Consider the following 203,589-nt stretch of genomic DNA (forward strand, 5'->3'; position numbering starts at 1 on the left):
TGCCTTCTCCCCCGAGGTTACAGTAACACCAACGCATCACAACGGAAATCCCATTTTCATCAAGTGCGCTGACTGTCTACACTTGACTGGGAAGTATCCTCTCCACTCATCAAAATGCCCCTCTTTGATCTGCCTTGCCAGCTGCCCTTCTCCTCCCTGAACTGCTCCTCAGGCAGGGATAGCCCCTCCCCGGGTGCCAGCAAGACCTACTCCATGGTTGCAGTGTCTGTATTCCCGTGAGCGCCCAGGACAGTCCCCAGCACAGGACAGAGCTTGGCCTTCTGTCCCCAGGACTTAGTGGGGACACAGTAGTTCCTCAGTGGGCTCCAGCACTCAGAGTCAGCCTCCCAGCCTGGGCCAGAGCGAACATAGAAGCAGCAGGGTTATTCTTGATGCTTCAGTGAGAGGAAATGTGTCAGAACTGTGTGTGGCACTTTAGAATGACAATGGGACAAAGAGGCAGGTTTTCAAAGATTTTATTAAAAAACAAAATAGGCCCATAATCCTAAAAACAACACAGGTGGACTTCTCCCCTCCTCCCAGTCTGCTACCCAGAACCCCTCCCCCAAGGCTGTCCCTGGATAGGAGTGAGGCCCAAACCCTGCCTCTTAGCTGCCCCCTGCCCCACAAACTGGTGACCAGAGCTCCGCGCTTTCCTCCAGTTTCTGATCTGCCTCCTCTAAGAAAGTAAAAATCCCCCCTCCCCAACTCACTTAAAAATAATTTTCAAAGATTAAAAATGGCATTTGTGTGTTTTTTAAAAATAAACACTTTAAATGTTGGAAATCTCCCTCTTCCCCTAGGCCTAGTTGAGGCCTCTGGGGTGCCTGCCTGCCTCACCCCAGGAGGCCAGCTGCCACTTGGTGCCCCTTGGAAATTTTCAGGAAGTAATTTCTTCCAAATTTCCCCTGCAGTCACAAATTCCACACACTGCTCGCATAAACACGCTGTCTTCATTACAGGCACTGCTCCTCGGCTCTGGAAACCTGATCTCTTTTTGTCAACTAGACCACATGCTTCAGATTCCCTGCAAACAGGAGAGAAAACAAAATTCAAATTCAGGTAACATATGTGACTTATTCTTCAAGAAAGCTGTTTAAAAAAAAAGCACTTGCATTTTGGGGCTTGTTCTCTTGCTGCTATTGGGAATCCTGAGACCCCAAATATGAACAGGCCCAGCCCAGCCTGCTGGATGCTGAGAGACCCAGCCACCCCAGCATCCGCCAGCCACCCACCCACCAGAAATGTGAGTGGGGCCGTTGACAGGCAGATGACCGCCGTGCTTGGTGAACCGAGCCGAGCCGAAACCAGCAGAAGAACTGCCCAGCTGAGCCCAGCCCAACTGCCGATCCACAGAGTCATGAGCTAAACAAACGGTTAAGTCACACACACACACACACACACTCAGCTGACACTTTTCAGAGTTCACACTTCACCAACAGCATCAGATCTTCCCCCACCCTCAACCTTTCCCCCCTCATTAGCAGGGTACAACCCTCCTAGCCATTTTCTCTTGTGAGTACCTGTGAAATATGAGTTGGGGGCTTTCTCCTGCCCTCAGGCCTAAGAGTCTTTAAAGGGAAAGCGATCACTTGAACTCCTACAGGACTGGGCTCTAGGAATGAAAGTTTGCTCACTTGGTCCCCCCGCAGTCTTCGCCTTGCCCCATTTCCCCAAGCTGGAACACTGGGCTCCAAACCCTACTGACCATTTCCCCCTTGAAACAGGAAGAATGCTCCATGAGGGTAGGGGCCTGAGCTGTCTTACTTTTGGTTGATCTCCAAAGTCTAGCACAGCGCCTCACGCACAGTAGATGCTCAATAAATGGCTGAATGAATGGATGGAGAAAGGAAGGAAGGAAATAAAAAACAAAGCAGCACCCACTTGGTTATCTAGTTTTATTTTTAATTTTTAAATTAACATACAGTAAGCTTGACTTTTCTTTGTATGTGCAGTTCTATGATTTTGAACAGTCCCATTACCCTCTCAAATTCCCCGTCCTATCCTTTTGCAGTCACATCCTCCCCTCCCCCTCTTACCACCTGGCAATCACTGACCTATTCTCCATCACTGTAAGTGTTGTCTTTTCGAGAATGTCATATAAATGGAATCAAACAGTATGTAACCTTTTAAGACTGGCTTCTTTCACACAGCATAATGCCTTTGAGTTTCATGCAAATTTTTAGGTGTATCAGTAGTTCAATCCTTTTTGTTTTGGGGGTACTTAGCTTTTTAATTTTAAAATTATTATACATTTACAGGAAGTTGCAAAAAAATAAAAACAAAAACAAGAAGTACTGAGAGGTACCCTTAAGCAAGTTTCTCCAAGTGACACTATCTTACAAAATCATTATTTAATATCAATATCATGGGGCCGGCCCCCTGGCCGAGTGGTTAAGTTCACGTGCTCTGCTTCAGTGGCCCAGGATTTCACTGGTTTGGATCCTGGGCGTGGACATGGCACCGCTCATCAGTCCACACTGAGGCGGCGACCTACACAGCACAACCACAGGCACTCACAACTAGAATATACAACTATGTACTGGGGGGCTTTGGGGAGAAGAAGAAAAAGAAAATGAAGAAGATTGGCAACAGTTGTTAGCTCAGGTGCCAATCTTAAAAAAAAAAAATCAGGGGCTGGCCCCGTGGCTGAGTGGTTAAGTTTGTGCGCTCCACTGCAGGCGGCCCAGTGTTTCATTGGTTCGAATCCTGGGCGCAGACATGGCACTGCTCATCAAGCCACGCTGAGGCAGTGTCCCACATGCCACAACTAGAAGGACCTACGACGAAGAATATACAACTATGCCCCAGGGGGCTTTGGGGAGAAAAAGGAAAAAAATTAAAAAAAAAAATCTTAAAAAATCAAAACTAGAAAATTGACATTGGTACAATTCACAGACCATCTTCAGATTTTACGTTTTACATGCATTTATTTGTGTGTGTGTTTAAGTGTATTGTTCTATGTAATTTTATCAGGTGTAGATTCGTGTAACCCCCACCACAAGAAGATACAGAACCATTCCATCACCACAAAGATCTCCCTCACATTACCTTGTTACAGTAACTCCCCTCCCCATCCCTAAGCCCTGACAACTGTTAATCTGGTCTCTGGCTCTATAATTTTGTCATTTTGAGAATGTGATATAAATGGAATCATACAGTATATAACCTTTTGAGACCGGCTTTTTTCACTCAGCGTACTGCCCTGAGATCCATCCAAGTTGTTGTGTGCGTTGTTTGTTCCTTTTTATCGCAGAGTAGTGTTCCATGGTGTGGACACAGCACAGTTTGTTTAACCATGCACCCATCAAAGGACAGCTGGGTTGTTTCCAGGTTTTGACTGTTACACACAAAGCTGCTATGAACATTCATGTACAAGTTTTTGTGTGAACGTAGTTTTCATTTCTCTGGGAAAAATGCCAGAGAGTACAACTGCCGGGTCATATGGTAGTTGCATGTTTAGTTTTTGGAAGAAACTGCCAAACTGTTTTCCAGAGTGGCCATACCATTTTGCATTCCCACCAGCAATGTATGGGGGATCTAGTTTCTTAGCCTTCTTATCAGCATTCGGTAGTGTCACTAATTTTTATTTTGGCCATTCTGATGCGTGTAGGGATCCCTCATTGTGGTTTCAATTTGCATCTTCCTGATGGCTAATGATGTTGACCATCTTTTCATGTGCTTATTTGCTGTCTGCATATCCTCTTCATGTCTTTTGCTAATTGGATTTTTTTTTACTGTTGAGTTTGGAGAGTCCTTTATACATTCTAGATACAAATCTGTTGTTGGATATATGATTTGCAAATATTTTATCTCAGTTGTGTAACTTGTCTTTTCATTCTCTTAAATCTTGCAAAGCAAAAGTTAATTTTTTGGATCATGCTTTTGGTGTTTTAAACCCCTAAGCTCACAATCTCTGGATAATCTTTGATTCTTCATCTTTTAGTTCAAGCCCCTTCCACATCTTATGAATTGCCAAGCCTGATCTTAAGAGTTTCTCAAATCCACCCTCTCCTTTCTATTTCACTGTCTCTACCTTAGTCGCATCTCTCATCCCACAGGTCACTGCAACAGCCTCTAACTGGTGCTTCGGCTTCTGGAGCTTTCCTCCATACAATTGCTAGCTGTGAGCACATGCCTCCCCCTGCTCCAGAAACACTTTAGCAGCTCCTGACTACCTATGAATGTAGTCCCACACCTTAGCTTAAACGCACTCATGCATACTTTCCTATCTCCATGTGGGCCTTTGCTTGTGTTGTTGCCTTTGCTGAGGAAAACCAGCAGGGGATCCTGGTGCAGAGCTAGGGTCTTTCCATCTGCAAGTACAGCCTGAGCTTGATGAATGAGTCAATGGATGGATGAACAAAATTCCATGTCCAAGTGTTCCCACAACATATGTTCACAGAAAGGAAAGGTGGGTGCTGTATTCTCTGCTGCTCTGTCTCACTCTCCAGTTACATTTGGAGCCAATTAAGAAAAACAACAGAAATTATTTCTACCAAAAGTTGATGATGAGCAATATTGAGTTTGGGTAACAATAAAAATGTAACCTTAAATAATGCCCATTGTTTTTCCCTCACATCTAGCTTCTCCAGCAGTGGGCGGCAGCCTGAGAAAATTCTAAAGTCCAGCATGGTCTGGGGCCTGGGGAGACACAGAGTACAGACAAGAGAGGGCAAAGTCAAACGCCTATAGAGGCCAAGAATGTACTGTATGTGAGTCAAGCAGACGGGGCTGGGGGGGTGTTGGCAAGACACATGGAGCCCTCTTGATTCTTTTTTCTTTTCCTACTTTGAATCATGACATGAGTATAAGAAATAGTTTCCTTTTTCCTTAACTCTATTACAAAAGAAAACAAAACCAAAACAGTGTGAGATGATAAATGGAAAGTCACACTTCGCCTAGAGCAGGAGGTACAACAAAGAATGGCGAAATCTACGGCAAACAGGAAGGTACATGCTCACAAAGGGGGCAGCTGCTACTCAGCTCCAGCCATTCACTACTGTGCAGGAATGTGGACCTGGTATGACTAGATCTCTCCATTTTTCAAGAGAAGTCAGAAATTCACATTTTTATGCAAAGTTTCCAGTGTTAAACATGGACAAGTGATTTAAATTTTTAAAGAATATTGTGTGGACATTGAAGCCAAATGAAACAATTTTGGAGGCACGACATGGCTCACGGGCCCCCAGTTTGTGACCTCTGGGTTATCTCTGAGACGGTTCTAACTTACACCTAAGGGCACCCCATTTCACTCTCAAATATCCTGGTTTGGACAATAAATTATATCGTCGCCTTACCTCTAATGTACAAGGAGTGCTGAATTAGGACTCTGGAGGCCTGGCTTCTATTGATTCACTGACTGACTCATTTGTTCATCCACTTATTCAATAAACATTTATGGAGCGTCTGGTCTTTGCCAGGTACTAGGTGCTAGTGAGCACTCTCTTTAGTCTTTCTTTTTTGAATCAACAGACTCTATTTTTAGAGTAGTTTTAGGTTTACGGAAAAACTGAGCAGAAAGTCTAGAGAGCTCGCGTATCCCCCCGACCCCACTTCCACTCTGGCAGGCAGTTGCCCCTATGATTAATATCTTGCATTGGTATGGTACATCTGTTACAGTTGATGCATGAATACTGATACATTATTGTTAAGTCAAGTCTGTAGTTTACACTAGGGTTCACTCGTTTTTTTTTTTTGGAAGATTAGCCTGAGCTGACATCTGCTGCCAATCCTCCTCTTTTTGCTGAGGAAGGCTGGCTCTGAGCTAACATCTGTGCCCATCTTCCTCTACTTTATATGTGGGACGCCTACCACAGCATGGCTTGACAAGCGGTGCCATGTCCGCACCCGGGATCCAAACTGCGAAGCCCAGGCCGCTGAAGTGGAATGTGCGAACTTAACCGCTGCGCCACCGGGCCGGCCCCTAGGGTTCGCTCTTGGTGTTGTACAATTCTATGAGTTTTGACGAGTGTATACTGTTATGTATCCACTGTTACAGTATCACATGGGATAGTTTTACTGCCCTAAAAATCCTTTGCTCCACCTATTCCTCCCTCCCTTCCTTCCCCAAAAGCCCTGGCAACTTTTATCTTTTTATCGTTTCAATAGTTTTGCCTTTTCCAGAATGTCATATGGTTGGAACCGTACAGTATGGAGCCTTCTCAGACTGGCTTCCTTACTTAGCAATACCAAGTTAAGGTTCCTCCATGTCTTTTTGGAGCTTGTTAGCTCATTTCTTTTTAGCACTGAAAAATATTCCATTGTCTGGATGTACCGTAGTTTGTTTCTCCATTCACCTACTGAAGGACATCTTGGTTGCTTCCAAGTTTTGGCACTTATGAACACAGCTGCTATAAACATTCACGTGCAGGTTTTTCTGTGGACACGAGTTTTCAACTTATTCGAGTAAATAGCAAGGAGCACAATTGCTGGATCGTATGTTAAAACTATGTTTAACTTTGGAAGAAACAGCCAAACTGTCTTCCAAAGTGGCTGTACCGTTTTGCATGCCCACCAGAATGAATGAGAGTCCCTGTTGCGTTACATTCTCACCAGCGTTTGGGGTTGTCAGTGTTTTGGTTTTAGCTATTTTAATAGATATGTAGTGGTATCTCATTGTTTTACTTCGCAATTCCTTAGTGACATGATAGTGAGTATATTTTCATACACTTACTTGCTGTCTGTAAATCTTCCTTAGTGAGGTGGATGTTAAGGTCTTTGGCCCATTTTTTAATTGGCTTCCTTGTTTTCCTAGTGTTGAATTTTAAGCGTTTTTTCTCTATTTTGGATATCAGTCCTTTACCGGATGTGTTTTGCTAATATTTCTCTCAATCCGTGGCCTGTCTTTTTATTCTTGTAATCTTTATTAATTTTTATAAAGATTTTATTTTTTCTTTTTCTCCCCAAAGCCCCCGGGTACACAGTTGTGTATTTTTAGTCATGGGTCCTTCTAGCTGTGGCATGTGGGACGCCGCCTCAGCATGGCTTGATGAGCGATGCTGTGTCTGTGCCCAGGATTTGAACTGGCGAAACCCTGGGCCGCCGAAGTGGAGAGTGAACTTAACCACTCGGCCATGGGTGGCCCCTCTTATAATCTTTAGTCTGTTGTCCAATAGAATTTTCTGGGATGAGGGAGATGTTCTATATCTATGCTACCCAATATGGTAGGCACTAGCTACATGTGGCTACTGAGTACTTGAAATGTGGCTAGTGCAAGGAAGGAACTGAATTTTAAATTTTATTTAATTTTAATTAACTTAAATTTAAATGGCCACATGTGGCTAGTGGTGACTGTACTGGACAGTGCAGATATAGAACACTTGCCTTGTGCTTTTTTTTCTTTCATGACATTGACTAGGGGTCATCTGTATTTTCTCCTTCATTTATAACCTCCCTTTCAATCCATTAGCAAGTCTCGTCAATTCCACTTCCACAATATATTCCAAATCCACTCACTGCCCTCCATCCATCATTGCTATAACTTTACCCCAAACCACCATCACCCTTTGCATGGATGATGCTAATAGCCTCAAAATTGCTCTCCTTGCTTCCATCCTTGTCCCCTACAACCTACTCTCTACATAAGAGCCACAGTATTCTGTTAAAACTTAGGTCAGAGCACATCACTCCTACGCTCAAAACCCTCTATGGCTTCCAATCACACCTAGAATAAAATGCAAACTACTGAGCTACCAAGCCCTGCAGGGTCTGGCCCTTGTCTCCTGTGTGCTGCCACCACCCTCCTTGCTCACTCTGTTTTAGCCACTTGGGGCTTCTTTGTTTTGCTGGAACACATGCCATTTTTCCCTCTTCAGGATCCCCCCTTCTTTGTACTCGCTATTACTTCCGCCCTGAATGCTCTGTCCCTGGATATTCCCATTTCAGACTCTGCTCATCATTCAGGTCTCAATTCAAAAGTCACCTCTGAGAGGCCTTATGACCACCCAATCTAAGTGGCCACCCCCCAGTCACTCATTTTCCATCACATCCTCCTGTTTTCTTTTCTTCTATGCACTGAGCACACTAAGAACATTGTGTGTGTTTATTGGCTTGTTGTCTGTCTCCCCTCACAAGCTCTGTGTGGTGGGGACCTGGTCATCACTCTGTTGTTAGTGCCCTCCACTAGGCCTGGCACACAATAGGTCCTCTATAAATATTCAGTGGAAGCATGAACATCTGTGGAGCTACAGGGCAGCTGATAAAGCATTTTTCCACTCAGTCCACAGAAGCTTAGAGTGCGGTCATTGCTCTCAAGACCCTTATAGATGTGTGAGCTGCCAACATACACTTACAAAAGGCACATGCCTGCCACCAGGCTAAGTGGCAAATGAGTTCTGAAGACAGTCAGCATCATAGCAATTTGGAGGAATGCTAGGGGTGATCCCAGAACACTTGGAGGCTAAGTGGCACCACAGAAGAAGAGAGAAGTAAACTTAGGACTGTCAAAAAGGGTTTCCGAAACTTCCATCACATGAGTACCCCTTTAAAGAATACTGTCATATCTATTTAACATCTGTATTAATAGTAACAATATTCTTCTTTATATCAACTCACTTTAAAAATTTTAATACCTATTTTGGCCTCATCTATCCTAAGCAATAATAATAATAGCAATAATAATAATAACAAAGAACAGACCTGATGCGCTTAGTACATTTTAAAATACACATTAAAATCTGACTGTTAAAATGAAAAATGTCTTTGTGTCACCTCCAATTGTCTCTCATAGAGAGGTACACGAGGCACATTTTGGGAAAGTCATTGTAGGGATTGCTCTTGGACAGCTGGTGCCCAGGCTGCTCTGCTGCCATCAGCCTCCAGCATCTGCGGATCTTGGATGGTGCACCCCCTCCCCTGCCCTATCCAGCTCCCTCAGCCCAGTCCGGTCCCCGTCTCTGTCCTCTTCACAAGCCTTTATTGCAGTTGACAATGGGCTAGGCTCTGTGCTAGGTGCTGGGACCACAGAGGAGAACAAGACCCATTTCTTGCCCTCAAGGAGCTCTCAGTCTGACGAGGAAGGCATGTATGGAGACAAACACCTCCCAGTCCATAGCAACAAGGCCAGTCTGTACAGAGTGCCGAGGGCATACAGAGAGGGCATGGAAGACCTCACAGAGGAGGTGGCATCTTGAAGGGCAAAGGGGGAGAGAATGTTCCAGGCAGCAGGAACAGAGCAGGAGGTATAATGGCAACTGCAAAGTTTTTGTGGCCAGAGCACAGGATGAGCATCGGGGAGGTGGGGCAGAGGCTGGAGAGATGGCCAGAGGCCAGATCGCCAAGTGTCTAAGAAGACCATGGTTTTATCCCAGAGGCCACAGGGAGCTCTGATTTTAAGATGGGGAGGAGGCCCATCTAGTGTGATCTAAGGCTAGAGAAAGTTTCCCGGGGGCTGCCCCATCACGACCAGGCTTGAGGGTCTCACTTTCTACCTGGGAACAAAGGCAGAACAAAGAATTTCTATGAAGCCTTGGGCATGTGCTGATATGGACGGCTGATTTAATTTTTAGCTCTTAATTGTCAACCGTATTGCTTGCCTTGGAATGTAGATCCCTCCTGTCATCAGAAAGCCTTTCAATGACAATTAAGTATAACCACCAATTACCACTTATCTGCCTCTGACCTGAATTAGAACTGAGGCTGCGGTTTAATCCCACCAGGCTTCTGCATTTACAGGATATCAGCACTTAAAGGATATTACCCTGATGGTTAGGGTGCTCTGGTCTTAGCTTGCAAGAGACTATTGCAGTCACAAACAGAATTGAAGCAATTTCTAAAATAGCCTATGATTCATTTTTTCTCCCCTCCTGTGCCTAAATCTGCTGGCTCCATGTGGAGGGATAGGCACAAGTAACTGTAGAGGTGACATCACAGGAGTGGGCTGCTTGCCTGCCAGCCAGCCAGCCTGCCTGTGGAGCTTGGCCTGGAGTGGTCTATCTGCTGGGCTCGGCCACGCCTCCCAGCCGTTTTGGAGTCACAGCTCCAGATTCTTTGGTCGATATGATTTCTCCACATTTCTTCTTCAGACAAAAATTCTGGGCCGGGAAATCCAGGATAATGGGAATAGCAGTGGTAGGAAGAATAATACAGCCTTACATCTGTATAATGCTTTAGAGTTGTGAAAGCTATTCGCTCCATTTTGCTCCACCCAAACACTGGTAGGAAATGGAAGCTGGGATTTTAGGCCTGAACTGAAGACAAACTCTTGCTCTCTTGCACAAAGGAGCTAAATGCTAATATTCTCTATTCACCTTAAGGTACATCATGATTAGGCCTTGGACGCCACCAGAAGGTCAGAGAGACTCCTTTCAGTTTCTAGGTGCCTCCTGGAAGATAAATTTTCTGGGACAAATTGCCTGGCAGGCACAATTTATTAACCATGCCATCCTGATTGAGCCAGCAAGTAGTGCCAGTCTCAGCACTGCCAAATCCTTCTGCACATCCTGGTTTACAGTCCCAGTGGTCCCAAAGACCTTTACTGGAGCCAAAGGCATGGCTGCTAACTGTGGAGCCCTGAAGGTAGGGTGTGTCATGAACATCTGGAAGCGCCAACAGCTGTCAGAGTAGCTCAAGGGCCTGTGAAAGGAAAAACGGCAATTGGAGTCCCATCAGCCATCACTGGGGCTGCTGAAGGGAAGGGCCACTGAGCCCAGCTGTGGACAGCTGAGGAGCGGGGTGGAGGGACTCTTTCCTTGGAGGAGCCATAAAAATAGTTTGCTCTGTGATCTTCTAGCACCTGGCCCCGGCATAGCTTGGTGTCCGCAGTGCACTATTACTACAGTCAGCAAGTGAAGCCTCGCAGCCTAGCACCCCTCCCATGATTCGCCTGAGCATCATGACCGCCAGGCTGGAAGCCAAAAGAGTGGCACACTCTTGCTTGGCCCTTTGGTTTTAGATTAGATTTCAATGTCACTTATATGTGTGTGTGTGTCTGTGGCGGGGGTGGGGGACAATGACGGAAGCAGTGAGCCACAGATGCTCGGCAGTATTGCGAGAGGCGCAGGTGCTCCTGCTGTTGCTGCTGCCATAGCTGCTGTGGCCACCACCACATGAATTCAGAATGACCCAGTGTAAGACCATAGGTGCTGGTCAGTGCCACAAAAACGTCATCTCTGTAAACCAAGATGCTGTACTCAGGCAATTCTGTCTGTGGGAAATCTTGGCGGGGTATAAAAGCGGCCCTTTTGAAAGTTGGACCTGTAAACCTATATGTGGAAAGTGACTGGCAGAAGAGAATATCATCACCTCCAAAGCAGAGAGGCCTCCCAGCACTTGTTTTCCAGCTCACGGGGGATATGTGTGCCTATGAAAATAGATTAAGGATCACCGCCTCAGCCTGTTTTAGAGATGTGAATAAAAATCTTGGCTTGGGACTGCCTCCTCTCTGGTTGAGTGATTTTTCAATTGATTTGTATTTATTAGCTAATGAAATTAAAGTTGTAAAAATGATAACAGAAACACAATAAATCTCTCCCACAACTGGCTGTTTCTATGTCACTATGGTGCATTCCTCACTTTGATTACTTCAAAGTCTATTATTTTGTTCTCAATTATTCTGTTTTTCTGGCACTGGAGAAAATCAATTTGTTTTATTTTCTCTTATTCATGCACTCAATTATGCTCTTCGGGCACATTTAATCACTTTGATGTTTTCATTTTATGGCCCGTCTCTAGGCACTTCAGCTGCATTGCTGCCAACGGGCAAGCAGGACTAATTTGCATGTCACAATAGACTTGAAATTCTAACTCAATTTAGAAATCTTTATGAAATCTCCCTCCAAAATATGCTTGGAGCTGCAAAGAGGCAGAAGGATGTAGGTAAACCAGGAGGCTATAAAGATGCTTTCCTTTCTCAAAACATTGAATGCCTTTTGGTGGCCTGACTATGGCTTAGGGATGTCCCTGTGCAGGTACAGCAGCGGAGTCCATGGGGCGGGATGTCTGCAAAGCTTCCTCTGGAATTTTGTGGTGAGAACCCTGCAAAGGCTGCCCCTCGGCGGCAAGGCCAGGGAGGCTGGGCCTGCTTACTCTGGCATAAAACGCCCCTCAGCACTGCTGGATTTGGCGGCTGTGCTAAAGACAGCACCTGAATCTCAGTTGGTTAAAGGGCCTCTGGGTAGACTGAGAGAATTGTCAACAGTTAGGCATTCCAGAACCCTGAGTGGTTTACCTTATTTTCTCTAATGAGTTCCAACCTCCCTTTTGCCCCTTGATTATTTTAGAGCTAAAGGCTGGAGGGGAATAAGCGATATAATTGCTTTAGGCATGTAGTACTTTGGGCAAACAGAAAAAAAATGCTTAATTAAACACATTAGAGGTCTCCAACTGTTCTTCAAAAGTTCTTGGTTTGTTGTATGCAACAACAAGCAGCTCCACCAAGCAGAAGGAAAATTCCGTACTTCCTCGTCTATACTTTGGGTATGATCTTTAGCGTCTTGTGTGGAATCCCAGCTCCCTCACTTACTTGCTGTGTGATCTTATACAAGCTAATCAACCTCCCTAAACCTCAGTTCTCTCATCTGTTAAATGGAACTGATAACATTATCTACCTCAGAGACAGATTTGCTCACCAAACTTCAATACTGTCAAGATTTTCGCCATATTCACATACCACTTGTGTGGAAACCTCTCTTATACAGACCTTTTTTTTTTTTTTTTAACTTAACCTCATCCTAAGCAATGATATCTATGAAATCAGAGTTTATGGGATAGTTATATTTTTTCTAATACACATTAGAACATATACATTAAACACCCCAAATCCATTCTTGTCTCAGGGTCTTTGATTCTGCTCTTCATCTAGAATGTTCTTCACCCCAAGTTTTGCAAAGCTCCTTCCCTTACTTCATTAAGCTCTATTTCCAAATGTTACCTCCTCAGGGAGGCCTTTACTGATGATCCTATCTAAAATAGCACCCCCACCGAATTTATCAGCAACTAACATTAAATATTTATTTGCTTATTGTCTATCTCCCCCATTAGAATCTAAGCTCCATGATGGGCGAGGCCTTTACCTGTCCTATTTACATCTCTATCCCCAGTGCCTAGAATAGTGCTGGCACATATAAACACTAAATACATATTTGTTGAATGAATGAAACATTAAAATAAAAAGTTAGCCTAGTGGTAACCAGGCTCCCCTTCCACTGCACTAGGGTAGTGTCAGAGAAGACAGATTGGAAAGCTAGGACTTTCATCCCTGCTCACTGGTAAGGAGGCCCACCCACCACCGTGTTGGTAGAGGCCACATGGGGAGCAGTAACAAGGTGCCACTCCCATTCCTGGCCAGGGTGATATCAGTGGAGGTCTAGTGGGGAGCCTGAATTTCCACTCCTCCCTAGCAGTTATGAGGTTCCCCTCTTCCCCCCAGGGCTGTCAATGGCAGCTGAGTTAGGAACCTAGACTTCTACCCTCACCTGGAGGTAATGGGGTGGTGCCCCCCTCCCCTGCCAGCATAGTGTCAGAGGAAGCCTGCTAAAGCAGAAGACTTAAATAAGATGCCAGGTTTCATAAAAATATCTAAAGTGTTCAGGATATAACAGAAAATCACTCATACCAAGCACAGGAAACTCTCAACTTGAATAAGAAAAAGACAATCAACAGATGCCAACTAGAGATGACACAGATGTTGGAAATATCTGGCAAGGAGTTTAAAGCAGTCATCATAAAAATACTTTAATGAGCAATTATGAACATGCTTGAAACAAATGAAGAAATAAAGTCTCAGTAAAGAAATAGAAGAGATCAGGGAGGAAAAAAAAGAGGAAGATTGGCAATAGATGTTAGGGTGAATCTTTATTTGCAAAAAAACCCCAAACAAACCCAAAATAAATAGAAGAAATAAATAAAAACTAAATGGAAATTTTAGAACTGAAAAATACAATAAGTGAAATAAAAAAACTCAACACATGGGCTCAACAGCGGAATGGAGGGGGCAGAGGAAGAATCCGTAAACTGGAATACAGAGCAATAGAAATTACCCAATTTGAACAAAAGACAAAAATTAGTCTGAAAACATGAGCAGAACCTCAGGGACCATATCATACTATGACAAAAGATCTAACATTCATATCACCAAAGTCCCAGAGGGAGAGGAGAAAGAGGGTGGGACTGAAAAAGTATTTAAAGAAATAATGGCTAAAGATTTCCCAAATTTGGCAAAAGACATAAACCTACAGATTCAAGAAAGTGACTGAACTCCAAACTGGATAAACCCAAAGAAATCCACGCCAAGCCCCATCATAATCAAATTTCTGAAAACTAAAGAAAAAGAGAAAATCTGAAAGGCAGCAAAACAGAAACATAGCCTTCCCCATAAGGGAAAGATGATTCAAATGACAGTGGTTTTCTCATCAAAAACCATGGAGGCCAGAAGGAGGTGGCATAACATTTTTCAGGTGCTGAAAGAAAATAACTGCTAACTCAGAATTCTATATCCATTGAAAATATCCTTCAGGAATGAAGGGGAAATAATAAGGATATTCTCAGAGGAAGGAAAATAGAGAATTTGTTGCCACCAGACCCACCCTAAAAGAATAGCTAAAGCAAGGTTTTGAAATGGAAAGGAAATGATAGAAGAAGGAATCATGGAACATCAGGAGGGAAGAAAGAACAATGAAAAGAGTAAAAATATGGGTAAATATAATAGATTTTTTCTTCTCCTCTTGAGTTTTCTAAATTATGTTTGATTATTGAAGCAAAAATTATAACACTGTCTGATGTAGTTCTAAATATAAGTAGAGGAAATATTTAAGACAATTATAAATGGTGGAGGGGAAAGGGACTTAAAAGTAGGTAAAATTTCTACACTATACTCAAACTGATAAAATGTTGACACCAGTAGACTGTGATAAGTTACATCTGTACAATATAATATATACCCAGAGCAACCACTAAAAAGTCTATACAAAGAGATACAATCAAAACCACTGCAGATGAATCAAAATGGAATTTGAACAAAGGTGTAAGTCACCAACAGTAAAGGAAGAAGAAGAAAACAGAGAAACAAAGAGAAAACAAAAAATGAAATGACTGGGGCCTGCCCAGTGGTACAGCGGTTAAGTTCGCATGTTCCGCTTTGGCGGCCCAGGGTTCACCAGTTTGGATCCCGGCTGTGGACGTGGCACCACTTGGCAAGCCATGCTGCAGCAAGCGTCCCACATATAAAGTGGAGGAAGATGAGCATGGATGTTAGCTCAGGGCCAGTCTTCCTCAGCAAAAAAGGGGAGGATTGGCAGCAGATGTTAGCTCAGGGCTAATTTTCCTCAAAATAAAATAAAATAAAATGGCTGATTTAACCCCTAACATATCAAAATTACATTGAATGCAATGATATAAATACACCAATTAAAAGACAAAGATTGGCAGAGTGGCTAAAAAAATGACCCAACTATATGCTGTCCATAAGAAACTCACTTCAAATATGATATAAGTAGGTTAAAAGTAAAGGGATAGAATAATATACGCCATGCAAATATTAATCAAAAGAAAGTACGAATGGCTATATTGATATCAGATAAAGTAGATTTCAGAGCAAAGAAAATTACCATGGACAGAGAGAGACATTACGTAACTGTAAAAGGGACAATCTACCAAGAAGACATAGCAATCCTAAATGTGTATGCACCAAAAACCAAAGTTTTAGAATACATGAAGCAAAAATTGATAGAGCTACAAGGAGAAATAGATAGATCCTAGAGCTGGAGACTTGAATATCCCTCTCTCAGCAATTGATAACAGAACAACCAGACAGAAAATGAGCAAGGATATAGAACTGAACAGTGCTATCAACCAACAGGATCTAATTGACATCAATAGAACAATTCCACCAAACAACAGCAGAATATACATTCTTTGCAAGTACTCACAGAACATACACCAAGATCGACCATATACTGGGCCATAAAACAAACCTCAACAAATTGAAAATAACTGAAATTATACAGAGCATGTTTTCTGACTACAATGGTATCAAAGTAGAAATGAAAAAACCTCCTGAAAAAGAAATCTCCGGGCCCAGATGGTCTCACTGGAAAGTTCTACTAAAAAGGAGAATTAATACCAATTCTACACTATCTCTTGCAGAAAACAGAAGAGGAGGGAACACTTCTGAACTCATTTTATAAGGCCAGTCTTGCCCTGATACTGAAAGCAGATGATGACAGTATAAAAAAGGAAACTAAAGACTAACATCCCTCATGAATATAGATGTAAAATCCTTAACAAAATATTAGCAAATAGAATTCAGCAATATATATAAAAATTATACACCACGACCAAGTAGAGTTTATTCCAGGTATACAAAGCTGGTTCAATATTTGAAAATCCATGTAACCTAGCACATTCAAATCCTAAAGAAAAACTACATATATATCAGTATTAGTATCAACTGATACAGAGACAGCATTTAACAGCATTTAACAAAATTCAACACCCATTTATGAAAAAACTCTCAGAAAAGTAGGAATATAGAGGGGTACTCTCCCAACTTGATAAGAAAATCTACAGAAACTTATAGCTAATACCATACTTAATAGTGAAAGACTGGATGTTTTCCTTCTAAGTTTTAGAACAAGGCAAGGATGTCTGCTCTCACCACTCTTATTCAATATAATACTGGAAATCTAAGCCAGTGCAATGAGGTAAGAAAAGGAAACAAAAAAAATACAGATTGGACAGGAAGAAATAAAACCGTCTCTCTTTGCAGATGATGGTGATCTATGTAGAAAATCCTAAGGAATCTACAAGAAAACACCTAGAACTAATAAACAAGTTCAGCAAGGTCACAGGATATAAGCACAATATATAAAAATTGTATTTCTATATACTAGCAATGAACACATGGAAACTAAAATGAAAAATACAGTACCTCAAACAAAGAAAAGCTTAGGTGTAAAACCTGTTCAGGATCTGTATGCTGAAAATTTTAAAATGTTGATGAAGGAAATAAAAAAAGGTCTAAATAAATGGAAAGACATACCATATTCATGGATCAGAAGACTCAGCATAGTAAAGATGTCAATTCTCCTCAAATTGATATACAGGTTTAACACAATTCCTAACAAAATCACATCAAGATTCTTTGTAGATACAGACAAGATTAGGCTAAAGCTTATATGGAAAGGTAAAGGAACTAGCATAGCAAATCAATTTTGAAAAAGAAGAAAGTAAGAGGAATCACTCTGACTTTAAGATTTATTATATAGCTACAATAATTAAGACTGTGGGGAGGAACAGACACATAGATCAACAGAGCAGAAGAGAAAACCTAGAAAGACTAAGACTGAGACAGTTGCTTTGGTGGAGTGAATGAGAATTTCGGAAAGGGAGGTGGTCCTAGGGAGCTATCTGGATTTTCTGCCCTTCCGCTAGACAGAAGAGGCTCTATATGATTAGTCAAGGGAGGATCTGCTTTTCAAGACAAATGGAAGCACCCTAGAGTTACCTAAGAAAGGAAACAGTACCTGAGACATTTAAAATACTCACTCTTCAGTCTCTTATTTTTCCAGCTGTGTGCAGGTGCAGTGACCAGATTTTGTAAACCAAAAATTGGGACATAAGGTCCAATATAAGATTATCGTCTTTTTCTTAAAAAAAAAAAAACAACCAAACGTGTTACTGTTTCATGACTAAAAGCAATACACGTCCATGGTAGAAATTTTGAAAAATATAGAAAAAGAATAAAGAACAAATGAAAAATTACCGATAACTCCAATCCTACCACCAAAGGTAACTACTGTTAGCATTTTTGATATATTTCCTTCTAGAGTTTTTCTGTGCATATCCACATACACACATTATGTATATTTATAAAATTGAGACTATATGGTATTAAATAATTTTGTATCCTGTTTTTTTCACTTAACATTGTTATCATGAGCTCATTCTCATGTCATCAAATTATCTTTAAAAATTTCTTTTTACAGCCAGCCCTGGTGGCCTAGCGGTTGAGTTTGGTGCACTCCACTTCGGTGGTCTGGTTCAGTTCCCGGGCATGGACCTACACCACTCATCTGTTAGTCTGTTAGTGGCCATGCTGTGGTGGCAGCTCACATAAAAGGAAAAAAAAAAAAGGAAAATTGGCAATGGATGTTAGCTCAGGGCAAATCTTCCTCATTAAAAAAAAAAAAAAATCCCTTTAATTGGCTGCAACAAATTCTTCCATGTAGATGTACTGAGACATTGTATCATACCTCAAATTCAACATATCAAAACAGAACACATCAAGTATATGTCTCTGTAAAACTGTTCTCCCTCCCCCAATGGCTCCCCATCCCAGTTGGTATCCAGGTTGGAAACCTCAGAGTCATCTTACTTCTTCCTTTCTTCTTGATCCCCTATAAGTGACCTACCTCCGAGTGCTGTTGATACTCTCTTCCTAAGAGCTCTCAGTAATACAGGAGGAATAGGAAAGGGAGTATCCTACCACCACTGCTCTAGTCTAGGCCCTTGCAGGCTCACTCTTGGAATACCACCATAATCCCTCCAAATATCACTGCATCCTATCATGTCCCAATTCCAGAACCTAGAATGACTCCTGCTACATTGTATCCGATATGAACTACTCCGCCTGAAACTCAAGGGAACCTGCAATCTGTCCCTGGCCCCTCTCCCATCTGAGTTGTCCTTGCTTATGAATACTTCCCCATTCCTGTCTATTTAAATCCTCTCAGCCTTCTGAAAGCAGTCACCCTAAAGTCTTACTCCCCTGCTTCTTCTACATAGCATCAGCCCTTATTACATCCTGATGTGTCTAAGGGGATTAGTTTTGTCTCCTCATCTAGACTTCTCAGTTGTTTAGGGACCACATCTTAAACTTCTCTTCTATCTCCCACGGCACCAAACACATGGGAGGTTCCAAAAAATTGATTGACTTAGCTGGGCTTTCAAGTGGAGACATAATAACACTTCTTAAACTTAACCTGGTTCAGAACCTCATTTTGGGAGATATTGCAGGATGGGAAGGGTTTACTAGGGGCAAGTGGAAAAAGCAGACAGGGGTGATGAGTAGACTTGACTGAGCAATACTACCAAGGAGAGGAGGGGCACCAGGCCTGGATTCAAATCCTGAGGGCACCACTTACTTGTTACACGACTATGGGTTGTTACACTAACTCTTCGGGCACAGTTTCCTACCCCATATGGCAATTGTGAAGATTAAATGAGACCACGTATGTAAAGAATCCAGCACATGCTGTTGCATAAGTACATTTTCAATAATGGTAGTTCCCACCTCTTGCATTTAGGTAGATAATTCAAGTCTTTATAAGTAATCTGCCTAGGGTTTTCATGGTTTGTTAAAACCACTGTCGAAGTTAGTATAACTTTGCAGAGCAGCCTCCATTTTTATTCTAGAATTTATAAAATTTTTAGCATGATATTTTTATAACTTATCTTTCTGTTTACGACAACAGCAACAACAGCAAACCTTCCCAATTCTTACACTCTTTAATGAAGCGAGAAAGAGAGGCTCCAAAATCCTCCCAAGAAGCCCTAAAACAAATGGGCAATCTGTCTTGGGACCAACCCTGCCTTTCAACTTATCCCTATGGCTTCTCAGGAAGCAAGAGAGGGTGTGGAAGGAAGCCGAGTTTCCACGGTGTAGAGTCCCACCAGGCGGGAGCACCGCTTCAAGCTTGGGGTTCCAGCAGGCCTTGGACATGCCCAGACCTGACATCCCAATTGCTAGTCCCTAGAAGAATGTCAATCCCAGACTTCAGGCTGCCAGAGGAGGTGATGCTTACACCCAGTACAAGGGTTCTCCTGAGGATATTACTGGTAGATGTGCAAAGGGTCTCAGCTTGGGGCTGTGGAGCTGTTAATAGCAGACGGGCTGGCGACCACAGCAACTTCAGGCAGCAGGAGCTGAGTGAGTTGGCTTCTTCCTCCTTCTGTCCTTTCTTACCTCTCTACCCAGCTCAAATGGAGCTAGAAGCTTCAATCACAGTATGGTGGGGTGCTGGGGGCATGGCAGGGGTGGGGAGTTAGGGAGAACTAAAAGGCCTAGATAGGGGCCAGAATTTCAAGTACTGCCCGTGGCTATCTTCCTCCCATTTCCAGGGAGATGGCGGATTTCAGGTGCTTCGGATCAGCCGTACAGAAGAGCCAGGTGTGCAGTGCAGGGGGAGAAGGGTTTACTAGGGGCAACTGGAAAAAGCAGATGGAGGATGATGAGTAGACTTGACAGGGCAATAGCGCAAAGAGAGGGAGGGCACCGGAAAGGCCAAACAGCCTGAATCCAAAGACCCAGTTCAGGCAGACCTGGGTTTAAATGTCTACTCCACCACCTATTAGCACCACGTGTGGCACACAGTAGGTGCTTAGTAATTACTTGCTGAATGAATGAATAAAGGCGACTTTGGCCAAGTCACTTATCTTCTCTGAGCCTTATCTGTAAGATAAATAGTAGCTATTATTCTTATTATTTCACCTGTGTGGTCTCTCCCCACATCCACATCAGTCTGCTCGTCTATCTCCCCAACTCCGCACTGCAGAGGCTGCCGTACTAAGCCCCCTGCCTTAAGGGTCAGAAAGGGCAGATGTACACAAGGCCTCCTCTTGCCTCTTGTGTCCTCCCCCTCCTCCTCCTCTTCCTCCTTACCTCCTGGCCCCATTTGTTTTCTTTTCTATCCCAGGCAAATTGGGTTATAGTCTGGGAACTCAGACCAGGTATAGAAACCTCCAGTTACAACTCCAACACATACTCACATATGCACAACTCACCCCACCCACAGGAGGTTGGGCCTGGGCTGCAGGTCCCCTAGGGACCTTTACTTGATCCAAATGTCATCAGTACCAGGGACTAGGAAACCTACCCCTGTTTCCCCATGCAGAGCTAGCCAGTCTTGGGGATCCACTCTGGGGATTGATCGCATTAGAACTGTTCCAGCTCTGGAAGGTTCACTGTGAGCCAGCTTCCCCGGAGTACGTCAACCAGAGGAAAGGGAAACAAATTGAGCACGTGAAGATGGTGAGAGGATGATTTTACAGTAGTGGTCATGAACTAGGCCAAGCGATCCACTCTCATACCCATACTTCCTTGTGAGCAATGACACATATCTTCAGGATTCATTGGCTCGAGAAGAGCAACTTGTGGGAGCAAAACATAGCTTTTCTCTGTATAAAGCTAATAGCTTGAATTGACTCTCCATGGTTTTATTGTTGTCTTTTTTTCTTCTTGGAAAGACTAATGGGCAGTAAAGATGGGATAAGGTGAGGTCTAAATTTGCCTGTCCCTCCAGTCATCCTGCGGCATGTGGAATGCATCTCTATAAGGTGAACCTCCTCAGGTTGGATCTCCGATAGGTTAAAAATCCCATCTTTCATGCTTCTAAGGGATGTGGTAGGAAAGAGAAAAGACCCCAAGCTCAAAGGCTGAACAAGTTCAACTAGACATGCTGCCTAAACTCCCTCCCATAGAGTGGATCTTAATCCATGTACTGTCTCAAGGCCACCCACCTCCCCAAATCAATCTGTGCCCCCTTCTCTGTTTTGAATAGGAGTGGGGTGGGGGGAGGGAGCCATGGTGAGAATTGGCCAGGCTCGCTGAGGTTTTATATGCAAGAACAAATGACAGTCTTGTAGGCAGGTTCAGGGAAATCTTTCAGAATGCAGAAAATTCAGCAGCCTTTCCACACTGACCATTGTCATGGCAACGCACTATCTGATGGCAGCATGCGTCACTAGGCTGGAGGGGCACGGTCTCAGTATAGAAGGTTAGCCTGGCCATTTTTAGCAACATTTGGACTTCTTTCTAGCCTCATTTCTTCTAGGTTTGGCTGAATTTCTTTTTGGTTCTGGACTTGTGTGCTTTACTCATTTGCATGGCTAGAACACAAGACTTTGTCAATGTGAAAGGAATGGAAAATCTGAACATTCCTAGTATTCTATAGCCACTCTGCTTGCTGTCGGCCCTCCCTGGCTCCTCCCCACTCACTCTTAGCCACTTAGTTTCTTTTCTTTTCCTCATCAATTCCTTCCTCTACACAGCATTACCCGCCCCCCCATCTGACAACTGTGACTCATCTACCAACCCCTGCACTGTCATCATATTCTTTTTATTGTTTTTCTATTTTCTCATTTTAATGTACAGCATCCTAGAATCTTAGAGTTGGAAGGAACCTTAACAGTAATCTAGTACAATCACCCTCTTCCAACGCAGGAGCCCTTCTACGGTATGACAGCCAAGTGACTGCCTAGCCTCTACTTGTATGTCTCCAGTGACAGAGACCTCATTCCTTCCTGGGCAGCCTATTCCACTTTGGACAGCCCGAATTGTTAGAAAATTCTTGCTTCTATTGAATGAAAATTTGCCTTTTTATAATATCTCCCCATGGGTCCTAGCTCTGTGCCCTGTGACCACATAGACTCTGTCTACAGCCTCTGCTCTGTGGCAGCCTCTCAGAGACATGAAGTAGAGGCCACATCCCCCTGGGTCTTCTTTCTTCCAATAGCCCCAGCTCCTCCAACCAGACCTCTCGGAGCCTGGGCTCCAGTCCTCTCGCCATCCCGACTGACCTCCCAGAGCACGCTCCTATTTGTCTAGAGCCCTTTTAAAGTGAAGTCAAGACTGCATCAGCCTCTCTGGAGGCTACCTTGCCCTGGTGACTCACGCTGAGCTCCGTGTTGAATAAAATCCCTAACTCCATTTCAGGCAAAATGCTGCTAAGCCATGTCTTCACATCTTGTACGTGTCCGATTGCTTTTGAGAACCCAATTCCTGGTCCATACATTTCCTCCCAGTTTAATTTCATTGTGTTACAACCAGAGTATGGCTTTAATCTGTTAGGATCTTTGAAAAATCTTGACTTCCATGTAACTTACATGTCCTCTAAGATTTTCTATTATTTTTTCACCAACCCTCAAACTAGTCTTTTATCTCAAGTCTTTTAAAAATTCATTCCTCTTTCAGGTTTCTTACCTTTCCTAGTCCTCTTCCCTTTGAATTACCTTCCTATGTCTTCTCTTGCTTGTCATTTCCATTTCCTCAATAGCAAGATGTCACCACTCTCTGGAGATATGTGTGTGGGGACGTGTGCAGGAAAGCACGAGGGCATATAGGTATCTGCACAGACATAGGTGTGAGTAAGTAGTTGCAGAGGCTTGTTTAGTTTCCGTTTCTATTGCTTTGTCTGTGCTCTACCAAGATTTAGAGCCTGGATGCGGGGAAAATGGCAAGGGTGAAGGGAGAGGGGTAAGAGAAGCTGGATCAGTCCCAAAGAAGACAGGAAATGTGTCTTGGGTCTGAGAGGGGCAGAAGGAGACTGGGGTGGGAGTGCTAATGCTAGTCAGAGCTGTAGCACAGTGAGAAGGACTGGAGAAGGGCCAGGAACCGAAGAATTTTAAAGGCCTTAAAGGTTGGACAAGGGAGGAAGATTTGGTTAGGAAGTGAGGACTTGTGGGCTTGGTAGACATCGAGAGGCCAGAGGGAGGTGGCTTGAAATAATAGGGTTGGGGATGGCTGAGGGCTATAGGACACCTTAGAGAGGCTTGCTGTGAGCATAACCTTATGTCTATGACTCATAAGCTTAGAAAATTTTCTCTGGCCAAAGGACCCTGGGATGTGGAGTCCCTGCCTATGGACTCCACTGTTGTCACAGACTAGGCTCTACTAGGGGATAGGGCCTTAATATAACCCTTAGCAAAGACCCCCAGGACAGAGTTAGTGCTTCCTCAGACTAACTCTGGCACAGAACAGACCTCCCTTTCATGCTGGATTCTATTCCAATGAGGCAGTGAAAGGTAGGAGAACTGGTGCAATCTTGGTCATTATATGAATAAACACAAGGATTTCACTCTCCGGAATGGCCAATGTGCAATATGATGATACCCTTGGCCTCTCTCTCTTTTTTCTTTTTGGTAAGGAAGATTGGCCCTGAGCTAACATCCGTGCCAATCTTCCCCTTTTTGCTTGGGGAAGATTGGCCCTGAGCTAATATCCGTGCCAGTCTTCCTCTATTTTGTGTGTGGGATGCTGCCACAGCATGGCTTGATGAGCAGTGTGTAGGTCTGCATTCAGGATCTGAACCCATGAACCCCAGGCTGCCAAAGTAGAGCGGGTGAACTTAACCACTACGCCACTGGGCCAGCTCCATCTCTTGGCCTCTTAACTCTACAAATAATTAGCCCCCCGCAAATATGCACACACACACACAAATTCAATTAAACAGGAAAATGGATGCCAAAACTACTTTAAAAAACGGTAGATGAAGTGAGTTGAGTCATGAAGCAGCAGCTGGGGTGGGGAGGAGGGCTCTACTGGAAAGCTGAGGGCAACATCTCCAAACAGCTAGAGGACAGTGTGGTCAAGAGGGCAATAACCTGATGACTGCCATTTTCCCTCTGTTCAGAGACCAAAAAAGTTGTTGGCCAGCCTTTGGGAAGGCAAGGATAGGGCCGCAGCCCCATCTTCAGTGCTCCGGGTGAGACTGAGGTACCTACTCCTAGATCATCAGAATCCCTGACTATAGGCCCTGTAGACCCACAGGCTCTCAAGGCTCTATTGGCCCAAGAAATCACAAAGAACAGAATGTCTGGGAGCCCCTCCCCCACGCTCCCAACTCTGAATTGACTTGAACTTCCCTCATCTTAAAGAGGGTTTTATTGTTGCCCTTAAAGAAAAGGGGTTCCAGGGCATACTTTAGAACTGGTTTTCCATTGGAGGTGCCTAAAGCTGAAACTTTTGTCCCCCGAAGGTGACATTAGCTGGCCAATGACAATCCCAACCAGAGTGGCCAGTGTGGAATTCCAGCTATAAGCTATCAGGCCAAAAAGATGTTTCCCTTCCAAGTCAGTGAAACGATTAACCACCGACAGACAAATGGTCTCTGGGGAAGGCCCCGGTGCTGGGCCACCACAAGCCGGGTGGAATGAGGAGGGCAGGGCTCGAGGGGTGGTGCTTACCTTTGATGTAGTTGAGGATTTGCTGGACTCGGTGGGGCTCATTGCGGTCTGGCCGGCAGCTTGGCGTGATTTCCAGCACATAATCAGGACCATATGCTGTGAAAAACTATAAGGAAAAGGGAAAGGCCAAAAAACAAACTAAACCACAGAAAACCTCCAAACCAAACCACATACAAACAGAATAATCAATAGGAACCCACCAGCACTGACAAGGCGAGGGAGGCCCAGGTGGGCAGGGCAGGATGATGCAGGAGGAAGCCTGGTCCGGGCTGCGCCATTGCCCTTGGCCAAAGCCTCCAGTGACAGTTCACTGCTAAATTCTTTAGTTTGTTCAAGGTCCTCTCTGCTCAGGGCGCAACCTTTCTCTCAGCCTTAGCTTCTACCTCGTCCTGTGTCTAGCCACGCTAGCCTGCTCTGGGCTCTCCCAAATCACACCACGCTTTGTTCTCCTCAGGATCTTTGCCATTGCTCTTTCCCCGAGGCCTGCAAAGGCCCTCCCCCAATCCCTGCTGCCTGTGAAAAACCTCCTCCTCCCGCCAGGCGCAGCTCAAATGTCACCTCCTTCACAAAGCTGTCCCTCACTCTCCACCAACCCCCAGAGCATTCTGTTGGCACCTCTCTTATGGCCCTTGTTCAACAAATAGACAGTGTTTGCCTGCATATCACATGCAGGTCACTGTGTCGGCTGCTGTGGGGGCTATGAAGATGGAGGAGACCTCCTCTGGGCTCCTCTAGGTGTTCACGAGCACATTCTGCAGCGGGTAGAGATTTTTCAACAGTGACTTGATCTCCCCACACTGGATTATCGGCAACCTGAGGGCAGGCAGCATTTACGTCTTCTTCACCTCCTCGGTCCTGACACACTGTGACAGCTGCCTGTTAGTTTTGGTTGCCTTGAACTCCCCGACCCAGGAATGTCAAATAAACCCAGTTTCCCTAGTTTTTCTTTCTTTGTAGTAGAGTTTATTTGTTTTTAAATTCAGGGATTCAGAATAAAGGCTTTTGGATTCTATTTCTAGCTCACTAGATGACTCCTTGTGACCTTTGGTAAGTCACAATATCTGATTCAGCTTCTGTATAAGGGCCCGCTTGGGGAAAAATACTCCATGACAAAGGAAATCATTCAATTGGGATAAGTCTTTGAATGGGAAATATGCAAAGCTACTATTTCTGTTTAGTTTTTAACAGAAATAGTATTTGTGCACACTCTCTGGAGAGAGAGCATATGGTCCTTAACATTATGTGCTTTCAATAGTGATATTGTTAAGCGGTAAGTAAGCCAGGGAAATTCAAATTCCACAGAAAAAATGGTACAGAGGGCGTGAAAGAAGGGATCTTGATATGTCATGACTTTGACGTCATCCAAAGAGCCTCTAAAAAATAATCCAGGGTTATTGCCATTGCCACCAAATTATCCTCGTTGAGAGTCTGGCTGTACATCTGGCACCGTGGGAGAGGTTGCGGAACAATGTCTAGGGATTCTAATGGCGTCTTTGTGGAATCCACGGGAGCAATTTGATGGGGAGATGGCTTCTGCACATTCATGACAGAAAACTCTACACATTTAATTAAAAGAAAAATGCCCAAGACTGTGCCAACGCTTATAATGCCTTTTTTTTTAATGGACTGACCTAGAGAGAAGAGAGGTACCTAGTTCCTTCTTGCTGGAATTATTCCTCTGATGCCTGAAGCCTCAAGTTCTGGAGATGGAAGAGGCCTTGCGTAGAGATTGTCTCTACCAAACCCATATATGGAACAGACAAAAGGGGTTACCTGGGGGACATATCCAGACACTAACTCCTCATTATGATCAAAGAAACTTGAGAGGTTTGTATTTTTAGCCAAGGAAGGCCCCTCAGTCCAAGCCTGAGGACCTTGTGGGCGTGGCTCTAGAAGAGAAGGCTTCAAACAGGTGTGGCCCTCTCTCCTCAGGCGGCCTCTCCTCCTCCAGCGGGAGTCAAGTAGTACACTCATTTCACGGGTACGGAAAGATGGGTTTAGAGAGAGCAATACAAGAAAGGCAGCTGTGATGAAGCAGACACTCTGCGAGACTCAAACCCTTGGCATCAAAGTGCTATAAAAATCAGAGCAGGGTGCCTCGCTGAGGTATAGGAGGAGAGAATGTTCTGCTTCCATCCACGAAGATAACACTGCTGGTCCTGTCAGCAAGACATGTTATGAGCTATCTGTTCAGGGCTGAGTGTTTGGAACAGCACGTTCTCATTGTGAATGCTGACTGCATGGTCACCCCCACTCTCCTACTTTATTCTGCTCTTGGACCAAGAGCACATGGTTGCAAGATGGTCAGCTGGGGACAGTACTGACTGCCACGTAACAGAACTCAGCTCCACTGGGATTGAACCTCTTGTCCTGGCTGCATTAGCACCTGGCTGTAACTAACCCATAAATAACCCATTCTTTGCTGAAGCAGGCTGCCTGCAGGTAATAGCCAAGTCTAGGTTCCTAAACATCTCCTCACCTTTGCAATCAAATATTATTCCCAGGTCCTGCTTATTGGCACTATTCTTAGGCTAGGGGACACAGATGACTGAAGAAAGTCCCTGTTTTGTGATCCAGTTCCATAAGGCAGCTGGCTCATCCTGTCCTTGGGAGGCTCTGCCTGGGGCTGAGGGAAGCGACAGGCCCCAGGAAGGCAGAGGCTCTAAGGCAAAGGTGGTGCCCTCTTCCCCTCACTGGCTCTCTTGTGGCATTTCTGTTTCTGTATTACATTATGCTTTTATTTTTGTACTCATTAACCCTTTTCTGCTGGAACTGTGAACTCTGCAAAGGCAGAAACTTCTGTCACATTCTTTTTTTATAGCCTGTAGAGTTGAACTCAGTCATCAAAGTTTCTCTTTAAACCTTTATTTTAAAATTATGTTGAATGAAATTAATTCACAAAAGGTTTAGCTGGTTGTTCAGTTAATTCTGTGGAATAATGCAGAGAGCCAACTCACAGCATTACCGGCTTTTCTAGACTCTTGAGGCAGCATGATGAGGTGGAAAGAGCACTGGCTTTAGAGTCAGGCAGAGCTGGCTTTTCATACTGGATTTAGCTGCGTGCCTCAGGCGAGTTTCTTAATCTCTGTTTTGTCATTGCTACCAGAGGGATGATAAATGCTGATCTGGCTGGGTTGTTAGGAACCACTGAGATAATATATATACAAAAGGGCCTAGCACAGGGCCCAGCGTATAGTAGGACTGCAGGAAATGTGAATTCCGTTCTCCGGGGGGCAAGAGGCCCTTGCCTCACTGGTGTCTCCCCCATACCCTGGAGGATGTTGGGCCCAGCACTTGGGGCTGTGATGCAGAAAGAAGAGCCTGTTCCTCCTGCCAGACAAAGCCTAGCAGCCCCAGTGTCCTTCCCACTTGCTTAAGCCATTAGCTCTGCCGAGGGCCTGTGGAGACGCTGACTGCTCGCACAGTTTCCTGCCCTATGCTCCCACCACTTGTTACTTACTGGCAAGGTGGAGAGGAAATCTGATCACATAAGGCAAAGGAGATGTTGGAGTGGAGGGATTTGGCCAGCGCTAGAAATAGCTTGAGGCCCCACCCTGAGACTGCCCTCCAGCCCTGAAGAGGAAAGGAAATGGGCAAGCAGCGATCCCGTTCCCAGACAGGTGGAGCAGGGGATGAAAGAGGCCAGCCGGCCTTTAAGTGAAAACCCTGGCTTTGATCTCAGCAAAGGGAAAGAGGGAGGTGCTAACCCTTCTCCACCCCTTCCCCTTTTCCCTCAGCACTCCTTTTGCTTTCTGGGTTTCAGTTTATACATTTTTGAGGGGAACTTGGTGGAAAGGGGGCAAATGGACAGTATGAGGTGGGGCTGGGGGATAGCAGTTGAAGGTAATGGCAACTTTAGGGAAGTTGGTCCCTTCTCAACCCAGGAGTCAATGAAGAAAGGAATGAAAATAGCTCAGCTCTCATTCAGTTCAGCCCCGCTCGACACGCCTTTCTTGCTCACCCCTCTCCAGCTCCTGCTCATGCAGTGCAAACAGCGTACACTTAGAAATTTGGTTGAAAAGATATTCAGAAGAGGCCTTAAGGTTGCTGTTACTCCTTCGTAACCCTATTTTGTCACAGGAAACCAAGTCACGAGCCTGGGGCAGCCAATCTTTTTATCCCTCCTTCCACATTTATAAGTGCCTACTACATGCCTGACTAAGTTAGTCGTTGGGGTACAAAGACAGTAAGACATATTTAGTAGGAGGGATTATTAGAGAGCAGTGTGATGTGAGGTAGAATGATAACAATACTAAAGATAAAAGTAGTAACAGGTAACACGAATTAAAGGCTCATGACGTGTCAGGCACCTAAAGTATCTCAGCACTTTTTATCGATTGACTAACTTAATTCTTACAACCAACTCATTTGGAAGGACCATAATTATTTCCATTTTTAAATGAAGATCTGAAGCACAGAACAGTCAGATAACTTGACACAGCATGTGTGGAGCTGAGATTTGAACCCAGGTCTTTCTGGGGATCAGCACTACCTATAGGAGACTCTAAACTACCCCAGAGGAAGTGATTGTGCAGGAGGGATCTGCAAAGGAGATGGGTGGTGGGAGGGAGGCATTCCCAAGAGAGCCTGGGCGAAGGCAGGGAGTATGGAACAGAATAGCACATTTTAGGCACCAAAATTAATTTGATATGGCTTGAGGGTAGGGCATAAGGAGAATCAGGACACGAGACTGGGGAGGCAGGCATGAATCTCAAGGTAGGCGCTGCCTGCTCCCCACACTAAGGTATTTGGCCTTATCCCAGACTAGAAGGTCCATGAGGGCAGAACATTGTTGTGCTCCCTGCTGTACTGCAGTTCCCAAAACAGTGCTCGCACCTAGTAAGTGGTAAATAACTATCTGCGGTATAAGTGACTGGAAACTTGGGGGAGTTTGTAAATGAGGCAATCAACAGGTCAGGTGTGTGTGCACTTTAGCGGACTCGCTGGCTACAGTGTGGAGAATGGAATGGAATTGGAGGGGGAGAATGAAAGGAGGGAGACCAGTGAGAAGGCTGGTGCTAGAACCAGGATGATAGTAACAGGGCCTGAACCAGAACAGTTGAGGGACGAATGGAGAGACTGGAAAACTTAGAAGATGGCATCAATAGGACTAAACGATGAATTGGATGTGAGAAGTAAGGAAGGAGAGAGTCGAGGATTTCTGTGTGGGAGGCACATTAACAAGATGAGGAATACAGGCAGAGGACAAGGGTTCATGGTGGGGTGTACGTGTGTGTGAGGGGTTCAGTGGGGAGCATGTTGAGGGTCAGGATCCTGATGATCCAGTGGTCTGGAATTTAGGAGAGAGGTTGGGCCTAAGATACAGCATATGTGTTATAGATTTGGGAGTTAATGACATAAAGGAATAGGATGAGACTTGCCAAGGAATTGCCGTGGCTAGCAGGGCAGGCTTACTACAGAGTGAGAAGAGAAGAGGGTCAAGGAAAGAATCATGGCACTAGCCAACTTTCAGAGGTGGACCTAGGGAGTGGAAACAGTTCTGGTGACAGTCTGAGATATTGTAGAGAGGTTAAACAAAAGGAGGGCGGTCTTCTGATTGGCCATGGGAAGGAGACCTCTGCCGGAGCAAAGCCAGTGGAGGGTATGGACAAGGCCTGACTAGAGTGGGCTGAAGAGTTGGATGGGAGGAAGCGGAGATGAGAACGATGGTAAGAATACACTCTTTGGGGCCAGCCTGGTGGCACAGCGGTTAAGTTCGCATGTTCCGCTTCGGCAGCCTAGGGTTTGCCAGTTCGGATCCCAGGTGCGGACATGGCACTGCTTGGCAAGCCATGCTGTGGTAGGCGTCCCACATACAAAGTAGACGAAGATGGGCACAGATGTTAGCTCAGGGCCAGTCTTCCTCAGCAAAAAGAGGAGGATTGGCAGCAGATGTTAGCTCAAGGCTAATTTTCCTCCAAAAAAAAAAAAAAAGAATACACTCTTTTTGAAGGCGCTTGATACAGGGGTGGGGCTGCGGCAGGGTGGTTGTTTTAAGATGGAAGGGTCTTAAGTATATTTATAGGCTGAGGGGAAGAGCCCTCAGGATGGGAGTCAGAGGCAGCCTGATAGGGATTTAGAGTTAGTTATGTCTGTCTTTCTGGCTCCTCAGCTGGAGCTCCACAAGGGAAGAATACTGTTTTATTCATATTTATATTACTTACAGCTCCTAGCATAGGGCTTAGAAAATAATAGGTGCTCAATTCATGTTTGCCGAATGAATGAAAGAAAATGTGTTTGGGATTCTGAGGACATTCACATCCAGTAGGGAGAATTAGGGTCTTGAAGGATGGGTTGATTGCAAACAAGCAGGGATGGGTGGGGCGGGGAGCAGTCAGTGGAGGCAAGAGAATGCAGGACAAGTCTGGGGACCAGCAAGTACTGTAAGTTGGCTAAAGCAGGAAAAGGAAAGCATGGGAAGCCTTGAATTCCAGGTTAAGGGGACAGGACTTGATGCAACAGGCACTGGGGCAGCATCAGGACCAGAGTTGTGCCTTAGGAAACCCGGGAGCAGCATACAAAGGCTGGGTGACCAGTGTGGAGGCTACCACAATAGTTTAAGGGGGAGGTATTGGGGGCTTGAACAAGGGCGATTGCTGTAGGGGTGGGAAGGATGGGAGACATCGAAGGTAGGCTCACTAGGACTTTGGCAATTGGTTGGCTGTGGAGGAAAAGAGAGAAGGGAGAAGTCAAAGTTGACTCCTAGATTTTGAGGCTGGGTAAGTGGGAGAATTGCAGTGCCACTGACAGAGCTGGAGTAAATTAGCAGGAAGAGCTAGTCTGGCTAAGGGAAGGTGATGGGCTTGGGTTTAGTTGGGTTTGAGATGACAGTAGGCCATCTGGGTCACCATGTCTAGTGGGCAGCTGGAGATGTGACGATGGTGTATGGAAGTGAGGTCATGGCCAAGGATTAAGGCAGTAGGGGGATAAAAAGATCTAGTGAATAGGCAGAAAAAAGAGCAACCAGAGAGGAAGAAAGAGAACAGTAAAGTGAAATCTCATGGAGCCTTAGGGATGAGATTCAGCATGAGGAAAATGCTTAGCGGGATACATTTGCCACGCTGGCAACACGCTCCCGTGGCTAAACTAGCTTCCTTCTCTCCTAGTTAGTAGGGGGTACGATGACACTGCTGCTAGCCAGCCCTGTTTTTATAATACTCCAACTAGCTCTCAAAATTTTTATTGCTAATTCAAAGTTTACCTTTTCCTAAAAATTCGATTTGATTCTATCAGGGTGAGTCCAAGGTCAGTGCCAATTCCTCTTACAGCCCCCTGAGGCTTTGCTCTGTCCTCAGTTGGGGAAGCTGTGCTGGTGACTGGTGTGGACCCTGACCAGGAAGAACGTTTCTTGTCTTGAATCGCCCTGTGGACAGAACTCATCACAACCAGAGTAACATAGCACCAGCACTTTGAACCATAACATGGTCTTGTACGATACTTCTCAACCTTTCCTTTATCACCAATCACTCCATCAAAAAACCTGGGTCCAATCATGATGGAAACAAAAACGCCTTCTTTTCCCCAGAAAAACATTTCTGTTTACAGGAAATTCGGTTATTATATATATCATTTATGCTACATTTTAAGGACATAAAATTGCGGTGGTATTATCGGGAGTCAATTTTATTGCCATGGCTTTACAACACAAACAGACAAAAATAATAACCCCATTAGTTGTTGGACTGAACTGGCAGGCAGCAGCACATCAGAGGCGATTGCTTGTAGGCAGGAGAATGGGGAATGAGGAGCGTCCAGAGCATGACCAAGAGGCCAGGGAGACATGGGCTATTGGAGATAAGACGTTCCATGTGGAGGTGGACGGGAGGATGGAGACCTGGCCTCCTGTCTGGACCACATCTATATCCCACCAGCAGGACTCAACTCACCCCTTGAACACAGAGTCAGTACTTAAGAACAGCTTCATGGTGAGGCTCATATACCAGTGCCAAGAACTATCTGGATGAGTGAATGAATGAAGAGAGCATGGACATACTTTCATTATTCAGATGTTCTAGTGGTATTTTAATTATTGGTGTAGAAAAAAGCTCATTAAACAAAATAATCAGGTAAATGTTAGCTTATTTGAGCACCAATTATATTTAAGCAAAGAATATGTCCAATACTAACCATTCTTATTTCATTAGCTAAAGTACTTAGAGGCTTCACGAACACACGTATATAGCCCTTCAGTGTACCGTGTATGCACTAAGATTCCTATGTTAGTCAATCCACAGTAATTCGTATATGTGTATTGTGTGTGTGCATGTGTGTGTGTGCGCACATGCACGCATATGTTCTATTAGGTGCTGAGTGTTATTCTAGGCCCTGGGGGGGAAGCTGAGTACAAAAAAAGAATAAAGTCTGGTGACTGCTCTCAAGGAGATGAAAATCCAAATAGAGAGAGAAAGATACCATTAAAGGAAGGGCAGAGGAATAAATCCAGGCTCAACTGTGTGGCACTGGCTGGAGTACAACAGATTGCCCTCACATGTGTGGGGCACTGGACAAGTGAGGTGACCTGTCCGAGATCATGGTGCTAAAGTAACAGATGTGAACTTTAACCCAAGGCTCTGGACTTTCAGCCCAACGGGCTTTCCACGACATCATGAAGTAAGAAGCACAGTGGTTAAAGACTAAGATTTCTGAGGTCAAATGGGATGAGCCCTAAATCTTTGCTCCACCATTTATTAGACATATGACCTTAGGCAAGTTACTTCCCTGTTCTGTGCCTTGGTTTTCTTGTTGGTAAAATAGGGATAATAACAGAACACACCTTATAGAGTTTTTGTGACAATGAGTGAGTAAATTCATGTAAAGCACTTAGAACAGTGCCTGGGGCAGAGTAAATGCTCAGTAAATATTATTATTAAATGCTAGATGTCATTGTTTATTGTGCTTTAACAACTGTACAAAGAAACAGTTCTGCATGCAATGGACAGTAGTAACACTGGATCTCTTTACAAATGCCCCTTCAGACTGAACGAGGGTGAATTCCGAAGAGCTTACCCTGTATCCAAAAACCTGAAGCCAGAAAGACGACAGAGGGAGCAAGAAGGGAAGGATCCAAATGAAAGGGACTAAGAAAAATGGAAGAGAGGAGGCAGGAATAAGAAATTGGAAGTGGTGGGAAAGAGAGGTAGGAGGTAAAGAGGTGATACAAAGGAGAGGAGATAAAAAGGGGGGGGATTGGTGAGGGAAGGAAGGGGGCACAGAGGAGGCAGCAGAGGAGACAAGGGCAGGGTGGCTGCTACTTCACTAAGGGTCTCCCGCAGGCCGAGGCTTTCCTTTAGGGCATGGTTTCAGGGGTCTGGGGAAAGGGTCTTGGCCAAGACGAATACCTCCCCCACATCACTGCTGATCCTCAAATTTCCACTATTAGAGAGAATTCCTCCTTCATAAATATGTGCAGGGCCAGCTCTGGTTATACCATATGTCTCTGTTAATCAAATGAATATTTTGGAAATAAGCCTACACATGAAGCTTTTTTACATCAACTTTTCCTTAAGCCAAGGGTGGAGATGGAAGAAGGGAGAGTATAGGGATATTGTTTTACCTGGCTTGCTGTTGGACAAGTACTAAGATGACCTTGAAAACGGATTCTACTAGAGGATTAGTAAGTGCTGCCTTGGCTTGCCAAGCAACTGCCCTCTCTCTCCATTCCTTCACTGCTAAACTTCTTAAGATCTCTCTTTTCTTCATCACCTCGACTTCTTCATTTCCCAGACACTTCAACCCACTGCTCTCTGCTTCTTCCCCACACCTCCATTGAACTGTTTTCTAGAAGGAGGATGGCAAAGAGATTTTAGCTTGTTGGCAACTCTGATTGATTGGTAGTAGCTGCTTGGGGTACTGTGTTGAGAAAGATTCTGAGGCTGTGTCTAGGTTCAGCAGGGAAATGTGCCGTGATCAGTTTGTCATGCAATCCATGGGAGTACATGGTAGGCAGCGTGGGGCCTCGGGAGATATAGTCATATGTGCCCTATATTTGCTATTCCTGCTTTAGGAGACCAAGAGTGATCTTCCTAAGAACGTCTTCTTTTCAGTTATCACTCGCCCTATTTGATCTCTCCTCAGCATGTGTCATCAGTTACCCCCTCATTTTTGGCACTATCTTCTCTCTCACCACCACTCCTCTCCCTGTTCCTTCTCAGTCTCCTTCCCTGGACCCTTTTCCTCCATCTGTCTCTTAAATGTGGGTGCTCCAGGTACTCTCAGCTCTTTGTTCTCTCTCTGCAAGAGTTCACACTCTCTGCTGTTGTTTTGATCACTCCTATGCAGAAATCCCACATCTCTGGATCCAGTGTTTATCCTCAGCCTCTGACTTGCATTTATAATTGTCTGCTGGAAATTCCTATGTAGAAAACTTGAATTCTTGGTACTTGATGCTTAATGTGTTCCAAGTAGAGCTAATTCAGTATAAGTTCCTCCAAAGAGAATGTCCATCTTCTCCTTTTGTTCACTCAGTACCATACATGAGTCTCATCACACAGTAAGCTCCTCAGCAAAGACTTGAACTTATGACCCTGAATGGGTCAGTGTGCTTCTGTTTTATTTAGAGGCACTGGATTTTGTGCTTTCAAAATACCTGAAACGGTATGGGATTAGGGGATAGAGATTAGGGGCTCTCTGTCTCTGTGAGATATTCCCACTGTTTGATGAGCGATGATTGTTTTTCCTCGCTATTTGTCAGATGAAGGAAAACATATCTAACCATGTGTAAGAAGATAGAGAGAGGCATCAGGTACTCCCAAGACTATCATTATCTTTCACGGGCCAGCCACACAGCAAGAAATATGCTTTGGGTATTATTTGAAAACACTCACTGGTTATCTGTTGGGCAGGATGCAGAGTGGGAGGGGCTGGGGAGACAATGATGGAGCAGACAATCCCTGGCCTTGAGGAGCTTACCGTCTAGTAGAGAAGGCAGACAGATACAGGAATAACTACGATGAGATGAATGTTAGAGGTGAATCATTTCTCTACAGCTATGGGAACTCATGTGGGAATTCTTAATTCTGAGTATGGGGGCTGGCAATGGATAAGGCTTCATGGAGGAGATGGGAAGCAAACGAGCTGGCCTTGAAGGATGAGTAAGACTTAAATAGGAAGGGAGAGAAGGTAAGAAAGGCAGAAGGAGCAGAATGAGGACAGTGAAGATATATTCTAAACAATGAATACTGTTTATGAGAAAGAAGAGAGTACTGGATCATAACCAGCACCAGCACAGCTCTGTACGCAGCTTTCTTGTCTTCTCTGAATAGTGCATCTCTCCTTCATGATGGACAATGATAGATTGATGCTCTCAGCAGAGGCAGGGGAAAAGTCATGGATGGACTTGCTACTCCAGCAGAGTAGGATTTATCTCTGATAACGCCATCAGAGTGGTTACTTGAGGGCAAATAAGAGTTGTACTTGCTTAGAACCTATTGATTCATTTGTTCCCTAATTCACTTGATACCAATGTCTTTTGAGCACTCCTGTGTGCCAGGCTCTGGGTGCGAAGAGATGAATGAGACTCAGCCCCTGCCCTCAAGGAGTGGATGGGAGACAGCTGTGCAAACGCTAATTCTAATGCTCTGTGGTAAGGGCCACAACAGACGTTCGGGCAGGGAGCACCTGGAGTCCAGAGGGAAGACAAAGCAAAGCCATGCTCTCTGAGTCAGCCTCTAACTGATTTCACTGTCTCCCGTCCCTCCCTGAGTTTTCTGTCAGAAATTCAGATCTGATCATGTCATGCCGCCTGCTTAAAAACCATGGTTGGCTCCCCACTGACTGCAGGACCAAGTCCAAACTCTAAGGCAGGACAGACAAAGGCCTTCGCTCTGGCCCAACCAACTGCTTCAGTCTTATCTCACACCGCGGTCTGAGCTGTGGCCTTTAAACTGTAGCCACACTGAACTGTAGGGTCTCTCCCCGCTCCCCTTTATCTGGACAACTCTTCTGCTGCCTTTGAGCCCCTGCTAAATGTTGCTTCTCTGCTGCACCAGCCCCAACCCCCAGATGGAGTACATTCCTCCTCTGCGTTCCCACAGCTCGCTGTCCACCTCTCTCTTCTAGCACTTATCGCATTATAGAGTAATTGTTTGTTCATGTGCCCGTCTCCCCTGCTAGGGAGTGTTCTCCTCAAGGCTGGGAACTGGGCCTTATTCTTTTTTTTATCCTTGAGATCTGGTAGGGGCCTGGCACATAGTAGGTGCTTCATATGTCTCTGCTGAGTGAATGAATGACTCTGACATGTGGCCACTTGGGCCCGATGGTTGTCAGCAGCTGGCGTTACTTAACATGAGGGATGCCTAAAAATTGAAGGGCAGCCAGAGTAGCTGAAAAACAGGCGGCTCTAGTGACATCACGAAAAAACAAAATAAAACTGGAGAAGGCTGAGACAAGGCTCCCACTCAGGCTTTAACAAATGACTCGCCCTTCAGAGCAGCCCCTTTTTGTCTGCTCTCCCATTCACTTTCGAAAACCCAGTCATTGAAATGATTCTAATTATTCATGGTCAGTGGCATATCCAGGAAACACTTAGTTTACAAGCAATTAAAATACACTAAAATAGATTTATGCAGGTTGAACCTGATCCTGTTGGTAAGAAGGGAGTAAATGACTTACATCTTGGAGGGGGATTTGCTTCCCGAGGTTGCTCTTTATCACTCTTTATCTGCCGCACCGGTTGATGCTAACATGGCAAACATCCGGAGGGCCTTCTTAAGGGGAGTGTGCTGCGAAAAGTGCGAGGAACCTGTAGATTGGGTGCCTAACCGCAGCCAGCTGTCCTGTAAACGTGTGAGTGCTGCCTCTGCCCACACCCACCTGCCATGGGGAAAAGGCTGGCTCAGCAGCAGGCAGCTCGGGGCAGTAGGAAAGCTCCCAGCACTGCGAGATCGTGGGGCTCGGTTTCCCATAACATCGGAACCACTTGGAATCACTTAACCCCTCAAGGCTCAGTCTCCGCATTGGTAAAATGGGGACACAAATTTCCACCCTGCCAGCTTTAAAGGGCTGTTAACGTGGATCAGTGGAAGAAATTTTGTAAAAAGTTCTAGAGGCTAGACAAATGGAGGAGGTTTCACTTTCATTACAGAAACTAACCTGTGGCCGCTGGGTCCCTTCAGTGCTCTAGATGTGGCTGACGCTCATCAGCAGATTAGTAAAGGTACACTTAGGCTCGTTCCCTAATAGTTTATTTAAGAGTTCACACGAGGACGATTCATTACCTTGCCACACTCAAACCAACAGTATTTTAATGTCCCTCTAACGAAGACAGCAGTCAGCAGCTAAACAAACAGGCCGCTTGCTTGAGAACAGACACGGGGCAGCACAGGCCTAGCACATGGAGTCCAGGTGTCCCCAGAGATTTTGCACCATCCCCCCCTATGGCAGGCCCTGCTTCCCTCGGTTTGACTCTAGGTAAAAAAGGCCTCCTTTTGCAGCTCCAAGAAACCTAAGCTAAGCCATTCAGTGGGCCAATGTGATTGGTGCAAAATTAAGAATGAACACATTGAAATGGCATATTTCAGCATCGCCTTTTGAGCTAAGTGCAGAGGAACTGCAGAAAGGCCAAAAGGCTGGCACAAAAAGTAGGGCAGGGAAGCAAAGGTCGTGGAGAATCAGTAAACAGGAGTGCTGGGCCACCTGGAAGTCTGACCCTAAATTATTAAGGCCTTGAGATATGTTAATGAAAGTTGTTTACCCTACATCTGCAAAAGCATCTTGGGTTCCTATCACACCTCCCTGCCTTTCTGCTCACCATCCCCTTTGCAGACAATGCCTGGCCTTCCCTTCTCAGCCTGGACTATTCCTACTCATCTTTTAAGACCCAGCTCAAATGTAGCCTCTCTGAAGTCCTCACTGACTCCCCAAAGGCGGAGCTCCCTGTGCCCTCCTCTGTGCCTCCGCCAGGCCTTTTGCAGCCCTCGGGCCCACTCTGGCGTATTTGTTTACACACCCTTTTCCCCCGTTAGGCCATGAGAGCAGCTCTCAGGAGCAAGAACCACATGGTACTTTACTTAGCGCAGAGCAGGGCACAAAGGTGGCCCTCCCTCAAGGCCGCCTGAACGAACGAGCATTTGAGCATCAACACGCCAAACTCATTTATTGGATCTGCACAGGGACCAAAGGGCAGGCTCATTAGGCGATGATTTGACATGGTATACATGCTTCCTCCACACTGGTTTACCTAATTAGTGACTGCCTTGGTGCTGGCAAGCAGCAAGAAACCTGCTGGAAGAGGTAGCCTGACAATGTACCAATGAGGCAAGGCCTGGGCGGCCTCCTGGTTCAGGCTACTGGCTCGGTTCCCACAACTTGCAAACGTGAGCTAGAAAAGTGCTGCTCTCCACTCCCACTGCTCAACTCCCCTGTGCTTGCTTCTCGGGAAGTTGCCCAGCAGCACAGACAACATCATTTAGTGTGTTTGAAAATTGCAAACGCATCCATTACCAGAGAGGAATGCCTAACGGATGGAGCCTGACCCGGCCTCGGCTCCCACAGAAGCCCCAGCTCAGCAGCCACAGCCTCCGGTTCTGCTAATGATGAACTAGATGACTTTGGACACATTGGCTCATCTCACGTTCCCCATCCTCAAAATGGGGAGAATAATGAAGACGTTGCAGGGATTGAGTCAATAAGAAGCTTGACTGAGATCCCTGTGGACGGGGGAAGCAGCAGCTGATGCTGGCAGAGGCTGCAGGGTTTTGTTGTTTTGGTTGTTTCTGTTTGTAAGTGTGAATCATCGGGCCCCAAGCCCAGATGTGCAGCCCGTGGAGAGGAAGAGAGGAAGGGCAGGCGGCTGGGCACCTCTGGCCCGGGCTGCAGCAGAGCCAGTGCACATGGAAGTGGACAGGACAGGACGGGATGGGATGGGACGGGACAGGATGGGATGCTCAGCTGCTGGCTTGCCAATAGCTGGTCTTCCGCTCCCTGGTAGGGACCAGGAGCAACAAGCTCTGAAGGCTGTGCGTACTGGAGCAGTTTTATATTGAAATCAAATAAAACTCATGACAAAGTCAATCTGACACATCTTTAATGATATGCATAATGATTATTGTGCTGTGCAGTAATTAGGCTTGATGGTAAGCAGCTCCCAGGAAGGACTGCAATCATGATTACTTTTACACAGTTACCCAATATTTCTGAGGCCAGCTGGGATGGGCGTGGGGGTTGGGGGTGTCCAGACAGGAGGCAGAGCAGAAAGCTAGCTGCAAGGCATTTCTCTGGTTCTCCTTCCTTTCTCCTCTCCATCCCACCCTGAGGTGACAATCCTTCCACTCCTTATTGGGGAACAGAGAAAAGTTCTGATGGGGGTTTGGATGGCTAGTCCTTTCTCCAGCCAGGGAGTGGCCTCCCTGCAGCTCCTAGGAGTGGGGACTCCGGGATGCTCAGAGAGGCTGTGGGCTGATTAGGCCCCACTTGTCCATGCGGCCCGGAATTCTGCCAAGTGGCCTTAAACCTAAAAAGTACACAACAAATGTGTGGACCATGTTTGGATCCTGATTTGAACAAATCCATGCAGACAAATATTTTTGAGACAATTGGATAAAACAATCGTGACTGACTGGTATTAGATGATATTAAGGAACTATTAATTTTGTTAAGTTTGATAATGGTATTGTGGTTATGCTAAAAGAAGGTCCTTATCTGTTGGCAAAATATACTGAAATATTTCTAGGCCAGCAACTGTGGAATGGTATGGTACCTGGGATGTGGTTTAAAATACTTCAAGAGGGGGGCTGGCCCCGTGGCAGAGTGGTTAAGTTCGCGTGCTTCGCTGCAGGCAGCCCAGTGTTTCGTTGGTTTGAATCCTGGGTGCGGACATGGCACTGCTCATCAAACCACGCTGAGGCAGCGTCCTACATGCCACAACTAGAAGGACCCACAACGAAGAATATACAACTATGCACCGGGGGGCTTTGGGGAGAAAAAGGAAAAAATAAAATCTTTAAAAAAAAAAATACTTCAATAGAAAAATGGGGAATAGAAGAAATAACAATGGCAGAAGGTTGAGCCTTGTTGAAGCTGGTGATGGGTACATGGGAGTTCACTGTCCTCTTCTCTTTGCTGTGTATATGCTTAAAAGTTTCCATAACAAAAAGTTGAAAAAAATCATACACCCTAGACTGCTCTGGCAGTGATTCATATATTAGTGAAAATTAGTTTGATCATGCTAACCACACCTAACAGATGCAGGCAGCTATCAGCGATGACATTTCAGATGGGCAGAGCCAGGAGGGGGGCCTGGAGCATGGGCCACTGGCCGGGAGTGCAAAGTCCTGGATGGGGTGGAGAGAGATGCATGAGGGAATTGGAAATTTAAATGGTGAGAGGACAGTCTGAAAGTTCTGGGAAAGAAGGCAGGAAGTGAAAGAGGAGAGAGACGGAGCGTAATAGGTGCTCAGGGCCACGTGCTAAGGCCCCCACTAGCCTGTAAGGCTCCCGGGGGTGGAGCCTGTATCTGAATGCTCTCTGTCTTCCCTAGAGCTCCCAGGACATTAGTTTACTCAATTTACTTCACTTATTTAAGAATATTTGTTGAGGCCTACCATCACCAGGCAATACAAACACGGGCATGTGGTGGACAAAGGAGACAGAGCAGTGAACAAACCAAAGTCCCTGCCCTCATGGCGCTCACACTCTGGTGGGAGGAGACAAATGGTAAATAAACAGCAAGGATATATGTCAGATAGTGATAAGTGCTGCAAAGAAAAATACCCGAGGGTAGGGTGGAGAGGCAATGCTGGGTGGTTGCTTGAGTTCAAACTTGCAGGGCACTTAGGCCCTTATGAGCTCTTCCAGGTCCCCTTGCAGCTGGTTTTCAGTCATGTTGGCCTCTGCGCTGGGTTTCACCAAGGGCTCCTGGACCTCTCGGCCTACACGTGTACTTTCACCTTATTCTTCACTTAACCGCCCCCTCCTATACCTGATTAATCCACGTCTCTCTAGGTACCACTTCCTCCAGGAAGCTTTCACAGGCCCTTCCTTCCTCCCACCTCCACACTACTCCCTGGGTCTTCTCTGCTTCCGCAGCATGCTTGCATGAATCTCTACTACACTTACCAGCTGGATTATAATTCTCTTCCCGACTAGACTTTGAACTCTTTGAGGATAGAGGGTAGGTCTTTTTATATCTATATAGCACAGGGCCTAGAACATAGTAGGGATACTGTACATGCTTAATGAATGCATGAATGAACGGACGGATGAAAAAATGAATATGCTTCATAGCGAACATCAGAGACGTGGGCAGCATCTTCAATGAATCAAATGCTGGGGACATAGAGGTGCTAGTGTGTGCTCAGACAACTAAGGGAGAAGTAGGATCCAGATGTTTATTAAACTCTATGATAATTATGATAAGAATAATCATATTTGCACTCAATATTTATTGCATGGACTCTGGAGCCAGACCACTTGGGTTTTCATTTTGGCTCTACCATTTGCTAGCTGTGTGATTTTGGGCGAGTAACTTATACTATCTGTGCCTCAGTTTTCTCATCTGGAAAATGGGGATGATAACAAAATGAGATAAAGTTCTACAAAGCACTTAGAATATTATCTGGCAAACAGTAAGTGGTATATAAGAGTTTGCTATTAGTATTTATTACTGTGAGCCTTTGACTGTGCTAAATGCTTTATTTATTTATTTATGTACATTGAACGCAAGCCAGTTCTAGGCCCTGGGGAAAGAGTGCTTTCATGGAGCTTCCATTTGACCTAACTTTATCCTCACACAATACAAGGCAGGTATTGTACATATCCCCATCCTATAAAGAAGAGTGAGGCTTAAAGCTGTGAAGTAACTTGTCCAAGGTCACAGAACTCATAAATTGAAAATTAGGATCCTATCTCTGGTCTGTGTGACTCCAAAGACCATTGCTCTAGAACAGGGATGAGCAAACTAGGGCCCACAGGCCAAATCCGTCCCTCTGTCTATTTTTTCCCCTTGAGGATATAATTCACCCTTTTAGAGTACACAATTCAGATATTCACAAGTAGTAGTATATTTACAAGGTTGTGCAACCATCACCACTATCTAATTCCAGAACATTTTCATCACTCCAGAAAAAACCTCTCTACCCAATAAACATTCTTTTCCCCTCCCCACAGCCCTTAGTAACCACTAATCTACTTTCTGTCTCTATGGATTCACCTATCCCGGACATTTAATATAAATGGAATCATATAATATGCACTCTTTTGTGTCTGGCTTCTTTCACCTAGCATAATGTTTTCAAGCTTCATCCATGTTGTAGCATGGGTCGGTACTTTATTCCTTTTCATTGCTGAACAATATTCCATTGTATAGATGTACCACATTTTGTTTACCCACTCATCAGTCGATGAACATTGGGGTCATTTCTACTTCTTGGCTATTATGAATAATGCTGCTCTGAAATTTTGTGTACAAGTTTTTGTGTGAACATATGTGGTTATATACCTAGGAGTGGAATTTCTGGGTCATTTTAACTCTATGTTTAACTTTTTGAAAAACTGCCAGATTGTTTTCCAAAGCGGCTGCACCATTTTAAGTTCCCACCAGCAATGTATGAGGGTTCTAATTTCTCCACATCCTTGTCAACACTTGCTATTGTCTATATTTTGATTATAGTCATTCTAGTAAGAGTGAAGTGATATCTCATAGTGGTTCTGATTTGCAATTCCCTAATGACTAGTGATATTGAACATTTCCTCATTTGTTTATTGGCCATTTGTATGTCTTCTTTGGAGAAATGTCAATTCACCAAATGTCCTTTCGCCTGTTTCTAAATTGGGTTACTTTGCTTTTTATTATTGAGTTGTAAGAGTTTCTAAAATGTATTCTAGATACAAGTCCCTTATCAGATATATGATTTGCAAATATTTTCTCCCATTCTGTGGGTTGTCTTTTCACTTTCTTGATAGTGTTCTTTGAAGCACAAAGGTATTTAATTTTGATGAAATCCAATTTCTTTTTTCTTTTTTTTTATTGTGGCAAGAGCATGCTATCTGTTTTTCCTTTGGTACCTTGGGTATTTGGTGTCATACTGAAGAAACTAATCCAAGGTTATGAAGATTTACACTTACATTTCTTCTAAGAGTATTACAGTTTTAGCTCCTACATTTAGGTCTCTGATCCATTTTGAGTTCATTTTTGTATATGGTATGTGGCAAGTGCATTTCTATATATGGTGTGTGGCAAGTATCCAACTTCATTCTCTTGCATGTGGATAACCAGCTGTCCTATCAGCATTTGTTGAAAAGACTATTCTTTCCCCATTGAATGGTCTTGGCACTCATGTCAAAAATCAATTGGCCATAGATGTACGGGTTTATTTCTGGACTCTCATTTCTAGTCCATTGATCTATATGTCTCTCTGCATGCCAGTACCACTGTCTTGACTACTGTAGCTCTATAGTAAGTTTTCAAACCAGGAAGTGTGAGTCTTCCAAATTTGTTCTTCTTTTTCAAGATTGTTTTGGATATTGGGTCCCTTGCATTTCCATATGAATTTTAGGATCAGTTTGTAAATTTCTTAAAAAAAAACTAGCTGGGATTTTGATATCGACTATGTTGAACTGGTACATCAATTTTGGGAGCATTGCCATCTTAAGAATACTAAGTCTTCCAATCCATGAACACAAGATGTCTTTCCATACACATAGGTCTTCTTTAATTTGTTTCAACAACATCCTGTAGTTTTCAGTGTACGAGTCTTGTAATCCTTCTGTTAAATTTATTGGTAAGTATTTCATTCTTTTTGATGCTATTGTAATAGGAATTTTTTTCTTAATTACGTTTTGGATTGTTCATTGCTAATGTATGAAAATGGAATTGATTTTTATATATTGATCTTGTATCCAGCAAACTTGTGGAACTCATTTTTTAAAACAATTTTTTAAGAGCAGTTTTAGGTCCATAGCAAAATTGAGAGGAAGGTACAGAGATTTCCCATGTACTTCCTGCCTCCACACATGCATAGCTTCCCTTATTATCATCATCCCTTGCCAGAGTGGTACACTGGTTACAATTGAACCTACACTGACACATCATAATCACCCAATGTCCACAGTTTACCCTAGGGTTCACTCTTGGTGTACATTCTATAGGTTCGAACAAATGTATAATGACATATATTCATCAGTATAGTATTATACAGAGTATTTTCACTGCCTTACAAATCCTCCATGCTCTGCCTAATCATCTCTCCTCTCATCAACAACCCCTGATCTTATTTCTTCCCCCCCAGGGTAAGATTCACCCTATGCTAACATCTGTTGTCAATCTGCCTCCTTTTTCTCCCCCTCCACAAAGCCCCAGTACATAGTTGTGTATAGTTGTAAGTTCTTCTGGTACTTCTATGTAAGCCACCACCACAGCATGGCTACTGACAGACGAGTGGTGTGGTTCTGTGCCCAGGAACCAAACCCGGGCTGAAGTGGAGCACATCAAACTTTAACTGCTAGGCCATCAGGGCTGGCTCGTGCCCCTGATATTTTTACTGTTTCCATATTTTTTCCTTTTCCAGAATGTCATATAGTTGGAATCATACAGTACATAGCCTTTTCAGACTGCTTTTTTCACTCGGTAATATGCATTTACAGTTCTTCCAAGTCTTTTCATGGTTTAACAGCTCATTTATTTTTCAGTGCTGAATAATATTCCGTTGTCTGGATGTACCACAGTTTGTTTATCCACTCACCTACTGAAGGACATCTTGGTTGCTTCCAAGTTTTGGCAATTATGAAAAGGTGCTCTAAATATCTGTGTGCAGGTTTTTATGTGGACATAAGTTTTCAACTACTTTCAGTAAATACCAAGGAGTGTGACTGCTGGGTCATATGGTAAGAATATATTTAATTTTGTAATAAACTGCCAAACTGTCTTCCAAAGTGGCTGTATCATTTTGCATTACTGCCAGCTATGAGTGAGAATTCCTCTTTGTTCCACATCCTTGCCAGCCAGCATATGGTGTCATCAGTGTTCCAGATTTGGGCCATATGAACTGATTTTTTAGCTCTAATAATTTTTTTGTTTGTGGATACTTTAGGATTTTCTATATACAAAATTATGTCATCTGCAAATAGTGGCAGCTTTACTTTTTCCCTTCCCATCTGGATGCCTTTTATTTCTTTTTCTCCAATTGCCCTGGCTAGAATCTCCAGCACAAGATTGAACAGAAATGGCAAGAGTGGACATCCTTCTTCCTGATCTTAGGAGGAAAGATTTCAGTCTTTCACCATTAAGCATGATATTACATGTAGATTTTTTTTATAGACGCCCTTTATCAGGTTGAAGAAGTTCCTTTTTATTCCTAATTTGCTGAGTGTTTTTATGACGAAAAGGTATAGGATTTTGTCAAATGATTTTTCTGTGTCTAGTGAGACGATCATGTTTTTTTCTTTTTATTCTATCGACATGGTGTATTTTATTAATTGATTTTTAGATGTTACAACAACTTTGCATTCCTGGGATAAATCCTATTTGGTCATGGTGCATGGTCCTTTTATATGTTGCTGGATTTGGTTTGCTAGTATTTTGTTAAGTTTTGTCTCCACATTCTTAAGAGATACTGGTCTGTAGTTTTCTTTTCTTGTGATATTTTTGTCCAATTTTGGTATCAGGGTAATACTGGCCTTGTATAATACACTGGGAAGTGCTAATTCCTCTTCTATTTTTTTTTTAAATGAAGGATTGGTGTTAAGTCTTTAAATTTTGGTAGAATTAACCAGTAAAACCATAGGTGCCTGGGGTTTTCTTTGTGGGATTTAAAAAAATTATTAATTCAATCTCTTTTACTTGTTATAGGTCTATTCAGATTTTCTATTTTTTGAGTTAGTTTCTGTAGTGTTTTTCGAGAAATATGTCCATTACATCTAGGTTATATAATTTGTAGACATACAGCTGTTCATAGTATTCCCTTATACTCCTTTTTATTTCTGTAATGTTGGTAGTAATGTCCCTACTCTCATTTCTCATTTTAGTAATCTGAATCGTCCTTTTTTTCCCCCTCTTGGTCAGTCTATCTAAAAGTTTGTCAATTTTGTTGATCATTTCAGAGAATCAACTTTTGGTTCCATTGATTTTTCTCTCACTTTTCTATTCTCTTTTTTACTTATTTTTGCTCTAATTTTTAAAATTTCCTTTCTTCTGCTTACTTTGGGTTTAGTTTGCTATTCTTTTTCTAGTTTCCTAAGGTGGAAGGTTAGGTTATCAATTTGTGATCTTTCCTCTTTTTTAATATAGGCATTTACAGCTACAAATTTCCCTCTAAGCACTGCTTTCATTGCATTCAATAAGTTTTGGCACAATTTCTTTGGTTTTCATCCATCTCAAAGTCTTTTCTAACTTTTTTTGTGATATCTTTAACCCATTGGTTATTTAGGACTGTGCTGTTTAATTTTCACATATTTGTGAATTCCCCAAATTTCCTTCTTTTATTGATTTCTAATTTCATTCCTTTTCATCTGATTTCAATCCTTTTAAATTTATTGAGACTCGTTTTGTGGTCGAATGTATGTTCTATCCTGGAAAATGTTCCATGTGCACATGAAAAGAATGTGTATTCTCCTGTTGCTGGGTGGTGTGTTCCATATATGTCTGCTAGGTCTAGTTGGTTTAAAGATGTTCATGTCTTCAATTTCCTTGTTGATTTTCTGTCTAGTTGTTTCATCCATTGTTGAACGTGAGGTACTGATGTCTCCAACTATTGTTGTTGAATTGTTTATTTCCCCCTTCAATTCTTCAGTTTTTACTTCATGTATTCTGGGGCTCTGTTTTTAGGTGCATATATACATTTATAATTGTTATATTTTCCTGATGCCTGACAATTTTATCATCATAAAAATGTCCTTCATTGTTTCTAGTAACAATTTTTGTTTGATAGTCTATTTTGTCTACTATTAGTACGGCTACTCAGCTCTCTTTTGGTTATTGTGTGCATGATATACCTTTTGCAATCTTTTTACTTTCAACCTATGTGTGACTTTGAATTTAAAGTATTTCTCTTATGGACAACACATGATTGGATCATGTTTTATTAATCCATTTTGCCAATCTTTGACTTAATTGGAGTGTTTAATTCATTTACATTTAATATAATTACTGATAAGGTATGGTTTACATCTGCCACATTGCTATTTGTTTCCTACATCTTATACTTTTTTGTTCCTCTCTTCTTCCATTACTGCCTTCTTTTTTTATTAAACAGATATTTTCTAATGTACCATTTTAATTCCCTTGTTATTTTAAATATATTTTAATGTATTATGTATAAATATATATGTATATATGTGTGCGTGTGTGTATTTTTTCCTTAGTGGTTGACCTGGGGATTATAATTAACATCTTTAGTTTTAACGATCTAGTTTGGATTAATACCAATTTAACTTCAATATTATACAAATACTTTGCTACTATACCACTCCATTCTCATGCTCCTCCTTTATGCTGTTAGTATCAAACAAACTACATCTGGATACACTGTGCTCTTATCAAAGCAGATTTACAATTATTGCTTTATGCAGTTGTCTTTTAAATCATATAGGAGGGGTCGGCCCTGTGGCTGAGTGGTTAGGTTCGCGTGTTCCACTTTGGCGGTCCAAGGTTTCACTGGTTTGGATCCTGGGTGCAGACATGCTACTGCTCATCAAGCCATGCTGAAGCAGTATCCCACATGCCACAACTAGAAGGACACACAACTAAAAACATACAGCTATGTACCAGGCAGCTTTGGGGAGAGAAAGGAAAAAATAAAATCTTTAAATGATATAGGAGAAAAAAGTTACAAAGAAAAATACATTTGTACTTTTATATTTACCTATGTAGTTACTCTTATGGTAGTCTTTATTTCTTCATATAGATTCAAATTACTGTCTAATGTCCTTTCATTTCAGCATTAAGGATTCTCTTTAGGATTTCTTGTAGAGTAGGTTTAGTATTTCTTGTAGCATTAAATTCTCTCAGTGTTTATCTGTGAATATCTTAATTTCCCCTTAATTTTTGATGAATAGTTTTGCCAGGTACAGAATTCTTAGTGAAAAGGTTTTTTTTTCTTTCAGCACTTTGAATCTCTGGCCTCCATGGTTTCTGGTCAGAAGTCAGCAGTTTATGATGTGTCTCAGTATGGCTCTCTTTCAGTTTATCCTACTTGGGAGTTTGTTGAGCTTCTTGGATGTATAGATCAATGTCTTTCATCAAATTTGAGATGTTTTGGGCCATTATTTCTTCAAATATTCTTTTTGTTCCTTTCTCTCTCTCTCCTCTCCTTCTGGAACTCCCATTATGTGTATGTTGGTACAGTTGATAGTGTCACACAGGTCTCTAAAGCTCTGTTCATCTTTCTTCATTATTTTTACTTTCTGCTCCTCAGACTGGACAATATCAGTTGATCTGTTTTCACATTTGCTGATTCTTTCTTCTGCCTGCTCAAATCTGCTGTTGAGCTCTTCTAGTGAATTTTTTTTTTCAATTATTACACTTTTTCACTCCAGAATTTATATATTTTTTATTTTATTTTATAATTTTTGTCTTTATTGATATTCTTTATTTGATGAGAAATTGTTCTCATATTTTCCTTTAATTCTTTGTACATATTAAAATAGCTGATTTAAAGTCCTTGTCTAGTAAGTCCAATGTCTAGACATCTTCAGGGACACTTTATGTTGATTAATGTTTCCAGTGTATTGACCATACTTTCTTGTTTCTTCATATGTCTTGTAATTTTTGTTGAAAAGTGGACATTTTAAATTACATAATGTGGTAACTCCAGAAATCAGATTCTCCCCCTGCCCAGGGTTTGTTGTGGCTGGTGGTGTTTATTTGTTTAGTGACTTTTCCAAATTCATTCTGTAAAGTCTGTATTCTTTGTCATGTGTGGCCACTGAGGTCTCTACTTGGTTAGCTTAGTGGTCAGCTATTGGTTGGACAGAGATTTCCTAAAATGCCTGGAACCAGTAAGTCTCTCAGTCTTTGGCAAGAGGTTCTCTGTGCATGTTGGGGGCACACACTCAATGTTCAGCCAGGCACTTGATAACTCTGACCTAGCACTTTACTTGTACAAAGTTTGAAGGTCAGCCAGAGGTAACAACTTAGGCCTTTCTCAGGTCTTTTCTGAGCGTGCACACAGAAAAGTCATGCACACTCTGTGCATGCACGTGCCCTTCTAGATTCCTAGGAATATGTTGGGGCTTTTCAAAGCCCCTATGGACATCTCATTCCCTAGCTTTTCCTTTTAAGCTTTATGGTTAGCCTAATGTTGGTCCCAACTGTTACCTACTGTCTCAGGCAGCTGTGAAGTTAATCATTTGCCTCTAACTGTTTTTGACAAATGCCCCAGGGAAAACGTTTTTCATACTGAATGAGCTCTTGAGACAGGTCTAATAAAGAAAGCCTTGCAAGTAGAGTCCTCCAGGGAACCACCAGACTGGTCAAATAATAATTCTCTAGGAATGAGGCTTTGAAGGAGCTCCTACACTGTTTGGCCCCCTCTGGTGGCTGCTAGGCCACTGGTTTTCACCACGATTGTGAGCTGTTGATTTTCAAGGCTACCACTTCTACCTGTTTTGGTAAATAAAGTTTTATTGGAACCCAACCATGCTCTTTCATTTATGTATTGTCTATGGCTGCTTTTGTGCTTACAACAATAGACATGAATAGTGGGACAGAGACTATATGGCCTGAAAAGCCTGAAACATTTACTGTCTGTATCTTTACTGAAAAAGTTTTCTGATCCTTGCTCTAGACTAGTGCTGGTTAGTAGAAATATAATGTGAGCCACACATGTAATTAAAAACTTTTTGAGTAGCCACATTAAAAAAAAGGTGAAATTAATTTTAAGAATATATTTTATTTAACCCAATATATTCAAAATAGTGTCATTTCAGCATATAATCAATATAAAATTATTAATGAGATATTTTACATTTTCTTCTTACTAAGTCTTTGAAATCTGATGTATATTTTACACTTATAGCACATCTCAATTTGGATTAGCCACTTTCCAAGTGCTAGTGGTTACCATATTGGACAACATAGCTCTAGACCCTTGATACTCAAGTGTGATCCTGGGACCAGCAGCATTGTATTACCTGGGAGCTTGCAAGAAAGGCACAATCTCAGGCTCTGCATTGTACTTACTAAATCAGAATTTGAAATTTAACAAGGCTTAGGTAATTCACATGCGTATGGAAGTTTGAGAAGTAAAGCTCTATGCCACTTCCACATACTACCTCTCTTTGGGACAAAGGCCCAGTGTACCCAAAGTATTATTCGAATATAAAATGTAACCCTCTTGTTAAGTTGTTATTCCATTCACTAGAATTGTCTGAAAATCGTCAAGTAAGGTGACTGTGTGCCAGATGCTGTACTAGGCACTGTGGGATTTGCTGAGCTGAAATAGACACGGTCCCTGCTTTCAGGGAACTTACAACTGCCAAAAGATGCCTGGAGAATAACACTCTGCACAAGAAGTCCCGTCTTTTCCCCTACTAAATCCTCTAAATAACTTCTCCATCTCAAACGTAAATGTGGCAATTAGGCACTGGATTGCTCAAGCAGGCATTCAACTCAAGAGGTTCATGGGACAGAAACAAAACAGTTTCACTCCATTTGAAACTGGCTCACGGCAATGGTCTGAAGCAGATACTCAGGCTTTAGGACATGAACTCACTGGGTTCTTCTGAAAGGGTAGCAACCCTGTGTTTGTATAACAGGAAAGTTATAACATTCATCATGCTCAGATTCAGGAACTGTGCACTCAAGTCAAGAGAAACCTGACAGTCTGAGTTCCAGGTTTTAGTGACTTAGAATAGGAATTCCTATTTAAAGCAAAGAAAATAAGAAATGAGGAAGTGCCAGTCCTTGTTTCTCTGTGTAGGTGTTGACAAGCTATTAAATCATTAGGCTGTCCCTTGCCAGAGGCAGCAGAATAAATCTTGGAAGTTGACAAATGGTCAGCAGCTCTGTGTGTGCCTGCACACTCAGAGGCACACACAAAGGGCACACTGTTTCCCTTGGTTTATCTCCTGGCTGTGTAAATATTTCATCTGACATTTGGATTGGATTCTGAGCTAGTTTCCCACCAAGCTGATGGTTTTTTAATCTGCTTTCATCAGCCTACAATAAACTGTCTAACCTGTCTGCACAGTGCAGCGTACTCTGCCTACTGGCAAACAGAACAAATGGAACCAGGAGATCCCTGACATACTTTTCTCAGATGTCTGAAGACGAGGAATTGCACCCAAGCTCTGCCCAAGCCAGAAACACAAGCTATCAGGCACCTGCCTCATCCCACTATACTAGCACCCATAAGCCCTTCCCAGACTAGACCAGCGCCAGCAGGAGGTCACAGCACATAACTTGGGCCTTCCATCCTATGAAGACAGATCTTTGGCTCAGCATAATTTTGTCACTGCCAAAGATGAGGATGGCTGTAATCTCATTTATTCTGGGTTGTAGTCATGCTGGCTTCTCTTCAGTTTCAGATGAATTCCTTTAGTTGTCCAAAATGTAGGAAATACTGTGATAACCTAAACCACAAATTACCAACTCAGAAAGCTCCTATATGGTAATAAAAAGAAGGGAAGTACTGATGTATGTTGTGATGTGATGACCTTTTAAAACATACTAAGTGAAAGAAGCCAGTGATAAAAGACCACAGATATTAGAGTTCCATTCATACGAAATGTCCAGAATAGGTACATCTATAGAGACAGACAGTAGATTAATTGTCACTGGGGTTGTGGGGAGAGGAATGGAGATTGACTGCTACTGGGTAAGGGATTTCTTTTAGAGGGAATGAAACTGTTCTGGAATTAGATAGTGGTAATGATTGCACAACTTTGTGAACATACTAAATACCACTGAGTTGCACACTTCGGGTGGATTTTATGGTATGAGAATTAATCTTGATAAAGCTGTTTCAAAAAAATTAAGGGACATTAAATGATTTCTTCTCTCTTCCCCTCAAAAAGCTCCTATAGATCACTAAAAATAGAAATACCGTATGACCCAGCTATCCCACTACTGGGTGTCTATCCAAAGAACTTGAAATCAACAAGTCGAAGAGACTTATGCACCCCTATGTTCATTGCAGCACTATTCACAATAGCCAAGACATGGAAGCAACCCAAGTGCCCATCAACTGATGATTGGATAAAGAAGATAAGCAACCCAAGTGCCCATCAACTGATGATTGGATAAAGAAGATGTGGTATATATATATATATATATATATATATATACAATGGAATACTACTCAGCCATAAAAAAGACAAAATCATCCCATCCGCAACAACATGGATGGACCTTGAGGGAATTATGTTAAGAAATAAGCCAGACAGACAAAGGCAAACACCGTATGATTTCACTCCTATGTGGAAGATAAACAAACACATGGATAAAGAAAACAGTTCAGTTCAGTTACCAGGGGAAGGGGGCTGGGGGTGGGCACAAGGGGTGAAGGGGTGCACTTACGTGGTGATGGACAAATAATAATGTACAACTGAAATTTCACACTGTTTTAAACTATTATAACCTCAATAATTTAAAAAAAAAGCTCCTATAGATCAATCTTCCCAGCCTTGCTATTCTGTATTCTACTTTTAGGAGAAAGAAGCAAAAGAAAGGAATGTGGGGGGCTGGCCCTGTGGCTGAGTTTTATTCACACTGTATCTATCCTCAGTACCTAGTACATAACAGACTTTCAATGAATGGATGGATGGATGGATGGATGGTAGAGGACTGTAGCAGTGGACTGGATAGTCTCTTCTCATCCTATAGCTTTCCTAGTAACCTGCTTGCATGCTTTTTTTTTTTGTTAAAGATTTCATTTTTTCTTTTTCTCCCAAAGCCTCCCAGTACATAGTTGTATATTTTAGTTGTTGGTCCTTCTAGTTGTGGTATGTGGGAGGCCGCCTCAGCGTGCCCTGATGAGCGGTGCCATGTCTGTGCCCAGGATTCGAACCGGTGAAACCCTGGGCCGCTGAAGTGGAGCACGTGAACTTAACCACTTGGCCACGGGGCCAGCCCACCAGTTAACATTTTGATGAATGTCCTTCTAGTATTTTTTTCTATTCACATTCTATTCACATTTTTTCTATTCACTATACTTTACAAAAGCTTTACTCTCAGATTTGAGGGGGAAATATGTGATAAAATATAGTAAAAAAAGAATAATAACTTACTATATTTTAGTCACTAAAGCATCTTAAATGTCTTACTCCATTTAATGTACACAACAACCCTATGAAGTATGTACTGTTCTCCTCATTTTACAGATAGGGAAACTGAGGCACAAAGAATTGCTCAGAGTCACACAGCTTAGGAAGCAATAGAGCTGGGGTTTGAGCCTAGATCTATTGAACCCCAGGTCATGCTCTTACTCACTGCACCCTACTGCCTCCTCCAGTCTGCAGCATCCAGAAACACTGAAAGTGGGTAGAGCCTATGACTCAGCAACTCCATTTGCAGCTCTGTGCTGCCCAGAAACTTGCACACGTGCCCAAGGAGACAAGCACAAGAATGCTCACTGCAACTGGCTGAATTCGGTGGCCAAAAACCAAGCCTGATCCAGATGTCCACACAGATATGAATGGATAAATAAAACATAGACTATCCACGCAATGAGATACTATAGAGAAGTTAAATGGACTAAACTACATCTGTATGAATAGATCTCAAAAACAACATTGAAGGAAAAAAGTAGGTTGCGTAATGATATGTACACTATGGTACCATTTCTATAAATAAAAAAACAAACCACTCACCCCTCCATACCAAATCTTGTTTCTGACTACTATGAAAATGGACTGGAAAGACACACATCAAATTTATGATGATGGATGCCTTTGGGGAATCGGGAGCAGAATAGGACCAGATGAGGGTCACAGAATATTCAACTTATCTATAATAATTTACTTTTAAGAAAAGACACAAAGCTAAGATAAAATCTTAACCAATTTCAATTCTGGACGGTGGGAATATGTGCATTTTTTACATTCTTCTCTGTTACTATACTGTACTTAAAAAATAATATCAGTTAATGTTTACTGAGCACTTATTATGTACCAGGTATAGTGCTAAGTGTTTCACATGGGTGACTCATTAAATCCTTATAAGCACCCTATGAAGGAGGTACTATATTAGCTCCATTCTACAGATGAAGAAATTGAGGCACAGAGAGGTTAAATAACTTCCCTGGGTTGCACAGTTGATAAGTGGTGGGTGTATCTGGTTCCAGGACCCATGCTTTTACCCTATATCACCTTTCTCAAAATGTAAACAAAACAGCACAAAACCAAGTCCCTAAATGCTGAGGGAATGCAAAGTGGGGGAATGAACACAGCTGTGCAGCTGTTACCCCCCTGCCACCTTCTCTTTGTATTTGCTGTATTGGTCTCGGGGTGGTGGTGAGGCTCCACTCTGGAGCTGGGCTAACGCTGGCTCAGAGTAGAAAACAGGGACCTCTCTCTCTTGAGGGAATGGAAACCAAAAACCCCACTCCCTCTCAAAAACAAAACTAAACTAAACAAAATATCAGGCAGACAAAATGAGATAGGCCCAACTGGGAGCATTACAGGGCACACACTCAATTTGAGCCTGAGTGTGAACTGGAGTTTGCAGGAGTTCGCTAAGCCTAGTTCCTAGACTACAAAAGGCTTGGTAGGGAGGAGCTGGCAGCCAAGTAGGGTAGGAAAATGAGACTGGGAAGAAAGAGGGAAAGCCTTTGGCTTCTTCCTAAGGCAGAAGGAAGCAGGGATCCGGTGCTTGAGGAGTGGGGTAGTAGGAGAGAAGGGAAGGACGGAGGGGGCAGGGGGCGTTTCTGTAGCTCTCCTCCTGCTGCAGCCTCTGGTTTTAGTAGAATAATCCCCCTGCTCCCTGGAGTCATCATCAAAGCAGCTTCTAGACTCTAAGTACATAACAGACAGAGAAACAGTGGGGGTGGGAAGAGATGAAGATTGCGCTGCTGGAAAGAGAGTCTGAAGAGCAACAGTCAATCATTTGAGCAACAAACAACCCTGGGAGGCTGTGCAGGGCACAGGTGGTGAAGAGCCAGCCTCCTGCGTCTGAATCCTGGCTCTGCCACTTATCCATTCTGCCAACTCAGGCAAGTCATCTGTGAAATGGGGATAATAATAGAATTGTTGAGGATACAGATGAGTAAATGCTTCTAAAGCACTTAGAACAGTGCCGGGCACATAGTGATCACTCTATGAGTGCTTGCTATTATTATTATCATCATTATATCTGAGTACCTACTTGTTTCCAGGCACTGTGGTAGGAATTGGGGCTGGAGAGAAGTATCAGACACAGTCTTTGCCCTTGCATTTACTTTATTCGGGGAAACAGATGAGCAAATGAATTACAATGGAATATGATAAGGTCTCAGATAACTATGTATTACGTACTATATAGGATCTCGGAAAAGAAATGGTTACCTATGGAGGGGAGGGTTGGCCAGGGAGGACTTCACAGACAGATGACATGGGAGTTGGAGCTTGAAGGAAGAGAAGGATTTCATCAGGCAGCCATGTGGGAGGAAGGACATTCCCGGTAGAAGGAATATCTTGGTCAAAGGCATGGCTAGAACCATGGTTCAGGGCAAGGGTAGGGTGAGTGTCGTGAGAAAAATAGATTAGGGTCCCATCTATAAGGATCCTGTGTACTCTGCTAAGAATTTGGAAGCTGTAAGTTCTGGGAGGTTGTGTGTGTATGTGTATATGTACGTGTGTGTGTGCGCGCGCGTGTGCGTGTGTGTTTGAAGCAGGGGGATAACAGGATTAAAGTTGCATTGCTCAAAAATAACTGATATGAAGGCCAGATTATGGATGGAAAAATTGGAGGGAGGGAGACCGGTTGAGCTGCACTGATGTCTCTGTCCCCAGGACACATCTCCTTCTCCTCCAGTGTTCCCTGTATCAATCAACCATTCACCCAGTTGCCCAAGAAAGAAGCTTGAGGTCCTCCATGACTCTTGCCTCTCTCTCACCCCTACACCCGATCCATCAACAAGCCTTGCTGGTTCTACCTCCAAAACGCTTTTGGAATCTAGGCTACAATCGCCTCCTAACTGGTCTCTCTGGTTCCACTAGTGCGCCTCTCTAATCTATTGTCTACACAAATGCCAGAGTGATTAAACACACACACACACACACACACACACACACACTGCTATGGACTGAATCGTGTCCCCCCCCAAATTCATACGTTGGATCCCTAACCCTCAGGGTGACTGTATTTAGAATAAGGAAGTAATTAAGGTTAACTGAGGTCATAAGGGTGGGGCCCCGATCCAAAAGATTAGTGTCCTTATAAGAAGAGACATCAGAGCTTGCTCACCGGCATGTGCGCTCTCCCTCTCTCTCTTTCTCTCTCTCTCTCTTTCCCACTTTCTGCCCTGTGTGCATGTACTGAGGAAAGCCCACGTGAAGACACAGCAAGAAAGTGTCTGTCTTGAAGCCTGGAAGAGAGCTCTTACCAGGAACTGACCCTGCTGGACCTTGATCTGGGACAACTAGCCTCTAGAACTGTGAGAAAATCAATTTCTGTTGTTTAAGGTACCCAGCCTGTGGTGTTTTGTTACGGCCGCCAGAGCAGACTAATACACACACACTCCCCTACCTGATCTCGTTTTTCCCTTGCTTAAAACCCTTCAATAGCTGCCCATTACTAGGTGCTCAGAATTCTAAGTCCTTGACAGAGCCTACCAGGTCCTGTAATAACCGGCCCCATGAACCTCTCCAACCTTAGCCCCCAGCCCCGGATTTCCTAGCTCCAGCCTTCCTGTCTCATCTTCAGTTCTTCAAAGGAGCACTGCTCTATTCTCACCTGGGGCCTTCACAAAGGGTGTTTCCTCCGCCAGGGAAGCTCTTCTTCCAGGCTCTCTGCCTAATTGCCTCCACGTGGCCTTCAGAGCTCAGTTTTAATCTCACTGCCGTCTGCCTGCTGCTTCCCCAGATTAGGGCACCCTTCCATGCCATATGAACTCAAATCCCTCTACTTCTACTTGGTAGCAGTCATCTCAGTTGCATTTAAATAATTAATTTGGTAATTGAGTTGCTTAATGTTGTCCCCCCGGCCAAAATGTAAGCACTTAAGGGTAGGATTCTTGCCAGCCTTCTTAACCACTGGACTCCTGAGTGTGTGTCACAGACTAAGCACATACTACTTGTTGAGTGAATGAGACCATTTCAATGGTCCAGGCAAGAGCTGATGTGGGTATAAACCATAGCGGTGGCACTATGGTGACTAGAATGCAATTTACAACTCGTTTCAAAAAGAAAAAAGCCTTAATGACTACACTATGTATTAGAATTTTAAAATGTTAGTGGTGATAGTAAAAATTGTAATTAGGCAAAGAGAAGCCATGCCCTCATGGTCATAACACTTACTCAGTGCTATGGACTGCACCGTGTACTCCTAAAATCCATATGTTGAAGCTCTAACTCCTAGTGTACCTGTATTTGGAGATGGGGGTCTTTGGCAGATAATTAGGTTTATTTGAGGTCATGAGGGTGGGGCCATCATAATGGGATTAGTGCCCCTACAAGAAGAGATACCAGAGAGGTTGCTCTCTCTCTCTCTCTCTCTCTCTCTCTCTCTCTCTCTCTCGCTCCCATGTGAGGACACAGAGAGAAGGCAGCCATCTATAAGCCAGGAAGAGAGCCTTTACCAGAAACCAACCATGCTGGCACCTTGATCGCAGACTTCCAGCCTCCAGAACTGTGAGAAAATAAATTTCTGTTGTTTAAACTACTCAGCCTATGGTATTTCGTTGTGGCAGCCCAAGCTGACCGGTACACTTAGGTTTGGCTATGGTATTGGTCTTTGTTTCTGCACTGTCTTGTGCAATTTTTCTCTACTTGTGAAAAAGTTGAGCACAGCTTCTGCCTCCCCCCAGGCTATAAGTTCTAGAAGTCATGAATCAGATCTGCTAAATCATCAGAAGCAACTACAACCAAGTTGGGCACACAGTGGCAGTCAATAAATGCTTATAGAAGGAATGGATGTAACTGCACAGGGAGACACGCTGATCGTTCATAGCTAGGAAAGGATACTGAGACTCTGAAGCTGGTGTCAGCTTTGTCACAGATGTCCTAAGTGTCTCTACACAAATTAACATATTTCTCCCTTTCTAGCCATTTGTTTCTTCAGCTGTGGTGTTTCTTCCCTCCCTTATGGAGTTTTGGTGAGACTTAAATATAATCCAGTATTTTCAGAGCCTTTGTGAGGGAGCAGAAAGACCTGGGTTCAAAACCCAGCTTTGTCACTTACTAATGCTGATTGGAGCGCTGACCTTGTGCGACACTGACTCATTCAATCTTCACAGTCACCCTGCAAAGCGCACATGAAGATAATTTTTTGAGGGATGAGGAAACTGAGCTTCAGAGAGACTGGGTAGATTACCCAAGGTCCCACCGTTAGTTAGATCAGAATCCCAGACTGTTTGGCTCAAAAGCCCATGTTCTTTCCACCAGGCTGCAGGTTCCAAAAGAGCATTAAGGTTAATGTCCAGGAAGAGTAACTTCCTCCACTGGGTTGCACAAGACTCCATTCAGCAGGGACAAAAGTTCTTGCCTTTATTTGGGGAAACAGGAAGCTGCCACCCTAATATTTAAGTAGTGCAAGGCCAGTCGGAATCAGATTTTCAAAAGAGACTGTGACCCAAAAGAGATTATGAGCCATTTCACTCGGCAGAAGGTCCCACGGGGGCAGGGAGTAGCTGTCTTATTTACTTCTGTATTCTTAGAACCTAGCACTGGGCCTGGCTCTAGGAGGCACTCAGCCACTATTTGTGGAAAGAATTTACCCGGTGCAGGGCAGGGGCTGAACGTGTACGTTCAGCAGCCTGGTACTGCGGCCTCCAGAAAGGTGCCAGTCACATAGCCGCTAAGGTCTGGAACCGAAGAAATAGATTTCCGACACATTTAGATTCACAATGAAACAAGATTCCCTGGTGGGAATTTTCCCAAAGACTGGATCCAGACATCCAATAAAAGGGTTACAAGTGTACTTGCATATAATTTGCAAATGGTTTATGTCTAACTACATTCTCTGTCATCTATTCCCTGATGATTTTCAAGGCAAAAATTTATTACTACCCTAAATGTTAGTACATAATTTATAAAAATAATAAAACTCTATCTTCTTTTTCTTAACAAAAAAAGAACAGGCAGTACCACGTTATGCTGTCAAGGATGTTCAGTGCAGACAACTCATATCTTTATTATTGCCATCTAAAGCGTTTGAATGATCATGTATAGGTTCTCCTATGAAATTTAAAATGAGAGGTGTGCCCATCCACATTAGCCAGGATCACTAAAGTTCCTGGGGTGCCAATCCCCGCATCAGACCGAGGACTGTCCCGTTCGAATGGCACTTTTTTGGATTTGAGTTCTACAGAGGAGCTCCAAGTAGAAATCCATGTTACTGAGGATTCAAAGCAAGGGCAGTTTTCTCTGCTTCCCATAAACACAGTTAAGGTCCAGTGACAGAGACACACTTCCCAGGAGTAGAGGAGGCTTGGGTGACTGACAGCAGAAATGTGAGCATCCGTTCCTAAGTCACGAGCAGAAGTTTCGCTTTGTAAGCTGATCCTTGATAGAGTAGTAATTTATAAATGGAAAGAGATATGGGACTCATCATTCAGCAAGCATTTATTGAGGGCCTGCGATGTGCAGACACTAGATACGCATCACAGCTTAATAAGGAGAACTTTCAAATCTATCAGGCCTTTTCTTGTCATTGCCTTAAAATATCATGTCCTATATTTAAAAATGGCAGTGTAATCACGAGAAAAAAATCCAAAGTCAACATTAGTACAACTTATATTTCCTTCTCAAGTGATGGTAAAAAGAACTCTCCAGCATGCTTTAATGAGCTTTTGCACATGCTGTTCCCTCTGCTTGGAATTCTCTTTCCCCCTCTCCTGTCTGCCTGGTGAAATCCTACCCATCCTTTAGGATACAGCTCAAATATCATCTCCTTTGTGAGCCCTTCTGATGCCCTCCTGAGAGAATTAATCATTCCTTTCTGTGCACTCACACGGATCTCTGTAAGGAGCCTTGACTCTCACACGCCATTGTAATTTTTTCTTTCTCACACTGTACTCTGAGCTCCATAAGTCAGGAAACATCTCTGACTCATCTTGGTATTTCCAGCACAATGCCTGTACATAGCAGTAGTCAGTAAATGATTGATGAAATTCCCTGGTCACTTTGAAAAATAAATCTATTAACACAATAGAGAGAACATTATAGAAACCAAACAAAGCTTTGCACATAGTATGTGCTTAAGGAAGGTTTGCTGACTTTGAATGTAGTAAAAATGGTACTTCTCTTAGGTCAAGGCTATAGATAGCAATTCTTGCTAGCCCCTCATGGCGCCACACAGCAGGCACCAGCCCTGCACAGACAGCCAGCCTTATGATGTTCCAGGCCCTGAATGGTACACGTGCCCCAAACCATCCCCCCCACTGGCTTGCCAGAGGGCATGAGAAGCCGCATTATTAGTCACTTCTTAGGGGTAAGGCATTTGCTACAGAACTTCCCTGTTGGATTGCTTTCAGACAAAGAAAAAAATACATCAGAAGTCACCGGAAAGACTTTGCACCTTTCAGAGGACCTGTAGATCATTCATGCCCCTCTCCTTCCAACTACAATCTGTAGTCTAGAGAGAATATAGAGCACAGGAAAAGGTCCTAAGAGTCAAGATCAAGCACAATTTCAGCTGCATCTTATAATCATAGTAGACAATCCCTGTCAGCTTAGAGTTACAAATTTTGCTGTTTGCAAAGTGCTGTGAGGCAAAAATCTAAAGAAAGTAAAAAACTGAGTAAACATTATTAACTTTTTTTGTATCAAAGCACCAAAAAAATCTAAACTTTGGCTTTTAATCCTAGCCATTTGCAAAATCTTACTATCTTTCTCCGGTTGCAGGGGAGTAAAACCCTTTTTTCTCTTCTCACTAGGGCTGTGTAGAAGGAAACTCCTTTTGTAGTTTGAAAGTTCTACTTTCGCGGGAAATACACCTATCATGAAGACCTTCAGTACATAATCACCAATTCCTTTTAGTTTTCTGGTCAACACAGGCACAAAATGGTCAATTACTCCTGTGTTAGCTAGAAACCAGTTAGGCAGATACCAGATTCTCTGAGCATTCTAGTTAAGAATAGCTGATGATCTTTCCCCGATTTTCAAAAATCAGGATGTTTGGTGGCTCACTGGTTACTTAGGGAATTCTTATTCAGTGTTGGTAGTGTAACAAATTAGGTAGAAGGACAAAGCTAAACCCTGTTGAATTTAGCTGGAACACAGACTAGTCTTGCCTTCAAATCATTGTTAGTGCTATTTGAACAGTAAAATCATCAAGAGCCCAGAGATAAGCAAAGTTTCTCCACATAATCCTCTTCTACCTGTGAGCTTGGGGAGGGACACGGGAGAGGACAACGCCAGCACAAATGGAAGTGTACAGTGAAGAAAGAAAAGGAGGGCCAGCACAGTGTGTGAAAAGCTAACTTACTTCACTTTGACCACCGTATTAAAACCAGATGTGTCGAAAATGTTGGATGAGAAAAACTGGTGTGTTACTGATAGCGTGAACAAACTCTTTGTGATTTCCTCCCAATACAGTACCATTACAGGGTGCCAGAGGTGTCGTTTTATTTCATTTCACATGTAGCACATTCTCAACAAGTTAAACCGTTTCTAATCTTGTGTAATTAGATAGGTCTCGCTACATCCCTCAGTTGAAGGATTTTATGAGCTGCCTTGTTCTGTCTCCCTTTCGAGACAGCTTCTTTGGGGCTGGAAACTAACATTTGCTAACATTTCTTCCCTTCTGGCACCTGTCAGCTGGATAGGCTCTGGGAAAAGGAGGATGGGGAGGGAAGGAATGCAACGTTCCTTCCCCCCATGCCCTGGTAGCAGAGCCATCTCTGTCTCTACGTAGGGATTACTCTGTTCTGGAAAGTGCTGTTAGTACACACTCAAAATAAACAATGGGCAGATGGGTGAATGGAATGATGAAGTTCTTGTTTTTTTAATTTAATTTGATCACAAATTTCAAGTTCCTTTGTTTACCAAATGTAGAGCCTAGGTGAGGTGCTAGCCAGAGATGGAAGTCCTTTGATGCAGCCCACGGATGCCCCAGCCTGCAAAGTGGATGCGGCTTGGCTCTTTGATCTTACTGTCTAGTCACTCTGGGTAGCGCCCACCACTGGATACATGGTCTATGGCACGACTGTCTTCTTCTCACTGCACAGCAGAGTTGTGAGGAGTCGTCAGATATTTGACATCGGAATCAAAGGCGATATAAACGCCAGGGCTTTTGCTTCAATGCAGAAGTAATAACAGCATGTTGAAATTGAGAGTTTTTCCTTCAAAAGGCTTTAAAGCTAACCCCTCCATCAAAGTTTTCTTAAGGTCATTTCTTGACTACTCTATGATGTCTTCGTAAGGTTGCTGACTGGCAAGTGCTCTCCATGTGTAGACTGGGAAATGCAGAATTAAGGCCTATTTATGCTTTTATGCCTTGGGACTCGTGCATGATTGATTATATGCAGGGCCTGACCTCTCTCCACAAAATTCTGTGGGTTTTTTTCTAATAATGAGAAAAGACAACTGAGGGAGTGCAGTATACAAATGAAATGGGTGAGTGACAGGGCCACCTGATGTCTCCCAGTACTTTACAGTTTATAAATCGCTTTCAGAGTGGTCCTTTCATGGATAGGCAGCGTACACTCCTATTTCACCAAAGCAACTGGACTGCAGAAATAAGAGCCAGAGTGCTGGCACAGTCATGGAAGCCCTGGATTTCTCACGCTGGGAGTGGGGCAGCGTGTGGGTAAGCACTTCGCCTTCCAGGAATAGTACTGCCCTGAGACTCTTCTGCAGACTGACTGGAACGGAGATTAAGCCCAGGGTTCTCTTTGCATTCCATTTAGCAGTTTGCTCATGCTTTCACTACAGATCAGGCTCAAGAATTCCTCTGCCAGCTGAGAATCTGAATGTTGCTTTGGCTGTAAGACAGTATCTTATTTATTCACATAAATCCCCTCCTCCTCTTGTCCCTGATTATTTTCACCCTAAAATGGAAAGGGGGCAAATTATGTGGGCATTGGGGTACTGGACCGCAGCCACCCTTGGCAATCTTTGTTAATCTTTGAGATTCTCACCAGCATTGCCTAAAGAACAGTGACTCACCCAGAGTAACACATAGTTTCTCTTTCCTTTAGAAAAGCAGTTCCTCAAAAGTGCTGCTGAGAAAAACAAAACAAAAAACTATAGTTCAAGGGAAAGAAAAAGTGCTAAGAGCAAAAGATTGCTTTAAACAAGCCTAGAAGATTTCAAAGGAGAGGGTGATTATCTGCAAGTGATGAAAGAGTGGCTTGTATATTTGAGGTTTCCTTTCCAGTTCTGGGTGTGAGACTTAAACATCTTTTGTTCAGGGGAAGTTATGACAGGAGGAAGTTAAGTTATCTTAGCCCCAGCTCACTACTTGAAACTTCCCAGGAGCTCGGAGAAGCTTGCAGCTCAGCACCCCTGGCCAGAGGGGTGGAAGGGAGACAAGCAGTGGGAAGGAATAAAAGTGAGCAGCAGCTGGCATAAATGCTTCCCCTCATTCTAGCCAGCTGTATAGACAGCTGTCTCTTTAATTTAACCCTTAGTCCATCCTCCAAATGACAAAGCTCGATTTGCTCATCTAAGTCTCTTCTGGTAGAGATAGTGGTTGTTAAAAAGCAGAGGGAAAATGTAGCAGTAAGGGAGGCTATGTGAGGAAAATCTGACAAAGACAGGTTTTTTTTTTCTCAGAATGTGCACATGAGGAAGAAAGCGTAAGGAAGGCTACGTACGGAGAGATAGCAGCCTCTGTAATGAAAGGCAGTCTGGAGGAGGGAAGACACGCTGCGCAGGCATGGGGACAGCTCTGCTTCTACTTCTGTTGATACTCTCAAGGCTAATTGTGTAAACAAGAGTTTCTTACTCAAGAATGGCCATTTGCAGATGCACGTGGGTTTGTTTTTCCACCTGCCAGAGCCAATTCAGCAATACTTGCAACAGCGCTGATCAATAGAGGAGCTTAATTATTCACCAACCTGGAGACTAGGAGTGTAAATATGCGAACTGTTTTCTCCTCAACTGGACTTAGATTCCTTGGGTGTTCAGGCTGGAAGTAACTTTAACGTGCATTCCAGTTAAACCCTGAAGAGGACCGGGGAGGAATTTGAGCCTGGAGAAGGGAAGTGAACTGCCCAGGGTCACATGAGCTAGTGCAGATGCCCTTAGAAAGCAACCCAGTCTCTCTTCTACTAGCCCAGTATTTTCTGTCTACCCTTCCACCCCACCACCTTCAGAGACCCCCAAATGTACCCACCGTGGCAAAGTCTGTACGTTTTTCTCCTGGCTATTTCAACTGCTATCCCATGACAATATCGGCAGGCCCAGTGAGCACACCCTTGATCATAAGAGAGGGCGTGCTTATTCCTAAACTCCTGACTGAGCTGGGGAAGAGCCCTAGTGCCATTTGCAGCCTGCCTTTGGGTCCATGGCCCACGGGATGAGGGGACCAGGGAGAACTGCCTCCAAAGGCATCTTTGCTGCTGTGAACAGATGCAGCTGCTTAAAATAATCTTTTCTTCTTTTGCAGGTCCTAGCCTGAAAGTTTCAGGAGACAATTCTCCATTCTTCATTTAAAGAAGCGATCCAATTGATATATACAACTTGCTTAATATATGTAAATCATATTTGTATGTAATTGCTGCATAAAAATACTTAATATATAAGTTATGAAGCATAATAATGGAAGAAACACCTGTGAGCCCAGCATCTGCCCTAACAGAGTATTATCAGTGCCATCGCAGCTCCCGGCATGCTCCTCTCCAGGCCACCACCCGGCCTTTCTCCCAGAGGCACCCACAATCATCAACTTTTAAAAGTTACTCCTTCGCATTTCTTTCTAGTCTTCCTACATATATGTCTCTCTAAATAATATATTCTTTAGTTTTGCTTGGTTTTGAACTGTAAATATTGGTATCGTGCGAAATTTTTCTGCAATTTGTTTTTACTCAAAATTGTATCTGAGAACCTTTCACATTGTTATCTGCAGTGGTGTTTCATTTATTTTCACTGCTGCCTGGTCTTTTGTCGTGTAAGTTGGCAAGAGAGACACGCTACTGTGGATGAACATCTGTTGTTTCTAGTTTGTTTGCTATTCTGAACAATGTTGCTATAAACTTTCTTTACAGTATACTTGCCCATTTGACTAAGGTCTGTTTCTAGGAGTGGAATCAATGAGTTGTAAAGTATGCACATGTTCAAGTTTGCTAGATAATGCCAGATTGGTCGTCCAATATACACTCCTGCCATTAGTGTAAGTGTCCACATCCTCACTAACACTTAGTATCGTTTACATTATTTTTTTCAATCTGGACCAAAATGGAATTTTCTGTTGGCTTTTTTTTTTTTTTGGTCCTTCACCGTCATTTTAATTTGCGTTTCCTTGATTACTAATGAGGTTGAGCATCTTTTCATGTCTCTTGGCATTCAGATTTCCTCTTCTGTGAAAAGCTTATTCATTATCTTTTGCCCCCTTTTCTTCTGGATTTCCTTTTTTACATATTGGTATATGAGGCTTGTGTATTTCAAATACTAGCATATTGTCAGTTACATAAGTGCTAAATATGTTCTGCTTTGTGGCTTGTCTTTTCACTTTATGGTGTTTTTTGGTCAACAGAGGCACTTCATTTTAATGTAATTGAATTTCTTACTCTTTTCCTTTATGGTTAGTGCTTTTTGTATTTCTTTAAAGAAATTCTCCCCTATCCCAAGATCACGGAGAAAGTCTCCTATATCAGTGTTTCTTTGTGAGCAGGGAGGTTACTGGCCTTTAGGTCAGGACAATTATCCTTTATGTGGGGCTGGCTCTCACATTGCAGGACACTAAGCATTCCTGGACCCTGGGTACTGAATGCCTTTAGCACCATTCCTGTCATTATAACAACCTCAAACACTCCTGTACATTTTCAAATGTTCCCAGGTTGGCAATACTGCCAGGTGAGAACCTCTTAACTCTATTTTCTTCTAAAAGTTTAAAGTATTTAATAAAACCAGAATTGATTTGTATTTGATATGAGATGAATCTAATTTTATTATTTATCAATAACCAATTTCCCCAGTCAGATATTAAAGAGTTAATCCTTTCCCCCACTTATTTGCAATGCTACCTGTCATACATCAAATTTCCAAATAAGTACAGGTCTATTTTTGAGTTTTCTATTCTGTTCCTCTGGCCTATTTGTTAAACCTCTGTGCCAATATTACACTCTTTCAAGTACCATAGTTGTATGATAAATCTTAACATCTGATAGTTTTTCTGCCTTGTTGCTCTTCAAGAATGGTTTGCCTTTTCTCTGTACCCCCATATACATTTTAGAACGGGCTTGTCAAACTCCATGAAAAATCCTGCTAGGATTTTGATTGGAATTACATTGACTATGATTGATTCAGGGAGAAAGGATATCTTTATAATATCAAGTAGCCCTACTTTTGAACAGGACACAGCTCTCCATTTCAATAAGGTTTTATTATTTCCTCCATAAAGGATCTCTGGCACATCTTTTGTTAGAATTTTTTCATAGATACCTTATGTTTTTATCGCTACAGTATCTTTTAAAAATTGCATTTTGGGGGCTGACCTGGTGGTGTAGTGGTTAAGTTCGTGCACCCTGCTTTGGCAGCCCAGGGTTCGCTGGTTTGGATCCCGGGCCTGGACCTACACACTGCTCATCAAGCCATGCTGTGGCAGGGTCCCACATACAAAATAGAGGAAGACTGGAATACACATTAGCTCAGCGACAATCTTCCTCAAGCAAACACTGGCAACAGATGTTAGCTCAGGGCCAATCTTCCTCACCAAAATAAATAAATAAAAATTGCAGTTTTGATTTTTGTTGCTGGTGTATAGAAATGAGATTTACATTTCTTACATTGCAAGATTTACATATAGAAATGAGATCCTTACATTCTCCCTTAAATGTACTCCAATCAGACTTTTCCACTTAGCTCCATCAAAACTGCTCTTGGCAAGTCCACCCACGACTGCATGGTTGCTAAGTCCAATAGTCAAATCTCAGTCCTCATCTCACATGATTTCTCAGCAGCATATGACACAGTTGGTCACTTTCTCCTCCTCAATACACATTCTTCACTTGGGTTTCAGGACAGCACACACTTTTCATTTTCCTCTTACCTCACTGGCTATTCTGTCTGTCTTCTTTGCTGGTTCTTCCTTGTTTCCCTGACATTTTAATGTTGGACTGTCCCAGGGGCCAGTCCTTAGACTTCTTCTCTTCTCTAGCTAGCCACACTCCCTTGATGATCTCATCCATTCTCAAGGTTTTAAATTCTATCCGTATGTTGACACCCAATTTTGCAATGCTCGTTCATCTCACTGTCTGGAATTATGTTATATATCATTCGTGTGTTTATGTGTACATATGTACATGTGTATACACATACACACAAATGATATATATATGTATTCCTTCAACCTATTTGACATCTCCAACTTAACATGTCCAAACTGAATTCTTTAACTTATCGCCTGAAACTACACAACCCACAGTCTTCTCTATCTCAGGTGCTCACTCCACCATTCCAATTGCTCAGAGCAAAATCTGAGAGCCCTTGCTTTCTCTCACACCACTCACAATATGTCAGAAAATCCTCCTCACTCTGCCTTCAAAATATATACAGATTCATATCACTTCTTACAATCTACACTGATACCACACTAGTTCAAGCCACCATTATCTTTTTAAAAAACAGCTTTATTGAGATATTATCTACATACTATACAATTCATTCATTCATAGTGTAAAATTCAATGTCTTTTAGTATATTCACAGGGTTGGATGACCATCACCACAATCTAATTTTATAGTACTTTTGTTCCTCCTAAGAGAAAATAGTATTCATTAGTATTCATTAGCAGTCACTTTCCATTCCCTCCCCTCATGTTGCCCTAGGCAACCACTAATCTACTTTTTGTCTCTATAGCTTTGCCTATTGTGGACATTTCATATGAATGGAATCATACAATATGTGGTCTTTACTTCAGATACTTCATTCCTTTTTACTGCCAAATAATATTCCACTGTCTGGATATACCACATTTTATTTATACATTGATCAGTTGATGGACATTTGGGTTGTCTCTACTTTTTGGCTAATATGAATAATTATAATTATGGATGGACATTTGTGTTCAAGTTTTTGTGTGGACATATGTTTTGATTGGGTATATACCTAGGAGTGGAATTGCTGAGTCATAAGGGAACTTCTAGCCTGTTTTCCAAAGCAGCCGCACCATTTTACATTCCCAATGGTACTGTTATGAGGGTTCCATTTCTTCACATCTTTGACACTACCTGTTATTATCTGTCATTTTGACTATAGCCATCTTAGAGGACATGAAGCGGTATCTCATTGAGGTTTTGATTTGCATTTCTGTAAGGATTAACATTGTTGAACATCTTTCCATGTCCTTGTTGGTCATTTGTATATCTTCTTTGGAGAAATGTTTATTCAGATCCTCTGCCTATTTTTAAATTGAGCTATTTATCTTTTATTATTGAGTTGTAAGAGTTCTTCATATATTCCAGATACGAGTCCCATATCAGATATATGATTTACAAATATTTTCTCCCATTCTGTGAGTTGTCTTTCCACTTACTCAAAGATATTGCTTGTAGCAGAAAAAAAATTAATTTTGATTAAGTGCACTTCATCTACTTTTTTTTTTGTTGCTTTTGTTTTTGGTGTTGTACCTAAGAAACCATTCCCTAATACAAGGTCATGAAGATTTACGCTAATGTTTCTTATAAGAGTTTTATAGTTTCAGCACTTACACTTATATCTTTGATGCATTTTAAGTTAATTTTTATAGATGATGAGGTAGAGGTCCAACTTCATTCTTTGTATGTGGATAACCAGTTGTCTTAGCACCATTTCTGAAAAGACTATTCCTTCCCTCACTGAATTGTCTTGGCACCCTTGTCAAAAAGCAATTGACTATAAATATGAGGATTTATTTCTGGACTCTTAATTCTATTTCATTGATCTATATGTCAATCCTTATGCCAGTACCATACTATTTTGATTACTTTAGCTTAGTAGTAAGTTTTGAAATCTGAAGTAATAATAACCTCATAGAATTGTTAGAAAGTGTTCCCTTCTTTTCTATTTTTTGGAAGAATTTGGAAAGATTGCTTTTGATTCTTCTTTAAACATTTGGTAGAATTCACCAATGAAGCTGTCTGGTCCTGGACCTTTCTTTGGTGGGAGGTTTTTGGTTACTAACCCAATCTGTTGAATTGTTATAGGTCTATGAAGATTTTCTATTTCTTCTGGAGTCTTGAGTTTTGGTAGTTTGTGCCTTTCTAGGAATTTTCCCATTTCATCTAGATTACGTAATTTGTTGGCATACAATTATTCATAACGTTTCTCTTATAACCCTTTTGTAAACAGTTATAAAATTCTTTTTTTATGATGAGGACTTTTTTTTTTTTTTTTTAAAGATTTTATTTTTTCCTTTTTCTCCCCAAAGCCCCCGGGTACATAGTTGTGTATTCTTCGTTGTGGGTTCCTCTAGTTGTGGCATGTGGGACGCTGCCTCAGCGTGGTCTGACGAGCAGCGCCATGTCCGCGCCCAGGATTCGAACCGACGAAACACTGGGCCGCCTGCAGCGGAGCGCGCGAACTTAACCACTCGGCCACGGGGCCAGCCCCTATGATGAAGACTTTTAAGATCTACTCTTTCAGCAACTTTCAAGTATGCAATACAGTATTATTAACTACACTCATCATTTTGTACATTACATCCCCATGACTTACTTATAAGTGGGAATTTGTACTTTATGATGCCCTCTACCCATTTTACCTACCCTGCATCCCTCTCCTCTGGCAACCACCAGTCTGTTCTCTGTATCTTTGAGCTTGCTTTTTTTGCTTGTCTTTTTAGATTCCACATATAACAGATCATACGGTATTTGTTTTGCTCTGTTTGACTTATTTTACTTAGCATAATGCCCTCAAGGTCCATCTATGTTGTTGCAAATAGCAAAATGTCCTTCTTTTTTATGTCTGAATAGTATTCCATTGTATATACATACCACATCTTCTTTATCCAATCATCCATCAATGGACACTTAGGTTGTTTCCATATCGTGGTTATTGTAAATAACGCTGTAATGAACATGGGGGTGCAGATATCTTTTCAAATTAGTGTTTTTGTTTTCTTTGAATAAATACCCTGAAGTGGAATTGCTGGATCATATGGTAGTCCTATTTTTAATTTCTTGAGGAACCTCCACACTGTTTTCCAAGTGGCTACACCAATTTACATTCCCATCAACAGTACACAAGGGTTTCCTTTTTTTCCACATCCTCTCCGACACTTGTTATTTCTTGTCTTTTTTTTTTTTTTTAAGATTGGCACCTGAGCTAACATCTGTTGTCAATCTTTCTTCTTCTTCTTCTTCTTCTCCCCACAGCCCCCCAGTACACAGTTGTATATTCTAGTTGCAGGCCCTTCTAGTTGTGCTATGTGGGATGCTGCCTCAGCACAGCTTGATGAGCGGTGCCATGTCTGTGCCCAGGATGTGAACTGGCGAAACCCTGGGCTGCCAAAGCGGAGTGTGCAAACTTAACCACTCGGCCATGGGGCTGGCCCTTATTTTTTGTCTTTTTGATAATAGCCATTCTAACAGGTGTGAAGAGACATATCATTGTGGGTTTGATTTTCATTTCCCTGATGATTAGTGATGCTGAGCACCTTTTCATGTACCTGTTGGTTATCTGCATGTCTTTGGAAAAATGTCTTCAGATCTTCTGCCCATTTTTTAATTGGAGTGTTTTTTTGCTTTTGAGTTGTAATATAATCCTTTTGACTTCTGTAAAACTGGTAGTAATGTCTCCACTTTCATTTCTGATTTTAGTAACTTGAGTCGTCTCTTTTTTTCTTAGTCAAGCTAGCTAAAGGTTTGCCAATTTTGTTGATATTTTCAAAGAACAACTTTTGGTTTCATTGGTTTTCTCTACTTTTTTTTCTACTCTATTTCATTTATTCCTTCTCTAATCTTTGTTATTTCCTTCCTTCTGCTTGCTTTGGGTTCAGTTTGCTTTCCTTTTTCAGGTTTTGTAAGGTGGAAGGTTAGGTTATTGATCTGAGATCTTTCTTTTTAACACAGGCATTTATAGCTATAAATTTCCCTCTGAGCACTGCTTTAGCTTCATCCTATAAGTTTTGGTATGGTGTTTCTGCATTTTCATTCATCTCAAAGTATTTTCTAATTTCCCCTGTGATTTTTTTCTTTGACCCATGGGTTATTTAGGAGTGTGTTGTTTAATTTCCACATATTTGTGAATTTCCCAAATTTCATTTTGTTACTGATTTCTACTTTCATTTCATTGTGGTCAGAAAACACACTTTGCATGATTTTATTCCTTCAATGCTTTATGGCCTAGTCTATGGCTAATCTGGAGACTGTTCCATGTGCTTTTGAGAAGAATGTGTATTCCATAGATGTATGTCAGGTCTAGTCTAGTGTTGTTCCAAGTCTTCTATTCCCTTGATCTTCTGCTGAGTTGTTCTATCCATTATTCAAAGTGAGTATTGAATTCTCAAATTACTATTATTTAATTGTCTATTTCTCCCTGCCACTCTATCCATTCTGTAAGTTATTGCTTCATGTATTTTGGGCTCCTTTGTTAGGTGCATATGTGTTTATAATTGTATCTTCTTGACAGACTGACCCTTTTATCATTATGAAATGTCTCTCTCTCTATCTCTAGTAATGTTTTTTGTCATAAAGTCTATTTTTTGATATCAGTTTAACCACTCCAGCTTTTTTATGGTTGTTGTTTGCATGGCATATCATTTTCCATCCTTTTACCTTCAATCTATTTATGTCTTTGAATGAAAAGTGTACCTCCTGTAGACAGCATATGGTTAGATCTTGTCTTTTAAAAAAATCTAGTCTGACAATAGATTGTTTAGTTTATTCACATTTAATGTTATTATTGACATGTTTGGATTTTGCCTTTTGTTTTATATATACCACATGTCTTTTTTGTTACTTTCCTTTGTATTAGGTGGATATTTTCTTATGTACCATTTAAACTCCTTTCATGATTTTTTAATTATTTATTTTTAAGTTATTTTCTTAGTGGTTTCCCTTGGGCTTATAATATATATCTTATTAGAATCTACTTCAGATTTATACAGACTTAGTTCCAGTGAAATACAAACATTTTATATAACTTCATTGCCTCCCCCTCTGTTTCATATTATTGTTATACATACATATACATCTATATATGTTACAAATCAAACAATACATTGTTATAATTATTACCTTATATATAATTTTATGTCTTTTAAAAAGGCTGAGAGAAGGAGAGCAAATATATACTTACAGGGTTTATTAATATTCTTATTTACTCTTCTGGTTCTTTTCATTTCTTCCTGTGGATTTGAGTTACCATCTAGTGTCATCTCCTTATTCCAATACAGCTTTGTTCCCATCCTCCTCCTTTCTGCTGTTATTGCCAAATATACTGTATTTCTATATATTATAGTCCCAACAATACAATCATATTCATATTGTTTTATGCAATTGCTTTTTAAATCAGTTGAGAGGAAAGAAATCTCTAATTGTAGTGTCTTTTCTAATTACCCACACAATTACCTTCACCAGCATTCTTTGTTTTTCATGTGGATTCAAATTACTGTCTGACATTACTTGCTTCTAACCTGAAGAATTTCACATAGTATTTCTTTTAAGAAAGGTAACCCAGCTATGAATTCTCTCAGGTTTCTTTTTTCAGTCTGGGAATGTGTTTATTTCACCTTCATTTTTGCTAGATATGTGATTCTTGGTGCTTTTTTTTTTTTAACTTTCAGTAGTTTGACTATATCACCCTACTGCCTTCTTGCCTCCATAGTTTCTGATGGGAAATCAGCTGTTAATCTTATTGGGGTTCCCTTGTATGTGATGAGTCTGTTTTTCTCTTCCTGCTTTCAAGATTTTCTCTTTGTCTTTCAACATTTTACTATGATGGCTCTGGGTATGATCTCTTTGTTTACTTTACTTAGAATCAATTGAGTTTCTCGGGTGTGTAGATTAATGTTCTTCATCACCCTTGAGAGGTTTTCAGCAATTATTTCTTTGGATATCTTTCTGTCCTTTTCATGCTCTCCTCTCTTTCTAGTATTCCCATTATGCATATGTTGATGCACTTAGGTATGTCCCACATTTCTCTGAGGCTCTGTTCATCTTTCTTTATTTTTTCTCTGTTCTTCAGATTGCATAACCTCTATTGATATATCTTCAAGTTGACTAATTCTTCTGCTAACTCAAATCTACTGTAGAGCCCCCCTCTTGCAAATTTTTTGTTATTGTGCTTTTCAACTCCAGAATATCCATTTGGTTCTTTTTATAATCTCCGTCTCTTTATTGATAATCTATATTTGCTTAGACATTGCCATCATACCTTCCTTTATTTCTTTAAGCATGGTTACCTTTAGTTCTTTGAGCATACTTACAACAACTGCTTTGCAATCTTTGTCTGCTAAGTCCACCATCTGAGCCTCTTCAAAGACAGTTTTTCTTGCCTGTCTTTGTTTTGTTTTATTTCTGTGTATGGGTCACACTTCCTGCTTTTTGGCATGTCTCAATTTTTTGTTGAAACCTGGACATTTTTTATCATATATAGTAGGAATTTTGGGAAACTCGTTCCCCACCCCACTCCAGGTTGTTAATTGCTTTGCTATTTGTTCAATAACTTGAATAAACTTTGTGAAGTTTATCCTCTCTGCAATGTGAAGCTTCCGATGTCCCTGCTCAGATTTTTCCCCTTGTTTTTATCTATTAGCCAGACTACCTAGGCATTACCCCTGGGTTGGCACAAGCCACTTATTGTCAAGGTTGTGCTTAAGCCTCCTAAGCCAGTTAGATTTTTAACCTTTATCATCAGATATGTTTGTAGTTTGAAGGCTGCTATCACAATTCAGAGAGTTCATATTTTTTGCTCCCTGTTCAACCAGGGACTAAATGTTTGGAAGTTTCCTCTCTGATGGCTCCTAAGAGGTCACAGCTTTGGGCATGAGCATACTCTTCCAGACTACCAGTGATGAGTGTGATGTTATTTTTAAGCCTGGCTTTCTAGGAGTCACCCCTGGGTCAGAGTAGCTTATTGTGCAGTGGATGTTTAGTCAGAAGTTGTATTTCTAAGTTGCTTGTGCCAGTGAAGTTTTGCCCTGTGTTGACGGGTCTGTGTGCAGCTGAGGGAATGCTTTCAAGTCTGCTCCATGACCTACTTTGATTGTTCCTGACTAGGAACAGCCTAGCACATGTGCACAACTTCTCAACTTTCAGAGCTGACTGTGATACCAGGAGGCCTCTTCTTTGCTGTCTCTTTCCCTGGTTGTCTGTATTAAACTTCTGACTGCTCTGTTGTTTTACCTGTATTATGGAGCAATCTGATTTCTTTTAATTGTTCTCCACCCAAATTTCCATTCTTTTTGTTTTGTTTACAATACCCTTAGGCATAGAATTCTCCACTCTCTGTTCCAAATAAAGTTAGTCCCTTTAGGCAGAGCTGAGAGTTCTTCAACCTTATGGCTGACCTTTGTCCCCTGGGCCGAACCCCTGTGTCATTGTTCTGGAGCTGGGGACAACAACATACTTTTCCATGAGTGACACCCTGCCTTCACCAGCACTGGAGGGTGGTAGAAACCCCTAGTCTCCTCAAATTGCCCTTTCTAGTGTGGAACCTCCGCCCTGTGAGTGAGGTGGGTTGGGCACAATCGGGGCCTCAGTATTCTCAGCCTGATGTACCAAGGTAGAGCTTCTGCTATATGAATGGGAGCTGGGTGGAGGAAAAGAGGGCTGGTCCTCTGGCCATCCTGCTTGGAATTGAGCTTCTGTAACACAGCTGGGAGAGATGAGAAATTTGAGCAGCCTGCTCCTCTTTGGGTGAAATCATAACCTCAGACTGGGAAGCATGGGGAGAAAGATCCACCATCTTCTTGGCTGCATTTGCTCAGAGTAGTGAGTTTGGGGCAGAGACTCTGTAAAGCAGAGTTGGGGGGTGGGGAGTTGTGGTAAGAGAGTGAGTCATGGCTCTTGGGCCATGGGTTCTTTCTGAGATTTAGCAGATTTTCTTGAATGAATGTTTCTCTGTTTGCTGTGTGCCCTAAGAAAACATCCAGAGACTTTAAGTAATTGTTTTTTAAAAATAATTATCACCAGTTATATTGTTATTTTGCTGTGGAGTAGCTCTGCAGAGCTTCTTACTCCACCATTCTGGAAGTCTTTAACCCACTTTCATCTTTTACAAGGATTTTTGAAACAGCTCCCACTGGTTTCCCAGCTTCCACTTTTGCCCTTCTAAAGACTATTTCAACATGGCAGTCAGGGAGAATCACATTAAATATAAGTCAGATGATGTCTCCATTCTGCTCAAAACTCTAAAGGCTTCTATTTTTTCTCAGAGTGAAAACTAAAGTTCTTAAAGTAGTCTACATGGCCCTACACATATAGTTGCCTGTTAAATCTCTGACCTCATCATCTACTACTCTTCTTATTCTCTCAGCCCCAGACACACTGTTCTCCTTGCTGCCCATCCATCAAGTAAGGCTCACTCCCAATACTGCCCCTGTGTGGTTTTAGCATTAAGGTTGTACCAGTCCCATAGAATGAGCTTGGAAATGCTCCCTTTTTTCTACTCTTTAGAAGAATTTTCTTAATATTGAAATTAATTCTTCATTGACTATTTCATAAAACTATCTAGATTCAGTGTTCTCCTTGTGGGAATATTTTAATTAGTGACTGAATTTCTTTATGGTTATATAACTACTCATGTTTTCTATTTTTTCTTGAATCAATTTTGGTAGTTACCTTCTTCTTGTAATTTGTTCTTTGGGTTGACACTTTTTAATTTACTGACATGAAGTGATTCAAAGTATCTTTTTACTAAAATTTACTACATTTATAGGAATGTCCTCCTTTTCTAATAATGTTTATTTGGACTTACTTCTCTTTTTTTTTGATCAATATTTCCTGACATTTGTCAATTTATTTATCTTTTGAAATAACTAATTCCTGGCTTTGATAATCTTCTCTACTTATCTTTGTTTTCTATTTTAATAATTTTTGCTTTCATGTCTATGATTTCCTCCCTTATGCTTTCTTTGGATTTATTCTATCGTTCATCATCTAATTTATAAAGTTGAGTGCTTAGCTCATTAACTTTCAGCCTTTCTTCCTTTTTAATATATGCATTTAAGGCTATAAACATTTCTCAAACCACCACTTTAGGTGCAATGTACAAGCTTATTTTTAAATATTTTCTAATTTCGGTTAAGATTTCTTCTTTGACCCAAAGGGTTATTTAAAAATGTGTTTTTAAATTTCAAAAAATGCATTTTAGGGGAAAAAGCTATATATTTGGATTTATTTATATTGTCTTACTTTGTGCTATGAGTTCCATTTTTTGTTTTTTCCCCTTTTGAATTAATTAAGGTTTATTTTTCCTCATTCCATTTTTCTACTTCTATTAGTTTGGAGTATACTCATTCTTTTCCTATTCTTTTAGTGGCTACCCTTGAAATCCTAACCTGCTAACTTAATTCAATAAAATCCAGAGTTAATTAATACATTTACCCTCTTCTCAAAGGGACCCTTAGAATGCTTTGACTCTAATCCTCAACAACATGAGTTACTATTGTGAAGCCTTTAAATTCTGTGTTGTTTGTCCTCTTTTATTCCCACAAATGATAAATTACTAATATTACCCACGTTTAACTTTTTTTCCTACTTAAAGTTCTTTCTTATATCTCAGAACTTTCCTTTTGGATAATTTTCCTTATTTAGTGACAGATGTTGGTGGTGAACTCTTTCAAAATTTTTTTAGATTAAAATGCTTTTATGTTGCCTTTATCCTACAAAGATAGTTTCACAGAATATGTAATTCTAAGATGAAAATTATTTTCTCTAAGTACTTTCAACATTATATTCTAATCTGGGTTCCATTGCTGCTGTTGAGAAGTCAGCTGGGAGTCTAATTGTTGTTGTTTTGTACATGATTGGTCTTTTCTTTCTAACTTGTTTTAAGATTTTATCTTTGTCTCTGGTGTTCTGTAGCTCGCCTATGATGTATGTAGATATTAATTTCTTTTTATTTATCCTGCCTGGAATTTCTTAGGCTTCCTGAACTTGCAGATTGTTTTTTTGGAAATTCTGGAAATTTTTCAGCTATGACTTATCTGAATGTTTCCCCCCTTTTCTATCATTTCTTTCTAGAATTCTAAAGAGATTAATGTTGGACCTTCTTGCTCTATGCTCTATATGTCTTAACCACTCATATTTTCCATCTTTTTGTACCTCTGTGCTGTATTCTACGTGATTTTTTCAGATCTATTTTCCAGTTTCTTAATTTCTTTTCAGTTGGTGCATAAACCTTTTTTGAGGTTTTTAATATCAATTATTATATTTTTTATTTCTATATATTCTATTTAGTTCTTTTTCAAACTTAGAAGGTCATTTTTGATAGTCTCTCGATCTTTGCTCTGTACCCTTTTATTTCCTTAAACTTATTTAACATATCGATTTTATACTCTGTATGATAATTTCAATATCTAAAATCTTTGTGGGTCTGGTTATGTTTTATATACATATTTTCCTGTTGACTTCTCTCTCCTGGCAGTCAGTTTTCTCGTGTAAATCGTGACTTTTCATTGTGGAGTAATGTTTGTCAGAACTCTCGGTGGGATTTCCATGAGGCCTGGGACTGAGGGTGCAGTCTCCCATGAAAGAGTTCCCTTTGATTCTCCTTGGTGCTGGAGGCATCACAAAGCCAGTCCACTTTAAATTAAAATTCTTGATTTGTGGCTTTTTGGACCGTTTCACATAATATACATTCAGGCTCCAAATCCAGGTGCCACAAAATCTCAGGGTGGTATTTCTTTTGTTGTTTTTAATTCCACCCAAAGCTAAGACAAAACATTTTCCTTATTGTCTGTCTGTTTCCCTCAGCTCTAGGAGTGTGCTATCCAATACAGTAATCACTAGCCACATGTGGCTATTAAATTTAATTAAAATAAAATAAAAAATTCAGTTCCTCTGTCTCACTAGCCACATTTCAAGTGCTCAATAAGCACACATGGCTGGTGGCTGGTGCCTTGGGCAGCACAGATATAGAACATTTCCATCATCACAGGAAGCTTTATTGGATAGTGCTGCTCTCGAATATTTGAATCTACATATGTCCCCAGAGTGTGTGGTGGCTTCAGAGCTAGGTTACATCCTTGAATAAACTCTTGTCAATCTGTGTCTTTAGTCTGTATGCTCCCTGAGGATGCCCAAGTCCTATTCCCCAGAACCTGTGAATATGCTCCCTTACATGGTAAAAGGGACTTTGCAGGCATGATCAAGTTAAAGATTTTGAGATGGGAAGATTATTCTGGATTAAATGGATGGGCTCAATGTAATCACAAGGGTCCTCAGAAGGAAAATAGGAAAGCAGGAAAGACATAGTCAGAGAGGTGATGTGGTGACAGAAACAGAGGTTGGAGTGATACACTTTGAAGATGGAGGAAGGAGCTATGAGCCAAGGAATGCAGGAGGCCTCTAGAAGCTGGAAAAGGGAAGGAAACAGAGTCTTCTCTAGAATCTCCAGAAGGAATGTAGTCCTGCGACCCATTTTAGACTTCTGACCTCCAGAACTGTAGGAGAATAAATTTGTGTTGCTTTAAGCCACTAAGTTTGTGGTAATTTGTTACAGTAGCAATAAGAATCTAATAGACACTATGAAAGGGGCCAGCTAAGAAAGGCTTTGTTTTAATATATCAGGAACGTGTGGCTGCCCAATGGCACTAAGTTATCATTCTTATATCTCTTCATTTTCTCTTCTTATATTTCTACTTGGCTCTGAGGTACAAGGCCCATGGCAGACAGAAATTTTAGGAGGGAAAATGATGCAGGAACTTTTACTTTCACTCATTTATTTGATAAATATAAACATACACGGAGCATTTATCATGCTCTAAGCACTGTTTTAGGTGCTTGACATGTATTAGTGAATAAGAGAAAAATTCCTGCCTTCAAGAAGCTTACATTCTAGAGGAGGGACAGAGTTGATAAACAATAAACATAATAAATAAGTAAATCACACAGTATGTTAGCAGATGATTAATGCCATGGGAGAAAAAATTAGAAAAACGGTGATTGTGAGTGGCCAGGGAGGAGGGATGGGCAGCTGTAGTATTAAATATAGTGGTCAGGGTAAGTCTCATTGAAAAAGTGGCAACTGAGTAAAGACTTGAAGGAGGTGAAGGAGTTAGTCATGTGATCACTGATGGGGAAAAGCATTCTAAGCAGAGGGAACATCCAGTGCAAAATATTGAAGTGGGAATGTGCCTGGCACCTCCGAGAACAGCAAGTAGGCCAGTGTGGTGAAGGACAGAGTAGTAGGAAATGAGGGGAGAGAAGTGATAGAGTTCAGATCATGTAGGGCTTTGTAGGCCACTGCAAGGACTTAAGCTTGATATTGAGGAGGACTCCAGATTTTTAACGTAGACAGTGTACAACTAGTATAACACTCAGAACACATAGGAAGAGATATAGCTATCAGAGAATGGACGAATTTCTAGATGTTGAGTGGCGAGCTGACTTTCTTCTGAGCACCACACTTTTACATCCATTTGCTTCCTGGACTTTCCTACTTGTATGCTGGGGACTTGAACTCAAATTGCCCTAGAATAAACATGATTTTCTGTCCTAAACCCTTGCCTCCTCTTCTGTTCCCTGTCCCAGGAAACGGTATTCCATTAGAAATCTTGGCGTCATCTCCAGATTCTGCTTTCTCCCACTCTGCTATGTCTAACTAGACTCCCAACCCTGTCGGTTTTACTTTAAATATGTCCTCTTCTCTGTTCCCTCTGCCTTCACCTTGGTTCATGCTCTCATCTCTCACGGGACCACTGTAATCACCTCCATGGTTCTACAACCTATCTACCAACTTCACTGTAGCTGTCACAGTGCCCAAACCGATCATTTCACTCCCTCTTTTGAAGATCTCTACTGGCTCCTACTGCTTGTAGAATCTCGTCCCAACCTCTCCCTCTAGCCTCATTTCTCCAATATGCTTCTCTACACGCTCCATTCTCCAGCCACACTGTACCTCTCGCCGTAATCCAAGCATATTCTACCCTATCACAAGTGCACATGTACCTGGAAAACCAATACAAGCCAGCTATTATTATCATCACATAACAACAGGTTCCTTCTTCCAGGAATGTCCTTACTCCCTTTCTTCAACAGGAGAAATACTTACATACCCTTCTAGTCAATTCAAATGCTACTTCCTCTGTGAAGCCTTTCTTGTTTCCCTCTATAGAGTTTGTTGCTGCTTTCTGTGTAAACCTCCAGCGTTCTCTATCTACAGCCCCCATACTACTTAATACAATGCACTGTGATTATTTGATTAGAGATCTGTCTCTCTCATCAAACTGGAAGTTCCTAGAGGGGAGGGATCATTTCTACTGATTTTTTCATCCCAGTAGCTAATAGTGTCCAGCCCAAAGGAAGTACTTAATTATTATTTGGTGAAATAAAGAATAAATGACTGAAATGATTCAGGAAAAACATCTGACTGTGCCAGTCAAGAAGAAAGAACAGAAGAAGGACAGAATTTCATACACAAAGCAGCTGGCCTAAAAAGCTCAGAGGTGGTGGTGGTGGGGGTAGCCACAAAAAGGCTAAAATTGAAGGTGTGGGCTGGGTTACAGTAGGAGACAAGAGCAAACAGGAAGGGCTGGGTGGAGCTAGCTGGAGAAATGCTGTGAAGCCACTGCCCAAAGTCTGGATTTTCATTTGAATGAGCAGGGAGTTGCTGGAGAGTTATTAGAGACACAGTTGAAGTGAAGCCATGAAAAATGACCTGCACAGCAAGCCTGGAAGGAGGCAGTGAGGCCAGCCAGAAGGCAGTCACAATAACCCAGAGCAGCCCGGGCATGGCAGATGGAGGTGGGAGATTTAGGGAGGTACAGAAAAGGAGGGGGCTGGATTTGGTGAATGATTCCATATGGAAGAAGACACAAAGGTAGTGCGAATTGCTGAACATTACGAAAGGCAGAGTAGGTACAAAGAACATGAGACCAGGGGTTAGGAAATCCGGGTTCGGTTAGAGCACAAAAATTATTCCCTATCAACTTGACCTCTCTGTGCCTTAACTTCCTAAACAGTAAAACAAAGAGGTTCCACATTCAAATTGTCAGCAAATCCTGTCAATTCTACCTCAAAAATATCTCTTGAATCACTTTCTCCATCTTCATTGGCACCACCCTAGTCCAGGCCCCAGCAGTTCTCAGCTGGACCACTGTATTAACCTTGACAGTGGTCTCCCTGCCCCTTCTCTTGTCGCCACACTATCTGGTCTCCACACAACAGTCAGCATCACCTTTTAAAAATGTCAGTTAGATTAAGTTACTCCTCTGCTTAAAAACTCTTTGGCTCTCACTGCAATTAGAGTCAGGTCATGTTCCTCACCCGGGCCTACAAGGCTCCTACAGGGCCTGGCTCCCACCTGCCTCTCTGACCTCATTGCACTCCACTCTCCTCTCACTCAATACACCCCAGTCACATGACCTTTTTGCTTTTCCTTGAGCACATCGAGCTCTTTCCCACCTTTTCACATGCTGTTCCCTGGAATGCCCCTCTTTGGCAGGGTTCTTCCCGTCTTTGGTACTTCCGACCTAGATTTGATCCCTTTAGAGAGGTCAGTCCTGATCTCGTATCATCAGTTTATTTTCTTCTTACCACTTATCACAATCTGTAATTATTATATTATTTGTTTACTGCTGATCTCCCAGAAGATTACAAGTTCCAAAAGATAGGGCCCCTTTGTCTACTTCACTGTTATATCTCCAGTGTCCAGCACATAGCGAGAGATCAATGAACATCTGCGAGTGAACCAACGAATGAATGAAAGGGGCGATGGAAGCAGAGTTCACCAAAAATGGTAGTGAAGAAAAAGGGACGAAAAGAGTTCTATTGAATTTTGAGAAAAGCATATCTAGTTTCACCCGGCATGTAGTGTAAACTATTAAAAGGAATTGGAGACAGGAGAGGACTCAGGCACCAAATCATGGGGGATCACAGAAGCTGGGCCAATGGAATTCAGTTCAAGTCACCTGAAATTTGTTGAGCACTTACTATGTGCCAGGCTCTATGCTGGGCACTCACTGTGGGGGACGTAAAGATGAGTAAGTGGACACTTCAAGAGTTTATATTAAAGAAACCAGAAAAAGGAGAGAAGGAAGTGCAAATGATGATAAAAGGCAGAATTTAATCAAAGGGCTCTGGGGGCTCAGAAGGGGCTCAGTGAAGGCTCCAAGGAAAGTTAGTCTGACACTGAAGTCAACAGGTTCTGGTCCACAGTGAAATAAGAGCAAAGACACTCCCTTCTGCTCCTCGCCACAGAATCCTTCTTAAAAGTAGCACGGAAAGCAAAATATTTTTAAAGATGACTTTTGAGGCACTGTGTTAGACGGGAAAGAACTAGGTGCGGGAGGTTTGGCCCTGCCACTCAGTATTTGGGAGACTTCAGACACTTCTCATTTCTTTTTACAAACTGTTCTTGAGAACCTACTGTGTGTCAGGCCTTGTGTTAGGAACTTTCATATACACTATTTTATTGAATCATTTACTTTTGCTAAGCTTCAGTTTCTCACCTCCCTTTGAGCTTTAACAGCCTAGATTTCTGGTTACCAAACAATTGGTGCTGGGTACAGACCTGTGGGGCCTCCTTTTTGCCTTCAGGCAGCACCCACACTTTGGCACTAAAGCAACAGGCTGGCTTTTGGTAATATCCTAAAGGCACTAGAGTGCACTTTGGCTATATACAAGGTGGGGAAAAGGATGAATAAGCTTAAGAAATGAAGCTTGTTTCTTTGCGGCACTGCTAGTGAGCAAATTTGGAAGTGGTGAACAATAGGACCTGCCTGCCATGGTAACCCATCACATATTGGGAAATGGAGATATTAAAGTGTCAAGAAATGACCACCTTACAATATTATTAATGTTAAGATAAACTGCAATGTGGGAAATTGTAACATGACTGTCTCGAGGTAAGGTAACGCTTAAGATGACTGGCAAAGTGAGATGGGTGGAGAAGAGAAAATCTGTCAGTGTGTCTCCAGAAATCAAATGACGTGGAGAGGACTCTATTTCTGGACAATGGCCTCTTTGGTTCTATAGACAGAACTATTCCCAGTATAGAGGAAGGCAATTTCTCAGGTACCTAGGTTTGAATAATAAAAAAAAACTTTGGAGAATATCCTTTTCCTTTTTGTTGTTCTAATCATGCGTTCACCAAGCAGCTTTCTGGTCTATAACTAGTCTCTTCACTGGGACTACCCACCAGCCAGAAGGGCCTTATGCAGATGCCGAAAGCCTCGTCTTGCCTAATACATTGCTTATCATAAATGACCACCTTGGGGTCTGCCATATAAATCAGTCTTGTGGCTTTGGCTGCATGGATTCTCTCCCCAGAGACTCATCGTCCCATGGTAGGACTGCAAATGGGAGAGAAATGGGAGTGGCAAAACTACAGAGCAGACTGGCCAGAGTATCTTCAAGTGCTGCTCTCCCAGGAGGCCTGGCCCGAAGCAGCCGCTGGCTTTTACCTATTAAATTACAGCAGTAATAAGCTCTTACATTTGTTCAGCGCTTTTAACTTTCAAAGCACTTTCATATATATTATCTAATTTTATCATTTTATCTATTATGCCTTCTTTAGCTCATCCTGCTTGTAAAAACACATTTGTAGAGCAGTGGCAAAGACACCCAAAGAAGCAGTAATACTGTCAATACCTTGAAAAAAACCTGTCTATGACGGGGCCTTGGCAAAATAAATTAAACTAAAGAAATAAATGTAGTCAGAGTCTAGGCTGCGGTAAGGCGACCCGGGAATTTGGAGATAGGCTGAGAAGGACTCCGAGAATGAAATAGCACAAAGACATAGTTGTAGATGTGCTGCTGATGGAGACTTGGGAAATATCCAAGTGTAATCAAGGTGATCAGGGCATATCTGCAGGACCGGAATGTACTCGAAGAAAGTTGCAATCTAATCAGCTTTCCGTAAACTGTCTGAAGAATAATGTGCTACAGAAAGATGGTGTACGAGTTATTCGAAAAAGAAGAATTAGATAGTAAAGATATGTGACTGTTTGTCACTGTTTGTGACCATTTATCTCCTCACTGTGCAGAGGGGCGAGGAGGGAGGGAGGAGTGAAGTGTGAGCATTTGTGTGGCGGCTGGAGAGCAGAGGGAGCTGGGCAGACCCCACCTCTGACGGACAAACATATTGCTGTCTCTAAGGATGTATACTCAGTTATGAAGGTCTTCTCTATGCACGGCCTTTACCATTCCACTTCTTTCCCTCTGATTCCATGTTCGCCAAGTGACCTTCTGACTTACTAATTCAGTTTCCCAGGTCCTTGATCATGGGAAAAAGTCCTTAGAGTAGATAAAACTATTGTAGTTACCTGACGTGTATCTTCCACTGTAAATTAATATAATTGCAATATATTTTATATGTCTCTTCCTATTTCTTTTTTCATCTTGGAAACTTTCAAATCTACAGAGAAGTTGTAAAAACAGTACAATTTCTGCTTCTTCTTAAACTAAATTTCCCAGTTTGTTGATGGATGTCCAACTGCTCTAGCACCATTTATCGGAAAGGCTGTCTTTCCTCCACTGAATTGCTTTTGGACCTTAGCCAAAAATCAGTTGGCCATATTTGTGTGGGTCTATTTCTGGCATCTCTATTCTGTTCTTTTGATGTGTCTATTCCTTTGCCAATATGACACAGTCTTGATTACTGTGGCTATACGTTAAATCTCAAAATTGGTAGAGTGATTCCTCCCACTTTATCTTTCTTTTACAAAATTGTTTTAGTTATTCTAGGTCCTTTGTTTTTCCATACAAATTTTATACTAATCTTATCTATAACTTCAAGAAACATGCTGAAATTTCGATGGGAATTGTATTAAACCTGTACATAAATTTGGAGAGAACCGACATCTTTACTATGTTGAGTCTTCTAATCCGTGCATACAATCAGTCTCTGTACATGTTTAGATTTCTGATGTCCCCTGTCAGTGTTTGCAGTTCCACACACAAGTCTGGTACATATTTTGTTAGAATTACATGTAAGTATTTCATTTTTTTTTACTGATTATAAATAGCATTGTATTTTTAATTTTGGTTTCCATGTGCTTATGGCTAGTGTAGAGAAATACAGTTGATTTTTGGATCTTGTATCCTGGGACCGTGTTGAACTCATTTATTCGTTCTAGGAGGTTTCTGCAGATTCCTTGGGATTTTCTTTGTAGACAATCATGTCATTTGCAAATAGGGACAGTTTCTGTTTTGTATGCTCCTGAGATGCTGCCTGCTATGTCTTTCAGCTGTGGAAAGCGCAGAGCAGAGATACTGGTCTGTAGTTCTCTTTTTTTGTACTGTCTTTATCTGGTTTTGGTATCAGGATAATCCTGCTTTAACAAAATGAGTTGGGAAATGTTTCCTCCTCTTCTATTTTCTGGAAAGATTGTATAGATTTGGTGTGAATTTTTCGGTGAGGAAGATTGGCCCTGAGCTAACACCTATTGCCAATTTTCCTCTTTTTGCTTGCGGAAGATTGTCACTGAGCTAACATCTGTGCCAGTCTTCCTCTATTTTATGTGGATGCTGCCACAGCATGGCTTGACGAGCAGTGTATAGGTTCACACCTGGGATCCGAACCTGCGAACCCCAGGAGGTCAAAGTGGAGTGCGTGAACTTAACTACTACACCACCAGGAGGGCCCCTGAATTCTTCTTTAAACGTTTGGTAGAATTCTTCTGTGAAACCATCTGGGCCAGGAGGGTTCTTTTTTGGGAGCTTTTAAATTACAAATTCGATTTCCTTAATAATTATAGGCTATTCAAATAATTTCATATCTGGTGAGTTGCAGTTTGTGGTTTTTTAGGAAGTAGTTCACTTGATTTATGTTGTCAAGTTTATGTGTGTAGAGTTGTTAGATGTACTTTGTTATCCTTTTGATATCTGCAGGGTCTGTGCTGAGAGCCCGTTTCATTCCTGATATTGGTAATTCATGTCTTCTCTGTTTTTTTCTTTGTCAGTCCTGCTAGAGATTTGTCAATTTTATTGTTTTCAGAGAACCGCCTTTTTGTTTGAGTTTCTACATTATTATTCTGTTGTCAATTTCATTTATTTCTGCTCTTTATTATTTCCTCCTTTCTACTTGCTTTGGGTTTATTTTGCTCTTCTTTTTCTAGTTTGTTAAGGTGGCAACTTAAATGATTGATTTGAGACTGTCTCTTTTTTAAATTAAAGATTTAGTGCTATAAATTTCCCTCTCAGAACTGATTTAGCTGCGTCCCACAAATTTTGATATATTTTCATTTTAATTCAGTTCAGTGTAATTTTTGATTTTCCTTGAGACTTCCTCTTTGACCCATGGATTATTCAGAAGTGTGTTCTTTAGTTTCCAAGTATTTGGAGATTATCCTGTTATCTTTGATTTATTGATTTCTGTTTGATTCTGTTTTGGTCAGAGAATATACCATGTATGATTTCCTTCTTTTAAATTTGTTGAAGATTCTTTTATGGTCTGTGATACAGTCTATCTTTATTTTTAAGTCTTGTATATCATTGTGATAAAATATGTCATTGCAATAATTTTAAATGTAAAATTCAGTGGCATTAAGTACATTCACAATGTTGTGCAACCATCATCACTATCTATTTCCAGTTAAACAATAACTTCCCATTCCTCCCACCCCCTAGCTCCTGGTAACCTCTAATCTACTTTCTCTCTCTATGAATTAGCCTATTGTAGATATTTTGTGTAACTAGAATCATACAATGCTTGCCATTTTGTGTTTGGCTTATTTCACTTAGCATAATGTTTTTAAGGTTCATCCACATTGTAGTATGCATTAAAATTTCATTTTTAAGGCTGAATAATATTTCATTATGCATATGCCATATTATGTTTATCTGTTCTTTTTTTTTTTTTCTGAGGAAGATTAGCCCTGAGCTAACATCTGCTGCCAATCCTCCTCTTTTTGCTGAGGAAGACTGGCCCTGAGCTAACATCCGTGCCCATCTTCCTCTTCTTTATATGTGGGATGCCTACCACAGCATGGCTTGACAAGTGGTGCCATGTCCGCACCCAGGATCCAAACCGGTGGACCTCGGGCCGCCAAAGCAGAATGTGCGCACTTAACCACTGCACCACCCGGCTGGCCCCAATTTAGTTTCTCTTTTTGTTTGTTTGTTTTTGTTTTTGTTGAGGAAGATTAGCCCTGAGCTAACTTCTGCCGCCAATCCTCCTCTTTTTCCTGAGGAAGACTGGCCCTGAGCTAACATCTGTGTCCATCTTCCTCTTATTTGTCCATCTTTTGATGGATATTTTGGTTGTTTCCATCTTTTGGCTTTTTTGAATAATGCTGCAATAGCATTGATATACAAGTATCTGCTTTCAATTCTTTTGGGTACTTACCTAGAAGTGGAATTGCTGGATCATATGGTAATTCTATGTTTTAACTTTCGGGGGGAACTGTCAAGCTGTTTTCCAGAGCAGCTGCACAATTTTACATTCCCACTAGCAATGCGCAAGAGTTCCAATTTCTCCACATTCTCAGCAACACTTGTTATTTTACGTTTTTTAATGATAGCCATCTTAATGGGTATGAAGTGGTAAGTCACTGTGGTTTCTTACATTTTTAAGTTGACTTTTCCTTGATTTGGCATTTGCTTGGTTGCTGTAAACCTTTGACTGTCTTCCAGAGTTTTGACAAAGTTGTTTCTGACAGTGTTTGTTTTTCTATTTCTGTGGGGTGGTGGGAGCTTGGCACTGCTTGCCCTATCGTTTTCAATATGATCTATCTTGATATATGTTCCACGGACTCTTGAAAAGAATGAGTATTCTGCTGTTACTGGGTGGAGTGTTCTATATGTGTCAATTAGATCCTCTTGGTTGATGTGGTATTGAGTTCTTCTTTATCTTCCCTGATGTTCTGTTTAGTTGTTTTATCACACTCCTAATTGGAACAGATAAAACTAACATCTTTCTCACAATGAGGGCCGGAGAGCCTAAGGTAGCTTAGGGAAGGATGTAAGCAGGGGTTTCCATGACTTTCCAAGAGTCTGATATCTTTCAATTGTCGGTCTGCCTCCGCTGCTTCACGTCGCACCATTCCCTCAGATGCCCCACAGACACAGTAAACTATTTATAGTTCCCCAAGACCCTGTGTTCTTTTACTCCCCTGCGGCTTTGTACATACAATTGCTTTTCCTGAAATGTCCTTCCCCTTGAGTGTCTTTAAAGATTCAGCTCAAGTATTACCTCCCTTGTGAAGCTTTTGCTGACCACCTAAAGCACCTTGAATATATCTTTCTTTGGAGGCTAATTTACCATGAAGCTAATCATAAATCGTCAAAGCCCCTCACTTGGACAGACCCTTTCTAAGGTCTTGGGAGGGGCTGTAACATTACTTTTACGAAGTTATATGTTTTCTTCTAATTTGCAAAGTAAGATATTTGACCACATTTGGTTAAGCCTGTTTTATCCAGTCTGAATTTTCCTCCATCAGACTTCCCCCTTGTGGTGGGCAGCACTGGAATGGCTAAGAGGAAGCTGAGTTGTGAAGAGATTTTGTTTGGGTTTATGCAGTTTGCAGTAACTTATGTGTATAGTTAATTTATTGCTATGGTGTAGTAATGGCTTCAGGAAGGCTCCCATAAATGTCCTGACTCACCCAGCATCTTTACACAAAGAAAGACAGAGCCAGTAGTATTGTGATATGAATGCATCCCATAGTGCCTGGTCTCAGACATACTGGGTAGTGGAGGAGAATCAAAGTTTGAAATGAACAAAGTCCAAAGTCAGCCTGTGGAAAATCCTTCTAATCATCACATTTAGATTTTAAGTGGAGGATTTGTTTTTTAACAATACCTAGTCAAAATGAAAGTTTTCTCCTTTCAGAAATACAGCCAATACAGCATATATAACTATAAACGAACAATATTTTTTGTTTTTTCATGGGAATTGTGCAAAATAGAATTTATCATGAGGACCCAAACCTCCTAGCAGTATTATAAACAACAAGTACGGCTGTGTGCACAGTCACATGTTTTACGCACCCCATCTGCTAGGGACTGAATTGTGCCCTCCTCCCTCCCAGTTCATATGCTGAAGCCCTAACCCCCAATATCACTGTATTTGGAGACAGGGCCTTTAGGAGGTGATCCAGGTTAAATGAGGTCGTAAGGGTGGGGCTCTAATCCGATTGTATTGGTGGCCTTATAGGAAGCAGAAGAGAAAGAGATCTCTCTCTCTTTGCCCATGTGCACTCAGAGGAAAGGCCATAAAAGGCTCTCACCAGAAACCGAACCCTGCTGGGCCTTGGCCTGGGACTTCCAGCTTCCAGAACCATGGGAAATAAATTTCTGTTGTTTAAGCCACCCATTCCGCAGCATTCTGTTACAGCAGCCTGAGCACGCTAATACACCCTCCATCAATCATAAACCAGAAATTTTGATCAAACATGCTAGAGGAAATGAGTGGATTATGTTTCTATTTTTTTTCTATTTAAAATGATGTTACAAAAGCATATGCAGCCCAATAAAGTAGGAAAAAAGTACTATAGATGCATCACGCATTTAATTAACAAAACATATGTTAGAATGGTTTTGGATTTTATGATGTTTGTAGTATCTTTCAGCTTTTCAAAATCCATAAATTGTTGCCGTTTCTTTTATCATTCCAAATATTCACTTGCACTTAATTTTATATTCATAATTTTATCTTCTTTTTCTTAAATAGCGTCCCTGCCCCTCCAAAAAAACCGAGTAAGCTTCAGGTCTACAAAACGTGGACACACCACTGACCTCTATAATGGAACTTCAACCAATGTTTCCTTATCTGTGGTCCCCTTTCGATTGCGAATGTGTCCAGAGCAGGAAGTGGGTCTTTACCTTGGCTTTTCTAGGCCTTGGAAGAATGGTGATGCCATAGTATTCATGTAATAGATGATTGTTGGCTAAACTAAAGAACTAACAAATGAGTAGAAAGAATAGAGGATGTACGTTAGTAAGCTGAGGAAGTGAGCGGTAGGGAAGATTAACTTGGAGGATTTGAGAGAATGAACATGGAGGCAAGAGGGAAGTAATCAAAGTGACCAAAGAATGCTGGTTCCTTTTTAAAAATAATGATTAACCTTCCAGTCTAAGGTCACTCCAGGAATAGAAAAGTGCTGCCTATTGATACGATGAGTCTGAAAAGAAACCAATCCTCTAGTTTCAAAATGGGGGTAAGAGGGATCTACTTACTCGCCCAAGTATCTCTGTGGGTCCTCCCTTGCTCCCCTCTGCTACGCACTCCCGAGCTGTGTGACCTCGGGCCAATCAGCTAACCTCTTTGAAACAGTTTTCTCTCTTATAAATGTAGATAAATACCTCACAAGGTTGTTGTGAGGGTTAAATGAGATTAGGCCTGTGAAAGCAGGTAGCACAGTCCTGGCACATGGTAGGTGCTCAATAAGTACTAGTTTCCTTTCTTTTTTGCTTCTTTTCAGGGAGGTCTGCCAATTCCCTTTGGAGAAGCAGACTCTCTTCACCTTCCCGCACCCTTGGCCTGCTGGTGTGCTCCTCTAAGGAGAAACTGTTTTCTTTGTCACCTTGGAAGAAACTCTATCTCCTTGCATGGATACTCTTCCTCCCCTGGAATTTTCTCCTGGTTATAAAAACAGTTCTAAAGTTTACAAGGCCAATGTGTGATCTAGCAGGAAATGTAGACATTTTTCATGTTAACAGTAAAAGGACAAGGAGTTGGTTCCAACTTGTACAGACATTTTGTTACCTTGGCATGTGCTTAGAGCAGAAGCAGGAAAGCAGCAATATGCTGGAGGTCTCTACAATGCAGTTTTAATTAATTCCTCTGATTTTATTAAACGATGCAAGGTGAAGAGTTATTGGGTATAAAGTGGCTGGTAAATTCCCAGTGCCCGGGGCCGCTGCCTACTGGATCCTAGTGGGGCTAGGCAGAGATACTAGCTCCATATCACGGCCAGCAAGCCTCATTTCAGAAGGTCTTCCCAGCGGTGCACACTAGTGAGAAGTCACTGTGGGATGTTATCCCAGAAAGGGGAGTCACTGGCTGCAAAGGTCAGGAGAGAGCACGATGCAGCCAAATGCTTTTGGGTCCCTTAAGCCAGCACAGCTGCCATGGGGGCCGCCAATTCTATTCAGAAGTGGGCAAAATTCGAGTTGGACAATCACTTTGTGTGGTGTGCCTGTGTGTGGATTGGAGCAAAGGAAGATTAGACTGGGCATGAGGAGCTCACGTAGTAACCAATTAGGACCCGAAGGTGAGGGCGAGGGAGAGGAGGTGCAGCGCCCGTCCCAGGCCCCTCCTGCTGCTGCCGCAAACCCCTTCTCCAGGGGCAGAGGGGAGGTTCCGTTTCCTCCATTTCACCAACAGTTGGCGGCTGCATCAGTTGTAGGAATCAGCTCCTCAAATTCATTGTGAATGTGTTAAGGAAATATTCTTGGTTTATAAAAACCAAGAAAAATTGCGTACAAATAGAATGAAATTTCCAGAAATTGACTTCTTTCCTCTTTTTAGATGTAAATTATGTGCGCCTATTTTTATCTTTTGTTCTTTCCCCTCATTTTAGAGAAAGGGTTATTTTGTATCCTGTCTAGGAGTAAACCCCTAACTTGGCCTCCAGATTTTACCTCCTCTGGAACCTTGAACTCTTGATTATTTCCTTTCCTCTCAATCACCTTACATGTCTCTCACTTCATTACATACTTCTACTCAGTTAACAGATCTGCACAGGTCATTTTCCTTAAACAAACACCTTCTCTTGAACCTGCTGCTGCCCCTTGGAATGCTGTCTAGGAAAATAAAAGCAAAAGCTTCTTTGCTGTTCCCCCTTAAAGCGTCATCTCCTCATTTCCTGCTACTTTCTTTCCAGCAGCGTTAGAACTAAAAATTGGGTTGTGAATAGCTTTGCAGGGAAGCCTTCCCTCACTCTGTCAGGCACTATTAGTCACACCTTCACTGAGTTCCCACAGCGCTGTGTTCCTACCGCTATCATTGTACCTAGCAACTAAACTGTAATTTATCTGTTTACACTGTCTTGTTATTTACCTCTTTGTATTTGTGTCACTTCTGCTAAACCATGAGTCCCTAAAAGGAAGTGAAGTGACCCTTATCTTGGTGTCTCCAGAAAAAAATGTTTCATAATCGGTGCCCGATAAATGTTGAGTGGGAGAGAAGAGGGCTAACAGCTATCGAACCATGACCATGTGCCTGTTTTTCTATGAAATGGGTATCATTCTACTTACTTTACACATAAGGAAATTGAAGTTTACAGAGTTCAAGGAGCTGGCCTAAAGTCATATAACTACTTAATATCAGAGCCGTAATTCAAATTCCAATCTGACGGATCACAAAATCTATGCTCTTTCTACCATGCAGTCTCCAATATCTTACATTCTGAGTCCAAGTTCTGGTCCTACCAATTCTCTTGTGCCTTTACCCCACTCCTTGCTTTCTCACCTCACAGAGACACCCCAGTGCCCTGCTCCCTATTTTCTCCCGGCTTGTCTGCCCTCTTTTGGCTTCACATCCATCCTGGACCACATTATACACGTGAACCCTCTTTCACCATCACCTTCAACCTCTGTCCTTTTGCCCCATCTGCCTGGAATCGCCGCTACTCCAGATAACCCCCCCCAGTTTGCCTTCTCTGTTCTGACACCAGTGAAGAAAATTGCACCACTGGACAGACTGTTATCACCAAGCCATTGTTTCCAACTTCAGATGCACTTTCCAGGCTTCTTCATTATCCTTTCACTTGTCTCTGGTCAGCTCCTTCTCCCATTCTCCTCAATTACTGTTCCAATATTTACCACTTTCCCCAACCCCGCTATTGACATCTCATTCCCTCACTCTTGGACATTTAGAACAGTTCCAGGTTTCTGCCATCGTAAAAAAAAACCTAAGGCAAGCATCCTTATACATATCCCTTTTCTCACTTGAGATTTTTCCTTAAACAGCAAGCTTCTTGAAAGAATTAGTCTTACCTGTTGCTGTCATTTTCTTAACCTTCTATTCACCACTCAACCTACTATTGTCTGGCCTCTGCCCCTTCCACTGTATTGACATTCCTCCCATCACCGTCACCAATAGCCTCTATTTTGCCAAATCGAATTCCTACTTCCAAGTCCTTAGTTTATTGGACCTCTCAGCTGCATCAGCCACATCTCAGAATTCTCTCCATCTTTTTTTTTTATTTTAAAGATTTTATTTTTTTCCTCTTTCTCCCCAAAGCCCCCCAGTACACAGTTGTATATTCTTCGTTGTGGGTCCTTCTAGTTGTGGCATGTGGGACGCTGCCTCAGCATGGTTTGATGAGTAGTGCCATGTCCGCGCCCAGGATTCGAACCAACGAAACACTGGGCCTCCTGCAGCGGAGCGCGCGAACTTAACCACTCGGCCACGGGGCCAGCCCCTCTCTCCATCTTTTTTAAACTTCAACTTCTAGTTTCTGTAATCCTACTCTGGGTTTCTTCCTGTAAGTATTAGCTACTACTTACTGTGTGTTTATCAGGTACTATTCCAAGGGCTTTATATGTATTACATGTACATTTAATCCTCAGTCAATCAAGGCTTAAAGAGAAGAAGTAACTTGCCCAAAGTAACACAGCTGGTAAGTGGCAGAGCCTGGAGGATATAAAATCACACAGACTGGGTCTAGAGCCCATGACTTTAATCACTGTGCTGTACTGCCTATCCTTAACATATTTTTTCAGTCGTCTTTGTGAGCTCATTTTTGCTGGTCCCTTAAACACTGAAATTCTCCAAGATTCCCTCTTTGGCCCTATGGTCTCCTTCTCACACACTCTCCATGGATAATCCCATTTAGTCTCATGGTTTTAACTACATGCTCTTAATACTCAGGTCTACATTCCGTCATGACTTAACCCCTGAACTCAGAATCTAATATCCAGCTGCATCTTGATCGTATCCGCTTGGGTGTTCCATTGGCACCCAGTACTCAATGTAAAAAATGATTCTCTTATAGTGCTCCTCTTGCTGCTGTATTCATCATAGAGAAACATCATCTAGTCATCCAAACCAGAAAACATGGTGACATCCCGAATTTCTCCTTCTCCTTTACCTTCAGAATCCAATTAATTACCAAGTTGTGCTAATTCTGTCTCCCCCAAATTTCTTAAATCTCTCCTTTGTCTCCATCCCTACTTCAAACTCTCTTAATCACTTGCTTGATGTATTGCAACTCTCCAGCCTGGCCTCTCTTAAATCTATTCTGAGTCATCTCATCAAAACACAGATCTGACCATGCCACTGCCCTTCCATGACTCAGTACTGCCAACAGGTACATTCTCAGTTCTTTAGCATGACACTTACAACTTTCTGTGGTTAAAAGCTTGGGCTCTGGAGTTAAACTGCCTGGTTTGAATCTCAGCTCCAACAATGTGCAACTTTGGGCAAGGTACCTAATTTCCTACTGTCTCAGTTTCCATATTTGTGTTATAATTGTGAGGAATACATGAGATATCCATGTAAGGCACTCAGAACACTGCCTGAAATATAAGTGCCCCATAATCATTAGCTAATGTCAACATTATGTATCTAGTCTCATGTCCTCCCATTCCCTGCCTTCAAGTTTATGTTCTAGCAATACTGCATTGTTTATAATTCCCTAAAGGTGTCATGCTGTTTCAGTGTTGTGTGCCTTTCTCTTGCTGTTTCCTTAACCTCCTATGCTTTCATACACTTGTATGCCTAGCTAATACTCAGCTCAGTCCTTAGCTCAGACATCATCTTCAGAATACCTTCCCTAACCCCCACGCTCTGCCCCAGTCAGACTAATCGACTCACTTCTGTGACTTTATAGACTCTATGTATACTTTCAACTTAGCACTTACCACAGCCAATTGAAGTTGTCTGTCTATATCTGTCCCCCTGCCAGGCTGTAAGCTCTTTGGGCAAAGGGACGTGTCTTTTACCCTCTTTGTACCCTTAGTTAGCATTGTGCCCAGCATAGAGGGGATGCTTAATAAATCTTTCTTGAACTGAATTCTTCCCTTTTCACTGGATAACCAGTTAGGTATCCACATTTGTGGCTCACTTGATCAGGAAAAGAATGTCTCTCTTTCTCTTTTACCAAGCTGGTCTTTCCCATTTCAATAAATCCCACCAGCGTCCACTTAAATGTTCGAGTCAGAAACCTTGATTCCTCAATTCCTTTGCCCTCTACATCTAATTCATTAGCATATTATGTCAATTCTATTTCCAAAATATATCATTCTTTCCATCTCCACTGCCACCACCATCATCTCTCAACTGGCATCAGCCTTCTAATTGGTCTCTATACTTCCATTCTTGCCTCCCCCCCCAACCTCGCTCTCCCCAACTCCACACAACAGCCAGAGTAGTTTTAAAATGTACATTAAATCATGGTACCTCTCCTGGTTAAAAGCCTTGGTGACTTCCCACTTTATTAAGACTGAGATTGAAGTCCTCACCATGGCCTACAGGGCCCTGCAGCTTATGGTCCCTGCCTATTCCATCTCATTCCCCCGTCCCTTACTCACTAGCACTAGTCACAGTTGCCTTCCTTTAGTACCCAGAACACATCACAGTCTTTCTCGCCTCAGGGTCTTTGCACATGGTTGCCTACTCTGCCTGGAACACTTACCCTCTAGTTGGTTTTCTTTTTCTAACCTAGCTGGCTTTTTCTCACCCTTCAAGTTCTAGCCTTAAATCTCCTGATTTAAATGACCCTATCTAAATCCCTTTGTTAGTCTCTATCACTACCATCTGTGTGCTTCCATCATGGCACTTAGCACAATTATTTTCACTTATTTTTCATTTGTTCTGTCTTCCTTGCTGGATTGCACATTCCATGATACATGGACCAAAACTACACTGTTCACCAGCACCTGGCACAGTGTCTGGCACATTGTTAGCATTCAATAGATATTTCTTGAATGACTGAATGAGTTGATAAGGCAATCATTCAATCAATAAAGCAGGGGGGCATATGAACTTTCTTTTTGGTCTCTTAGGTAAGAAAAACTTTACAACTTCAGCTAGCAATTTAATTGTTGAGATAAATCATCTTGCTCAACCCAGTTGAGAAGTATTGTAGGAGACCCTAATCAAGCAAGAAAAGGATATACTTTTAAAAAGTCTGGCTCTTAGGCTCTTTATGCTTGTGAGTGACTCAGGAGTGATGACTGGAGTTACTACAAACCAGTGGTTCTCAACAGGAGGAAATTTTGCCTCCTCCCAGTGGACACTTGGCAATGCCTGGGTACATTTTTGGTTGTCAAAACTGGAGGCGGTGCAGGGAGTGTGCTACTGGTATCTAGCGGGTAGAGGGCAGGGATGCTGCTCAGCATCCTGTAACACATAGGACAGCCCTCCCAGAACAAAGAATTATACGACCAGAAAAGTCAACAGTGCCAAGGCTGAGAAACCAAAAGAGAAACAGGACTACCATCTACTTTGTGAAACATAACAGAACGGCCAAATATAGGTGTTAGCCTTTTAGAGGATTTGTAAAACTCAATAATTGAAGCATTAATAAGCTCTTGTGTTTCCTAAGATTTATTTCTGTTCTTTAGAGCAGGTTTCTGTTTGTTTGTTTTAAACAAAGAGTCCATTGATGGGCTTTAGGAAATTGCTGAATGCTCTGAAATTGTATCCAAAATTGTGTAATTGTAAGCATTTATCTGGGAGGAGGGGCCATCAGATTCTCAAAGGGGTACATGACCACCCAAAAGATTAAAAAGCCACTGGTATGAAGAGACCTTTGTGTTGTCTGCTGTACTTTAAAAAGGAGTGTTTTGTGGAAAGCATATTCTGCAAAATACTTAGAAATATGTATTCTGGAGGGGTGTCCTTTAGAGCTGCCTCGGGAGGCAGGCGAGTATGGTGGAAGCTCAGCTTGGTTTCTTCCTAGTTGTGGGGATGATACAGGTTTCACTGGGCTGTCAGGAGACCACGCAAGTAATTTGTTTAAGCCCTACTGAAGTGTTAGGCACACAGCAGGTGCTCAAGAAATGTTAGTTTTCTTCTTTCTCATAGGGTTGTGAGGATTGAATAAAATGCTTTGAGCACTACATGAAATAATGCATGTGGCACGTTGTCTGGCCAGTAGTAGATGTTTAATAAATGTCTATTTTTCTCTCATGTATTCTTTATACTAAAACCCTGGGTCTTATCACTGAAAGTAGGGAAAAGAGGTTAAGCCCAGAAATCTGAAAAATTTGAGTTTCAATCTTGGCTCTGCTATTTTACTAGCTGATCCTGGCCAAGTTACTTTCTGAGTGTTACTTTTCTCATAGGTAAATGGGAGATAATACCTACCTCCCAGGGTTGCTAAGAGATATAAATGAGATAATATACATATAAAGGATCTAGCATATGGATATACTTACATGGGATATAATTGGTGCTTAATAAATCTTAAGTTCTTTTCTCATTTAAACAGTTCCTAAATCCTACCTCTATGAAGCCTTTCTGCAATAGGAGGATAGTTTGCTGAATGCCTGGCACTATGACCTTATCTAAATATAAAACTCAAATATAAAATGTCTAGTCTTTGTTTTCACTCATATTCACATATGTTCATATAAAATGATAATATTTCATTTAGAGATGTTTCCAGTATTTTGTTCCATGAGCTCTCAGTGTCAGCGAGGGCTGTTAGGCTAAATCCACATAGCATCCAATACAGCAGCACCGTGTTCAGTCTTTTTATTTATTAGGCACTTACTGGGTACCAAATTCTCAGCAATGAGGGACTAAGGAGCAACAGGTCCTTGGCTGTGAGAAGTTTTACCAGTATTTCTGACATTAACAATAATATCTAAAATTCAGTTTATACATATATATTAGTAATATATTTATATGTATTATTTATATATGCCAGCCACTGTTCTAAGCATTTTACCTGGACCAATATATTTAACTCTCACAATAATCCCCATTTGATAGCTGAGGAAACTGAGGCACACACTGGTTAAATAATTTGCTGAATTTGTCTAGCATATACTGTTACTATGATCACCTCTTGGAGCTGGTCAATGAACGTGGGTCTGTCCAATAAATGTATTTATTTGATTTTTACCTTTTAATTTCAATAATTTATTCAGATTTTTAGGGAAGTCATTCATACATGGTAAGACTTTGTACCAAAAGGTATGCAATGAAAAATAAGTCCTGACTTCTGGATTCTGGTCATAATAGAATAGCTTCTATCAGACTAATAATCATGATAAATTGAAGGTACTAAAGAGCATCCCCAAACAGGCAGAAACTAGAGGAAATTCAACCCTTGAAAGAAGGAAACTACACTGAGTAACAGTCATAGTTATATATATTTTGTGTGGTGTGTGCTAGAGCTCAGGCAGAAAGCTGCAGGCTTATTAACCTGAGAATTCAGAGCACAGAGTTCAGAGTTGCCAGAGCCTCATAATATATAATCCAAAATCTCCAGGTTCAAATAAAAATTCACTCGTCATACCAAGAATCAGGAAAATCTCAACTTGAATGAGAAAAGGCAATCAACAGATGTTAACAAGATGACACATAGGTTAGAATTATCTCACAAGGATTTTAAGGCAGCCATCATAAAAAATATTTCAAAAAGCAATTACAAGCATGCTAGAAACAAAATGAAAAAATAGAAAGTATCAACAAAAACCCAGAAAACACAAAGAATGCAAATTTTGGAACTGAAAAATACAATAACCAAAATAAAAAACTTACTGGATGGGCTTAATAGAAGAATAGAGATGACAGAGAAAAGAATCAGTGAATTTGAAAATAGAGTAATAGAAATTACCCAATCTGAACAACAGAGAGAAAATAGACTGAAAAATAATGAACAGAGATTTAGGGTCCTGTGGAACAAGAACAAAAGATCAAATATTTGTCTTACGAAAGTCACAGAAGGAGAAGATAAAGAAGGTGGCATTTAAAGAATATTCAAGGAAATAATGTCCGAAACTTCCCCAAATTTGGTGAAAGACACACTCCTACAGATTCAAGAAGGTTAATGAATCCTAAACAGGACAAACCCAAAGAAATCCACTCCAAGTCACATCATAATCAAATATCTGAAAAATAAAGACAAACAACAAAAACAGAACCCTTGAAAGTAGGTAGAGAGAAATGATGTCATCATTTTACATTCCCACCAATATGAGAACAATGATTTGAATGACAGTGGATTTCTCATCAGAAACCACGGAGGCTAGAAGGAAAAGGCACATTTTTTAAGTGCTGAAAGACAAGAACTGCCAACCCAGAATCCTATGGCTAGTGAAAATATCCCTCAGGAGTAAAAGAGAAATCAAGACATTCTCAGATGAAGGAAAACAAAGAAAATTTGTCTTCATCAGACGTACTCTAAAAGAATGGCCAAAGGAAGTTCTCCAAACAGAAAGGAAATGATAAAAGAAAAAATCTTAGAGCATCAGGAAGGAAGAAAGGATAACAGAAAGAGTAAAAATATGGGTAAATACAGCAGACTTTCCTTCTCCTCTTGAATTTTAAAAATTACGTTTGATGGTTGAAACAAAAACTATAACACTGTCTGATGTAGTTCTCAATGTAGAGGAAAATTTTAAGATATTATATTAGAGAGGAAAGTAAAGGGACATAAAGGCAGGTAAGGTTTCTACAGTTCACTCAAAGTGGCAAAATGTTGATAGCAATAGACTGTGATAAGTTACGTATATAATCTAACACCTAAAGCAACTACCAAAATATCTATACAAAGTGATACACTCAAAAACACTATAGTTAAATAAAAATGGAATTCTTCAAAAAGATGTCCAAGAAAATCTGCAGGAAGGCAGGAGGAAAAAACATGGAACAAACACAAAACAAACAATAAAATGGCAGACTTAGGCCCTAACATATTAATAACTACATTAAAGGAAAATGGTTTAAACATACCAATTAAAAGACAGAGGCTGGCAGAATGCACGAAAAACCACAACCCAACTATATTTTGTCTACTCCAAATATAATGATATAGAGAAATTAAAATAAAAATGATGGAAAAAGCTATACTATATAAACAGTAATAAAAAGAAAGCATAAGTGGCAGTTTCTTAAAAAAGTAAACCTATACTTACACCATATAATCCAGCAATTGCATTTCTGGGCATCAATCCCAAAAATATGAAAACTTACATCCACACAAAAACTGTTCATGAATGTTTAATTTTAATAGCCAAAAATTGGAAACAACCCAGTTGTTCTTCAATGGGTAAATGGTTAAACAAACTATGGTACATTAATACCATGGAATACTATTCAGCAATAATAAGGAATAAATATTGATGCATGGAACAACTTGGATAGATCTCAAGGGAATTATGCTGAGTGAGAAAAGCCAGTCTCAAAAGGTCACATACTGCATGATTCCATTTAAATCACATTCTCTAAATAAAAAAAACTATAGACATGAAGAACAGATTAGTGGCTTTCAGGGATTAGAGATGGGGTGGGAAAGAGAAGAAGGCTGCTGTGGTTATAAAAGAGTAGCACAAGGGAGATCTTTGTGGTGATGGAACAATTCTGTATCCTGAATCTATACATGTGATAAAATTGCATAGGACTAAATACACACACACACACACACACACACACACACAAGTGCATGTAAAATTGGTGAAATTCGAGTAATGCCTATGGAGTGTACCAGTGTTGGTTTCCTGGTTTTTATATGGTACAACAGTTACATAAGATGTTACCATTGGGGAAAACTGAGTGAAGGATACATGAAACCTCTTTGTACTACTTTTGCAATTGTCTGTGGATCTAAAACCGTTTCAAAATGAAGAAGTTTTGAAAAATCATTGGATGGGAAAGGATAAAAAATTCATTGGAGGAGATTAATAGTAGATTGAGTACTAAAAAAGAAAGAATTAGTAAACTTGAAGATAGATCAATGGAAATCAAACAAACTGAAGCACAAAGAAAAACTATTGGAAAAAAAATGAGAAGAGTGTCAGTGACTTGTAGGACAGTATCAATCAATCTAACACATGTGTACCCAGAGTCCCAGAAAGACAGGAGAGAAAATAGGGCAAAAAAAAAAAAGAATAAATACTGGCTGATAATTTTCCAAATTATATCCAAAAGTGCAACCCACAGATCCCAGAAGTCAGGGAATCTGAAGCAGGACAAATATGAACAAAAGTATATTGAGGCACATCATGGTCAAAGCTCTGAAAAACAAAGATAAATTTATAAAGGCAGCCAGAGGAAAAGACAAATTATATACAGGGAAATAATGATAAGAACAAGACTAACTTTCCAACAGAAACAACGGAGGCCAGAAGAAACTAAAACACTGTCAATTTAAAATTTTATACCAGAAAAAAATACCTTTAAAGATGAAGGCAGAAAAAAAATTGAAAGCAGGTAGGTAAAGGGCTTCTGCTTCTGGCTATGAGGCAAAAGAGGATGTGGAATTTTCTTTTTAGAAACAACTGGAAAATTGACAAGATATAGGAAACATTTATTTTCAGATACTGGACAATGTGCAACAAAAGATAGCCATCTGAGAGAAAAGGGATACAAATGAGGTGAGCCTTACCATCACCCTAGCTTTCTTCCTGGAGGTAATCCTTGGACTGTGGTGTGAGGGTGGGGAGGATCTAAACAGAGTCTGGCAATCTCTGAATAGAGGACACAGAGACTGGAGTTCAGAAAGGTCAACGTGGTTAGAAATTGCGGGGATGGAGCTATGCCAAAAAAAGAGTGCTAGAAATATGCGTAGAGGTTCCCTTGAATCTTTTGATGAATACCAACCTGAACATGGATAGGGTAAAACTTCACAAAGACAGTCTAGAAAAACTTTCAGGAAAACAATTACTGAGGAGTTGTAAGATGAACACTTCCTAGAGTTCACAGAGGGCCAAAGTGGAGAGACCTCACTGAATACATGGGGCATTAGCAGAGACTTCAGAGGGGCAGTACCTTCAAAATGGCTAAATTAGCCCTAGAGTCCTACTCAAGACTTACTCTAAATGAGCTTAAAAACAAACCTCAAAACAAATCAAACTGATCCACAATAAATTGTCTATTGAAAAAAAGTACAATCCTCTCTAAATCAATAAAAAAAATCCAGGACTCAACAATGCAAAATTCATGATGTCAGATAGCTAATTAAAAAAATTAGTAAACATACAAGAAAGCAGGAAAATGTGATTTATAACCTGGAGAACAATTAAGTCAACAGAAACAGACTCAGAAATGATGGAGATAATGGAATTAGAAGACAAGGACCTTAAAACAGCTATTATAAATATGCTCCATATGTTCAAGAATATAAAGAAAAGATGAACACAATGAAGAGAGAAATGGAAGATATTTTTCCCTGGTTATCTTTTTTTTTTTTAAAAAAGATTTTAGTTTTTTGGAAGACACTTTTCTTTTTGAGGAAGATTAGCCCTGAACTACCTACTGCCAATCCTCCTCTTTTTGCTGAGGAAGACTGGCCCTGGGCTAACATCCATGCCCATCTTCCTCTACTTTATACATGGGACACCTACCACAGCATGGCTTTTGCCAAGTGGTGCCATGTCCACACCTGGGGTCAAAACCAGTGAACCCGGGGCTGCCAAAGCGGAACATGCGAACTTAACTGCTGCGCCACCGGGCTGGCCCCGGAAGACGCTTTTAAAAATAGAAATCCTAGAGATGAAAAATACAATATTTGAAAGGAAAATTTCACTGGATGAGATTAACAGCAGTTATATACTGCAGAAGAAAAGATCAATGAACTTGAAGGCAAAGCAATAGAAACTCTCCAAAATGAATCACAGAGAAAAATAAAAGACTGAAAAAAATTAAAAGGTTCACAGTGACCTATGAGACAATAACACTGGTCTAACAGATTTAACTGGAGTCCCAGAAGTAGAGGACAGAGAGAGATGACAGAAAAGAAATAATGGCTGAAGTATTTCCAAATTTGATGAAAACTATAAACCCTCAGATCCTAGAAGTTCAATGAATTCCAAACAGGATAAACACAAAGTAAACCACACCAGGGCAAACTGTAATCAAGCTGCTGAAAACTAGTCACAAAGTTAAAAAGCAGCCAGAGAAAAAACAGCACGTATTACACAAAGGAACAAAGAATGATTACAGACTTCTCAGGAGGGAATACGCAAACAAGAAGACAATGGAATGATGTCTTTAAAGTTCTGCAAGAAAAAACTATCAACCTAGAACTCTATATGCAATGAAAATACCTTTCAAAAATTAAGACACAATAATGACTTTTCAAACAAAAGCTGAGAAAATTTGTTGCTAGCAGACCTATACTATAAGAAAAACTAACTGAAGTTCTTTAGGCAGAATGTAACTTTTACCAGATGGAAATCTGGATCTACACAAAGGATTGAAAAATGCTAGAAAGGGTAAATATACAGGTAAATATAAAGTATCTTCTTACTCATCTTTTAATTTATTTAAATAGTTTAGGGCCATGTTGGGAGCAGCAGGTCCAGTGGTGGCTGCATATGTACTGACTGCAAAGGAATGCCACTGAAGGCCATGAAGCAGTGAGGCAGGCTGTCAGCCTGGTGGCAGAGTGAACGGAGCAACACAGTCCAGCCAAAAGGTGGCACAGCCCAGCTGGGGGTTGTGGTCCAGAGCTGCTCATAGCTGGTGCATTCTAGATTGAGCATTGCATCCCTTGGCTGGTATGAGTAGCTGTCTAGCCTCCCTGCACGCCCTGCTGGGGCCCACACAGCAGGTGCTCGCTCCTTCTGAGACCTCTTGTCTGGCTGAGCTCTGGGTCTTCTCTTCCATCCCTTCCTTTAAGCTTCTCAGTTCTCTCCTCTGAAGTACTGGCACCATGACTGGTGCCTGAACTCCCTAACCACAAGAGGCACATGGAAAAGGTATCCTTAGTTATACTTGCTATAATCTCTGTAACTTTATTATTGTTTAGTAAATCATTATTTTGAAATCCCAGAATTTTACTTCCACCTGGACAGTAACATAATGAGAACATGGATTGTTTGGCTTAATAAAGGAAGATTAGAAGACTAGCTTTCTCAAGCCAGAGCTACAACATCTATGTTTAAAGAAGCTGAAAAAGATGAAACTGAAATATCAGTGAGGGTTCCAACTCATGGAAGAAAGACATTTACCTCAAAGACATGGGTGAAATTGTAAGTAAGAAATAAAATATGATTAAAATTATCTTTATATATGTCATTAATTTACCTTATAGTGTCTTATGCATAGAACATTTTCAAAAAGTTTCAAAATAATTCACTATTTAAGTTGTGGCATTATTTTCAGACCATTCATTAATAGTTAAAGGGGAAGAGATTGAGTGTTTTAAGTGTAGATATGATGAGCTTATTAAAAACCAAAAGTTGTTTGTTAGAGCTTTTCAAACTAGAAATGAAAAAGTCACTGAAGCCTCTTATGTGTAAGTTATTGCACTGTGTGGGCTGAAGAAATGCAATACGATAGCTTAGAGACCAATAAAGCCTTGGACCGTTGACATTGCTCAATGCCTACCAGAGGAAAAGTTGGTAAAACCACTCACAATACTGCCTCTTTTCAGTGGCACAGTAGCTTGTTTATTTAAGTGTTTAGCTCTAAACATGAAGACTTAGTTACTATCTCATTTGTAGAATTGTACTTTGACCTTACAACCAGACAAGTCTACAAATGTGGCTGGACTTGCTGTTTTGCTTGTAGTCATGTGGTATCAGCACTAACTAATCTTTGAAGAAGACCTTTTTTACATGAACAGTTGACAACACACACAAGTGGTTCTAAAATATTGAAAGTGCTGAATAACTTATTTGAATCTCATGGTCTATCCTGGAGCAACTTTGCCTATATTTGCACAGAGGTGCAAAAGCAATGGCGGGTAAAACTGCTGGCATCATGGTATAAATTAAGGCAGTAGCACCAAAGTATACCAGCAGTCATTGTATTCTTTACTGCTATGTACTCACCACAAAAAAAATCCAACTTCACTTAAGAATGTTCTTGGTGAAGCACTAAAAATTATTAAATCTTGATCCTGGATTTAATACTCTGTGTGACCAAATGGTGCTTCTGATGTAAGCTACACTATGCTGGCGGTCTTGAGGAAAGCACATCCGTGATTGTGCTGTGGCTTAACCAGCCACTTTCCATGGAATATCATTTTTTTCTTGAAACATGGAAAAACCACGATTAAATACTTGCGTATTTGGTAGATATTGTCTCAAAAATGAAGTGAGCCTATCACTTCAGGGTAAATAACTGACATTATTTGTCGCCAATGATAATATTCACATTTTTGAGTGAAAATCAGAATTTTAAAAAAACTTCATTCTGCCACTGTAAGCTTGATAGCTTCCCAAAACTTAACCTTTGTTCCAATGAGATCAGTAGTGATATCAATTAATGCGATTTTTTTGATATTGCATAAAATTTTTCAACATTTGTCATATTTGCATAACTTGGTAAACCAATATTTTCCAAATAATCAATATGTATAATATGGGTCAAATATCCACTCAAAGTACAAGATGACCAATGAATTTTGATGTAACACTATATAAAAAGTTCATTGACATGGTTTCAGATTCCACACAGCATTAACCTTTTAAGAAACTATCATTTGTAGGGTTTTTGTGTAGTATCAAAGAAGAATATCCATAATTATCCATAAAGGTTATTAAAATATTCCTTTTTCCAACTACATATCTACGTGAACCTGGATTTTCTTCATATAGTTTAATAAAAACAACATCAAAACACACTGAATGTAGAAGCAGGTAGAAGTCAGCCATCATCTACTAAGCCAGATGTTACAGAGATGTGCAAAAATGTACAGCAATGCCCTTCTTCTCATGAAATTTCTTTTTGTCTTGGAAAATATAGTTTCTTAATCACAATGTGTTATTTGTGCTAACATGTTCTGGATTTATTATTCTTATTTTAAGTGAATTAATATTTTAAAAATTAAAGAAAATAATTGACTGTTTAGAGCAAGACATAACAATGTATCATGGGGTTTATAATATATGCAAAAGTAAAATATATGACTACAATAGCACAAAAGAAGAAAAAGGGAAAAACGGAAGAACACTATCATAAGGGTGCTATATTATACATGAAGTAGTGTAATACTATTTGAAGGTAGACTATTACAAGTTAAAAATGTATACTGTAAACCACAGAGCAACCACAAAAAATCAAAACAGAGTTATAGCTAATAAACAAATAAAGGAGATAAGTGGAATCCTAAAATAAAATTCATTTAATTCAAAAGAAGGCAGCAAAATAGAAAGAAGGGAACAAAGACCAGATAGGACAAATAGAAAACAAATAGGAAGATGGACTTAAACTTAAACATATAAATAATTTATTTAAACATAAGTGGTCTAGGCACCCCAGCTAAAAGGCAGAGATTGTCAGACTGGATTAAAAAATCATGATCCAACTATATGCTGTTTACAAGAGATACAACTTAAATGTGAAGACACAAATAGGTTAAAAGAAAAGGACAGAAAAAGATATACCACACAAATAATAATTGTGATGAAGCAGGTGTGATAATATAAAAATCAGACAAAGTAGACTTCAGAACAAGGAATATTACCAGAGACAAAGAAGAATATTCCTTAATAATAAAGGGGTCAATTCATCAAGAAGATCTAACAATTCTAAATGTGTATACATCTAATAACAAAGCTTCAAAAATACACGAAGCCAAAACCAACACATCTGAAAGGAAAAACAGCCAAATCCAAAACCATGGTTGGAGATTTCAACTCTCTCAGTAGTCGACAGAACACGTAGAGAGAAAATCAGTAGAGATACAGAAGACATAACACTCAGCCAACCTATCTAACTGATAATGATAGAAAATGCAAGTCAATAACAGCAAAATACATATTCTTTGCAAATTGTACATGAACCATTCGCCAAGACAGATCATATGCTGGGCCATATAACAAATTTCAATAAAAAAAAAAAGGACTGAAATCACGCAAAGTATGTTCTCTGAGCACGACAAAATTAAATTAAAATGAATATAAATAGAAAAATGTCTGGAAAGTCCTCAAATATTTGGAAATTAATTTTTAAAAATCCACAGTTCTGAATAGCCCATCAATGAAATAAGAAAATTAGAAAATATTTTGAACCAAATGAAAACATATCAAAATTTGTGGGATGCAGCTAAAGCAGTGCTTAGATGAAAATTTATAGCATAAAATGCTTAGAAAAAAAGGTTTAAAAATTACTGAACTAAGTTTCTATCATGAGAAACTAGAAAAAGAACTAAAAATCAATACAAAGTAAGTAGAAGGAAGGAAATAACAAAGATATGAGCAGAAATAATGAAAGAGAAAAATAAAATCAATGAAACTAAAAGGTGGCTCTTTGAAAAAAAAAAAACCCAGTTCAATAAAATTGATAAACTACAAGCTAAAATCATCAAGAAAAAAGGAAAATTAGCAATATTAGGAACGAAAAAGGGGATATCACCACAACTCCTACAGACATTAAAACAATAATAAGGGAATATTATGAGTGAATGGGCACATTATTTGAAGACAAATTATCAACATGGAAGCAAAAAGAAATAGAAAATTCAAATAGCTATATAACTTTTAAAGAAATAGAATTCATAACTATAAACCTTCCTACAAAGAAAACTCTAGGCTCAAACGTTTTCACTGGTGAATTCTATCAAATATTTAAGTAAGACAGTATCAATTTTACATAAATGCTTTCAGAAAACAGAAAAGGTGAGGATACTTCTCAAGTCATTTTATAAGATCAGCATTGCCCTGATAGCAAAACCAGACAAAGACATTACAAGAAAAGAAAACAACAGGTCAACATCCCTCATGAACATAGACTGAAAAACCCTTGACGAAATTTCAGCAAACTGAATCCAGCAATATATAGAAAGGATAATATACCATGAGCAAGTAGGGTTTACCCCAGGAATGCGACATTAGTTTAACATTTTAAAAAAGCAACAGTTAATGCAATTTACTGTATTAACAGAATAAGAGAACACTATACAATCATTTCAATGGATGAAGAAAAAGTATCTGACATAATTCAACACTCATTTGTGAGAAAAATTCTCAGTAAATTAGGAATAGAAGGGAACTTCCTCAACCTAATAAAGGACATTTATGAGAAAACCCATAGCTAACATCACACTTCATAGTGAAAGATTAAGAGTTTTCCCCCTACGCTCGAGAACAAGACAAAGATGTTCACTCCCACCACTTCTATTCAACATTGTATTGGAGGTCCCAATCAGTGTAAGGCAAGAAAAAGAAATAAAAGGCATGAAGATTGTAAAGGAATACGTAAAACTCTCTTTATTCACAGATGACGTTTGTATACATGAAACATGCTAAGGAATCTACAAAAAAGCTACTAGAGCTAATGAGTTTAGCAATGTTACATTATTCAAGATCAATATAAAAAATCAATTGTATTTCTATATTCTAGCAACAAACAATTGGAAATTGAAATTAAAAAATACCATTTATAATAACATCAAAATCATGAAATACTTAGGGATAAATTTAACAAAATTTGTGCAAGACCTGCTCACTGAAAAGTACAAATTAAAATGTGAAATTCAAGACTTAAGTAAGTGGAAAGACATAGCAAATTCACGGATTGAAAGATTAAATATTGTTAAGATGTTATTTCTCCCCAAATCAATGTACAGATTCAGTGCAATCTACAGATTGCACTGCAAGATTGTTTCACGTTAGTAACATACACTCCTATATAATCAACTTAATTCTTTTCAATGGCTACATATATTCCCTCACATGAATGAGGCGTAGTTTGTCCAACCAGTCTATTAAAAGTGGTTTGGTTAAATACATATTTTTTGTTCACTAAATTGTGTTAATAAACTTACCTGATGATTCAGGTATATACATTTACCTGATATATCTGTATATATGTATACATATACCTATATATGAATACATGATATAATATAACTGCCGTACTCTATCCTAGATCATAGGATCCAAATAGCATTACTGGATTACAGAACATTCTTATATATAATAGTCCATAAGCCTTATTACATAGAGTGGGCGATTTGCTAAATTAGCCACGTACTGGTCTTTTTATGGGACCCCATGTCACCTTTGAAATTTCCCTATGGTATAGATACCTAGGCTAATCATAGGGGCAGGCTCTGTTTCTCTCAGCTTTCCCAGCTGGGTCCAACTCTGCTTCCAGCTGGGATCGCCTCCTTATTCCATGCCTTGCCAGCCAACCTGGCTCTCCAACTCCTGGGCTGGGACTAACTCCCTGATCACTGGCTTTATGGCATTACTGATTTTGTATCTCTTGAGGGCTATGACTGAAATCTTACCACTAATCACTTCTAATGTTTATGCTGGGCTTGCCTTCCCAACTCCCTGCCCTTCACAGGCAACCTAATGTTTTCCCATGGATATGTCTATTTCCTACATCTGGGATACCTAGTACTTCTTACAAAGGATAGGTAGTTGCTACTGGGGTTAAACAATTTCTAGAAAAAGGCTAGATTATGCTTCCAATTCTTTCATCAAAAATAGAAGTTATTTATGTATGGTGATGGATAAAAAATAGACTATTGGTGGTGAACACGATGCAGTCTGTACAGAAGCTGAAATATAATAATGTACACCCGAAATTTACACAATGTTATAAACCACTATGACCTCAATAAAATAATAAAAAAATAGAAGTTTCCCAATGTGAATGTTGAGATACATTATTTAAACACTCATTTATTCAGTTGTTCATTCAATCAATGAACACCAACTAGGTGGGTAGTTAACACTCTGCTAACCATTGAGGGGGAATGCAGACAACCAAAACACAGGTGATAGAATGAATGGTACAGACTGTAAGTGTTACAGGAGCGTACTTGAACCTCTTAACAGGTTTGCCTTTCTCAAGTCTCTCCCTTTTGCAACCTATTTTCCATGGGCTACCAAATGGGCTTTCTAAAATCCAAAACTTATCTGTTTTCACAGAAAAAAAGTATAAACTCTTTAGTATAGCATTCAAGGCTCTTCATAACCTGGCTCCAACTTCCATTCAAGCCTTAATCCTTCCTACTCTCTCTCATAAACTCTAGCTTCTACTACTATATCAAACTCCTCACTGGTTCCATGAGGCACCATGTCCTTTCCAATCTCTGTCCCCTCTGCCTAGAATGTCTTTCCCTCTTCTTCACCCGGCAAACTCCCGACCAACCTCCAAGATTCCATTCAAAGCCTTGGTGAAACATTTCCGCTATGCTCCTCATCTGTCCTGGATTTGAGCACATTGTTCCGTCACCTTTATTAGATGATGATATTTCTGAGGGCACTGGGTTTATCTTGTTAGTCTTTGTGTCTCTGATTCCAGGTCTGATGAGGGCCTGGCAAGTAGTAGGGGCCCAGTGAATACTTGTTAAATAAATGAAGGAACAAATGAATGTGAAGGAAGAGCTCAAAGGGCCTTGGTCTATTTAGGTAAGGGATTTGTAAAGGCGTAGGGCTTGAAGCTGGACCTAGGAAGACAGTAGAGAGGTGGGGAAAGGGCATTTGGAGGAGGAGGACTATTATCCTAGGAGACAGAGGAACAAAAGCCCAAGTCCGAGAGTGAAGACTGTGAGGGGGTCAGCCAGACGTCGGCTGACTGATGCACTGCCTTGACCTTTTGACCAACTAGATTTCTCAATTATATTTTCAGCTTCTGGGAGGCAGAGTATTTTGTCTACTCCTTTGTATCCCCTTTATATTTGATGCACATCCCCATAGCCACTGTTCCTACAGTCTTGTGGTTCTTATTCTGCTCCGTAATAGAATTATTCATATATCTACATATCTCCCCAGCACTTATACCACCCTCTCTCCCAAGTTGCTTGAGGCAGGGGCTGAGGTCTTAGTGTCTTTGCATCTTCCAAGACACCTAGCACAGTGCCTGGGCCACAATGGGTGCTGAGTAAATATTTCTTGATTTACCATCTGTTGATCTGATTACAGAGGGCCACAGGATACTTGTGTGCAACTACATACCGTGGCACAAAGCTTCTATATGCCTTCACACTGCGTAGTCTGTTTTTGGCAATTTTCATAAAAACGTTATCTTATTGTACCTGGAAGACTGTTATTTCAATTTTCCTCTTTGTTCCTTCTTGGATGACTCACATCTCTTATACCAGAAGGATATGACAGAAGGGATTCAAAAAGGGTTTGGACAAATTTATGAACGACAAAGTCATAAATGTCTGGGTATAAGAAATTGTTGGGAGCATGCAAAGGGGAAGGAGAAAACTTCATTCCAAAAGTTCCTATTATGTGCCAAGAACTGTGTGTTAGGCACTTGACATACATTACATCTCATTTAATCTCACAGAATATATCCGTATAAAGACAGGACATGTCTATCTATAAGGCCAAGTCCACATCCATTCAGGCACACAGCTTCTCCAGGTACCAGAGGCGGTATTCATCTTTACTAAAATTCTATCAACCTTTTAAGACAGATGAATCTATGGATTTGCCTTGTTTCATAGGAACAGAACACTCATTCTCAATTCAGGCTTCTACAGCTTGAAACTACTTTTTGACATAACTTGATCAGTTTTTAAAGTCTCAGTGCTTTAAATTACAATGCAATCTGAGATATTCCCACAGCAATAACAGCAATTACATTTGTTCACAAAAGTAATTTGTTCGCTTACCTTTATGTTTCATAAAGCTTCCAAATACTGAATAAAGGTAAGTCAAGTCAAGAAAAGAGACTTCTATTAACCCTGACACCAGCAAATTGTCTCAAATTATAGCATGCCTTCTTTTTGTATTCTAGATGCATTGAGTGGTTTTTCTGAGATACATATTACATCTCATCTGTGGTTAGAAGAAAATTGGAAGGAAATTAGTTTAAGTTGTTTCTAATTTTTAAAAAAAATAATAGTAACTTTAAAAAGCATAAAGCTCCCAAGTGTACAGCTTCTGCATCTGGCAGGAATCAAAATGTTATAACCAAAGTATCGTTTCTACTCCTCGGGAAATGGCTTGAGAAGGCGGGGCTGCAGGTCCTGTTTCATTATTATAAGTTATACAGTCTAAGACCTGCAGCTACACATCCTGATCTGTGATAACATGTTTCCTGCCGGGTCGGGGGGGCGGGGAAGAGAAGGGGTACACCTTCGGATAAGGGATTATCAGCACACTCACAGGTCCCAGACAGCTTACTATTAACCTGTTCTGGGAAAACTAGAACAGACATCTTTGCCTTGGAAAACGTAAAGCCCATCTCACGTGACTAAAGACAATGGCAAGGGTTCAAACGACATGTTTCACACTTTGGATGGTCCCGCCCCAGCCTCTGTGTGCCTCTAATTGCTGGAAAAACACCAGACCTGTCTTTGTGGGGATTATATGTTTCTTAAATTTTATACTAGTCGAAGAAAACTGAGAGACCAGGACTACCACCAAAGGACATAGGTGTGACATACTGCCTATGGGACTTTTTAAAGATAGATGAGAACGCAGCTTGTACATTTTAAAAATTGCCCTTCCTTTCTTGAGGCTAGGGGATGAAAATATGTATATATTCCAAAGACTTCTTTGTGTGAACAGGTGACCCCTTCCCACAGTCTCTGTAATTAATTGAGAAATTAAAGTTGGTTGGCCTTTGAGATCTCTTGTAAAAAAAAGGCAGAAGGTCTTGAATATTTTGGAACAAGAGTCCACTATTCTGCCAAGACAGTGTGTTATTGTTATTGGAGTGTCTCTCAACAAAACGGTATTGAGTGGCGAGGACGTGATTTTGATTAGGTGGAATGACTCAGCTCTTCCCCTTAAAGAAGAGAGGACTTGTCAGAGCCTTACTTACCTCATGATCTGGGATCTCAGAGGATAGTGTTTTCCCTAGGATGACCCCGGTCAAGTATGTCCAGCATCGAGCTGTGTTGGCAAGGTTATAGCCGCCTGTCTCCATCAAGAATTGTGAAGTTAGGAAAGAACAGTCACAAAACAGCAGAAGAGGGAAGAGGGGTAAGGAAGGAGAGAAAAATGTTTTAATAAAAGGGCTAAAAAGACAACTGCAACTCGTAGAATTTCACCTAAACATCCCTTTACGATATCTGTGAACCACCGAGCGGGTAGACTTTAATGGACCAGTCAGACCATGAACAGTGTGGAACTGGGAAGTCCAAGGCCCACAGAGATTCAAGAGGCCCTTATCTCCGAACACACATGCACCCCATGACTCCAAGCTCCTCAATCCCATTAAGAGTCATCGGCAAGACTGAGATCCCTGGAACCTGGGTCTCTTGAGGTGACCGACCCAGCGTGAGGGTTTCTGTGATGAATTTTGCAACAATTCTATAAAATGACTGCTGGATGTGATTTGAATGTTGAAACTATTAGCAGATACAGCCCTAGAAAAATCCAGGAAAGAGAAAAGGAAAATGCTGACAGGAACCTACTTCCTTCTTTTAATATCAGCATTCCTTTTCTTCACAAAACACAGGCCTAGTGGCAGAGATCAAAGAGAATGAGATGAGGAAGGGACTGCTGATTGACGCTCTGACCTATCTCGTCAGGTCCTGTCACAGTCACCCAGCAGCCATACTACACTGGCTAATAATCAGCATATTTTTGTGCTGAATAGATGTGTTCTGCCATGCAAGCATTAGAACATTGGCCTTTAGCTAAATTCCAAGAGTGTAAGGATAAAATGGAATGATTTCCTAACCTCAGTGCAGCCTGAGGGAAATAGAATCTGATCTATTTTAGGTAGAGTGATCACATAATTTATCATCCAAAATGGTACATTTTTGAGAGTAAAAGGGGACACTACTAATAATTACACTGGGATAACACATATAAATTTGGACATATGGCCACCCTTTTCTTTCTACTCCTTGGAAGATGAGGGATGCTGGGGCTTCTGGAATGTGGCTTTTAGGCCTCAATGGGGTCCACTGAAGCTTGAGCCATGGCCATTCCCACTAATTGTCTATGTGTTATTGGCGGTTGAGAATTTAAGTGAAATATTACAGGTATTACTTTAAACACTCCTGAGGTGGAGAATCTGAATTTATAAGATGGACTTATTGGGCATGATTATTTGATTCCAAAAAGAGTCACTACAGGTTTTAAATAGTAAGCTCTCTCTGGTGCAAATACAATACGATTTGATTTGCAAAAACTCCATTTATGCACAGGCCTTTCCAGGAGTACACGTATTGCATAAGAAGAGTTATATATTCAAAAGCCAAAACTTTGGGCTGAGAAAGCAAAGAGGCTTTGAAAATGCTAAGTAAAGGCTGTAGCCTCAAACAAAAGTTGAATGAGCACAGACGTACGTTGTGGAAAGGGCGTTCGTTCCTTCTCCCTACCTGTACCTGGATAGCCATCACCATCTTTAGTGCCATCAAGGAAAGCAATATGTCATGCAGTACCTATCAATTTTGCCTTTTCCCTGAGTTGAAGTTAATACATTTCTTGCCAGCTTTTCATAAGAGCTTGTCTCTTGTAAGCACTTTTAATTTTGATCCCTCTAGGGTTGGAGGCTGCCAAAGGACCAGGCTTGTGGATTTGTGTTGAATGCTCACTCAGTTTTATAAGGATTTCCCATGATCTCCTCTAATTTGGTGTTTACAACAGGTTGACAAAAGCAACAAACTATTAGCTGTTTCATAATGCACATATTTCAAGCTCAATCTGCTTGATCATGTTGTTTTAACACACCAATTCATTCATCCCATGAAATAAAGATTGTGCCAGATAGACAGAGGATTCTAAGCAAGGCATCTTCAAGGTAGCTGAGATTGTGAAAGGTCCCTTTCACAAATGTGTAAATGCTTCTATTAAACAGACCCAGCTTTCTGTTGGTTAAATAATATAAAACATCACTATACGCTGAAGGCAAGAATGCCCAAGAGACTCCTTAGATCTCTCATTTTTGCTTTATTGTAACAAATCCATGCTTTTTAAGGGGAGGAGAAGTCATTTCTGAATTCAGCTTAGATATTTAATTAATTCATATGTTAGAATTTTAGTGGTATGTTTCCAAAAGATGATTCTTAGAACTGAGCATCAAAGACTATACTGAGAGAAGATGGATCAAAGTCCACTGAGCTTAACATCTTCTATTCTTAATAAGATCTGATGTCACCTTTAACCTAAGGACCTTTGCTTCAGGAATTAAAACTCAGACTTCAGAGTGCCAAGGAGTCACCGCACATGCCAAGCTGAGGAGAAGTGTGTCAGAGCACTTCCTTATTATGCTGAACTCTGAAGGTGGCAGAGTTCATTGACCACAGGCAGGTAGCCTAAGAAAGCCAAGTTTTCCTCAGTTCCATGGACAAAATGTGGAGGAAGGTCAACAAATTCTCCTGGTGACCTTCCTGTGTACTCACCTCCTCCCAAGATGAGCGTTGCCAATTGCCACTGAAGGATGTACTTAAGACACTTGCCAATTCCCACTGGAGTCATGTTAAAGGAGCACATGGGATCCCCAGCTATTGTATCAGCTCCCAGCTGTAAGACGACTGCTTTGGGATTAAAGGCTATGTATACCTCCTTTAGTACACTGTAGAAAAGAGAAAGGATACAAAATGTCAGAAAAAGATAGGTCAGTTTGGTCTAGGAGTGGTGGTGATGGGGCCAGTTGGAGGTATAGATGAATCAGCAAATAGCGCAGGAAAAAACCCCAACTTGTCAAACTCATCAAACTTTCCATCTAAAAAGGCCGAGTCAGATTGCATGTAAATTATACCTCAATAAACCTGACTTACAAAAACAACTGCCCCCTACTTCTACCCTCCCCAAGGACTGAATTTGCCCTTCTGTTTTAGAACTCAGACTTCCTTTAAATTCATATTAATTTAACTTCAACAGCCATAGGACAGAGTGTACACTTTTACTCCATTTTACAATCTGGGAAAATAAGACATATGCATCGAATCGTTATTAAGGATTATTTGTGGTAATTTAAGACTGTCAGCATACTTGGAGTTTATCACCTAGTTATTGAAGGGGGCTGGTGAAGAGAATTATATGCTTTGAAAGCATAGATGTTATCAGCTTACTTTTTATTACACTAAAGGACTTTTGGGTTATGAAATGCAGCCCTCTGCAATTTGTATGTAACCAGAGTGTTATTGGGCAGGGAACCGTAACAACCGATCCAAAGTTATAAATCTGAAAGCACCCTAAAAACCAAATTGTACTGGGTAATAATGAGCATGATTTTGGGTAGAATCATTCAATGCTATCAAATCAATCTAACAGCATTTTTGACAGTTAGAAGCCTTATAGATGAAAAGGAAGTAGTCAATGTGACAGATGACCTCAGTCAGGCTTCCAGTATTATCATTAATTGAACACTGACAATGTCCAGAATGCATTCCTAGGAGTTATAAGATCCTTGCTCTCAAGGGGCTTACAATCTACTTCCCAGACAAAACATACACCAGTCCTCAGGGGCCTCAGTGACTCTTACAGAGACATGTAAACAAGTGCAAATTAACATACTTCAGAGTTGAGAAAATGCAGAGTCAAAAAGTGATCAAAAATGTTAGGGTTAATGACTCCTTCACAATCAACATGTCAAATTATACCAGTGCAGCAAAAACAGAAAAATTCCAGATCCTTCTGAAACTGCAAAAAGAATTCAGGGATGTAAAATGCTGTCCTCCCAAGTTCATATGTAACCAGGGTATTGAAACTATGGCAAAGTGCTCAGCTGCAGAGGCATTCTTTGACTCAAAAGATGGTTTTGTTTTGATTTCTCATCTACACAGACAAATATTGAGTGATTGTGGAGATTATGAGACTATTATAAAACTTATGACATATGATCCTTAATACAGGAATACTCGGGCCTATTCTCTCTTTCATGTGCTTATCTCCTTGGTGCAGAAGGAAGATAAGCCACCTGAATAGTTAGCCAACATTTATTGAGCATCTACACGTACAGAGCTCCATATTAACTGCTGCCAGGAGACACAGAGAAAGGCATGATTTCTGTTCTAAAAAGCTCAATGGGGAGGAGGAGGAGGCAAGCAAGACTAATGTTTTTCCATTCATTCTTTCCCTCACTTTGCACACACTTACTGAGTGCCCTCTGTGTGTCCAGCATGTAACTGTACAGATGCTGCAGGAACAAAGATGAATATGGCACCGCTCTTATCTTCATGCAGCTCAGAACAGAGGGGAAGACTCAGACTATGTCAATAAATAATCAAAATACAATGATAAATGAAGCATCAGGGATGGCATAGAGGAAGGAGTAGTCAACTTTTCCAGAGGGTGTTAGAAAAGGCTCCACAGAGGTAACTCTTGACTTAGGTCTTAAAAGATGAGAACTACCATGAGCTACCTATCAAAATGGCTAAAATGAAAAATAATGATAATATTAATTGCCGGTAAGGATGTGGAAAGACTAGATCATACATACCTTGTGGGTGGGAATGTAAAATGGTATAGTCACTCTGGAAAACAGTTTGGCAGTTCCTGTCAAAACTAAAAATAGACTTACCATGCGATCTAGCAATTGCATTCTTGGGCATTTATTCCGGCAAAATTAAGACTTATTTTCATATAGAAACTTGTACATGAATGTTCATAGCAGCTTTATTTCTAACAACCCAAACTGGAACTCAGATGTACTTCAACAAGTGAATGGGTAAACGAACTGTGGTACCTCCATACCACTGGAATATTGCTCATCAATAAAAATAAACAAACTATTGATACATGCAAAAAACTTGCATGGATCTCAAGGGAATCATGCTGGGTGAATAAGGCCAATCCCCAAATCTCTACTACATGATTCCACTTATACACCATTTGTGAAATAACAATTAGAGGGCTGAGGAACAGATTAGTGGTTGTCAAGGGTTAGGGAAGGGGGTGGCCATAAAAGGGTAGCATGAGAGAGCCCTGTGGTGATGGTACAGTTCTGTATGTTGATTGTGGCGGTGGTTGTGGTTATGCAAAGCTACACATGTGATAAAATCCCATAGAGCTACACACACATGAGCGCATGTAGAACTGGTGAAAACTGAAGCAGCTCTGCGGATTGTACCAGTCAGCTTGATTTTGATGGACTATAATTGTGTAAGATCTCAACGTTGGCGGGGGCTGGATGAAGGGTGCCCAGGACTTCTCTGTACATTTATTTGCAACCTCCTGTGAATCTATGATTATCTTGAAATAAAAAGTGAAAAAAAGATTAGGAAAAGTTTACAAACATGTGGGGTGAAGGTAGGAGAGCTGGGAGCAGGGATGGTTGTGGGGGTTATTGGTAGGGGACTAGGTTCAGAGAAGGAACTGCACACACAAGAGCGTGAAGGCTTGAAACGGAGTGGTGGGAGTGAGGCTAGTGCAGTAAACAGGGGTTAGGGCACTAACGGCCAGAAATGCCAGGCAGGCTAGTGAGCTTGGACTTTGACTGAGAGGGTATGAAATGTCTCAAACATTGTGGGCATGTATATGTGTGTGTGTCGGGAGCACGCTTAGATTTACATTTCGAAAAGATCTGACTATAGCATAGGATACACTGAAGGTTATCAGGAGGCTTTTGCAATTGTCCAGGCCAGTGGCGGCAAAGTTACGGAGGAAGAGATGGATTTGGGAGCTATTTCTGTGGTAGAATTGATAGGGCGACACGTACTGACACGCAAGGAAAGCATATACATATAACATTCATGAGTGTTTGGTACTAAGAGAGCGGAAAGCATAAAGGAAGGTAGGTATTTCTGGAATAGTTGTTTGAAGGATAGTCAGGAAGGGAAGACATCCTCAGGGAGTTCTGATGAAGAGGGCTCTGGAGGGGTAATTGGAAGCTTTGTGACAGGTAGGGTATTTTTTTTTTTAATTAATGTTATACAGGTAGGGTATTTTGTACCCAGTGAAAACATTAAAGCAACTGGAAGTGAGGACAGCTTGCAGAGGGCTACACTGTGGACACTCAAATTCAAGACTGGAAGTTTTCGTTTGGCTTGATGGTCAAATGGGAGCCACTGGAGAAGTATGAAATAAGTACTGATGTTGTTGAAAAATAATGCTTAGGAACTTTGATTTTTGCTGTGGCATATGAGGCCAAAGAAAGAAAGCCTGAAGGCAGAGCAGTTGGCAAAAAGGGTATTTAAGTACTCTAGGTATAAGAGCAACAGGAAGCAAGATAAGCTAAATTTGGAAAAATTGAGAGGGCTAGGTGACAGATTGGGTTGGGGGGGGGGCGGTCAAGGGAGAAAACACTGTGCTCCATTCCTCCAGAATTCAGGGGAAAGGGAAAGAGAAATTGGAATATTCCTTTTCCTGTTACTACTTCCAAATCCAGTATTCTTCCCTCTCATCAATCTCTCCTCTTTTGAGGTCAATGTAATTTGCTCATAGTATTCAAATACTGTCAAAGTTCTTACCTATAGACCCACAATGTACTCTCTCACCTCCCTTGAGGATTTTCACACCTGATTCACAATTTTTCTGTCTCTCCCTTTCCTTGTCATCATTCCCTGCAGTTCAATATTCATTCACTCACTCAAGTCTTGATTCAAGCACCCACTCTTCCCTGTGCCAGGCACCGGAAATACAGAAATGAGTTAAGCCTCAAGAGCTTATAATCCAGTAGGGGAAGAAGATGGAAACAAATAAATATGATGTGCTATATTATTCATTCGTTCATCCAGCAAACATTAGCTGAATGCCTGCTACATACCAGGCACTAGGTCGGGCAATGGGCTCGACTGAACAAGAGACCTGCCCCTTCCCTGTGACCTTTCTAATTCTCCGACATCACAGTTTCTTCCCCTTTTGAACCATAGTGATGTCCACCTGCACTACACTTTAGTCATCCTTAGGCACAGCCGTGCTCCGGGGTGTGATAAGGAAGCGCTCGGAATCGCTCCACTTCTAAGACCCTGAAATCTGAACTACTTTTTCTGTGTATAATTTTCTGTCCTTCCATGTTTCCTCCATTGAACTTTCTCTTTATTCGCATTATAATTCCTGTTTCCTAGTCTTTCTCCTATTTTCAAAGTCCATCAGCTTATCTTTTGACCTCATTTGCTTCACTACTCGTTTTGGAGAATATGGTTAGTCATTTCAAAAACTCTTGGGGCTGGCCCCGTGGCCGAGTGGTTAAGTTCGCGCGCTCTGCTACAGGTGGCCCAGTGTTTCGTTGGTTCGAATCTTGGGCGTGGACATGGCACTGCTCATCAAACCACGCTGAGGCAGCGTCCCACATGCCACAACTAGAAGGACCCACAACGAAGAATATACAACTATGTACCGGGGCTTAGGGGAGAAAGAGGAAAAAATAAAATCTTGAAAAAAACAAAACAAAACAAAAACTCTTACTAGTATACTTAATTCCCTCACACCTTTGTCATTTTTGCCTTGTTAATCATTAAGGCCCTTGGATAAACCACACTGTCAGAACTTTCCGTTGTATTCTGCTGGAGAAAGCTGAGAAATGAAACCAATTGCTTCCTCTACAGTTTATCCTTACAACTCCAATTCAACAACTCCATAAACATTTATTGAGTGATGAGCATGTGCCATTCCCTCTGTGAAGCTTGGCAATCCTTCGCTTCACCTCCAATTGGTAAACAATTACATTTCTTGCAGCATCTAGTCCAATTTTTTAAAAAATACAAATATAATGAAAGTATATTCTTGATGCTAAAAAAGTTAAATATAAAAGTCTATAAAACAAAAGTGAAAAATCCCTCTCTCTCCATCTCTGCTCCCTCTCCAGAGGTAACTGCTGATTCCTTATACATGGCTTCAACCAGCTCAGTCAAGTACGAGGAAGAAAAGGTTGGATGTGTCTCTTTCTAGATCAAACTTTTTCCGCCTCATACTTGACTGAGCTGGTTGAAGCTGTGTGTAATAAATGCCTTCCTCTACCTCTTTTCTTTACCTGAAAATGTCTTCCCTCATATTCCTCCTCTTCCTTGAGGCTAATTTCGTCACCCAGGCACTAGATCCTCTTTCCTGTTGCTCTAAGGGCCTTGTATTACCAATGAGCTCTGTCTTACATCTTTAATCTCTGCTTTCCTACTGATTTCATGCCTTTAGATTACAAGTTTGACCATCTCCTCCTCCCCTTCTCGGCACTGCCAGATTTATTCACTTACTGGCCACCTATACTTACTTTTTGCAATCCAGTTTCTGATCTTACTACTCTCCTGAAACCGTGCTCTTGAAAGGAGAGAGACCTCTGGGTCATGATATCCAAAAGCCTTTTCTCTGTTAGCTTTTTCAGCTTCTCAGAAGCAACTGACAGTTGATACTGCTCAAAAATCTGCAGCTGGCCATTAATGGCTACAGCTCCATTAAAAAATATTTTTAAATCTTTTTAAAAAATAACTTTATTGATATTCACATACCATACAGTTCCGCCATTTAAAGTGTCTAACTCAACGGCTTTTAGTGTATTCACAGAGTTGTGCAACCATCATGACAATGAATTTTAGAATATTTTCATCATACCAAAAAGAAACCCTGTACCCATTAGCAGTTACTAGCCATTCCCAACAGTCTTCAATCCGCAGCCCCTGGCAATCACTAATTTACTTTCCATCTCTATGGATTTGTTTAATTTGACCTTTCTTATAAATGGAACTATATAATATGTGGTCTTTTGTGACTGGCTTCTTTCATTTAACATAGTATTTTCAAAATTCATCCATGTTGTAGCATGTATCATACTTCCTTTCCATGGCGAAATAATATCCCTTTGCTTGTATATACCACATTTTCTTTATCCATTCATCAGTTGATGGACAGTTGGGTTATTTCTACTTTTTGGCTAATATGAAAAATGCTGCTATGAACATTTACATACAAGTTTTTATGTGGACATGTTTTAATTTCTCTTGGGTATATACCCACAAGGAGAATTGTTGGGTCGGGGCCGGCCCATGGCCGAGTGGTTAAGTTTGCCTGCTCCCCTTTGGTGGCCCAGGGTTTCGCCAGTTTGAGTCCTGGACGCGGACATGGCACTGCTCACCAGGCCGTGCTGAGGTGGCGTCCCACATGCCACAACTAAAAATGCACAACTATGTACCGGGGGGCTTTGGGGAGAAAAAGGAAAAATAAAATCTTAAAAAAAAAAAAAGAATTGTTGGGCCGTATGGTAACTCTATGTTTAACCTTTTGAGGAACTGCCAGATCGTTTTCCACAGTTGGTTGTACCATTTTACATTCCCACCAGCAATGTATAACGTATGAGGGTTCTAATTCTTCCACATCTTCACCAACACTTGTTATTTTCTGTTGTTTTTCTTTAATTACAGCCATCCTAGTGGGTGTAAAGTGGCATCTCATTGTGGTTTTGGTTTGCATTTCACTGATGACTAATGATATTGAGTATCTTTTAGGCCATTTGTATATTTTCTTTAGAGCAATGTCTGTGCAAGTCCTTTGCCCATTTTTAAATTAGGTCATTTGTCTGTTTAATACTGAGTTGTAAGTGTTTACATATTCTAGATATAAGTTCCTTATCAGATACATGATTTACAAAATTCTTCTCCCATTCTATGGATTGTCTTTCACTTTCTTGAAAGTATTCTTTCAAGCACAAAAGTTTTTAATTTTGATGAAATACAATGTATCTATTTTTTTCTTTTGTTGCTTGTGCTTTTGGTGTCATACCTAACAGAGCATTACCTAATTCAAGGCCATGAACATTTATATCTATATTTTCTTCTAAGAGTTTTATAGTTTTAGCTCTTACATTTAGGCTACTTAGACTTAATCTTTGCATATGGTGTGAGGTAAGGGTCCAAGTTCATTCTTTTGCATGTTGATATCCAGTCGTACCCATGCTATTTGCTGAAGAGACTATTCTTTCTCCGTTTGTCTTGGCACCCTTTGTGTAAAATCAATTGACTATACATATTTCTGGACTCTGAACTCTATTCCATTGCTCTATATGTCTATCCTCATGCCAGCACCACACTGTCTTGATTACAGCAGCTTTGTAGTAAGTTTTGAAGTTGGGAAGTGTGAGTCTTCCAAACTTGTTCTTCCTTTTCAATATTGTTTTGGCTATTCTGGGTTGAATTTCCATATAAATTTTAGGGTCGGCTTGTCAATTTCTACAAAGTTAGCTGTGATTTACAGCTCCATTTTGACTATGCCGAATCTGTCATCCTACCTCCTCCTCTATTCCCTGTCTCTGCTGATGATACCCCATCCTTTCAGTCACCCATGTTCAAAACTGAGGTTCTTCGTGATCCTTCCCTTTCCTTGCTCCTCTTCAGTTACCAGTCTTGCACCAATCCCTTTGCCATTCCCTCCTCTCAACTCCCACTCTAATCTAGTAGTCGAATCTAGCCCTTATGCAGTAGTCTAATCTGGCCCTTATAACCTTCTTCGTGGATTATACAAATAACTTCCTAATTAATTTCCCTGCCTCAAGTCTCTTACCTCTCCAATCCATCACACACACACTACCATCAGATTACTTTTCCTTAGGGATGGTTTTGATTAAGTCACTTCCTTACTCAAAACCTTTCAACATCCTTCCATTATCTCTACATAATGCTTAAAACTCTTAGCCTATGATTCAAAGTCCTTCAAGATCTGACTCTAGCCCACCTTTTTATCTTATTTTCCAATAACTCCTTAACGCATATTATTCTGTAGGCAAACTGAACTGTCCATGGTTCACCTCATTCACGTTGCACTTTATTACAAGTATGCTTTTTGTCATGCGCTTCCTTGTGCCTGAAAGTCACCTTTCTGCATGTCTACATCCTATCTATTCTTTAAAGGCTAGCTCAAGTTCCATCTCCTTCATAAAAAATGATTATACCTGCGTCCACGACTTACTGAGCTACTATGCATCAGGCGCTTGTGCCAGCCACTCTGCACACGTTATTTTGTATAACAGCAATAGCAGCCACAACATTATTATTTTTTTGAGTGTTAATCTTCCCAGCAAGCTCTGATCATATTATTCCCTCATTCTAAAACCTTCAGCAGCTCCCCAAATGCCTACAGAATATGGTACACATTTTCATAGCTAAGAATTCCAGCTCCTGCACGATGTGATTCCCACCCACTTTTCCAATCTTCTTCGCAACTTGTCCCTCTTATGTACTTTACAGTCTAGCCAAATTAAACCATTGCTGTTCTTTGTACACAGCTCAGCTTCTTCTGACTTTGATCTTGCTATACCCTCTGCGTAGAACATCCTTCCCTACAATCTCTGTGTATTTAAACTTGACCTAGATTTCATAAAAACACATTCACACACTCTGTAAAGATATAGTAATTAGCTACCCTTTAGAACCCACAGCAAATGTTACCTCCTCAATTAAGCCTTTTTCTGAAGTGTGTTCTCTGAGTGCCCACAGCATTTTATCTTTTACGGTTCTTATAACTTTCCACATTTTATTTTATTCAAATGTGTGTGAATATGAATATATATGTATATCTCTTTACGCATCTATTATTTTTAAATTTCCACTAACTTCTTGAGGGTAGAATCAATACTTTATACATAGTAGGCATTAAATAAATAGTCATTAAATGAATAAATGAATGAAATATCACTCCAGATTGCTTTTGGGAAAGTTTCCCTAACCACTGTAACAGTACTGTGTGCTACACTGCAAATCATTAATTTTAGGTTTTGGAAAAATATAAAATCTCTTACCCAGAAAGGAGGGGGAGGACAGGCATCTCATTACACTACATTAGTAACTTCCCTATAAACAAACAAGACAGTCACTTGAAATGCAGTTTTCTTGATGAGAAACTTGACCCCTCAGTATCCAGCAGTCTGGTTCTCAGACAAGGCTATGCAAATGAGGAAGAGAGGCTGTGGCAGCTGTTTCTATAGGCATGGATTTGGGGAAGGCGGTTGGTGCCTGAGGAGGACAAAAGCCAGGGGTGATGACATTAATGATGCTTTTAGATAAAAAAGAAAAGCCCAAGAACCAAATTGTATGGTTACCCTTTTTTCTTTAACTCCATCAAGGTAGACGACAGCTTCTCTTCTCCAGTGTGCCCTTCAGATCACTGACGGGTACCACCTTACCTCTAATACCAGGGGTAGAACCTGGTTTTCTTTTGTTTGTTTTTAAATACTTAAAATCCTAAAAGATTCATCTCAGGGCAATGGGATGCCAGAGAGATGGTGTTACAGTTACCTCTAATCAATGCTGGTGGTAGGATGTGGTAACCCAAACTTGTCCCTCTAGTCAGACCTCTGATAGGCACCCGCTCCCAGCAGGTTCAGTCTCCTGACTTTCCAGCTTGCAGACCAGCCTAGACCAGCCTTATCATCTTTATGTTTTCCAACAAGCACTCTCAGCCCCCTCTAGAGACTTCCTCAACGGAGATTAAAGAAACGAGGAATTCAAAGTTGAAAAACCAAGGAGAGTAGGACGCAGAGGGAGAGGAGAGAGAAATACTTGTTACTGATGCTATGAGCTCCCGAAGTCAGCCTGAGAAAGGTTACTGGCAGCAGCAAAGCCCTTTCTACGATATAAATTTGAAACCTATTGCATTGGAGGGATTCAGAGGGGGATTGTGTTAAGGACCCAAAGTATCACTAACCAGTCCCAAATGGAAGCTCTTAAACTTTTCACAGGTACGTTTTTTCTAAATTCCCTCAATCCTATCTCAACTCAGGTACTGCTGACTCATTCTGCAAAGACTCAACCTGCCAGGGGCTGCAGCATATGGTAAATACCTCAGTGATCCCTGAATATCTGTTACAAACGGTTCAGGGACGTGGGGAATTGGGGAGGGGAGCCTCCCTCGGCAAGGATGATGTGTCATTTCGTTTGGGGCCATGGGCGCCTCTTGGACATATCCAGAAGACATTTAATTTCCTAAAAGTTTCTCTTTTCTGCTTTTAGCATCAGACAAGCTGTACTGTTTCCATTAACATCTTTAGTACAAAACACCCAAAGCCACAAAATTAAAAAAAAAAACCTCAAACCCCTAAACCCTAACCACCCCCCCTCCAAACAAACAATCCTCACATCACTTTTGCTGTTTGAATTTTCAGGAGATAGTTCCTTAAACTTTTACAGGTGCATCTTTTCTCTCATTGCTGAGTCCATTATATGGAAACATAGATTCTAATTGGCATCTCTTTCTAAACATGCCGTGTAGTAAGTAATTCTACTCATCAATTATATGTCACCCTGGCAACAAAAAGGACCGTGCTCTATTTTTAGTTTATTATTACTTATCTCTTTACCTCTTTGAAGTAAACCATTCTCATTCACACAGGGGAAAGTGAGTCATCCAGAATTAAAGGGCCTTACCAGTGGCCTAGAGTGAATCCTCAGAGCTAGAATTAGAACACCAATTCTAATTCTAATTTGAATCCAGCGCTCTTTTCACCAAACCCCAGGGGTCTTTGCCCCTCCTCTTTCTGAAAGGCCAGAGGCCCCAGCAAGCAGAGTATATATTATCTGGGCAGGAGGTGGGGTGGGCGGAGAGGCAGGCTGGTCTGGAGAGCTAAGCCGAGGAAAAGAAAAAAAAAAGCAAGACTTAAAGAATAGGAATCCTAAGGCTAGCCGTATTAATGACTTTATTTGATCTGGGGTAGGTCATTTCACTGCTTGGTAACCACCAGGGCCACTCACATAGCACAAACTGCATTCTGCTCTGTGTCACATTATTTGGGCATACGTCTCATCCATTCACTTTGCAGCCTCAACAACACGGACTTCAGCGGGAACACTGTACTTGGAGTTAGACAAAGTTTGGACAGCAGATAGGATAAATCACTTCACTTCTCTGAACCTCGATATCTTTCTCTGTAAAACAAGACGAATATTCTCTCCCTGACAGGGTTATTGTGAGGATTAAATGATACATTTGCAAAAGTCTTCTCCCAGCACCAGGCACATAGTAAGCATTCCCTAATGTTGAATGAATAAATGAATGGCCTTAAGTCAGGCCCTCCGAGTGCGATGTTAATTCTTCTAGCCCACTAGGATACGGTTGAGTTCAGCACAGCACACCAGAGCAGTGACTTCCTGAATAGTACTCAAATGCTCCCTAAAGGCAGAGAGAAATTTCAGAGTGTCACTGCCTGTTATACCTGTTCTGGGAATACAGTAATTCCTTTTCCAGCGCTGCCAATCTATTACCTTTCACCAAACACAAAATTCACTTTAAGAAGGGGCAGAAACACAAGTGCCTTTCTGTTAGATAGAGGCTGGGAGAATATATTATTAAAATTGAAACCGACTTCTCTGATTTCTTAGGCAAAAAATCAGATTGGAAGCCAAACAGCTATTTGGCCTTTGCAGACCTTGGATAGCGATGCCCTTGGGGGAAAGGGGAGAGCTGGAGCCATTCCAGACTGTAGTTACAACATTTGTGTGTATATTGACTGCTTGTGCTTATGCTCTCTGCGCTGAAGTTTTACTCTCTAAGCCTTGAAGAATTCACTGTTTACCTAGAGCACAGTTTAATACAGACGGGTAGAAACACAGGCCTCTATCTCTGTTTCTCATTTCCTAATCATATTTTCTACACTCCCCATATACTTGATACCTCTTCTTTTTCAATTCAATCGCTCTTATTTTGGAACAGAGGTAGACAATAATGATTTGTTAACAATCAACATGCCCCTGGCCCTTCCCTCCCCCTCCTTTACCCAGGAGGGCCTCCCTAAGATTCAAAGCCGGAATTCTACCATATAGTTAGCACCTGGGGCAGCTCATCAAAATATAATCTCCTTTCCCTGATGATTGGAAGTCTCGGCAATGCCGTCACCCAATGAGGTGCGCAAAAAAGAGTTTGGGGATTGATTTTCATCATTAACTTGATATTGCATGGTTTTTGTGCGACTTAAAAAGAAATGCATTTTTATTACTTTTAAGTACTGCACATAGAGTAACTCCAACTCATCATATTTTAACAGTTCTTTTTCTGGGGCAGGATGTGTTTTAAACATGCCTATGTTAGAGTGTCTGGTGGATCATTTAGGATCAGTGTCCTGTTGCTTGATGAAATCCAGATCACTTCAATGAAATCCAGATGGGGAAACTGGGTCTCTGGTAACGGCTGCCAGATCTTCTCCATATGAAATCTCTCTAGTCTGTATGCAAATTCCAAACTCCATATCCTGGAAATCCCAATCCAATCAAGTGGCGCTCCGCTTCTTAGTTACTGGACTAAACACAGGGAAGCGATTCATTCTTCCCTGAGGAAATAAGCATTTCTTACATACATCTATCTTGGCACAAAAAGGGCTGGCTAAGCAAATTAATAGTGTAAACAGGATTGCACTGGGGAACGTTTGTCCTACTTAAGAGAATAAACTTTTTATGCACTTTGTACAATCCACTTACATACAAATAATTGATATGCTAATTACAAATGATTCTTAAAGCTCCATCCCTGAGGTGTTGTATGATGCTGTTAGTCTAGTTTGAATTACGAGCTTGTCCAGTGCTTGAAAGTAATAAAAATGCATTTAGAAATATTCCATGATTCCGTCTGGCTTTCCTCTAATCAGGCTGGGTTGGTGAGGCTTGCCTATATTTAAATAGGATAGATACTTTTCTGTTTCCATCCTGCCCACCAGCCCTCACCTTCCTCTTCAGGATTCTCTCCCCTGGAGGGGGCACACACAAACCCCTTCACGTCCAGCTTGCTCCTCCGCCGCACTTGCATGGTCTCTAGGCAAAGGCACTGCCTTCAGTGCCTGGCATACATACATACCCTTTCACTTGTTAACTTGTTAGCTGGTTATTTGATATGGCTCCTTTTGGGGAGTCTTTCCTTTGGTTTTCCTTTAAGTACCAGTGGATGCGGCTCTCTCCTGATAGCGCAGTGGGTAACAGCGCACAGAGAGCAGAGCCCAGCCAAACTTAGCATCAGGCCTTCTCCTCAGGTGGGGGATCCTGGATTTAACTTAATCTCCATACAGTCCATGTCAACAGAACACAACGAGGCAGCTCATCAGTGCTGGCAGCTGCCGGGCGAATGGCAGCGTCAGGCACAGTCATTCAAAGCTGTAACACGTGAGAGCAGAGCTTAAAGGGTAGGTCTTCTAGGCTGGACCAAAGGGACAGAGCAGTGGTGAAAGAACATGGGAGGGGGCAGAATTAGGGTGGTGGTGGGGGGTGTTACGTGGTGGGAAGCAGCTGAGAGGAGTAGTTTGAATTTCGATGTTAGAATGTTCTATCAAGCACAGATGTAGTCAAGTTTAGGATTGTTTTCAGAGTAGCCCTATGTTAAAGGGTGTAATTCTCAAGATTTCCACTTATGAGCAAGGTCTGCCTGTCTCTGGGTAGTTTCAGAGCATGTTCTAGCCTCAGGTTGTAAGCTGCTATGGAAGAATCAGGTGGCTTTCTCCAAGGGTCAGGGGTCATTTAGCACTAAGAAGTGGAGAAGGCGCACATCAGAGTGCTGGAATGCCAGGAGATAGTCCTCCTTGACTTAAATGAAAAAATATCACCTATGCAGACTGTTTGCTGTGGGCAGGGACCTTTCATGCTGTCAGGGCTACTTGGTGCTGGAGTTTAGGAAATGGTCATAAGAGACATTGGCTGAGAGGGGATGGAGAAGGAACATAAGAACTGCCCCTCTAACCACCTGGATTCAAAGTCCAAAAGATCAGGTGAGGGAAAAAACCAGCTTTCCACTGCAACCCTAACCAAGTACTGGGGACAGGCAGGGTGAGCTCACTGAGAGAGGGCTCAGGGCAACTCAGATCATTAGCACAGTATCCCCCCTCCAAATTATCCTATAATCTTAGGCACTTACTGTCTTTTGAATTTAATAATTTAAAAGACACATCAAACTAGGAAGAATAAATGAACAGCCCACTTTGGCTTCATTTCCACCTGTGGCTAACATTAAGCGTGAATTTAATCAGTGTCTGAGTCATCCATTTTCCAGAAACAGTAGGCAATTTTACATCTGCCATACCACGTAGAGGCAGGATAGAAGTTTATCAAATAGCACAAAAGCATTTAATACAAATATCTTACTTACAGAGGGCTGAGTTCAAAATGCAAGGCTTATAAAATGATTTAGCAGCTCCCATTACCTTTATCACTGGGCGCAAAGTGAGCTAGTGATGACGAAGGTGGTGCTGCTGTGACCCAACAGAAGAGAGGCAGAATAATTTTGTAAAGAATTTTCACCAGCTCTCAGATTGTGATGAAAATGGGGATGAAGATGGAAGTAAGGCTAGATAATTATTTGTTCTCAGGAGTAAATTTCTAGAGTTCTTCCCTTCTCATCAAATGAAAGAGAAGTTAAAAAATTTGTATTGTTTAACATATTTATGTGTGATATATGTTTATGTGTTGCTTTTGCCACATCACCAAACCCAAAGGAGTAAGCTATCATTGTTGCATCCTCTTTCACTGAGGATCTATCTACTTGCTTCTAAAATTGGATAAGGAATCTGGAGTCCCAAGTGGAAGATATATTCTGGATGACTTATGTTATAATGAAAGAAAAACCTATCATCATTAAAACATCTCTTCTCTAAATATTAACATTAAAAGTCAATAGTGAAAGAAAACATTTCATTTAAATGTCCTTTAGTGATGTCCCTTGGTTCTCATTTTATTCCATTGGTATTGGATAAGCATTTTATAGCATGGATGGAGAAACTCTACCCTATACGTAGATATGGCCTTCTGCCAGGGCCAAGAGATGATATAAGTTATGCCTATAGTTGCAAAAATGCATCATGTTAAAAATTTTTAGCAATACTAGTCTAAAAAAACCACATGAAAAGGATGTAATTCTACGAGAAGACCTCTATAAAATGACATGTGACACTATTCACTTTCTAAAGCAGGAAGTCAGGATTTTCTCCATTGAAAATGAAGGAGGGGCCGGCCCCATGGGTGAGTGGTTAAATTCACGTGCTCCACTTCGGTGGCCCAGGGTTTCACTGGTTTGGATCCTGGGCGTGGACATGACACCGCTCGTCAGGCCATGCTGAGGCAGCGTCCCACATGGCACAACCAAAAGGACCTACAACTAGAATATACAACTATGTACTGGGGGGCTTTGGGGAGAAGAAGAAGAAAGAAAAAAGAAGATTGGCAACAGATGTTAGCTCAGGTACCAATCTTAAAAGAAAAAAAAAGAAAATGAAGGAAAAGGCAGATTTACAGAATCTCCATGTTTCCAAACTTTAAATAGGAATTTAAAACCTAAGAAGTAAAATCTGGCAATATTTATTCTTGTTTTCTACCCATAAAATTATAAATTAAATCCTTATGAGATTCTCTCTTTTTTTTGGCAAAAATCTAAGTTGCACTTTCATAAACATAAACACAGTGGACTGTGTATACTACAGGTCATGTGATTCATTTGCATAAAGTTACATGGCTTCTTCTTTAGGGGTTTTCTGCAATCCCCTGATATAAAATTTTCTAAGAAGTCTTGGGGATGGTATTTTTCCCTTGTGAAAAAATTTCATACTTCCATGTGACACTTGGGGGACAATATAGTCGATGGGTGAGAGGTAGACAGATGTGGGTTCAAATTCTGGCTTCACCACTTACTAGCTGTGTGGTCCTAAGCAAATCAATCTTTCTAAGCTCCAGCTTTCTCATTTGTAAGATGGGAATAAGAATACTCACCTTTGTAGGTACTGTAGATTGTACATGGCTATAAGGACCAAATAAATGTTTAGTGTACTTCCTGGCACAGGCAAGTGTTCCCTAGAAGCTAAGCTCCAGGGTGCAGGAGCCTCCTCCGTCTTGTTTACCACCACCAGTGCCTAGTACAGTGCCTAGCAGAGAGAGACAATAAATGCTTGCCAAATGAATGAATAAAATAGTGTCATTAAAGATCCTCAAGTCCCCTATGTTGAATGGTAGCTTCCCCCCTTTATTCTTGTTAATTGACATTTTTAAAATCCTGTGAGGTGCTTGATTCTTTTGTAGGAAGGTCAGAGTGGATTCTGAGAGGTGAATTTGGCCCCAGACCCACAGGAATGGATCCTGTGCTTAAAACACCACTGATTTGTATTTCAGAGGCCATGTCAGGGTCTACGGAAAATCCTCGCACAATAAACATATACTACAGAAACACCAGATTAAGCAGTAGTGATATTTTTTTCTCTTCCTTGTTGGATAGCAGTGGAGCTCAGCATAGATGGACAGAAGAATTCCCCACAGGACCAAACACTTAGGCTTAAATGAGCCATTCCTTTAATGAGTTTGCTCTTATCCTAGAGAACACGTTCTTCCTGGGTAGGCTCCTCTGGTTAGCCCATGCACAGTAGAATTAACGTTTGAAAAAAGCAGTTGAAGAGCTATAAAAAATTATTTAAGATAGAAAAGTATAATATTTCTTTCATAAAAGAGGCAAAAATATTGTTTTCTTTTTACTTCTGTGATCTCTGAATTTTTCTTTAGGCTAGTGGTCTTTTCTTTTTTTCTCTCCCCAAATCCCCCAGTACATAGTTGTACATATTTTAATTGTGGGTCCTTCTAGTTGTGACATGTGGGATGCCGCCTCAACATGACCTAATGAGCGGTGCCATGTCCGCGCCCGGGATCCAAACCCTGGGCCGCCAAAGCGGAGCGTGCGAATTCAACCACTCGGCCACAGGGCAAAAAAGGATTCTTTCAATTTTGAGTTAAAGAATATAAGCCATAGGACTCAAGGTAAAAAAGCCCAGGACCAAATACAGGTAGATTCTTATTTTAATAACTACCATTATGAGCCCTAGTTCACTAGAATAAGATTATTTCTTTGGTTGGGTTGATAGCTCTTACTAGCAAAGTTTTGCATATGTGGATATAAAGACTGCTATTGAATGTGAAGTCCTGTTTAATAGAGTCTTTCATAAGTCCTATTCATTGAGAAGTCTGTTTAACAGTATGTTTTCCTTTTGGTGAAATATTTATGCAGTGTCTGTACTTAACTATCTTACAAAGTTTAATAGTTGAATATTCTTAACAAATTCAACTTTTTTCAAAGTGTTGAACTGTCAATTTCAGTATATTTTGTATCCACACACATTATAAGCACCATATATATACACAGCTTTCCTATGAGATATATATTAATAATGGGACATTTAGTAACGAATGTTTTCTGGCTGTTATGGTTATAAAATGATAGGTAGGAAACAAACTAAGAAGTTTAAGCACAACTCTGAATTTCTTCTTCAAGAATGCATATGTCATGGCAGTTCACCGTAGGCAAGTAGTTTGGTCATCCTGCAAGGTTCGAGGTTCCAGAGTGGTACCCTACTATTTATCAAAACCTCTCTTGAACCAACAGCAAGGAAGTACTTGTTATCGTCCTTCTCTCCCACAGTCCTTAACTGTAAATACTCCAAAAGTCATCAACACAGAGTTTTAGGTAATAGCTTAAACATTATTAAGACTATCTCCCATTGCATTCAAATACAATTAGAGAAGCAAACAGGTTAAACATAGGCAGAGCAGTATTTCCTCTTTCAGATGACATAGCTTGGGAACGAGCCAACCCTCCCTTTGGCAAAACATCCTCCCTCTCCCATCAAACTTTGCTTGTATGTGTGCATGTGGCCCAGGATGGGGGTGGGCCTTCCTGTAAATCAAGAAGATAATATACCTCTGCCATCTCTATACGAGGTCTATAGCTTCTATCTGAAGGAGGAGGTGTGCTTACAAGAACAATGTTGATACTCCTTTATGCTAGTTAAAACAGGGCATTACTTGTAATACCAACTCTAGTAGCTCCCATGGAAATTATAGAAAGCTTTTGGGATTCAGTGACCCTTGCCCTTCTAAATTAGTGTTGAACGACCTAGGGAGCTCTGACTGGGAACTTGTCTTTTACATAAATGGAACCCAAGGTCTTTTCGAGTTGAAAACATTCATGTAAAGATCCCATATGTGGTCTATTAAAAAAAGCAACCCTAAGCCTTTTTTTTTTTTTTAGTAAAGAGGGTATATTCAACCTTAAGATGAAACCTTTAAGTTCCTGTCTGACTAGCTGGCAAAGTCAAAAAGGCTATATCAGAGGAAAAAGCCATAAAACAAAGAAGGAAGGAAGGAAGGAAAAGAAAAAGGGCTTATGAATCCCACAGGGAGAGGCAGTTCAGGAGCAAACTAGAAATTGAGTGGCAAACGAAAATTAGAGCATCTTGTAAGTGAACCAGCAATAAGAGGTCCTTTATTTACCATAGGTAAGGAGTGAGCCAGAAAACCAGTGGGCTCGTGGGACCAAAAAGATAAAAAGGACACAGCAGATATACTGAAGGACTTCTACATGAGTAAGCTATTCCTATGCCTACTGTAGCTTTTGGGTAGGCAGATGGGTCAGAGGCCATAATGGCAAATGTGCGAGAGACTGGTTCTAAGCAACAAGCTAGAAGTAGTCAAAAGTGTAATGATTGGGACTAAGTGATACAGTTGCCAGGGCTGACCCTTTTCAAAACTATTCAGTTGGCAAAGACTGTTTTGTTTTTCGTATCCCTCTCCCTCTACTGCTCCACTACCCAATTCCTGCTCCTCTAAATGCTCATGCTCACATTCTAACCCTTTCAAAGTCTGCTATCAAGAAAAGCTCTGTGAAACCATACATCTATGGCAGAGTGAGGGTGAGGAGGACAGGTTGTGCCAAAATTCCATTTTAAGGCCTATTTTTAATTGTAGAATTAAAGTATGTTTCCTGTGAAAGGAATTTCAGATATTAGCCCAACAGATGGGAGAGATGTTTGAGTCAGGAAGCCCTCCTGGCACCCTTGGAATCAGAGGTGTCTTCACGCAACACCCTGACCAGACTTGACTTCTGAAAGAAATCAAAGGGAAAAATTATTGTACCTCTAATGAAAACCTGGGACCTGTTACTCTGGATGATCGCTGTACAGATGGCCAGTGTGGCTCCATGAGCAAAAGGGGCCCTGGGAACTATAAACTGATAAGTGTCTGGTACTTTAGTAGGCAAGCTGGAAGAAGCTTTAATAAATGCTGGCCTCATGTACACTGGGGTGGGGGTGGCAATATGGTTTCTGTAAAGGGAAATCACGTGTGATCTTCCATGGATCTGTTCCTTGGGACTAAACTCATTTTTAAAATGCTTCTAATTACATTTGATACCAAGCCTATTTTAAAACATGAATTACCATGGGATTTAATTTTTTTTAATCATTTACTAGGAACTGGTTTATAGAGAGAGAAGAAAAGAAAATATAGGGGAGAAACAAACATTTATCCGACTGCAGAAGGGTAAGTAGTAGACGTCCTTGGGGGCGGGCCCTGGAAAATCCTCAAGTCTGCAGATGATACTCAGCTTTTCCAGGCTGGGAAATGCCAAGTTGATGAGGGAAAAAGGAAGATCTCAGGAGGTTTTATGACTGGCAGATGAGCTCCACTAGGGGCACGTGTAAGGTAAGCCATTTTGGGAGGGCCAGATACACAAACTACACTTAAACGATGATGGGTGCTGACCTTTCCATTAAGACCCAGGAAGGAGCTCTAGGGAACCCTGTGGACAGAGCACTGGAGAGAACAACCTAGCTTCCCGCTATGGCAAAAAAAGGGCAGCAAAATGTTGGGCACTGTCAAGAAGGGGATTAAGGGAAAACAAAATAATTCTCCTTTTTACACAGAACCACAGGACATCTTCATCGGGTCAAGTTACATAGCAGCTCTGATCTGCACGTCTCAAGGACAGAACAGAGCCTAGGGGGAACAAAGAAGGGCAATTAAAACCATCAATGGCAGGCTCTAGGGAAAAAAGGCCTCTTCAGCCTGACAATACAGAGGTAGCCAGGGGACATGATCAACATCATGAAGAGGCTAGCACTGCTGCAAGGTGACTTGGCTTGCCAAATCTCTTGAGCTAAGAGGTATCTTTGAAGCAGAAAGTTTTTATGTTTTAATACTTCTACTGTGTTTATACAACTGCCAGTGGTGATGGCCAATGCAGGCTCCTTTGGGAAGTCCCTCTTTCCACCAGAGCTCGGGAGGAACCTGAGCTGAGTAGGGGAGGGATCAAAAGCACCTCCATCCCCATTACTTACCTTAAGTAATGTTGACTTGCTGACTTCTAGTCAGACTCACTTTCTCTACTGCCAATGTCAGCAGTGAATTTGTACCTGACCAATCTCAGTTTTTATGAATATGAGTTTAGTCCCTGCCTTCTGTAGGGCTTTTCAGCCCAAATGGTCTACACATTGGCACCAAACTGTCTGCCTACAAGCGGCTTTCATTTAACCCTTAACTATAGCGTAAAAAGAACAGATTTCTGACCGAAACTTTAACACAACAGATAGAACTCAAAAACTCATGATAAAGAACTCTCTAATATTCACATCAGTGGATGGAAGCAGATCTCAATAATGGAAAACCAAAACGGACCCTCCCAGCCTAATGAAATCACACACATTCAGGTTTTAGGCAAGGAACTAGCAGACAAGGGATTCCCAAGGACAGCCGAGAAGCTCTGCTCTTAGGATGGCCTTCGCCATGTGGGGTAGCAGGTAAGATCAAACCAAGAGTGTGGCTCTAGTCAAAACACGGCTCTCCCAAACAGGGGCTGGTTACCTGATCAAATAAAGTATAATGAGCAGTGTATGAAACCTATGTGGGGATACAGTGGCTTTTTTTCCTTCAAATTGTTCCTTGAAAACAAGAATTCTGTGAGATTGGGGGCCATTTCATCCTATAGAAATGTAATGCACTTGTTACTGGCTCAGCATGACTGCCATACCTTTCACAGATGTGGTAATACTTCTCATCCTGTATGCCATCCTGAATGGGCACATTTACACTGTAGTACCGTCCCTTCCCTAGGCCAACATCAGACACATCACCTGTTCCTGTAGAAGAGAGGAACACTGTAAACAGCTTTAAGAACATGAGAATGAGAAAACTTGAAGGATTCTCTGATAGGACTTCAGAAGACCAAAAGGTCAATTAGGAGAACAATCCTGAATTAGTGATGGTTTCCAAGGGAATTAAATTAAGAAGAATAATATGGAGGAGTAACAGCTGTAAACAATGTTGGGAAAGCAGGAAAACCATAAGAAAATGGAAAAATCTTAGCTTCCATCTTATTGGATCAAATGAAAAAAAGGGAATAACTCCATTGCTTGACTTTTCATATGTCTTTACATTGACATAATGGCAATATAACAGTCCAATTATCAGGCTGTTAGGAGTTACATGCGGTATCTGATAGTACAGTAAGTATAAGTGAGCTGTCTGTTGACAGTCCATAAAAATCATCTGGAAAAAGAAACAGTATTACATTCCTCTTATCGTTGTCCCCTGAAATGACCTGTGTTAAAATTTTGCATAGAGTAGCACCAACGAGGTATTAACAGCATGGAACTATCCAAATATAAGATATAAAAAATGTCTAGAAGAACTGCAATATTTATTTCTCAAATGTAATACTGAGCATACAGATCACTTGCCTGGGAAAAATCCTGGGGAGAATTTGTGCAGAGACACTGTCATGACTTTGGAGGTGAAACTGAAGGCATCTTCTACACCTACCAGAGAAAGATATAGATAAGAATCAGTTCACATATACAGCTCCCGTTTTCAACAACTGAAACTCTAGAAAGCAGCTGTGGGAAGGAAGAGAAATGAAAAGGTAGCAATAATAAAGCTAACAAGCTGAGGAATAAAAGTAAGAGAACCCTCTGGTCTTTGATCTCTGTCATTATAGGATGAAATAGAACTTTGGCCCCAAGTGAGTTTTGGGGATCCTTTTCAAATTCATGGCAAATTATAGCTTGATTTCCCCTTTGCAAGCAACGGGATGTCCAGGCTCCCTTTGACAATCTGTTCTAAAAGGTGCGGAAGGGCTCACGCTCAGAATTAAGGCATTATCAACAGAGCTGAAGAGAGGAAACTGGCACCATCTTGGAAGTTGCATGCTCTGCTTTGTTTCCGTGGTTCTAGTTAAACTCTGGGGATTTTTTTCAAAGACGTATAATGTGGCAACCCCTTGAAAAACATGACCAATACCAACAGTAGGCATTATATAGTGAAAATCTAATTATCAAGTGCCTCTCTATGATACAGATCTGGTTATAAATGCAGTTCACCCAAAGTCCCACGTGCAGTAAGTAACTTACAGAACATCTTTCTGGCTAAAACATGGAAGGTCGAAAGTAGCCCTGGAGTTTTAAAGCCTGGAGACAGACAGGGGAAAACCTTTTCTGGAAAGGAGTCTCCTCTCCATTTAAACAGTCAGAAAGTGAATCGAGGCCTGGGAGATAGTAGATGTAATACTTAGGAGCCACTACTTATTTAGAAAAACACACTGCCCACCTCCACAGCTTTCCTTCCAGAATCACATATTGTCATACTATATCCAGATGCCGTATCTCTAAAATGGAAGGACTATTAGCAAATTCATGTACTATCCTCTTTTATACTTCAAATAAAAAAGTTATTTCTGTTTACTTAATGCTTTCAGTCTTCATCAGAGGCCAACAGAGACCTTAAAAAAATCTTAACTCCATTTGTATATCACAGGTATGTTGGAATTTCCCAAGCTTTATGTTTTGCCCTAGGGAGGCGGTTAAAGGCTCCAGGCACAAAGCAATAAGTAAACAAATTAAAATAAAACAAAATAAATAAAAAGAGCATTTTAACTTAGAAACTGAAGTATAAACAAGGATACCTCATGAAAACCCTGATTATCTATCCATCCAGAAAGGCGGTACCAATTTACACTTCTATCAACGGTGTAGGAGAGTTCCCAGTTTCTCACACCCTGACTAGCATGGGTTATTATTATTCTTTTTAATCTTAGGCAGAAAGAATGGTCTTGTTCTAATTCGCATTTCTCTGAGTACTAGGGTGTTGAGTACCTTTTCATATGTTTAGTAGGCATTTGTATCTCTTCTCATGGGAAATGCCATTAGGCATTGTTAGAAAATCATACTTTAAAAAAGGACATAGACAGATAGGCGGAGGGTATGGGGCTTGGTGTGAAAGAGAAGAGTGGTCAGGTAGACGTGAGAAGGCGAGGACAGGGTAGGAATGCTGGTGAAGCCACCACAGGATGCTAGTTATGGGAGCACGGGAGATTTAAAATAAACCAAATGTGTAAGAGTTTGGAGGTGGGGCAGGGGTCACTGGAAGGGAGGTGCTGAAGAGGGGAAATAAACTGAAATGAAACACACCATAAAAGTTGGCTAAAACAGGAAACTCTAAATGGTGTAGAAATAACATTGCAAATGGAAAGAACGGTTTCAGGTGACAGTCTTATTTCATTCTTATGTGGTTCAATAGGGTTGATTCTATTCTTGAACTCTGATACTAATAGTTTGAATTTAATAATCATTCATTCATTCAACAAATGTTTTACTGAACCACTACTATATGCATAGTTCTGTTTGTTCAAGCCATTGTGCAGGACAGAAAGAAGTAAACAACTTGATCTCTGCTCCGGAGGAACTGAAAGTTTCTATGGGAGAGGAAGACATGGACACATTAAAGAATTTACTAACAATACAAGACAATATATACTTAAATATCAAGTCAGTGATATAAATAATACAGGACTCGAGCAGGGAGAGAGAACACTTGGGCTGGAGTGGTCAGGGCAAATCTGCTACTACTGGAACGTAAACTCCTGGGTAGAACTTGGGAGAAGCAAAAGGTGAGGAGAAAGCAAAACGCAGTTAGGAAAAAGTGATGCAAAGTCAGGGAGGTGGGAACAGTGAGATGTGTCTGGGGATCACTGAGTAGAGCAGCCTGGACAGCAAGTAGTGAGAGAAGGCTGGGGAGAGGAGGTGAGGCCTCTGAGGCAAACCTCAAAAGACAGGGCAGAGTGTGGACTTTACCGTGAAGACCACTGTTTTTCAAAGTACGGCCTATGCAACAACCGGGGTGTTGTTAACATGTAGATTCCCATAGTCTAGTAAATCTGAGCATCTGGTGAATGTGGCCCAGGAATCTGCATTTTAAAATAAGCTTCCCCAGGTCATCAGGATACACATACAAGTTTGAGAACCATTACTATAGGCCAAGGCTTAGCAAACCAAGTGGCTACATAGCAAATATTTTATGTTTTACAAACTACATGGTCTCTATCGCATTTTTGTTCTTTACAACCTTGTAAAGACATAAAAAACCATTCTTAGTTCCCTGGCCATAGAAAAACAAGCCGTGGGCCAAATGTTGCCCTTGTTATAGGCAATAAGGAGCCTCTGAAGGTTTTGGAGCAAGGTGGTGTTTTGCATTGGCTGAGTATTCCAATATCCAGGGGATGTGGCTCTCAAAATAGTATGTTGGTTGTTTTAACCCTTTTCTCTTCTCTCTGTTACCTTTAATTTTCTGTCACCATTCCATGGTAGCATCCATCTAGGTGAACTCCCTGGGGAAGTTCCCCCCATAACTTCTGCTTTCTTTCTCTGTTTTGGCAGCAGAGCTGACCCTAGCCTCTATCATATACTATTCTTTTTTTTTTTTTTCGAGGAAGATTAGCTCTGAGCTAACTGCTGCCAATCCTCCTCTATTTGCTGAGGAAGACTGGCCCTGAGCTAACATCTATGCCCATCTTCCTCTACTTTATATGTGGGACGCCTACCACAGCATGGTGCGCCAAGCGGTGCTATGTCCGCACCCGGGATCCGAACCGGTGAACCCCAGGTCACCGAAGGGGAATGTGTGCACTTAACCACTGCGCCACCAGGCCGGCCCCAATTCTTTTCCTCTCTTATGCCTTGATTATGTTAGTCTGTCTCCAAAAATCCCTGGAAACAGAGAAGCAACAATCACTGATGTCGGGGAGGGAAGGGAACATCCTCAACTAATTTTACTCAATAAGTGTTTCTAGATCAATGGAAATATGTGTCACATACAGGATTTATTAAAGAAACAGAATGTGAGTACCGTCACTGAAGCTCTACATTCCAGATGGAAAGTACATAGGAGGGCTGGACACATCCTTTCAGTGAAGTCTTCTAAAGAGGGGATTAACGGGGTTAAGGCAAATTGTTAAAGATTCTGCTGCTATTAAAAGTTAGAGAAGATGCCCTGGGTTTGTGCAGGATTAAGTATTTTAGCAATATAAAGAAAGCGGCACATGTTCTGATTGCTACATGAGTTGGTATCCCTACTGGTGAAAAATTCAGAGTGTTAGTCCATCATGCACCCATTCTATCTTGAGAGAAGCATCCAAACCGTCAGCGCTAATTGTGGATTTCACTTGAACCTATGGAAGTGGCCCAAGGGAGGTTACTGAGCACTGGAGTAAACACTGGGTAGAATTTCCACTTTTTAAGGTTCTCTAACTGGAGAGCTCTGCTACTAGAGGAGGGGAAAGGAGAAATTACAGGAACGTGGTATTTTAAAGTGTCTTGGTCAGCAAAGGAGGAATTGCATCAATTAGAAGAATCTCTACCTACTTTAGGATTTTCAATCAGGAAAATTTCAATTGCATCAGGCATTTCTCCTCTTACCAGTTGCCTAGAAGCAGCTTTACTGATAAAAATCTGCTGTCCTAGCAGCGAAGCACCTTTGGAAGTGAAGGGCTTACCATCTCCATGGTGCAGATCCAAATCCACATAGAGAATACGGTCAAATTTCCGTCGCAATCGTAATATTCCCAGGACAGCATCATTGAGATAACAAAAACCAGATGCTTCATCTCTGCAAGAAAACAAGTTGCTACAGCCAACAGCCAAAAGCAATCCAAGGGAGTCTTTACAGCCAAGGCTCCAACCCTTGAGATCTCTTCTCTTACAATTCCCTCTTCTTTTAAGAAAAACAAAAATCTACCTACAAAGATTATATAGTAAATGGTCCAGAATGATCAGGGAATGAAGTGTTTCAGTGAAGTAAATATACAAGTTGATTGGTAACATTTTCCATTGAGGATCCTAGATTTTCAAAGAATTAGAATATTATAACTATATTGACCAAAACAGAACCTTTCTCTAATGATTCATGAATCAGTTAAGAAATTTGTACTTCCCTGGGATCATCATGATGAACTCTGATTGTCACTTACAGGACTTTAAGAAAGCTAGAATCTAGAAGGGGCCTTAAAGACAACCTTGCTTAGCCAGATGTAGAAGATGTTAGAGATTGGATTCTCTGTACTGACCCTTTGACATAACCTAGAGGTTTTTTTTTTTCTTTGAGTAAGTCTTGGCACTTGTTGCTCATAAAAACTGTGTGTAGAAAGTACAAATGTATAACCTCCCGGGCAGCATAAAGTTGTTGCCTTTCCATAAACGTAATTATTACAAAGGAGATTGAAGCAGTCTCTTCTGAAGTTATTTTGTTTCCTTCACTAAAATTATCTTCAGTGACTTCACTGATGTCCTTTAACTTTTTTGCTATTGATGATACTGTGTCACTTTACCCTCTTGCAAACATTAACCTACTCTTTTATTACATTTCCATTAAGCTGTGTTGAGCAGATCTAAAAGAACATTCTTTATCATCAAAAGTGTATTATAATTTATTTTTAAGGCCTCATCCTAAATGCTTCAGTTTCTTTTGCTTCCACAGACACTTCAAATATCCAGCCCATTTTTTCCCCTAACTTTTCCCTGATATTTTACTTGAAACAGAGTTCTGGCAGTGCATGAGCATCATTTAAAATGGCATCTTTGCTACTATTATACTGTAAGATCTTTCTGGTACCTACACAAGGCATAAACTTCTTCATGAAATCTCTTCCATAATCACGTTTTATATTCTGAACAATGCCCTGGTTCACAGGCTGAATCAATGAGACAGGTACACTGGCGAGCAGGAAGTTGGTAAAAATATCACTAGACATTGAATCTGCTCATGAAGGTGAACTCAGTGATCAGCTAGCAAAAGAATAGCTTAGCCTTGGGAATGCAACCAGGAAAGAAACAACTAGAGAAAAACATTTGTCCATCCATGAATTCTCTGTAAATAAGAGTTAAATATGTGACTTTGAAAGTTCTTAGATGCTATTTTCCAATTATGAAAAGCTTATATTTTATAAGTCTACTATCTTAGCACAAGAAGAAAGAGATAATCTCTGCTCCTAATGAACATCAATAACTTGTGGGGAGGTGGGATGGAACATTGTGTTAGGCAAAAAGAGGAGGGAGATAGGGAGGAGGAGAAATACAAAGCACTACAAGATATACTTCCTTCCCTCGGAGAGCCTACAATTAAGTTAGGGAGACAAGTCATATGCACAGAAAAACAAAACCAAAAAAACAAACAAAAAAGGCAAGTAGAAGTAATATGACCTGTAAAGGAGAATACAGAGAAATTCCATAGACAAAATTGACAAAGCAGAGTCATCTCATTGACAGTACTAAATTTTATCTGAGCCCCATGCTTCTAGAAATCAGCAATGGTTAAGAAATCCCCCGTCCTTTTGTGTTCCAAGAAATAGTTAACCGCAAAGGACCGCAAAGAACCATCTTCATGATTCCTCATGACTCCCATAAGACTCACAGATGACTTCCTTGTTTACCTGCCTCCATAAAACGCCTGACCCCTTTCCTTTTCTTTGAGATATTCCTCATTAATGAACATGCTCTCTGTGGCAATAGCCTGAATAATAGTACCAATGATAAATAATAATAATAATAATAATAATAATAATAATAATAATAATGTCTGTAAATCAGAAAGGCCTTTGTGAATGTGTAATATTTTCCTAATATTTTCTTAAATTAAAGGTGCTCTATTCTCATTGGTTTATAGAAATAAATAAGTGCTTAGATAAACAGAATATTCCTAAAATTCCCAGAAAATAAGGGAATTGAACTTTTAAGACTTTTAATGTGCTAAAAAAGTATTCCTATAAAAACAAACTCAAAAGTTTTAAGAATTCAAGTTTACATAACTTAGGTAAATCTTCGGCAAGCAAGACTAATTTAATAATTTTGGTTTATTAGAAACAACTATGTCTTTTCTATTTTATCCGTGTTAATTATAGTATACATCTAGATTTTCATTCTACTTAGGTATGTTCTTTGCAAATTGACACAGGCTTACTGATTGAATGAACTAACACTGCTTCTACTAAATGTTTGAGGTTATAACAAATGTAAATTTCTTTAACCAAACTGAGCCATCATTTTGAAAACTTTATTTCAACAGTAATTGTTTCGCATATCAGTTTGAAGATAATTTACAAGCTCTTTAGGTAACTGATAACTTTAGGCTGATACTAAATTGAGCTAATTAATGGGTATTCACTGGATACCTAGATCATTTCTAAGTAAGAGAATGCATTAGTCACTAAGCATAATTTTGGATTTATATGTTTTGCTTCTTATTTTTACATGCCACAGAGGCTATATGTGTTTGGGTCTGTTAATGAACATGTTCTTTTTTGCCACTTAGAGAAGTTGTACTATAAGGGACGTGTATGGACATAGAAAGTCGTAGAAGGTTCACAGAAGAAGAATTTCATTTGTTGAAATCAAAGTTGGCTAAGGTTTGATGGGCTTATTTGTAAGATTTCCAAAAAGAACTCTAGTATCAAATACTATACTGATGCAAAACTAGAATTTGACTCTCTTAAAATGACAAGTTTTTTGGATTATTGGTCTTCTCTTAATAACAGGCTGTAAAGGTTTTGCTTTACTGTCTAAATAATCTTTCTCGATAACAAAGATTCTGTATTTTACCAGAATAACCTTCTATAGTTTATGTTGACTTTATTATGTCTTTGATTTTTTAAGAAAGCAGTTTTCTCACTTAGGAAAGAGATGAGATTCTTTACAATCATATTATTGCCTATGTTTACTCTTTAAAATCGTCTATTGTCATTTTGATGAAATAGAGAACCAATTATTGCTTTTCAGTAATCCATCATCCTATTTTAATCGGGTCCCAGAGTGCCCCTGGAAAATCACAAAGAATTTGTTCTTTCACCTCATAGAAAGAGAGGTACATGGGTCGGCCCTGTGGCCAAGTAGTTAAGTTCGTGCTCTCTGCTTCGGCGGCCCAGGGTTTTGCCGGTTCGGATCCTGGGCACGGACATGGCACCACTCATCAGGCCATGCTGAGGCGGCAGCCCACAGGCCACAACCAGAATATACAACTATGTACTGGGGGAGCTTTGGGGAGAAGAAGTAAAAAAAAAAAAAATTGGCAACAGATGTTAGCTCAGGTGTCAATCTTTAAAAAAAAAAGAGCGGTACTAGAAATAATTAGGTTTAATTGATATGTTACTACTGATAAGATGCATGGGAAGAGTTGCCAAATCAGAAGAGATGCTCAGCCTTCTCTAGGTTAAACTGGTATAGGCAAAACGTTATTGATATAAATATTTCAGAAATTGTATGCTGTATAGGAAGTTCCTAGAGATTCATCAACTCCCTTGTTGCCCATGATATGTTTCTCTTTGTGAGTCCTGGTGCTGCTTTGCCAGATGTTAGACAACTATAGTATAGTGTTTTTAGTCATAATTTTTAAATTTTTAAAATGTTAACTTGGTCTCAACTTTGCTTCTTGATTTTGAATCTAGCATCCGCTAAGTCATTAGTTTTCAATTGGAGAGTCACATCACTTATGCATGGAATTTTATTAATATATGGATGTTGAAGACCTACTCCAGTTTACTGAAGCTCTTTACTTGATGTTCGTGGTATATTCTGGGTGTACTCTAACCATATGCTTGGTATAGTCACAGCGTATTATATCAAGATTATTATATGTTATATTTGAAGATTTTGGTCTCTATAAAGATTACATTCATCCATCGTTACAAATTAGATATGATACTCTCTCTTCTTTGAAAATAAAGTTAATCATTATATTTATGGATATTTTGTATAAAGACTTTCTTTGGATTGATTTTTGTCTTGTTTTGCATGCCACAGAAATAACCACATGTCCTTGTCACCTGCATTATTATTCTCATAATAAACTCTCATCAGATCTTCCACTTTTGAAAATGATCAGTAGCAAGTTACCCACAGCTTGTAAGTCTTTTGCCATGTACAGATAGTTTTTTTACTGTTTTAATGTGATGTGTCCCTGAAAGCACTGATAATCAAGAACAAGCTAGAGTGCTTCATCTTTAACAAAGAAAGACTGTTTCAGAGCCCCATGGAAAAGGATTATGCCAAGTACTGTGGGGTACAAGCTTCTGATAATATAGTTTAAACAACTTTGAGACCACACCGCTGAACTGAGTCAGGATTAAGAACTCTAGTCGAGAAGCAGATGGGTTAATGAGACTGCTAACGCAAGGCTGAGTGGAACAAGAACTAATTACATAGACCTGAATGAACTGATGAGGGATGATGGTGGGTTTTGTTTAGAATATTGCTCATGTTTTAATGTTCTATTTTCTGGACACATATGGAACTCATTTCTCCTTTTCTCTTACACTATCTATAACTCATAATAATTTAGTAAACCATGCCTTTGTAAACAGAAATAAAACATTCATAAATGATATCTTATTCCGCCTGCCTGAGCCCTATAAGATTCAGAAACTCTTATCGAGTATTCTTATTTTCATAGCAATATAATTATCTGTATACGTTCAATAAGAATCTGTCCATCCTACTTGTTATCAGGACATATTGGAAACATTGGTTATGTAACCAAGGCCTTGCCTGGAATGTCATATTTGTGAATGATGCTCATTGCATCAGATATGATCAGACACTTTTAAGGAAATAAGGTTAACTTTATTGAGCCAATGCACGCAAAGCCCTCTTGGGAAAACTGGCCTGGTACCTGGCTTACATGGTTCCCAGACTTACAAGTGAGGAAGGAAGGTTACTTCCCGGCAGGCCCTGTAACTATAGGATATTCTGGGGACCCCAAGAAGAAAGGAATTCTCCCAAATTTATAGGTACTGCAGATAAAATCTTATCTTGGCTTCCTAGCCTTAATAGGCTTTTAAAATTTCAAAGTGAGATTTCCTATGAAAACTTCCAGTAAAGCAATCTTAAGAAGGTCTATGTGGTAAATTACAACTCTTGCTGCACCTATGTAAATAATCAGGCTAAATCTCATGAGACCTAACTTTTATTTTTAATTTTTTTAATTGAGGTACAATTCATATAATATAAAAATAACCATTTTAAGGTATATACTTCAGTGGCATTTAGTACATTCATAATATTGTGCAACCTCCAAGTCAATCTAATTCTAAAACATCTTCATAGCTCAAAAGAAAACACTGTGCTAATTAAGCAGTCATTCCCTATTCCTCCCTCTTCCTAGCCACTGACAACCACCAATCTGCATTCTGTCTCTATGAATTTACCTATTCTGAATATTTCATGTAAGTGGCATCATATAGATGCAATCTTTTGCATCTGGCTTCTTTCACTTAGCATAACGTTTTCAAGGTTCATCCATGTTGTAGCATGTATCAGTACTTCATTTCTTTTTACGACTGAATAATATTCCATTGTATGTATATACCACATTTTGTTTACATAATCATCCGTTGATGGACATTTGGGTTGTTTCACCTTTTGGCTATTGTGAACAGGGCTGCTATGAGCACTTGTGTACAAGTACAGCCATGTGTTGCTTACGACGGGGATACATTCTGAGAAATGGGTTGTTAGGCAATTTTGTCATTGTGCAAGCATCATAGAGTGTATTTACACAAACCCAGATGGTACAGCCTACTACACACGTAGGCTATATGGTACTAATCTTATGGGACCACCATTGTATATGCGGTCTGTTGTTGACTGAAATGTCCTTATGTGGCGCATGACTGTATTTGTTTGAGTACCTGTTTTCAATTATTTTGGATATATACTTAGGATGGAATTGCTAGGACATATGGTAATTCTATGTTTAACTTCTGAGGAACCACCAAGCTGTTTTTTTACAGTGGCTGCACCATTTTAAATTCCTACCAGCAGTGGACAAGCGTTCCAATTTCTCTACTTCCTCACCAACATTTGCTATTTTCTTTTTTCTTTTTCATTCTAGCCATTCTAGTGGGTGTGAACTTGTGTCTCATTGTAGATTTAATTTGCATTTCCCTGATGACTGATGATGTCAAACATCATTTTGTGTGCTTGTTAGCCATTTGTATATCTTCTTTGGAGAAATATCTATTCAAGTCCTTTACCCATTTTTAAATTGGGTTGTTTGTCTTCTTGTTGTTGAGTTGTATGAGTTCTTTATATATTCTGGATACCACACCCTCATCAGATATATGATTTGCAAATATTTTCTCCCATTCTGTAGGTTGTCTTTTCACTTTCTTGATAATTTCCTTTGATACATGAAAGTTTTTAATTTTTATGATCTCCAATTTATCTATTCTTTTCTTTTGTTGCTTGTGAGACCAACCTTATTTTGAGGTCAAGAATAACCTTTCTTTGAGATTATCATTGATCAAAAGAGGGGTGACTGTATAGAGAAATTTTGTGTTTCAAAGGAAAACCCCGCCTCATCTATAGCACACTATTCCAGGTTATCACAATCTAGTTATTGTCTTTGAGCTATTTTGCATCTCTTTATAAATTGCAGGTTACTGATGAGTATGCAAACTTTGTCTTCCGTGGTAGAGATATAATTGACTTCCTTCCTCATGTGGAAAAACCAGTTTGGGTACCTATTTGAGAAGTGGACTGGATCTTGTTACCTTGCCCAAATTGTTGATCCTTACCAAATTTTCATTTCTTCCAGTTTTCTTCAGTATCTGGCTAACATACTCTAAACTAACTTTTCCAATTTTTCTTCCTCCTCACCTGACTGGGAGTCACCAAGAACTAAAACCTGACTGCCCAAATCCCTATTGGGACCCTATGTTGCCTTACAGCTTGCTCTCTTCTCTGGGATCTGAAGCAGCCCTGCAAGCCAAAGTCCGATATAAACCTGGAAGAACCCATCACCACAGCAGACCACGCATAACTGGAATTCTCCTTGAACAAGCTGCTGCCTAGACCACTAAGGAAGTCTGGAGAAATGCTCAGGTCATGCACGTCTTTACGTGAGAGATAACCTAGACTATGGACAATGTCACCAACAGCAGTGACATTCTGGCTCCATGAGTGGTGCTGCAAGATGGAAAGATTTTCCTCCACTAATGTCTTAGAATCCACTTGACTGGTTACCTTCAGGGTTCGGTTCTTGGCTCTTTTCTATAATATAACCTTTTATGTCCGTATTTCTGTTTTTTTTCATTTTAGTCTTCCTTCTTTTAAGATGCTGATTCCAAGACCCTAAAAACAACTGACTTTTGCCACCACCTCTCAACAGATGGTTCAACTGGTTTTACAGGAATAACATGAAGTGTCTTCAAGAGACTATTTCTTAGACCCTGCTTCACCCCACTCAGGAGGTTGATGATCGCCTTTGAGTTGCTTGGTGATGAATGATATTTATCTTGAACAAAAGGGGAAAATAACATTGAAGTTTATCTGAGCATTGTGCTCCCCCAAAAGCAGTGATGGTTAAGAAACCCTTCCCTTTTGTTTTCCAGGAAAAGGATAACTGCAAGGGACCATCCTAATCTGGCATATTATTCTGAGATAAGACCCATCTCTGTCTTTCCTAAGGACTCCCAAAAGACTCATGGATGACTTCCTTGTTTACCTGCCTCTATAAAACCCCAGAGCCCCTTCCTTTTCTTTGAGATATTCCTCATTAATAAGTGTTCTCCCTATTGCAATAGCTGAAAAAAATCATTGCCCTCAACTGCCCAGTGCATTTTGTCTTTCACATCATCAACACAAATGTATTCAGAGGATAGACCAGGTTCAACAAACACATTTCTGACAACTTTGAGAAATGCGTCTGCAGCTTTGTGGTTAGGCAATTTTTTTTCTTTACCAGAAACATCTAGTTTCTTAAACGCCCTAGTGAACTATAAACCACAAAGTCAATCTTTAAGAAAAAGCACAGGGCTCAGTTGGCTGCATTTGCTCATATACATTTACTTTTTTATGTCCGTCAGGCCAGAGATCAGGGATTCTTGGCTCGAGACATTTATATAAAACATCAGGTGGCTACCTCATGCAGGCAGAGCCAGATACCTGCACTGCTCAACAGCTTAATTGTTGCTGGCAAAGATTTTGCAAAAATCATCTTATTTTTTTTCAGTCCCGGTATCAAAAGTCAGCATTATAGATTTCCAGTGTTTTCTTATTTGGACCTTCCTGAGACTTGATCAGATACCTATCTTCTTTTAGTGTTAGCATAACTCTTATAATTCTTTACTTTCATTTTAGCTGTTTTGGAACCAGCTGGTAGTATGGTTTGGCTTTTCTCTGTTGTTGGCATATAATAAAAATAATAGCCAATATTTATTGAGTGATAACCCTGTGCCAGGAACTGTACTAGGTGCTTTCAATATGATAACTCAATCAATTTTCACAACAAACCTGTGAGATGGGCCATTTCACAAATGAGAAAACTAAAACATAGGAAGATTAAGTAACTTGTCTAAGGTCACACTGTTAGTAAGTGGCTGATCTTGAGTTTGAATTTAGGCCGTCTGGCTCCTCAGCCCACAAGATAAATAAATCACTTTGCTAAACCATTCTGATGTCATTCTATCAACATCTATTGCTTTTTCTCTTCCTTGTAATTTCCTCCACTTCTCCTTCATGTCTATGCCCATTTCACCATTTCAATTTTGTAATGTTGGTGAAATTAGTCTATTTTGTCAGTTTTCTCTCACCTCTTCACTTGTCTTTCCTCGTTTACCACTTTACTACTTTTTCTTCACTCCTTTTTGCCTCCATCCCCTTTGCCATTTTCTGATTTGGATTTAAGAACTTTAAGGTTAAAAAATGAACCACCACAGATCCTTCTAGTAGCAACTTTCTCTCTAGATTTCTCCTACAATAACCCACCAAACTTTAATCATTTCAACTTTCAGGTTATTTGGACTTGAGATAAATAGGTTTTTAAAATTCCCCCAAAAGGCAAGTAAGTGACCTAGGGGCAAATTTACACAAATTGACTTTGCGGTGGTCCTCTCTTCTATAAACCCAATTTAGCTACTGACCCAGCACCTTTGGATTTAGAATTTATACAGGAATATGTGTGAAAAAGGATTAGGTCAAGAAGGCCCTACTTGTTAACAGAAACAAATCCATTAACTGCGTGACAAAACCGAAAATGTTATTCAGGAAATAAAAAATGTGACAGCAACATAATTCTACACATTTCTCACTCTCTCCACACCATTTGGCATGATAAGCAGTCACTATTGCAGACAAATGAAGACTTGGGATAGTAGAAATAAGGTAATATTTGCCTGAAAAGGAATCAAGAAAACTGACTATGAATTCACTCTGGTGAAAAGTGCTGGAAGGCCACTTTTAGAATCCACGGACCGTATTTCCCTTTGGATAATTATATCGTCCAAAGTAAACTAATGGAAAAAGTGGAAAGCATTCTATTTACCACCGAGAATCTTAGTTTATAAACAGAACCTAACATTTGCACTACAGAAGAGTCAAAGTGGTGAGTGAGTCCCTGAAAACTGCTGTAAGGTTAATTGGGCTAGGGAATAAACTGAATCGACAGATCACAATGAACTAAATTCACTCGTTTCCTTTCGACGTGCAAGGGCTCATTTTTCTGGATCTAAGCTTTTTTAGCAGATTTTTCTCTGATGACATAAGTAGAATTTTCCTTCTCTAAAATATGTTTTTACTCAGTAAAGTATAGATTAGCAAGTCAGAGTCTTTACTTGGACAGTAAATTTTTCTGATATACTCTGCTTCTAGGGAAGGAAGTAAATGAGAAGAAACGAAACAAGTTTCCAAAAACAATTTCCCAGCGTGTACCCCAGGTTCAGCCCAGATTTAGTCAATATCTGCTACCTTCAATGATCTCATCCAGTTAGAATCTAGGGTGCCTGAACACTGTGTAACTAAGTGATGGCAGCAAGTTTCAGTCGGGTTCAGTCTACTGTGCTTACTAAGGCAGAAATGTACGGATACGCTTTTTAAAAGAGGTTAAGTAATATGTATAAAACACACACAAAAAGTCTGGTGTAACTGTCCCCTGAACCAGAAAATTCAATTAACCAGAATATTCCATCCCTGAGCATTCTGGTTAATCAAAATATCACTTTGTACTTTAAACTCTCATTCCACGAACTTAAAAGCCTCAACGGTTTAGACATCAATACTAGGTTGAGGAATTAAATGTACTCTCTTCCTCCATAAGAAAAATAACATTTTAGGTATAATTAATGGAAATTGTGCCTGTTCAACCTTTCTAGTTAAATAGGAAAAAACAGAAAAGCACCGGCAAAGCAGCTGTCCCGGGCTTAATATATATGTATTTGTATTTCTGCACCTGGTCCTGGCACACAAGATGAGTGTCTCAAGAGCCAAAGACTTTATGCGTTCGCACCCCCAACCTACGGAATAGACCCCATTCACTGGCTGGTGTTCATATTAGGTGTGGATAGGAGGAATGCCATTGTGTTCAGTGAACTGATCACAACCTCTGCCAAGTCAGGAGAGAGAAGAGGGCTTGCTTTAAAAATGCACAGAATGCTTTCAGACCTTCTGGCTTCTGCTGAGGCAAATCTAGGGTAATTTTTGACGTACAAGAAAAACATATGGATGCTCCCCAAATATCCTTTTGGCCATAGGATTAAGCCCTTCTATAAAGTTTGACCAGATATTACTGAAATTATTCAAAACTTGGATTAAGAACACTTAGAGTGTTGTCATGTTATCTCTACGTTAATTAAAATACTAGAAAGACAGAATATAAAATTTTGAGCATTCTTTTTACACCTGTTCTGCAAATGACTAGCTAAATTCTGAAATATTATTCACAATTATAATATGTACACATTCTAACTCAACATCTTTCATCTGTAGATTGTGACTTCCTAGCAAAATTGTAATTATTTCTATTTTATACAAGGGGAACTTCCATGATTTACCTCTTAAATTCATAAGAGGGTGTCATGCCCAAGGCAGGAAGCAAAGGGGCATTGCTGGCACTCATGGGCCTGGCTGAACAAGGCCTGGAATCTTTGGCTACCCTTAGAGAATGAGCCCTGACATATAACACTACTAAGTAGTCCGCAGTAGTACTGTGGCATTCCTGACGCCTCAGTCTCAGGTAGTTTGCCTAAGAGGGGACACTGTATGCGATCAGCCTGTAGGTAGGTGCTGAGGACTCAGTCTGTGCTCCGTCTCTGTACTAGAGGTTGTGGACAAGGCAAGACGTCCTGGACCCCGCCCCTGAGGAATTTACAATTGAGTTGAATCGAGCTGTAAGAAAAGACTAATACACATTTTAAAAAAATACTTAAGATACGCATGAGTAAGAGTTCAATCACATGGGGTAGACTATGCTTGTCTCAACTTCCAACCACCTAGCCTTAACCTGGAAGCTTTCTTCTAAGAGGCTCAGAGGACATATGATCTCATTTATTCTCATTAGCTCCACGTGAAGGAGGGGAAAAAATGGCTATTCCTCTTGTACAGTTCAGAAACCAAAATGATTTACATCCCACGGTACTTAAAGAATTGGCTGCACAGCGCAGAGCCTCCAGCAGTCCTGTATTCCTCCCACTGTAACCTCCTCTATCGCACGCTTTACACTGCTCATTATAACTTTCTAAAGCACAATTCTGACAATATCACTACTCTGCTTAAAAACCCCTCAGTGAGTCCCATGCCGACCAGAAAAAAGATCCTTTCTTTAGCATAGTACACAAGGCCCTTCATAATTTTGCCCCTGCCTATTCCTCAGGCCTCTTATCTCACCATTCCCCTCAAGTACCCACAACCTAACCACATCAAACTTTTCTCCCTATCCCAAACATAATATATTCTTCAAGTCTCTGGGGCTTTGCCCATATGTAGTCTTGGTTGTAGAATGACTTCCATCTCCTCTGACAACCTCCCACCCAACCTTTAAGATCTAGCTGTGAAGATGTCCCTGAAGTTCCACCTTCCCTTCCCAGGCAGAGAAAGTTGATTCCTTTTTTGTGCTCCAGCAGTTTATTCAGACCTCTACCATAGTACTCATCAAACTGGCTTGCAATGATTACTTTCTGTACCTGTCTCCTCTGCTAGACTATTAATTCTTTGAGAGCAAGGACTGTATCTTACTCATCTTTATACCACAGTGCTTGGCACATGGTAGGCTCTGAGAAAAAACTTTTTATTTTAAAGAATTTATAGGAATGATGAAATGTCTAGAGAATGGAGAAAAGGGTCCATATTATTTACCTTGAATAAAAGAGAAACATAACCTTCAGATTATACATTTACAAATTCAAATGTGATAAACTAGAAAAACAGTGGAACAGATCACTAAAAAACAGACCGGTCAGTACCCAAACGAGAAAACTTTAAGGGTCCATGACTCATTGCCCAATCTCCCCCACCCCCCCAAACAAACAAACAAGAAACAAAGCATGGATTTATGTAGAGGCTGGTCCTGGATCTAGAGACATGCCATTAGCTTTTTTTTTTAATGTGTGATAGAATAGGGATCTTTGCATTAAATATGTCCCAAAATAAAGTTAGATGTGGCGGTACTGTTTGGCAGACACACTTAAAATTGAAGTGACTTGAATCAATTGGCAAAGTGGGTGGATATCACTAGGGTGAACTTTAATATTGAAACAGAAGGTAATTCACTGATGTGAAACAAATAAGGAGAGTGGAAGATATGTGGTAAGGTCAGATTTGAAGCGGTTCTGAGTACTGCAGCATAGCTATAGGCTGCTGGGAGACTGCACAGACCATCTTGATGTATAGCATCAAGATCAAACACGAAATAAACAGCTTCAACCCATGGCTACTGCCTCAAACCAATGGACAGGCTTTAAATGTAGAAAGAACCGTTTGGCGGTACATTTGTCTTTGCAGTGACAAGCTCATGCATAAATGGTGACTGCTGTCATCCTTATTGAAGACCAGGAGGTAAAGACAGCATGAAGGAATACAAAGACAGCAAACTCCTAGTCACCGAGCACGTCAGGCACAGGTCAGATCAGTAGTTTGTAAACTTTTCTTAAGAAGCAGAACATTCTTTTCCAAATGAAATTTTATGCAGAATCTCAATATACAAAACAAACAAAATCAACTCTGCTTTGGTTAAAGGGTGAGTAGGGGGTGGACAGACAGGGTCCAGAACCTCGTGATTTAGCCACCCCTTTATTTCCTGTAGTTGCCATTGAGGCACCTCTAAGGAATTCCTGGGATAGATGCTGTGCAAAAGGTTTCTATATGGAAAGACAGGTTAGAGTAAATGACTTCTAGTTCTTTCTGAGTCTGAAAGTCTATAATATGATAATCGTCTCTTGACTATTCAAGATCAGTCAGGAAATCAGGATTTTATTCCACCTGTAGAAGAGTCCAGTAGAGAACATTACAAATGACTAAGGGTTTGAGAAACAACCTGAATGAGGCGCAGGTGACAAAAGAGCTTCTCCCTTCCTTCCTCTCCCAACATGCAAGTTTGTAGTGAGCACTCACTCTGTTCTACATTCCAGGCACAGCGATTAACAGATAAGACAGATCCCAAGGATCTCACACGGGAGGGGGCGAGGATGCGTGGAAGCAGATAAAAATACAAAAACAAACAAGAAAACAGCTTATTTTGACAAGCGATATTACAAAAATAACACACAGTAATGTGAAAGAGAGTAATGGGGTGAGGCGGGCTACTTCAGATAGGCTGGTCAGGAAAGCTGCTCTGAGTAGGTGGTGTTTAAATAGAGACCTGAAAAGTGAAGGAAACTCACCATACTGAGATGGAGAAGTCTTCCAGGCAGAGAGAACAGCATTGCAAAAGCTCTGAGGCAGCAAAGAACTTCCTTGGCCTATCTGACAAGCTGACAGGCCAGGGTGGCTGGAACACAGGTAATGAAGGAGAGGGGCACAAGATGAGTGCGGATGGCACCAAATCACAGGGGCCATCACGAGGAATTTGGACTTTATCATCCGCGAGTTGGGAGGCCATGGGAAGGTTCTGAGCAGAGGAGGGATGGGATCTCATTTAAACTATCTTTTACTCTACGAAGGAATATCGCATCAAGCGATCATCAGCACAAGGTAGAATGGACAAAACTGTGGCAGGAGAAATTTGGTGAGACAGAGGAAATTCGGGAGAATTGTTGCCAGGAAAGGCTGAAGAGTTTTATTTAATGGTATAAAGCTAATTGCTTGGTGTGGTTTAACAAGTAGCCAGAAAGATGATTTCTTTAGCCTTCTTATGGCTGTCAGCTTTGACAATTTACCTTGGTGTCACAGTCACTGGGAAAGCTGAGGCTCATATTAAGTCTCTGACTCTCAATGTTCTTTTCACTAAATTAATTGCTTCTAATTGCTTACAGCAAAGCAGTGAAAGATGGCAAAAGGCAGAAATACAGCACTTCCTTTCTTAAGGGCTCTTGAAAATTCAATTTTTTTTCTGTAAGAACCTACCTTACTTCGGAGTTAGTTTACCATGGTAAACTACCTCAGCCAGTTTCCTCCCAGCATCTGAACCTCAAACCCCAACCTTAAATCAGCCTGACCACCCATTTTTCCGGCTCCCAAAGCTAGGATGGCCATGTGCTGTTGGAACAAACTGTGAAACTGCCAACGTACGCCATTACGCACTTAGGCTTCCCAAGTGCAGGTGGGGCTCCGAGGCTGTTCAGTAATCGCTGACTTCTCTTTAATTGCCTCTCACCCCTTACGACGGATACTACAAACTCACTGAGACCCAAGAGCCCTTGCTCAAAGTGCCATCATATTCACAATAAAATCCCAAGTCCCACCATGGTCCACAAGGCCTTGCACGATGTGGCCCCTGTCAACTTCTCTGTCTTTTCTTGCCACTGTCCCCATTACTCACATTGGCCTTCTTCCTGTTCCTAAGAAACATCAAATGGATAACGATGCGAGGCTGCAGTCATATGGTTTGGTTTTGAGGAACTGACAAACTGTTTTCTAAAGTGGCTGCACCATTTTACATTCCCACCAGCAACGTATGGGAGTTCTAATTTCTCCCTGTCCTCACCCGCATTGGTGGTTATCTGTCTTTTTGATTCTAGCCATCCCAGTGGGTGTGAAGTGGTATCTCATTGTGGTTTTGGTTTGCATTTCCCTAATGACCAATGATGTTGAACATCTTTTCATGTGCTTCTGGGCCATACGTATATCTTCTTTGAATAAACATCTATTCAAATCCTTTGCCCATATTTTAATTGACTTATTTTCTTTATTCCTGAGTTGTAATAGTTCTTTATATACTCCGGATGCAAACCTCTGATCAGATATATGATTTGCAAATGTTTTCTCCTATTATGTTCTTTTCATTTTCTTGATGGTGTTCTTTGAAGTCCAAAAGAATTTAATTTTGATGAAGTCAAATTTAGCTATATTTTCGTTCGTTGCTTGTGCTTCTGGTGATATATCTAAGGCTTTGCCTAACCCAAGGTTATGAAGATTTACTCCTATGCTTTCTTCTGAGTTTTATAGTTTACCTCTTATATTTAGGCATATGATCCATTTTGAGTTAATTTTTATGTGTGGTATGAAGTAGAGGTCCAAATTCATTGTTTTGTATGTGGATTCAGTTGTCCCAGCACCATTTGTTGAAAAGACTATTCTTTTCCTATTGAATTGTCTTAGCACCTTTGTCAAAAATCAATCAACCATAAATGTGAAGGTTTATTTCTGCACTCTCAATTCTATTCCATTGATCTATATGTCTCTGCTTATGCCAGTACCACACTCTCTTGATTACAGTGTGTCTTCAATTTTGTTTTTTTTTTTCAAGATTGTTTTGGCTGTTATAGGTCCCTTGCATTTCATTTCCAAGTGAATATGAGGATGGGCTTGTCAATTTCTACAAAAAGCCAGTTGAGATTTTGGTAAGGATTGTGTTGGATCTGTAGATCAACTCGGGAGTATTGCCATCTTAACAATATTGTTTTCTGATTAATGAACAGGGGATCTCACCACACATTATATAAATGATTCACTTACAAGGATAATTTTTAAACATGAGATCAAATAAATTTTTTAATAACTTTGAGGTATAATTTAGATACTATAAAATTCACCATATTAACTGTACAATTCAATGATTTTTAATAAATTTACTGAGTTGGGCAACCATCGCCATAATCCAGTTTTAGAACATTTTCATCCCTCCAATAAGATTCCTCATGCCTGTTTACAGTTAATCCCTGTTCCTACCCCCAGACCCAGGCAACCACTAATCTACTCTGTTTCTATAGATTTGTCTTTCTGGACATTTCATTGTAAATGGAATTATACAATATGAGGTCTTTTCTATCTGGCTTCTTTTACCTAGCAAAATGTTTTTTTAAATTAATAGTTTTTTTAGAAGAGTTTTAGATTTGTAGAAAAGTTGAACAGATAGAACAGAGAGTTCCCATATACCCTCTCCCTCACATAGTTTCCCCTATTAACATCTTGCATTGGCATGGTACACTTGTCACACTATTGATATATTATTATTAACTAAAGTCCTTAGCGTACATTAAGGTTCACTCTTAGTGTTGTACAGTTATATGATGCCATGTATCCACCGTAACAGAATCATACAGAATAGTTTCACTGCCCGAAAAATTTCCTGTGCTCCACCTAATTATTCCTCTCCCTCCCTCCAAGCCCCTGGGAATCACTAATCTTTTTACTGCCTTTATAGTTTTGAATTTTCCAGAATAGCATATGGTTGGAATCATACAGCATGTAGGTTTTTCAGACTGGCTTCCTTCACTTAGCAGTATGCATTTAAAATTTCTCCATGTCTTTTTGTGGCTTGATAGCTCATTTTTTAAAATTTCAGCTTTATTTGGTATAACTGACATACAAAATTGTAAGATATTTAAGGCGTACATCGTGGCGATTGGATAAATGTGCACATCGTGACAGAATGGCCCCCATCTAACTAATCAACACACCCATCACCTCACATATTTATCTTTTTTTTTTCCTTTGGTGAAAATATTTAAGTTCTACTCTCTTGGCTAATTTCAATTATACAATACAGGATAGGTCATTTATTTATTGCTGAATATTATTCCATTGTGTGGATGTAACACAGTAGGCTTATCCATGTACCTATTGATGGACATCTTGGTTGCTTCTAGATTTTGGCAATTATCAATAAAGCTGCTATAAACATGTGTGCAAGTTTTCGTGTGGACATAAGTTTTCAACTCAACTGGGTAGATACCTATGAGCATCACTGCTGAGCATAATGTTTTTGAGGTTCATTCAAGTTGCAGCACGTTTCAGTATTTCATTCCTTTTTTAATCCCTGAATAGTACCCCATTATATGGATATACCACATTTTGTTAATCCATGTGCTAGTTGATGGACATTTGGGCTGTTCTCAGTTTTTGGTTACTTTGAATAACCAAATAGAACAGAACAGAATAGAGCTGCTATGAACATTCACATGCAAGTCTTTGTGTAGACATGTTTTTATTCCTCTTGGGAATAGAATTGCAGGGATGTATGATAAATTTATGTTTAGCTTCCTGAGAAACTGTTAAACTGTTCTCCAAATTGTCCATACCACTCCACATTCCCACTAGCAATGTATGACGGTTCCTATTTCTCAACACCCTTGCCAACATTTACTGTGTCTTTTTTATTACAGCCATTCTAGTGGATGTGCAGTGGTATCTCATTGTGGTTCTAATTTGCATTTCCCCAATGATTAATGATATTGAGCATCTTCTAATGTGTTTACTAACTATTCATATATTTTCTTTGGTGAAATATCTATTCAAATCTTTTGCCCATTTTTAAATTGATTGTCTCGTTATTCTTGAACTGTAAGAGTTCTTTGTACGTTCTGGATGCAAGACTTTCATCAGATATGTAAATTGCAAATATTTTATCTCAGTTTATGAGTTGTCTTTTCCTTTTCATAATGGTCTCTCTCTCTTTCTTTTTTTTTTTTTGGTCAGGAAGATTGGCCCTAAGCGAACATCTGGTGCCAATCTTCCTCTCTTTGCTTGAGGATGATTGTCTCTGAGCTAACATCTGTGCCAATCTTCCTCTATTTTGTATGTACGATGCTGCCATAGCATGGCTTGATGAGCAGTGTGTAGGTCCGTGCCCAGGATCCAAATCTGTGAACCCCAGGCTGCCGAAGCAGAGTGTGCAAACTTAACCACTACATCAGTGGGCTGGCCCACATAATGGTCTTTTGAAGTACAAGTTTTTAATTTTGGTGAAGTCCAGCTTATCAATTTTTTGTTTTATGGATCATGCTTTTATTGTTGCATACAAGAAATTGTTGCCTTACCAAGGTCTCAAAGATTTTCTCCTACATTTTCTTCTATAAGTTTTATAGTTTTAGCTCTTACATTTAGGTCTTGCATACATTTTGACATAATTTTTGTGTATGGTATGAGATAAGGGTCTCGTTTCATCTTTTTGCGTGTGTATATCCAATTGTCCCAGTACCACTTGTTGAATCTCACCATACATTTTCAAAGACTTTAAAAAGATGTTTTTCTAAGTCTTTATTTTGAAAACTTTCAAACCTACAGAAGAGTTGAAAGAATATACAACAAGCAGTCACATATCTTTTACCTAGATTCACAAATTTTTACTAATTTCCCACATTTTTCTTTCTTGCTCCAAACACACACACACACACATATGCACACACACTTACTTTTTGCTGAGCCATTTGAAAGTAAGCTACAAATATGAGGACACTTCACTCCTAACTACTTCAGCATGCATCTCCTAAGAAAAAGAAGGCTTCCATATTATCACACCTAAGAAAATCAACATTAATTCAATAATATCAGCTAATATATAGTCCATATTCAAATTTACCAAATTATTCCAAAAATGTCTCTCACAGCTGTTTATGATTTCCTCCCAATTCAGAATTCAAGGTTGACACATGGCATCTGACTTTAGAGCTCATTGTTCTCTTTCAATCTAGAACAATTCCTCTACCTTCTTTTGTTTTTCATGATAATGGCTTTTTGAAGAGTCCAGGCCAGTTAACTTGTTGGCTGTCCCACACTCTAGGTTTGTCTAATTCTTTCTTTATATTTAGATTCAGGCTAAACATTTTTAGCAAGAATATTTCATACATGATGCTCTGTACTTCTTATTACATCACATTAGGAGGCAGTGTCAGGTTGTCCTGCTGTTGACGATGCTGAGTTTAATGATTTGTTTAACCTAGTGACTGCCAGATTTTCCCATTGTAATTGTACACTTCCCCCTTTGTAATTAACAAAGAATCTGTGGGGTGATAATTTGAGACTGTGTGAATATCCTGTTCCACAAGACCCTTTTACTCAATGGCTTTAGCATCCATTTGATGATCTTTGCCAAAATCAATTATATGGGGGCTGCAAAATAGTTACTTTCTATTCTATCTTCCTTCTACATTTATTAGCCAATATTCTGCTAGAAAGATCTTTCTCTCCCTTTCCCCTCTCTCTACAGAATATCACTATGGACTAATGTATTATTATTATTTACTGTTATACTCCATTTCTATTAATATTTTCACAGTTTCTAAAAAAAATATCTATTTCCTAGCTCAGTCTACAGAAAAGACCTAAAAGCAATTCACGTTAGTAGCAATGAGCATACCTAGTGCCTAGATTGTGATACTGAAATACCATTTCCTACCAACAAGGATCAGGGCTTCTGAGAGAAATGGCAGATCCCAGGGCTGCAGCAGGGAAAGTTCAGTGTGAACTGGGGAAACCTTGTTCACCAGAAAGCAAGGATGTACTAAAGAGCTGACAGGGTCATGTGAGAAACACATAGGAGCTGGCATGAAGGGGCTCTCACTCGCCAAATCTGGGATAATTTGAGCATTAAAAAGAAGTGCTTTTAAAATTATCCACATTTTACTAGGCCTCATTTGTAACTCCCCTTCTCTCTCCCAGTCTCTGTCTCTCTCAATCTTTTAGTCTCTACTGCCTCCTTTATTTTCTCATCGTTCATTTGCTCCTTAGGCTTCTCTTTTTACAGCACTGAAAATATACCAGTAATCATCTGATTGCCAAATCCAACAGACCCTTCTCAGTCCTCAACATACTCAACCTCACTGTCACTAATAACCACTTGCCCTCCCATGCTAGGCTTTCTTCTCTTCTCATCCCAAGCAGGGACAAACAACCCACATCCAGGTTCACAGCTTACCATGGCCTGCCCAGGACAAGCAGAAAAAGAACCTAAAACCAAGGGAGAGTAAGACCCAGATTGGAGAAGGGTTGCAGTGTATGTGTTAGTGGCCATGTTTTATCCATCTTGATATTTCCAGGGCTTAACCAGTGGGTGGAGCTCAACAGGCACACACAAATGTGGCTCACTCTGTGACACCGGGGGCAAGCCACTTCATCTTTCTGAGCCTCAGCTTCCCCACATATACAATGGGAATCAGAACAATACCAATTCTAAGGGTTATTTCAAGAACATTCATGTGCCTGCACACTGTGAACTCTAAAGATTATTCAAAAGTAAAAAGTGAAAAAGTTTATAGTGTTGTCTCTGGTATGTCTTCCCAGCCCCCCTAAATTAAACTTGCCTTGACTCTATATTTCCCTCAAGAGACTATTACTTTTCTTCCATTTTCTACAAAAATTGCTTGCTTTCTCCACTTCCTTCTTTCCTATTTATTCTGCAACTGTTTGTTCCACTGAAGCTCCTTTTACTAGGTTCACCAGTGAGAAATAATTTTTAATATTCATCTTACTTTACCAGCATTTGACACTGGTCAACATACCCCGATTCTTTCTTTTGTTTTAAATAGAGTTATTGCCAGTGGTATGTCAAAGCCAGCTAGTGAGAGCTAATTATTAAATATTCAGGAATTTTGCAACCCCTTAGGAGTATTTATATCATTGAAATTAGCAAATGCTACAAATTTGGGGCTTTATTTTTTCAGAGATTTGGCTTACCAGTACACTACTTGTTACTGTTTCTATAAAACGCATGTGCTCAGTAAAATATATTGAACTATTCAAACTTTAACAAAAAATGCAATGACCTGAAATCTCACTACCTAAAAAAAAAATAAAAACACTACTTCCTGGGAAGCAGTTTTATTTAATGGTGAAATTGTTACACTGTTGCTTTATAACCTTCCACAATATGTCATGGACATCTTTCCACGTCAATAAGTATAGAGCTATGTCATAATCTTTTAATGGCCTTATAGTATTCCACTGTGCGTATCTGCCATGATAATTCTCCTATTGTTGAATATTTTAGGTTGTTTTTGCTATTGTGATGCTGAGATCAACATCATTACGTGTAGTTTTAAAATGTGTTTGTACAATTTTCTATCTCCTTTGGGGTAAATTCCCAGAAGTAAGATTGCTGTTTCATAGAATACGCTTCTTCTTCATTTTGATACATATTGCTAAACTGTCCTCTGGAAAGTCCAAAAAAAATTTACATTCCCACCAGTAAGTACACAAGAGTGCCTGTTTCCCCACAGCCTTGGTAACACTGTGTCAATCTTTTAAATCTTTCCCAATCTCACAAATAACAAAAACACAATTTTCTTTTTGTGTTCTTTGATTATGGGTGAAAATGAACATCTTTTTATATGTTTATTGTCCATTCGTATGCCTTTTGATCACTGCCTTTTCATGTCCTTTGCTTATTTTTCTAATGTGGAAGACCTTCGCCTCTCAACCTTTTCTTAAAACAGTTTTCTTCCTTAGATTCGTACACACTACTTCTTTCTGGGTCCCCTCCTACGATGTTGCCAGTTCCTTCTCTGGTTTCTCCCCTTCTGTTTGCCTCTTCTCTTCTGCTCGACTCACTTTTCCCCAATGATCTCATCCACTCTTATGATCTTAATTAAAACCTCTAACAACATGAACAATCCCAATAGTAATAGTGATATTAATAATTGCAAACATTTACTGAGTGTTTACTGTGTGCCAGGTACCATAATTAGTGCGCATATGGAACAGCTCAGTTATTCCTCACAGAAAGCATGTAAGGCAGGCACTAGCACGAATCTCCTTTTTACAGAGAAGGAAACAGAGTTAGGAAAGTTTACCTGACTTGTCCAAAGTCACAAAGTTAGTATGTACAGAGTTGGGACTGAAATTCAAGTTCGTCCGGCGCCAGCTGTCCTATATCACATCCCATGACTGTATGCTGTATACCACCTACGTCAGGGGCTGCCAAACTATGGCCCATAGGCCAAACCCAGCCTGATGTGTTTTTGTTAATAAAGTTTTATTGGAACATAGCCATAATCATTTATTTAAATATTGTCTATGGCAGCTCTGAAGCTACAACAGCGAAGTTGAATGGGTCTGAGAGAGATCTTATGGCCAGCAAAGCCTAAAATATTTACTATCTGGACTATTACAGAAAAAAGTTTATCTACTTCTGATCAAAACACAGATAAACTCCAAAAATCTACATCTTCATCACTGACCTATCTTCTCAGCGCTCTATCTACTTATCAACTGGACACCTCCAGCCCATAAGTACTTCAATCTTAACATTCTCAAAACTGGACCCTAAGGCACCAGTTCCTGCCATTCCTGACGTCACATCCTGTGCTCTAGCCCAGGGATGTGACATGCATACTGCCATTCCTCACTTTTACATCCATGGCAGACATTGCTAATTGATCACATTACTCTTTCCCATTAAGCCAAGATGGGGCCTCAGAATCTTTCTTAACACTGCCCTTTATGAAGACCTAACCTGAGATTGGCAATGGGAGATGTAAAGAAGGGGTTGGAGTCAAGAACTATTTAGGAGGTAGAATCAGCGGGATGTGGAGATAATGGATGCCTGTGTTTCTAACTTTTGTTTGGATAGATGGTGATACCTTTGATTGGGAGTTAGCACATGAGATGAAACCTATTTGCCATCCCTGTAGCGGAGCCGCTCCCAGCTTCTCACTGGTCCTGGAACCTGAGCAAGCCCTCTCACAACTCCATATACCCGCACATGATTCTTCACCCCAGAATGCCATACTCTTCCTGCTCTACCTGGCAACCTTTTTCTCCATATGTGACAATCAGCTCGAATGTTACCACCATAAAGCCTTGCCCCACGTGGATTAGCTATTTCTGCATTGTGCCCCCACCGGTTCAGAACTCTGTCATAGAACTAATACATACGTTATACCACACCTATCTTTTCACAGGTTGGTCTGTCTACCCCACTACACTGAGAGCTTCCTAAGAGCAGGGCACATATCGTAGTCATCTTTGCATCCCTGGCATCTAGCAGCATCCAGGACACAGCAGACTGTCAGTATGTTATATTGAAAGGAAGATAAAATCATTGCAGTTATCATCATCTACTCAGACCAAAGCTTGGTGCAGAGTTCTTGATTCCAGCTCCTTTGCACTTCCCACTGCCAATCTCAGGCCAGGCTTTCATCATTCACACTCTGGACTAGCATCACAATCTCCCTGCCTTTAGTCTTGGCTGCTCACATTGAGGGCCTATGTTAATTCCATCATTCAACAAATATCTATTGTCTACCAGATGCTCTCTCTTCAAGACACTGAGACAAAAATCCTTGTCCTCATGGAGCCTATATTCTAGGAGAGGAAAATACAACCATCATAGTGATCCACATGTATGCAGCTCTGACCATGTCCTTCTCCTCATAACCTTCACTGGCTCCCCAATGTTCACAGTCCAAACTACATGAACGTGGCATATAGGGCCTTCCGTGACCCAGCCCTTATTTACTCTAGTTTCATCCCTGTATTTTGCACTCTAGCAATACTGCAATGCGTTCGCCATGTTTTTTCCTGCCTCCCTGACTTTGCTTTTGTTGTCCCCTTGCCTAGAATGCCCTTCCCTCTCTTTTTTACATGGTTAACTCCTATGTCTTCTTCCAGATTCAGCTGAGACAGCGCTTAATCCAGGAGGCCTTCCCCCTTTCCCTCAGGTTAGGTGTTTCTTGTCAATGCCCCTATAAGAACATCCTGTGCAGACCTCTACTGCTGCGTTTCCACAACGCCTTATCATTGCTTGTTTCAACATCTGTTCTCCCTGCAAGGCGGGGCTCTTGGAGGGCAGAGACTGTCTTAGTCATCTTTGTAACGCCAGGAACATCAGGAAACTCCTCCAGTGTATAACACACATAGACACTCAATAAATATTTGTTGAATTGAGGACTGTTACTTCCACATGCCATTCTCGTTCTTGCCCAGACCACTCTGCTGTACTCCAGACACTTATAATCAGCTGTTTACCAGACATCTTTCTGCCTCTCAGGTACTCAAAGACACCATAAGCACAACAAACTCATCGTCACCCCCAAAACCTACTCTTCCTCCTATATTCCTACCATCATTTTTCAAACTGGCAACCTTAGTGTCAGTTTTGATTATTTTGTCTTCCTCTCCCTGATGATTCTACTTTGTAAATTCTCCCTCTGGCCGCTCCTTCCTGTTTCCTCTGCCACTGCCCTCATTATCACCCTCCTGGCTGACTGCACCTAGGTCTTCTAACCGGTCTTCCTGCCTCTAGTCTCACCCCCTGGATTTAATCCTCCACACTGTGGCCAGAGTTATTTTTGTCAAAGAAAAATCTGATTGTGTCACTTCCCTGCTTAATGATCTTTTCTGGCTCCCCACTGCCTTCAGGATAAAGTCCAAACACTTTAGTACAGTACACAAGGTCCTTAAGGATCTGGCCTCATCTAAATTTCCATCCTCCTCTCCTGCCACTGGCCCATACAAACTTTCTGCCTCGGCTGTACTGAACTTTTGACAACTCTCGTCACAAATCTTATTCTCTTATGCCTTCCTACCTTTGCGTATTCAGTTCCCCTTTCTTTATCCTTCTCCCCTACATCTTCATGGCTTATACATTTTTGCCCCTGAAGATTTAGCTTAAGCATCACAACTTAATTAAGCCTTAATGCTTCAAAAAAGCCTGCTCCGGACACATTTCTTCGCCACATCCCCGCTGAGCTTAGCAGCTTTATTTATGTGCTCCCCAGTACCTTGTGCCTGTTACAACCATGAATCACATTATACCAGAGTGCTAGTTTAGTTTCAGTATCTCCAAATTGACCACAAGCTTCTTAAAGTCAGGAACAGTGTCAGTGTGTTATCTCTATATCTCCAGTTCCTAGCATCTTTGCCTGGAACACAGTAAAAACTCAACAACCAAAACAAATGTTTAAGTAAATGAATGCCTTCTTGACTTTACAAATGCTAATCCCTTTGCCTGGCATACTCTTCCTGGTAAATTCCTAGGTCACTCTTGTGTCCCTGGGACCTAGCAGAGTGCCTGACATATAGTAGGTACTCAATAAATACTGAACAAATGAATGAGACCAAGCTCAAATATCACCTTCCTGACCTATTAACAGCCCTAGGTGTAGCTGGTTGGTCTCCTCCCCCAGTTCCCACAGCGTGTTGTGTCTCCTTCTCCTAGAACACTTGCCATGTTGCACTTTTCACAAGACCGCCTCCCCACTAGACTGGGAACTCCTTGAAGAGAGAATTTTATCCTACTCATCTCTGGATCTCCCATCCTTAGCACAATGACAGGCATACGAGAGATGTTCAGAAAGTGTTTGTTGAATGAATAAATGGATGAATAAGAAGATAAGGTTCAGGGGAGCCTCTATAAATATCTGAATGGCTGTGCTGGACTGAGAAAGTAGACTGTTCTTTGTGGCTGCAGGAGGCAGAAGAGCTCAGACGACCAGTAGCATTATTTTAGCTCAATGGAAGAAAGAATTTTGTTAACTTTTAGAGTGGCTTGAGGATCAAATGGTCTGCTGCTGGGCAAAGTAGGCTCCCCACAAAGTGTGATAAGAGGCGAGCGGTCAGAAGCTGGAGAACGCTAGGCAGTGATGCTGGAGAGGGAATTCAACTGCACATAGGGAGGTGAAGGTGGGGTAATGGCTGGGATGATGGTGGTGGTGGTGCCAGATGACCCTCGGGGTTCCTTCTGGATGGGGCATCCATTAACCTGGACCCCTCAGAGGTGCCCGTTGATTGGGAAACGGCTTCTCCACCAACTGGACCTTTCTTAGCCAGCGCAGGCACACTTAGCTGCTCACTATTTCTCCTCAGGGGTGGGACCACCTTACTCCTGTCCTTATCTTTAATAACTAGCAAGGTGTCGAGCACATAGTAGGAGCTCAACAACTGTTTGCTGGATTGTATTTGACTATCCAGATATCAAAGACCCTTCCCCTCTCTGACTCAATAAATGCTTTTTGAATGAAGTTAATTTAAATTCTACTACGTGACAGGGTATGGCTCATATCATTCATTAATTTACTGAGCATCTATTACATACTACAAGCAAGACTGCATGCTGCTAAGCATTATGAGAGAAAGCAACGTGGACTCTTTCTTCCAGGAGTTTACAGTGCAGGAGGAGAGAGAAGCTTTGAATACAGTAGGTGCAGCAGGGGTATCAAGTGCCTATCACAGAGCCTGCCATGTAGTAGGCACTCGTGGAAGGCTGAATAGTGGCCCCCAAAGATGTCTGTGTCTTAATCCTCAGACTGTAATTGTTACATTGTATGGTAAAAGAGACTTGGCAGATGTGATTAAGTTAAGGATCTTGAGATGGGGAGATTATCTTGGATCATCTGAGTGTGTCCTTAATGTAATCATGAGTGGCCTTTTAAGAGGGAAGCAGAGGGAGATTTGACACAGAAGAGAAGGCCTCGTAACGGAAGCTGAGTCAGAGGGAAAGAGAAGCTACGTTGCTGGCTCTGGAGATGGAAGAAGGGGCCATGAGCAAGGAATATAGCTCTAGATACTGGAAAAGGCAAGAAAAGAGATTTTCCCTTAGAGCCTCTGGAGCGAGTGTGGCCCTGCTGGCACCTTGATTTCAGCCTTGTAAGACTCATTTTGGACTTCTGTCTTCAGAACTGTAAGGGAATAAATTCCTGTTGTTTTACACCACTAAATTTGTGGCAATGTTACAGCAGCAGTAGGAAACTAACACAGCACTCAATAAATATTTGGGAATAAGTGGATTTTTTAAAAAGTTCCATAAAAGAGGTAAAGGTACAGGGATTCCCTACTGAGTGTAAGAGAGCCCCAAAACTTTAAATGCTCCAAGAAGCCATGACTCATTTTCCCTTGACGAGGCTGGCTTGGGGATTATTTGGGCAGCTTGCTGCTTGCTCTCCGTGGCACTGGTAGCTGTCAGCCTCCTGTTGCCATTTTGGAAATTTACATTGGAGAGGGGCACTTAAAGGGGCCTCAGTTGCCTGAGATGCTGTGCTGTGTAGCCCCAACATCTGAGAGGAGGAACAAGTTTTAGTCTCCTTATTACTGAACTCTGATAGCAATTATAATCTTCTTTAAATTGTTGAACACTCTTTCATATGCTATTTTATGTTGTTTTCTAGTTACATTATACATCTGAGTCTTGTCTCTTCGATTACATAAGATCCTTAAGGGCAGGGACCATAATTTTTATATATATATATGTATATACATATTTGGATCTTCCATGATACTAGACATTTCAGAGGGATTTAGGAAATAGTACTTACTTATTGCTGATGATCAAGAAGCTGGGTAGGGGGAGGAGTGTTATCTTATGCTTCCTTTCCAGACTACAACCAGCAAGCTGACTCAGTTTATCCATCTGTCTGTCTGTCCATCTGTCCATCCATCCATCCATTCATCAAACTTTGATTGTTATCTTATCATGGGCCAGGCATATACTTCGTACATTTAGTGGATACAGAAGTAAACACTTGGTTTCTGTTATCAAAGGCTTGGCTGACAAAGACTGCTGCTAAACTAACACATTATAATATAACACGATATGCTAGAGGCAAAAACAAATACTATTAAAACAGAGGCAAGAGCAATTAATTCTGTCTATGGGAGTCAGGAAGAACTCCAGGAAGGTGACAATTAAGCTGTGCCTTGAAGGAGAAGTAGTTTTCCAGGATGAGAATAGGTGTGTAGGGCATTCTAGACAGGGAGCACATGGGAAGGCACAGAGCAGGTGTGAAAAGAAAAATTAGCTAGAGCAGGGAATGGTAGGTGAGAAGGCTAGAAACGTAGGCTAAGGGCAGAGTTTTGAAACTATCCTGGGGAGTGCCTGGCCTTTATTTTATATGTGAAGGATAACCAATGGATCTGATTTCTACTTCATGTGAAAAGCACCCCCTATAGAAAATTTGCACTGCAAAGAGAATTGTGGTATTACTATATAAAATCTATATTATTTAAAGAAGAAAAACAATGATCAGAATCAGTTTTCTGAAAAGGGTAACTTTGGAGGGATCCCTGAGTTAATTCCTCAGTTTCTCTATCCTTTTCTCCCACTGGACAGTAAAACAGAATGTTGATTATTCAGAAAAAAATTTCTTTTCTGGTCACTAAAATGCATAATAAGTCTACTATAAGACCCAGAAGCTCTGATTCTGCCTCTTCTTTAAAAAAAAAAAAAAACTTTAGTGAAGTATAAATCACATGCCATGCAATTCACCAATTTAAAGAGTACAGTTCAATGGCTTCTAGTATGTTCACAGAGCTGTGTATCCATCACCATGATCAATTTTAGAACATTTAAAAAGAATTATTTTATTTTTCCTTTTTCTCTCCAAGGCCCCGCAGTACGTAGTTGTATATTTTTAGTTGTGGTTCCTTCTAGTTGTGGCATGCGGGACACCGCCTCCGCGTGGCTTGATGAGCGGTGCCATGTCCACGCCCAGGATTCGAACCGGCGAAACCCTGGGCCACTGAAGCAGAGCGCGAGAACTTAACCACTCGGCCAGGGGGCCGGTCCAATTTTAGAACATTTTTATCGCCCTAAAACGAAATCCCTACTTATGAGCAGTCACTACTTCTCATTTTTCCTGAAAGCTCCCAGGCCCTGGCAACCACTAATCTATGTTCTGTCTCTATAGATGTACCTACCCTGGATATTTCATGTAAGTGGAATATACAATATGCGGGCTTTTGTGACTAGCTTCTTTGACTTAGCAGGTTTCTGAGGTTCAGCCCATGTTGTAGCCTACATCACTACTTCCTTTTTATTGTCAAGCAATATCCCATTGTATTATATACCACATTTTGCACTCATCAATTAAAGGACATTTGTTTTTTTCCCTACCTTTTGGCTATAGTGAATAATGCTGTAACGAACATCAGTACACAAATTTTTGTGTGGACATAAATTTTCAATTATCTCGGGTATATACTTAGGAGTAGAAGTTCTGGGTCACGTGGTTTAACTCTATGTTTAACTACGAGGAAGTGCCAAACTGTTTTCCAAAGTGGCTACACCATTTTAGATTCCTACCAGCCACGTATAAGGGTTCCAATTTCTCCATATCCTCCTGAATACTTGCTACCGTCCATCTTTTTGATGACAGCCATCCTAGCGGGTGTGAAGTGGTATCTCATTGCAGATTTGATTTGCATTTCCCTAGTGACTAATGATGTTGAACATCTTTTAATGTCTTTATTGGTCATTTGTATATCTTCTTTCAAGACGTGTCTATTCAAATCCTTTGCACGTTTTTCAATTGGGTTCTTGCTCTTTTTATTTTTAAGTTGTAAGAGTCTTATATATATTCTGGATACAAGATCCATATCAGATATATGATTTGCAAATATTTTCTCACATTCTATGGATTGTCTTTCTACTTACTTGAAGATATCATTTGCAGCACAAATGTTTTTACTTTTGATGAAATTCAATTCATTTTTTCTTTTGTCACTTGTGCTTTTGGTGTTGTATCTAAGATATCACTGCCTAACCGAGGTCACAAAGATTTATTCCTAAATTTTCTTCAATGAGTTTTATATCTTACATTTAGGTCTTTGATCTATTTTGGCTAATTTTATATATGGTGTGAGTAAAGGTCCAACTTCATTCTTTTGCATGTGGTTATCCAGTTATCCCAAAACCATTTGTTGAAGACCCTATTCTTTGCTGGTTGAATGGTCTTGGTATCCTTGTTGAAAATCAACTGACGATGGATGTATGGGTTTATTTCTCAACTCTCATTTCTATCTCATTGATCTATATGTCGTTTTTTTAGATTGGCACCTGAGCTAACATCTGTTGCCAATCTTCTTTTTTTATTTTCTTCTTCTTCTCCTCCCCAAAGCCCCCCAGTACATAGTTGTATGTTCTAGTTGTAGGTCCTTATGGTTGTGCTCTGTGGAATGCCACCTCAGCATGGCTTGATGAGCGACGCCATGTCTGCGCCCAGAATCCGAACTGGCGGAACCCTGTGCCCCTGAAGCAGAGCGTGCAAACTTACCCACTCGGCCACGGGACCGGCCCCTATATGTCTTTTCTTATGCCAGTAATAAACTGTCTTGGCTAATGTTGCTTTGTAGTAAATTTGGAAATTGGGAAGTGTGAGTCCTCCAACTTTGTCTTTTTTCAGGATTATTTTGGCTATTCTGCATCCCTTGCATTTCTGTATGAATTTTAGGGTCATCATGTCAATTTCTGCAAAAAAGCCCACCCAGATGGTTTCACTGGTGAATTCTAGCAAACATTTAAGGAATAAATAATACCAATTTTCTATAATGTCTTCCAGAAAATAGAAGCAGAGGGAACACTTCCCAACTCATTTTATGAAGCTAGAATGACATTATCTTGTATAAATACTAAGAATTCTACTGAAAAACTATTAGAAGTAATAAACAAGTTTAGCAAGATTGCAGGATACAAGACTGAAATATAAAAATCAATTATATTTTTATATCATAGCAATGAAAAATCCAAAAATAAAATAAAGAAAATCTACTTATATATTATAGCATGAAAAAGAATAAATACCTGGGAATAAATTTAACAAAAGAAGTGCAAGACTTGTATACTGAAAACTACAAAACATTTGTTGAGAGAAATTAAAGAAGATCTAAAGAAATGGAAAGAAGTTATGACTCTATTTTCAAGAGGCCTGTTCTAGTAGAGCTAGGGATGGTAGTTCCAGAACTTGATATATGTTGATTATAACATGAAATGATGACACAAACAGCTGATGCTTTTTCTGATATGAGAAGATGCCCTTCAGAAATTTACTTATTCATATATTTTGGGTGTTCTACTCCAATTAGCTAGAAGTTCTGAAATGTGTTTTGGTAATTCTGTCCGCCTTTTTTCTAGCCATAACTTCAGCATTTAAGAGCATCCCCATCCATGCCTACAGCCTTTATGATCCAGGGTTGTGCTTCACAAGTTGCATTCTTACTTTCATAATAAGGTGCTTTTGCCCTTATTTTTAGTACTAGCTAATCAAACCTCTTAACCATTCCAGGAATGTGTTACTGGTGCTTCTATTGTTGTCGCTTTATTAAATGATGCTATTTGTACCCTTATGGATAATTTCTACTTTTAAGAGCTGGAATGGTTATAGGAGATCAGCAGGAGAGAAAAATTCAACTAATGGGTCAGAGGTGAGAAGCACACCAGAGACAGAAAGCAAGATGGCTTTCCCAGAAATTGGAAATGGCTAAAATTTTCAGTGTTTTCTTTTTTATATCACTTGCCCATCTAATTCCAATCTTCTCTTAGTACCATTGGGTCTTTCCTTCTCCCTAGACAGCACTCACAATTGTGTTTTTATGCTTTGGTCTACATGTAAATCCACACAGGTCATATGGTGCTACAAAAAAATCAGGAAAATAAAATTCCTTGAAATCTGCCTTTTACTTTATGTTGGTACATAGACTATGTATTGTAAAATAGCTGTATTTTACAAATAGTGATACTAAGGTAAACCTTGTAGCAGATACATTCCTAAAAAGTTATGTGATAATTGACTCTTTGCAAATCAAATCTTGAATTCATCAGAGAAATTAATTTAAGGAACTCAATAGGTGAATCCCGTCATAGTGAAGGCTCCTTCTATAAAGTGAATTCTCCATGTAACCCCTGCATCTATCCATTTGGCAATGTGATTTTTATTTTTCCTTTTTGCTGAGGAAGATTTGCCCTGAGCTAACATCTGTGCCAATCTTTCTCTATTTTTTAGTACATGGGCCGCCAGCACAGCATGGCCACTAACAGAGTGGTGTAGGTCTGCACCTGGGAACTGAACCTGGGCCACTGAAGCAGAGTGTGCTGAACTTATCCACTAGGCCACCAGGGCTGGCCCACAAGGTGTATTTTTTTATTTCCTGAGTTTCCTTAAATTGGAGCACACCTGTACTTAATCTTTAAGACAGTGCTGAAATCACTATTAGAACACATTAGGCTTTTTTTCCCTCTCTGCTGGGTATAATGATCTAGGGAAGGAAAAACGAGCTAACAGGTCCTAGCTTGTGTCATTACACCTTATGACTGGTTAACATATTATATAATCAGATATTTCCATGCCTAATGTCCAAACCTCGTCTTGGTAGTCTTCTGTGGGCTCCCTTTCATAACACCCTGTTCACTATTCCTGAGGCTAGTTCACGTTGCTGCCTCTTGTTAGAAGTGACTTAATGACTCTTACAGATCCAGAGTTTCTGTGTTTATTTATAACGCCATTGTTTCCTCTATCAAAGAGGAAAAGTGAAAAACCAGGAATCTTTCTGTAATTTGATTTCATACTTATGTCCAGCAAGTCCTCTTAGAGGCTTACATGTTCCAATGATAGAAACCGGAGTAGGAACCAGGAGACCTAGGTCTCTCTGCTTTAGTTTTCGACTCATCAATAAGTTGCTACCTCACCTACCTCCTTCACAGGAATGTTATCACGATAAGTTTAAATGCAGGCATTTATAAAAAATTCAAAGTACTAACTATCCTAATTATCCAACTCACAATTTTCCTCTTATTTAGACCTCAATTCTAATTTCATATAGCTAAATAAATCAGCTTTTTGCATGCCTTCTTCTCTCTACATAAAACATGCACACAAAATACATGTACCTGGTTGTGGCGAACCAGAAATTAGTCCCACATGAAGGATTTTCTTTTAACCACCCACTCTCCATTTATAGTCCACTTTAAGGGCTCTGTGCCTAGAGTTGGCAGCTCCAAGAACAGTGAGATCAGTTTGCCTACAGTCGTTCCCAACCTTTTTTGGCTCTGGTACACCTACACTTGCTTCCAAAAATATACCCTACAGTCTGGTGCTCAATGGAATGAAAATCTTTCCTGAGCTAATAGAATATAAAATAGAGAAAGCAATGGACATAGTCCTGCATTTTAGGGTACTCATAACAACACGGGAAGGCAAACTAGTGGAAATGACGCAACTGAGCCCGCACTGAGAGAAAGGGGACTTTGGGCTGTTTTTTTCAAAGGTGGGGAAGATTTACACTTATCAATCTGCATCCCCCAGCTTGGCCTCCTTTGCGACTGAGAATATGCTTTTGAAGAGAGGCTGGCCAAGGGAAATGGTGCAGCCAATAACCTTAGAATCAGCGAAAACTAACTGGTTTGTACAAGGACAACAATCATGGTCTTGGCCTTATTAGCACTATATTCTAACAGCCTGAGCTAACTGGCCATGATATTGTCTGCGAGAAAACCCAGCTTCACCAGAAACAACAATGTCCTTGATATCAACACAGATAAATCATTCAGTGTCCAGGACCGCATTCAACATCGAGCCTTTTCCAAAGTTGCCATCTAATAAGGTGGAAAGACCCTTATTTATCTGAACAGTTTTAAAAGTTCCATAATTTGTACCATTACTCCCAATAATTAATTTTACTTCACGTGAATGACCTGAATTCCAACTATTTACACTACATTTACTGAAATCAGCACGCATTTCTGAGAAATTTTTAGTAAACATTGACATTGTTTATATGAAATAAGCCTTGAAGGGAAAACAGAAGTCTCTACAGTTCACTGGGGTGCCTTCTTTATGGATGCATATCTCTCCCACAGGAAATGCACAGATAGGGATTTCTGGTCAAGGCATTAATAAGAGCTTAACAACCTTCAAGATATCTCCTAAGAAAAGCTGTAATAATCTCAGAGAGGTTTTGTTGTCCAGAATAAAGTCCATAGTTACCACTTGACTCAATCCACCCTGCACAATTTATTATTACTGTTATATTAAAGTATATCAGGCAAGACTAGGGATTTTAATTCCTTTCACTTTACACCTTACCTCGATTTGCCCCCAGTCTCCAGAAGAGTTTAAAGAGCCATTTCTACTGAATTCCAAAGACAGTACATAAAACGCATGGAAAATAAAGATTCTCAGAAGAAAAACCCATTGAATTCTAGCAAAGACCAGCTAGGAAGTGAATGTAACTAGCATTCCAACCAAATCTAGTGGCATCAATTGTACAAGAATCTGTGTGGGTAGTTGGATTAAATACTTGAAACTATGCTGGAAAAAAAGGAAAGCTGAGTTTTATCTTGGTGACGACACAGTTTATATTAAAGGCAGGTTGGGGTAGAAAATTAAATTAAGGTAAAGCTGTGGAACTACATGTGGCTCTATCCAACTCGCCTTTCTTCTGCTTTTCCTCCACGGAGCTCTTGGTTCTCACATTTAAACAGTAAAACTGAAAATGAAGACTCTCGGTAGAGTCAGACACTAGAAAAACTAGAAAGAAAGACCAATTAATTCGAGACACATCCTTTGAATTTGCACCTTCAATTTCCATTTAAGTTTTCTGAGAAAAAACGATACCAGCGTGGGTTTGGTGACTATGAACAATAAATAGAAAGGATTACTCTGAACGCACACTGTGCCAGAAAAATTCACCACTGCTGTAGACATTTGCCCTCCTGGAGCAAGGACCAGCTTCAGAAACGCTTCGGATTTATTATGAAAATAGGTGCTGGGAAGAGCAATAAGGATGGGTTGTATTTCTCAGGGTATTTGAAAGGATTCCATTAAATAGACTGAAAAACACATTAAAATAAATAAAATAGAACTGAAAAGTACATAATACTGAGTATTATGACTAGTACTTCTCAAAGCTGTCAAGGTCATCAAAAACAATGAAAGTCTGAGAAATTGTCACAGCCCAGAGGAGCCTAAGGAGACATGGCAACTAATGTAATGTGGTGTCCTGGACGGGACAGAAAGAGGACATGCGGTAAAAACCAAGGAAATTCGAGTAAACTAGAAACTGTAGTTAATAATAATGTATCAATATTGGTTCATTAATTGTAACAAATGTGTCATATTCATGTAAGATGTTAACAATAGAGGAAACTGGGTGTGGGGTACGTGGGAACTCTCTGTACTATCTGCTCAATTTTTCTGTAAATCTAGAACTATTCTAAAAACTAAAGCTTATTAAAAATGGGTTATATTTGTCAGGCTATTTGAAATGATTCCATTAGTAAAAAATACCTAATACTGAGGGTCCAGCTCATGGGCCTGGATCAAGGGCACTCAGAGACTTCAGCCATCAGATGACGAGAGGACAAAGACCCCACACCCCCATAGTAATCCAGCTCAGAAAGCTGCAAATCCAGGCACCCAAAATCCCTTCAGAGAATTTCAGTGGGCACCGTTGATAATTAGGACTAAAAGCAAAGCCTGTTTAACTTTCTTCATTCCCCACGATCCTATAGCTCTAAAACACACTGTGGACAGGTTTCAAAAGCAGTGAGATCTCCATTTGCAGAAGTCAAGCTAACAGTTCTTGGTAGGGCTTGGGGGAATAAGCCAGCCCGGTGACCTGCAGCCTTCACCAGCTGCCAGCCCCTCCTGAGGGACAGAGGAGCTGATGTAGGAGCAGAAGCTGCCCAGGCCTTTAGCGACGCCTAGCTCAGGCACTACAACGTGCGCTGTTGTCTAACGCTATCACTCACACAAATAAAGCACACAAACTCCAAGTCAGACCGTTGCCCTCCTCTTGCCTAAGGATTCTGTAGGCACTGAGGACCATGGGTGCTATATTTACCAGCCAGGTTACGAACTCTGAAGGATAGTTTCTTAGTGCAAATACTGACCACAGTCAGTTAGTAAAACACAAAGTTTCAAGGTGAAAATCGCTGATTCTAAATATTCATTCTTTCATTCAAACTATAAATATTTATTGAAGACCTATTATGAGCCAGATACTGGGCTGATGAAAGAAATTAGCTCAGGAGAACACTCTGAACTGATGAAACAGTTTAGATGAACATCAGATCAATAAATAGAAATGTGGATGACGTTAATAGAATCGCACCAAGCAGAGAACATTCTTGATTTAACCTTGCGCGCCCTCTAGTGATCTCTTGGTTAAAACGCCAAGCTTATATAATAGCCTCCAGCTTGGTCGCGTCCAATATGCTGGAACATCCTGTCTGACTTTGTGAGCGCCCAAACCTCGGAACTTGACTGCTGGGTGAAATCTCCTCTCTCCCTCCGTCCCTCTCTCTCCTCCTGGTTCTGATAAATTTCATAAGACTGTTAAGATATTACCATTGACTTATTCAATAAATATTTATTGAGGGCCTACCTTGAGAAGGCATTAACTCATCTTTCCAATTTAATAACTTTATTATTTATTTTCCAAACATTGACATTAAATAAGGCAACCAATAGCACCGTGAGGGACCTTCCCCCAAAGGGTTAGGAATCAGTGTTTCCCACTCCTCTCCATACATTCCAACTTTCACACTCGATCATTTACCTGACAAAATTTTATTGAGGGTTTACTATGAGCCAGGTAGAGTTTGAGGCAGTGGAGCTATAGTAATGAACAAAACAGATAAAAATTCCTAGGCCCATGAAGTTTATATTCTAGTGTGGTGGGGGAGACATAAAATAAATAATAAGTAAATCAAATAATTTTTTAGATGGTCAAAGGTATAGAGGACAATAAAACAGGGAAAGGGCAATGGGAGCTTTTTTTAAAAAATTTTTTTTGAGGCAGATTAGCCCTGAGCTAACATCGACTGCCAATCCTCCTCTTTTTGCTGAGGAAGACTGGCCCTGAGCGAACATCCGTGCCCATCTTCCTCTACTTTATATATGGGACGCCTGCCACAGCATGGCTTGCCAAGTGGTGCCATGTCCACACCTGGGATCCGAACCGGCGAACCCCGGGCCCCTGAAGAGGAACATGCGAACTTAACCGTTGTGCCACAGGGCCGGCCCCCAGTGGGAGCTTTTTTGCAGTGCAAATTTAAAAACGTGGTGAGGGAAGGCCTTACTGAGAAAGCGATATTTGAAGAAAAACTTAGAGGAGGTGAAGGGGCATTATCTGGAGGAAGAGTATTTCAGGCAGTGGGGACAGCAAACGCAAAGGCCTAGAGGTGGGAACATGCCTGGTATGTTCAAGGGACACAAGGAGTCCAGTGGCCAGAGAATAGCGAGGAAAGGAAGAAGAGACAGTAGTTCTACAGGGGGAAGGGCGAAGAGGGAGGATTGTGCAGGGCTTTGAAGGCCATGGTAGGGACTTCGGCTTTTACTCCAAGTGAAACAGGGAGTCAGTGCCGCGTTCTAGGCAGAGGAGTGATGGACCTGACTTGCGTTTTAACGGGATCACTCTGTCCACTGTGTGGAGAACGCACCAAAGAGGAGCAAGGCCAGAAGCAGAACACCATTTGAGGGGCAGTTACAAAGTCCAAGGGAGAGATGATGGCAGCTCGGACTAGGGCTGTAATGCTAGAGGTTGTGAGAAGCGGTCAGATTCTGGATATATTTTGAAGACGGAATTGACGGGGATTTTTACACATTGAATGTGGGGTGTGAAAGAAAGGAGTCAAAGATGATGTTTAGATTGAACAGGTTTAGCCTGAACAACTGGAAGAATAGGGCTGCCACATGGTGGGGAAGATTAGGAGTTACGTTTTGACATATTAAGTTTGGGATGTCAACCAGACACCCACCAACCAATCTACACTCTGCTATCTTCTCCTACTTACCAACATTTACCCACTCAGATTTCTGTATGTCACAAACCCCTCGATATCTCTGTAAGTTTTTTGGTGAGCTAGAGCTATTTCCAATCTCAGTAACAATGCTGCTACCTACCTGGGCAAGGAACTGAGTATTCTTGACATTTCCCTTCTCCTTACCCCAAACAGCTAATTGATCACCCAGTTCAGTCAATTCTGCCTCTAAAATCACTCTCAAGTGCTCTCCTTCCTTTTCACATCCACTGTCACGATCTTTGTTCAGACTTTCAAAATATCTTCCCTGGTCTCTGGGCATAACAGTCTGATCATTTCCTTTGTTAGTGAGACTGGTAGAGGGGTCCGGCTGATCTGCGGTCAGGAGGTGGAGGTGGAGGCAAGGGGCGGGGCATAACTAAGAGTGTAATTTACTCCCCGTTCTGGTACCTGGACCTGAAAGCGAACACCAAAATTACATTTAAGAGAGAATGCTGAGGTTAAGTGGGGGAAGCATATCTATAATAGAATTATGAGATCAAGGTCCCCTTGGGTGGTCCCCCAAACTATTTCCTGATCAACAACCTTCCAGTGGATCAGGCAGTGGGCCAACCATGATGTTGTTAGAAAGCCAGCACCTCTTTCACAACGAAACTCAGCCTTAGGCTGAGGCTTAGGTCTCTCAGCCTTAGGTGGCTGGGGCTAATTGCAGGGTACAAGGTAGACAAATGCACCAGGAAGTAGCAAAAGACTGGATGAGTGATCATGGAGTAGGAAGGGCATGAAGTTCCAGGGCTGCTGAAGTAGGAGGTCTATGGGCGGATGACTGAATTTCACTTCAAAGGTTTCTAGGTTAAGAGTCCTTCAATTTTTGGCATGGGCAGATGGGGCTGTGCCAAAAGGAAATCTAACTGGTATCTCACACCTGAATGATCCAGTTAGTGTAATTCATATACCACTCAACAGCAAACACTTTGGTGCTTAGTATGTGCCGTACATTAGTCTATGTACTTTACATACAGTTCATGTAATACAATCACTTTGTGCGGTAGGTACTATTATTATCTCCATTTTGTAGGTAAGGAAATTGAGGAACAGAGAGTTTAAGTAAGTTGTTGAAGGTCACAGAGAAAGTGGCAGTGCTGGGATTCAAATTCAAGCAGTGCAACTTCAGAGTCCCTGCTCTTAACCCCTATGCCATGTTGTATGGTGTAGGTTAATTGAATGCATCCTTGGGTAGTCTATACTTGGGTGGCCAGAGTATTGACCAGGCTCAGGGATGTCAATGGTTCCAGCAACTAGCCAGGGCAATAGTGGGCTGGAAAAAATTAATGCCATGAAGGGAAGAGGTCTGGACGGAGGGGTGTAGTGAGTTAGAATTCATGTATTAGGTGTTGGAGGTGTAGCAGAAGTGCTGCTCCCCCAGGACCTGGTTAATCCATATCACTTGGCAGGTTGTCTGCTGGCAGTGGTATGATGGAGAGGGAAGTGTGGAGGAAGAGCATTTTGAACAGCATCCTCCAAGACTGGTGTATGAACTGGGGGCTGTGGTTGGAGAGCACATGGCCATGGGACCTGCGAAAGTGGAAGACCTTTAAGATGCATGGGCAGCAATGGCTGGTATGAACTGGGGTAACAGGGAAAAAGGGATCCGCCACCAGTAAGGAGGTGTTACAGATGTGGGAGGAGGGAAAATTTTCATTGAAGTTCATTGGGACAATGTTCCAAGGGCCTGAAGGTTACCTTGGTCTGTCTTTGCCTCAATTGTAGGAATCGTAAAGGCATACTAGAGGTTAGGTCAGATTTAGGGTAACTAGAAGAACCCTTAGACCAGGAATTCTCAAAGTGTGCTGTGCATCAGAATCACCTGGGGAGGCACTGGGAAAAAATGAATATTCTTGGGCTCCCCTCCTAGAGGGTCTGATTCAGGAATCTTCATTTTAGGATTAAGATGCAGGTGGTCTGCAGATCACAGTATGAAACACACTCCATGAGACTATCTGCAAAGTTAAATAGGCTGTGTTGGCCTTGTGGAGTGGTGCCCATGGACACAGACAATCCCAATCCTAATAGAATGGGGCATCTTGGAACGACATAAACCTCTGGGCTGCCCCAGGATGAACCTGGATCTTTATTTTCTACAGATGTATCCGCCTGCTCCTTACGCTGTGGCTGGGGTAAATGGCTGTGACATTCTCAGGCTGGAACCTGTTTCTACTGACCCTTGATATTCTGAATTCTGAAACAGAATGGGTTCTTTGCGAAGAGCCTACTTCACCTGGTATGGGTTGAGTTTACAAATCTGCCCTGACTCTTCTGGGCTATAATGGTTCGAGCTAATGATCACAAATGCCTGTCTCTCCTAAAGGAAGTGTCTCCCTGTCTTGAAAGTGGCCTTGATCACTAAGAGCTCTCATTCTCACTTGGGGTAACTGAGCTTGGTTAGCGCCAACTTCCTGGAGATGTGGGTGCGGGGCAGAGATCAAAGTACCCAGGTCCTCCTGCAACGGAGTAATACCCCTCCCCCTGCTCCCCTCCCATACCTGGATGTTGAAGGCATCAGTTAACAGTATATAACAGTATAGGCCAGGGCTGGGGCAGAAGGCCTTCAGCTACTGGAAGGTCATTTTGTGTCTAGGGACAAAATTCCCTTCTCCCAAGGAGAAAGGTTACTGGGGTAGTGAAGATGCACAGGTGAACTGCTGGTGGTATCAAGGGATTGCTGACGTTGCCTATTATCCTAGGGGACTCCATTTCAGAAAGGCTTCTCTCTTATCCAGCACTATGTAAATTCTTTCCAGAAACACCACTTTCACACTTTTTGGGGCTTGGCCTGGAGAGAGTGCTACTGTAATCCTTCCATTACCCCCGCAAAACTCTGCCACGGCAAAGGACGTGAGTCTTGAGGGCAATAGTGAACAGTCTGCACTCAGCCAGGAGCAGCTTATGGTCAAAGAGGAAGTGTAAGTATAGTGGGTGACAAAAGTACCAGGGCTGATTTCAGTTAGATAGGCAGTGGGACCTGCTGGATGAGGGACTTGTCTGAGAGGCTATGAAAGACCCCCTGAGTGTAACCCAGTATGGACATAACAAATGACTTTTATCAAACACTTACTATGTGCCAGTCTCTTTGCTAAGCTCTTTAACGCAATTATCAGATTTAACCCTTATAAACCCTATGAAGTAGGTAATTTTATTATCCCCAAACTGCAGATGAGGACACTGAGGCACAGAAAGCTTTCACAGCTAGCAGATGATGGAGCCAGGATTCCCTGTGTGACACTGAAAACACCATGATATATTGTCTTCTCCAGTTGCATAGGAACTATAGGAACATATCTTATCCCTTAGAGGTTGGAGGTGGGGATGCCATAGGGACAAAGCATACCTTAGCTGGTTCCTATTTTGCTGTCCAGCTGGGCACTTTTTGATGAAAGGGCTGGTGCCCTAGGGGTTGGACATGTATTGACAGAAGGATCTAGGCTACCATGGTAAAGGCCTGTTTCGTCTGGTGCCTGTTCTGCAGGTGCCAGCATGGAACAGGTATGAGTAGGAAGTGATGTGGACATGCCCTCTGTAGTTGAAGGAGGTGCCTTGGTGGTGAGGCAGTGTGGCTGACACTGAATCTAGGCCTCCATTTTCATGCAGTTACCTATTTGTTTGTAAAGGCTAGAGGTGCGGTGATGCAGGTAGAGGAAGGGGTCTGGCTGCTTGGTTAACAAGTTATACTGTGCATAGAGCCCTTTGGGGAACTGGAACTGTAATGCACTTCACTGTCATTCACTCTATCTATGCATGAGGGACTGGAGCTCTTGAGGATACAGCTCTAGTAGCTTTGAGGTGAGTAGTAACTAAGAGCTAGAGGTCTAGTTCTCCATTCTTGTATAGCTTGCCAAGGCACAAGGCAGGGTTTTATGGTTCTACCATTCACTGCCCCCAGGTGGAAGTATTAGAAACCAACAGCATTCTAGGACAATAATCTCTCCCTCTCCTAGGAGGGAAGCAGGACAGAGAGGGCCCAGCTGGCATAGACCCCACGTTGTCAGGTAGAAGGCTGAAATGACATGGGACAAGAGGGCAAACAACAGAATTGTGGAAGGAAGAAGGGCATGGTCGAGCTAGAGATGAAGGTCTTAAATGGATTATCAGAATGAGATAAAGGAAAATATTGGGAGCTGAGATCAGTCAAACAGGTTAAGAGACACCAGAAGAGGCAAGGATGAGGGACAGCCAAAGTGGGCAAACAAGATGTGATCTCGACAAAGTCTGGAGGTTAGGAGTCACTGTCTTGTGTTGGGTTTTAATATCTCCTCCCATGTTTACATGGATAGAGTGAGTCCCATTTAAGGGAATCTGGAAGGGACGAGATGACCTCCTAAGAGACTGATTACAAAAAGCAGAATCAAAGGATTCAAAGAGGCATGTGAGCAAGCGATAAAAGAGGGCAAGAGTCATTTCACAGAGAAAGCAGAGGCCACCGGGCAGGCACTCAGTTCACTAGCAGGCCACCGCACACTTCTGTTAGATCCTCCTTGACTTCTTTTGCTCTAGCTTCAGAAGTGCTTCTTCTTCCAAAGTCACTCGCCCTATCCTCTCCTGCCTCCTCTGAGGCTTTGCTCCTTTTCTTATCCTTCTCATATTTCCAATATTTCCCTTTCAGCCTACAAATGTTCTTAAATCTCTTAGAACAAACCCAACAAGCTACCCCTCAACCCCTACTTTCCCTTGGCCACTGCCCTTCTCTTTCCTTTCTTTCTCATTCAAACTTTTGGACAGATTAATGTTCCTTTCCTGTCCATTTCCTTAGTTCCTATTCCCATCACTCTCCAGAAAGTTCTCTCACCAAGGTCATTAATGACTATGTTAATTGCCAAATATGATGGACAGTTTAGTACTTCTCTGGATCGACCCTCACAGCACGCGACAGTGTTGAGAGCTCTTTTCTTCTTTAAACTCTTCTGCTCCCTTGGGATTCAATGGTCCCTTTCTATTTTGATTATCTGGCTAGTCCTGATGGTTGCTTTTCAGCTGAATTCAGTGCTGCCTCTTCCTATACCTGCCCATTACAAGTTGGTGTTGCCTGGGGTTCCAGGCTCTACTTTCTTGTTCTCCTCACACTCTGCCCTTTCCCTAAGTAATCCCGTCCATTTTCATGGTTTGCACCACCACTTTATATACTGGCAACACATCTCTGTTTCTAGCTTCAGCTTCCACCTCCATCTCCAGATCTGGGTAACCAGTTTCCCTGGGTATTACCTCTGCCGCACACCTCTCCCCACTCCTGTTTATTGAGGTAGTATAGTACAGTACAGGGGTTAAGCACACAGGTTGAAGAATCAGACTGCCGGGTTTGAATCTCAATGTGGCCACTTACCAAGCTTGAGCAAGTTGTTTAACCTCTCTGTACTCTCATGTGTAAAAGACATAACAACAGTATCCACTTCTTAATGTAAGAAAGTATAAGACTATATGAAAAAATGCATATAAGGTAGCATCTAGCACATAGCTCAACATATGTTAGCTCTTGTTATTAATTCTTATCTTGTTTGGCACTCCGCTCAAGTAAGCCAGAAATTTAAGTCATCCTCATCTTTCATCTCCTCCCATATCCACTTAATCAGTAATATTGATTTTATCTCTTAAAGCTATCTCAAATCAGCCTTCACCATTCTCCATCCTCCAATCTCACTGCTCTGCTTAGTTCAGTCCTCGTCACTCAGTGGGACTGATGATACCCTATTCATCTCCTATCTCCAGTCTATGCCTCCTGCAACTCGTCCTCTATAACCTCAGTCAGAGCTATTTTCCTAAAACACAAATCTAACCATGTTACTTCCTAACACAATTTGTCAGCGGCCCACCATTTCTTACTGCAGAGTTTTGCAAAATGTGTAGCTCCAAATCACTCCTAGAGTTAACACAAAGCACAGGTTCTGATGCACCGCTCCAAACCTCCCTGAGCCAGATCGCTGAGACCCAGAAATCTGCATTTTTCAGTTGGGTCATTCCAAAATGCACGAAGCCCCTGCTGACCCATTTCCTACTTTTCCACCTCATCTTCCGCCATTATCCAGTTTGTACCTTAACCCTCCAGCAATAGTGGACCGCCTGTAGTTCCCCAAATCCGCCAAGCTATTTTACATTGCTCTGCTTTTGCACAGGTGGTTGTGGCCGTCTGAAATGTCCTTCTCCTTGTCTCCCTGGCACACTCCTTTTTATCCCTTGAAGTCTCCTTCACCATAACCTCCTTATTCATAAGTCTTACTTTACTTCTCTACAGCTCCGTTTCTCAACTAGTTTTTCCTTATTGCTCTCCCACCCAAGAAGCCTTTTTAGACACCTTTTCCTAATTGACTTCTCCATAAAATTCTAATATCACAGATAATGTACATCTATGTTACAGTGACCCTTTGGAGGACCATAAACCATGTAAATTTAAGTTTTGGCACTCCCCCCCGAATCAACGTATTTGCTCCCTTAGGGGCAATATTGCCCCTGTTGAGAATGTCCGCTCTGCCGCCGCAGACACTGCCATCCAAACCAGTCTTCTTGAGGGTCCTGTTTGGTTTCGTGATGAATCTTTTCTGATTCTCTTTCTCTCTGTCTGACCATTCCTTCTCAAGACTCCTTTGTAGGCCTTTCTTCTGCCACCTGCCCTGTAAACACTGGCATTCTACATGGCTCAGGATTTGTTCTGTTTTGTTTTCATACTATTCTGTACATGCTTTCCAGATGATTTTTATCTATTTCCGTGGTTTTAATTAACATCTATCATTCTGTTGACTCCCAAATCTGTATCTTCAGGGAAGATGATTCTCCTGAGCTCCGGCCTCTTGCTAGTCCGAGTATGGTCCACAGACTGGCAGCATTTAGTATCACCTGGGGTTTGTTAGAAATGTAGATTCTCAGGTTCCACACTAGACTTCTGAACCGGAACCTGCATTTGAACAAGATCCCCAGGTATTTCATATGCACAGTTAAAGGTTGGGAAGCCCTGGGCTAGACTCTATCACCGGCTCTCTAACAGGTATCTTTAATTAACTGTTCCATAAGCACATCAGTTTTTATCCCCTACTCTTCTTGGTTAATGGTGACATAATTTATTCAGTCATCTACACAAGAAATCTAGATCACTCCTTCCTCATCATTTATATCAAACTGGTTACTATTCCTATCTATTCTAGCTACTAAATGGCTCTTGAATTTATTCCCTCTTCTATGCTCATCACCACTGCTTTCACCTCCTTTTGGGCAGATTATTGCAGTAAGGTCCTAACAGATTTCTCTATCAACAACCCCGCCTCCACCCAATTCATCTGCCGACTCTTGCTAGAATCATATTCCTAAAATGCAAATCTGGGGGGTCGGCCCTGTGGCCGAGTGGTTAAGTTCACGTGCTCTGCTTCGGAGGCCCAGGGTTTCACTGGTTCGGATCCTGGGTGTGGACATGGCGCCGCTCAGCAGGCCATGCTGAGGCGGCATCCCACATGCCACAACTAGAAGGACCCACAACTAAAAATGTACAACTGTGTATCGAGGGGCTTTCGGAAGAAGATTGGTAACAGTTGTTAGCTCAGGTGCCAATCTTTAAAAAAAAATGCAAATCTGGTCATGTTACCTCCTCCTGGCTAAAGATTCCTTCAGTGATTCCTCACTGTCTAAAGCCAACGTTCTTTTTTTTTTGAGGAAGATTAGCCCTGAGCTAACTACTGCCAATCCTCCTCTTTTCGCTGAGGAAGACTGGCCCTGAGCTAACATCTGTGCCCATCTTCCTTTACTTTATACGTGGGACGCCTGCCATAGCATGGCTTGCCAAGCGGTGCCATGTCCGCACCCGGGATCTGAACTGTCGAACCCTGGGCCGCTGAGAAGCGGAACATGCGAACTTAACCACTGAGCCACCGGGCTGGCCTCTAAAGCCAACGTTCTTAACCAGGGACCAGGTTACGTGGGCTTTAGGAGATTCTTATACCTTCTGAAACTATAGGGAACAACTGGTGGATGTATATTTTTCTAGGGACAGTGTATACAGATTTCATCAGATTTTCAGAGGGGTCCATGACCAAAATATTTCAATAACCACTGACCTGAAGGATCAAGTCCAAGCTATTTAGCTTGGCATACAAGGACCCTTCATAGCTCCCCTACTTTACCTCCAGACACTTGCCTATAGGAGCCCTTGCTTTCAGCTTTAATTACAGACATGGAAGCTCCCTCAGTTTCACGCCTCTGCCTCTGCACATGCTGTTTCTGGAATTACCCCAAGGTTACATATACGACCAGTAAGTGGTGGAGCCTGGATTTGCACCTAGGTCTTACTTCAAAGTTCACAGTCATTCCACTCTACGGTGGCTTGACATTTTACCTTGTGACCTAGTACACACAAATATATACACTAGAACAGGTTTCATGAAATCCACCTTGATATCAAAAGATGCTGCTTGCAGCCCACCAAATCGACATAATGTTCCATTAATGGGCTGCAAACTTCAGTTTGAAAAACACTGCACTAGACCCTTGCTGATACAGGGGGTTCTCTTTACCAAGAATTTATTATCTTAGCCCCAGCAGTACCAAGGTTTTGAAGTTTCCTTAGGAAAACAAAAGCTGTCATAACATGAAAGCATTAGCTAATGAATTGACCACTCATATCAGTACCCATTTAAACAACCTACTCCTTTAAACACTAGCACCTATCCCTATCCATCTGTTCAATCATTTTATCTCTCATGGATTGTCAGCTATGTCAGCGAGCAGCAATTCAATGCAAATCTATCACAAAGTGAAATTACAAATCCAGTTACAAGATGCAGGATATCATGAAGTCAACACACAAAACTGACAAGGATCTGGCAGACCATTTTACAACTGAAGACGAGAAAATAAATAAGGATAATGATTTTAAAAGTGGTTTAAAAGAGAGTGATTTGAATACCAAATGATTAAGGAGAAGCCCTTGGGAAAACTGACGAAGCCATTGAATATCTTGGCAAAATCAACCCTCTTAATGATCATGCTGCAGAAGTCTCGCAGGAGGTGAAATGTACCATCTTGAAAGATGATACAATTTTGTTGGAAAAATTAGGCCCAAAACGACAACAATCAATCAATCTTTGATACATTCTTTGTTTGTTGTAAGAATGGCTTAGCATTCAATTTTATTGAAAGAGACAAAATAAACATATTTTAATAGTTTTTAGTTATTCAGACTAGCATATAAGCCTTGCCTCTTCTACTATGACTCTAAAATTTTAGTCCCCCTTTTAAATGGATTCACTAAGTAGCCTTTCACCTGGTACCAAATGCCCTCAAATAGTAAGAAACTCCTGTATACATCTTCATCGCCTCATCACGTGGCATACAGCAGGAGCTTAATAAATGTTTGTTAAATGATTAATTGCAATAGCCTTCTCCTCTGCCTCTAGTCTCATTTCCCTCTGATCCAATCAGCACATTGCCACTCTCTCTCAAATTCTTCAGTAAATACCCAATGGCCCCAGAAAAAAGTCCAACTCCTCAGCATGGCTCACAAAACTTTCATAATCTGGTCTTGCTCTGTTCGTTCTCACATTCCAGCCACATTTAAGCACTTGTAGTTCTCCAAATGCTCCATACTTTCCCACTGCCGTGCTCTTATTATTCCCTCTGCTTGGAAGTCTCCATCCCCACCAACAGGAAGGCAAACTCCTCCTTCTTCTACCTCGTACGTAACTCTAGCATACTGACCACACTGCGCCTGTATTGTAATTTTCCCACCTTGTTCCAAGCAGTTTTTATTATAAAAAGCTTTATTGATAAAAGCAATATAATCACATTAGAGAAAATACAGGAAAAATATAGAAAACAGAAAAAAAGTGCACGTATATGTATGTGTGTGTACTATACATATATATATCTCTCATAATATCATCCTCACAAAGCCACTGGTATCCTTTTGTTGTAGTTCCTTCTAAGATTTTTTCATATGCATATTTTTTACATGACTCTAATCAGAGCGAATGTACGATGTTGTAGCTACCCACCCTTTAGAAACAAAGCCGACACTATACAATATACTTTCGCTTTTGTTACGTAGTCATCATAACCACTATTTACAATGGTTATGTAGTAGCCCATCGAGTGGATACATTGCAATACACTACCTGACCAGTCCACTGTTGTTGAATATTTAGGTCTCCTTCCCTCCCTTTTTTTAACTACTAGAAAAGAGAAATTACCATCTTCATATACGCAGCTTTTCCATATTTTGGATTGGTTTATTTCCTTAGAAGAGATGATCAAAAGTAACAGATGTTATGAGTCAAAGGTCTTTCTTCCTTCAGCTCTAATTTGGGAGGTAGAAAATATATACACATATATACAATGTTTTGATTTCTCTTTGTCTATTATTAGTGATGCTAAACATTTTTCATGTTTGTTTACTACTGGTTTCCTCTTTTGTGAATTGTCTGTCCATCTCTTTTGCCTACTTATCTGAATATTAGTGTTATAAAAAACCATTTAGAATAGTTAAAAATTTTAACTTTGTTGTATTTGCTGTAACTGTTTTTTTGCCTCTTTTTATTTTAGTAAAATTTTAGCTGCAAAAGTAATAAAATCTCATCACAGAAATTTGACTAGAGAAACACATTTTTAAAAATCATCAGTAATTCTGCTACCCTAACATAACCACTATTATCATCCTCACTAATTTTTTTATATGTGTGTGTTTTACAAAGTTGTAATTGCAGTGTGCATACAATTTTAAAATCTGCTTTTCTGTTAACACTAAGTATTTTGCTGAAATGCACTAGTCTTCACAATCATCATTTAAAATAATAGCATAGTATTCCTAGAGTAGATTCACCATTTGCTTATTGCTAGACATTCATGTTATTTCTAATTTTTTAAATAAATAACACTGATAAACACTTTCATGCAAATAGTTTTTTCCATATTTTGAATTATTTTCTTAGGGAACATCCTCAGGAGTAGGATTATTAGATAAAAGGGCATTAATACATGTTGGCTACCAAACTGCTTTCTTAAGGGGTTGAACCAAACCACGCTATTACTAGCAAACTGAGTACCATCTTTTTCAATTCTGTTAAAAACAGGCTTAAGAAGAGCTACGTAGTTGTTTTAAGTTTCATTGCTCTGATTAGTAGTGACGAACACTGTCCCATGTTTTCCAGATGTACTTAAGCTCCTTTGTAAGTCGTCTATTCATGTTCTTTGCCCGTATTTCTTCTTACACAACATACTGTATGAGTGCCTCAGAAAATATAAACCTATCACACTTTGTCATATTTATGTCAAATATGCCTTTTCAGTCTGTGTTGAGATTTTATTTTTAAAATGGCCATAAAACTTTTAAAAGTTATTTTGGTTTCAAAATTTTGTACAGTCAAATTTGTTGATCTTTCCCTTTGTGAGTCTTTCCTATTGCTTCCTAAGCTTAGAAAATTATTCCCCTTTAGAATTCTAGTTTTTTTAATTTGCTTTTTTATATTTAACTCTTCAATCCAGCTGCCACTTATTTTAGTTTATTATAGGAGCTGAGGGTATAAATGCTACAAGCTGTCACAACACAATTTACTGAATAATCCTTTCCACTCCCATTCGCTTGCTTTATAATAGGCTGAATTCTCATATATTTCAGTCTCTTTGGAGAATGTAGTAAAACATCACCTGTCTAATCTTATACCAGTGGCACCGGTGCTTTCATTATTCAACTTTTGTATATTTATAGCATTAGTCCCTCATTATTCTTCTTTTCCAGAATTTTCTTTGAAAATCACTCTCCTTTAGCTTTCAAATACAACTATTTGCTGTTTTACCTCTAAGACACGAATTTCTTGAGGGCAGAATTGGTTTATTTCCTTAGAATAGACTGCAAAGGATGATAGTACTGGGTCGACAGGTACGAATGTTTTCCCTACTCTTTTAACACTTATTTCCAAAGTTTTCAAAAAGAATGTGCCAATTTCACTGTAATCCTACCAGCACCTGGATATTCTGAAGTGAAGATTTATTTTTCAAAATTGGTAGGGGAAAAAATATACCATGCTTCAATTTCTATATGTCTGTTTATTAGTGAGGATAAACATTTGCTTGGCATGGAGTAGGTGCTTAATCAATGCATGCTGAATGAATAAATGGCATGTATGGGTCTGTACATGTATTTGGAGATGGAGAGGTTTAAACAAATATTGTGTTTATAACAGATAAATGCTGGCTAGATGCAAGTTTGCAGGCTCAATGCTTGTGGTCCATCTACAGGGAGGTTCCAGAGGTGCCAAGAACCCCCTGGAATTTGGACCTGAATTGGAGCAATCTCTAGAGAGTCTCTGTAATTTATATGCACCACAGGTGTGTCTGTTTCCAGGCAGGATCAGCTGAAAGCTGTCTGAAACAGTCAAGATAATGGCGTGTGGGTATGCCCACACCTACACATAGTCCAGGAGCAGCCAGGATTTGGCTCAAGATAGGATGTGCTTCCTTTGGCGGCAAAACAGTGATAAGAAGTGTCAGGTAACTGGGTATTCTTCTGGAAACTGGCCCAGGCCCTAGCAGATCTTAAGCAGTGAACTTAAATAAATAAGATCCTCCAGTACCACAGGCAGAAACTAGATCTGACCTGTAGAACCAGGCATTTTCCATGAAACCACACTACTTTTCTTCTCCACCTGCTAAGTACAAGAGGGCATACAAGTCCTTGGTTCAGAGAAGCTTGTTTTTCCCCTTTCATCTGCAGCTTGAAGGAGAAAGGGTCATTTTGTTCTCCCAGGGATCACTGTCTTTACTTTGAGTTCTTTTAATAGAATAAAAGCCAACAAAAGGCAGGTTGCTTCTCTTTGTTTTTAAGACCATGTAAAACTCACTACTAACCACTGGTTTCTTTTGTTCCTTTGCCTCAGTAGGAAATTCTAGTAGTAAACTTTCTCCAGGACTTTCTTGGTCATGAAATCTGTCGATTTGATGAAAAAAATTCCATGTTATTACCTTAACCTGCATACGCTGAAATTGTGCTCAAAGTTTTACTCTGAAAAGATAAAGTGCTGTTTTGTCTAGACTCAACGGAAGAGTACCAAGGTCATGGCCGATAGCATGAGCAGTTGGTGTGTGAATGACACATCAGCAGTTACTACCACTGCCGGTTCATTTCATTCACACAGCACATTGATAAATTCAGAGTTTTAAAAATCCTTTTCCTTCAACATGTATTAAGCACCAGAGACATATCAAGCAAGATGCCAAATGCTGAATGAGGCCCAGCAGTCCTTTTCAGACACAGAGTACAGCTGTTTGAAATGTTAACACAAAACTTCAAGAAGACTTTTCCTCTAACGCCAAGTAGCACCTAAGAACAGCTATTTCATAAGCCCGTTCTCCTTAGAGTGACACCTAACTCTTGGTTGTCACTTTCCTTAGAGATGGCAACATAAGCCTCCTCGATTCTTCAGCCTCTTGTTTTAAATCTATTCTCATCAATTCTCCACCTATTTGAAAATCTGTTTGCCACTTCTTTTAAGAACTTGCTCTAAAATTCACTTCTTCCAAGACTTCCATGATTAATTTCTCTCTACTGCTAAATCTCTTCAGCTCATACATGTATTCAATTGGTACCAAAATTGATGTTGCTCTCTAATTATTCTAATTTTTTAATGTTTCTAGAGTATAAGTCCCTTGAAGACAGAGCAATTTCCAGAACGCTGAAAAGAGATTTAGAGATTGCCTAATTATATCCTTTGCCCTGCCCATTTTCCTGAAGAAGAAACTGAGGCCTAGAGAGGTTAATCTGCACAAGTCAGTTAGCCAAGTTTGCAGGAAAGCTAGGCGTAGAGCCCAGGTGTCCCGACTTTCAATTATGCGCTTCCACCATATTACGTTACCTTCTCCTATTTCACTTCTATCTCTTCAGAATACACACACACACACACACACACACACACCGCACGCACGCATACACAAATCTCTCAATAAATGCCAATACAATAAGCATAAGAGTTTACATAACTGAGAAACTGACTCAAGGAAAGAGGCAGAAAGCAGAAAGGTCATTTTCTTACTTCTTTGCATGATGCCACCCTCCGGACCAGTTAATCGCTACTTTGCACATTCCATCAATCAGGCATTGGGCAGCTGTGATTGTAGCCCCTCCTACAGCTGCTGCATAGTCAAATATCCCTTCAGTGGCTGGGCAGTCATAACCTTCAGGGAAACAGTGGAAGAGCTTGTTAAAAGATGAATTGGAGAAAGAAGAGTGTAATATTGTGATTTATAATAAAAAATACATATTTGGTCTTCATCCCATTTTTGGGAGAGCTCCTAAAACTCTTGGAATTTCCTCAGTGATGAGAATGATAAAAGTGTCTTTGTTTTGTTAATCAGGTGACTTGTGGACCCCACGTAAGGTGGTGGGGGGCTCGGGGTAGGGGAGTGGTTGCCAGTAGAGTCCATCATGTGATTAGAGGATTGGAACTTTCAGTCCCACCCCCTGACCTCCTGTGAGGGGAGAGGAGCTGGAGATTGAGCTCAATCACCAATGGCTAATGATTTAATCAATCATGCCAATGTAATGAAGCCTCCATAAAAACTCAGAAGGGGCGCCAGCCCGGTGGTGCAGCGGTTAAGTGCCCATGTTCCACTTTGGCGGCCCGGGCTTTGCTGGTTTGGATCCTAGGTACAGACATGGCACCGCTTGGCAAGCCATGCTGTGGCAGGCGTCCCACATATAAAGTAGAGGAAGATGGGCACGGATGTTAGCTCAGGGCCAGTCTTCCTCAGCGAAAAGAGGAGGATTGGCAGCAGTTAGCTCAGGGCTAATCTTCCTCAAAATAAAAACAAACAAAAAAACTCAGAAAGACAGGGTTCTGAGAGCTTCGGAGAAGGTGAACACATGGAGATTTGGAGAGAGTGGCAGGCCTAGTGAGGGCATCGAAGCTCCACGTCCCTTCCCATATGCATCTCTTTCATCTGGCTGTTCCTGAATTAGATCCTTTTATAATTAACCAGTAATCTAGGGAGTAAATGGGTTTCCTGAGTTCTGTGAGCCACTCTAGCAAATTAATTGAACCCAAGAAGGGGGTCATGGGAACTTTTGATTTACAGCCTGTTGGTCAGGAGTACAGATAACAATCGGGATTTGAAATTGTCATCCTAAGTTGGAGGGGATTGTTGGAACATCCAATTTGTAGCCAGTCAGTCAGAAGCACAGGTAACAACCTGGGCTTGCAACTGGCATCTGAAGTGGAGAGCGCTCTTGTGGGGCTGAGGCCCCTACCTGTGGAATTTGGTGCTCTCTCCAGGTAGATAGTGTCAGAATTGAGTTGAATTGTAGGACACTCAGCTGGTGTCCTGAACACTACTTCATGGTATGAGGGGAAACCCCCCTCCACACATTGGAATTGGGTCCAGAACTCTTAGGAGGAATAGGTTGAGGTGTGACAACATTTCCTACCAAAAAGCAACTGTGCTAACAACAGCTCCAAATGAAAGATAAACATCTCCAATGTTGGGGAAAGGATCTTTTAACGTGTTAGAGCTAGAAAGGCTAAACTTTCAAGATTAACTAGTCATATCTTACAGATGGAGAAATCGAGCCCTGAGAGGCTATAGGTCTTATCTGTGGTCACACAGAGCCAGGCCTGGGACCCAGGTCTCTTGACACCCCCCGGCCCCCGCCCAGTCCCATGTTCTACTAAACCGTGCTCTTTCTCTAGACTATCCTATTAACTGCTTAGTTTTTAAAAATGCAGCTATTTAGTGAGAAATAAGGTAGAAAACTTAGCCAGAACATAAATCTGTACTCAAGTTAAAATATAAGGTCACAAGACAGTTAAATGAGTACACATACAGTCAGACCTGACCTGGGCACTGCTATTAGGGCCTAAGCAACTGAAAGGTTTTCCTTCATCTGATCCATCACTCAGTTTTGCTCAACTCATGTGGTTTGCTTGTTAAGTGAGATACACGTGGCTAAACTAAGAGATTAAGATTGTGGTTAACACTTAGTTCTTAATTAAAAAGTATTAGAGACCATCTTGGGAGTTATAAAAGATGAAGCAGTTCCGACCTATAGATGGAATTTTATCTCCCATCGTCGCCCGGTAGTGACTTTACCTAGCCCATATTCTATGGAGTCTGGATGATCGTCATCTCCTTCTTGGCTGACTTTCTGGAGATGCTGCAGATAGGCATCGGTGTGGAAGGTGGCCATTTCCTCCATGGAGGCCACTTTGGGCTTAACTATCCTAATAATAACAGAGAACAAAGAGAGGTGAGTGAGTCAGACCCAGAGCATGCCAGAAGCTGGAAGCAGGAGCCAGTAGTCTGAGCAGAAAATACAACTCCAGCTTCTGGTTCCAGAGGGCTGAAGGAACATGTTCTGTCCCTCCACGGCACTATAGTCTTCACTTCCTCACGTTAATAAGGGGTGAGAGGATAGATTTTTCCCTTGCATTTATAGGAGGTAAAAAAAAAAAGTGACTAATCATATTTAAGTTAAATAATCAGGTATTGGACAAACTTTACCCTGTGAGTTACAACTTTCATGACAAACCAGTAGGCAGAGACATTTTCATTTGAATCAGTTCCTAAGTGGGCCATATAATCCTCTCAGCTATATTTTTACTTTAATGGGTAGTTGTATTGTCATGAATTTTGAATTTGGAGTCAGAGAACTGGGTTCCTGTCCTAACTCTGCACTTCCCAGTTCTACAACCTCAGGTAAGTTGCCTGTTCTGTAGTTCAGTTTCCTCATGTGTACAGTAGGAAGATCTCATGGAACTTACATGAAGACTAAATGATAACATACGTGAAAATGCTTTATGGATAACTATCATTATTATTAAGATTAAAGGATAAAAACATAGGCAACCCAAAACATGAAAGTTTCTATACTTGGCCCCGAGCATCTGCCTTGGAGAGGAAGTAGAGAAGGGGCGAACAGGTTGGAACTGGGCTTCACTCAGGGGTGCTCAAGCACCTCCTCACAAGAAATGACAACCAGGAGTGACTGAGAGACTACAGGACACTAAGCTGCCAACTGGACTCAGCACCTCTAACCTCTAGCTGCCTAGTCCCCATTTCCTCTTCCTGACTCTGCCACTGCCACTACTGCTCTTGAGCCCTCGCCACTCAAAGGGCAGTCTACGGACCAGCAGCAGCATCACCTGGGAGCTCGTTAGGCAGAACTTCAGCCTCACCTCAGACCTACTGAATCCGAATTTGTATCTTCAGAGGGTGATTCATATGTACGCACATTCAAGTTGGGAGAGCAATGACCTAGGCCACAGGGAGGCAGTACTGTTTTTTTTTTATGTTTGCTGAATGGGAACACGGAAATGAGCTTCTTGTGAATTAATTTGACGATAGAGGCTACTACAATCACCAAGCAGGCCAGCAGAATCCTATGGTCCAGCCTCAAAAATTAAATATACATAGCCAAAATCCAAGGACTCTTGCTTCTTCTTCAGGAAAACACATCTACACCCTCAGAAGTAACAAATCTGCCCATTCAAATAAAGATTTCACAGTTTCCTGGACCATGTTTCCCAGCCCCAAGAGCTCCCCTCTCTAGCAGCCTTCCTCTGATTTAACAAATACTTACGGGGAGCCTCCCTACTTAACTGGAAGGACACTGCACAGTTTTGCTTTGCCTTGATTTCTTGTTTGTCTTAAAGTAATTTTTGAAAGGTTAAATAACTTTAATGGAAGCCATGTAGTTTTTATGTGTACCAAATATATAGGTTAAAAAATGGCTGAAAAACATTCGTAAAGAAGGTACTCACTAAATGATTTTGTTAATAACAAGTATAAAATGTGAACACCTATTCCATTACCTTCTGGGAGATAAACAAAGCATACATACCACACTAGCTGGCATGGACAGACACTCACTTATTTGGCCAGAAAATGTCATCAATATTACTACAAGTGGTAGGTCATAATATTTACCCTTATAATGACAAATGGCAAGTTCATTTTTCTAAAGAAGCACGTAGTTCCGTGCTGAGTTCTGGCCTCCTCCTAGGAGTTGGCTTTGGTCTTGACTTGTCTCCAGGCTCACTCATTAAAGGTTGCTGGTGGGGATGGGGTGTCTGAAAGTCTTAAGTTGAACCCACACTCTCAGATCTGGCTTAGAAAAAAAAAACCCAAACCAGAACACCTCCCAGCTGAACACCTTTTTTTCTATCAGACAGGTTTTAGTACCCAAACGTACTCACCTCAAAATCTCCACAAAGCACCTCCCTAGGATACTTTCTTTCCCAGAGATAAAGTCCTGTTTCTAATGGATCTGAACTGCCTCACGTATTTTTTTCAAGTTTTCTTAATTCTTCAAGAGCTTTTTCTAGGTTACAGGCAGATTACAAACACGGTGAATTACAAAAAGCTTTAAAAAGAGGACCATTCTCTCCGTTATTAACCCCACTGTGAAGCAGGATATTAAGGCTATGAACACCTAGGTTCAGGGCTCTGTTCACAAAAGACAGGACAGCTTACCTCATTTGCTTATGCAGTGCATATGCTTCAATCAAAGAATGTACCATACTGGCCTAAAAACGTCAGCAAAAAAGAAAAAAGAGGCAGAAAATATTCTCTCAAATGTTTTATTCAGAGAAATCCCGTCGACTTCATCATCCTGAACAAAGGAACTAACTTTTAGCTCCCCTCCCTTCTTTTTACTTAACAGTTACAATGCACTTTAGACAATATAGATACAAAGTATCTAAATCGCTAAAGCGAACGCTACCGGGCCTTACGGAGGTCATGGAACACTTTTCTCCTTCAGCTTCTTCTCCACGACTTCAGAGATCCCTTGCCATAGAGACACCAGCCCCTCAGTGCCATTCCCTCCCCCGCACCCTTCCCCCTCCCCCCGTCCGTTGGACACCCCGCTGATAAATGCTGCGCTCTCAGAAACTATAAGGGAACACTTCCTCCATCACCTGGGAGAGCTGACCCAGTTTCTGCTGAAGATTTCCCCCAGCCCAGTATCCTCTCCGCTTCCTAATGCCCTCCGGTCCACCGGCCCCCACCCCCACCCCCACCCCAAAAGCCCACGGTCTTTCATCCCAACCTCTCTTACCCGTTTGGGGACTTTGGCCAGGGAGTCGCATATGCTGACATACTCGGGACTGTAGATGTAAACCGGGGGCAGCGACTGCCCACTGTCCGCCGGTTCCTCCGGCTCCTCCATCTTCCACTTCCAGCCGTGCCGGAGCCACCGTCCGGATCCGGCTTTTTTCGGACTCAGCCCGAGCTCCGGTTCCTGCTCCTCTGATCGGCCGCAGCGGTGCTCCCTGGTCAACATTCCCTCCTATTCTTGAGATCGCCGGAGACACTGTCCCCACTCTCCATCCAACTGGAGGAATGCATGGGCCTTCCCAGGTCAGAATCCCTTCATTTAGTGACCACAGTTCAAAAACGCGAGGTCGGCAGATATAAATGCCCAAAGAGTTGCCAATTACGATCGATATTTTACAGCACAAATAAGCACGGTCAAAACTAACCATCCTTGTTGCCCTACGGGACCATTTGAGATCAGGTCAGACCAGCTTCAGAGCATGCTGGGAGATGTAGTTTCAAGGGGTTTGAGTAGCGGAAGAACTGGGGCTAATTAGCCGCGAATTTGAGTTTTAGCGCTAAAAAAAAAAAAAAAAAAAAAAAAAAGAGGCAGCCTTAACTCCTTATGAATTGTTTCAATCTGCAAATACGCCCACATAACTATTTAAAGACGGATACAATGTAGCCAACAAGAGCCCGGCACCACTTAGCTACGTCAGATGGGCTTTTGGGTGGGGGACTAATTGATGGTACAAACGTTTTGAAAAGTTTACACAGTAAATTCTGCACCGCAAGTTTAGCTAACTGCTTTTCATCGTTAATTATCCAAGTCCATATAAGAATTACCAATCTCAATAATTTACTCTGGCAAAGCTGATAGCACTTTCCCAAGAGCCTGGCTGGTACGCTGGAAATTGCTTGTCAGATTCCAATGAAGCAATGATGTCAGATTACTCCTTGAAAATTCATGTGGTGTAAGGGTGTAAGCAGATACTTTCAGCGATATTTGGACATTGCAGCTCCTCTTCTCTCCCTCCTTTTACTTCTGCAGCTATACAAGGGTCAGGGAAATATTTTACGTTTAGTGTGCCTGAAACAGTTTTAGAATTACCATCAGTATTTCCAAGGCTCCTGCAGCCTCTATGATCTGATGCAAGCTGGCCAATGCACAAGCCCCCACCTCTCACATCAACTTGGACAGACCTACTAACACCCCTCAGACAATCCAATATCCTTAACCTTCTTTAAAATCTCGCTTGCTTTTTACTCTTTAAACATTTATTGAGCATTGTGATATGCACTTGGATATATTATCTCATTTCATTCTTACAAGTCCTATGAAGGAGGTTGTAATATACCCATTTTACAGATGCAGTTTAGAGAGAGAAAATAACTGTTCAAAATCACACACTTAACAAGCAGAAAAGTAGGAACTCAAAACCAGTTCTGCCTGACACTAAAGCCTTTGAATATTCCCTCGATTCCTCCAGGATGACTTTGTGTTAAATCTAACCTTGTTCAATCTTCCATTTAGTATTCCCTCAACAGTATTCTGGAAATTTTTTTTCCCCTATGATGTGTTCTTTAACTAGAATGTAAGCTCTTATGCTTCTTTTATATCTTCCCATAGCAACTAGTTCAAAGCTCTGCAATTATTCAGTCATTTATCAAACATTTATCCGACATTAACTAGTGTACAGCACAGCTGAGGAGTCAATCCTCAAGAAGAATTACAATCTGATCTCTGCTCTCAGGGAATTTGCATTCTTGTAGAGATGAAACTAATACACAAGAAACTATATGCAATGCAGAGTCAGATAATGAATGTAGGACGCTTAGATTACTGGATAAATAAGCATTAAGTACTTAATAACCAGTACTTAATAAATGGCAACTAGGATTCTTACTTGGTGGCATTTGAGAGGGTCCTACTGGATGGACAGGAGTTTACTTGGTGAAGATGGGAGCCAGAGGAGGGCACGCTGACTAGAATCAACAGGATAAGCAAAAACAAAAAGGAGGGGCCGGCCCGTGTGGGTTCGCACGCTCCACTTTGGCGGCCCGGGGTTTTGCAGGTTCGGACCCTGGGCGCGCCACGCACATGGCACCGCTCATCAAGCCATGCTAGGGCAGCGTCCCATATGCCACAGCTACAAGGATCCACAACTAAAAAAAACATACAGCTGGGGCTGGCCCCGTGGCCGAGTGGTTAAGTTCGCGCGCTCCGCTGCAGGCGGCCCAGTGTTTCGTTGGTTTGAATCCTGGGAGCCGACATGGCACTGCTCATCAAACCACGCTGAGGCAGCGTCCCACATGCCACAACTAGAAGGACCCACAACGAAGAATGTACAACTATGTACCGGGGGGCTTTGGGGAGAAAAAGGAAAAAATAAAATATTTAAAAAAACAAAAAATCCCCCCCCAAAAACCATACAGCTAGGTACCGGGCTTTGGGCGCTTTGGGTAGAAAAAGAAAAAATAAAATCTTTAGGAAAAAAAAAACAAAAAGGAGAACATTTCTAGTCTGGTTTAGCTGAAGGGGCCAGATCATGAAGGGTTTTGAATGCCAGGCTAAAGAGAACAGACTTCATCCTGTGGGAAATGGGGAGATAATCAAACAGAAATCTTTTTAAAAAAGATCTACAGCAGTGATGTGTAGGAAAGATTACCTATTGACAGGTTAGAGGCAGTGAGGGTGCTGCAATGGGCCAGATAAGAAGCAATGGTGATAAACTAGGGCAGGGTCAGTGGGAACAGAGAGGGAGAAACACTGCACAGGGTCAGTCCCATAGGACTCCCTTAGTACTTGAATATTGGTGAGAGAGAGGGAGATGGAAGAGAGTCACTGAAAATTCTTAAATTTAAAGTCTGGGTGAAGAGAAGGCTAGCAGTATCACTATAAGGAAGAGGGAAATGAGCAGGAGGAACTCATAGGGTAAAGCAGAATGGACATGAGTCTGATTTTAAAAGTGTTAAAAGTGTTGAGTTTCATAAATCAATGGGTTAAGCAAGTGCTTAACCCATTCCCCCTCCCCCCCCCCCATAAAGAAGAGATAGCTAAAGTCATAAGAGTGGCTGAGATAGACAAGGGAACACGGCTTTCTCCACTGGGATGTCTAATAGTCATGTCTAACTTAACATTTTCAAACCAAACTCCTGATTTCCCCATCCAAGTCTTTTCTGCCCCTTCCCCATCTTTCATAGCTCAGTAAAAATACCTACATCTATCCAGTTGCTTAAGCCAGAAAGAATTATTTATATTCCTTCACGCCCAAATCCAGTCCATCAGCAATTTCCATGGGTTCCACCTCTAAGGCATAAATACATCTACTTCTCTCCCTCCACACCACCGCCACTCCAGTCTTGGTCCTGTCATCTCTCAGCAGGACTTTCTTTAATATCTGACTGGTCTCTACTTCCACTCTTGCTGACCTGCAATTCATTCTTTTTGCAGCCGCCAGAGTGAGCTTCTAAAAAAAATGTAAATCAGATCACATCACTTTTTTTGTTGGGGTTGAGGAAGATTGGCTCTGAGCTAACATCCATTGCCAATCTTCCTCTTTTGGCTTGAGGAAGATTGTCCTTGAGCTAACATCTGTGCCGGTCTTCCTCTATTTTGTATGTGGGATGCCGCCACAGCGTGGCTTGATGAGCAGTGTGTAGGTCCGTGCCTGGAATCTGAACCTGTGAACCCCAGGCCACCCAAGTGGAGTGTGCAAACTTAACCACTATACCACCGATCTGGCCCCTCATGTCACTTTTTAAAACCTGCCCCATACCACGGTGAGAATTTCTGAGCTAGGAAAAAGAGTGTAATTTTTTTAGAATGTCTGTTTGTGGGGGTTAGGAGGAGAAAAAATGCCAGAAAGAAGACA

At 41.0% G+C, this 203,589-nt stretch overlaps 1 protein-coding gene and 1 long non-coding RNA gene across 11 annotated transcripts; one reads left to right on the forward strand and one right to left on the reverse strand.

The window, feature by feature from the left end:
* Nucleotides 1–460: 460 nt before the first annotated feature.
* On the reverse strand, nt 461–200,320 carry HDAC8 (histone deacetylase 8). Of its 10 annotated transcripts, XR_011536131.1 has the most exons (12): nt 199,737–200,320; nt 199,151–199,203; nt 196,769–196,899; nt 194,716–194,857; nt 142,557–142,669; nt 138,472–138,549; nt 137,763–137,871; nt 116,498–116,670; nt 113,965–114,059; nt 24,901–25,006; nt 22,919–23,062; nt 461–1,027 (listed from the first exon to the last, which is right to left on the reverse strand). XR_011536131.1 is itself a non-coding variant. In XM_070605756.1 (11 exons), the coding sequence occupies exons 1-11, from the start codon at nt 199,959–199,961 to the stop codon at nt 1,005–1,007; spliced, it is 1,248 nt and encodes a 415-aa protein (XP_070461857.1). In that variant the 5' UTR covers nt 199,962–200,320; the 3' UTR covers nt 461–1,004. The 10 variants fall into 10 exon arrangements, 6 of the variants coding, with proteins under 6 accessions (XP_070461857.1, XP_070461859.1, XP_070461860.1 ...); XR_011536132.1 differs by lacking the exon at nt 199,151–199,203 and having other exon boundaries at nt 199,737–199,924; XM_070605756.1 differs by lacking the exon at nt 22,919–23,062.
* Nucleotides 960–11,483, forward strand: LOC139081136 (uncharacterized). The gene is made up of 2 exons (XR_011536135.1): nt 960–1,062; nt 10,257–11,483. It is a non-coding gene; the product is annotated as an uncharacterized lncRNA (long non-coding RNA).
* Nucleotides 200,321–203,589: the final 3,269 nt, after the last annotated feature.

Source organism: Equus przewalskii, chromosome X (assembly GCF_037783145.1).
Source record: "Equus przewalskii isolate Varuska chromosome X, EquPr2, whole genome shotgun sequence".
In the NCBI taxonomy this organism is placed as follows: Eukaryota; Metazoa; Chordata; class Mammalia; order Perissodactyla; family Equidae; genus Equus; species Equus przewalskii.

Coding starts and splice junctions, on each gene's coding strand:
- HDAC8 (XM_070605756.1), bottom strand. CDS start 199,961: ATGTTGACCAGGGAGCACCGCTGCGGCCGATCAGAGGAGCAGGAACCG. Junction 199,204..199,736: donor TGGCCAAAGTCCCCAAACGG/GTAAGAGAGGTT, acceptor TGACGTTTTTAG/GCCAGTATGGTACATTCTTT. Junction 1,028..24,900: donor AATCCTCAACTACATCAAAG/GTAAGCACCACC, acceptor TCCTGTTTGCAG/GGAATCTGAAGCATGTGGTC.